The 288358-nt window shown below is 37.9% G+C and overlaps 6 protein-coding genes and 2 pseudogenes across 10 annotated transcripts; 3 read left to right on the top strand and 5 right to left on the bottom strand.

Annotated features, from left to right (window-relative positions):
* Nucleotides 1-16611: 16611 nt before the first annotated feature.
* Nucleotides 16612-45827, bottom strand: LOC309865647 (amine sulfotransferase-like). The gene is made up of 7 exons (XM_082732221.1): nt 45713-45827; nt 42933-43085; nt 29999-30207; nt 25260-25383; nt 24166-24260; nt 22221-22404; nt 16612-17228 (listed from the first exon to the last, which is right to left on the bottom strand). Exons 2-7 carry the CDS (start codon nt 43072-43074, stop codon nt 17107-17109), a joined length of 876 nt encoding a protein of 291 aa, XP_082588347.1. The 5' UTR covers nt 43075-43085; nt 45713-45827; the 3' UTR covers nt 16612-17106.
* A 6078-nt stretch (nt 45828-51905) lies between these two features.
* Nucleotides 51906-70400, bottom strand: LOC309864274 (amine sulfotransferase-like; annotated as a pseudogene). The gene is made up of 6 exons (XR_014316685.1): nt 70259-70400; nt 59784-59992; nt 56461-56584; nt 55353-55447; nt 53401-53592; nt 51906-52150 (listed from the first exon to the last, which is right to left on the bottom strand). The product of XR_014316685.1 is annotated as an amine sulfotransferase-like (transcript).
* A 27714-nt stretch (nt 70401-98114) lies between these two features.
* Nucleotides 98115-100932, top strand: LOC309864604 (transmembrane protein 230 pseudogene; annotated as a pseudogene). Its single transcript has one exon. The product of its transcript is annotated as a transmembrane protein 230 pseudogene (transcript).
* A 17053-nt stretch (nt 100933-117985) lies between these two features.
* RSPH4A (radial spoke head component 4A) lies at nt 117986-131374 on the top strand. 2 transcript variants are annotated; one of them, XM_082732211.1, is made up of 7 exons: nt 117994-119752; nt 121669-121903; nt 124410-125150; nt 126263-126413; nt 127596-127713; nt 129686-130217; nt 130347-131374. In XM_082732211.1, the coding sequence occupies exons 1-6, from the start codon at nt 118896-118898 to the stop codon at nt 129927-129929; spliced, it is 2346 nt and encodes a 781-aa protein (XP_082588337.1). In that variant the 5' UTR covers nt 117994-118895; the 3' UTR covers nt 129930-130217; nt 130347-131374. The 2 variants fall into 2 exon arrangements, with proteins under 2 accessions (XP_082588338.1, XP_082588337.1); XM_082732212.1 differs by lacking the exons at nt 129686-130217; nt 130347-131374 and adding an exon at nt 129218-129636 and having other exon boundaries at nt 117986-119752.
* A 1633-nt stretch (nt 131375-133007) lies between these two features.
* ZUP1 (zinc finger containing ubiquitin peptidase 1) lies at nt 133008-161935 on the bottom strand. Its single transcript, XM_082732213.1, has 10 exons — nt 161652-161935; nt 159780-160355; nt 150659-150769; nt 148830-148951; nt 146927-147095; nt 143751-143939; nt 143161-143326; nt 138483-138634; nt 137227-137447; nt 133008-133258 (listed from the first exon to the last, which is right to left on the bottom strand). Exons 2-10 carry the CDS (start codon nt 160339-160341, stop codon nt 133247-133249), a joined length of 1704 nt encoding a protein of 567 aa, XP_082588339.1. The 5' UTR covers nt 160342-160355; nt 161652-161935; the 3' UTR covers nt 133008-133246.
* A 2288-nt stretch (nt 161936-164223) lies between these two features.
* Nucleotides 164224-214201, top strand: KPNA5 (karyopherin subunit alpha 5). 2 transcript variants are annotated; one of them, XM_082730125.1, is made up of 15 exons: nt 164224-164498; nt 170619-170752; nt 172141-172242; nt 172344-172443; nt 173619-173713; nt 176259-176390; nt 178810-178898; nt 188002-188101; nt 198012-198175; nt 200027-200105; nt 202729-202854; nt 203655-203782; nt 207865-208043; nt 211092-211283; nt 212163-213672. In XM_082730125.1, exons 1-14 carry the CDS (start codon nt 164495-164497, stop codon nt 211277-211279), a joined length of 1620 nt encoding a protein of 539 aa, XP_082586251.1. In that variant the 5' UTR covers nt 164224-164494; the 3' UTR covers nt 211280-211283; nt 212163-213672. The 2 variants fall into 2 exon arrangements, with proteins under 2 accessions (XP_082586251.1, XP_082586250.1); XM_082730124.1 differs by having other exon boundaries at nt 211092-214201.
* Nucleotides 214202-233982: 19781 nt separating this feature from the next.
* FAM162B (family with sequence similarity 162 member B) lies at nt 233983-241388 on the bottom strand. The gene is made up of 4 exons (XM_082731710.1): nt 241152-241388; nt 240881-240989; nt 237007-237115; nt 233983-234154 (listed from the first exon to the last, which is right to left on the bottom strand). Exons 1-4 carry the CDS (start codon nt 241315-241317, stop codon nt 234056-234058), a joined length of 483 nt encoding a protein of 160 aa, XP_082587836.1. The 5' UTR covers nt 241318-241388; the 3' UTR covers nt 233983-234055.
* A 25106-nt stretch (nt 241389-266494) lies between these two features.
* On the bottom strand, nt 266495-286756 carry GPRC6A (G protein-coupled receptor class C group 6 member A). Its single transcript, XM_082729839.1, has 6 exons — nt 286504-286756; nt 283376-283679; nt 281015-281851; nt 274309-274521; nt 270589-270712; nt 266495-267900 (listed from the first exon to the last, which is right to left on the bottom strand). The coding sequence occupies exons 1-6, from the start codon at nt 286587-286589 to the stop codon at nt 266786-266788; spliced, it is 2679 nt and encodes an 892-aa protein (XP_082585965.1). The 5' UTR covers nt 286590-286756; the 3' UTR covers nt 266495-266785.
* Nucleotides 286757-288358: the final 1602 nt, after the last annotated feature.

Genomic DNA, 288358 nt, shown 5'->3' with positions numbered 1-288358 from the left:
TGATTGTACTGGATGTTGAGCTTCATGGATGTGCAGATTAATATTTTTCATCAAATCTGGGAAGATCTTGGCCATAATTTCTTCAAAGATATTTTCTGACCTTTCCTTTACTCCTTGCACCTATTTTGGCATGCTTGATATTTTCTACAGGTATCTGAGGCTATGTTCAGTTTTCTTAACTCTTTGTCTATTTTTTTCACTGTAACTTTTTTCTATTGATCTGTCTTCATGTTTCCTGATTCTTCTGTTAGATCAAACATTTTTTGTGATTTGGTGACTCATTAAATTTGACAAATATTTTATTTGACAAATATTTTATAGCTGTTCTATTTTCTAAGTCAAGTGTCTGGATCCATTCAGACACAATTTTTATTAATTGATATTTGTTTCCTGCATGTATGTCATACTTTCCTGTTTTTTGACATATGGTACTTTTTTTGAGAAAACTGGACATTTTAGGATTCTAGTCTTGTTTTGGAAGAGGCTGTTCTGCTTTTTTTGCTTTATTTTATTTTTAGTTTTTTTGTATAGTGACTTACTGGAACTAACTGAATGGAGTCTATCCCCAGCATTATGCATACTCTGATGTTACTACTCATTTTTTTTTTTTAAATTCCTGTGTTCTGTTTAAGACGAGACCAACATAGCTTAGCAGTCAGTCAATAATGGGTCAGAGGTTGTGCTTAAACCCCTTAAACAGGTAATTTTCCCACTTTTCACCCTCATAAGTTTGGCAAATAATGAAATGTTGTAACAACCATAAGTTTCGGTTTACTTTCCTCGAGTTATTTATTTTAGAGAATCACAACTATTCTGTTCTAGCAATGGACAACTTTTACTTCATGGAATGTGTTACATTTTCATCAGAGAACAATGTGAGGAAAAGGTTTTCTGAATAATTGCCAGGTCAAATTTCTGTCACATTAAACACTTATTTTCTGAACAGTGAAACTTCTCCAACAAAAGGGATTAAAGCCTTCCTTAGATCAAATTTCTTTTAAATGAAAGGTGACAATAGGAACGATGAAACCAAAGATGAACTCTAAAGTTCCTGAGAGTCATTCTGAGAAACACAAGCTACCTTTGCCTGGTAAAGTGTTTACAGAAGAGGAGTGAGAGGAGATACGTTAGGAAGTGCCTGAGTCATGTTCCAAATCTGATAGTGTGCATGCCATGACATCAACAAATGCCAATGAGTGGTGATTTATCTGAATGCATGTGAAGAGATGTTTGTTGTTCAGGAAGAAGTAACAATAGAAGAGAAGAGCATGAAAGGTCAAGAATCCAAATACATAGAGAGGGAACTTGAATAAACCTTCGAATGTTTATCTTTTATGACCATTCTGTTTGGAAGACAAACTGACAGGAGAGAGTGTGGAGCTCCTGAAAAAGAGGACAAGAACATACCTGAGGAGCCAACTTCAGGACCTATCTCTCGCTCAGTTACATAGTGGTATGAAGACTTTGTCAATAGTAACACAGTGGAGGGTTTTAATGGCAGGAAAATGGTGATTAGTTACTTAAAACATTTCTAAATGTGATACAATCAGTAAAATAAATGAATTATACTCCAATTTTGATTATATCTTTATTTCATTCATGTGGAACTTAGGTTGTCTAGATAGTATGGATCTAGAACATTTTCACCTATACTTTAAGGATAAAGTTCTTTAAAAGAAGTTCTTTTTAAAAATATTTTCTTTATTCATTTGACAGAGATTACAAGTAGGCAGAGAGGCAGGCAGAGAGAGAGGAAGGGAAGCAGGCTACCTGCTGAGCAGAGAGCCTGACTTGGGGCTTGATCCCAGGACCCTGAGATTACGACCTGAGTTGAAGGCAGAGGCTTTAACCCACTGAGACACCCAGGTGCCCCTAAAAGAACTTGTCTGTAGTGTCATTTGTGAATATCTTCTCCCATGGGTTGCCTCTTTGTTTTGTTGACTGTTTCCTTTGCTGTGCAGAAACTTTTGATCTTGATGGAGTCCCAAAAGTTTATTTTTGCTTTTGTTTCCTTTGCCTTGGGGGACATGTCTTGAAAGAAGTTGCTGTGGCCAATGTTGGAGAGGTTGATGTCTATGTTCTCCTTGAGGGTTATGATAGATTCTTGCCTCACGTTGAGGCATTTTATCCATTTTGAGTTTATCTTTGTGTATGGTGTGAGAGAATGGTCGAATTTCATTCTTCTGTATATAGTTAAATTTTCCCAGCAACATTTATTGAAGAGACTGTCTTTTTTCCACTGGATATTTTTTCCTGCTTTGTCAAAGATTATTTGAACATAGAGTTGAGGGTCCATATCTGTACTGTCTACTCTGTTCCACTAATCTATGTGTCTGTCTTTGTGCCAGTACCATGCAGTCTTGGTGATCACATCTTTGTAGTAAAGTTTGAAATCAGGCAACGTGATGCCACCAGTTTTGTTTTTCTTTTTCAACATTACCTTAGCAATTTGGGGTCTCTTCTGGTTCCATACAAATTTTAGGATTGTTTGTTCCAGCACCCTGAAAAATGCTAGTGGAGTTTTGATTGTGATGGCATTGAAAGTACAGATTGCTCTAGGCATTTTAACAATGTTCATTCTTCTGATCCATGAGCATGGAATGCTCTTCCATGTTTTTGTGTCTTCTTCAATTTCTTTCATGAGAAAGAAATTGCAGTTCCTTGAGTACAAATCCTTTGCCTCTTTGATTAGGTTTATTCCAAGGTATCTTTTGGTTCTTGGTGCTATAGAAGATATTTGCAAATGGCACTACAGACAAAGAGCTGATACCTAAGATCTATAAAGAAATTCTCAAATGCAATACACACAAAACAGATAATCATGTCAAAAAATGGACAGAAGACATGAACAGACACTTCTCCAAAGAAGACATACAAATGGCTAACAGAGACATGAAAAAATGTTCATCGTCATTAGCCATCAGGGAAATTCAAACCAAAACTACATTGAGATACCACCTTACACCAGTTAGAATGGCCAAAATCAACAAGACAGTAAACAACAAGTATTGGAGAGGATGTGGAGACAGGGGAAGCCTCTTACACTGTTGGTGGAAATGCAAGTTGGTACAGCCACATTGGAAAACAGTATGGAGATTACTCAAAATATTAAAAATAGAGCTACCTGGGGTGCCTGGGTGGCTCAGTGGGTTAAGCCTCTGCCTTTGACTCAGGTCATGATCTCAGAGTCCTGGGATCCAGCCCTACATCAGGCTTTCTGCGTAGCAGGGAGTCTGATTCCCCCTCTCTCTGCCTGCCTCTCTGCCTACTTGTGATCTCTGTCTGTCAAGTGAATAAATAAAATCTTTTTAAAAAATAGAGCTACCCTATAACCCTGCAAATGCACTACTGGGTATTTACCCCAAAGCTACAGATGTAGTGAAAAGAAGGGCCACCTGTACCCCAATGTTCACAGCAGCAATGGCCACAGTTGCCAAACTGGAAAAAACCAAGATGCCCTTCAACAGATGAATGGATAAAGAAGATATGGTCCATGCCTACAAAGGAGTATTATGCCTCTATCAGAAAGGATGAATACCCAACTTTTGTATCAACATGGATGGGACTGGAAGAGATTATTCTGAGTGAAATAAGTCAAACAGAGAAAGTCAATTATTATATGGTTTCAGTTACATGTGGAACATAAGGAATAAAGTGGAGGACATTAGGAGAAGGAAAGAAGAATGAATTGGGGGAAATCAGAGGGGAGATAAACCATGAGAGACTATGGACTCTGAGAAACAAACTGAGGGTTTTGGAGGGGAGGTAAGTGGTGGGGGGTGAGCCTAGTCATGGGTATTAAGGAAGGCACGTATTGCATGGAGCACTGGGTGTGGTGCATAAGGAGTTAATTTTGCAACACTGTAAAAAATAAAATCAAATAAAATTTTAAAAAAAGAACTTCTTGATGAAATTGGGATGTATCTTCTGATACTTAAATTTTGTATTGAAAGATCAGACAGATCCATCTCTATTCATATCAAGGACCACAAGACATTAAGATCAGTAATTAAGAGTGTTTTTTTAAAGGTAAATATAAAATTTAAAATTTTTCATGTAAAAATTAATAGGTATTTAGTGCCAAGGCCCTTGAAAATGACATTAGAGTGGCAATTCTCAAATTCTTTTTTTGTCTGTCCCTTTTCTTGCTATTATCAACTAATGTTTTTGGATACTTTTGTGATAGAAAGAATCCGTCTTCCCATGTTGTGTTTATGAAAGGAGCTCTCTGACATTGGTGCCCCTTTGATAACAAAGCCACACACGTGAGCCAGTCTCAGAAAGCTGGAGCACAGGGGAAAGAAAAGAAGATTTAGTGTTTAATACTTAATATTTTAGTTCATCACTGAAAGTTAATGCCTTCTATCGTATGAAAAATATGAGATGATTCTGGTAGAAAGGGTAAGAACTGGAATAATAGTTTCTTCTACTAACCGAGAGCTTGGGAAATTAATGACTTAGCCTCTGATCCTCAATTCCTCACTTATAAGTTGAGGATTATTATACTTTCTAAATGTAAATATTTTATTCATGTTTTATTCAAAAAAGATGGTTAAGAAACATGTTCAGATGGATCAATTACCAGTGAAGTTATTTATGGGCCTTTGCCAAATCTCCCCACATTTCCAACTCCCCTTGTACCCCTACCTCGAACAATTAAGTTATAGGTAAGAAGTGTACTGTCATGGATGGTATGTTTTTGTCCCCCAGAAAGTCATATGTTGAGATCATAATCCTCAACATGATGATGCTAGGAGGTGGGTTTGGAGAGGTGATGATTGGGATTAGTGCCCTTGTCCAAGATGCCTTGAGCACCCTTGTCATTTCTGCCATATGAGGTCACAGTGAGATGACCAGTAAGGAAGGGGATTCTCTCCAGACACAAAATCCTGGTGGTATTGTCTTGGACTTCTCAACCTCTGAACTGTGAGAAGTAAGTGTCTTTTTTATAAGCCACTCAGTCTGTGCCATCTTGTGAGAGCAGCCTAAATGAACTAAGACAATCTTGCTCTTGCTATTATTTTATCAAAAACTCTAATCCAAGAAAAAGCAAAAAATTATTTAGCAGTGCATGTGGCACATCCTTTTGTGGTGGTTGCACAGATGTTGTCCTGCATTTCAACTGCAACAGCAAAACTACCTCAAGTTAAAACAATTCTGAAGGTGCTGAAGAGCAGCCCCTTGTTGCTATTTTGTGCTGCAATGAGTAATACTGCTTTGAACATGTAAGTACAAATCTTTGAGTAGACACGCATTTACCTTCCTTTTGGGTAGACTGCTAGATGTGGAAATGCAAATCTGTTTACCAAGAGGAGTACTATTACTTCTCTACATCCTTGTAATGTTTGTTATTGTCTGGCCTTTTTAATATAGCTATTCTTGGGGGTATGAAGTAGTATATCATTGTTGTCTTACTTTTCATTTCCCTAATAACAAAGTGGTGCTGATCACCTTCTCATGTGTTTCTAATCATTTGTATATGTTGCCAAAGTATCTATTCAACATTTTGCTTTTTTTTTTTTTTTAAGCAAGAGGGAGTATGCCCACACATGAGCAGGGGTGGGGGACAGAGGGTGAGACAGAGATAATCTTAAGCAGGCTCCATGCCCACTGTGAACCTTAAACTCACAACTTGAGATCATGACCCTGAGCTGGGCATGAACTCACAACCCCGAGATCATAACCTGAGCTGAAATCAAGTCTGATGCTTAACTGACTGAGCCACACAGGTGCTTCTACATTTTGCCCATTTTTAAAAATTTAAATTCAATTAATCAACATATAGTGTATTATTAATTTCAGACAAAGTTTTGTGATTCATCAGAAGCATATAACACCCAGTGCTCATTATATCAAGTGTCCTCCTTAATGCCTATCATCCAATTACCTAATCCCCTCCACCTCCCATCCAGCAACCCTCATTTTGTTTCCTATGATTAAGAGTATCTTGGGACATCTGGGTGGCTCAGTTGGATAAGCGTCTAACATCAGCTCAGGTAATGAGTCCAGGGTCCAAGAATCAAGTCCTGCATTACTGAGCAAGGAGCCTTCTTCTCCCTCTCCCTCTGTGTCCTCACTTCTCGCTCTCTTTCTTTCTGACAAATAAATAAATAATCTTTGGGGGGGGGGGAGAAGCATATCTTATGGTTTGTCTCCCTCTCTGATTTTGTCTTACTTTCTTTTTCATCCCCTTCCTTTATAATCCTCTGTTTTGTTCCTTAAATTCCACAAATGAATGAGATCCTAGGATAACTGTCTTTCACTGATTGACTTATTTCACTTAGCACAGTACCCTCTAGTTCTCTCCATGTACTTTATGAGACAAGATTTCATTTTTGGTGGCTGAGTAGTACTCCACTGCATACATATATACCACCTCTTCTTTATCAATTCAACTGTCAATGACATCTGGGATCTTTCCATGGTTTGGCTACTGTGGACATTACTGCTATTAACATTGGGGGGCAAGTGCCCCTTCGAATCACTATTTGTATTCTTCAAGTAAATACCTAGTAGGGCAATTACTGGGCCAGAAGATAGCTCCATTTTCAAATTTGAAAGTAACCTCCATACTGTTTTCCAGAGAGGCTGTACCACTTTGCATTCCCACCAACAGTGTGAGAGAGTTCCCCTTTCCCCATCCTCACCAACACCTGTCAATTCCTGACTTACTAGTTGAGCCTTTCTGACTGATGGGAGGTGAAATCTCATTGTATTTTTTATTTGTGTTTCCCTGATGTGCAGTGGTGTGGAGCATTTCTTCATGTGTCTGTTGGCCATTTCTGTGTCTTCTTGGGGAAATCTCTGATCATGTCTCTGCCCATTTCATTACTGGATTATTTGTTTGGGGGGTGTTGAGTTTGGAAAGTTCTATATAGATTTAGATTACCAGCCCTTTATCTGATAAGACATTTGCAAATATCTTCTTCCATTCTGTTGGTTGTCTTTGGGTTTTGTCCACAGTTTCCTTTGCTGAGCAAAAGCTGTTTATCTGGGTGGAGTCCCAGTATTCACTTTTGACTTCTGACCTGTGTGAAGTGGTATCTCACTGTGGTTTTGGGATTTGAGTTTTGCCGATGCTGAGTGACTTTGAGCAACTTTTTCACATGTCCATTGGCTATTTGTATGTCTTTTTTGGAGAAATGTCTGTGCATGTCTTCTGCTCATTTCTTGATTTGATTATCTTTGGGTGTTGAGTTTGATAAGTTCTTTCTTTTTTTAAGAATTTTATTTATTTATTTAAGAGAGAGGTGGAGGTGGGGGAAAACTAGCACCGGGAAGGTCAGAGGAAGAAGCTCCTCACTGAGCAGGGAGCCTGATGCAATGAGAGGCTCAATTCCAACCTCCTGCGATCATGACTGAGAAAAGGCCAGTGCTTCACCCTGAGTCACCCAGGCGTCCCTAATAAGTTCTTTATATAGATTGTGATACTAGCGCTTTATCTGATAGGACATTTGCAAATATCTTCTCCCATTCTGTTGGTTGTCTTTTGGTTTTCTCCACATTTCCCTTTGCTGTGCTAAAGCTTTTGATCTGGATGGAGTCCCAATAGTTCATTTTTGGCATTGTTTCCCTTGACTTTGGAGACGTGTCTAGCAAGAATTGGCTGTGGTCAAGGACACAGAGTTTGCTGCCTGTGTTCTCCTCTAGAATTTTGATGGATTCCTGTCTCACATTTAGGTCTTTCATCCATTCTGAGTCTAAATTTGTGCATGGTGTAAGAAAGTGGTCTAGTTTCATTCTTCTGCATGTCTCTGTACAATTTTCCTTACACCATTTGTTGAAGAGATGGTCTCTTTTCCATTGGACATTCTTCTTCCCTGCTTTATCAAAGATCAGTTAGCCATAGAGTTGGGGGACCATTTCTGGGTTCTTTATTTTGTTCCACTGATCTAAGTGTTTGTTTTTGTGCCAGTGCCATAGAGTCTTGATGATCACAGCTTTGTAATAGAGCTTGAACTCTGGAATCGTGAGGCTACCAGCTGCGGTTTTCTTTTGCAGCATTCCTTTGGCTTTCCAGGGGTCTTTTCTGCTTCCATACAAATTTAGGATTATTTGCTGAGCTCTGTGAAAAACAGTTGTTGGTACTTTACAGGGATTTCTTTGAATGTATAGATTGCACTAGGTCTGTGGACATTTTAACAATATTTGTTCATCCAGTAGGTGAAGACGGAACATTTTTCTGTTCCTTTGTGTTTTCCTCAATTTCTTTCACAATGTTTTATAGTTTTCTGCATATAGATCTTTCCTCCTCTATTAGGTTTCCTTCCAGTTATCTTATGGGTTTTTTTTTTTTGGCACAGTTGAAAATGGGACTGACTCCTTAATTTCTCTTTCTTTGGTCTCACACTATTGGTGTGTGGAAATGCAACTGATCTGTGTGGCATTGATTTCATATCCTGCCACTTTGCTGAATTCCTGTATGAGTTCTCACAATTTGGGGGTGGAGTCTTGGGTTTTCCACATAGTGTATCATGTCATCTGCAAAGAGTGGGGGTTTGAATCTTTCCCGATTCAGATGCTTTTTATTTCCTTTTGTTGTCTGATTGTTGAGGTTAGGACTTCCAGTTTTTGTTTTTGCTTTTTCTCTATTTTATTTAATGAGGTGTAATTGACATATAAATTTATATTATGTTTTGTAAAATTTTTTAAATTTATTTTCAGCATAACAGTATTCATTGTTTTTACACCACACCCAGTGCTCCATGCAATCTGTGCCGTCTCCAAGGCAACCCACGGAATGGGAGAAGATATTTGCAAATGACAGTACAGACAAAAGGTTGATATCCAGGATCTATAAAGAACTCAAACTCAACACACACAAAACAGACAATCATTTAAAAAAAATAGGCAGAAGATATGAACAGACACTTCTCCAACGAAGACATACAAATGGCTATCAGACACATGAAAAAATGTTCATCATCACTAGCTATCAGGAGGATTAAAATTAAAACCACATTGGGATATAACCTTATACCAGTTAGAATGGCCAATATAAACAAAACAGGAAACAACATGTGTTGGAGGGGATGTGGAGAAGGGGAACCCTCTTACACTGTTGGTGGGAATGCAAGTTGGTGCAGCCACTTTGGAGGACTTCCAGTTTTGATGAAGAAAGGATGCTACACTTGGTCAAATGCTTCTTCAGCATCTATTGAGAGAATTATATGGTTCTTGTCCTTTCTTTTACGAATGTAGTGTATCACATTGGTTGATTTGCAGATGTTGAACCATGCTTGCATCCCAGGAATAAATCCCACTTGGGCATGGGGAATAATCGTTTTAATGTACAGTTGGATCCTATTGGGTACGACCTTGGTGAGAATTTCTGCATCCATGTTCATCAGAGATACTAGTCTGTAATTCTCCTTTTTGGAGGGGTCTTTGTCTGGGTTTGGCATCAAGGTAATGCTGGCGTTATAGGAAGAATATGGGAGGGTTCCTCCCATTTTTATTTTTACACAGTGCTTCAGAAGCATAGGTATTAGATTTCAGTTCTTTTACTGCCTCAGAAAAGGATTCCCTATTGCCTTCTATGGGCTTTTTTCAAGCCTGGCCTGTATCTTTCTAATCATTGTTTTGAACTCTAGTTCTGGTATCTCACACTTGTATACTGATTAGGTCCCTGGCAAATCAGGACCGCCTCTTGTTCTCTTGTTCGAGGTGAGTAGTTCCATCGTGTCATTCTGTCCAGAGAAGAAGAGATGAATGACAGAACAAGATACTAAAATGGCAAGAGCAAATACACCAGAGAAATATATACTAAACAGACTAGTGGAGATCAAAACTGGAAAAAAAAATACCATCAAGTTGTTGAATCATCCAGAGCAATACACTCGATCCTGTGTGTATTTTGATCTATCTTGATCCCAAAATTGTAAAGAAAGAGAAATGGAGGTATGTACTAAAGTAAAGTATGGTGAAAGGATAGAATGCAACTGTAAAACTGAAGATTAAATGACCAAAAAAAAAATTAATAAGTGAAAAGGACTGTAAACCGACCGGTGAACAGAACAGCAATACACTGTATCCTGGATGTATTTTGGTCTGTTTGTTAGAAGAATCTGCATCTTGTTGAAAAGAAAGAAGAAAAAAATTATGTATATACAAAAATAAAATTAAATACTTTGATAGGATAGAATGAAAACGAAAAAAAGACTTAAGAGAGTTGATTGAGTAAGAAATTGATTGGAAAAAGAAGGGAAAAAATTAAAATTGAAAGACTAAATAATCATGGGCACAAAAAGTGTGGATTTTAATATGCCATTTTGGACTAGTGGTGGAGTTTTGCAGTTCTTTGTGACCAGCAAACTTGATCTTAGCTGGAAATTCTTTCTGATCATCTGGGGGAGGGACCTCCTGGAGTGATTCTCAGGTGTCTTTGCCCATGGTGGAACTTCCCTGCCCTTCCCACGGGCCAAGTTAAATAAGGGGCTCTGGACTGGTCTTTGTGGCTTTTGTTCTGTAAACACTCTCCATGTGCAGCTCTAGTGGATGGGAATGAAATGGCAGCCTCCCAATATTGATCCAGCCTCCATCCAAGGAGAGAGCTTGAGAGCTCAGGGCCCCACTCCTCATTGCACCCTCAGGGAAAAAGCCACAATCCCTCCTTTCTCCCTGGTCTCCATCTGCTCTCTGGGCTCTCCCAGCCTGTGAACCAGCGTTTCTATCTTAGACAGACAACCCCATATCGAGTCTCCAAACCCTGCAGACTCCTGTGGTGTGTTTCTGCCCCACTCCTTGCAGGGGAGGATGGGAGTGGCTCGCCAGTTCTGCCATTTGTCGGGCCCTGCTCAGACAGCAGGGGTCGGACCGTCTGGTGGTTTCTGGTTTATGGCAACTCCGAGCTGAGTCCTGGGCTCACTGATTGCAGCTGGCTTCCCCCATCCAATGCCTGGGAGCTCTGCCACACTCAGGCACCCCGGGTCTTCCTGTGACCCTGAGGATCCTGAGACCACACTGTCCCAGTGAGGGTTTCGCCCCCACTTAGCACCCTAAGTGATAGCCCTTACCAGAGGAGGCTTCTAAAACTTCCAGTTTTGTGCTCTGCTGCTCTATCACTTTCTGGTAGCCAGCTCATAGAGGCCACCCCCACCCCGCCCCTGCCCCATGGTTAATCTCCCCATATATCACCTCGGATTCACTTCTCTGCACCTCCTACCTTGCAGAAAGTGGTCACTTTTCTATTTGTAGGGTCGCAGCTATTCTTTTCTTTGATCTCTCGTTGAGTTCACTGGTGTTCAGAAGGATTTAATAGCTATCGGCTGAGTTTCTAGGACCAGGCAAAACTACGGTTAAGGTCTCCTACTCTTCCACTATCTTGGGCTCCTTCCTCTCAGCTCTAGGACCTTTGTCCCTCAAGATATTTTTGAAACCTTACCATTATTTCCCCATCTTTTGTTAAGTGGAGGATGCATGAAATTATGCATTCCCAGCCCACATCACTCCCTATCTCCTTTTTTTTTGTTTTTTGTACCCAGTGCTTTGCCCAAAAAGGGTGACAGGAAACAAAAGCCTGTAAATACATAGTGTATATTTTTGGGAGCATTCTCTATCTCTGTTACCCTGACTTAGGCCCTAAAGAAGCACCAAGTTAATATCCTTCCCATTTATGTATTTCTATGGACTTGTACTCTAGGTGTCATTCGTGAAAATCTTTCCTATTTTGTTAGAATTCAATGATCTCTCTAAAATTGCTCCCTACAGTTCTGGAAGTGTGTGACCTGTTTTTATATATAATCATACACTGTCTACCTTTGCTGCCAGATATGTATGATTCCTGAAGGACAAACATTGTGAACTACTGGAGGTCATTTGCCAAGCTTGTGTTGTAACAGTAATCATGGGCAAGCACATAAATATTGAACCCCCCATTCTCCTTTTTCCTGAATCCAAGAATGCATCACTTTGCTTCTTGGCAAAGATATCTCTGGACTTTGTGACAGTACAATCCATGAACTCATACTTTGTATCCATAAGAGCCATTCAGGATCCCTCTTCCTGGTTTTACCCCCAGTAGGAAATGTTCATGTAACCCTTTCCTTGGGTTTGCCTTAGGCCACTATGTATCCACTTTTTTCCTATGGCATCCTTGCTGGCACAAAAATATAAGGTAATGCAGAATCCAGAGGCATTGTGCAAAGCTGCCGGTGGCAAATACGGAATGCTTTGGGAGGTAACGGCCAGGAAATTCGGAAAGTCCTGTTGAACTCCCAAACTGTGGTGAAGGGATTGAGTCACCTATATCTGGGGCCAAATGTAAGGGGACACCCAAATCTCAGTAATTGGAACAAATTATGTTTTAATGCAGTCCTTAAAAAAATAAAAATTAATGTAGATAAAAATCCATGGTGAGTAAAATGTCCACTTATTAGATTGGCAGTGCTTTTGACTCGAGAGACAATATCCTTGTCAGTATGATTTGCAATTCTAACTTGGTATCCTTTTCCAATACTTTTTTTAAAGACTTATTTATTTGAGAGAGAGCATGTTGGGGAGAGAGAAGGAGAGGGAATCTGAAGCAGACTCCCAGCTGAGCAGAGAGCTCATATAGGGCTCCATCTCACCACCCTGAGATCAAAACCCAAGCTAAAACTAGGAAGCTGAGACTCCTCTGACTGTGCCACCAGACGCCCCTCCAATATCCTTGAACTTCCTCCAGCAAAATGATATCTCACTTCCTACTCTACTGAATGGCTATATCACAAAGACTGGAAGTAACTCACATTACTGAGGAAATGGAGTAATGGGAATCCTTTCAAGTGGTGCTGATGTAAAGGTAGAGTCATTGGAAAAGCAGTTTGGCATTTCAGCTTGGAGGTGTCTACCGAAAAGAAATGAAACCCTATGTGCCTTCAAGGACTTGTTCACGAATGTTCATAGTGTTATCATTCAGAGTAGCCAAAAGTAGAAGTTATGGATTTAGAAGGTACAAGGACAGCAAAGCACATGAAAGGATTCATGCTGGAGCCTGGCACATATTGACTATATAGCTGGAAATGGCTAACTCTTGTATAATCAATATGTTTAAGGGCTGTCTGGGTGGCTGAGTCATTTGGCTCAATGACCTGCTTTTGGCTCAGGTCATTTCCTCAGGGTTGGGCTCCTTGCTCAGCAAGGGTTCTGCTTCTCTCTATCACTCTGCCCCTCCCTCCTGCTCATGCTTGCTCTCTCTCTCTCTCTTCAAATAAATAAATAACATTAAAAAAATTAATATGTTTAAAGAAGCAAATCTTACAGTGATTTTGTGTCATTTTAATGTTTTTTTAATTAACCTATAATGTATTATTTGACCCAGGGATGCAGGGCTGTGAATCATCAGGCTTAAACATTTCACAGCACATCACACATACTGTCCTCAATGTCCATAACTCAGCCACCCTAACCCTACCCCTCACCCTCCAGCAACCCTCAATTTGTTTTGTGAGATAAAGACTCTCTTATGGTTTGTCTCCCTCCCGAGCCTATCTTGTTTCATTTTTTCCCTCCCTGCTCCCCACGATCCCCCACCCTGCTTCTCAAATTCTTCATATGAGAGTTATCATACGATAATTGTTTTTCTCTGACTGACTTAATTCACTTAGCACATAACTCCCTCTAGTTCCATCCATGTCATTGCCATGGCAAGACTTCGGCTTTTGATGGCTGCATAATATTCCATTGTATATCTATACCACATTTTCTTTATCCATTCATCTGTTGATGGACATCTAGCTTCTTTCCATAGTTTGGCTATTGTGGACATTTCTGCTATAAACATTCAGGTGCACGTGCCGCTTCTGATCACTACATTTGTATCTTTAGGGTAAATACCTAATAGAGTAATTGCTGGGTTATAGGGTACCTCTATTTTCAACTTTGTGAGGAACCTCTGTACCATTTTCCAGAGTGGTAATACCAGCTTGCATTCCCACTACCAGTGTAGGAGGGGTCCCCTTTCTCCACAGCCTCACCAACAACAGTCATTTCCTGACTTGTTAATTGTAGGCATTCTGACTGGTGTGACGTGGTATCTCTCTGTGGTTTTATTTGTATTTCACTAATGCCGAGTAATATTGAACACTTTCTCATGTGTCTGTTTGCCATTTGGATGTCTTCTTCTTCTTCTTTTTAAATTTATTTATTTATTTATTTATTTTTCATCATAACAGTATTCATTATTTTTGCACCACACTCAGTGCTCCATGCAAGCTGTGCCCTCTCTAATACCCACCACCTGGTTCTTCTTTGCTTAAATATCTTTTTTGTCTTCTGTCCATTTATTGATTGGATTACTTGTCCTTTGGGTATTGAGTTTGATAAGTTCTTTATAGATTATGGATACTAGCTCTTTATCTGATATGTCATTATCAGATAATAAGCAGATATCTTCTCCTATTCTCTCAATTGTCTTTTGATTTTGTTGACTGTTTCCTTTGCTGTGCAAAGCAGTTGATCATAATGAAGTCCCAGTAGTTCATTTTTGCCCTTGCTTCCTTTGGTTGTTCCGAATAAGGTCAAAGAGTTTGCTGCCTATGTTCTCAAAGATTTTGGTGGATACCTATCTCACATTGAGGTCTTTCATCCACACAGTTGCATTTCTAAGGGCTACGGAGAAACAGACCTCCTGGTGTCTTAGTGGAATGGGGATGAAGCAGACAGACTTGATTCATGTTAAATCAAAGACTCAGTTTCAGCCCAGTTCAATCCCTAATGGGAAATTACAAGCTAAAATAGAGGTATTAAGGATTTTTCATTTCTAGAGTGAAACAGAGCAGGTTCTGAATCAGAGGGCTAACACTACTTAGTTGCCCAGGGGAAATTTCTTTTCTCCTCTACACCTCTTCCTTTCCCAGCTCTGAAAGAGCACCTACCTCATCAGGGTTTTGTTAATCATAAAGGAGTTAATACATATGTAATTCTAAAGGCAATATCTTGCATACAGAAGGTGTCAATATTTAATTACTTTTGAGCACAAGATTTCCTTCCCTCTCGCCCACACAAATCCTAGTTTGAGAAGAAATAAGGAGAAAGGAAGAGAAAAGGGAGGTCTCCCTCCAGTCATATATCCCCCTTCTAAGCCCATAGCTGTGGAAGTTAGGAGCCTTGGGAAGAAAGGATTCAGGAAGGCAGGAAGTGGTATACCAGGAGCCACCCTGGAAGAGGAGAAATCCCTCCCAATGCAAGGACCAGGGCCCTTATATCCTTGTGTCAAGCTGCAGCTCAGGAAAGAAATAGGTGTGTTTCTTAGAAACAATAAAGAGAGCAAGGTTCAATGGAAGTCAAGACACATAAGGCAGCCAGCAACTCCAAGCTGGGCACAAAAAAGCAGACATATGTCAGCTGGTCTGCAGAATTGATAGGTGACCGCACCCACACCCCCACACTCCTGCAGGCCGCACTGACTGCCCTGTTTCCACTCAGCCAGCCTACTACCAGAAACCCAGAAGATACGTGAACAGGCAAAGCTTCAGGAGCAGTGATCAGCAGTTGGAAAACATAACTCAAAAATATGCTCCTCCCCTTAAGTGGGTAGAAGAAGAATAAATGAAACAAGATGGGATTGGGAGGGAGACAAACCATAAGTGACTCTTAATCTCACAAAACAAACTGAGGGTTGCTGGGGGGAGGGGGTTTGGGAGAAGGGGGTGGGATTATGGACATTGGGGAGGGTATGTGATTTGGTGAGTGCTGTGAAGTGTGTAAACCTGGTGATTCACAGACCTGTACCCCTCGGGATAAAAATATATGTTTATAAAAAATAAAAAAAAAATATGCTCCTCCCATATTACATTTAGCGAAATATTTCTATTGGTGAAAGACAACTATCATATGATCTCCTTGATACGAGGAGGTGGAGATGCAACGTATGGGGTTTGGGAGGTAGGAAAAGAATAAATGAAGGCAGATGGGATTGGGAGGGAGACAAATCATAAGAGAATCTTAATCTCACAAACAAACTGAGGGTTGCGGGTGGGGTTGGAGGGGGTCGGGGGAGGGGTGTAGCGAGAGGGTGGTGGGGTTCTGGACATTGGAGAGAATACGTGCTATGGTGAGTGCTATGAAGTGTGTAAACTTGGCAATTTACAGAATTGTACCCCTTGGGCTATTAACACATTATATGCTTATTAAAAAATTAAAGAAAAATTAGTAAAAAAAAAAAAAAACTCCTCCTCCCAATAGCTACAAATACCACAGAGGCCTGCTTAGGATAAACTGCACAGGAAATAAGTGAGGCTTGTATAAAACCATGCATCTGTACCAAATGACAGAAAGCAAACAAAAATTAATGCTGAGGGTACAATATCTTTGAATGGGAAGATAATCAATTAGTGGTAATGTCAGTTTTTAAATGACTTTTTAGGAATAAATCAGTACTCAGCAACATTCTAACACAACTCATTATGACAGTTGATTAACTTTTTTGAGAAATTACAGGTGGTTGTGAGAAACATATAACAGCAGAAAAATAGGTCCTTTTGCCCGAGTCTGCTCACATGAATGGAACTGATGGGAATGAGGTCATGTCTCTTTGAATTTACTGAAATACCTTTTTAACATGGTGGCTCTTTGATAAATGGTCTTGGCTCAATTTTTTATGTGTGAGAAAAATATAGTTGTCTTACAACATAAGAGAAAGAAAAATAAGATTTATGAATGCATGAAGATACTCGTGTTGGCAACCCTCAAAGTCAAACACAAAACCTAGAAGCCATAAAATGAAAGGTTGACTCACTATGTAAAAATTAAAACCTGACATATGAAGAAAGGCCATAAGTACCCTTTTTATAAATGACAAGTCTTCTATTACAAGCTGTAAATTGATCACATGCTATGACCTCCTATTTGGCCGAAGACCTTTGGAATTTCTGGATATAAAATAAAAACTCTTCCCTAATTATACACCAAAACCAAGAGGAAACCCTCTCCTGAACAGGCACTGGGGGATCCCCGCCAATGGACAACAGGCCACAGATGTCAAATGATGGAGAGTTGGATATTCATAGTTATTCATCACTCAGGTTTTATAGTAATGATTCAGTAACAGTCAAAGATGAACGTGGACAATTCAATATGTTTCCTTCGACAGTGCTTTTTTAGGGGATCTGTGCTTTGCTTCACATTCTAGTCTTCATTCATGTCCCAGATGAACTCCAGGGGAAAATCCTTCATCTCCCTTTGGAAAATCTTGTCAAACCTTTCATTCTGCTCAACAGTCAGGTGATTTTTCCAGTCTCCGATGGTACCTGGGAGGAAAAAGAAGGCAACTACATCCGTGAAGATTCTATGGAAGAGGGGGCTTGATACCTTAGTGGTATTGGGAGAAGCATTTCTGGCACTCTCATTGTTCTCCCCAAAAGGCCCCCCCACTGACTCCTGCACATGGCCACACCCCATCACTCTCTCACCTCCTGGCCAGGGGGCAAACTCATCCTGGCAGTTCTGCTGCAATCGAAGATCATTAGCCTAACTTCTCAGCTGGCAGCCAGCTGGAAAAGAAGAAAACCCTGGCAACTTGTTTACTATTGTGTTCCAGGCTAGCTTGGGCTCTGGTAGTTTTCTGAACTCCTTTAAAAGTTCCATACAATCACATATCCATGACCTAACATTTACTGATGAGGACACAGATGCTCAGAGAGACTTGGAAAATGCCGCCAGGGGTCCTACACTTTGGGTCGGCTCACCTGTAGTTACTCCTTTGTTACCCACTTTAGGTTCACAACAGTCTTACTTTAAACTTCTAGATATGGAGTCCTGATGACACACAGAGGCTGACAGAAGCAGAGGCCAGAACAGAAACCCTGATCTTCAAACACACTGCACTATAAACAAATAACTGAAACAAATGGAAACTCTAAGGAAACCGGAGACACAAACCACAACAGTGCAGGACCCTCAGCTAGTGCAAATGATATCCTGCCCTGTTGCACCTCACCTAAGAGAAGAGTGCGTGTGAGTGCACAATAAACATAAGTGAACACAAGTCACTTCCACATGTGGTTTGTCTCCTCCTAGTTTTCCTCTTAGCCATTCCAGTCTGTCATTTTTAGGTGTGTGAAAGACAGCGGAACACAGAACATTTTCTCTTTTCAAAGAGAAAAAAGTTGCAGGTGCCAGGGCCGGGGAAGTTGAGAAGGGTCTTAACATCATCAACACGGTAGGGTTTGTGGGGCATAACAGGAAGACAAGTCCCCACCTCAGGTGGGCTCCAAGGTCATATTTTCAAGTTGAACAGGAAAAGACATAGGAAGATTTATTCCTAGGTATCTTATGGTTTTGGGTGCAATTGTAAATGGGATGGACTCCTTAATTTCTCTTTCTTCTGTCTTGCTGTTGGTGTAGAGAAATGCAACTGATTTCTGTGCATTGATTTTATATCCTGACACTTTAGTGAATTCCTGTATAAGTTCTAGCAGTTTTGGAGTGGAGTCTTTTGGGTTTTCCACATATAGTATCATATCATCTGCAAAGAGTGATAATTTGACTTCTTCTTTGCCGATTTGGGTGCCTTTAATTTCCTTTTGTTGTCTGATTGCTGAGGCTAGGACCTCTAGTACGATGTTGAATAGCAGTGGTGATAATGGACATCCCTGCCGTGTTCCTGACCTTAGCGGAAAAGCTTTCAGTTTTTCTCCATTGAGAATGATATTTGCAGTGGGTTTTTCATAGATGGCTTTGATGATATTGAGGTATGTGCCCTCTATCCCTACACTTTGAAGGGTTTTGATTCCATGCTCCTGGATTGGAAGAATAAATATTGTGAAAATGTCTATGCTACCTAAAGCAATCTACACATTTAATGCAATTCCTATCAAAGTACCATCCATCTTTTTCAAAGAAATGGAACAAATAATGCTAAAATTTATATGGAACCAGAAAAGACCTCGAATAGCCAAAGGGATATTGAAAAAGAAAGCCAACGTTGGTGGCATCACAATTCCGGACTTCAAGCTCTATTACAAAGCTGTCATCATCAAGACAGCATGGTACTGGCACAAAAACAGACACATAGATCAATGGAACAGAATAGAGAGCCCAGAAATAGACCCTCAACTTTACAGTCAACTAATCTTCGACAAAGCAGGAAAGAATGTCCAATGGAAAAAAGACAGCCTCTTCAATAAATGGTGCTGGGAAAACTGGACAGCCACATGCAGAAAAATGAAATTGGACCATTTCCTTACACCACACACAAAAATAGACTCAAAATGGATGAAGGACCTCAATGTGCGAAAGGAATCCATCAGAATCCTTGAGAAGAACACAGGCAGCAACCTCTTCGACCTCAGCCGCAGCAACATCTTCCTAGGAACAATGCAAAAGGCAAGGGAAGCAAGGGAAAAAATGAACTATTGGGATTTCATCAAGATCAAAAGCTTTTGCACAGCAAAGGAAACAGTTAACAAAAATCAAAAGACAACTGACAGAATGGGAGAAGATATTTGCAAACGACATATCAGATAAAGGACTAGTGTCCAGAATCTATAAAGAACTTAGCAAACTCAACACCCAAAGAACAAATAATCCAATCAAGAAATGGGCAGAGGACATGAACAGACATTTCTGCAAAGAAGACATCCAGATGGCCAACAGACACATGAAAAAGTGCTCCATATCACTCGGCATCAGGGAAATACAAATCAAAACCACAATGAGATACCACCTCACACTAGTCAGAATGTCTAAAATCAACAAGTCAGGAAATGACAGATGCTGGCGAGGATGCGGAGACAGGGGAACCCTCCTACACTGTTGGTGGGAATGCAAGCTGGTACAGCCACTCTGGAAAACAGCATGGAGGTTCCTCAAAATGTTGAAAATAGAACTGCCCTATGACCCAGCAATTGCACTATTGGGTATTTACCCTAAAGATACAAACGTAGTGATCCTAAGGGGCACATGCACCTGAATGTTTATAGCAGCAATGTCCACAATAGCCAAACTATGGAAAGAACCTAGATGTCCATCAACAGATGAATGGATCAAGAAGATGTGGTATATATACGCAATGGAATACTATGCAGCCATAAAAAGAAATGAAATCTTGCCATTTGCGACAACATGGATGGAACTAGAGCGTATCATGCTTAGCGAAATAAGTCAAGCAGAGACAGACAACTATCATATGATCTCCCTGATATGAGGAAGTGGTGATGCAACATGGGGGCTTAAGTGGGTAGGAGAAGAATCAATGAAACAAGATGGGATTGGGAGGGAGACAAACCATAAGTGACTCTTAATCTCACAAAACAAACTGAGGGTTGCTGGGGGGGAGGGGGGTTGGGAGAAGGGGAGTGGGTTTATGGACACTGGGGAGGGCATGTGCTTTGATGAGTGCTGTGAAGTGTGTAAACCTGGCGATTCACAGACCTGTACCCCTGGGGATAAAAATATATGTTTATAAAAAATAAAAAAATTTAAAAAAAAGACATAGGAAGAGATTAAGTGAAGGAAATCCTAATTTAGCAAAATCAAAGTGCATATTTCTTGCTACTTGACATAGAGGCATAGAACCCTATGATCAAATGCAAAATTTATGTCTCTAATTCTGTATTATACATTATTTGTGTACTAAAATCATATCATTTAGAATGATGGTATAAAAATAAAAGAAATATTTAACATGTTCAAATATATAAGTTATGTATGAAGTTATTAATTTATAATCCCAGTCACCAAAAGTATGAGATATTGAGACAAATGAGATATTCCTATACTTTTTTATGATGTAAGAATCTGGTTTCCTAGAGGACACATGACAGTCCTGCCCAAGAACAAAAGTGCAGTGAATGTGTGTTCTTTTTTTTAAATTAATTAATTTTCAGCATAACAGTATTCATTATTTTTTCACCACACCTAGTGCTCCATGCAATCCGTGACCTCTAGAATACCCACCACCTGGTACCCCAACCTCCCACCCCCACCCGCCACTTCAAACCCCTCAGATTGTTTTTCAGAGTCCATAGTCTCTCATGATTCACCTCCCCTTCCAATTTACCCCAACTCCCTTCTTCTTTCTAACTCCCCATGTGCTTCATGCTTTATGTTATGCTCCACAAATAAGTGAAACCGTATGATGACTCTCTCCTTGACTTATTTCACTAAGCATAATCTCTTTCAGTCCCGTCCATGTTGCTACAAAAGTTGGGTATACAGCAAAGGAAACAGTCAAAAAAACAAAGAGGTAACCCATGGAATGGGAGAAGATATTTGCAAATGACAGTACAGACAAAAGGTTGATATCCAGGATCTATAATGAACTCCTCAAACTCAACACACACAAGACAGACAATCATATAAAAAAAAATGGGCAGAAGATATGAACAGACACTTCTCCAATCAAGACATACAAATGGCTATCCGACACATGAAAAAATGTTCATCATCACTAGCCATCAGGGAGATTCAAATTAAAACCACATTTGAGATATCACCTTACACCAGTTAGAATGGCCAAAATTAACAAGACAGGAAACAACATGTGTTGGAGGGGATGTGGAGAAAGGGGAACCCTCTTCCACTATTGGTGGGAATGCAAGTTGGTGCAGCCTCTTTGGAGAACAGTGTGGAGATTCCTCAAGAAATTAAAAATAGAACTTCCCTCTGACCCTCCAATTGCTCTCCTGGGTATTTACCCCAAAGATACAGATGTAGTGAAAAGAAGGGTCATCTGTTTCCCAATGTTTATAGCAGCAATGGCCACGGTCGCCAAACTATGGAAAGAACCAAGATGCCCTTCAACAGATGAACGGTTAAGGAAAATGTGGTCCATATACACTATGGAGTATTATGCCTCCATCAGAAAGGATGAATGTGTGTTCTTAAGTCAACCCTGGAGGAGCTTGAGGGTAAAGCACAGAGAAGGAAGAGCAGCCAGTGAGGGCCACAGCTGTCATTAACTCTGCAACAGGAGCTGAGCACATGCTAATGAGGGAAAGCAGACTAACACTAAATGAACAACCATTTGTGGAGACATTGTGCTAGGAATCGGTAGATTGTCAGGGGGCCATGAGGAAGACCTCATGACTATAAGTCACTCATTAGATTTATTCAGCGAACAAATAGCAGAGTCTCCTTGTAGAACACCAGAAGAAATCATAGGAAATCATCACCTTCTAGCCAAATGAACAGGCCCATGAGGGCCCATGATGTTAGGAGAGTCCACCAACAAACTTAGAAGCTACACTCTAGCCCATTGCTACCAGAGTGCAACTTGGCCGCTCACTGTTCACCCTCACCTTTGCGAAGAAAATGACCTTTTGCATTTGGCCCAAATACAATGGCTTTTATATTGTCATAATTTGCTAGTGGGTCATCCTTCATGTTCTCAAATGTGGCCTGTCTCACAACTGCATCGATATCCTCGGCACTCAATACTTTCCCCAGAATCTTGCAGATTTTTAACACAGAACATCTGGGATCCTGAAATAAATCAGAGTATGGTAAATTATGCAATTATAAGAAAGAAGACTTCAACAAAACTCACAGGTAAGTATTCTTATGGGAGTGAAAAATGCAGGTACTTATGCTGGCTAGAAAAATGGAGTTGCACCATGAGAAGTGACTTGCTTATTCCTTCTTGGTAAATTCATCTTCCACTGTGCAGTGTTTTAGAGCACATTTGAGTTCATTTAGGAACACTCATATTCATTCTATCTGCATTAACTCAGCAAAAATTGGGAGCAGATACCTATGTCAGACACTGTCCATGCAATGGAGCAAGGGCACAGAGGCACAACAGAGAATCAGTGCTGGGAAATCATTTCACAGACCTATGGGCAGAATTCAGAGAAAGTCTCAACAAAGACGACAAATTTGTCATGAGAGTTCAAGCAAAAAGAGGTGTTTTCTAGATAGTCACACTGAAGGGGTGGAGTCCAGACAAAAGAAAGAATATACGCAGTGTTGGTGTTGCATGGAAGGTATGAGATACCAGGTCAGGTGACTGTCAGAATTTCAGCTTCCCTGGTGGAGCTTCATAGGCGCACGGCTCGTGTGAGAAAGTGGTGAGATGAGGCCGGAAGCAGTGGAGAGGCCATAATGTGGGGAAGGTTACAGATAGGACACGGACCTGAATCTCACTTTGGTAGGTGTTACAGACTCAACAAGATTCTAGGAAGGGTGTCATCAGCTTGGGGCAGGGGTAACAGAAACCAGGGACAAATACTCAGCAGGTAGCAGCCCTTAATCGTGCCTGGCTTGCAGCTCCTTCTCCTCTTCCGTGTTTAGAGATCCCTGGTGGTGTTCGGGCAGCAGTGCCCAGTCCCTGTCCGGTAATGATCCTGATTGATCGAAGATCCTCAGGGTAATCCCATTGCCCTCTAGGAGATATTCACCTGGGTTGGTCACATGACCCAATTTTGGTATTGAAACAGAAAGATGAAGTCAAACAGAAGCTTAAAAGAGTGATTTTCCTTCTAGTGATGAGATGAGAGCAAAGCAAGGCAAGGAAGTCCTTCTTGTCCCACTTCCTTCTCTTTCTGCCATACATGCTGTCATCTGAGGACATCACTTTGGAGCCCTCATCCTGCTACTATGAGGGGAGACATCATTGCCACACTAAATATGATAGGAAGGAAAGAGAGAAAATGCCTGGGACATTCACGACATGCTGGAGTTGCTACAAACAGTATCAGGATAACCTGCCTCTGGGATTCAGTCAATAAGTAGTAGAAGTTCTTCTGTTTTAAGGTGTTCATAGTTGACTACTGGGATCTGGATTCCTTCTAATCATAACACAGACATTTCACTTAATTTTTCCTGCAGGGCTTTAACTATACACAGTACAGATGAGTATAAAATTTCCCAGGAGATGCATCCCAGAACAATGAATATAACATCAAGCATGCTAATAGAATCAATAATGCAAAAATTAGATTACATAATCCACAAAAGACTGACCAACAATCTGGCTCACAATAATCAAATAGGTGCATACCCATAAGGATAAATAGACAATGCCTCACACACAGTTACTTTTGGAAAAAAAGTCCCAGGTAATTAGTTGTAAATGACCACCTGGTAATTAAGGTACAGAAGTGATAGAAGAAAAATGTCTCCTGTACATCTACTCCGGGATCTCAAATTTGGTATTGTTTTTGGGTGTTCTACCCATGAACCATCAATTCATTCGATCAGGGTGCCTTTCAGCTGCCACAAAGTCTCTGACATCATGTTTCTCACCTTCTTCATCTCCTCATAGGTCATGAACTGAATGTTGAAGAGGCTTCTGTGCTCATACCAACCTTTGATGTGGTCAAACCAAAGGCTTCCCACCACTGGGGGAGAAACAGATACATATTTAGGTAAATATGTTGAACAGGTTGAAAAGAAGCTACAGTTGTGGGAGGTGCAGGAATCTTTAGTAACAAAGAAGGGAAAGGAAGTTTGTTTGCAGATATCAGATTTCCCCTAGCTCCTGGCTCTGGGAGAACTATCCACCTTCTAGAAAACAATTCCATAAACTCGGAACAATCGGTCTCTTAAAAATGCAATTCATATAGACAGAAATCATCTTCCCAAGGGAGAGAAAAACTGAAGCCAGGAAACAGAAGAAAGAATCTTCTCCTTTTGTTCCTCCTGCTGTCCACAAAGACACAGGGAGTTATTTCCTTGATGTATGCAACATGAAGGCTCCCTGATGGGTCACTTGAACTCTGCACAGAGACTAATGTTAGTTAACTCTCCTGTTCCAGATCATCATCTCTACCTCCCTAGGCCTTTCCCCTGCTCAAACAGCCACACTGGCACCTCAGAAAAGAATGCAAAGAGCACATGGCTGTCTCCCGTGATAGAGTAGGCAATGCTTGGGGGTTGTGAGTTGGAGCCCCACAGTGGGCATAGAGATTACTAAAAAATAAATAAAAATTTAATAAAAGTAAAAAAAAAAAGAAAGGAATGTAGAACACAATTCTGTCAAATAGATCTCCCCATGCAATATGCAGGTACAGCCCAATCCTGTGATCTAAATTGAGATGCTTCTCTCTGAGCTAGAGTCGAAAATTGTAAGCTTATGAATCCTCTTTGTCATGGTTAGATGTAAATATTTTATGATGATATAACTGCAACTTGTCAGTCTCCTGAGAGGGAGCAGGAGTAAGCAAAATTTGTATCAATGGCTTGTCATGGTCATCCAAGACAACCCTACCAACTGGCTTGATACATTGATTACTGACCCCTGTTCAACTATCTCGTCATACTCTCTCTGCCAAATTCACTAAGTTAAACATTTACCACAGGATGCCAAATGAATTACTTATGGTATAAATTATAGTTACCTCTTCCTTCGAGAAATTGTTTCATGAATTCCTCAAAGGTACCTGTAAACTCTAACATTACATTCTTTGCAAAGTGAAAATATGAGCACATAACATCCTTAGGGTTTCTGTATACATAAATGATCTGGAAAGAAAGGAGGCGTTCATTATTTCTGAGGCTTTCATTCTCTCATATTTTTACCCTACTACTTTCCAATCGGATGAAGCCCCTTCTCTTAACTTTACACTTTCCTAATATGTCATGTATAAACTCAACCCTCTTTGTATTTTGGGTTTCCCCTTCTCAACCATGCCTCTCCCTATCAATTACTCCTCAAGACACACCTCCCATGGTACCTCTTCTCAACTCACCCTGACAGAAAGCAACAATAGTCTCTTATCCCTACAGCAACAAGCTAATACATGTGGCAATACCCCAAAGCTATAAGAATGTGTAACAGTAGGGAAAACTTACTAAGATAGTTTCAAATCATCTTAGAAAATTCAGAGTGTGTTTTTTATCCTTCAGCATATGGCTTACATAGTTCTTATTTATATATCTTCATTGTGTAAACTACAGGTACTTTTCATGCAGTAGTTACTTCAGTATTTTTTGCATTGGAGGAATATAGGATTCATTTTAAAAGTTGTTTACTTTTGACATTAGAATATAAAATATCATCAATCTCTGTCCAACCCACATTTAAGTGGCTTATTCGCTGTGTGTACAGAATATTCAGGGGGCCTGGATGAAACCCAAGGCTTGTATTTTCACTGTGCAATGGTATGTATATATTGTGTGACTCTTTTGGGAAGCATCTAGGAAAGCTTTCAGTCACCTACTGCCTCCCTGCACATTGCCTGGAGCCAACCTTAAGCTAGGCGATGGGAAGATGATGTGAGCACTAAGTGGCCCCACTGTACTGGAAATAGAGTCCTTCCCTCATCAGGATTACCTGATATCAACAAAGTGACTGATAATATCAAACAACTGTCAGCAGTGGTTGATACCTCTGTAATGAAAGAAAAGATCCTCCTAAACATGAAGGAAGAAGTTCTTTTCATTCCCTTGCTGTGACTCTTCATGCCTCCTGCTTATGCCTTGAGAATAGCTTCTTGTCATTAATCTTTATGCTTAGAGAAGTAAATAGTGACTTGTGCACAATGGTACAACTGAGTCACTTATGCCACATGTCCTGATCCTAACCCTCTTGGGTAGATAATGATGCTTTTGTTAACACAGGGGACCTGGGAAGTGGAGTGGTTTGAAAATGAAATCAAAACGCCATTAGGATATTGGAGTTCACGTTTGGATAATAGAGTCCAGAGAAACATTCTACAGTCTCTGTAGAACTAATATAAGAAGTAGTAAATAAGTTTATAGCAATCTAGGATTAAAGGGAGAAATCAACTACATATACATAGTATTTAAAGTCTTTGAAGTATTTAGGTACTATATACATAGTATTTAAAGTATGAAAGTATTTAGGTGATTAGGCAATGTAAAATAGGGATTCATAACAGAGGGAGGAGAAGTCCAGGCCAAACACCTGGGAATCATCAGCTCTCAGAGGTTAGTCAGAGAAGGACAAGCCACTAAAAAGGAAGGAGCAGGGTCCCAGAAAGCCATATATAAGGTAAAGAAGAAGCAGTGAACATTTCCTAAATAGTAGAGGTATCACCTTTTCTCCCAAAACACCAAAGCCCAAGATAAGAGTGCAACAGGTTAGGTTAACTCATCATCTCAATGTTGTCAATGACTTAGAGTCTTCCATGTTTCTACTCTGACATGTTCACCCTACTCCACATGTCAGATGGCTACCACTTTTCATCCCCATGGTCTCCTTAAAGAGTGAAGAAACCTTTTCTGAGAAAACATGGAAGAAACTTCTTCCCTTATGTCATTGCTCATAAGCATGTCCTTTACCTGTGCCTGAATAAATCCCTGCAAGCTGCCTGGCACCAAAGCCTGGACTTGGTCCAATCAAAGCGTACTTTGGACCCTACTCCAGGGTAAAAATATCAAGCCAGAATCACATAGAAGATACAAATCCAAGCATAATGGCAGTTCTACTGACATGAAACGTGATGCAAGGGAGTGGTTATGGGGTTGGAATCCATCAGTATCTGCTCTAAGTGTCCACTGAGACAGGCTGAAAACCTACAATGTGGTGGTGTCTGGAACGCCAGGAAAAGAAAATGTTTAAAGAGGTAAAAAGTGATAAACTACATCAGATGGCAGTGGTAGGCCAGGAAAATGATAAGAAATGATCCTGCATTTTGAAAATGTTAAAAAAAAAAAAAGGTGACATTGACATTCAGGATCCAATGAAAGAGCTAAATTCTTTTAATATGTTTCTCTCAAACTGGAAATGAAAGGCAGTAGCTGAAAATGGAAACAGAGCAAGAGAAATTTTGTTTTACTATAAAAATGTGCCACATGAAAACCTGGTTATGGGCCAAATGGAATAATCCTGTAATCAGAAGGAAATTGGAGATGAACGAAACGTAGAAATTATATTGCTCAAGCGAACTCTTTGAGAATGAAGCATCCCGGATAATCAGCTATATGGGCAACCTCGAGCATCATAGGACATTTAACAGCACCCTGGGCCTCAACCCACTAAAGACCAGCAGCATCACCACCATAGCCAAAATGCTCCAAATATCCTATGGGGGAAAAATGTCTTCCATTCGTGAAACAGTGGGATAGATAAAAGGAATACAAAAGAGATCCAAACCATGAGTGGAGGGGCAGATATGTAATGAGAACAGAAATGGTCAGCACATCCCTCTTTTCTTCTTTGGCTTTGAGAATGGCTTCTTGTCATTAAACTATATGCTTAGAGAAGTAAAGGGTGACCTAGGCACAACAGTACAACTGAGTCAATTATGCCACATGTCCTGATCCTAACCCTCTTAGGTAGATAATGACACATTAGTTAACACAGGGAACCTGCGAAATGGAATGGTTTGAAGATAAAATCAAAATGTCATTAGGATTTACACATGCCACTTTTCTTCTTCAGGAGGTTTCCACTGTGGAGGTCTTTGATTGGGAATGGTCTTTTGGGAGTCATTCGCTGGAACAGGTGGAGCAGAATGCTATTGAGGTTTGAGAAGACAGAAGACAATAGCAAGCAGTCGTTTTAGAAAGGCAAAGGGGAAGCAAAACATTTAAAAAGTAAATTTTGAGTATTGAGGCCATAAAAGTAAAAAGGAGATACAACTTTTACATGAATTGGAATTTTTCCTATCACATTACCAGATTCGTGAACACAGGTTCAAATATACAAGTATTGGGTTTCACCAGAATTAGGTGTTGGCAGCTGATCATAATAGAGTTGACTAGGGCAAGAGAATCGAGACAAAGGTGATTTGAATGTCAAATATGGAGCTATTGGTGGGTGTGAAGTGGAAGAGATGGATGAGAGAGTGTGGAGAGGGAGTGGAGAGGTGGAGGGGGAGGGGACTGGAGATACGAATGTGGTGACTGGTCACTCCAGGGACACCTGAAAGGAGTGGGAGGCAAAGGAGGCAGCTCTCAAAGAACAAGGTGCTTCAAGTCAGGATTCAAGGTAGGGCAGTTACTGGCGATGCCTTTGTTCATTCACTCAACTCTACTACCCTCTGGACACTCCTCTGTGTACTGCAAACTCCATCTCTCTCATGTTTACACTCTGGCCAGAAATGGACTATAAATAAACAGGTACACAGATGGCAAATGGTGTCAAGAATAAAGGCAGGTTTATACCACCTTATAAACTCTGGAGGTTGGTGGAGGAAAAAGGTCGCTGGTGATGGTGTCAATACTAAGAGGTTTGGCAGGACTAGAGGTATGGGAGGCCAGTGCAGAGCCTGAGGAGGTCAACATGAAGGAGGCAATCCTGCACTTGCATGACCCTGAGAATGACTGCCTCTTTCCCATTGACCCCGCTGGGGCAATTTGGCTCACCCTTGTCTGGTGCTGACAAAAGACCATTCACTTCAAGTTAGAAATAATCCCATGAGCAACAGGAGTAGAGGGAGAGTGGAAAGTCATGAGTCAAGAGCTGAAATTATCAGTGGATGGAGGTGACTGATCCAGGGAGACGGAGAGACAATTCTTCAGCAGAGATGAATGATTTCCTCTGAGGTTCCCTCAGAATTCCAAGGAACAAGGTACATTTAGAGAGGAAGTAGGCAAAAGAGGTGAAGTGTGAAAAGGAAAGAGGGAGGGCATGCAGAGTAAACAGAAGAAATTGCTAGCATTGTATACACCCTTGCTAATACAGCTGATTCAAAAATGAAAGGATATATTTTATATATGATATTATAACACACTGTATAAAGTAAATTAAATCGATACTTATATACTCTTTCATTTCAAGATTCAAATCTGATACTATGAGATAAGAAAACAGATGGCTTTTGAAAATTGAAGTAAAGGGGTGCCTGAGCTGCTTAGTTGGTTTAGTGTCTGCCTTTAGCCCAGGTCATGATCCCAGGGTCCTAAGATCAAGCCCTGCATGGGAGTAGGGCTGGGTGGAGGGATCCTTTACAGCAGGGAGCCTGTTTCTCTCTCAACCTGTCCTGCTTGTTCCCTCGCTCTCTCTCTCTCTCTCAAATAAATAAAGTCTTTAAAACAAAAAAGAAAAGTAAAGTGTGTAAAATGCTACATTTGCCAACAGCTGGATGAGTGCACGGTGTTGATATCCTGAAATGAAATGAAATAGTGAAAAAGAGCAGTTAGCTCTCAGCAGTCAGAGCCCATTTCCTACTTTGGCTTTTTTGTTCTTCAGCCCACTGGGAACCAAGTAGTATGGGAGGTGGGTAGAGAAGAGACGAGGGGATGGTCTTTCCCCAAAATCCATTTCTGGAGTTTTATACTCAAAGAAGGGGACTCTTTCCTTGGTTTCCAGTTTTCCAGTGCCTTTGCGATGTTCCTCAGAATAAATCAGACTTAATAATTGCTGAAACCAGATGGTTCCTGTAAAAGAAATAATTTTGTTTTCAATGATGATCCAAAATGGAGGTAGATATATCATGAATTTTTAATCAGAGTTTGTTACTATAATAAGTACAATGTGATTTCATCTGAATGAGATTGTTAATATATGTAAATGCAGTGTGGGAGAAAGAAAGCAAACGTGGCCTTTCTTTTCCTGTTTCAGGAGATGCTCCACCTGAAACTCCGTGGGCAGTGTCCCACAAAGTTATATTTTTACTCTTCTGTGTTTCTTCTGCTTCGCATATGGGTCTTTCAAATGATCTTCTATGCCTGCCTCTCTACTTCCTTCCTCAAGCCCACTCCTAGAACATGAGCCAAAAGAAGCCAAGGAAAAGGAACTCAGTGGAAGGAGGCAGTTCCCAGCTTTGCGAGCTTCCCCATGTTTGCTTCTGTTTCCTGTGATCTCCCCTTCAGGAAACAATGTTCATTATAAATCCCTACTGGAGGCTCCTGGACACCGACATGCAGACAAAAAGGGAAAGACGATGCAGAATGTTGGACCCTTCGCTTTAAGTGGGATGTGACAATTCTTATGATGACTATTTCACCTAATGTCACTTAGAGTGGACATTTGTCACAAAGTATGTGGGTGTAATTGCCTGGTTATTTTCCCTACAGTTCATGTGCATGTTTCATATATGGGGGCTTTAAGGTTGAAAACACACCTCACACAGGTAATCCTTCTGACATATCCAGGCAATGCCTTAAAAGACTTACCACAACAAAAACTCACAGGCCCCAGAAAGACTCAAATCAGCTTCTGAAATGAGAAAACCCACTGGCCCCTTGTCCATTCTCATCCCTGGCTTCCTTCCTGAGACCATCCCATCACCCATGCTAAGTAGCAGCACCCAGTGAGCAAGATCACCGTTGGGCACACATTCTCTGTGACAGGTGCTTCTGGTGTGTCCCTTATCTGGTCCACCCAGGACCTTATTATAGGTGTTGTAGTCCTCCAGTGTTGCCAAGAGAAGACCAAGGCCACAAGAGACCTTTGTGTTACCATAGCTGGAGCTCAAACTGAATGAAAACTCTGTGTTACAAGGTTCTGAAAGTCTTTCTAGCATCCTTTCAGCTTTCCCAGATAACAGACACTGCTTCTGCAGGAGGGATCACAGCTTCAGGGTAGCTGAGAAGTTATCTAGAATGCCACAGTTCTATAGGGACTCAATGAGAGAATGCAAAATCTCTGCACAGATTCAAAAATTCAAATATGATCAGCTTCTTCTCCCACTCCACCTTTCTTTTTGTCTTTTAAGATTTTATTTATTTTTTGAGAGAGGGAGAGTGACAGAGAGGAATAACAATAGTGGGAAAGGGCAGAGGGAGAAGCAGAGCCCCCACTGAGCAGGGATCTTGATGTGAAACGCAATCCCAGGATCCTGGGCTCATGACCTGAACCAAAGGCAGAAGTTAACTGAGGTACTCAGGCGCCCATGCCACTTTCATTCACACTGTGTCCTTCTGTCTCTCTTTCTTTCTTCCTCTTTCTTCCCTTCTTTTCCCTCTTTCCTTCCCTTCCTTCCTTCCTTCCTTCCTTCCTTCCTTTTTTCCTTTCTCCCTCCCCCCCCTTCCTTTCTTTCTTTTTCACCTATTTCATGGTCAGGTGTTAGCAAGATGGGGTACTAGGCTTTTCCCTTCAGTTCTTCATATAGTAACACCACTGATGCTCTGTAGGCCCTCCCTGATCTGTTTATTCCTTTATCTCATCTCCTGCTTCCATCCTACCCCTATCCCCACAAGAGACAAGCAGACTTTGGGACTTAAAAGTGCATTCTTTGCTGAATGTGTTCTTATGAAATAGGTATTAATGTATGTGTTTGTATTTTCAATCCATGGGCATCATATCTTTCTGTTTGCCACTGTGCACTGTGGTTTCACATTTATTTATATACTACGTCTGATCCATTGTGTCTAACAGATGCTGTTTCAGGGTATGCATTCCCACACTGTCCTGTCTGCTCTCCCCCAACGGACACCTCCTCCCCCCAAACAATTTGCAGTGTTCACTCTCACTCCTGTTCCCTATGCACCTGCATGAGATTTTCTTGGAGGCAAATAGGCAAGACAGGAATTGCCTCCTAAGTCTGGACTGCGGTTGTGCAGGGAGTAGCAGATGGCTCTCTGGAGAAGCTGCTTCAATCTACTCTCTCAAGGAAATATATTAATGTATGCAGATTACTGTACACTCCCTGTCAGCATTCAGAGTTATCCACCCCTCCATTGTTGGTCAGTCCAGGAGATGTAAATGAACAAATCATTGTTTACCAGTTTGGGGAAGTTTTTGGTATTAGTGGAGGGTGATTTTTTTCTGCACATTCCCTGCTCCTTTCTTTGGCTCTTTTTATACTCAGATTGCTACCCCTACTTCTTGATTTGTAGTTCTACTAGGTTGTGGATATTAATTTTAAATTGCCAACATTGCAAATATTTCCTCTTTCTGTCCCCTATTATATAGACATAACCAAGAAAATAAGCTTCTGCATGGTGAAGGAAACAATCAACAAAACTAAAAGGCAATCTTCAGAATGGCAGAAGATACATGCAAATGACATATCTCATATGGGTTAGTATCCAAAGTCTCCAAAGAACTTTTCTAACTCAACACCCAAAAAACAAATAATCCAGTTAAGAAATGGGCAAAAGAAATGAATACACATTTTTCCAAAGAAGACATACAGATGCCTAACAGACACATGAAAGATGCTCAACATCATTCATCGTCAGGGAAATGCAAACCAAAAGTGCAACAAGATAAAACCATACACCTGTCAGATGGCTGAAATTACAGCCCAGGACACATCACATGTTGGTGAGGATGAGACAAAAGAGAACCCTCTTGCAGTGTTGGTGGGAATGTAAACTGGAGCAGCCACTTGGAAAACAGTATGGAGGTTCCTCAAGAAATTAAAAATAGAACTAGCCCTGGGGGACAAGATGACAGGGAAGTAGGAGGAGGCGCCTTTTCAACCTGTACCCTAAAGTGAGCTGATTACCTACCAAAGAACTCCGATCACCCATGAAATCAGCCTGAGATCAGAATTATACATGTCTGGATCTCTACAGGGGCAGAAGATGCCAGTGGGCAGGTAAAGCAGAGTGGGAATGGTGGACTGATATTAGAAGATAAAGAAAAGGGGAAGGGAGCCACCAGAGGCAACCAGTTGGAAAGTAATACCCCCAATATGAGCAAGAGTGCCCTGCGTCTGGGAACCAGCATTAACTTGGACACTGGTTGAAAGCACTCCAAAAGAGCAAAGGATCACGGGGGCGGGGGGGGGGTGATTGTGGGAATGGGGCGGCTAGGAACAGAGGCTTAAGTCCCTGGTCCCAGGACAGAGTGTGGTCCCAGAGAGAGTGTGGCGGAGAAACCAGGTCTTGGTCCCTAAGCCGCCAGCGTGCCCAAGAACGCGTGGGGTCCGCTCCTGTGAGGGGCTGGGAGTCACACCGGAGGGCAGAATGCGCGAGCCCTGCTATGGAGCCTGAGATGCGAGAGTGCCTCATCCTCCCCTGAGAGAGGTACAAAGGCCCAGCCGGCGCCCTTTGATATGCGCCATTGTTTCAGAGCCTAAAATGCATGCACCAAACTCTCCCCGCAGAGAGGTGCGCGAAGGCCCAGTCTCGTGCTTTTGGACCTGCGCCCCGTTTTCAGAACCTGAGACCTGCCCGCCACCCACAGCCTCCCCTGAAAGAAAGAGGTACGCGCGCGCAAGCCGGGTGCTCTTAGACCCAGAAAGACCAGGCACTCCCACCCCGAGCCAGCAGGAAAATCTCAGTGTGCGATTGCTGCTTGGAACCTCTCTGGAGATCTGGAGCTGCCCAGAGAGCCACCGCTGCTGTGGCTTTGGGTACAAGCAAAAGATCCTGCATCCCCAGGGACCGCGACTCGGAACCTGCTCTGCCAGCAGCCAAGGGGGAACTTATTTGGGCTCTGCAGCTAGACTGAGGCTTCTCTCTGAGAGGAAGGTCAGGGTGCAGTTTGTTTTTCTCTAAAACTACAAAAACCATCAAAAGCGGTCAAGGTGAGAGAAAAAAAAAGTGAACAAACATAAAAAAACGCCAGAGAACAAAGGCCTGAAAAAAGCCAGTTTCCTCAGAGCCCACCCCCTTGGGGGGGTGGGCAGGAGGACTTAACTCAGGGAACATCATTGACTGAAAACCCACCTGGCAGGCCCCTCCCCCAGAAAACAAACCAAGAAAGGAAAAAAAAAAGAAAAAGGACGACAAGAGAACTACCACCACTACTTCATAGGAAAACTTTTATTTTTTACTCGTTCACACTATTCTGGTTCATTTTATTTTTTAGATAGATATTATTTTTAACCTCTTTACCATCACAGTGAGCTGTCCAGTACATCAGATTCCATAATAACCTTCTAACCTGAACTTTTTGATACATATACCTATGCTTTTCTTTTGCATTTCTATCTTTTGAATTTCTTTTTTTAAATTTTAGTTTAGTTTAGTTTATTCGTTTTTATTTTCTAATATTCATATAGAGTTAAACTTCAAAGTAATCCACTTTCCCCAATCAATACTACCCCTATAGGTAAACCAATTTTTAATCCCCATTTATCTTAGGAAAGTTGAGTCCTTTTACAAAGATATCAAGATACATCCAGGGACAATCAAAACAACTTTCGTCGCCCACACGGAGAATTCATTCATTTATTTATTAATTTATTCATTTTTAAATTTATTTTTTATTTATTTTTGGATAATAGTATTCATTATTTCTTCACCACACCCAGTGCTCCATGCAATCCGTGCGTTCTATAATACCCATCACCTGGTACCCCAACCTCCCAGCCACCCGCCAATTCAAACCCTTCATATTGTTTTTAATTTAATTTAATTTTTTAAAAGATTTTATTTATTTATTTGTCAGAGACAGAGGGAGAGAGAGCGAGCAAGCACAGGCAGACAGAGAAGCAGGCTCCCTGCTGAGCAAGGAGCCCGATGTGGGACTCGATCCCAGCATCCTGGGATCATGACCTGAGCCGAAGGCAGCTGCTTAACCAGCTGAGCCACCCAGGAGTCCCTCTCAGATTGTTTTTTGGAATCCATAGTCTCTCATGGTTCACCTCCCCTTCCAATTTCCCCCAACTCCCTTCTCCTCTCTAACTCCCCATGTCCTCCATGCTATTTGTTATGCTCCACTAATAAGTGAAACCATATGCTAATGGACTCTCTCTGCTTGACTTATTTCACTCAGCATAATCTCTTCCAGTCCCATCCATGTTGCTACAAAAGTTGGGTATTCGTCCTTTCTGATGGAGGCATAATACTCCATAGTGTATATGGACCACATCTTCCTTATCCATTCGTCCGTTAAAGGGCACCTTGGTTCTTTCCACAGTTTGGCGACCGTGGCCATTGCTGCTATAAACATTGGGGTACAGATGGCCCTTCTTTTCACTACATCTGTATGTTTGGGGTAAATACCCAGGAGTGCAATTGCAGGGTCAGAGGGAAGTTCTATTCTTAATTTCTTGAGGAATCTCCACACTGTTCTCCAAAAAGGCTGCACCAACTTTCATTCCTACCAACAGTGGAAGAGGGTTCCCCTTTCTCCATATCCCCTCCAACACATGTTGTTTCCTGTCTTGTTAATTTTGGCCATTCTAACTGGTGTAAGGTGATATCTCAATGTGGTTTTAATTTGAATCTCCCTGAGGGCTAGTGATGATGAACATTTTTTCATGTGTCGGATAGCCATTTGTATGTCTTCATTGGAGAAGTGTCTGTTCATATCTTCTGCCCATTTTTTGATATGCTTGTCTGTTTTGTGTGTGTTGAGTTTGAGCAGTTCATTATAGATCTTGAATATCAACCTTTTGTCTGTACTGTCATTTGCAAATATCTTCCCCCATTCCATGGGTTGCCTCTTTGTTTTTTTGACTATTTCCTTTGCTGTGCAGAAGCTTTTGATTTTGATGAAGTCCCAAAAGTTTATTTTCACTTTTGTTTCCTTTGCCTTTGGAGACATATCTTGAAAGAAGTTGCTGTGGCTGATATCTAAGAGATTCTGATGGATTCTGATGGATTCCTGTCTCACATTGAGGTATTTTATCCATTTTGAGTATATCTTTGTGTACGGTGTAAGAGAACGGTCGAGTTTCATTCTTCTACATATAGCTGCCCAGTTTTCCCAGCACCATTTATTGAAGAGACTGTCTTTTTTCCACTGTATAATTTTTCCTGTTTTGTCGAAGATTAATTGACCATAGAGTTGAGGGTCCATATCTGGGCTCTCTACTCTGTTCCACTGGTCTATGTGTCTGTTTTTATGCCAGTACCATGCTGTCTTGGTGATCACAGCTTTGTAATAAAGCTTAAAATCAGGTAACATGATGCCCCCAGTTTTATTTTTGTTTTTCAACATTTCCTTAGTGATTTGGGGTCTCTTCTGATTTCATACAAATTTTTGGATTATTTGCTCCAGCTCTTTGAAGAATGCTGGTGGAATTTTTATCGGAATGGCATTAAAAGTATAGATTGCTCTAGGCAGTATAGACATTTTAACAATGTTTATTCTTCCGATCCAAGAGCATGAAATGGTCTTCCATCTTTTTGTGTCTTCTTCAATTTTTTTCATGAGTGTTCTGTAGTTCCTCGAGTACAGATCCTTTAACTCTTTGGTTAGGTTTATTCCCAGGTATCTTATGGTTCTTGGTGCTATAGTAAATGGAATAGATTCTCTAATTTCCCTTTCTGTATTTTCATTGTTAGTGTATAAGAAAGCCACTGATTTCTGTACATTGACTTTGTATCCTGCCACGTTGCTGAATTGCTGTATGAGTTCTAGTAGTTTGGGGGTGGGGTCCTTTGGGTTTTCCATATAAAGAATCATGTCATCTGTGAAGAGAGAGAGTTTGACTTCTTCAGCCAATTTGGATACGTTTTATTTCTCTTTGTTGTCTGATTGCTGTTGCTAGGACTTCTAATACTATGTTGAACAAGAGTGGTGAGAGTGGGCATCCTTGGCATGTTCCTGATCTCAACGGGAAGGCTGCAAGCTTTTTCCCATTGAGGATGATATTTGCTGTGGGTCTTTCATATAAAATATACAGTGGAAAAAAGACAGTCTCTTCAATAAATGGTGCTGGGAAAACTGGGCAGCTATATGTAGAAGAATGAAACTCGACCATTCTCTTACACCGTACACAAAGATAAACTCAAAATGGATAAAAGACCTCAACGTGAGACAGGAATACATCAGAATCTTAGAGGAGAACATAGGCAGTAATCTCTTAGATATCAGCCACAGCAACTTCTTTCAAGATATGTCTCCAAAGGCAAAGGAAACAAAAGTGAAAATAAACTTTTGGAACTTCATCAAAATCAAAAGCTTCTGCACAGCAAAGGAAACAGTCAAAAAAAAAAAAAAAAAAAAAACAAAGAGGCAACCCATGGAATGGGGGAAGATATTTGCAAATGACAGTACAGACAAAAGGTTGATATTCAAGATCTACAATGAACTCTTCAAACTCAACATGCACAAAACAGACAAGCATATCAAAAAAAATGGGCAGAAGATATGAACAGACACTTCTCCAATGAAGATATACAAATGGCTATCAGACACATGAAAAAAATGTTCATCATCACTAGCCATCAGGGTGATTCAAATTAAAACCACATTGAGGCATCAACTTACACCAGTTAGAATGGCCAAAATTAACAAGACAGGAAACAACATGTGTTGGAGGGGATATGGAGAAAGGGGAACCCTCTTCCACTGTTGGTGGGAATGCAAGTTGGTGCAGCCTCTTTGGACAACAGTGTGGAGATTCCTCAAGAAATTAAAAATAGAACTTCCCTCTGACCCTGCAATTGCACTCCTGCATATTTACCCCAAAGATACAGATGTAGTGAAAAGAAGGGCCATCTGTACCCCAATGTTTATAGCAGCAATGGCTGTGGAAAGAGCCAAGGTGCCCTTCAATGGACGAAAGGATAAGGAAAGTGTGGTCCATATACACTATGGAGTATTATGCCTCTACCAGAAAGGATGAATACCCAACTTTTATAGCAACATGGACAGAACTGGAAGAGATTATGCTGAGTGAAATAAGTCAAGCAGAGAGAGTCCATTATCATATGGTTTCACTTATTGATGGAGCATAACAAATAGCATGGAGGACAAGGAGAGTTAGAGAGAAGAAGGGATTTGGGGGAAAATGGAAGGGGAGGTGAACCATGAGAGACTATGGACTCTGAAAAACAATCTGAGGGGTTTGAAGTGGCAGGGGGTGGGAGGTTGGGGTACCAGGTGGTGGGTTTTAAGGAGGGCACGGATTGCATGGAGCACTGGGTGTGGTGAAAAAATAATGAACACTGTTATGCTGAAAATAAATAAATAAATAAATTGAAAAAAAAATATAAGTGCTCTGTAACCCTGCAACTGCAATATCAATTGTATTTACCAAAATGCACAAAAATCCTGAAATAAAGGGATTATTGCACCCCCCCCCCGTTTGTAGCAGCATTATCAACAAGAGCCAAATGATAGAGCCCAAATATCTATTGTCTGATAATCATATAAAGAAGATTTACAATGGACTATTATTCAGCCATCAAAAAGAATGAAATCTTGTCATTTGCTATTATGGGGATGGAGCTAGAGTATATTAAGCTAAGCAAAATAAGTGCGGCAGAGAAAGACAATATGATTTCACTCATACTGAGGAATTTTAGAAACAAAACAGATGAACATGTGGTGGGGGAGAGAGAGAGACAGAAACCATAAAACAGTCTCATAACTACAGAAACAACTACAGGGAATAGAGGGGATTGATGAGAATGATGAGACAGAGAAGATTCATGAGAAAATGGGTCACCAACAAGGAAATGACTTACTTGATAGAAGGAGGTCACAGCCATTGAGACCAAACTTGAACAGAAATGCAGTGCCCGCCACAATCTGCTACAGGCCTGCCATATGGAAGACATTAGGAGGGCACTACCTAAGGGCACTATGGAAGGCATTAGTGAGGGAAAGTGTAGCTCCTAGGAGGAGGACCAAGTGAGTGGTTCCCAGAGAACCTCCAGTACTCTGTGTGAGAAGCCCTCATTGATACTGACTACAGGATCCGAGGATGCCCAGGCTGAGGAGATCAAATAGGAGATGAATACACCATGGCAGAAGCTGAATGAGCAATGGGTGTACTCCAGCATATAGCTGCCCCTGACATGAAAGCCGTAGAAAACCTAGGAGGTGTCTGTGACAACTTTCAGGAGACCCCAGATGAGCCCAAACGCAAGCCAGGAAAGCCAAGCAGTCATTCGAAGAGATCAAGAAGGAGCACTTTGACTGCTTCAATACTTGCTTTGAATCTGTGGCCACCAACATCAATGAGATTTACAAGCCTTATCAGTAACAGAGTGACCAAGCATTTCTGAGCCCCACTATGATGGCACCAACTCCAACTATGTGGCTCTTGGCAAAGGCTTCTGGCCTATGGACAACTTGTCAGTGCTTGAGAGAACAGTGGCTGATCTAGCCTTATTCCTGGCCATTCACAATAAGAAGCCAGCCCCCTTCATTATTCTGGATGAGATCGATGCTGCCTGGGATGACATCAACATTGGCTAGATGGTTAATTACACCAAGGAGTATCAACTTACCACTTCCAGGAAATTGTCATCTCTTTCAAGGAGGAGTTAGACACCAAGGCTGAGAGCCTCCTTGCTGTCTACCTTGAGCGAAGAAACTGTGTCAACAGCAAAATCCTGACCTTCCACCTTACCAAGTACACAGATGCCACTGCCAACCCCCAATGAACAGTAGCAATAACTCTGTCCTCCTGCCCTGTCTCTGGCCCTAAGCTACACCTCTCTCAACCTCTGGATATTTAGCCCCAACCTCCCCCTACCTCATGTTCCTAACTGGCATAATCATGGGATTCAGGCACCGCTGACAAGTACTAAGTGGAACAGAGATGATACTAGGTCTGGAGCAAAAATTTCTCAGCTACAAGGAGCACCCAGGCCTTTGGAAGGAGATAAACTGAACTGAACTGAACAGGGCCATCTGTCCATTATCTCCATCCCCTATCCTCGACCTCCCCCCACCATCACCCATAATCATGGGCCCCTTGGGCCCCTTGCATCTTACTTGTATATGGGTATGTAAGTGTATATATGTACATGTGTGTGTATATGAGTGTGTTTGCCATATAATAAAGATATTGGAGACCCATACTAGAAGAGCCTGGGCTGAATCTGATTTCCAGAGAACTCTCTTTGACAGCATGCTGGGCAGAAGTATTTAGGACCTCATCAGAATCAGTCAGGTGAAACTTCCCTCCTTCATAAATTTGTGTTTTCATTCATCTGTGTATTGATCAGCCATATCCTCAGCATTCTTCATTTGTCAGGCTCTTTTCTTAAAATACAGAGCTGAATCAGATATGATCTCTACCCTCCTACTGAGGAGATGCAGTGGGTTCCTGATTTCTCATGGTCAGTGAAATCATATTTATACATACTTTGAATGACCGAAGAGGATGATCACCTCCAGGCTTCCTGAGCTTACACTTGATGAATTGGTAGGATTTGGTTGGGCACTAGGAGCAGAGCCTGGGCTCTAAGGACAGATAGCTTTGGGTTCTAGTCTCTTTTTAAAATCACTTACTTTTTTGTTGTTGGGCACATCTTTTGACATTTCCGTGCCTCTGTTTCCTCATCTGTAAAAATGGAGCTAACAATATGACCTACCCCATAGGATTTAATGATGTTAAGCTCCTTGCTGGCAGCCTTACCTCTGCTTGGAGCCCAGTATGCACCGACCCATCAGAAGATAAGCCTTCTCATACTTAGACCCCTGAGAGCTCTGACCCAGTTGTTGGGGACAGAAAGAGCTTCCAGTCTGGGACATGCTAAATGCCTTGGTTATTGAGAGTGTTCCAGGGCTCCAGTGGGATTTACCTGGTACATGAAGTGCCCAAGGAAGCCTGTAGCTTCAATCATATGGTATCTAGGTGCCTGGGCTCCAACCTGGACTGTGAGGAAGTAGGGGGAAGGTAGAACTGGGCCACATCCTGGGCGAATGTGTGTGAAGGTCCCTCTGGGAACTAAGTTTGTCAGCTGCAGGGACCGTGCAGAGGAAGCACAGCCTGCTGCTATGAGGTCAATATTTGCTTGTTCACGTACACTGTCAGACCGTCACCTTGTCCTGATTGTCTACTGCATTCTTGTTTTGTAAATGTTCAACCAGATCTAATTACTCAAGTGTCTCATGAATCCATTCTCTAAGACATAGATTTATAAGAAGATCTCGCCCCCTTTGACTACCATTGGCCATCTCTCTCAAACTGCTGTCACGTATGCTAGACTCTTTTAAGACTTTGACATATATGAGTTCATTGAAACTATTATGGTGTATTTAATACAAATGGTATATTGAGTCGTTCTGCAATTTGCCTTCTTCACTTAACCTTGTTTTTGAGATCTATGCATGTTGATTTTGCTAAATGTAGCTTCAACTCATCCTTTGCAACCGCCTAATAGAGTGTCATTATAAGACTCTATCCCATCTTCCCCATTTCTTTTGTGATAACTAGTTAAGACAGTTTTCCACTTTGCTATTACAGAACAGGACACAGGAACACTGTGTGTGGGGTGTGTGTGTGTGTGTGTGTGTGTGTGTGGATATGTATGTGTGTGTACCAAGGTTGCTTCCGGGAGGTTCAAAGCAGAGTCATAAACTATTTATGTTTTTGTTTCAAATAGATACTTCTAAATTGCCCTCCTGTATTATTACTCAATATTTTTCTTGAGGTTGTCTTAAGTGTAACATTGTTATCTCCTTTAGTTTCGTCGTAAGTAGTGACATCTGTAAAACCACAGATTTGATGTGCTAATTATATATTTTTCTAATACATATTAAAAGGCACAACTCAAAAAAGTTTTCTGTACAGCAAAGAAAACTATCAACAAAATGAAATGGCAGCCCATTAAAAGGGAAAAATATTTGGGAATCATTTATGATTAGTGGTTAATATAAAAACATGTCAAGAACTCATACAACACAATAGCAAATATAACAAAACCAATTAAAACTTGGGCAAAGGCTGTGAATAGACATGACTGTATATATACACACAGGTATATATGTATTTATGCATTATACATATGTCTCTATGTTTTAGTCTGATCAGAGTGCTATAGCAAAAGTAGACCCAAATACGTGGGGATTATTCCACATCATAGTGTTAGTAAAAGTTAATTTCCTCCTTCTCATGCACTTGGATAGTAAATACAACTTCACCTCTCTGTCTAAAGTAGCTGGCTAAATGGTAAATATTTCTGCATTTCCAAGCCCACTTTGGCACCATAGTGTTTGATAGGGTGTCTGTAACATGGCTACTTCTGTATTTTCTCTGTTTCCTTGTCCACTTCAAAAATAACTTCTAGGGACAGCTGGTTTAGCATCTGCCTTCAGGTCAGGTCATGATCCCAGGGTCCTACTTCACCCTCTGCCTGCCATTCCCCCTGCTTGTGTGCTCTCTCATTGTCTCTCTGACAAAGACAGAGATAAATGATAAATAAATAAAAAATCTTTAAAAAATAATTTCTAGATCATTGTATATTAATTCAGTTGACACTATAATATCCAATAGATTAGTGTATATGTCCATATAGAATACTACTAAAAATCATGTTACTTCTTAGGTTAACTATTAGAACAGAGAACTCACCAGATTTGGGGTATGTGATTATGAAGACATCATTTTCTCTGATTTCAAAATTATCTAAGTTTTCTATAAGGCCAATATCAAGTGATGAATGATGAAAATAATATCCTTTAAATTTGAATAAGAATTTTTCCATGCCTTCCATACTTCAGTCACCTGCAAAAGAGAGACAAAACGATTAGAAAGAAATTAGTAAAATTTTATGTTTTCTTCCCTTCTGTGTCTCAGTTGTTGACCATACGCTGAGAAAAGAAATTGATACATTATTTTCATCACAGTCACTGAAAACTGGCTGGCTCTGAAAGTTACTGTCCTGGGTTCTGAGTGTGAGTTTGGTCCAATGCCAGGAGACAGCTGTTCATGGGCTAGAGGTTAGTTTTATGGGTATGTGTTCCATTTTAATAGCTACCAGAAAAATGGTTTGAAAATAATTTTTTAAAAGATTTTATTTATTTATTTGACAGAGAGAAAGATCACAAGTAGGCAGAGAGGCAGGCAGAGAGAGAGAGAGGAGGAAGCCGACTTCCTGCTGAGCAGAGAGCCCGATGCGGCACTAGATCCCAGGACCCTGAGATCATGACCCGAGCCAAAGGCAGAAGCCCAACCCACTGAGCCACCCAGGTGCCCCTGAAAAAAATTTTGTAGTTGCAAAAAAGATACTTTAATCAGAAAGCACACATATATATGTATATGCACACACACATACAAATGAACATACGAGTTGAACTTGAACAAGCTTCCGACAAACTCGTCCCCCAACACTCCTTCATCACCTGGGCTTTACTTCCCCCATACCTGATGTACAATGTGTTAGCTTTCAGCAGGTTTCTGGAAGCTTTTCTTTATATGTTTTTTGGGTGGGAGTTATGTATTCATGATCTCTTTGGTAACTTTAAATTTTGTTTTATTTCTTAATGTGCCCCTTTTTAAGAATGACTAGGGTAGTGCAAGCATGAGTTAACAGACATGACTGTCTTCTAGTTTTCATTTGAGCAATTCAGCTATACACTATGACAAAATGAACAAAAGCACAATGTAAAAGTCCAAAAGAAAACATTCAAATAATGGCTGATACACAGAAAGTAGAAACCAAGCCTCATGAGTCATCATTTATGTACATACTTTGCCTTTCATTATTATCCCTCACTGATCATATGGAAGATAATCTTTAAGACTATGAATCCTGAGGTTACAGTGGACTTGGGGGTTCTTCCAGATGATTCTAAGTGTCTTCTTTCTATTTCCAATGTACTTGGACATAGGAACAGTAGAGAAAATCAGAGATTCAGGATCACACAGACTGAAAACAATTCCAGTATACCCCAGATAGGGTCATTATAAGACAAAGGGAAATAAGAAATCTTTAAAATATATTTGACAGCTACACTGTTACTAGAAGACAGAAGGCTGATAGACTCTCTTTACAAAGGAGAATTGGGAAAGCTCCAATGTAGCTGGAATGGGTAGCCAGGGAAGAAATGGGGACCAGACAGGGAAGGGGAGAGGAAGGGAGAGGAGATAAGTTATTCTGCCACTAGAGTTATTTAAGGCTACTCAGTGTTGCCATCCTTGGTGTTCAAAGAAACAACCTAATTTACAACTCCATTCCCACTGGGCACTAATATTAACTTCCATTATCAAGGAGCACTGGCTCCCTAACAGAAGCCAGTTCCAGGTTTTGGGATCAAAACAGTATCAATGAGCCTTAACATCTTGACTTTTTCCTGAACATAATTAGACCACTTTATACTCTACTTATATTAGATCCTAGCATAATTACTACACTCATGGTGAATTAAATATTTCTTTTAGTGTATGTTCTTAAATGTCTAAATAAATATTTAGAATCAGAAAATGGCTCAGTTCGTTGGAAGTCAAAGCAAAAGGAGGACGGTGTAGTCTTGCTTCCTGCAGAGGAGCTGATACCTTACACATTTTTAGCCTAGTGTTTAGAAAAACACCAAACACCTAAAACTGCATAACTAGTGAGTACAGACAAGAGAAAGAAAGCAGAGAGTATGTCATCCCAAAAGTATCAATCTGGCATGTGGATGATGTTTTAGTTGAAAGCAATTAAGACCCAGCAGACTCACAACAGTTTTCTACCTTCTGCTTAAAAGGATTTAGATAGGCACATCTGGCATGGAGCACTGGGTGTGGTGCATAAACAATGAATTCTGTTATGCTGGGCACCTGGGTGGCTCAGTTGGTTAAGCAGCTGCCTTCGGCTCAGGTCATGATCCCAGCGTCCTGGGATCGAGTCTCACATCGGGCTCCTTGCTCAGCAGGGAGCCTGCTTCTCCGTCTGTCTCTGCCTACCACTCTGTCTGCCTATGCTCGCTCTCTCTCCATCTCTCTCTCTGACAAATAAAAATAAAAATCTTTAAAAAATATAAAAGCTTTAAAAAAAAGGTTTAGATAGGGAGCTACATCAGGTATAGAGCTCCTACCACATGTAAATTTTTCTGTTAGAGAGACTCTTTGGTGGCATGGTACACATCTCTACCACATATGGGCTCTCCTCATCTTCCTTTGAATTGTCTTCCTCCTCTGATTTCTGAAGCATTTCACCCCCTTCTCCTTACTTTAAAATGATTTATAAGACTAAAATTTCAAACTGCCTTGACTCATCATGACTATGTGGGTCTCCCACACACATGTAGTTATATTTCTCTTCTGTGAATTTATCTGACTTATGTCAGTTTGATTATTAGACCATCCAGAGAACCTGGAAGGGAAAAGGGGAAAGTGTTTCATCCCCAAGCCAGAATGAAGCTACTCACCTTAGAGTTCTTTGAAATGAGGTCTAAACTGTTGCCCTCGGCCCGCAAGAATGACAATCAGCCTGGTATGGTGTTAATGCTTCATCCATTTATTTTGTCAGCTTCCTTAGCTTATATGCGGCAGGGTGACCAATAAGAGGCCAACAATGGGAAGAGCCAAAGAGAGTCCTGTTACTATGCTGATTAAATTTGAAATAGCCAAGGACTATGTTCTTCTTTAGGCAGGCTTCACCAGAACGTTCGTTGTTTACTTGCAGCGTATTTTGCTGGCAGTGAGCCAAGCGCCATCTTGTAATGGCAGGGACTTTCCCAGCCAGAGGCAGTCCTCTACACTGGACATCTGATACAAAGGCAAGTGAGAAGAAGAACTGTGTGCTGCTGAAGGAGAAAGACACAGGTAAAAACTACGTTTTCCACAAAGAGATTTGATACTTCACCAGTTAGTGTTCCAAGAACCAATAAATCATTAACAGAGGGGCAGAAAATATGCATGTATTTGCTTGCTGTCTTACTCATGATACTCTAATGGCCAGAGATCAGTAGTACAATGGATAAGGTTGCTTCTTCTTCAATAGCAGGAGTATTGGTGTCTTTGATTCCTAGTGTTGTGTCTTATGAAACAGAATGAAGAAAAGTGTAGTGTGAAGAATTGAGAAGTTGAGGGGAGAAATCCATGTCTGCAAGAAGAAAATACATGTATTTTGAGGGATTAGGTACTTTCACAAATACCACAATATGTTGGACACCAATGTAATATCATTTAACTACCAATCACCACTTGCCTGTATTAAAACCCTCGATGGTCTTACTGTTGGCGAGATCTTCATACCACTATATCACAGAGCAGGAGATTTGTCCTGGGATGGCTCTTTAGGGACTGTTTTGTGTCCTCTTTCTCAGGGGTTCAACACTCTGTCAAGTTTGTCCTCCAAATAGAATGGTCATAAAGTCTAGACATTCAAAGGTTTATTCAAATTCCCTTTCTGTGTAAGTGGACTATTGACCCTATAAGCTGCTTCTCTTACCTCTTCCTGAATAATAAACATCTCTTCACATCCACACAGATAAATCACCACTCGCTGGCATTTGTTGCTGTCATGGCATGCACACTATCAGATTTGGAACATGACTCAAGCCTTCCTAACACATGTCTTCTCGCCCCTCTTCTGTAAACACTCCACCAGGAAAAGGTAGCTTGTGTCTCTCACTTAGAACGACTCTCAGGAACTTTAGAGTTCATCTTTGGTTTCATCTTTCCTATTGTCACATTTTATTAAATAACTTTTCATCTAAGGAAGGCTTTAATCCCTTTTATTGGAGAAGTTTTACTGCCCAGAAAATAAATGTTTAATGTGACAGAAATTTGACCTGGCAGTTATTCAGAAAACCTTCTCCTCACAGTGTTCTGAGAGGAGAAAATGTAACACATTCCATGAAGCAAAAGTTGTTGTTCCTAGAAAGCAATCATTGAGAGTCCCCAAAACAAATAACTTGAGGGAAGTAAACTGAAACTTCTGGTTATGCAACTTTTCATTATTTGCCAAACTTATGAGGGTGAAAAATAGGAAAATTACCTGCTTAAGGGGTTTAATCACAACCTCTGACTCAGAATTGGCTGACTGCTAAGCTATATTGGTCTCATCTTAAATAGCTTTCTTAGCTATTTAACAGCCACCCTGTGATCTGAGAGATGAATGCATTGTCCCCTAGGCTATGTGTAGCAGACTCATAGAATATGCAGTATCATATCGTATCTTTCCCATAAATGGACCCTTCTAATTCCAGTAAGACCACTTGTCACACATCACGGGTTTGAAAATCCATGTTAAAGATTTATGAATTTCCTGAAAGACCAATGAAAGCAGGCAGAAAGAAGAGAAAAGGGACTTCTTCTCTGAGTTCTGCCCTCCTTGCCTTCTCTTCTCCTTCCCACCAAAGTCTGGAGAAATCTTCCATCCTTCGGTGCAGGGATTGCCGGCCATTCCTGGCAACCTTGTCTAAACAGACCCTAACCCCAGGCTTAGCAAACGAAGCAGCTATAAAAAATACGCCCTATTTGTTGAGTCACTCCATCTCAAAAGTACGTTTGACCAGACAGAAGAAAGAATTAGGAAACACGAAGAGGACAGAGAAGAATTACAATGAAAAGACTGGAAAGACAAAGAATGAAGAAAACTGAACATAGCCTCAGAGCCCTGGAGGAAATGTCCAGCGTGCCAATGTAAGTGCAAGGAGAGGAAAGGGCAGAGAAGAATCTTTGAAGAACTTATGACTCAGATCTTCCCAAATTTGATGGAAAACACTAATCTGCACCTCCATGACACGCAACAAACAAGCAGGATCAATGCGAAGGGATTTAAAGCTACACAGATCCTAGTAACATCACTGAAACATACATTTTAGGGTCCTTTGCTTTTTGGGAAGGGTGCTTTCAGTATTTTGAGGAGGATTGCGTTGCATCTGTCAACAGTGTTGGCGGGTAGGGACATTCAATGATATGCATCCTTCCAGTCCACAAACATGAGATGTCTTTCCATTTGTGTGTGTCTTCTTCTTGGACTTCCTTCAGCAAAGTCTTGTAGTTTACCTTGTGCAGGTCCTTCACTTCCCCGGTTACATTACAGAGATTTTATTGGTTTTGTTGCTCCTATGAATGAGATACCTGTATTTCATTTTTCATTTTTATTTTTTATTATTTTTTTAAATTTTTTATTTCTTTTCAGCGTAACAGTATTCATTGTTTTTGCACTGCTCCCAGTGCTCCATGCAATCCGTGCCTTCTCTAATACTCACCACCTGGATCCCCAACCTGCCACCCCCTGCCCCTTCAAAACCCTCCGATTGTTTTTCAGAGTCCATAGTCTCTCATGGTTTACCTCCCCTTCCAATTTCCCTCAACTCCCTTCTCCTCTCCTATATATAAAGTTGAATCATCTGCAAGTGGTGGCTATTTTACTTCCACCTTCCTGACTTGGATGCTATTTATTTATTTGTCTTGCCTAAAGGCTCTAGCTAGTGCTTTTTGTAGGGAAAGAATGGTGAGAATGGGAATTCAAGTCTTGCTCCTGATCTTGGAGGAAAACCTTGAAATCTTTCACTATTGAAAGTGATATATGCTGTGGCTCCTCATAGATAGTCTTTATTATGTTGAGCTATATTCCATACTCTGTCTGTTTAGGGTTTTAAACATGAACGGATGTTGTGTGTTTTCATTTGCATTTTCAGTGTCTGTTGAGATAATCATGGTATAGTATCTTTGATTCTATTGGTATATGACATTTACTGAGTTGTGTGTGAATGAAACTTGCATTGTAGAGATAAATCTCACTTGGTCCAGCGGTCTACTACTTCAAGGTGTTATTGAGTTTGGTTTGCTTTCTTGTGGAGAATTTTTGCATCGCATCAGGGTTATTGGTCTATAGCTTTTTGTTTGTTTGTTTTTAATTTGTATCAATTAACCAACATAGAGTACACCATTAGTTTCAGATATAGAGTTCAGTGATTCATCACTTGCATGTAACACGCAGTGCTCATCACATCACGCTCCCTCCGTAATGCCCATCACCCAGTTACCCCATCGCCCCATGCACCTCCCTTCCAGAAATCCTCAGTTTGTTCCCTATAGTTGCAACACTTTCATGGTTTGTCTCCCTCTCTGAATCTTCCCATTCACCTTTCCCTGCTTACAAATACCAAAAACCCCACAACTAGCCACAGATACCAAAGAGCATACAGGAGACAAAACTTGAACACATGGCCAGCAAAGGGAATAAGGTTTCCAGGTTTCTGTTTATTTTTGTTCCTTTTGTTTCTACAACAACCCTTCCCGTTGTGGGGCTGTTCTCATATCTCACGGAATGTGTTTGGGATCCCTGGCTTCTTCCCACCGTGGTAGCTTGTGACAAACAGAAATGCACCCACATATTTCCAGGCCACACTCAGAACCAGTTTCCTAGCACCATTTGGGGTCTTGGGGAGCAAGGACCCTGGCTCAACACCCATCCCACCAAACTCTGTCCTCAGTGGGCTCCGCTCCAGTGCTGTTCTGCCATTGGGTTACCAGTCTGCTTTAATTAAAGTCATTTCATAGGATGCTTTCTTTTGGGATCCTCTGAGGACAGAGACTGAGATTTGCATGGGGACTGGGAAGGACCTTCTGGAACACCACCTGTGAGAGAGTGATGGCAGCTACTCTGGGAAGAGGAGGAAACTGAACTGCAATGACAGAGTAGTAAGACCCACAGGTGATCAAACAGGGAGCTAAGGAGGTGGGCTGACCTTCAAGTTGCTTTAACTTGAGGCAGTTTTGCTGCTAGAGTTGGAATGCAGGGCATCAGCTGTGGCCCTGCAGCTGAAGGACACACTACCTGCACTGCTGCATGTTTTGTTTGTTCTTGGATTCACTTTTTTGATGAAATAAAGGCAAAAGAAAGATGAGGAGTATTTGTCTGAATCCATTCAGGTTGCCATCACAGGACAGCACAGACTGGGTGGCTTATAACAGCAGACAGACACTTAATAAATAAATAAATGAAAAAACCATGTCCCTTCAATGACTTGTTTGTGAATGTTCATAGTGGTATCATTCAGAATAGCCAAAAGCAGAAGTTACGTGTTTTGGTACAAGGACAACAAAATACATGGAAGGAGTCGTGCTTGAGCCTGGCACATATTGACTATATAGCTGGAAATGGCTAACTCTTATATGATTAATATGTTTATGGGGTGTCTGGGTGGATCAGAGCCCTTTATATCCTTGTGTAAAGCTGCAGCTCAGGAGAGAAATGAGGTGTGTTTCTTAAAAAAGATAAACAGAGCAAAAGTCAGTGGAAGTCAAGGCACATGAGCCAACCAGCAACCGCAAGCTGGACTGAAACACATAGCCATAGGAAGCGGGCCTGCAGAATCTGATGGGTGGCCGCACCCACACCCCCACAGCCCTGCAGACCTGCACTGTCTGCCCTGCTTCCTCTCAGCCAGCCTTACTACCAGAAACCCAGGAGATACATGAGCAGGCAAAGCTCCAGGAGCAGTGATCAGCAGTTGGAAAACAGAACTCAAAAATATCCTCCTCCCAATAGCTACAAATACCACAGAGGCCTGCTTTGGGTAAACTCCAGAGGAAATAAGCGAAGCTTGGATAAGGCCCCAGTCTCTGTACCAAATGACAGGAAAGAAAACACAAATTAATGCTGAGGGTACAAATATCTCTGAATGGGAAGGCTCAATTAGTGGCGATGCCAGTTTTTAAATGACTTTTTAGGAATAAAGCAGTACTCAGCAACATTTCTTTTTTTTTTTTTTAATTTTACTTTTTCAGTGTTCCAAGATTCATTGTTTATGCACCACACCCAGTGCTCCATGGAATACGTGCCCTCCTTAAGACCCACCACCAGGCTCACACGTCCCCCCATCTTCCTCCCCTCCAAAATCCTCGGTTGATTCCTCAGAGTCCACAGTCTCTCATGCGTCTTCTCTCCCTCCAATTTCCCCCTATTCACGTTTCCTTCCCTTCTCCTAATGCCCTCCGAATTATTCCCTATGCTCCACAAGTAAGTGAAAACATGTGATAATTGACTTTCTCTACTCAGCAACATTTCACTACAACTCGTCAGATGTTTATTAACTTATTTAAGAAATTCTGGCGTGGCTATGGGAAAAGTACATCATCAGAAAAATAAGTTGGCTCACGTGCATGAAACTGGAACCAGGTCATGTCTCTTTGAATTTATTAAAATGCCTATTTAAAATGTTGGCTCTTTGATAAATGGTCTTGGGTCAATTTGTTATGTGTGAGAAAAATATAGCTTTCTTACAACAGAAGAGAAAGAAAGATAGGATTTATGAATGCATGAAAATACTCGTGATGGCAACACTTAAAGTCAGACACAAAACCTAAGAGCCATAAAATGTAAGGTTGACTCACTACATAAAAATTAAAACCTAATGTGAAGAAAGGCTGTAAGTACCTTTTTTTTTATAAATGACAAGACTTCTATTATAAGATGTAAATTGATCACAAACTATGACCTTCTTTTTGGCCCAAGACCTTTGGAATTTCTGGACATAAAATAAAAACTCTTCCCTAATTATATGCCAAAACCAAGATGAAACCCTCTTCTGGACAGAAACTGGAATCCCCACCAATGGACAATAGGCCACAGATGGCATTTGATGAAGAGTTGGAATATTCGTAGTTATTCATCACTCAGGTTTTACAGTAATGACTCAGTGACAGTCAAAGTTGAAAGTATACAATTCAATATGTTTCCTTCTGAAAGTGCTTTCTTAAAGGATCTGTGCTTTGCTTCGCATTCTAGTCTTCATTCATGTCCCAGATGAACTCCAGGGGAAAATCTTTCATCTCCCTTTGGAAAATCTTGTCAAACCTTTCATTCTGCTCAACAGTCAGGTGATTTTTCCAGTCTCCGATGGTACCTGGGAAGAAAAAGAAGGCAACTGCATCTGTGAAGATTCCACAGAAGAGGAGGCTTGATACCTTAGTGGTGTTGGGAGAAGCATTGCTGGCACTCTCATTTTTCTCCCCATAAGGCCCCACACTGACTTCTGCACACGCCATGCCCTGTCACTCTCTCACCTCCTGGCCAGGGGGCAAACTCATCCTGGCAGTTATGCTGTAATTGAAGATCATTAGCCCTCCTAGTTTTCCTCTTAACCATTTCAGTCTGTCATTTTCAGGTGTGTGAAAGATGGAGTAACACAGAACATTTTCTTTTTTCAAAGAGAAACAGTGGTATGTGCAAGGACAAAGGCAGTTGAGAAGGGCCTTAGCATCGACAACACGGTAGGGCGTGTGGAGCATACAGGAAGGCAAGTCCCCACCTCAGGTGGGCTCCCAGGTACCAGTGGTCAATTTTTGAGTTGAACAGGAAAAGACATAGGAAGAGATTAAATGAAGGAAATCCTATTTTAGAGAAGTCAAAGCAAGTATTTCCTGCTACTTGACATAGAGGCATAGAACCCTTGACCGAATGCAAAATTTGTCTCTAATTCTGTATTATACATTTTCCATGTATTAAAATCATAAAATATCATTTAGAATGATTGTATAAATAAAAAAATATTTCAATATGTTCCAATGTATCAGTTATATAAGGAGCTATTCATTTAAAATTCCAGTCACCAGAGGTATGAGATATGGAGACAATGGCGATATTCCTATATGTATGATGTAAGATCTGGTTTCCTAGAGGACACATGACAGTCCTGCCCAAGAGCAAAAGTGCAGTGAATGTGTGTTCTTAAGCCATCCCCAGAGGAGCTTGAGGGTAAAGCACAGAGAAGGAAGAGCAGCCAGTGAGGGCCACAGACCTGTCATTACCTCTCCATCAAAAATGAGCCCAGCTGAGCCCACACTAATGAGGGGAAGCAGACTAAGACTAAATGAACAACCATTTGTGGAGGCATTGTTCTAGGAATCAGTAGATTGTCAGGGGGCCATGGGGAAGACCTTGTGACTGTATGTTACTCATTAGATTCATTCAGAGAACAAATACTAGAATCTCCATGTAGATAATCAGAAGAGATCATAGGAAATCATCTTTCTAGCCAAATGAACAGGCCCATGAGGGCCTATGATGTTAGGAGAGTCCACCAACAAACTTAGAAGCTACACTCTGGCCCATTGCTACCAGAGTGCTACTTGGCCACTCACTGTTCACCCTCACCTTTGCGAAGAAAATGACTTTTTACATTCAGCCCATATCCAATGGCTATTAGATTGTCATAATTTGCCAGTGGGTCATCCTTCATGTTCTCAAATGTGAGTAATAGAACTGTCTCACAACAGTATCCATATCCTCATCACTCAATCCTTTCCCCAGAATCTTGCAGATTTTTGACACAGAACCTCTGATATCCTGAAATAAATCAGAGTATGATAAATTTTGCACATTATAAGAAAGAAGACTTCAGCAAAAGTCACACCTAAGTATTGTTATGGGAGTGAAAAATGCAGGTACTTATGCTGGCTAGAAAAATGGAGTTGTACTATGAGAAGTGACTTGCTTATTCCTTCTTGATAAATTCATCTTTCACTGTTCTAGAAGCATATTTGGGTTTATTTAGGAACACTCATGTTCATTTTATCCGCGTTAACTCAGCAAATATTGGGGGAGCAGATACTTATATCAGACACTGCCCGTGCGAAGGAGCAAGGGCACAGAGGCACAACAGGGAATTGGAATTGGGAAGTCAGTACAAAGACCTATGGGCAGAGAGTAGCTGTGTAACAGAATTCAGAGAAAGTCTCAACAGAGATGTCAAATTTGTCCTGAGAATTCAAGCAAAAAGAGGCGTTTTCTAGATAGTCATACTGAAGGGGTGGAGTCCAGAAAAAAGAAAGAATATACGCAGTGTTGGGGTTGCATGAAGGTATGAGATACCAGGTCACAGGACCATCAGAATTTGAGTTTCCCTGGTGTAGCTTCACAGGCACATGGCTCAGGTGAGAAAGTGGGGAGAAGAGGCTGGAGGCAACGGAGAGGCCATAGTGTGAAGAATGTTACAAGGCCAATCACAGTCGGAGTCTCTCTTTGGTAGGTGTTACAGATTCAGCAAGTCCAGGAATGGTGTCATGAGCTTGGGGCAGGGATAACAGAAACCAGGGACAAATACTCAGCAGGTGGCAGCCCTTAATCTTGCCTGGCTTGCAGCTTTTTCTCCTCTTTCCTGCTTAGAGATCCCTGGTGGTGTTCAGGCAGCAGTGCCCAGTCCCTGTCCCATAATGATCCTGATTGATCCAAGATCCTCATGCACTCCCATTGCTCTCTACAAGACATTCATCTAGGGTGGCCACAATGCCCCAATTTTGGTATTTAAACAGAAAGATGAAGTCAAATAGAAGTGTAAAAGAGTGATTTTCCTCCCAGTGATGAGATGGTAGCAAAGCAAAGCAAGGAAGTCCTTCTTGTCCCACTTCCCTCTCTTTCTGCCATACATGCTGTCATCTGAGGACATCACTTTGGAGCTACAACAACCATCCTGCTACTATGAGAGGAGACATCATTGCCACACTAGATATGATAGGAAAGAAGGACAGAAAATGCCTGGGACATTCACGACATGCCGAGGATGCCACAAACACTATCAGGCTAGCCAGCCTCTGGGAGTCAGGTAATCAGTAATAGAACTTCTTCTGTTTTAATGCGTTCATCGTTGACTACTGGGAGCTTTATTTCTCCTAATCATACACAGACATTTCATTTAATTTTTCGTATAGTGCTTAAGCATACAGATAAGATTAAAGTTCCCCATGAGATGCATCCCACAATGATGAATGTAATATCTAGAAAGTTACCAGAATCAAAATGCAGAAAATTGATTTCATAATCCATCAAGGGGTGACCAAAAATCTGGCTCATGATAGTCAAACATGTGTATGGACTCATAGATAAACAGACAATGCCTTACACACAGTCAGTTAAAGAAAGTTCCAGTTAATTAATTGTAAAGGACAACCTGGTAATCAAGGTCCAGGTTGATAGAAGACGTCTCCTGTACACCTAATCTAGGATCTCAAATTAGATATTGTTTTTTGATTTTCTACCCATGAACAATCAATTCATTCGGTCAGGGTGCCTTTCAGCTGCCATGAAGTCTCTGATGTCATGTTTCTCACCTTCTTCATCTCCTCATACGTCATGAACTGAATGTTGAAGAGGCTTCTGTGCTCATACCAACCTTTGATGTGGTCAAACTAAAGGCTTCCCATCACTGTGAGAAAAACAGGTACATATTAGGGTAAATATGTTGAATAGATTGAGAAGAAACTATAGTTGTGGGAGGTGCAGGAATCTTATTAACACAGAAGGAAAAGGAAGTCTGTTTGCAGATACCTGATTTCCTCTAGCACCTGGTTATGGGAGAGCTATCCACTTTCCCGTGGGAAAGCAATTACATGAACTCAAGGAGCAATCAGTCTCTTAAAAATTCATTTCATATAGACAGAAAATCATCTACCCACAGGAAGAGAAAAACTGAACCCGGAGAACAGAGAAAGGAATCCTCTCCTCTTTGCTTCTCTCCCTGTTCCCAAAGACACACAGAGCTATTTCCCTGCCTCATGCAACATGAAGGCTCCCTGATGGGTTACTTGAGCTCTGCACAGAAACTAATGTTAGTTAAGTCTCCTGTTCCAGATCATCATCCCTACGTCTGTAGGCATATCTCTTGCTCAAGCAGGCACACTGGCACCTCAGAAAAGAATGCAGGGAGCACCTGGCTACCTCCCAGGATAGAATATACAGCACTTGATCATGGGGTTATCAGTTCAAGTCCCACACTGGGCTTAGAGAACACTTAAAAGATTTTAAAAAATTTTAAAAATTTTGAAAAGAGAAAGGACCGTGGAACAGAACATTGTCAAGTAGAGCTCCCCATGCAATATGCTGTGCACAGCCCAATCTTGTGATCTAAACTGAGATGCTTCTCTCTGAGCTAGAAGGGAAAACTGTAAGCTCATGAATTCCTTTTTCCATGGTTAGATGTAAATTTAAATATTTTCTGGTGATATAACTGTAACCTGACGGTCTCCTGAGAGGCAGGAGTAAGCAAAATTTCTAACAATGCCTGGTCATGGTCATCCAAGACAACACTACCAACTGCTTTGATACATTGATTACTGACCCTGTTCAACTTTATTTCATCTTCTCCCTGCCAAATTCACTAAGCTTAAAATTTTACTACAGGATGCCAAACATGTTGCTTATGCTATAAATTATAGTTACCTCTTCCTTCGAGAAATTGTTTCATGAATTACTCAAAGGTACCTGTAAATTGTAATATCACATTCTTTGCAAAGTGAAAATATGAGCACACAACATCTTTAGGGTTTCTGTATACATAAATAATCTGGAAAGAAAGGAGGTATTCATTATTTCCGAGGTTTTCATTCTCTCATATTTTTACCCTACTACCTTCTGAATGGATGAAGTTTATTTCTTAATTTACACTTTCCTAATCATATCATGTATATACTCAGCCCTCTTTGTATTTTGGATTTCCCCTTCTCAGCCATGCCTCTCCCTTTCTGATTGGCCTAGTGACTATCAATTACTCCTCAAGACACACCTCCCATGGTACCTCTTCTCAACTCACCCTGAAAGAGGGCAACAATAGCCTCTTGTCCCTATAGCAACCAACTAATACATGCCACAATGATCCATAGCCATAAAATTGTATATCAATAGGAAAAATGTACTAAGATATTTTCAAATCATCTTAGAAAATTCAGAGTGTGCTTTTTCATCCTTCAGCATATGGCTTACATAGTTCTTTTTTTTTTTTAAGATTTTATTTATTTATTTGACAGACAGACATCACAAGTAGGCAGAGAGGCAGGCAGAGAGAGAGGAGGAAGCAGGCTCCCTGCTGAGCAGAGAGCCCGATGTGGGGCTCGATCCCAGGACCCTGGGATCATGACCTGAGCTGAAGGCAGAGGCTTTAACCCACTGAGCCACCCAGGCACCCAGCTTACATAGTTCTTATTTATATATCTTCAGAGTGTAAACTACAGGTACTTTTCATGCAGTACTTACTTTAGTATTTTTTGTATTAGAGGAATATAGGATTCATTTAAAAAGTTGTTTGCTTTAAGCAATCCAAAGGCACACTTTCATAAAACACCTAAGCAACCCATTGACATTAGAATATAAAATATCATCAATCTTATTCGCTGTGTGTACAGAATATTCAGGGGCCCTGGATGAAACCCAAGGCTTGTATTTTCACTGTGCAGTGGCATGTATATATTGTGTGACTCTTTTGGGAAGCATCTAGGAAAGCTTTCAGTCACCTACTGCCTCCCTGCACATTGCCTGGAGCCAACCTTAAGCTAGGCGATGGGAAGATGATGAACACTGAGTGGTCCCATTGTACTAGAAATAGAGGGCTTCTCGCATGGGGATTACCTGATATCGACAAAGTAACTGATAATATCAAACAACTGTCAGCAGTGGTTGATATCTCCATAATGAAAGAAAAGATCCTTCTAAATATGAAGGAAGAAGTTCTTTTCATTCCCTTGCTGTGACTCTTCATGCCTCTTGATTCTGCCTTGAGAATAGCTTCTTGTCATTAATCTATATGTTTAGAGAAGTAAAATGTGACCTAGACCCAAAGGTACAACTGAGTCACTTATGCCACCTTGTTCTGATACTAACACTCTTAGGTAGATAATGACACATTTTTAAATACAGGAAATGTTGGAAGTGGAATGGTTTGAAGATAAAATCAAAATACCATCAGGAGGTACACATACCACCTTTCTTCTTAAGGAGGGAAGGCAATGAGTGGAGGTTTCTAATGTGGGGTCATTGACTGGGAATGGTTTTTTGAGAGCTGTTTACTGCGATCCTTAGAGCAGATTGCTATTGAGGTTTTTGAAGACAAAAGACAATAGCAAGTAGTTATTTTAGAAAGGGGAGGGGAGAGCAAAACATTTAAAATGTAAATTTGAGAATTGAGGCCATTAAAGTAAAACGAAGATACGACTTTTAAGTGTATTGGTTTTTTCCTAGTACACTACCAGATTCATGAACACAGGTACAAATATACACATATTGGGTTTCACCAGAATTAGGTGTTGGCAGCTGATCATAATAGAGTTGACTAGGGCAAGGGAATTGAGACAAAGGTGATTTGAATGTCAAATATGGAGCTATTGGTGGGTGTGAAGAAGTGGAAGAGATGGATGAGAGAGTGTGGAGAGGGAGTGGAGAGGTGGAGGGGGAGGGGAATGGAGATACGAATGTGGTGACTGGTCACTCCAGGGACACCTGAAAGGAGTGGGAGGCAAAGAAGGCAGCTCTCAGAGAACAAGGTGCTTCAAGTCAGGATTCAAGGTAGGGCAATTACTGGCGATGCCTTTGTTCATTCACTCAACTCTACTACCCTCTGGACACTCCTCTGTGTACTGCAAACTCCATCTCTCTCATGTTTACACTCTGGCCAGAAATGGACAATAAATAAACAGGTACACAGATGGCAAATGGTGTCAAGAATAAAGGCAGGTTTATACCACCTTATAAACTCTGGAGGTTGGTGGAGGAAAAAGGTCGCTGGTGATGGTGTCAATACTAAGAGGTTTGGCAGGACTAGAGGTATGGGAGGCCAGTGCAGAGCCTGAGGAGGTCAACATGAAGGAGGCAATCCTGCACTTGCATGACCCTGAGAATGACTGCCTCTTTCCCATTGACCCCGCTGGGGCAATTTGGCTCACCCTTGTCTGGTGCTGACAAAAGACCATTCACTTCAAGTTAGAAATAATCCCATGAGCAACAGGAGTAGAGGGAGAGTGGAAAGTCATGAGTCAAGAGCTGAAATTATCAGTGGATGGAGGTGACTGATCCAGGGAGACGGAGAGACAATTCTTCAGCAGAGATGAATGATTTCCTCTGAGGTTCCCTCGGAATTCCAAGGAACAAGGTACATTTAGAGAGGAAGTAGGCAAAAGAGGTGAAGTGTGAAAAGGAAAGAGGGAGGGCATGCAGAGTAAACAGAAGAAATTGCTAGCATTGTATACACCCTTGCTAATACAGCTGATTCAAAAATGAAAGGATATATTTTATATATGATATTATAACACACTGTATAAAGTAAATTAAATGGACACATATATGCTCTTTCATTTTCTAATGGCTGCATTACTTGTATAATCAGAAAACAAAGGGTGCAAGATAAAATCTGATACTAGAAGAAAACAGATGGCTCTTGAAAATTGAAGTAAAGGGGTGCCTGATCGGCTTAGTTGGTTTAGTGTCTGCCTTCAGCCTAGGTCATGATCCCAGGGTCCTGAGATCAAGTCCTGCATGGGAGTGGAGGTGGCAGAAGGGGCCCTTTACAGCAGGGAGCCTATTTCTCCCTCAACCTGCCCTGCTTATTCCCTCCCTCCCTCTCTCTCAATTAAATAAAGTCTTAAAAGAGAAAACTAAAGTGTTTAAAATGCTACATTTGCCAACAGCTGGATGAGTGCACAGTGTTGATATCCTGAAATGAAATGAAATAGTGAAAAAGAGCAGTTAGCTCTCAGCAGTCAGAGCCTATTTCCTACTTTGGCTTTTTTGTTCTTCAGCCCACTGGGAACCAAGTAGTATGGGAGGTGGATAGAGAAGAGACGAGGGGATGGTCTTTCCTCAAAATCCATTTCTGGAGTTTTATACTCAAAGAAGGGGACTCTTTCCTTGGTTTCCAGTTTTCCAGTACCTTTGCGATGTTCCTCAGAATAAATCAGACTTAATAATTGCTGAAACCAGATGGTTCCTGTAAAAGAAATAATTTTGTTTTCAATGATGATCCAAAATGGAGGTAGATATATCATGAATTTTTAATCAGAGTTTGTTACTATAATAAGTACAATGTGATTTCATCTGAATGGGATTGTTAATATATGTAAATGCAGTGTGGGAGAAAGAAAGCAAACGTGGCCTTTCTTTTCCTGTTTCAGGAGATGCTCCACCTGAAACTCCGTGGGCAGTGTCCCACAAAGTTATATTTTTACTCTTCTGTGTTTCTTCTGCTTCGCATATGGGTCTTTCAAATGATCTTCTATGCCTGCCTCTCTACTTCCTTCCCCAACCCCACTCCTAGAACATGAGCCAAAAGAAGCCAAGGAAAAGGAACTCAGTGGAAGGAGGCAGTTCCCAGCTTTGCAGGCTTCCCCATGTTTGCTTCTGTTTCCTGTGATCTCCCCTTCAGGAAACAATGTTCATTATAATTCCCTAAAGGAGGCTCCTGGACACCTACATGGAGACGGGAAGGGAAAGACGATGCAGAATGTTGGACCTTTCGCTTTTAGCGGGATGTTACCATTCTTATGATGACTATTTCACCTAATTTCACTTAGAGTGGACATTTGTCACAAAGTATGTGGGTGTAATTGCCTGATAATTTTCCTTATGGTTCATGTACGTGCTTCACATATGGGGCTTTAAGGTTGAAAACACACCTCATACAGGTCATGCTTCTGACATATCCAGGCAATGCTTTAAAAAGACTTACCACAACAAAAAGTCAAATACTGAAGCTGTTATGCTGAAAATAAATAAATTTAATTTAAAAAAATAATAAAATTAAAAAAAAAAAACACAAAACTCACAGGCCCCAGAAAGACTCAAATCACCTTCTGAAATGAGAAAACCCACTGGCCCCTTGTCCATTCTCATCCCTGGCTTCCTTCCTGAGACCATCCCATCACCCATGCTAAGTAGCAGCACCCAGTGAGCAAGATCACCATTGGGCACACATTCCCTGCGACAGGTGCTGCTGGTGTGCCCCTTATCTGGTCCACCCAGATAACACCTCCAGTGTTGCCCAGGAAAGACCAAGGCCACAAGAGACCTTTGTGCTACCACAGCTGGAGCTCAAACTGAATGAAAACTCTTTGTTATAAGGTTCTGAAAGTCTTTCTGGCATCCTTTCAGCTTTCCCAGATAACAGACACTGCTTCTGCAGGAGGGATCACAGCTTCAGGGTAGCTGAGAAGTTATCTAGAATGCCACAGTTCTATAGAGACTCAATGAGAGAATGCAAAATCTCTGCACAGATTCAAAAATTCAAATGTGTTCAGCTTCTCCCACTTCACCTTTCTTTTTGTCTTTTAAGATTTTATTTATTTTTTGAGAGAGGGAGAGTGACAGAGAGGGATAACAATAGTGGGAAAGGGCAGAGGGAGAAGCAGAGTCCCCATGAGCAGGGACCCCAATGCAAAACTCAATCCCAGGATCCTGGGATCATGACCTAAACCAAAGGCAGAAGTTAACTGAGGTACTCAGGCGCCCATGCCACTTTCATTCACATTGTGTCCTTCTGTCTCTCTTTCTTTCTTTCTTCCTTTCTTTCTCTTTCTTCCCTTCTTTTCCTTCCTTCCTTCTTCCCTTTCTCCTCCCTTCATTTCTTTCTTTTTTTTCACCTATTTCATGGTCAGGTGTTAGCATGATGATGTACTAAGCTTTTCCCTACAGTTATTCATATTGTAACACCACTGATGCTCTGTAGGCCCTCCCTGATCTGTTTATTCCTTTATCTCATCTCTGGCTTCCATCCTACCCCTATCCCCACCAGAGACAAGCAGGCTTTGGGGCTTAAAATGCATTCTTTGCTGAATGTGTTCTTATGAAATACGTATTGTTGTATGTGTTTGTATTTTCAATCCATGGGCATCATATCTTTCTGTTTACCACTGTGTACTGTGGTTTCACATTTATTTATATGCTACGTCTGATCCGTTGTGTCTAACAGATGCTGTTTCAGGGTGTGCATTCCCACACTGACCTGTCTGCTCACCCCCAATAAACACCCCCCCAAACAATCTGAGTGTACACTCTCACTCTTGTTCCCTATGCACCTGCATGAGATTTTCTTGGAGGCAAATAGGCAAGACAGGAATTGCCTCCTATGTCTGGATTGTGGTTGTGCAGGGAGTAGCAGATGGCTCTCCAGAGAAGCTGCTTCAATCTACTCTCTCAAGGGAATATATTAATGTGTGCAGATTTCTGTGCACTCCCTGTCAGCATTCAGAGTTATCCACCCCTCCATTGTTGGTCAGTCCAGGAGATGTAAATGAACAAATCATTGTTTCCCAGTTTGGGGAAGTTGTTGGTATTGGTGGACAGTGATTTTTTTTTTTCTGCACATTTCCCGCTTGCTTCTTTGGCTCTTTTTATACTCAGATTGTTGTCCCCTACTTCCTGATTTGTAGTCCTACTATGTTGTGGATATTAATTTTAAATTGTCAATATTGCAAATATTTTCTCTCTTTCTGTTCCCTATTATATGGACTTAACCAAGATAATATGTTTCTGCACAGTGAAGGAAACAATCAACAAAACTAAAAGGTAATCTCCAGAATGGGAGAAGATACGTGCAAATGACATATCTCATAAAGGGTTAGTATCCAAAGTCTCCAAAGAACTTTTCTAACTCAATAAGTAATCCAGTTAAGAAATGGGTAAAAGAAATGAATAAATATTTTTTCCAAAGAAGACATACAGATGCCTAACAGACACATGAAAGATATCAACAATCATTCATCATCAGGGAAATACAAACCAAAAGTGCAACGAGATAAAACCATACACCTGTCAGATGGCTGAAATTACAGCCCAGGACACATCACATGTTGGTGAGGATGAGACAAAAGAGAACACTCTTGTACTGTTGTTGGGAATGTAAACTGGTGCAGGCACTTGGAAAACAGTATGTAGGTTCCTCAAGAAATTAAAAATAGAACTACCCTGTAACCCTTGCAACTGCAATACCAATTGTATTTACCAAAAGGCACAAAAATCCTGAAATAAAGGGATAAATGCACCCCCCGCCCCGTTTGTAGCAGCATTATTAACAAGAGCCAGATGATGGAAAGAGCCCAAATACCCATTGACTGATAATGAGATAAAGAAGATGAACAATGGACTATTACTTGACCATCAAAAAGAATAAAATCTTGTCATTTGCTATGATGTAGATGGAACTAGAGCATATTATGCTAAGCAAAATAAGTGAGGCAGAGAAAGACAATATGATTTCACTCATACTGTGGAATTTTAGAAACAAAATAGATTAACATGGGGGTAGGGGATAGAGGCAGAAACCATAAAAGAGTCTCTTAACTACAGAAAACAACTACAGGGAACAGAGGGGAATGATGAGAATGATGAGATAGAGGAGATTCTTAAGAAAATGGGTCATCAATCAGACTGTTCCTGAGTTTAAATCCTTTGTAATAAATGGGTAATCTAGTAAGTAAAATGTTTTCCTGGGTTCTGTGAGGTGCTTTAGCAAATAAATTAAACCCAAGGAAGGGGTCATGGGAATCTCCAATCTACAGTCAGTTAGTTGAAGCCCAGGTGACAATGCGGACTTGTAATGGGCATCTAAAGTGGGGAGAGAAGCAGTTTGTGGGATTGAGCCCTTAAGCTGTGGGATCTGAAACTATCTCTGGGCAGACAGTGTCAGAATTGAGTTGAATGGTAGGACACCTAGCTGGTGTTGGAGAAATGCTTGGTTTTATGGAAAAATATTGGTGTCAGAATCATAAGTTGTCTACCAAATATCCAAGTGGATATGACAAAAGGTCAGTTGGATATTTGGATCTGGAATTCAGCAGGGATTTTGGAGCTAGCATATAGATATTATTTACAGATATAAGAACAGACGAGAGCAAAATAGAAGTAGGAATAACCCCCATTCCTTGAATATTGGCAGGTACTGGGCACATTTAAATTAACTTACTTGTATTCATTTTTTAGTTTATCTTTGTGTACAGTGTAAGAGAAGGACCTCAACGTGAGACAGGAATCCATCAGAATCCTAGAGGAGAACATAGGCAGTGATCTCTTCGATATCAGCCACAGCAACTTCTTTCAAGATATGTCTCCAAAGGCAAAGGAAACAAAAGTGAAAATAAACTTTTGGGACTTCATCAAAATCAAAAGCTTCTGCACAGCAAAGGAAACAGTCAAAAAAAACAAAGAGGCAACCCATGGAATGGGAGAAGATATTTACAAATGACAGTACAGACAAAAGGTTGATATCCAGGATCTATAATGAACTCCTCAAACTCAACCCACACGAAACAGTCAAACATATCAAAAAATGGGCAGAAGATATGAACAGACACTTCTCCAATCAAGACATACAAATGGCTATCAGACACATGAAAAAATGTTTATCATCACTAGCCCTCAGGGAGATTCAAATTAAAACCACATTGAGACATCACCTTACACCAGTTAGAATGGCCAAAATTAACAAGAAAGGAAACAACATGTGTTGGCGGGGATGTGGAGAAAAGGGAACCCTCTTACACTGTTGGTGGGAATGCAAGTTGGTGCAGCCTCTTTGGAGAACAGTGTGGAGATTCCTCAAGAAATTAAAAATAGAACTTCCCTATGACCCTGCCATTGCACTCCTGGGTATTTACCCCAAAGATACAGATGTCGAGAAAAGAAGGGCCATCTGCACCCCAATGTTTATAGCAGCAATGGCCACGGTCGCCAAACTATGGAAAGAACCAAGATGCCCTTCAACGGACGAATGGATAAGGAAGATGTGGAGTATTATGCCTCCATCAGAAAGGATGAATACCCAACTTTTGTAGCAACATGGACGGGACTGGAAGAGATTATGCTGAGTGAAATAAGTCAAGCAGAAAGAGTCAATTATCATATGGTTTCACTTATTTGTGGAGCATAACAAATATCATGGAGGACAAGGGATGTTAGAAAGGAGAAGGGAGTTGGGGTAAATTGGAAGGGGAGATGAATCATGAGAGACTATGGACTCTGAAAAACAATCTGAGAGGATTGAAGTGACGGGGTGGGTGGGAGGTTGGGGTACCGGGTGGTGGGTGTTATAGAGGGCACGGATTGCATGGAGCACTGGTTGTGGTGAAAAAAATAATACTGTTTTTCTGAAAATAAATAAATAAATTTAATTTTAAAAAATTAACTTACTTGTAGCAACAATCCTAAGAGAGGTAGTATTACCATATTGCCATTGAGATGGAAAATGCTAGTCAGAAGCCAAAATCTATGCTTCCCTTCATTCATAGAAATAAATTTTAGCTGGAATTTAGACACCAGCCAGGTGCCAGGTGTTACCTCTTCCAGACCTCCTTGCAGTACATGGGTCAAGAAAATTAAGGTCTTCCCACAGAATATTAATAGAAATGATGTGGATCACCTTCAGATTAGGGCACATGAGGCAATGCTGCGTATCAGCCATGCTATCTAACCCTTCTCTACTGACAAAAATGGTGATGACCACAGCTGCTTTAGAAGCCATGGGCTAAACATGGCAGAAATGTTCTAAACCTGGGTTCCTGGATAACTGCATAGGACAGAGCCACCTGACAAACTAGAACACTCACTTTGGACTATTATGTGAGAGAGCAATCAACTCGTTTGTTCTTTAAGTTCCTGAATTTTGTTACTCTCTCTGTTTGCAGCAGTTTATTTGGTCATCTAATACAATCATTTTATGAATGTTTGAAGAAGTTAAGATACCCAAGGTCACAGAGCTCGGACCTAAATCTGTTTCTATCTAATTCCAATACTTTGACCCATATGGTGTAGCCATAAGCTACACCTCTCGCATTCATTGCCTCAGGCCAATAAAGATTGAGAAGTATATTAGAATGTGGGAATATATGAGTCCCCAGTTCAGAGCCAGCCTTACGTTATAGGTCAGTGAGCACAGCCAGCTACAAATATTGCCATTTGGTAGAGAAAATTGAAGAGTATGTGGTTTGTACAACTCATATCCTGGAGAAACTTTGTGGAAAAGTTGGAGGTCTTTCTCATAACCACAAAATAAATGTGTTGCTTGGTGCCTACATTACATATGGAGGGGAGACCTGGTAAGGGTCATGGCCAGTGAGCTCTTTTACCTTCCATAAGAGTCATACTCAGTTCCTCAGAATATCTGGGGAACTTGATTCCCCAAATCTCTCTTCAAGATATCTGAAATGTTATGAAGTATCAGTGAGGAAGAAGATGTTTTGTTTTAGTTTCCATGACAACTAAATAGAGAGGCAAAGAACTGCTGTGAGTTTTAAAAGGACTCCTTGCCTGGGCTGGGAAAGAGCAGTCTTGACCTTCTTTGTGAATCAGACTAATGCCATCTTGGACAAATCTGCCACTATGACTGCACTGTGACCTAAAGCCTTCTTGAGCATAGACCCTTACCCCCACCCACTTTTTTTCTTTCCATTTAATCACGCTTTTAAGTATACTCTTGAAGTACACATGATGTGTATATATACTCGGATTTACTCTAGAGATATGACTATGATTCTTAAATATTTTCTTCTGAGTGGTCTCTAGGTCTATAAAAGCAGGTCTTATGGAAGGTGGGGTTGAGGGATCTATTCATCTTGAAGTGTCCCAAGGCATGATTCTGTCTGTAAGTCCCCTCAATAAACAATTTCTTGTCAAAAAAAAAAAAAAAGAAAAAAGAAAGAAAGAAAATGGGTCACCAACAAGGAAATGACTCATTTATAGGAGGAGGTCACAGCCATTGAGACTAAGCTTGAACAGAAATGCAGTGACCACCACAATCTGCTACAGGCCTGCCACATGCAGGACATCAGTTGAGCACTGTCTAAGGACACTATGGAAAGCATTAGTGAGAGGAAGTGTAGCCCCTAGGAGGAGGATTCAGTGAGTGGTTCCCAGTGAACCTCCAGTAACTCTGTGTGAGAAGCCCTCATTGAGATTGACTACAGTGACCTGTGTGAAGATCTGAGGATGCTCAGGCTGAGGAGATCAAATAAGAGATGAATACAATGAAGCAGAAGCTGAATGAGCAGCGAGTGTACTCCAGCATATAGGTGCCCCTGACATGAAAGCTGTGGAAAACCTGGGAGGTGTCTGAGACAACTTTCAGGAGACCCCAGATGAGCCCAAATGCAAGCCAGGAAAGCCAAACAGGCATTCGAAGAGATCAAGAAAGAGCACTTTGACTGCTTCAATACTTGCTTTGAATCTGTGGCCACCAACATCAATGAGATTTACAAGCCTTATTGGCAACAGAGTGCCCAAGCATTTCTGAGTCCTGAGAACCCTGAGGAGCCCTACTAGAATGGCACCAACTCCAACTATGTGGCTCTTGGCAAACGCTTCTGGTCTATGGACAACTTGTCAGTGTTTCAGGGAACAGTGGCAGCTCTAGCCTTGTTCCTGGCCATCCACAATAAGAAGCCAGCTCCCTTCATTATTCTGGATGAGATCTATGCTACCTGGAATGACACCAACATTGGCTAGATGGTCAGTTACACAAAGGAGTAATCAACTTGCCACTTCCGGGACATTGTCATCTCTTTCAAGGAGGAGTTCAGCACCAAGGCTGAGAGCCTCCTTGCTATCAACCTTGAGCAAAGAAACTATGTCGGCAGCAAAACCTGACCTTCCACCTCACCAAGTACCCAGATGCCACCGCCAACCCCCAATGAACAGGAGCATAATTCTGTCCTCCTGCCCTGTCTCTGGCCATAAGCTACACCCCTCCCAACCTCTGGATATTTAGCCACAACCTTCCCCTACCTCATGTTCCTAACTGGTGTAATCATAGGATTCAGGCACCGCTGACAAGTACTAAGTGGAACAGAGGTGACACTAGGTCTGTAGCAAAAATTCCTCAGCTACAAGGAGCACCCAGGCCTTTGGAAGGAGGTGCTGAGCTGAACTGAACTGAACAGGGCCATCTGTTCCTGATTTCTCATGGTCAGCAGAATCATATTTGTACATGCTTTGAATGACAGAAGAGGATGATCACCTCCAGGCTTCCCGAGCTGAAGCTTGATGAATTGGTAGGATTTGGTTGGGCACTAGGAGCAGAGCCTGGGCTCTAAGAACAGACAGCTTTGGGTTCTAGTCTCTTTTTAAAATCACTTACTTGTTTGTTGTTGGGCACATCTTTTGACATTTCCGTGCCTCTGTTTCCTCATCTGTAAAAATGGAGCTAACAATATGACCTACCCCATAGGATTTAATCAAGTCAAGCTCCTTGCTGGCAGCCCTACCTCTGATTGGAGCCCAGTATGCACCGACCCATCAGAAGATAAGCCTTCTCATACTTAGACCCCTGAGAACTCTGACCCAGTTGTTGGGGACAGAAAGAGCTTCCAGTCTGGGACATGCTAAATGCCTTGGATATTGAGAGTGTTCCAGGGCTCCAGTGGGATTTACCTGGTACATGAAGTGCCCAAGGAAGCCTGTAGCTTCAATCATATGGTATCCAGGTGCCTGGGTTCCAACCTGGATTGTGAGGAAGTAGGGGAAAGGTACCCTGTGCCATATCCTGGGCAAATGTGTGTGAAGGTTCCTCTGGGAACTAAGTGTGTCAGCTGCAGGTATTGTGCAGAGGAAGTACAGCCTGCTGCTATGAGGTCAATATTTGCTTCTTCATATATACTGTCAGACCATCACCTTTTCCTGATTGTCTTCTGCATTCTTGTTTTGTAAATGTTCAACCAGATCTGATTACTCAAGTGTCCCATGAATCCATTCTCTAAGACAGATTTATAAGAAGATCTAACCCCCTTTGACTACCATTGGCCATCTCTCTCAAACTGCTGTCACGTATGCTAGACTCTTTTGAGACTTTTATATATATGAGTTCATTGAAACTGTTATGGTGTATTTAATACAAATGGTATATTGAGTCGTTCTGCAATTTGCCTTCTTCACTTAACCTTGTTTTTGATATCTATGCATGTTATTTTTGCTAAATGTAGCTTCAACTCATCCTTTGCAACTGCCTAATAGAGTGTCATCATATGGCTCTGTCCCACCTTCCCCGTTTCTTTTGTGATAGCTAGTTATGACAGCTTTCCACTTTGCTATTACAGAACATGACACAGGAACACTGTGTGTGTGTGTGTGTGTGTGTGTGTGTGTGTGTGTGTGAGTGTTGTGTGTACATGTGCGTGTGTATGTGTGTTTACCAAGGTTGCTTCCTTGAGGTTCAAAGCAGAGTCATAAGCTATTTATGTTTTTGTTTTAAATAGATACTTCTAAACTGCCTTCCTGTACTGTGACTCAGTATTTTTCTTGAGGTTGTCTTAAGTATAACATTATTATCTCCTTTAGTTTCATCATAAGCAGTGACATCTGTAAAACCATGGATTTGATGTGCTAATTATATATTTTTCTAATACATATTAAAAGGCACAACTCAAAAAAAGTTTTCTGTACAACAAAGAAAACTATCAACAAAATGAAATGTCAGCCCATTAAGAGGGAAAACAATTTGGAAATAATTTATGATTAAGCATTAATATAAAAACATATCAAGAACTCATACAACACAATAGCAAATATAACAAAACCAATTAAAACATGGGCAAAGGCTGTGAATAGATGTGACCATATATATACACACAGATATATATGTACCTATACATTGTACATACATCTGTATGTTTTAGTCTGATCAGAGTGCTATAGCAAAAGTAGACCCAAATAGCTGGGGATTATTACACATCATAGTGTTAGTAAAAGATAATTTTCCTCCTTCTCATGCACTTGGAGAGTAAATACAACTTCACCTCTCTGTCCAAAGTAGCCGCCTGAATGGCAAATATTTCTGCATCGTTTCCAGGCCACTTTGGCACCGTAGTGTTTGATAGGGTGTCTTCAACATGGCTACTTCTGTATTTTCTCTGTTTCCTTGTCCACATCAAAAATAACTTCTAGGGACACCTGGGTGGCTCAGTCAGTTAAGCATCTGCCTTCAGTTCAGGTCATTATCCCAGGTCCTGCTTCTCCCTCTGTCTGCCGCTCCCCCTGCTTGTGTGCTCTCTCACTGTCTCTGTCTCTGACCAATAAATAAATAAAAAATCTTAAAAAAATAACTTCTAGCTCATTGTAAAAGACCTACTTCATAAGATATTAAATTCAGTTGACACTATAATATCCAATAGATAAGTGTATATGTCCATATAGAATACTACTAAAAAAACAGAGTTCCCACACTTTAAAAGTATCATGGTACTTCTTAGATTAACTATTAGAACAGAGAACTCACCAGATTTGGGGTATGTGATTATGAAGACATCATTTTCTCTGATTTCAAAATTATCTAAATTTTCTATAAAGCTAATATCAAGTGATGAATGATTAAAATAATATCCTTTAAATCTGAATAAGAATTTCTCCATGTCTTCCATACTTCGGTCACCTGCAAGAGAGAGACAAAACGACTGGAAAGAAATTAATAAAATTTTATGTTTTCTTTCCTCTGTCTCTCAGTTGTTGACCATATGCTGAGAAAAGAAATTGATATTTTGTTTTCTTCACAGTCACTGAAAACTGGCTGGCTCTGAAAGTTACTGTCCTGGGTTCTGTGTGTGGGTTTGGTCCAATGCCAGGAGACAGATGTTCATGGGCTAGTGGTTAGTTTTATGGGTATGTGCTCCATTTTTATAGCTACAGGGAAAAGGGTTTGAAAATATTTTTTAAAAGATTTTGTTTATTTATTTGACAGAGAGAAAGATCACAAGTAGGCAGAGAGACAGGCAGAGAAAGAGAGAGGAGGAAGCAGGCTCCCTGCTGAGCAGAGAGCCCGATGAGGCACTTGATCTCAGAACCCTGAGATCATGACCTGAGCCAAAGACAGAGGCCCAAACCACTGAGCCACCCAAGTGCCCCTGAAAATAATTTTGTAGTTGCAAAAAAGATACTTTAATCAGAAGGCATACATATATATGTATACATACACATACAAATGAACATACAAGTTGAACTTGAACAAGCTTCAGACACACTCACCTCCCAGCACTCCTTCATCATCTGGGCTTTACTTTCTCCCATATCTGAAGTACAATGTGTTAGCTTTCAGCAGGTTTCTGGAAGCTTTTCTTTATGTTTTCTGGGTGGGAGTTATGTATTCATGATCTCTTTGGTAACTTTAAATTTTGTTTTATTTCTTAATGTGCCACTTGTTTAGAATGACTGGGGTAGTGCAAGCAGGAGTTAACAGACATGACTGTCTTCCAGTTTCCATTTGAGCAATTCAGCTATCCACTATGACAAAACGAACAAAGGCACAATGTAAAAGTCCAAAAGAAAACACTCAAATAATGGGTGATACACAGAAAGTGGAAACCCAGCCTCATGAGTCATCATTTATGTTCATACTTTGCCTTTCATTGTTATCCCTCACTCACCACATGGAAGATAATCTTTAAGGCTATGAGTCCTGAAGTTACAGTGGACTTGTGGGTTCTTCCAGATTACTCTAAGTGTCTTCTTTCTATTTCCAATGTACTTGGACATAGGAACAGTGGAGAAAATCAGATTCAGGATCACACAGATTGAAAACCACTCCAGAATGCCCCTGAAAGGGTCATTATAAGTCAGAGGGAAATAAGAAATCTTTAAAATATATTTGACAGCTATACTGTTACTAGAAGACAGAAGGCTGATAGACTCTCTTTATAAAGGAGAATTGGGAAAACTGCAAAGTAGTTGGAATCATCACCATGAATGGGTAGCCAGGGAAGAAATGGGGACCAGACAGGGAAGGGGAGAGGAAGGGAGAGGAGATAAGTTATTCTGCCACTAGAGTTATTTAAGGCTCCTCATCATTGCTGTCCTTGGTATTCAAAGAAACAACCTAATTTACAACTCCATACCCACTGGGCTCTAATGTTGACTTCCATTATCAAGGAGCACTGGCTCCTTAACAGTAGCGAGTTCCATGTCTTGGGATCAAAACAGTTTCAATGAGCCTTAACACCTTGACCTTCTCATGAAGGAAACATAATTCTACCATCTTATATTCTACTTATATTACATCCTAGTATAGTTACTACTCTCATGGTGAATTAAGTATTTCTTTTAGTGTAAGTACTTAAATCTCTAAATAATATTTGGAATCAGAAAATGGCTCAGTTCATTGAAAATCAAAGCAAAAGGAGGACAGTGTAGTCTTGCTTCCTGCATAGGAGCTGATACCTTACACATTTTTAGCCTAGTGTTTAGAAAAACACCAAACACCTAAAACTGCATAACTAGTGAGTACAGTCAAGAGAAAGGAAGCAGAGAGTATGTTATCCCAAAAATATCAATTTGGCATGTGGCTGATGTTTTAGTTGAATGCAATTAAGACCCAGCAGACTCACAATAGCTTTCTACCTTCTGCTTAAAAGAATTTAGATAGAGAACTACATCAGGAATAGAGCTCCTACCACATGTAACTTTTTCTTTCAGAAAGACTGAAAGTGTGGTGGTGGCATGGTACACATCTCTACCACATATGGGCTCTCCCCATCTTCCTCCTCCTTGACTTCTGAAGCATTTCACCCCCTTCTCCTTGCTTAGGATGATTTTTCAGACTGCCTTTGGCTCATTTTGACTTTGTGAGTCTCCCACACACATGTAGTTACCTTTCTGTTCTGTGAATTTATCTGAGTTATGTCAATTTAATTATTAGACCATCCAGAGAACCTAGAAGGGAGAAGGAAAAAGTGTTTCACTCCGAAGCTACAATGAAGCTACTCACCTTAGAGTTCTTTGAAATGAAGTGTGAACGTCAACTGAGTAGAATAATTGTGTGATGCTGAAGGAGAAAGACACAGGTAAAAACTACATTTTCTGTAAAGAGATTTAATACTTCACCAGTTAGAGTTCCAAGAATCAATAAATCACTAAAAAGGAGGGTTTAAGCTGATGTTATCTAGCAGTTTGTCCAAAGGTCTAGGGAATAGCACTGAGACATTTACAATAATTGTTTGAAAATAAATGCTTCAAGCAACTCAGCAATGCTGGGTAGGGTTCAAAGTCTGTGGTTATGAATTATAACAAAAAATGTGCATGTATGCTTGCTGTCCCACTCAAGGTACTGTAATGGCCAGAGACCAGTTGTACAATGGATAAAGTTGCTTCTTCTTCAATAGCAGGAGTATCGGTGTACTATTTCTTTGTTTTGTGTCTTTTGGAACAGAATGAAGAAAAGTGTAGTGTGAAGAATTGAGAAGTTGAGGGGAGAAATCCATGTCTGCAAGAAGAAAATACATGTATTTTGAGGGATTAGACCCTCTCCCAAATTCCACAATATGTTGGACACCAATGTAATATCATTTAACTACCAATCACCACTTGCCTGTATTAAACCCCTTGATGCTCTTACTGTTGGCAAGATGTTCATACCACTGTATCAAAGAGCAGGAGATTTGTCCTGGGATGGCTCCTCAGGGACTGTTTTGTATCCTCTTTCTCAGGGGTTCCACACTCTGTCTAGTTTGTCCTCCAAATAGAATGGTCATAAAGTCTAGATATTCAAAGGTTTATTCAAATTCCCTTTCTATGTACATGGATTATTGACCCTAGATGCTGCTTCTCTTCTATTGTTACCTCTTCCTGAATAATAAACATCTCTTCACGTCCACAGAGATAAATCACCACTCGCTGGCATTTGTTTACATCATGGCATGCACATTTCAGATTTGGAACATGACTCAAGCCTTCCTAATGCATGTCTTCTCGCCCATCTTCTGTAAACGCTCCACCAGGAAAAGGTAGCTTGTGTCTCTCACTTAGAACGACTCTCATGAATTTTCGAGTTCATCTTTGGTTTCATCTTTCCTATTGTCACATTTCATTAAATAACTTTTCATCTAAGGAAGGCTTTAATCCCTTTTATTGGAGAAGTTTTACTGCCCAGAAAATAAATGTTTAATGTGACAGAAATTTGACCTGGCAGTTATTCAGAAAACCTTCTCCTCACAGTGTTCTCTCGGTTAAAATGTAACACACTCCATGAAGCAAAAGTTGTCATTCCTAGAAAGCAATCATTGAGGGTTCCCAAAACAAATAACTTGGGGGAAGTAAACTGAAACTTCTGGTTATGCAACTTTTCATTATTTGCCAAACTTATGAGGGTGAAAAATGGGAAAACTACCTGCTTAAGGGGTTTAAGCACAACCTCTGACCCATTATTGGCTGACTGCTAAGCTATATTGGTCTCGTCTTAAATATAACCCAAGAATTAAAAAAAGAAATCTAAGCAGTAACATCAGAGTGTGCATAATGCTGGGGATTATGCATAGAATTAGTTTTTGTAAGTCACTCTACAGTAAAATGAAAAATTAGTTCTCGTAAGTCACTATCCAATAAAGTTAAAAATAGAATAAAGCGGAAAAGCAGAACAACCACTTCCAGGAACAATTCAGAATCTTGAAGTGCCCAGTTTTCACGAAAAAGTACCATATGCTGAAAAACAGGAAAGTACGACATACATGCAGGATAAAAGTACAATTAACAAAAACTGTGTGTTGGGGTTAATGTAGAGCATGAAATCATCTCTAATATCTGGCTTGCTAAAAGGTCACATGGACGTCACTAAGGACAGGGAAGTTTTCTGGGAAGGGCACAGGCCTTTGGAATGCAGAGACAACTGTGACCATTGTGCCCTGGGAATGCTGAGGGCAGTTGCCTTTCCCAAAGCTTTCTTAGCCCAAACAGCCACCCTGTGATCTAAGAGATGAATGCATTGTCCCCTAGGCTGTGTGTAGCAGACTCATAGAACATGCAAATTAGCATATCGTATCTTTCCTATAAACAGACCCTCTTACTTCCAGTAAGACCCCTTGTCACACATCATGGGTTTGAAAATCAGTGTTAAAAATGTGTGATTATCCCGAAAGACCAATGAAAGCAGGAGCGAAGAAGAGAAAAGGGTCTTCTTCTCTGAGTGCTGCCCTCCTTGCCTTCTCCTCTCTTCCCCACAGAAGTCTGGAGAAATCTTCCATCCATTGGTGCAGGGATTGCGGCCATTCCTGGCAACCTTGTCTAAACAGACCCTAACCCCAGGCTTAGCGAATGAAGCAGCTATAAAAAATACAGCATGGAGGTTCCTCAGAATGTTGAAAATAGAACTGCCCTATGACCCAGCAATTGCACTATTGGGTATTTACCCTAAAGATACAAATGTAGTGATCCAAAGGGGCACATGCACCCGAATGTTTATAGCAGCAATGTCCACAATAGCCAAACTATGGAAAGAACCTAGATGTCCATCAACAGATGAATGGATCAAGAAGATGTGGTATATATACACAATGGAATACTATGCAGCCATCAAAAGAAATGAAATCTTGCCATTTGCGACAACATGGATGGAACTAGAGCATATCATGCTTAGCGAAATAAGTCAAGCAGAGAAAGACAACTATCATATGATCTCCCTGATATGAGGAAGTGGTGATGCAACATGGGGGCTTAAGTGGGTAGGAGAAGAATAAATGAAACAAGATGGGATTGGGAGGGAGACAAACCATAAGTGACTCTTAATCTCACAAAACAAACTGAGGGTTGCTGGGGGGAGGGGGTTTGGGAGAAGGGGGTGGGATTATGGACATTGGGGAGGGTATGTGCTTTGGTGAGTGCTGTGAAGTGTGTAAACCTGGTGATTCACAGACCTGTACCCCGGGGATAAAAATATATGTTTATAAAAAATAAAAAATTAAAAAAAAAAATACGCCCTATTTGTTGAGTCACTCCATCTCAAAAGTACGTTTGACCAGACAGAAGAAAGAATTAGGAAACACCAAGAGGACAGAGAAGAATTACAATGAAAAGACTGGAAAGACAAAGAATGAAGAAAACTGAACATAGCCTCAGAGCCCTGGAGGAAATGTCCAGCATGCCAATGTAAGTGCAAGGAGAGGAAAGGGCAGAGAAGAATCTTTGAAGAACTTATGACCCAGATCTTCCCAAATTTGATGGAAAACACTAATCTGCACATCCATGAAGCTCAACAAACAAGCAGGATCAACGTGAAGGGATTTAAAGCTACACAGATCAGAGTTAAATCACTGAATTATTATTATTTATATAATTAGATCAGTTAAATCACTGAAACATACATTTTAGGGTCCTTTTATTTCTTGGAAGGGTGCTTTCGGTATTTTAAGGAGGATTTCATTGCGTCTGTCGATGGTATTGGGGGGTAGGGACATTCAATGATACGTATCCTTCCAGTCCATAAACGTGAGAAGTCTTTCCCTTTGTGTGTGTCTTCTTCGGCTTCCTTCAGTAAAATCTTGTAGTTTACATTGTGCAGGTCCTTCACTTCCCTGGTTACATTACGGAGATTTCATTTGTTTTTTTGCTTCTTTGAATGAGATACCTGTATTTTTTTTTTCAGATATTTCATTATTAGTGTAAAGGAATCAAACATTTCTATATATTGATTGTGTATCCTACAACTTTACTCTGATTATGGAGTAGTTTCAACAGTTTTTTGATGGGTTCATTGGTATTTTCTACATATATAGTCGTATCATCTGAAAGTGGTGGCTATTTTACTTCTCCCTTTCTGATTTGGATGCCATTTATTTCTTTGTCTTACCTAATGACTCTAGCTAGGGCTTTTAGTATGAGAATAGTGGTGAGAGTGGGCATTCATGTCTTAGAACATGAATCTTAGAACTCCTGATCTTAGAAGAAAAGCTTTAATCTTTCACTATTGAAAATGATACTTGCTGTGGCTCCTCATAGATAGTCTTTATTATGTTGAGGTACATCTCTTCTACACTCTGTGTGTTAAGGGTTTTAAATGTGAGTGTATGTTGTGTGTTTTCAGTTGCTTTTTCAGTGTCTATTGAGATAATCATGGTATATTATCTTTGATTTGATTGGTATATGACATTTACTGAGTTGTGTGTGTTGAATGAAACTTGCATTGTAGAGATAATTCCCAGTTGGTCCTACTTCAAGGTGTTACTGAATTTGGTTTGCTTTTTTTGTGAAGACTTTTTGCAACCCATCAGGTCTATAGCTTTTTGTTTGTTTGTTTTTAATTTGTACCAACAAATAGAGTACACCAGTAGTTTCAGATGTAGAGTTCAGTGATTCATCACTTGCATATATCACTCAGTGCTCATCACATCACGTTCCCTCTGTAGTGCGCATCACCCAGTTACCCCATCGCCCCACGAACCTCCCGTCCAGAAATCCTCAGTTTGTTCCCTATAGTTGTGACTCTCTCGTGTTTGTCTCCCTCTCTGAATCTTCCCATTTACCTTTCCCCTCCTTTCCCCTGTGATCCTCTGCACTGCTTACAAATACCAAAAACCCCACAACTAGCCACAGATACTAAAGAGCGTATGGGAGACAAAACTTGAACACATGGCCAGCAGAGGGAATAAGGTTTCCAGGTTTTTGTTCATTTTGTGCCTTCTGTTTCTGCAACAGCCCTTCCCGTTGCGGGGCTGTCCTCACATCTCACGGAACGTGTTTGGGATCCCTGGCTTCTTCCCACCGTGGTAGCTTGTGACAAACAGAAATGCACCCACATATTTCCAGGCCACACTCAGAACCAGTTTCCTAGCACCACTTGGGGTCTTGGGGAGCAAGGACCCTGGCTCAACACCCATCCCACTAAGCTCTGTCCTCAGTGGGCTCTGTTTCTATTCTGCCATCAGGTCACCAGGCTGTTGTTTTTTTTTTTTTTAATTTTTTATTTTTTATAAACATATATTTTTATCCCCAGGGGTACAGGTCTGTGAATCACCAGGTTTACACACTTCACAGCACTCACCAAAGCACATACCCTCCCCAATGTCCATAATCCCACCCCCTTCTCCCAAACCCCCTCCCCCCAGCAACCCTCAGTTTGTTTTGTGAGATTAAGAGTCACTTATGGTTTGTCTCCCTCCCAATCCCATCTTGTTTCATTTATTCTTAAGTCCTACCCACTTAAGCCCCCATGTTGCATCACCACTTCCTCATATCAGGGAGATCATATGATAGTTGTCTTTCTCCACTTGACTTATTTCGCTAAGTATGATACCCTCTAGTTCCATCCACGTCGTCGCAAATGGCAAGATTTCATGTCTTTTGATGGCTGCATAGTATTCCATTGTGTATATATACCACTTCTTCTTTATCCATTCATCTGTTGATGGACATCTAGGTTCTTTCCATAGTTTGGCTATTGAAGACATTGCTGCTATAAACATTCGGGTGCACAGCCCCTTCAGATCACTACGTTTGTATCTTTATGGTAAATACCCAGTAGTGCAATTGCTGTGTCATAGGGTCGTTCTATTTTCAACATTTTGAGGAATTTCCATGCTGTTTTCCAGAGTGGTTGCACCAGCTTGCATTCCCACCAACAATGTAGAAGGGTTCCCCTTTCTCCATATCCTCGCCAGCATCTGTCATTTTAAATTAAATTTAATTTTTTTTGTTTGTTTGTTTTACATTTTTTTAATTTTTTATTTTTTATAAACATATATTTTTATCCCCAGGGATACAGGTCTGTGAATCACCAGGTTTACATACTTCACAGCACTCACCAAAGCACATACCCTCCCCAATGTCTATAATCCCACCCCCTTCTCCCAAACCCCCTCCCCCCAGCAACCCTCAGTTTGTTTTGTGAGATTAAGAGTCACTTATGGTTTGTCTCCCTCCCAATCTTAATGTTACAAGATTCATTGTTTATTCACCACACCCAGTGCTCCATGCAATACATGCCCTCTGTAGTACCCACCACCAGACTCACCCATCCCTCCACATTCCTCCCCTCCAAAACACTCAGAATCCACAGGCTCTCATAAACATCTCCCCTTCCGATTTCCCCCAATTCACTTTTCCGAATCATTTTAATTTAATGATTATACGGGATTGAGATGTGTTTGAAGTGGTATGGTCCAACTCATACCAGTTATTTTATTTAACATCTCTGACACGGGGCATTAGCCCCCAGTCCAGTAATTTCTAGGCTTTGAATTGCTTTGGCTTAACTATCTGCTTAAAGCAATAAGATTGTTTCATCTTCTTTGTCCCCTGAGCACTGCCCTTTACACAAAGAAGGCCCCCTTACCTACAACTCCACATGGTTCCACCTCCAGAGATATCTACCTGGTATTCCAGGTATTCTTAAGATGGAGGCCTTGGAACACTGAAAGCCTTTTGGCTCTACCAAGGATTACAGTACTGTGAGTGAGGCACTGATCTTGGGTGCACAATTGAAGGAGAGACCAAATTCAGTTATTAGGATGAATAATATTGTAATGCAGTAGTAAAAATATTTAAATTAACATGAAATCTATGACAGATAAAATGTCCAAAGTTTAAAATATTACTGATTTTTCCTTTTACCTCAGGTGTCAAGGTGACATTGCACAGCACTGTTATTTAAAACTTAAGTTCAAATACCTCTAAAATATTCTTATTTACTCTCAACATATTTTTAAAATTTAAATTCAGTCAATTAACATATGGTGTATTATTAGTTTCAGAGGTAGAGTTCAGTGATTCTTCAGTCATATATATATATATATATATATATATATATATATATATATATATTCTTCAGTCATATATATATATATATATATATATATATCCCAGAGCTCAATTCATCAATTGTCCTCAATGTCCATCACCTAGTTACCCCATCCTCCCAAACTCTTCCTCTCCAGCAACCTAGTTTGCTTCTTTCAATTAGAAGTGTCTTGTAGCTTGTTTTTTTTTTTTTTAAGATATTTATTTATTTAATTGATGAAGAGAAAGACACAGTGAGAGAGGGAACACAAGCAGGGGACGTGGGAGAGGGAGAAGCTTCCTCTGCAGGATGCAGGGCTCAATCCCAGACCTGAGCTAGAGGCAGACGCTTAGTGACTGAGCCACCCAGGCACCCCAGGAATGTCTTCTAGTTTGTCTCTCTCTGTGATTTTGTCTTATTTTCTTTCCTCCCTTCCCCTATGATCCTCTGCCTTGTTTCTTAAACTATGCATATCAGTGAGATCATATGATATTTGTCTTTCTCTGGTTGATTTATTTCACTTAGCACAATACCCTCTAGTTCCATCCACATCTTTGCAACTGGCAAGATTTCATTTTTTATGGCTGAGTAGTATTCCTGTGTGTGTGTGTGTGTGTGTGTGTGTGTGTGTGTTGTGCATAAAGCCTCCTCTTTATCCATTCATCTGTCAATGTGCATCTGGGCACTTTCCACAGTTTGGTTATTATGAACATAGCTGCTATAAACATTGGGGGGCATGTGTCCCTTTGAATCACTATTTTTGTATCCTTTGGGTAAATACCTAATAGGGCAATTGCTGGGTCATACCCTAGCTCTATTTTCAACTCTTGAAGGAAGCTGCATACTGTTTTTGAGAGTGGCTACTCCAGCTTGCATTCCCACCAACAGTGTAGGATGGTTCCCCTTTATCCCCATCCTCGCCACCATCTGTCATTTCCTGGCTTGTTAATTTTAGCCATTCTGGTTGGTGTGTTGTGGTATCTCATTGTGGTTTTGATTTGTATTTTCCTGATGCTGAGTGCTGTAGAGCACTTTTTCATGTGTCTGATGGCCATTTGTATGTCATCTTTGGAGAAATGTCTGTGCCTGTCTTTTGCCCATTTCTTGGTTTGATTATTTGTTTTTGAGGTGTTGAGTATGATAGGTGTTTTTAATGGATGAAAATTGGTATGCTAATAAGATTTATTTTGCATATTTTTAATTTTTTTACATTTTATTTTTAAAAAATTTTTTTCAGTGTTCCAAGATTCATTGCTTATGCACCACACCCAGTGCTCCATGAATATGTGCCCTCTTTAATACCCACCACCAGGCTCACCTAACCCCCCACCTCCTCTCCTTCAAAACCCTCAGTTTGTTTCTCAGAGTCCATGGTCTCTCATGGTTTGTCTCCCACCTCCAATTTCCCCCAATTGAATTTCTTTTTTTTTTATTAAAGATTTTATATATGTATTTGAGAGTAGGAGAGGGAGAGCAGTAGGAGGGGAAGTGGAATAAGCAGAATCCCTGCTGAGCAGAGAGTCTGATGGGATATGAGGCTAGATCCCAGGCCCCTGGGTTCATGACCTGAGACAAGGAAGATGCTTAACCAACTGAACCACTCAGGCACCATCCCTGATAAGTTCTTAATAGATTTTGGATACTTTATCTGCTAAGACATTTGCAAATATCTTCTCCCACTCTGTTGGTTGGCTTTTGGTTTTGTTCACTGTTTCCTTTGCTATGCTAAAGCTTTTTATCTGGATGGAGTCCCAATAATTCACTTTTCCCTTTGTTTCCCTTCCCTTTGGAGATGTGTCTAGCAAGAACTTGAGGGTTGCTGCCTGTATTCTTCTCTAGGATTTTGATGGATTCCTGTCTTACATTTAGGTCGTTCATTCATTCTGAGTTTATCTTTGTGTATGGCATAAGAAAGTGATCCAGTTTCATTCTTCAGCATGTGGTAATCCAATTTTCCCCACACTAGTTGCTGAAGGGACTGTCTTTTTTCCATTGGATCTTCTTTTCGGCTTTGTCAAAGATCAGTTGACCATAGAATTGAGGGTCCATTTCCAGGTCCTCTATTCTTTTCCATTAATCTATGTATCCATTTTTGTGCCAGTACCATGCTGATTTTACCCATTTCTTAAAAAGTGTTGTTTATCTTCTTACTAGTGAGTGTAAGATTTTCACATGTGAAGACCTAGATAATTTTCTAAGTATACATGCTTAACAATCCCATGATATGGCTGGATTATTTCCATTTGGTCCTTCAAATTGTGTTTCTACCATTCTCTACTCTGCTGTTTACTTGGAGCTAGCCATTATATCAATGGGTAGCCTTACCTTCTGGATTCTGGTTTAATTTCATCAATGGCCTTGGATGGAGGTTTGAGGGAGGTAGGAGGGAGAAATGAGAGTGCTTATTCCTGGTTCCCCTCTTGGAATATCTCAGAGGGCTAACCGTGTCCCTGAATCCTGTCAGGAAGCCTTCTACACATAGCTGTCTGGGTTCTGTTTACAGATATTTCATCTTTTCCCAATTAGTCTTGGGTACCCTTGTGATTTCCTTGCCACCAACCCATATCAGCATGGAAAGTGTCTTTATTAATGAGACTTCATCATTCTGAAGGTGTTATCTAGTTCCTGTGGGGGAAAACACAATATGTGCTCTTATAATTCCAATTTTAAAAAGCATTATTTGTGGGGCGCCTGGGTGGCTCAGTGGTTTGGGCTGCTGCCTTTGGCTCGGGTCATGATCTCAGGGTCCTGGGATCGAGCCCCGCATTGGGCTCCCTGCTCCGCAGGAAGCCTGCTTCCCTCTCTCACTCTCTCTGCCTGCCTCTCTGCCTACTTGTGATCTCCGTCTTTCAAATAAATAAATAAAATCTTTTAAAAAAAAAAAAGCATTATTTGTAATTCTTACTAAGAAATTTGGGGCTAAGAATAGGTGACCCAAGATCCAGGGACTTTCAGAAATGGAATTCAAACACAGCCCTCATGCTTAATCATCATCCTGGACAGCAATACAAAACATGTTGGAATTAGAGCTGAATTAGAGTTGAATAATATATGATGGATTGTTTTAACTATAATAATTGTAGAACTGATGTAGAATCTTTGTGGGAAGATGTTTTATACATTTGTGATCTTGATTAGAAGGCAATGAATACAACAACTGAATTATTTCTTTCTTTTTTAAAAAAATATTTTTCTTATTCATTTATTAGAGAGAGAGAGAGAGAGAACATGAGATGAGAGAGGTCAGTGAGAGAAGCAGACTCCCCGCCAGGCAGGGAGCCCGATGTGGGATTTGATCCCCGGACTCCAGGACCATGACCTGAGCTGAAGTCAGTCGCCCAACGAACTGAACCACCAAGGCACTCTGAATTATTTATTTCTTATGAACAAGTATTTACTAGCTGCTCATTTTGTGCTAGACCCTGAGGTTATTTGGGAACATGAAACTAGTTTCCACCTTCAAGGAAATTAAAACCTACACCCCAAGAATTTTGTAATCATTGAACAAGAAATCAGACAAGTAGCTAGAAGAAAACTAGTGAAAAAATTAAGCCAAGTGATAACTAAGATATCAAGTTGTGGTATTGTTCCCATTTATTGCTAGAAAATTTGGACATATAGCTTTGGGGTAGTACTAAAAACTGATTTCAAGAACAGCTAGATTCAGAATTGTGCACCTGGTCCTACCATATATTTTAATTCCCAACATTTTATAGTTTTGGAGATTGAGATTTAGATAGTTTAGATAACCTGCCAAACAATTAGTAATTCAAAGAACTGAGATTAGACCAGGGCTATTCCTCACATGAAGCCTAAGTGGTTTTCATCTACTACATAATTCCTAGTCCTGGACACACACTTCCAAGGGAGAACTTTGTACCCAGTACCGTCAAGTTCTACCTCTTACTTTGTCTTACATGCACTTCTTCCTGACCAGCTGATGTGAAGAAAGGTAGCTCCTCCAAATTATCAATTAATGTTCTTTGCATTCTAATATACTTTTATACAAAAACATGTAGCTTTAGCTAAAACAGTAATACAACTAATGATAAAATTCAGTAAGACGGCTGAAAATAAAATATACAAAATTAATTGATTACTTTACATGGGCACGTGTCAATTTGTGTTGTCTCAGCAGTTGGTCACTAAAAAAATGGACAGAATTAGACATATGATTTACTGGGGATGTATCCGTGAAGAGGAGAGAGAGCTTATCTAAAGATTGCAAACACCTGAAAATCCATCGGCAGATCGAAGAGAAGAAGCACAGCAATTCTGGAAACAGAAAAACAACCACTTTCTCAAAGATAGGGGGGGCGGCGGCTCCGGGCAAACGGCGGAGCAATGGCGCACAAAATCAGGACTTTTAAAAGTCTGTTCCGCTGAGGGACATCGCTCCAGAGGCTAAACCGGGGTGAAGCCCACGCGGGGTCAGTGTGGACTCAGGTCCTGCAGGGTCACAGAAGGATCGGGGGTGTCTGAGTGTCGCAGAGCTTGCGGGTATTGGAACGGGAAAGCCGGCTACAGAGACAGAGCTGACAGTAAGCTCACAGCTCGGTGTTACCTTGAACCCGTCGCAGGCTCGGTGAGCTCGCAGCGCGGCTGGAGGTCAGGCAGACGGGAGTAACTGGGCGCTGTTCTCTGAGGGCACACTGAGGAGTGGGGCCCTGGGATCTCGGCTCCTCCGGGCCGGAGAGCAGGAGGCCGCCATTTGTATTCTCATCCTCCGGAACTCTACAGAAAGCGCTCAGGGAACAAAAGCTCCTGAAAGCAAACCCCAGCGGATTACTCAGCCCAGCCCCTGATAAGAGCGGTGCAATTCCGCCTGGGGCAAAGACACTTGAGAATCACTACACCAGGCCCCTCCCCCAGAAGATCAATAAAAAATCCAGCCAAGACCAAGTTCACCTACCAAGGACTGCGGTTTCAATACCAAGGAGAGCAGCAGAATTCCAGAGGAGGAGAAAGCAAAGCACGGAACTCATGGCTTTTTCCTTGTGATTTTTTTTAGTCTTGCAGTTAATTTAATTTTTTTCTTTTTCATTTTTTGTTTTTTTTTTCTCACCTTTTGGTAATTTTTTTTTAACTTTTACCGTTTTCTTTTTTAACGTTTTTAACTAGTTTATCCAATATATATATTTTTTCTTTTTTATATTTTTCTTATTTGTTTTCTTTTTTTTAATTCTTTTCTTTTCTTTATTCTTTTTATTTCTTTCTTCCTTTTTAAACCTCTTTCTGTCCCCTTTCTCCCCCCTCGCGATTTGAGATCTCTTCTAATTTGGTTAAAGCATATTTTCCTGGGGTTATTGCCATCCTTTTAGTATTTTACTTGCTCCTTCATATACTCTTATCTGGACAAAATGACAAGACGGAAAAATTCAACACAAAAAAAAGAACAAGAGGCAGTACCGAAGGCTAGGGACCTAATCAATCCAGACATTGGTAATATGTCAGATCTAGAGTTCAGAATGACAATTCTCAAGGTTCTAGCCGGGCTCGAAAAAGGCATGGAAGATATTAGAGAAACCCTCTCGAGAGATATAAAAGCCCTTTCTGGAGAAATAAAAGAACTAAAATCTAGCCAAGCTGAAATCAAAAAAGCTATTAATGAGGTGCAATCAAAAATGGAGGCTCTCACTGCTAGGATAAATGAGGCAGAAGAAAGAATTAGTGATATAGAAGACCAAATGACAGAGAATAAAGAAGCTGAGCAAAAGAGGGACAAACAGCTACTGGACCACGAGGGGAGAATTTGAGAGATAAGTGACACCATAAGACGAAACAACATTAGAATAATTGGGATTCCAGAAGAAGAAGAAGAAAGAGAGAAGGGAACAGAAGGTATACTGGAGAGAATTATTGGGGAGAATTTCCCCAATATGGCAAAGGGAACGAGCATCAAAATTCAGGAGGTTCATAGAACGCCCCTCAAAATCAATAAGAATAGGCCCACACCCCGTCACCTAAATAGTAAAATTTACAAGTCTCAGTGACAAAGAGAAAATCCTGAAACCAGCCCGGGAAAAGAAGTCTGTAACATACAATGGTAAAAATATTATTGGCAGCTGACTTATCCACAGAGACCTGGCAGACCAGAAAGAGCTGGCATGATATTTTCAGAGCACTAAATGAGAAAAACATGCAGCCAAGAATACTATATCCAGTTAGGCTATCATTGAAAATAGAAGGAGAGATTAAAAGTTTCCAGGACAAACAAAAACTGAAAGAATTTGCAAACACCAAACCAGCTCTACAGGAAATTTTGAAAGGGGTCCTCTAAGCAAAGAGCGAGCCTACAAGTGGTAGATCAGAAAGGAACAGAGACCATATACAGTAACAGTCACCTTACAGGCAATACAATGGCACTAAATACATATCTCTCAATAGTTACCCTGAATGTTAATGGGCTAAATGCCCCTGTCAAAAGACACAGGGTATCAGAATGGATAAAAAAACAAAACCCATCTATATGTTGCCTCCAAGAAACTCATTTTAAGCCCGAAGACACCTCCAGATTTAAAGTGAGGGGGTGGAAAAGAATTTACCATGCTAATGGACATCAGAAGAAAGCAGGAGTGGCAATCCTTATATCAGATCAATTAGATTTTAAGCCAAAGACTATAATAAGAGATGAGGAAGGACACTATATCATACTCAAAGGGTCTGTCCAACAAGAAGATCTAACAATTTTAAATATCTATGCCCCCAATGTGGGAGCAGCCAACTATATAAACCAATTAATAACAAAATCAAAGAAACACATCAACAACAATACAATAATAGTAGGGGACTTTAACACTCCCCTCACTGAAATGGACAGATCATCCAAGCAAAAGATCAGCAAGGAAATAAAGGCCTTAAACGACACACTGGACCAGATGGACATCACAGATATATTCAGAACATTTCATCCCAAAGCAACAGAATACACATTCTTCTCTAGTGCACATGGAACATTCTCCAGAATAGATCACATCCTCGGTCCTAAAGCAGGACTCAACCGGTATCAAAAGATTGGGATCATTCCCTGCATATTTTCAGACCACAATGCTCTAAAGCTAGAACTCAACCACAAAAGGAAGTTTGAAAAGAACCCAAATACATGGAGACTAAACAGCATCCTTCTAAAGAATGAATGGGTCAACTGGGAAATTAAAGAAGAATTGAAAAAAATCATGGAAACAAATGATAATGAAAATACAACGGTTCAAAATCTGTGGGACACAACAAAGGCAGTCCTGAGAGGAAAATATATAGCGGTACAAGCCTTTCTCAAGATACAAGAAAGGACTCAGGTACACAACCTAACCCTACACCTAAAGGAGCTGGAGAAAGAACAAGAAAGAAACCCTAAGCCCAGCAGGAGAAGAGAAATCACAAAGATCAGAGTAGAAACCAATGAAATAGAAACCAAAAAAACAATAGAACAAATCAACAAAACTAGGAGCTGGTTCTTTGAAAGAATTAATAAAATTGATAAACCCCTGGCCCGACTTATCAAAAAGAAAAGAGAAAGGACCCAAATAAATAAAATCATGAATGAAAGAGGATAGATCACAACTAACACCAAAAAAATACAAACTATTATAAGAACATACTATGAGCAACTCTACGCCAACAAATATGACAATCTGGAAAAAATGGATGCATTCCTAGAAACATATAAACTACCACAACTGAACCAGGAAGAAATAGAAAGCCTGAACAGACCCATAACCAGTAAGGAGATTGAAACAGTCATTAAAAATCTCCAAACAAACAAAAGCCCAGGGCCAGACGACTTCCCGGGGGAATTCTACCAAACATTTAAAGAAGAACTAATTCCTATTCTCCTGAAACTGTTCCAAAAAATAGAGATGGAAGGAAAACTTCCAAACTCATTTTATGAGGCCAGCATCACCTTGATCCCAAAACCAGACAAGGATCCCATCAAAAAAGGAGCTATAGACCAATATCCTTGATGAACACAGATGCGAAAATACTCAACAAAATACTAGCCAATAGGATTCAACAGTACATTAAAAGGATTATTCACCACGACAAGTGGGATTTATTCCAGGGCTGCAAGGTTGGTTCAACATCCGCAAATCAGTCAACGTGATACAACACATCAATAAAAGAAAGAACAAGAACATATGATACTCTCAATAGATGCTGAAAAAGCATTTGACAAAGTACAGCATCCCTTCCTGATCAAAACTCTTCAAAGTTAGGGATAGAGGGCACATACCTCAATATCATCAAAGCCATCTATGAAAAACCCACTGCAAATATCATTCTCAATGGAGAAAAACTGAAAGCTTTTCTGCTAAGGTCAGGAACTCGGCAGGGATGTCCATTATCACCACTGCTATTCAACATAGTACTAGAAGTCCTAGCCTCAGCAATCAGACAACAAAAGGAAATTAAAGGCATCCAAATCGGCAAAGAAGAAGTCAAATTATCACTCTTCGCAGATGATATGATACTATATGTGGAAAACCCAAAAGACTCCACTCCAAAACTGCTAGAACTTATACAGGAATTCAGTAAAGTGTCAGGATATAAAATCAATGCACAGAAATCAGTTGCATTTCTCTACACCAACAGCAAGACAGAAGAAAGAGAAATTAAGGAGTCAATCCCATTTACAATTGCATCCAAAACCATAAGATACCTAGGAATAAACCTAACCAAAGAGACACAGAATCTATACTCAGAAAACTATAAAGTACTCATGAAAGAAATTGAGGAAGACACAAAGAAATGGAAAAATGTTCCATGCTCCTGGATTGGAAGAATAAATATTGTGAAAATGTCTATGCTACCTAAAGCAATCTACACATTTAATGCAATTCCTATCAAAGTACCATCCATCTTTTTCAAAGAAATGGAACAAATAATGCTAAAATTTATATGGAACCAGAAAAGACCTCGAATAGCCAAAGGGATATTGAAAAAGAAAGCCAACGTTGGTGGCATCACAATTCCGGACTTCAAGCTCTATTACAAAGCTGTCATCATCAAGACAGCATGGTACTGGCACAAAAACAGACCCATAGATCAATGGAACAGAATAGAGAGCCCAGAAATAGACCCTCAACTCTACAGTCAACTAATCTTCGACAAAGCAGGAAAGAATGTCCAATGGAAAAAAGACAGCCTCTTCAATAAATGGTGCTGGGAAAATTGGACAGCCACATGCAGACAAATGAAATTGGACCATTTCCTTACACCACACACAAAAATAGACTCAAAATGGGTGAAGGACTTCAATGTGTGAAAGGAATCCATCAAAATCCTTGAGGAGAACACAGGCAGCAACCTCTTCGACCTCAGCCACAGCAACATCTTCCTAGGAACAAGGCAAAAGGCAAAGGAAGCAAGGGAAAAAATGAACTATTGGGATTTCCTCAAGATCAAAAGCTTTTGCACAGCAAAGGAAACAGTTTACAAAATCAAAAGACAACTGACAGAATGGGAGAAGATATTTGCAAACGACATATCAGATAAAGGACTAGTGTCCAGAATCTATAAAGAACTTAGCAAACTCAACACCCAAAGAACAAATAATCCAATCAAGAAATGGGCAGAGGACATGAACAGACTTTTCTGCAAAGAAGACATCCAGATGGCCAACAGACACATGAAAAAGTGCTCCATATCACTCGGCATCAGGGAAATACAAATCAAAACCACAATGAGATATCACCTCACACCAGTCAGAATGGCTAAAATCAACAAGTCAGGAAATGACAGATGCTGGCGAGGATGCGGAGAAAGGGGAACCCTCCTACACTGTTGGTGGGAATGCAAGCTGGTGCAGCCACTCTGGAAAACAGCATGGAGGTTCCTCAAAATGTTGAAAATAGAACTGCCCTATGACCCAGCAATTGCACTATTGGGTATTTACTCTAAAGATACAAACATAGTGATCCAAAGGGGCACATGCACCCGAATGTTTATAGCAGCAATGTCCACAATAGCGAAACTATGGAAAGAACCTAGATGTCCATCAACAGATGAATGGATCAAGAAGATGTGGTATACATACACAATGGAATACTATGCAGCCATCAAAAGAAATGAAATCTTGCCATTTGCGACAACATGGATGGAACTAGAGCATATCATGCTTAGCGAAATAAGTCAAGCAGAGAAAGACAACTATCATATGATCTCCCTGATATGAGGAAGTGGTGATGCAACATGGGGGCTTAAGTGGGTAGGAGAAGAATAAATGAAACAAGATGGGATTGGGAGGGAGACAAACCATAAGTGACTCTTAATCTCACAAAACAAACTGAGGGTTGCTGGGGGGAGGGGGTTTGGGAGAAGGGGGTGGGATTATGGACATTGGGGAGGGTATGTGCTTTGGTGAGTGCTGTGAAGTGTGTAAACCTGGTGATTCACAGACCTGTACCCCTGGGGATAAAAATATATGTTTATAAAAAATAAAAATTAAAAAAAAATGAAGATTATGAACATGGATAAATTTAGAATGGGAAGGGAGGGAAGAAAGGGAGAGGTAGGTAGGAAAAGGGGGTGAAATGGAGAAGGGAGAAGAGAAGAGAAAGGGAACTAGAATCTATTACTGAGAGACCTTAGGATACTAAGTTTGGGTGGAACGGGATGAGCTCCCCAAAGAAACAGAAAAGGAACAGTCTGAGAGGTATAAAGAAAATGAGAAATTCGTGGTGACATAGAAGCCAAGCAGGTGTATTAAATCAAGTGAAAAAGAGACTTTAAAATGTCCAATAAATCTAGTGACATGAAGTTTGGAATGAGGTATACAGTAAACCAGATTAGAGAAGGCTGGAAAATAAGTTGGTGAATCCCAAATATATATATATATATATATATATATATTATCACCAGCGCAGGTACATTTATATTGAACTGGTCTTTTATGCAACTATTTTTATGTCTAATATTTGGTCTTCAAACAAAACAGGTCCAAAATAGAACTTACCACCTCCCAACAAAAGCTACTTCTACCATGAATTCCACTGTAATTCAAGTGACCTGAATCGTATTTCTTTTCTTGAAGTGTCTTTGTCTCACTCTTTGTATCAGGGCAATGCTGACCATATAAAGTGATTTTGGAAAAATTCTTTTCTCTTTGATTATTTGGAAGAGTATGAGGAGGATTGGTGTCAATTCTTTAATGTCTGGAAGAAGGCACCAGAAAAGTTATCTAGACTGAGTTTTCTTCCTCGGGCCCATTATATTTAATTATTTGCTTTACTCATTCCTCATGAAATTGTGAGCTCCTAACAAGCACAAATTGCATATTATTATTCTCTTGAACTTCTCCAGCACCTAGCACAGCTCTGAAACAGAAAAGATAGTCTGAAAGTGTTTCTTGCACTAATAAGTGATAAGGTATCCTTATAAAATTAAGCAGTAGAAAGCTATAACAAATCTGACAGCCAGAGCCTTCATTTTCATAGAAGGAACAAAGAAGTAACACATTCCTGTGAAACTTTAGACTTATAACAAGCCCACACACCTTCAGTTTTCCACAATGTGGTAAGATTGTTAGGACATAATTCATGCATTTCTCATATGCTGAATAGTTTATCATATGATTCTTTCAGGATCTCGGAAGTGCTGTGCTTAAACTTAGCAGTGTTTTGGAGAAAAAACTGGGTGAAGAGGATGTGGATGCTATTGTAAAACAGGCTACACTTCAGAACAGGATATATGATCCACAAATCAACTATGATTATATTCTAAACGATGTAATCAAGACACAAGTAAATGAAAGAATTTTCCTGCACAAAGGTGATGGTCAGTGGTTTATAGAAGAAGTGTTGAGACTTCTCTTGAGTCCTTGGCCCTTAAGCTAAATAAGGAGTGCTTCCAACATGTCTCTGCTAGAACTATCATTGGGCCCTAAAAAGAATCAATGATCCTAACCAAAGTGGCTCTGAGAAATGTCCCAGGAAATAAAACAGATCTTTAGTACAGAGCCTGTCATTGGAACCTAATTAATAAATACAAGTTTTCTTCATTCTAGTCCATGTGACCCTACTCTTGAAAATTTGTTAGCAAGTCTTATCTGAGGGTAATGGATATATGTGACTAGAAGAGTTCCATTCTTGTTTTCCTTTATTTCTCCTAGAACATTCTAAATTCAACTTAATATGAATTTTGTTGTGGAGTATGGGGTTTGGATTAATGTTATTTCCTCACGTGACAGATGTCTTCATTGAAAAAGTAGATTGAGAGGCGCCTGGGCGGCTCAGTGGGTTAAAGCCTATGCCTTCGGCTCAGGTCATGATCCCAGGGTCCTGGGATCGAGCCCCACGTCAGGCTCTCTGCTCAGCACGGAGCCTGCTTCCTCCTCTATCTCTCTCTGCCTGCCTCTCTGCCTACTTGTGATCTCTGTCTGTCAAATAAAGAAATAAAATCTTTAAAAAAAAAAAAAAAAGAAAAAGTAGATTGATATGCCATTAACCCAATTTGTTATGAATTCAAATATTCAACATGCAATAAATTTTTATTGTATTCCTGTAACATGCCAAGAGTCCACAATTCTATGCATTACTCAGTGCTCAAATAAGTGCACTCTTAATCCCCTTCCCCTACCTCCCCCATCTCCCTGGTAACCAGCAGTTTGTTCTCCACTGTTAAGTGTCTGTTTTTATTTATCTCTTCTTTTTTTTGTTCATTTGTTTTGTTTCTTAAATATTTTTTTTATTTTTAAGTAAGCTACCTACAGAAGTATTTCAAAGATAGTACAAAGAATGCCAATGTTTCTTCCTTTTCTCAAAGTAAGAAGCCTATACCTATAACACTTGCTTATTTGTCCAACCCTAATATACATGTAAAGTAGTTTAGGAATTGCTACATCACATGTCTACAGGGAAAAAAAAACTTACCTACTGGAGTACAATAGTGGTATTCAGTTCTTTCTGTCTTTAGTCTTAACAGTACTTAGATAAAATACTGGTTCTACTGGTTCAAAATACTAAGTTATTTAGATCAGATTTTTCCCCCTCACCCCATTCAGCAGTGTCATGTTATGCATCTATAATAGATTCATCTGACCCAGGTTCAATTCCATCCCGGTTCCTCTGACATCATGGCAGAGTTTTAAACTTACATACATCAAAAGTCACTTTTTGCGATGGAATAGATACATAGAGTCACATATCCCCCACCTCAGGATCTACTATAGCCTAAAGTAGCTGGCCAGAGGTCTAACCTATGTGGCTGACCCAGGTGTGACTGCAGGTTCCTCCTACCTTGCTGTCCCTTTCATTCTCTGCTCTATAGCCCCCTTGTCTCCCAGCATTTCCTACGGTGCCACACTTCAGACCAATAGGCCTTTCACCCAGTCCATCTTCTCTGCAAGAAATTTTCCCTGGTATCTCAGAGTAGGTCACTCAGTGACTAGTGCTATTGTTTCATTTACCTTTTCATATAACATTTATTGCAGTCCCTAGTTCTATATTTACTTGTGTTTTTTCATTACCCTCCTTCCTCCCTCCATCTTCATGTGAGAGATTAAACAGTCTATGAGAAAGGGCACTTTGTTGACCATTATATCACAGTGCCTGATACACCATAGCCATGACCTAAATGTTCAATGTCAGTGGTTGAAGGAGAAATAAAAGTAACTAAGCAGACAGGGAAGAAAATTATTCCTCAGAGGGGAAAAGCAGGAATTATGAAAGCTTACAGGATGAGGAGAGCTTGTTGCTCTTGTGAATCACTGAAGTGATCAGTGGGGCCAGAGATCAGTGTGCACACAGTAAAAGATAGACAGCCAAGAGAAAAGGTAGATTTCAGGACAGGTTCCAGAAAAATCATGGAAATTGAAAGGAAAATGGTTATAGACGTGAATAAACACATGAGCCTGTCAGGTATTACAACAAATTCTTTTAATGGAAAGAAAATACTAATATTTCCATTATTATTTTGTTTTAATTATGAATGGATTTCCAAGTCAATAGCCAAATATGAAGAGTATATATGTATATGAATGAAAAGTAGTGTTAAAATGTTTTAAATCCAAATAATTACTGATATACAGAATCTTTTATGGTCTTCTTAAAAATTATTCCTAAATGGAAAGCATCTTACTAAACAGACAATTTCTGAAAAATCTTTGAGAAAAAAATCTATTGACTCTATTTGACCTTGTTCTCTGCAGAACAATTTGTGTTTTAGCCCGTAGTAGTTTCACTAATGTGTGTGTGTGTGTGTGTGTGTGAGTGAGAGAGGGGAGGATAGCTATTGCAAATAGCTTAATTCTGCTGCTGATCTAGCTATACATGGATGAATAATCAGACCAAACTAAATTCAGATGATTTGGTAATACAGTCATTTGGTTCAAGCTTTTCCATAAGCAAGAAATAAACAAAGTAGCTATTGCATGGTAAGGTTATTAAGGAGCTGTTGCAATAAAAGACAAACAAACAAAAACAAAAACAAAAACAAAAGAAACGAAGACAGCTGTTGGTATTCAAGGCCTTTGGAATGATGGTAAACATAAATGGCTGACAGATACTAGTGTTACTTTGTTTTCAAAGGAAAAAAAAGAACCATTATGAAGCATTTTTTTGGGGACAGACAGATCTATAACTTGAGGGGCTATGTTCATGGAAAGGGTGCTATGGAAGCAGTCTTTCCATTAGTCCCATATTTATATGTTTTTTCTCTTTTGGTAAATGGACGCATAGAAGTTGTAAATAGTCTGTAACTTAAGAAGTAGGAAATCTTTTTCTCCCAAATAGCCAAGCCCAAGTTTATATCAACAAGTCAAGGGATAAAAAATGTGGCTAAGATTTAATTCAAAGTTTAAAAGAAGTAAACACAGGGCAAAATATCAATGAACCATAAAACCCCCACATCATTTTATATATTTGTGTAGTTCTAATGCACAATGCAAATAATGCATTATTTGCAATAATGCATAATGCAAATGTTATAGGTGATTTTCTGTTGCCTTGACTTCAAAGTTCTCCATTAATATCACAGATAAATTTAATAGAATTTTTCATCTTTTCTTTAAAATAATTTCTCAAATCTCTCATTCTTTTTTTTTTTAAGATTTTATTTATTTATTTGACAGACAGAAATCACGAGTAGGAAGAGAGGCAGGCAGAGAGAGAGGGGGAGGCAGAGAGAGAGGGGGAGGCAGGCTTCCCACTGAGCAGAGAGCCTGATGTGGGGCTTGATCCCAGGACCCTGAGATCATGACCTGAGCCGAAGACAGCGGCTTAACCCACTGAGCCACCCAGGCGCCCCTCAAATCTCTCATTCTTTGACAGTCTTGTGATTTTTCCAATCTCCAGCTGTCCTTAGCAAGAGATAAGACCAATTCATTTATCAATGTATTATCATGTGAATTAGAGTGAACACACACTATGCATGAGGACACACATTATTGACAGAAGATAAGTCACAGTTCTAACTTTTTTTTTGTGGTAACTCATGATTTTATTTTTGCTTTGTTTAGATTTCTTTTTTTTTTTCATGTATTTATTTTCAGTATAACAGTATCATTATTTTTTCACCATACCCAGTGCTCCATGCAATCCGTGCCCTATATAATACCCACACCTGGAACCCCAACCTCCCACCCCCTGCCACTTCAAACCCCTCAGATTGTTCTTCAGAGTCCATAGTCTCTTATGATGAGCACCTCCCCTTCCAATTTACCCCAACCCCCTTCTCTCTAACTCCCCATGTCCTCCATGATATTTGTTATGCTCCACAAATAAGTGAAACCATATGATAATTGACTCTCTCTGCTTGACTTATTTCACTCAGCATAATCTCTTCCAGTCCCGTCCATGTTGCTGCAAAAGTTGGGTGTTTGTCCTTTCTGATGGAGGCATAATACTCCATAGTGTATATGGACCACATCTTCCTTATCCATTCATCCATTGAAGGGCATCTTGGTTCTTTCCACAGTTTGGCGACCGTGGCCATTGCTGCTATAAACATTGGGGTACAAATGGCCCTTCTTTTCACTACATCTGTATCCTTGGGGAAATCCCAGGAGTGCAATTGCAGGGTCATAGGGAAGTTCTATTCTTAATTTCTTGAGGAATCCCACACTGTTTTCCAAAGTGGCTGCACCAACTTGCCTTCCCACCAACAGTGTAAGAGGGTTCCCCTTTCTCCACATCCTCTCCAACACATGTTGTTTCCTGTCTTGCTAATTTTGGCCATCCTAACTGGTGTAAGGTGATATCTCAATGTAGTTTTAATTTGAATCTCCCTGATGGCTAGTGATGATGAATCTAAATATTTTAGTTACCTCTAATATATCTGTTATATATGCTAAAGAGGAGGGGGCGCTATAGTGAAACATGATTTTGTTGCTTTTAGCTGTCAGTAAGTGTGTGCAATAGTGATGTGTACATATGGAAGAAAACAGAAAAGTGAGTTTTGCTCAGATAAGCTATATTTTGTTGAAAGTCTTCAGATCTCTGGATAATTTTATTGCATCTCTGCCACTTTCAATTTAGGGAGGTGTGGGGTAGTTCCTGGGTTAAGTCTACAAAGCTCAATTCTTTCTTAATGATCCTAAGTAGCAACTGGCTACATGGTCACACTACCTCAGTGAAAGCCTGGACTCTACACTATTTTAAATGAGTACAGAACATAAGGAATAACATGATGGACATTAGGAGAAGGAAAGGAAGAGTGAATTGGGGGAAATTGGAGGGAGAGACAAACCATGAGAGATTGTGGACTCTGAGAAATAAACTGAGGGTTTAGGAGGGGAGGGCGGCCGGGGGTTAGGTGAGCCTGGTGGCGGGTATTAAGGAGGGCACATATTGCATGGAGCACTGGGTGTGGTGCATAAAACAATGAATCTTGGAACACTGAAAAAATAAAATTAAATTTAAAAAAAAGTTTAAAAATAAATAAATAAATGAGTACTGAAATCACTCCTGTTTACATTTTTAAATTTAAAAATGGATTTTTTATTTACATATAAATAAAGTAAATCAGCTGTATTATTTAAGGAAACACTAACATGATATGGACCAAACCAGTTGATAAAATTAATATAATAAGTAATATATTAATGTTAAGCTACTTGAAATACATTTCTGTAATGAATTACCATCTCCTCTGTCCTTTAGTATGTCAGTATTGTCTTACAATTTATACCTTGTATTCATATCTTTTCCTCTTGTTTTCCTGCAGCAAAATTACTACCTCAGGCACAGGTCTCCTTTGGACTATGAAAGTCCCACTAAAATTGGATAGTATCTCTGAAATTGGCCATTGGAATAAGTCTGCAATTCCTCTGCCTCAGTTTAACTTTCTTTTCTCAGACAGATCTCTTCCGACTGTCTTCTCTTTCATAATGCAAATGTCTGGTCTCAAGAACCCATTATGGACATGTCTGAGATATTATTTCTATCATCTAGTTCACCCCAATTGTGATTATAGACATAGAATACAAATTGGAATGAAGTCAAAGCTTAACTCCATTACAAAGGACTTGCCTCTAGCTCCTAATAGTTGGGACATCCTCTACGTATAACTTATCTTAGCTTTGCTATTAACTAGGTGTGTGACCGTGGGCCAAAAATGCAAATCAAACTCTGTATTTCTGAGATATGTTAGAAAGACAAGATTGTACCTTATAAAATGCCTTGTAAATAAAGGGAAGATTGTAATTTAAATAGCTATAGGAAAGTTATCTTAAGTAGTTATATTCTATTTGTATTATATTTTGTAAACACTGGGTTTACAAAAAGCAGAAGGCTTAGTGCTAGGCTTTCTATGGTTTAAAGGACTTTGAAGATACACCATTACTTCTGTAGAGAAGCTTTATATTCTAATTTGGGTAAATCTTGGTCAAATATAAAAGAATACACATTTAAAAATACAACTCACTGGTAGAACTTAAAATCCACCTTCCAAATGAGGTTAAATTGAATTAAATGAGATTGTGTATATAGTAGGTGATAAATTTTATGATGAATTATAAACTGGTAAGAAGGGATAGGTTAATAAGAAGGAGGCATAGAGCACAGAAGCGAGAGGAATCCTATATTTGGTTGGTAGAAAATGCTTGAAGCAGAGCCTACAGCTCAGGTACAAACTCCAAGAGTTGAGAGAGAACTTAGAGATCTCTCTCAAGTCAACCCCTCATGAAGAAGGAACCCCTTCAGCAACAGCCTAACAGAAGACCACACCACTTCTCATTAAACCCTACCACTCTAAAGGGCACATCACTCCCACAAGGCAGCCAATTCAATGCTCAGGCACTATAACTTAATGTGATCTATAAAATGAGTCAAAACTTAGGCATGAGATGCCTTAAAGTCTTTGGACATGACTTGCCCTTGATCATGTCAGGACCTGAGCTCCATGGGGGCACCTCTAGAAGCAAAGCAGTTTGCATCCTTCATTCAGTAAGTACAACACAATGATCTCCTGCAGTGCCTGTTAAGATTCCCTTCCCTGTTTTATAGCAGGAAGTAGGCTTTTAGATACACATTATGACCACGGATACACAGTTAAGAAGAGGCAGAGCCAGGATTTCAGCGAGGTTCGGTGGCAACGGTCACATCTCTCCTGTCCCCTAGTTAGCCATTGGAGGCTGATCAAATTAGTTAAGTGTGCTGCATGTTAGACCAATGGAAGAGAAGAGAGGTAAACGTGGGACGTGATGACGAACATGAACGGAAAATGGAAATTCTATGAGATTGAGTGATTGAACTCTACTGAATGTAAGCTAATCTACTCAACATGAATACTTGTAATGACAAAGGAATCAGAGTTGACTAGAACTGCCCTAAGAAAATAAAGACGCCAATATAACATCAGACTATCAAAGTAATCACAACTTTTCACGATAAAAGAGGAATATCCATCAAGAACACGGCAGTCTTGCAGAAACAGTTCTTTAGGGGGAGTTCAGATGAAAAGGCGATGCTGAAGCGAGCCTCCGCGGAGCTCGGGGCAGCCGTTGGGTGGGCGCGGGGGCCCTGACGCCTCCGCCCGCTGCAGCGGGCGAGCTCGCCATCACTCGGCCGGTTATGGTGCCCAGTCGCACCAACGTGGCTGCCGGGATCCCCAGTAGCAAAGTGAAATACTCAAAGCTCTCCAGCACTGACAGTGGACACATTCATCGTCAGAAGGAAACATTACCTGCCGAAGCGAGCTTTAAGTTGCAAAGATGTACAGTGAGAGCTCACATATTAAAGTTTAAGAGAAGCTCTACTAAGATTCCTTATAAGGCCATTGCCTGTGCCACCGCGCAGTTTTTGATTGGTACCTTTCTCGTTATCGTGGGCTGCCTCCTGCTGGCGGGCCACATCAGCAAAGTGGGCGCCAACCGGGCCGTTCCGGTTCTGATTGTTGGCATCCTCGTGTTCCTGCCCGGGTTTTACCACCTGTTCATCGCCTACAGAGCGCACCGAGGCTGCCAGGGCTACTCCTTCAGTGACCTTCCGACCTGCGATGACTAGCCCCCACCGCAGCCAGGAGCAGAGGACTCGCGGAGGGGGCGGAGCGGAGCCTTCAGGCATTTGGGAGAGGCTGTGGAAACCTATGCCTCGGGACTAAGGAACTCTGCAGCTTTGTAGATATTTAGCAAAACTATGGCCAGGTCTTATAAATTCATCCCCAAAATGTTCACTGAGCTTACAGTTAGCCAAACCCAAAGCTAAGAAGTGCGCCATTTTTGTTTTCCTGGCCCTGGCTTAAACCCCTGACAAATGTTTCCACATGGATATACAGAGTGGAAGAAAAGCAACATTAATTGTACTGGAAAGTGATGTTATTCTGTAGAACAAAATGTTGCCCCCACCACCCTATTTAGAGCTGAACATCTCTTTTAAGTAGTCCTCGTTGATAATTTTATCTTGTGGCAAATGGAAAAATGCAGTATGTCTACTTTCATATTAGTTAATTTACGTGGAAAATTTCTGAGTATTTTATCCTCCGTGCTTATCGTCAGTTTTGTGGTCTATGGATATCTTGGTAAAATCAAATATCAACATAGGAGAAATAAAGAGAACAATACAGTTGTGTTGTGTGGAGCTGTAGAGTGAGATAAAAGTGGTTTTACATCCCAGATGCCAATTTTTTAGCTGTGTAACCCTGGACAAATTATCCTAACATTCTGAGACAGAGTTTGGGACCATAATTCTTACTGTTTGAGGTTTCTGTAGAGGTCAAATATAGTATTTATATTAACAACATTGCACAGAGGTGTTTGCCAAAGTGTTAATTCCCTACTGTAAGATAGGATTTTATAGAAGATTGCATATAAAATTGACTAAAGCCACAAGTGAAGTGTTTCCATTTGAGTTAACCTAGAAAAGGTGGCAACCCAAGAGAATGAGACTGCTCATCTATAAAGTCATCTCTTAGTTTAAATCAGGTCACTGGATTGTTTTTTATTCATGTGAGTATCTTTTCCTCTTGAGTCCTATATAAGAATATAGGGCAGATATAGGATTTGTGGCACCTAAGGCTTATGTAATTTGGAGGGGTCTCTTAAGAAAATACAAAATTAAGTATCATGCATAGCAAAGGACCTATATTAAGTATCATTAGCTCTGTGGTACATCTGGCTTTCTAGAGAAAGTAAAGGATCTGGAGAAAAGGACTGAATGTGGAGACATATCTGCAGTTAAGGCTGTAGTTCCAGATTAAAGATAACTGATGAAGCAGCATATTTTATGCTGAAAAGGAATAAAAAATAAATTTAAAAAAAAGAATAAAAGAGATCATCCTACAAAAAGAAATACTTTCTGAAGTGTTGTAGATAAAGAATACAGGCATACTTTGGAGATACTGTGGATTCGTTCCATCCCACACTACCTCAATGAAACAAGTATTGCAATAAAGTGAGTCAAATGAATTTTTTGATTTCCCAGTGCATATAAAGTCATGTAAACTATATTGTAGTCTACTAGGTATGCAATGTCCAAAAAAAAAATGTAAGTACCTAAATTTAAAAATTAAAAAAAATGTAAGTCACATCTGAGTGACTAAGTTGGTTTAAAATCCAACTCTCGTTTGCAGCCCAGGTCATGACCTCAAGATCATGAGATTGAACCCCATGTTGGGCTCTGCACTGGGCCTGGAACCTGCTTAAGATTCTCTCTCCCTCTGCCTCTCCTCCACTCCCACCTCTCTCCTGTTCTAAAAGGAAAATTTAAAAATATTGTCTTGCTAAAAAATGCTAATCATCATTTGAGATTTCAGTCCATTGATATAATAACAATGAAAACGTTTGAAATATTGTGAGAACTATCAAAATGTGATGCAGAGACATGAAGTGAGCAACTTTTGATGAAGTGGCGCTAACAGACTTACTGGATGCAGAGTGGCTGCAAACTTTCATTGTGTAAAAAATGCAATAATTAGCAAAGTGCAATAAAGTGAAGCATAAGAAAATGAGTGAATGCCTGAATAGACTTAGATTTATGAAAGATAAAAGAGTGCATTCCGTGGACAAAGAATATTGGCAACTCATAAAGGAGAAGAAAGATACACTCTTAACCCTGTTAACCCTTAAGATGCACAAAACATACCCAAGTTAAGAGTTTGGTGGTCTTCCTCTGGTACTATATTATGTACCCAGACCAGACACGTAACAAATGGAATAAAATGATATATTTCCAAATACTAGCTTGAGATTGTGCAAAATGAACATGGAAAACATGAGCTGTAATTTGTTTGGGCTTTGATACACCTTCACAATCCTCCCTCTTAGAAAACACAAACTATACAAAATAGTCCATTGAAAAGTATCTGGTAAAAAGTCCAGCCCAACTTCACTGTGTATAATTTTTTTTTAAATTTTTTATTTTTTATAAACATATATTTTTATCCCCAGGGGTACAGGTCTGTGAATCACCAGGTTTACACACTTCACAGCACTCACCAAAGCACATACCCTCCCCAATGTCCATAATCCCACCCCCTTCTCCCAAACCCCCTCCCCCCAGCAACCCTCAGTTTGTTTTGTGAGATTAAGAGTCACTTATGGTTTGTCTCCCTCCCAATCCCATCTTGTTTCATTTATTCTTCTCCTACCCACTTAAGCCTCCATGTTGCATCACCACTTCCTCATATCAGGGAGATCATATGATAGTTGTCTTTCTCTGCTTGACTTATTTCGCTAAGCATGATATGCTCTAGTTCCATCCATGTTGTCGCAAATGGCAAGATTTCATTTCTTTTGATGGCTGCATAGTATTCCATTGTGTATATATACCACATCTTCTTGATCCATTCATCTGTTGATGGACATCTAGGTGCTTTCCATAGTTTGGCTATTGTGGACATTGCTGCTATAAACATTCGGGTGCATGTACCCCTTTGGATCACTACATTTGTATCTTTAGGGTAAATACCCAATAGTGCAATCGCTGGGTCATAGGGCAGTTCTATTTTCAACATTTTGAGGAACCTCCATGCTGTTTTCCAGAGTGGCTGCACCAGCTTGCATTCCCACCAACAGTGTAGGAGGGTTCCCCTTTCTCCGCATCCTCGCCAGCATCTGTCATTTCCTGACTTGTTGATTTTAGCCATTCTGACTGGTGTGAGGTGGTATCTCATTGTGGTTTTGATTTGTATTTCCCTGATGCCGAGTGATATGGAGCACTTTTTCATGTGTCTGTTGGCCATCTGGATGTCTTCTTTGCAGAAAAGTCTGTTCATGTCCTCTGCCCATTTCTTGATTGGATTATTTGTTCTTTGGGTGTTGAGTTTGCTAAGTTCTTTATAGATTCTGGACACTAGTCCTTTATCTGATATGTCGTTTGCAAATATCTTCTCCCATTCTGTCAGTTGTCTTTTGATTTTGTAAACTGTTTCCTTTGCTGTGCAAAAGCTTTTGATCTTGATGAAATCCCAATAGTTCATTTTTTCCCTTGCTTCCCTTGCCTTTTGCGTTGTTCCTAGGAAGATGTTGCTGCGGCAGAGGTCGAAGAGGTTGCTGCCCGTGTTCTCCTCAAGGATTTTGATGGATTCCTTTCACACATTGAGGTCCTTCATCCATTTTGAGTCTATTTTTGTGTGTGGTGTAAGGAAATGGTCCAATTTCATTTGTCTGCATGTGGCTGTCCAATTTTCCCAGCACCATTTATTGAAGAGGCTGTCTTTTTTCCATTGGACATTCTTTCCTGCTTTGTCGAAGATTAGTTGACTGTAGAGTTGAGGGTCTATTTCTGGGCTCTCTATTCTGTTCCATTGATCTATGGGTCTGTTTTTGTGCCAGTACCATGCTGTCTTGATGATGACAGCTTTGTAATAGAGCTTGAAGTCCGGAATTGTGATGCCACCAACGTTGGCTTTCTTTTTCAATATCCCTTTGGCTATTCGAGGTCTTTTCTGGTTCCATATAAATTTTAGCATTATTTGTTCCATTTCTTTGAAAAAGATGGATGGTACTTTGATAGGAATTGCATTAAATGTGTAGATTGCTTTAGGTAGCATAGACATTTTCACAATATTTATTCTTCCAATCCAGGAGCATGGAACATTTTTCCATTTCTTTGTGTCTTCCTCAATTTCTTTCATGAGTACTTTATAGTTTTCTGAGTATAGATTCTGTGTCTCTTTGGTTAGGTTTATTCCTAGGTATCTTATGGTTTTGGATGCAATTGTAAATGGGATTGACTCCTTAATTTCTCTTTCTTCTGTCTTGCTGTTGGTGTAGAGAAATGCAACTGATTTCTGTGCATTGATTTTATATCCTGACACTTTACTGAATTCCTGTATAAGATCTAGCAGTTTTGGAGTGGAGTCTTTTGGGTTTTCCACATATAGTATCATATCATCTGCAAAGAGTGATAATTTGACTTCTTCTTTGCCGATTTGGGTGCCTTTAATTTCCTTTTGTTGTCTGATTGCTGAGGCTAGGACCTCTAGTACGATGTTGAATAGCAGTGGTGATAATGGACATCCCTGCCGAGTTCCTGACCTTAGCGGAAAAGCTTTCAGTTTTTCTCCATTGAGAATGATATTTGCGGTGGGTTTTTCATAGATGGCTTTGATGATATTGAGGTATGTGCCCTCTATCCCTACACTTTGAAGAGTTTTGATCAGGAAGGGATGCTGTACTTTGTCAAATGCTTTTTCAGCATCTATTGAGAGTATCATATGGTTCTTGTTCTTTCTTTTATTGATGTGTTGTATCACATTGACTGATTTGCAGATGTTGAACCAACCTTGCAGCCCTGGAATAAATCCCACTTGGTCGTGGTGAATAATCTTTTTAATATACTGTTGAATCCTATTGGCTAGTATTTTGTTGAGTATTTTCGCATCTGTGTATAATTAATATTAAAAGGAGGACACAGTGATGGAAAGGAAGTACTTTTTTGATAGAAGGTTAACCTACAAAATGGCAGTGAAGGAATGTCAGTTTAGGTATCAAAGATCCATATATGGTCAATAGTGCAAACTCAGTGCATAGATGGCCTCACCACAAAGAGAACAGTTAGGCAAATAAAGACAAAAGGAGTATCAGAACATGGTCAGATTAGAGAAGGTAGTATTAGAAACTGGAGCATTGTTTAAATTTCAGATATGGCATTCATGGTGTGTGCCGTAACTTTAAAACTATAGTTCACCAGGTCACATATCTGATAACTCTCGCTGAATTATAAATTATATATATTTGGCTCTTCTGTTAATTCAAAGTTTAGGCCAATTTCTTATAATAATATCCTTTTGACAAGATTGGATTTCCAGCAGTGACTGATAGCTGGTCATCGTGGCTGGCTCTCTGGGCAGGCCAGGTCACTGGGCACAAGAGATGCTGGCAGAGAGGAGACCGCAGCATCACCCATCTACACACAGAAAACTATTTCCAAGAACACGCTTAGAGTAGGACACTGTCCCTAATTTTTGAAACAAAGCATATCACTTTATCATTAATTTTTAAGAGGAAGTCTTGTTCTCTGCCCTTTCAAAAAAGTGGAACTCAATGTCATAATCTGCTCTGGGTTTTTCTTCCATGATTTTAAAAGTAGCCTGTTTCACTATGGATTCCACTTCCTCATTAGTCAGTTGCCATTGAAGAAATTTGCTGATTTTTAACACAGTGCTTCTGCGGTCCTAGAAAGTGTTTGGTTGATCACACGTGACTCCCATGATGAAGCAACAATGTACATATGAGTAAACTAGATGTTGGATGCGGGACCATCAGTGTAACTAGATGTGTGAATAAGAGCCTGCAGGGCAGCTATAGCTCAAAGTGTTTCTTTCTTTTTTTTTTTTTTAAGATTTTATTTATTTATTTATCAGAGAGAGAGTGAGCGAGAGCGAGCACAGGCAGACAGAGTGGAAGGCAGAGTCAGAGGGAGAAGCAGGCTCCCTGCGGAGCAAGGAGCCCAATGTGGGACTCGATCCCAGGACGCTGGGATCATGACCTGAGCTGAAGGCAGCTGCTTAACCAACTGAGCCACCCAGGCGTCTCTAGCTCAAAGTGTTTCTCTTTGTAGTTTAAAAAAGTTGAGGAAACTGTTAGGGAATCAAGTTGAACTATGAGAAAGAACTCTACTATAAATCCCATTCATGTATGCGCACCTAGGTGTTCATGAGGACTACCCTGACTATCCTATTAAATAATGCAACCTGCCAAAAAAAAAAAAAAATAATGCAACCTGTTAATACCCTTCCCTTCACTTCTGATCACCACTTTCCTACATTACTTTTTCATTTCTCTCCTTCCAATATGCTAAACAATTTTCTTATTTATTGTATTTATTGTTTAGTGTCTGTCTTCCCCCCCCAACATGTTAGTGTTAGGAAAATAGGGACTTTTGTCTGTTTTCTTCAATTCTTAGAATGACAGCCAGAATGTAGTAAGCACTGAATAAGTTTGTGGGATGAAAGAATAAATGAAGAAATTACTATTGCCTATCTTAAATATAAGGACATATGAAGGCTTAAGAATAAATTAAGCCCATGCATTTTTGAAATTTCCAGTCAAGTTTTACTCTTTGATAACCTGAAAAAATGTTTATTTAAAAAGGCCTTAGGCAAATATACTTAAAAAAGAATGTACCGAGTCTTAAGTGAAAACAATAAATAAATCAGAAATTCCAAATCTAATAAGACCTAAAGGACAATAAAATTCCATGCTGGGGGGAGGGGGTTTGGGAGAAGGGGGTGGGATTATGGACTTTGGGGAGGGTATGTGCTTTGGTGAGTGCTGTGAAGTGTGTAAACCTGGTGATTCACAGACCTGTACCCCTGGGGATAAAATTTTTTTTTAAAGAAAAAAAAATATATTAGTAAAAAAAAAAAAAAAATTCCATGTGCAATATCCAGGTTCCTTTATCTTTCTGGACTATGTTTACATCAAGCAATATATATATATTTTTCTATCTGGTTGATAAAATCAAATACAAACAAATCTCTCCTGTAAGAAATACAAAGTAAGGGTAATGAGGCAAGTGTCACATAGGCCTACCACAGTAACAATGTAATCCTGGTAACCCCAGTCACAGCACTCATCTGTGGTGAGCCTTGTCTCCTCTTACATAAAGTGGTAGTAAGAATATCTACTTCCTAGTGCACATTGGGGATAAAAAGATCACAAATATGAAAATACCTTGCACAGGTCACACCAAGACAGAATTCAATTTATATTAACTTCCTGGGCTGCTTCTTGAAATAATTAATAATTATTTAAAATAATTATTAATAATTATTTATAATATTAAAGTATTAATAAATTAATAAGTAAGTCTCCTAAAATTAGTGAGACTTCTGTGAAATCACTAAATTCTTTCTAAATTGTTTTTTATTTCCATTTTGTAACACTTCATCCTGTTTTCCAACTACCCTTTATGGTATGGAGTCCCAAATATTGAAACATAGGTCATATTTTGTGTTTTTTACTCTGGACATGGATCTTTCCTCCTAAAAAACATATTGCTTACAACATCAAAGCCACAAAGCAGAATGGTTGCTTTCTTTTATCTCATAAGGTAAATTTACCTTACTGGTGAAAAATCTTTCCAAGAATTCTTTTATGGCTGATGTTATAAGTTTTAACATTAACTTTTCTTAAAATATTTATTTATTTATTTTAGAAAGACAGGAAGAGAGTGAGACACAGTGAATGGGGGGAGAGGCTGAGGCAGAGAATCTTTAAGCAGACTCTCCTCTGAGAATGGAGTCCAAATCCAGGGCTGTGTCTCACAGCCCATGAGATCATGACCTGAGCCAAAGCCAAGGGTCAGAGGCTTAACCAACTGAGCCACCCTGGCACACCAACATTAACTTTTGAAAAATGATAAAAAGATGTCACCACACTTTTAGGGTTTCTAAATTTATATACAACCTGAAAGTTAAAAGAGGTGACTTTAGATGTTTTAAATAGATATGTAATCATCTTAATTTTTATTGTTTAATAAAAGATTTAATAAAAGATATGTTTATATCTTAATTACATACAAAGGTATGTAATTATCTTAATTTTTATTAAGTTTCATGAAAGCTTTTGAGAGATTTTAACTATTAGAATAGGATATATTGAACATTTTTCTAAAGGTGTGTTCATGACACAAAGTTGAAAATATGCAAATGTAATTCCAGGTGTTGTATTTCTTAGACAAGTTTCATCCGTGGAAATCCCAGAGGTCTTGAGTCTGTGGCTCTTCTTCATGTTTGTCTATAATCCACTTCTGAACCAATTATTTAATGGAAATTCCAGATCTCTATAGCTAGAACATGTTCTTTTTGAGCTTTCTACATACCTTGGGAAGGAAAAGGAAGTGGGAGAAGAGCCATAGAAATCTGATCCACAGAGACCTGTCACATTCCTGCCGTGACAAGTCAACACTAGCAGGTTTAAGACTTCTTTGACTCAGTGCACAGGCGGAAGGAGAGCTCAGCACTTTCCAAGACCCAAGGGAGGGTGTGAAATGCCAGAGATAAGCATTTACAAGGTTATGCTTGATGGTAGAGGACAAATACAGATAAAATGTTAAAGTAACGTTGCTCACTCAGGATGGGAAAGAAGAAAACGTTCAATATATTTGCATTCCATTATGATTGATATGCATGTTCCCTTTCACGGCGCACTGTCCTGTGTTAGAATACGCCAGCAGTCAAGTGGAAAGCTAGAAGATGGAATAAATGAGAAGAAAAACAAAGGACAAGTCACAAGATGGACAATTTGCCGTTGAATTACTGTCAAACTCTTTACTTCTAAAGGCAAATTGTAATTTGCTGCAATCTACAGTAGTCCCCCACTGTCTTATTCACAGTTTTATTTTCCATATGACGTCAGTGACTCAGCCTACCATGATCTGGAAGCAGATGATCCTCCTGACTATCATCAGAACAAGGTCAGTAGTAGCCTAAGGCTATGTCACAATGTCGACGCCATTCATCTCACTTCAGCTCATCATGTGGGCAATTTATTATCTCACATCATCACAAGAGGAAAGATGAAAATAGTGCAGAAAGATATTTTGAGAAAAAGATCACATTCACATAACTTTTATTACAGATATGACTATAATTTGTCTATTTTATTGTTAGTTTCTAATTCTTATTGGGCCTAATTTATAAATTGAACTTAATTATAGGTATGTATGCATAGGAAATAACATAGTATACATAGAGTTTGGTACTATCTGTGTTTTCAGGCTTCCACTGGGGTCTTGAAACACATCCCCCCATGGAGAACGGGGACGAATGCGTTATGCACATAGTCATCAGAATTCATCTTTTTTCCTTCAGAGTTAGTGTAGCTCAATTGCCACACTCAGTGGGGAGTCAGCTTCTTTCCCTCTGCCTCTGCCCCTCCACATGCCTTTCCCTTCAAGTCCTACACAGATGAAGTTTGTTTTGTTGTTGTTGTTTTTATTGCAGATAACAGAAATGAACTCTGGTAACTAACTTTATAGAAAAGGAATGTGTTGCACGAATGTTGGGAAATCTCAAGGACTGGAAGGGTCGAAACAGATTTCAGGGCTCTAGAATGAATTCGGCAAACTTAAACCTCATTCCTTCTGTTAAAACTTTGAACTTTGAGGCTTTGCTAGGATCAGACTCTCTACTGTGATCAGGAGGGCAAAAACAGATATGGTTACGAAGTGAAATCATTTTAATATAGGCAACTATCTCACATCCTATCTAATACAAAGTTTGGTATAAATATGGTGTTCCTCACTCATTAAACTGCTGAAAAAATTGTAATTTTTACCAATCTGCTTTTTGTATCTGTGAGCTTGAGTTTTGTTTTTGTTTTGATTTTAAATATAGGCTCTATATATAAGAGAGATTATACAGTTTTCTCTTTCTCTGTGTGACTTACTTCATTTAGCATAATGCCCTCAAGGTCCATCCATGTTGTCAGAAATGGCAAGATATCATTCTTTTTTTATGATTAAATAATATGCTACAGTTTCTTTATTCATTAGTCAATAAACACTTAGGTTGCTACCATGCATTGACTATTGTAAACAATGCTCCAATAAACATGTGGGTACAGATATCTTTTTAAGTTAATGTTTTCATTTTCTTTGGACAAATACCCAAAAGTGGAATTATTAGATCATGGTAGTTCTATTTTTAAGGAACTGCGGTGCTGTTTTCCACAATGGCAGCACCAATTCACAATCGTACTAACAGAGCACAAGTGTCCCCTTCTCTCCACATCCTCACCAACAGTTGTTATTTCTTATCTTCCTGATAGCTGTACTAACGATGTGAGGTAATATTTCATTGTGGCTGTCATTGGAAAAATTGTTCAGATCTTCTGCCCATTTTTTAACTGGATTATTTAGTTTTTTGCTATTAGTTGTCTAAGTTCTTTACATACTTTTGATATTAACCTCTTATCAAATAAATGATAGGCAAATATTTTCTCCCATTCAGTAATTTCCAATTTTAAATGGTTCATTTGATGCTCATGTGCTTTATCTAAGTGCTAAGTCATAAAGAGAATATCAGATGGCACACACATAAATACAAAATTGTTCTGAATGGCCAAAATACTGAGACATAGTATTTGCTTGTGTCTTCATCTCATTTTCTTTGACATATCAAGGTAATTTATATGTATCTTCTAAATATGGTTTTTAATATATTTTAAAGGTGTTGGTTTGCTGCTTCTGTATATGAAAGTTTAACTGGAAAATGAAGCACTTACAAATATAATTGAACAGAAAATTGTTTACACAGAATAAAAACATTTTAGGTAAGATATTATTTAACTGACTATCTTATTGAGATTAAAGTATTAGAATTATGCTTTCATGTCTATACAACTGAAATAATTTACCAATTATAATGCTGGCCCAGATTTTCACCTTAAAAATGTAATAATTATGGAATATTATAAATTAATTGCCATTTAACAATACAAATTAAAATTTAAATATGCATAACTGCTGACTGAAAAATGTCACATCTAGAAATTTATCGCATATATATAAAAACACACACACAAACACATAATATCTACTTCAAGAACTAAACAGATACAACTTCAGGAGAATATTTAGTGTTACATTGTTTTAAAAATAAGAAAATGAAAACTAAGTCTTGCTCAATAACCATTACAATAGATTGTGGAATTATTTAATAAAAAATATATGCATATTTGTTCAAAATATGCACATATGTTCAAAATTTAGAAAGGTGTGAAATGATTATCACATGTTTTAAAAAGTAAGCTATAGAACAGTACCTAATATCCCATTTATTTTTTTAAAAAAATATATTCATAAAAATATATATTCCCCCACCTCCTCAAAACAGAGAAAAACAAAACAAAAAAACACATATTCACTCCTAGCTTATAAAAAAGATAAGTTAGATGGGGAAAAATGTTTTTTCCATTCTAAATAAGTTTATGCATTTTTAGCAATTGGCTTAGAGATATGCATTTTGGGGGTACTTGTGTGGCCCAGTTGGTTAGTGTCTGAATCTTGATCTCAGCTCAGGTCATGGTCAGGTCGTGAGATTGAGCCCCACGTGGGGCTCCACAATGGGTGTGGAGTCTGCTTAGGATTTTCTTTCTCTCTCTGCCCCTCTCCACTACTTGCAACTCTCACCCTAAAAAAAATTAATCAAATAAAAAAAGATTTATGTGCTATTGTAATATTCTGATTTGATTAATGGATTTCAAAATGTATGTGCTCCAATTTTTTTCACATTATACCTGTACCAGTTAAGTGTTTATTATGAATGTATTATTTTTATGTTCAGAACTACTTTTAAGTATCCTGAATAATCAAGTTTTGTCTTAGAAAAAAACATTACTCTTAGTAGGTCTATAAAAGAGAGAAAAGTGAGAATGCTGAAATAATAACAATTTGTCTCATTAAAGTTATCAGGTATAAGTATTTAAGAGAGAGTCTCCAAATACAATATTCAAAATAAGATTAAGATCTTGATGTATTGATGACATGTATTAATAATAACTATATTACTACTAATAAATACCACTTATTTGACCACATGGTGTCCTGAAATTCTTACCACAGCCTTTTACAGATGTTAGCTTGCAAGCATTTTGTGGATACCAACAAGTTGATTCTAAAGTTTATATGGAGAAGTAAAAGACCCAGAATAGCCAACACTAATTGAAAGAGTAGAATAAAACTGGAGGACTGATATTACCTGACTTTAAGACTTACTAGAAAGCTATAGTATCAAGACAGTGTAGTAGTATTTGTAAAAGAAGAAAATAACCCATCAACAGAATAGAATAGAGAGCCTAGAAATAGTCCCACATAAATATAGGCAATTGATATTGACAGGGAGCAAAGACAATAATACAGAAGGTCATTTTTTTCTCAATGAATGGTACTGGGACACCTGCACACCCACATGCAAAAAAAAAAAAAGAAAGAAAGAAAGAAAGAAAGGAATCTAGACATAAACCTCACATCCTTCACAAAAATTAACTCAAAAATGGGCCATAGACTTAAAAGTAAAACAGAATAGTAAAACTCCTAGAAGGTAACATAGGAGAAAACTTAGATGACCTTGGGTTTTGTCCTGACTTTTAAGATTAAGATACCAAAGTTACAATTTATGAAGGAAATAATTGATAAGCTGGGCTTAATTAAAATTAAAAATCTGTGCCCTGACACTGTCAAGAGAATGAAAAAGACAAGGCAGAGACATGGGAAAAAAGACATATCTAATAAAGGATTGTTATCCAAAATATACAAATAAGTCTTATAACTCAACAATAAGAAAACAACTCAATTTTAAAAATAAGCTGTGGAGGGGCACCTGGGTGGCTCAGCCATTAAGTGCCTGCCTTTGACTCAGGTCACGATCCCAGGGTCCTGGGATCCAGCCCCACATTGGGCTCTCTGCTCAGCTTCCCCCTCTCTCTCTGCCTGCCTCTCTGCCTACTTATGATCTCTCTCTCTGTCAAATAAAAAAATAAATAAAAATAAAATAGAAGTAAACATATTCTTACCTTAGGATCCAGCAGTTACACTCCTTGGTATTTACCCAAAGGTGCTGGCAACTTCTCTCCACAGAAAAACCTACACATGGATGTTTACAGCAGCTTTATCCATAATTGCCAGAACTTAGAAATCTTGAACACAAGAAATCTTTCAGTAGGTAAGTGAATAAATAAACTGTGGTACACCCAGACAAGGAAATATTATTTAGTGCTAAAAAGAACTATCAAGTCATGAATATACATGCAGGAAACCTAGTCTATGGTACTCAGTGAAAGAAACCAATTTGAAACAGCTACATCCTATAGGATCAGAACTATATGACATTTTGGAAAAGGAAAAAACCATGGAGACAGTAAAAAGATTAGTGATTACCAGGGTTGGAAAAGATGGAGGGTTAAGTAAGAGGGACATAGAAGGTATTTAGGTCACTGAAACTACTCTGTATGACCCTTGAATGGTGGACCTATGTCATTAGTCACATGCCCAATGCCAATATTATTAAAATTCAGCTGTGTATATATTTTCATGAAATGAACAAAAATGATGAGCATCAATTATATTATTAAGAATAGAGGAAGATAGAAATTTTAAAAAATGCATATATTAATGGATGCCAATTTTTCATATATTCTAACAACACTGCTCCATCCCAAGCCCTTTGCCATCCAGATTTCCTGTCCTCTCTGTTTATTACCTCTTTAATGTTCCATTAGCAGTTACAGGCATACTCATCTGATTGTGTTTCACTTTTTTGCAGGTTCCATATTTTTTTTTAACAAATTAAAGATCTGTAGAACCAGAATTGGAAATGGAGTCTGAAGATGTGATTGAGTTGCTGCAATCTCGTGATCAAACTTGAATGGATGAGGAGTTGCTTCTTATGGGTGAGCAAATGAAGTGGTTTCTTGAGATGATAGCTATTCTGGTGAAATCACTGTGAAGATTGGATACTGATAACGTTGCATCTGTGTCCACTAAAAGTCAATCAGTTTGTTCCCCACTGTCAATTTTTACCTGGGGTACCTGTGGGAAAATTGAAAGTGGGCAGTTTAAGTCCACAGGAGAACCTGGGCCTTCAGGGGTAGGGGATGACAGGGTGGAAAAAAAGAAGGGTCATCTAGAGTGTCTGCAGGATCAGATGTGCTGTGAAAAGGAATAAGACACATTCTAATTTTTGCAGAGGTCAAGATGTGGGGGACAATGCCATGAAGGCTTGCATATATGGGATCTCCAACCATCTGGAGGAGCTCCAGCAAAGGCAGTCAAGCTGACAAATAGTATTATAAGAATAGGTTCCGTGGAGGGACCATACCTCTTGATCTGGAAGTTTGTACTGAGGCCAGGAAACATGACATAGAAAGATGGGGCATTTTTTTCTTAGTCTTCTGGGGTTAAATTTGTTCCCATTTTAAAAAACACAACCCAAGGGCAAGTCAGAAGAAATAGAGGGGGTTTGGCCCATAGTGAGAAAAACTGGCTGCCAATGCTCAAAGGGGCATCCCACCAAGAAGCAAGGTAGCTGAGAGTTAGCCGACATTGGGAAAGGGTCCCCACTCAGTCTGTAAAGTGTGGATTTACCCAGGATGACCTGTTGTTGCCAACTGCGCCACACATTGGGAATAGAGACCTCAGAGGAAACGGAGTGGGAAGAGTTTGAGGAAAGAGGTCTTTCACCCTCATGGGCATGGCTAGTCTGACCTGTTGACCCTTAGACCTTCCTATCGATCTGGAGAGAAGCCCTGGCCAGTCTGTGGAGTACTAGGGTTGCCTGCCAAAGGGCCAAAAGCAGAAATAAGAAGGAGAGAAGGATCCCTCCAAATGCCAAGAAGGGAAATTCTCACCCTTTTGGGCAAAGGCAGTCCGGCAGGTTTCCTCTGGGGCTTTAGATCTCCACTGAGAAGTAATTTTGGCCAGAGGCCATCAGTTCCCAAAGTATTAGAGTCCATCCACTAATAGAAAGTCCTGAGAAGTCCCTGAGGCTTTTCTATGGAGAGTTAAGATTCCTATAACTATATTAATTTTATCTATTTGCTGCAAAGTCCTTAATTATCACCAAGGTTAAGAGGATAGCTGAGTATTGTTTCACAATGACTTATGATCCTATCTGACCAAGTATCTTAAAGCCTTTTGAATGTTTTTTATTTTTATTTTTTTTAAATATTTTATTTATTTGACAGACATATATACAGAGAGAGCACAAGTAGGCAGAGAGGCAAGCAGAGGAAGAGGGAGAAGCAGGCTCCCTGCTAAGCAGGGAGCCCTATGTGGGGCTCAATCCCAGGATCCTGAGATCATGAGCTGAGCCTTAGACAGCCTCTTAATGGACTGAGCTACTCAGATGCCCCACCTTTTGAATATTTTTAACAAGATTCCCCAAATCAACTTATCACCTGTAATTCTAGTTATTATCGCAAAATGTAGTGTTTTCAAAAGTAACCAAACTTTCTTGTCAATTCCATTGCAGTGAATTCTCTTTAGATCTTCAACAATGGACAATAAAATCTATAAAGAGTGTGGTACATGTGTTGATGGGTATTCTGCTTCTACAAAAAATGGCCCCCCATTACCACGTTCTTGCCATCCCAATGTCCTTGTAACGTGACAACAGTCTGCTTCTGAATCACAGAAATCAACAATGAGGGCTGTGGGAAACCCAGGATGGCCACTTGGTCCTTCCTAGCTCCCTGGCAAAACCATTTTTGGTTTTTGTATTATTTGACTCACCTTAGTGCATTTAAAAAAGACTAACTTGGTCTTCAGAGGCCTCAGACCTCCTTACTCTGGACTTTTGGGACATCTATAACTGGACTTCATTCAGCTGCCACTTACAGTGTGTTTCCCATTTAGGGCATACCTTCCACAATATCCAGGTGCCCACTTTATTGGGCAAATTACATGAGACTTAATGAAAACCTTACAAATGTCTTAAAATTATCACTGTTGATAGTCAGGCAAGGTCAACAAAACAAATGAAAAAAACTGTACTCAAACAGAGTACAATTCAAATCCAAACAAGTATGAATTATGTAAGACTGTTGTAATTAATGAGCTGATGAATGTGGATAATAATTTTCACAACCTTTTGTCTAAAGTGTTACTTATTTTTAATCTTTTGTTTTTCCAGATTTAGGGAAACCTTCTCTCTTAAGCTTTCAACAATTTGGTAAGATAAACCTTTGTAAGCAAAGATGAAGCATTTATCTTTCCTCTCTACCTGATCCCTTTAGAACTCAAACAATAGTGTTACTGTTTACATAAATTCAGTGAGAAGTTGTTCCCCTTGTCACATTTTTGGATGTAAACTTTTATCCCCGTATTTTAAAATTTTCAAGCATTAGATGATGCTTGCTTTGCTAAAAATTAAATTCAATACATGGTTTTTAACAAAATGAAACAAGACAGAATTCCGCCCTGAGTTTTGTTTGTTTCTTTGAATTCAGTGTGTTGTTACTCTTTGTCTACTAAGTCTAGAATTTTGTACATTAGGTAATTTTGAAAGCACCCAGCAATATAATCTTTACAGAATTAACAGAACACCATTATCCTGTCATTTGTCAGATCTGAATTGCCTTATATAGTATTTACTTGGCTTTTGCATGTGACGTATTTGCTTTTAACGAAACATCTAATTTATTGCAATATAAGATAGGATTAAGAGGGGCATACTGATGGTGTGGAATTTCTAAAATATTGTTTTTAAATATTGTTTTTAAAATATTGGCCACCTTGCCAAAGCTTTGACTAAAACATTAGTGTTTGCGAGATAGGTGCATAGACTCCGGTATGACCGCACATCTTTAAAGAACTGCTTGCAAAAATTGGCCTAGTACTGTGCTAGCAAACTTCCAACAAAGCAATCTTTAAAAAATTTTATATAGTCCATCACTATTTTTGCTGCTTTTATATAAATAATCAAGCCAAGCTTAAACAGATTATTTTTTTCATGAACTTTGGTTTTTTAAAAATTGGGGTAATTGTTGAAAGAGAAGTTATGTTTGTACCTTTGTCTATATTAGATTTTAGTCCTATTAATTGTCTTTGAGGTTTTGTTATATATCTGTAAGCTGGACTAGATCCTGAATTATTCTAGTTTCTTCAAATCTCTGGCTTTGACTCTCCAAGCTAACATTACTAATTTTCTCCCACCCTTATGATATGAAATCAGTAAGAACAATAACTGCGTTAGAATCTCCTTGGAAGAGACGGTGTCAGGTCCTCCTCACTCACTGCCCAAATGGCGGGCAAATGTCAGGGACTCGAGCCTTGGGTACAGGGCTCACAGCTCCGCCTGACATCTGACACGGTACAGATGCTGGAGATCTCTGACCCAAATTGACTAGGAAAATGAAGATGGCATCTAACGTGGGCAGCTAATTCAAGACTCTGGACCAGGCTTGTATGCTCATGAACATTATTTTGACTCTGTTCTTAATCCATTTCACATTAGACCTGCTTTGCAATGCCAGTGAACTCCTTAGTGGATTCCTCAACATGTCTGACATGCTCAGATTATTGGTATTTTTAAGTACTGTTACACCTTATTTCCTTTCTTAAGTTAATTTCCCTATTAAAACATGTCCACCTTATTGACTGAACTACAAGGTATAATGACTCAATAATGAGTGCTTCCTCAGGGTATATTTTTATTAGTGTTTGGCAAAAGGACATCCGGGGAACATGCTGTTTAAGTCCCTGTCAAAGTAAAGGTTGTGCAACTGGATTATAGGTCACACCCATTTCATTTGTATAACCAATCAGAAACGTAGCACTGGGCATCACCTTTAAATTTACTTCAGAGACTCCAGTGTGACACTGGCTGCACAGAGTCAAGGGTGATAAGTGACTACTGGTGTCAACCCCAGCAAAACTACCGGGTTTGGAAGATTAAGTTAACTAGATGCTGCCATAAATGAATATACAAGCAGACCTTTAGACCTTCCAACCAAACTGGAGAGAAGCCCTGTCAGAAATCTCTCTGAAATCCTGAGGGCTATCACTAAATCTGTTGCTACAGCAATAGGCATCCAAGAAAAATCTTTGGACTCCCTTGTGTGAGTTTTATTCATTAATGGAATTGTTCTTGTTTCACTCTGAGCTAAACAATGTGGGGTTTGCTCTGAGGAAAACACCTCTTGTTCTACCTGGGCAAACAGCTCTGACCAAGTAGAAACAGAACTAGATAAAATCCAGGTGCAATCCAAGTGGCTGAATGCAGTGTCCACTGATTCTTTTGAGCTGGCTGCCCTCAGGAATTGCTTCCTGGTTTAGGTCAATCCTCCAATTTGGAATCAGTATTTTGATCATTACTATTGGAATTTTTTTCATTGTAAAACTTTGTGTCCTCTCTATAGCTTAATGTTATAAGGATACCACCCAGGTAATGGTCACTCAGCATTTTGCAATGATTTCTAAAGGGTCTGAGACATTCCATGAGGAAGCTCCAGAAACTTCAGAAGATATTTAGCTTTGACAGTAAAGCCTTTCTCTGCTCTGGCACTGATGTGGAACAGGGGAAAACTTTTCAGGCAAAAGAAATAGGATGTGCAATTGCGCTGAGGTAAGGAATATGGAACATTTCAGTGAATGAGAGAAAAATCAGAGTGACTAGGTTGCCAACCAGAAGGGAGAGCAGCTCTAGATGAAAATGGAGAGGTAAATGGGCCAGGAGCTTTGATAGTTATTCTAAGAATGAGAAGCAACTTTAGGATTACTAGAGTCAGAGTCTAGATAGCTGTTTGGGCTGGAAATAAAGCAGGAAAACTAATGGACATTTTCTTAGGTCATTCTTTTCAGTTGCCCTTCTCCCCTAATATATCACTCTAGTTTTTCTTTCATTTTTGAGTCTATTCCAAGGATTCTAATCTGAAGAGTTTGACTTCAAGGAGTTCCTGAACCAGCAGAAATTATATGAAACATTTTGTGTGCACAGACACATATATTTCGTGAAGGATAAGGGTGCACAGATTTATGGAAGAGCTCTGAAATTCTCCCACCAAATTGGGAGTGGGCAAGAGCTAAGGATTATGTCCTTCCATGATGTTAGAAGTAATGACCAACATCTTACTAATTGGAAGTTACATCAATGTATAATATCAAAAACCCAGTAATCATTTATTTAAAAAGAGAGATACAGAACAAATGAACATTAAAGACTAACGAATATTGTTTATAGTCCAGACCATTTATGTCCCATCCTTTATACCTTCTTCAAGTTGGAGACTGAAAAATCTGCATTAAGTCATAGTCATGACCTTAAAATATTGCAGAATTATGAATTCACACTTACATCATCATAGAGGGATTATATCATGCCAAAATAGTTTTAGAGTTCATTTGAATTTCAATCATTAGAAAACAGGTAACCCATGAGCTGTATTATTTATGTAACATAACCTCCTACATTGCCTTCACTTTCAAGCTAATAATGCTGCCTACTCATCTGGCATCTTCCATAAGAGGGGGAAGAATAAAAATCAGGACTTCCTTGTTTATCCTCCAAAAGGCTCTCGAGTTTGGATGGTGCAGATATGACATCTTTGCCTTCTAAGTGTGAGTCTTGGACATTCCTGCTCTGTACACTGGCTTCTCATTCGCACCTGCATCTCGGGATTTCCAAGGTCTGTCGGTGTCTGTCTCTTTCTGTCGCACCACACACACACACACACACACACACCCCACATTCTCTCACTCACTCACTCACTCACTCGCTCACTCTGTAAATGCATTATTTCTCTACTAATGCCTGAATCACCCCTTTCCGCGCAACGTGAATAACACTATCAGACCCTGAATGTTCTCCCGCGCTAGATCGCAGTTCCCGCCGCTCCTCCTCCTTTGTTATTTTGTATCCGCGGCGCCCGACCAGTTCTCAGGTTTCCAACCAAGACTGGTCAACTGCAGGTCCGATTGGCTGCGGCAGGAAAAGGAGCAAGAGGCTTCACCAAATCACAAACCTAGGGTTTTCTTTTCTCTTGGTCTCCTCCCTAGAATCCTGGCAACAGATGTGCGTAATTTCTCTTCGAGGAGACCTTGCCTGGGGTTGCTATGGAGATAGGACGCTGCAACTTGCGGAGCCGCTAGTGCCCAGAAATCTCTTAGCCGACCTCAGCAAAGCGGCTACCCTGCCTTTCTATATCTGCATTCCCCCTTCATCCAGAACTTCGTTTTTCTTGACTCCTTCCATGGAAGATTTGACATCCCCGAAGCAAGACAAAGAAAATCAGGAACTGGGGGAAGCAAGGCGGCCATGGGAAGAAATAGCAGCTTCTTCCCAAGATCCCGAGTCTGGGTTATCTGAGCCCCTGGAACCCGAGCAGTGGCTGGAAACTGGACCCCAACCGAGAAGCGGCCCTCCGCAGAGCCCGCAGTCTAGAGCCAGCCCTCCTCTGGATGACGTCACGGGACCAGGTGCACCATCTCCACCTTCCCCTGCCCCGGAGGCTTCTTTCATTCCTTCTACGCTGGCTCTGGCCCGACAGCAGCTTGCGGCCCCGTGGCAGTCAGACAGAACCACTGATGTGAATCCCAAAGCTGAGACACCTCACTCCCACCGTTTGGAACAATCATCTGATCAAGGAAAATCGACTGCTCCTCAAACATGCCAGTCAGAGGGAGACATCTTTCAACAGTCTCAGCAAACCGAACGTCACCTGTATGGACCAGAAGATGTGAGCAATAACAACTCTAAACAAAAAGAGCTGAGATTTAACATCTTTCAGGAGGAGGACTCAAACAGTAACTATGAACTGGATCACACTGAGTCTGGGGTCTCTGAAGGGGCCCCCAGCCCGCTTGAGATTGCCATCCAGAGTGCTAAGGCCTACCTGCTGAAGACCAGCAGCAAGTCTGGCTTAAATCTGTAAGTCTTAAAGGGAAAAAGGAGGGGGCAGTAGGCAAGGAAAAGAGGGTGTATCTTTGTGTGAGAGTGTGTTTCTGTGGGTGAATGAATTTGAAAAGTCTGCATAAGTAGGAGAGTTAGTGGCTTAATAACTGTTTGCAACACAGAACTCAAAAGTCTTTGGTGGGGGGGCGCCTGGGTGGCTCAGTGGGTTAAGCCGCTGCCTTCGGCTCAGGTCATGATCCCAGGGTCCTGGGATTGAGCCCCGCATCAGGCTCTCTGCTCAGCGGGGAGCCTGCTTCCTCCCCTCTCTCTGCCTGCCTCTCTGCCTGCTTGTCATCTCTCTCTGTCAAATAAATAAATAAAAAATCTTAAAAAAAAAAAAAGTCTTTGGTGGGGATTCTTTTAACTTCTTTAAAGACCCTTGACACGCAGAAATAAAACCTAGGAATTACAGAATCTTGGGTTTAAAAGAGATCATGAAGATAGTGAAGTCCCAGCATCTCTCCAAGGTGCTTATAAAAAGCAATTGTCTGCTAGTGATAGGGAGTTCATGGCGTCTCGTCTGGGCATCCTGGTGCTTGTCTGGCTTGATTTTGAGCTCTCCCCCATCCCCGCCCGAGGCCAGTGTGGGGGTGATCCACTATCTCAGGCACCCAGAACTGTCCTGATTTGAGCACTGGGTGTTCTGCATTCTTAAAAAACCCTCAGTCTGGGGCAAACTAGAATTGGTCACAATAATTTTCATACAATAATTAGTTTTAATGTTAAAACTAGTATTTAATGTTAGAAATCTTCCACAAAACCTGAGATTGACAATTCAAAAAATTATTTCTAAAGTCCTGTTTTAAACTACAGTTTACTAAGCTTCAATGATGTGATTTATACTCAGTAGTGGATTCTACTTGAATTTGTCATATAAACTTATTGTCATAATTCTCTAGGTTAGATAATAAGCATGAATTTATAAATTGTGTTAAAATCCCAGAGAAGCTCATTATAAATACTTGAGAGTTCACTAACAACTTAAAACTGAACACAAAATATGAAAACAGAAGAATTTTATTCACTGAATTATTTTGTAACTGATATTACTTAAATATCTAAATTTCATTTTTTTCCAAATACTAAGTCTCTGAGGTCAAAAATTAATATATTCTAGAATATTCACTATTATCTTTTAAGTACTTCACAGCCTGCCTTTAAAAACTGCTCAGTAAAAACAAAAACAAAAACAAAAAACAACAAAAAAACCCTGCTCAGTAACAGATGACTTTAACACTCTTATATGCATATCTTATTTGACAGCCATGAAAAATATTTTTTGTTGTAATTAAAAGTCTTTTATTAAAATACAAGATCTGATATTGGTTTTACTCTGTTGAATAAAAAGTCTACAGAAAGAATTATTTCCTCTTTTTCTGCCATTCTATTAAAACAAATTATTAAAACTTCCAACTTAAAAGCTATAACTATGCATTAAATCTAATAATTATATTTTATATTTTGATACAGAGGCATTTTCAGGTTTGGAATTCTTAAAAAATACTGACAATATCTTGCTGGAAGAACTATAAATAAAGCAAATGCAGACATTATATTAAAATCTGAAAAATAAAATGAAAATTTGGACTTGGAGCTCTCCATTTAATGGCATGTATGGCCTTTATTGGAGCAAATCAAGAAATCTAGTTGCTGTAGTATTTTTTTTTTTTAGTAAGTTAAATATTCATATCACGTTGGAGGCATTTCCTAAGGGAAGTTCTAGGGTAGGTTCTTTGTGGCAGTGATGCAGTTACTGTATTTCTCCACTTAAAATTTCTGAAGGCTTTGAGTTGTTGAAGTTTCCTAGAAACCAACTAATTGAGTCTGCATGTAATGCTTCTTCAAAAGCTGTTTGACATGGATATTATCTGGAATTTTCTCTTTTCTGGTAGATATGATCATCTTTCTGATATGCTAACTAAGGTCTTAGATGAGCGTCCTGAAAATGCTGTGGACATCATTGAAAGTATCAGCCAAGATGTGAAGATGGCACATTTTAGGAAAAAATTAGATACACTCCAAAATGAGAATGAGATGCTTCCAATATATGAAACAGCAGAGAAGCAAAAGGCTCTTTTTCTCCAGGGAAATTTGGAAGGAGTCGACCAAGAACTGGAAGATGAAATAGTAAGTCATGGCTATCAATTTGAATAGTTTGATTCTAGGGTTTTATTTGAGATGAGTGAAATTCTTATGAACTATCTTATATAGTTTCCTAAATAGTGTTTGCAACCTCATTTTGTACCATTCGTTTCCTTGTTTAGAATTTCTTATTTTTTCCCATTGCGTTTAATATTTCATAGGCTTGGTTGTTTGTTATATGTATGTGGGGTTGAGCTCCTTGATATCAGAGGAAATGACTCCTTTATCTTTTATACTCTCCAAAGTACCTGGTATAGATGTGGTTCTAAAGCTGTTTCTTATTAAATATTTATTGAATGAATGAATTAACGTCAGAGAGTTTAAAGCTGGGCTTTAAAACAAGTTGCCTATCTGCCCCTTTAATTAACTAGAGCAACTGGAAGTATCTCTAATGTTATTTGGATTCTTTTCCAAGATGACTTCCTCATATTACATCTTGATATTGTGCATATTACATCAATGGGCTATCATACAAGAGGAGAGATCCCTCTGGATAAAATATTTCTTTTAATCACTACAGACAAAGTGTTGAAAATATTTACAGAGAAAGTTGGTGTCAGAGATAGAAAGCTATCATGAAAGAATAAAATTAGTTGTACCACAGGAATTTTTGCTCCAAATATTTTAAAAATAGCATCAAGTATTGTTTCCTGAATGCCCGCATGCTTGTAATTTATACTACCGAGTGATTTATACTATACATCTACTGAGCTTCCATGTTGTGTTACCACTAAGACTACTTAAAATCTGTCTGTATACTTGCAAATTTGATGTTTGGTGTAAGATATTTTCAGAAACCAGCGTAAAGTTCAGTCAAGAAAAACATAGGAGGGTAAGGATCTAGACAGCAGGTTAATCTCTAGGGCTCCACAACCTTTGTGGGGAGACCAACCTGACACAGTGGGATACAGAGTACTCAGAAGGAGCAGTGATATTGTGAAGAAACCTTCACAAAGTCACATAATTCGAAGTGTGTATATTTCTTTTCCTTTTATAAAAAAGATAGAACAAAAAAAATCATCAGAATCATTGCAGCAAAAGATTTTTCTACCATTGTGGCAAGTTAAAATATATATATAATCAAATAGAAGATAGTTTAAAAACTGTTGAGTTTTTGTTTTTTTCAATTTAGTAACACCTCAGACGTGGAGCAGCCTTGTTTCCAGGATCATCTTCCTCTTTGAGGGTAGAGGCTCTCTGGGTCTGGCAGGCTGCTGCTTCCCGTCTTGGGACTGGATACAAAACAGGCTGGGAAACCTGATCATGGACTCCTGGTTAGAATTAGACGTCTCCCTTCCCTTCAAAGTCTAGAAGCACCAAAATGCTTCTAGAAAGGGGGAAAGGGCAAAATGGTGAAGGGGAGTGGGAGATACAGGCTTCCAGTTTTGAAATGAATGCCACAGAAATGAAAGACACAGCATAGGGAATATAGTCAATGATACTGTAATGCTGTCATATGGTGACAGATGGTAGCTACACCTGTGGTGAGCACAGCACATGTATAAACTTGTCCAATCACTATGGGTACACCTGAAACAAATGTAATGTTGTGTGTCCACTACAGTCAAGTAAAAAAAAGAAAAGAAAAAAGAAAAAGAAAAAGGAAAAAAAATACTGAGGAGTGCAACAAATGCCAAACACAAAAGAGATGAGAATTGTAAACAGTCATCGTGCTTATTTTGACACCAACATTATAATATCAACAAGAGCAGATCACTTTTAAGAACAGCAAAGTGCTCTCAGTTTCTCTACCTTCAAGGTCTAAAATTTGTCTAAATTTATCTAAAATTTGTAAGTGATCCCTATCCTACTTAAGGTTAATCTCTACTTTCTCACAGATGTTTTCTTAGCGTTCACTTGAGACTTTGCTTTTTTACTTCTATTTCCCTTATAGAAACATTTTTTATTTTCTTCCTTTTGGTAAATCCAAAAGCATTTATTATAAGTAGGGGCAAACACCTGATTAAATTATGTTTTCAAGAGAAGTAATGTATGAGCACTTATTTTATTATATCTTCCTTTTATCCTATAAATTACCCTATATAGAGGGCCATATTGATTTTTATTCCTCCTGTATTTTATCATATGTACATAATATTTATTACTACAAAAACTATGGTAGTATGTACAAACATATATATATACCTTCTTTAAGTATGTATAGGGAGTTAGATTATATTTTACTATGATCACTTAAATATTTTTTATAAAAAGATGTTCAATTTTTATTATTCATAATAGCTATTAAATTATCCTTAAGATACACACATACAACAAGGCAACTATTATATTGGTAAGTATAAGACACAATGGTAGAAGTTACATTTTTGGGTAATGAGAGAAAAATTGGAATACAGGAATTATTAGATCTAAACCTTTCAAGAAATGTCAAAGACATCATGGAGAGACGTAGAGCTAATACCAAGATGTTGACAAAGGAAAAAGGAAGCAAGCAGTTTCTAACATTAATCCACAGTGTTTCTATCCCTAGGCAGAAAACTCTCTCCCAAATGTAATGGAGTCAGCTTTTTATTTCGAACAAGCTGGAGTTGGTTTGGGCACAGATGAGACTTATCGCATATTTCTTGCCCTCAAGCAGCTTACTGACACTCATCCAATCCAAAGATGCCGCTTCTGGGGCAAGATCTTGGGTCTAGAAATGAATTATATTGTCGCTGAAGTAGAATTCCGTGAGGGAGAAGATGAAGAAGACGTAGAAGACGAAGATGTAACTGAAGAGAGGGATGATGGAGATAGCGACGCTGAGGAAAATGATGAAGATGAATTACCAAGGACATTTTACAAGACCCCACAGGTTATACCAAAAGAGGAAAATAGAACGGGGGCCAACAAATATGTGTATTTTGTGTGCAATGAACCAGGAGGAACATGGGTGAAGTTACCACCAGTTACACCTGCACAAATTGTTACTGCAAGAAAGATCAAGAAATTTTTCACTGGGCGTTTAGAGACTCCCATTGTAAGCTACCCACCTTTCCCAGGAAATGAGAGCAATTACTTACGAGCACAAATTGCCAGAATTTCAGCAGGGACCCACGTCAGCCCTCTGGGATTCTATCAGTTTGGTGAAGAGGAAGGAGAGGAGGAGGAGGAGGTAGAAGGCCGGCGAGATAGCTTTGAAGAAAACCCAGATTTTGAAGGCATCCAAGTGATCGATCTCGTGGAATCCCTTTCCAATTGGGTTCATCATGTGCAACACATTCTCCCTCAGGTAGGGGTTTTTCAGTTCTCAATCTATCAGCCAATCAGCAAATTTTTCTTAAATTCTCTCTACAATGCACAGATATATACAAAACAAAGTTCTTCAGATCCTAGACAAAGAAACCATTGAAAAATCAAATAAAAGTGCAGAGGACTATGAAATTGCCAAGTCATGGACATCTGGGATCTTTGAACAAATGTTTATTTCCAAAAAGAAATAAAATAAATATTTCTATGGAGAATTTGACAAGTTATGTGAGGATTTAGATTAATGTGTGTTGTGAAATTGCATTTTATATGTTAACTCTATATAGGTGCATTCCTATTTTGGGAACAGTTCTTTTATTCTATTTCTATAATACATGGAGCTTTTATACCAAGAATAATAAACTATTATAACAAAAATGAAAACAAGTAGTGCCGTATAGCATTTATTTTGCACCCCTTCTGCCAGGTGCTCTTAATAGCACTTAATTGAATCGGTATTATCTCATGTAATCCTCACAACTGCATGTAAGACTAATATTATCTTGATTTTACAGATGGGGAAATCGAGGCAGAAAGCTTAGAAAGCGTGAAAAAGGGAATGTAGCTAATAGGAAACAGAGTCACATGTGAATGGGCAGAATGGATCCTCTTAATCACCCGCTATCCTGCCACATCTGCAGGTAGAAAATCATTACACTTTGATCTACGGAAGAGGGACTCTTCTATGTCTCTGGATGAGGGTTACTCAAAAGAGAAATAACCCCAAAACTAACTTTATTATCACATTTAAAAATTTGTTATTGCTACTAATAATAGTACCTTACCACTTTCCCATAAATTATTTGTTACAAATTAATAAAGTGCATTATTTTTTTCCACTAAGGTTTTGCTGATTTCAAAATATAACTGTTCTGTAACTTTAGGAAGTTGGCAAATTTATGAAATAAATTATACCATTTTTTGCTCAAAATAAACTAGATCAAAAACCTCATACTTGGGATGTTGAATGCATAAGTGATTGATGAAATTGCCATACAGTAGGACCTCCTGAAGATAATTGCTTTAATCCAAATAAATAGTCTAATATTTTAAGGTCCTCATTGGATTATTAAATCTTGCAATACTCATTTCCAGGGTCGCTGTAATTGGTTCAATCCCATTCAAAAAAGTGAGGAGGAGGAGGAAGAGGAAGATGAAGAAAAAGAAGAAGAAAAAGGAGAAGAGCCTGAGTATATGGAACAGGAAGTGGGGCCTCCTCTTTTGACACCAATCTCTGAAGATTTAGGTAATTTTACACAAACTACGTAATATATGTATATTATATACACATCATATCTATATATGTATGTATATATATACATATATATACACACATCATATACACATCACATACACATCATATCCATACATATCTATAGATATATATATACATCTATAGATATGTGTATATAATACATATATATACATATATATAGATATGATGTGTATATAATATATTTAGTATATATACTGTAGTGTATTTTTCATGTACATATGCTATACTATATATAGCATACATATATTATAGTTTTTATGCATGTATATATTATATGGTTAATAAATGAGTCAGAAACCTATTAAAAGTGAACAGGAGCCAAAATTTCATCCGCTTTCCCCTTCATGTGTTTTGGGAGAGTGGGGAATGAGAATATAGCTGGCCTCATTAGCAACTTTCTCAGATGCCGGGAGGAAAAGTAAATTGGCTGCAGCTCTTATTGGAAATGCTGACAGCTGTCTTGTGTATCATTTTTGTCTTGCATTCTGCAGACCATAGTCTAAAGCCATAAACACGTAACATAGTTATGTGTTTTTTTTTTTAAGATTTATTTATTTATTTATTTGACAGATCACAAGTAGGCAGAGAGAGAGGAAGGGAAGCAGGCTCCCTGCTGAGCAGAGAGCCCATGTGGGGCTTGATCCCAGGACTCTGGGATCATGACCTGAGCCGAAGGCAGAGACTTTAACCCACTGAGCCACCCAGGCGCCCCTAGTTATGTGGTTTTTTAACCACATAGGTATTGTGGGTTTTTTAAGTCCTCTCTTGTCCTCCTAGTCTTGTTTCTTCCTATTCAGTTTTGGAGCAGTTTTGCTTGAAATCTTTGTTCTCTTTTATAATAATAATTTGATCTTTTATTTGGTCATGAAATAATATGCTCTCTACCACATAGTTCTCCTCTCCCTTAATAAAACTTTTCTGTTGCACAGATGGACACACCCATGCACACATACATGCATATAAATAATCAAATTTTGTTGTTCCACAGGGTTCATAAATTATCCTTCTGACTTTATGTTAAGCTGCTGATGCTTGATTTTTTTCTTTATATGTCAAATTTGTGTGTTTTAAGACTTGTAAAAAGAAGTCTAATACATAGTATATCCTTGTCTATACACGAGTTAAGCTTTTGAATTTCTCTTTGGTTTGCAGAAATCCAGAATATGCCACCTTGGACAACACGGCTGTCCTCAACTCTCATTCCTCAATATGCTATTGCCATCCTTAGATCCAACCTTTGGCCTGGAGCATATGCCTTTTCCAATGGCAAGTAAGTATACAAAGCCATTATCAGGATTATATAAGTGCTGGAAATGTTGTTCTGTTCTGTTTTTTGTTTTTGTTTTTCCTTTTTCCCCTCCCTCACCTGCTTCCCCAGGTGAAGCACAGCCTGGGTGAGGCAGTTAGAGTAATCCCGGAGTAAGAGACAAGGCTGCCCTGGGTGGTTGTTCAGGGCAGCCACTCACAATAACCTGGAGTGAGATCCCAGACCAGGATGGGAGGGGAAAAGAGAGTATGGGCAGTCTACCCAGATGAAGGGGTTGGGGGAGAGATACCTAGGAAGGACCAGCCCATGAGCCAGAAATCATGTTCAGCACTTGTACTTACATCTTCTCCGTGAGTTCTTATCACTGCTCTAGGGAGAGATGTCCCCCATTTCACAGCTTAGGAAATGGGGCTAAGATAAAGAGAGAGCAAGAGGCTGGAGGCAGATGATAAAGTCCCCAGATTCCACAGTGGGTAAAATGTCACTGCCTAGGTCGAGCTTCTTCCTGTTGCCAAGTTGACCACTCCCAGGAAACCTATGTCACCACAATCAGATAAGCTGTTTTCTCACTGGACCAGTTTTCCAGTGATGTGTTTTTGGAGCCAAGTCTGGTGCCAGGAATGCTAAGGAAGGAGGAAGGTGGGTAACTCATCTTGGCATGTCAGATGTGTGTGCTGTAAGATTCAGTCAAACAACATTTATATTACATAGTGAAGCATCAAATTTAGAACAGTAGAGTAATTCAGACTTCTGTCCTAATATGGTTTTTATTCTGATTATTTGAGCAATAGACTTACTCATTTTCTAGGATTAATGGAGGTAGTTCTATGCAGTGTTTAGTTTGAATCTCACATAATTTTTCTTGGCTATCTTAATAAAAAGTAATTTAAAGTATATATTATTTAAGCTATCACTTCTAAGAGAATTAGGATCAAGAGGATACTTGATGTCCTTTTACCCTTCACCCAGAACATACACTTTCATTTGTCTTATGCTTCCATTTCTCATCTAAGAACCCAGTGTCAGAAGCTCAGCTAAGCTGGAGAGAGAGCTGAGCTGCCAAATGTGAGAGTTGCCATGATAGCCACAAGCCAAACGTGAGTTGAGCTTTTGGTAATTTACTGTGACAATATAAGGAGGAGAAAACTCTGACTGCTCCTGTCCCATTTTCCTTCCTGGAATGGCACACTGATGGAAGGTCATCTCACGGAGGAGTCCCCAAATATCAGGCTTCTGCAGTTTTATGGCCTGGAGGGTCCAGGAAGCTGGCAGAGGGTAGGGGGAAGGGCTAGAAGTGAAAAAGCACTGAGTACTGAGAGTAGGGAGAAGTGTCTTTAAGGTATCCCCCTTCTGAAACTCCATAAGGAGGCCTTGGCAGAGGCACCTGAGGACCTCTGCTGAAGGCCTCCGAGAGACCTAGAATGAAGGCAGATGTGCCAGGAACTCAGCTATGCGAAGAGCATGGCAGGCTGGGTGGGTCAGAGTCCTTGACTAGAACCTTCCTTAGAGACAGTGCACTGACTGGCTGGGCATCAAGTATGGAGCAGTGACAGCCGTTTTCCTGTGACACCTTCCAGGTAAAGCCTGACAACTGTTTTATATGTGGGCCCAAAAAACCACACACAGGCTTACATTTTAGTTCTATCTAATGCTGAAGAGTAACTGTTTAAATTAGTTAATGTTTTGTTTTTTCTGAAAATAGCAATTAAATGATTAAAGATGGTGGTCTAGGTGTAGCATACCTGGTGACAGTTTGGCCCACCTCTTAGCCAGCTTAAATGGTTTGGATCACAGTAGTGTGTCCTGTATTAATATAATCATCGAGGGCTATTTCATCCCTAGCACTTAAAATGTAATGTTTTGAAATTATGGGACCATAACACGGAGAGTGATCAACTTCTACAGAAGAGAAGGATCAATTTTTCTTACTGAAAAATGATATAATGATCATCAACTTTCTTTTCAAATTTTATAGAAAGTTTGAAAATTTCTACATAGGCTGGGGTCATAAATATAGTCCGGACAACTACACGCCCCCAGCTCTACCACCAGTTTACCAAGAATACCCCAGCGGGGCCGAAATTACAGAAATGGATGATCCTAGCGTGGAAGAAGAGCAGGCTTTCCGAGCCGCGAGGGAAGCAGCTGCTCTTCCTGTTGAAGAAATGGGAGAAAGTGAAGAAGATGAAGATGAGGACGATGATTCTGACCAAGAATAGTATCAGCCCAGCCTTGTGTGAGACTGGTACACATATACTGTGTGTGGACCCTTGATTTTACATATATAGTATATAGTACAGAATTACATAAAATTGGCATCTATTCATGTACAAAATGTTATTCCTTGAAAATTTCCAGTTTGGAATTTCATATGTTCAACTACTAATATGTACCTCTAGAAAGATGTTCAATGGAATTTTCAGAGGCTAAATAACACGTTCCTGTTCTGTTGGCTACAGCTAATAGAATAATGTGCATTCTTAAATTAAAAAAAAAAAAAGAAGAGGGTGGGATTATGGACATTGGGGAGGGTATGTGCTTTGGTGAGTGCTGTGAAGTGTGTAAACCTGGTGATTCACAGACCTGTACCCCTGGGGATAAAAATATATGTTTATAAAAAATAAAAAAAAAAAAAGGTCTTAGGTTTAATTTCTAATATGGCAAACATGGAAAGTCCACAGGGACTTGAATATTTGTCAGCAGGTACTGGGACAAAAATTATTGATAGTCCCTCAATCAGAGCATGTATTTTTAACCAGTCTGGGAAGCTGTACACAAATACTGTGTATGTATGTGTGGGGGAGGGCTTGTTTTTTGTTTTTGCTGGGGAGAAGATTATAATTCTATCACCTGCTCAGAGACTACGAGCACTCAAAATTTTGACACTTTCGTCACTTTTTTTTTTTTTTAAGATTTTATTTATTTGACAGAGAGAATGAGTACAACTAGGGGGAGAAGGCAGAGGGAGAGAAGCAGGCTTGCCGCCAAGTGGGGAGCCGGACACTGGATGCGGGCCACGATCCCAGGACCCTGGGATCATGACCTGAGCCGAAGGCAGATGTTTAACAACTGAGCCACCCAGTGTCCCTCCTTGTTACTTCTTAAAAAAAGTTCTCAATCCTGGAATCCAATCCTGCATCTGGCTCTTTGCTCTGCAGCAGCCTGTTTCTCCCTCTGCCAGCAGCTCCCCCTGCTTGTGTTCTCTCTGACAAATACATAAATAAAACTAAAAAGAAAAAAAAGTAAAGTCTGACTCCTTTATCCTACAGAAATTGGTTTGATCTGATTAGGGAAAAATTATCTGCACAGAGATGGCTAGCTGGAATATCCAAAGACTTCAGACCACTATTTTTCTACTACTGTTTCTCTAAAACTAGTTATTATTTCCATTCATTAAAAAAGGTTTTTTTAAAGGCCTCTTGTGTCAGGCACTCTGAAACTACTATTAAAAAGTAGGCATTGCTCTTGAATCCATTCAAGGAGGGAAATATGAAAAGAGAAATAGAAAATCAGAACAGTTTGCAACTTAGCAGGTATTGTGATATAAATGTCACAGGGTACCATAGAACAGTGTTTCCCAAAGTCTGTGGCAGACCAGTTTAAAAATAAAAGTTCTCATCCAATGCCACTATTTTATGAAATAAAGTTATCACAGCAATTCTGATTTCTGTAATTATCTTGTCACAGACTGGCAATTCTCAGATCCTGATCTATCTATACCTTGAAAAAGACTGCTATCAAATACTTAGAGGGTGCATTTAATCTAGACATGAGCCTTGCAGAAAGCATTTCCAAGAGGTAGAGAACTATGGGGAGATGGGTCAGAGGCAGCATCAACTGTTTTTTGGCAAAGGACTTTAGGCTGGAAGGAGTAGAACTTTGAGGGTGGTGAGAGATGAGCCCGAAGAGGTAAGCAGGGCCCAGGTTGTGTGGAATGTCTGGACTTGATCCAGTAATGAAGCAATGAAGGCTCAACTAGGAAGTCACAAAATTTCAAAACATTTGGCCTATGTGTGGAAGATTGACAGACATAGGATCAAGATAGGGAGACCAGTTAGGAGATTATTATATTATCTAGATAAAAGGTAATGATGGCACAAAACAAGATAAAGTAGAAATCTGTAAAGTAGATCTAAAGTAGAAACGAGTTAACATAGGTTACCTGTCTGAGATAGAGTATTAGGAAAGATGATTTCCACAATTTTCCAATTGGCAGTATTATTCACTCTTGGGAGTGCAGCTTTTACTATTCAATGGAGTAGCTAATATTTATAAAACCTTATTCAAGTATGTTCTTTTTTCATCATGTTGCTTTTTGTTGTTGTATAATATCCATTTCCTTATCTACCCTAATTTCCTTTCAAGAAACTACCTCTATCCCATGGCATAGTCTCATGCCAATCAGATGTGGCCTTTCTAGAATCTGAATTTTTTTTTAAATATTTATTTATTTATTTGACAGACAGATCACAAGTAGGCAGAGAGGCAGGCAGAGAGGGAGGAGGAAGCAGGATCCCTGCTGAGCAGAGAGCCCCATTTGGGGCTCGATCCCAGGTCCTGGGATCATGACCTGAGCCGCCGAAGGCAGAGGCTTTAACCCACTGAGCCACCCAGGTGTCCTAGAATCTGAATTTTGAACAGAGACAATTGACTTGGCTCCTAACCCAATAGTTCCACTATAAATCAGACCACATTCTAGCCTCCAGAATTGCCTTTGTTCCAGAACAGTTTCTTAGTTACCTGTGTATTCTCTGAGCTTCTAATGATCCTTCAATGAATTCCCTTCTGCTCAAATTGGCCAAAGTAGGATTCCTGCTTGCAACCTTACTTGACACATCCAACATGAATCTGAAAGTTTGTTTCCTACAGGATATGTGAAACATAGGTTCTAATTCACAATTGCATGGGTAAGAGTATAAATATTTAACAAAAGCAAATCCCTCTTTTCAGAACTATACCTGTTAACTATTAAGGTAATTTCTCAGTGATGAGGAGGGAATTTCATTATATACATTTTATAACAAAAGAAAGCAGAATGCTCAAATGTAAGAGCTTGGAAGTAAGACAGCCTGGGTTCATACCCTCGATTACAATCATTTCCTTGGGTGAATTATAAACTTTGCAGAGCTTCAGCTTCCTTCTAGGACTAACAGGATCTGTCTCACAGAATTGAAGATTACACTAATTAAAAATGGAAAAATACTAGGATACCTAACAGAAGGACCCAATAAATATTACATAGGACTACTACACGAAACCAGTTTTAACACATATGAGGATATGAGGAAACACAGAACTCATAATGCAAACAAAATAGTTTATTGAAATAGTTACTAAACAGTGAGGTACTTGAGGTATGATTTAGATGTTTTAGACATTAAATTATAAGTTGAGTAAGTTGAGTATTTAAAGAATTCATGTTCATAGCTGTATTAGGGACTTCAATATCTGAATTTGGAAAATAAAGTAAAATTCCATGATCATTGAAATGCTTAATTCTTCAAGGAATCTTCTCAGCTGTGAAGACTTGAGAAGCTTATCTCCTGGCCTTGAAAAGGAATTTTAAAGAACTGTTAATTTTAAGAAGTCCATTATTTAGAATTTATATTAATTATCTAATATAAAAAATAAAATCTAAAAATTTTTTTGAAGATAATGAAAATTCCTTAAGAAAAATTACAACTTCAAATTTAAGAAAATTAGAAATAGACTATTTTTTTAAAGTAGACTCCTCACCCAGAGTGGAGCATGATGTGGGGCTTGAACTTTGGACCCTGAGATCAAGACCTGCATGAGATTGAGTAAGATGCTTAACTGAGCCACCGAGGCACCCCAGAAGTAAACATTTTTAAAGCCAAACCAAAAAAGAAAAAAATAAAAAAAAATTAAACAAAATACCAGGTGAAGACAAAACAGAAAAAAGTAAAAAGAAAATTCTATGTTTTAAGGAATAATGAGTCAAAGTAAAAAATGATGGCTCACAGTCAGAAAGAGACATGTATAAACACAGAGGAGAGAGAGGGCTGTGAACAGAGAACCTTTAAGAAAATTATTTCCTTCATTATGGCCTTAAAATTTTCACTTTTAAAGACTTAGAGAGAGAGAGAGAGAGAGAGAGAGAGGGTGTGCACAAGAAGGGGGAAGAGGGAGGGGAACAAGCAGACTCCCCACTGAGCAGGGAGCCTGAGGAAGGGGAGGGTAGGGTGGCTGGATACTAGGACCCTGAGATCATGATCTGAGCTAAAGGCAGATGCTTCTCTGTCGGAGGTACCCATGTGCCCCTAAAAGACTTTTAAACATTTCTTCCATTTTCACAACTTGCGTTTACAAGTCAAGACACATTATGCCAAGCTAATTTAAAACAAAGTTAAATCAAGTTGAGTACAAGGATTACATAATGGAAAACAAAAAATGCAGTGATACAATTTAACTACAACATGTCAACACATGAAAAGAATTGAGGAGAATGGCTATTAAATAGGTTTGTATCCATTACAACTGAACTGTATTAGGAGATACATTCCAGCATAAATCCTTTCACCTAAACAAGTGGTCCAAAATCTGTAACAGTTTGGAATTTTTAGATACTCAAAATATATTTATGGTAGAAATGTATTATGGTAATTATAGGACAGCTGCCAGGATGAAAACAATTTTGTGAAACCCGATTCCTCTCCTTGAGTAAGAGCTGCATGATTATTAAAATATAATTAATTAACTCCAAATATGAGGAACAAAACATAAAATGCAGTTATAAATATCTACATGTTTACGATACTTTAAAATACCAAATTTGTTCTGAAATTCCTACAATTAAAATTATAGTTATCACTTAGGAGGAAAAAGATATTTTAAAATGAGATATAAGAAAACCACCCCCCTGAAATAAAAAGTAAAGTCATTAATGTGCCCTTAGTTACAGACGCAAGTTTCTATCTGGTGATATGCAGATCAGTCAATACATCAGTATTTGCTGATTCCTATGATGTATAAAAGCACTGTTAAAAATGGCAGAATAACTATAAGACATGGTGATTAAAAAAAAAAAAAAAAAAGGAAAAAACAAAACCCTGAGCTTGAAAGCAATATATGAAAACAATATTAACTGATGATTTTTCGTTTTTCAAAATATACTGTCCTATCTTTTCAATAAAAAATAAAAGTGTAGGGATGCCTGGGTGGCTCAGTTGGTGAAGCAGCTGCCTTCGGCTCAGGTCATGATCCCGGCGTCCTGGGATCGAGTCCCACATCGGGCTCCTTGCTCCACGGGGAGCCTGCTTCTCCCTCTGACTCTGCCTGCCACTCTGTCTGCCTGTGCTCGCTCTCGCTCTCTCTCTCTGACTAAATAAATTAAAAAAAAAAAATCTTAAAAAAAAAAATAAATAAAAAAAATTTAAAAATAAATTAAAAATAAATTAAAAATAAAAGTGTATTGTTCACATATAAGCTTACTTAGCAAACATGAAACGATGAAACTTTGTATCCTCCCAGAAGAAGCAATATAGAGGATGCTGAATGTAGAAATGGAATGTAGAACTGAACTGGAATCCTGCCTCATGTAACTTAGCAGCTGCATGACTTTAGAACTATAACAACTTTTTGAGCTTAGGTATCCTCATTTGTAAAATGGGAATAACAGTGCCTACACTATGGGGTAGATTAGATTAGTTAATATCTGTGTAAAATGCTTAGGATGGTGCCTAATATAAAGCAAGCATTATAAAGTATTACTTTATTAAGATTACAATTATAATCACTAATCATATTGTTATTTCTTCTCTATCTGGCGGTATTATACAGTCAGTCAAGTCCTGATTCTTTTGGTTAAAGACACAGCTATCCTCCATGACTCAAAAAAAAAAAAAGTATAGTAGCATATTACATTTTTAGTATTCTACTAACACCAATGTCTCAGTTTCCAAAACCAGAAAGTTAACAACTAAAATGTTCAGCTAGGCTCCATGATAATATTTAATCTCACCTATGCTCTGCTGATGAACATTTATAACTTACTAAAACTAATCTCTAACAAACAAAAGCAGACTCTTAATTATAGAGAACAGACAGCTACCAGAGGGGAGGTGGGTTCAGGGATGGGTGAACTAGGTGAAGGGGATAAGAGTACACTTAACTGAGTAATGAATAGAATTGCTGAATCACTACATTGTATATCTGAAACCAATATAATATTGGATGTTAACAACACTGGAATTACAATAAAAATACAGGGACGCTTGGGTGGCTCAGTTGGTTAAGCCTGTGCCTTTGGGGATCAAGTCCCATATTAGCCTCCTTGCTCAGTGGGGAGCCTGCTTCTCCCTCTGCTTGCCGTTCCTCTGGCTTGTGCCCTCTCTTTGACAAATAAATAAATAAAATCTTTAAAAATAAAATAAAATAAAAATATAGAGGCACCTGGGCAGCTCAGTCAGTTTAGCAACAGCCTTTCACTTGGGTCATGATCCCAGGATCCTGGGATCATGCCCTACTTGGGGCTCCCTGCCCAACAGGGAGCCTACTTTACTTCTTCCTCTCTCTCCCCTGCTTATGTGTGCACACATGCTCTCTTGAAAAAATAAAATCTTTTAAAAAATAAAATAAAAATATAAGTCTTTTTAAAAGTAATACATAAATAAATAAATAAATAAATAAAATTACTCTTTAACTTTATGCAGCCAAAGTAATGATAGGGTGCAAAAATGAATGTGATTTTGGCATTTATGTCACAACAAAGAAACCTTTAAGATTTAATTAACTGAAGGAACTTCTGAAACAATCTTTACCTTTATAGTACAAGTTATAAGGCTGAAAAGATGAACTCTAGTTCCCTCTCTCATTTCAAGTAATTTTAGTGCTTTTTCTTGTAATCCTATTACTTTTCATAAACACTCCTCTCTAATCCACTCTTTTCTTCTCAGAGGGAAACAGATCATGTGGAGTAGTCTGGTAGGGAAATTTCTTAAGATACTGAGAACTGTATTTTCTAGAATTGATATGACATTACATAACTTCAGTTTATACCAAGTGGAGGGTTTTCTATACCTAGAAATTCTTCTGAATGTACCAGTCACCACTTAACTGTAAAGGATAAAGAGGCAACTGTATGAAGTTAAATTCTAGAACTGTGTTGTTATCCAGTAACTGCAGATGTGTAAGATAGAGCCACAATAATTATTAGAATCATACTTCATAAACCATAATTATTAAGACCAATATGCATTAGGTCTCCTGGGATTGAGTTAGGCTTTCTTACCACATATGTTGTCATTTTTCATCATTTGCCTGGCATTAGCAATTACATTATATAAGATTAAACATTTTTATGAAGCCGAGTCAAGTATTTGAAAGTCATTAGGTAGCATTTGAAATTTAAAGATGTCCACTCCAGAAACTAAATGATATAAAACCAAAATAATGAAGAATGAAATACAAAGGGGTAACACTGATTTTAACTAAAAATCTTAAACTTGTAAGTTCAACTTATTCAAGCTTCACATAATCAAATACGTAGATACTTACAACTTTCTCCTCTGAAGAAAGGACACCCTCTACTGCCACTATCTGGTATTGCTTATGTTTTAAATTTCCCACAAATTTCCGAAGTTGCTTGAGATTGCTAGCCTCCATATCTTGCTTTAACAGTTTCTGCATTTCTCGAGAAGGACATCCAGGATCAAATATTAGTAAACATAATGTTCGGTTTTTTCTCTCTTCAATTCCAACAACTGTGCGACTATGACCTATCAAAAAATTAAAAAACAAAACCCAAAACAGCTATATATGTGTGTGTCCTATCTATTGCTATACATATAGACATGTTACTGAACATACACATACAGTATATATATTCTTTGTAGTATGTGCACACGTGTGTTTAGAATAGAAATACAGTCAGTCCCTCTAACACGTACTCTCTCTCTGAAGACACAATAGTTTTAGTTCTATTTCCTAGCCTTCAGTTTTCATTTGCTCAATTTTTCTTAAGTTTCATTACAAAAAACTCTGTGTCTACTGTCCCATATTATTTTAGTTTTTCTTTCCTAATCCCTTGACCTTTCTTATCCAAATTATCTCACAAGAAAGCATTTGAAAATTACCTACCCCAGAACAAAAACTCTCATGAATCCAAAAGGTAAATAAAAGTAAATTTATATATACTAGAATTTCAATGGAAAGGGCTTAACTTTTACAGCTTGTATTCCTAAATGATGAAACTCCCAACATTTACTTCTCCTATTTCTGTTGATTCAAATCATCCATTCAACAAAATTTATCAAGTGTCCATGTGCCAGGTACTATTCCAAGCAGTTAGCTATACAGAAGCAAATAAAACAAACATTCCTGCCTTCATGGAGTTTTCACTCTAAAAGGAAGGAATATAAACAAAGTAAATAAATAAGCATATTATTATGTTAGAAGCAAAAAAATAAAGCAGGGAAGAGAAACAGAAAATGCCAGCGGTAAGGGGTGGATAACAAGATGGAATTTCAAATAAGGTGATCAAGGAAGGCCACATTGAAGTCTTAGGTGAAGACCTAAAAAAGTAAGGGATGAACAAGACAGAAGAGCGAACCGGTTGGCCCTGAAATAATAAAATGGATAGCACCCTTCAATACCCAGGAAGGTATCAATCATAAGGACAATGTAGCTCTGAAAAACAGACTAATGTCACAATACTCTCCTCTTCCCTATTACCTCAGTCTTAAAAGAGCAAAAGTCAATTAGTTTTCCTGTAAAGGTATAAGCTATCCTTATTATCTATGAGTTATACCAACCTTGATGCTGAAGATAGATTGGAGGTTTAGATGTACACATTACTTTTGGACTCCCTTCTCGGTCTGAAGAATAATAGTTCAATATCCATTCAAATAAACGAGGATGTGTACCCAAAGGACCAGTTGACTTATGAAAATCAACTATGTGGCACCTATAAAAAAATTAACAAAATGGACTGTTTGTAGAAGAGTTTTTAAAACTTTTACCAATGGAGTCATCAAATACAAAGAAATTTTAATTCAGAACTAATTTTATCTCAACAGTATTTTCTTAAGAAGAAAATAAATGTAAGTTCCATTATGTATCCAGAAAAATGTCATTTTATGATGAAATAATTATTTAAATAATTTCAAAATAAGACTGATCATTGATCTAAAAGTTCCATTTTCTGATACATAGAATCCCCATGAATAATAAATAAGGACCATACTTGGTTTTTAAAAGTCATCTACATGTAATGTCAGACAAACTTTCATTCTAAATTCTCTAAACCTGATGATCAATTAGAAGCCGAATTCTAATTTTAATTCCACAATAGCCATTCATATCTATCCAAAATATCCTGAGTATTTTTCCTGTTGGCTCTCACAAATTCCAATAAACAGACAAGAAAAGAATACCTACAAAGATCTCAAAAAACCCTGTATGGACTTCCATCCATACATCTATCTATCCGCTACTTGGCACTAGACTACAGTGGTATTCCTTCCACAAGAGGAAGTCAACCTGGAATAAATAAAATTATTTTAACCGGAAGCACTATTGACAGTTCTTAGCAACTATTTTTAAAAGGTCATGTATGAGCAAGGGGCGCCTGGATGGCTCTGTGAATTAGCATTCTAACACTTGATTTCTGCTCAGGTCATGCTCTCAGGGTTCTGGGATCAAGCCCCATGTCAGGCTCCCTGCTGAGTAAGGAGTCTGCTTAAGATTCTATCTCTCCCTCTGCCCTTCCCCCAACCTGTGCGTGTATGCTCTTTCTCTCTCATAAAGAAATAAAATCTTAAAAAAAAAAAATAAAAGCTCAGTTATAAGCAAGAGCAATTAAAAAGTTTTTCTTTCACTTTAAAGGATAGGACAGATATCCTGTCCTTCCTTGTCTCTCTTGACAAATAAAGTCTCCCAATACACTAAAATTATAATGGTTGCGATCCTTAGCCTCAGCAAGTTTAGTGTTGAGGCTAACTTTCAATTGATTACTATTGAGTTTTTTTTTTAATTTTAATTTTTTAAAAAGATTTTATTCATTTGTCAAAGAGCAAGAGAGAGAGCGAGCTGCACACAAGCAGGTGGAACAGCAGGCAGAGGGAGAAGCAGGCTCCCTGCTGAGCAAGGAGCCCAATGTGGGACTCGATCCCTAGACTGAGGGATCATTAGCTAAGCCGAAGGCAGACATCCAACCAACTGAGCCACCCAGGTGTCCCTACTACTGAGTTTTAAACACTGAAATGAACTTCTGAATAAATTTTTAAAAAAGCAGGTACCTTTCAGGTTAGAAATTGACTGTATATTAAGATTTAGAGTCTGAATAGTACCCTACAAATATAACTCAGAAAGTGAAAGACAGACATTTAAACAAGTAGTAAACAAATTCAGAGCACAGTATTAAAGAGGCTTTTCTAAAAAATTAAACTGTTTTAAGCACCAACAGAAAAAGCTGGATATTACCAGGCATTTTAGACAGATATTATCCTTTAACATTATTTGAAAACTCAGTATATGATATATAGATGTATTGTGAAAATGTGAACAGACTGGCAAAAAGAAAAGAAATAGTAAAGTTAGAACACATTAAAAGTCCTTTTGATTTAAATAATTCAAGAAGGGGCACCTGGGTGGCTCAGTGGGTTAAGCCTCAGGTCATGATCTCAGGGTTCTGGGATGGAGTCCGGCATTGGGCTCTCTGCTCGGCGGGGAGCCTGCTTCCTCCTCTCTCTCTGCCTGCCTCTCTGCCTACTTATGATCTCTATCTGTCAAATAAATAAATAAAATCTCTTAAAAATAAATAAATAAATAATTCAAGAAAATTATTAAACAAGGTTTTCCTATTTGTTTTCTTTTAAATATTTTATTTATTTTGAGAAAGAGAGCACAAGTGGAGGAAGGTGGAGGGGCAGAAGAGAGAGAGAATCTCAAGCTGAGACTCCACACTGAGCAGGGAGCCCCATGTGGGGCTCAATCTCACAACTCTAAGGTCATGACCTGAGCTGAAATCCAGAGTTGGACACTTAACCAACTGAGCCACCCAAGCACCCCCAAAGTTTACCTATTTAAAAGTTAAGAAATAGTTTTAACTCTGAACCTAATCAATTAATGTGATAAAAATGATATAAAACAAATATAAAGGAAAACAGAGTCATGAAGCTTAAAGGCAAACTTTTTTTTTTAAGATTGCATTTATTTATTTGAGAGAGATTAATTAAGAGAGATCACAAGCAGGCAGAGAGGCAGGCAGAGAGAGAGAAGGAAGCAGGCTCCCTGCTGAGCAGAGAGCCCAATAAGGCAAACTTTCTCTTAAAAATGATAAGCATCTATCTCCATTCTCTCTTGAAAGCCCAACATCAATCATATTGAAGGAGAAAATGATTCAAACAGCCAAAGACAAAAAGAATGGAGACAGCCCAAATTGTCCTGTAGTTTTGGGAAATGAAAAGCAGAAAAGGAAACATAGAAGTGAATGGAAAAAACAGACAATTGTCTTAAAATCCCAGAGATGCTGGAAGCTCAGAGGCACTAGTTATTAGAGAGAGTAGTAATGGGGTTATATTAAAGGAATTGAAAATTTGCATAAGAAAGGCAAATTACTGCTTAACTACCCTACTCCATCAATGCAGGAGCTCCAGGCAGGAGAGTGGAGAACTCTTCTCTGAATGGCCCCGAGAAAAGATCTCTTCCTATATTAAAATTTTCGGAGTTCCCCAAACAAATAGCAAGCTTCCACCACCTAAAACTCTATAAATGGAGTCTGCTTATCTGCAAGCTCCAAGTAATCCTATAGGACCTCTGATCTTTTAGTGCTTCATCCTCACTCTACGAATGGACAACTAAGGACTTACAAAAGTTAAAAGAAAGACCTCAAAATGCAAAAGACTAAAATAAATAGATGTGAAAACAAATTAACATGGAAAAACCCCACAAAACACAGGAACAGAAAGAAAGAAAATGTTGGGAAAAATTTTCAACCATAACAGACTATAATGCTATGAAATTACCCCTTAAAATTAAAAACATGATTGCTAAGATACAAATTTCAATAGAATAGTTGGAAGATAAAGCTGAGAAAATCTACATAGTAGAGCAAAAAGCAAAGAGGGGAAAAAAAAAAAAAACATGACCAATAAACTTAAAAAGTCAAAGGAGTTCAGTGGCCAACTACCAGAAGTTCAGAAAGAAGAACAAAGGAAATGGAGGGATCGTAATTATCATTAACCTCTGAGCTGTAACTACATTCCAGTCATAGTTCTAAGCACTGGATCATCTCAATATCACTGCAACTCTTTGGAGCAGTTACTACTTACATGCTCTTTTTATCAATGGTGGGACTAGACTACAGACAAATTAAGTCATACAGCCAGCCAATATGCCGGAAAACTAGAATCAGTTGTAGGCAGCCTGACACTGAAGTCTAAGCTCTTTATGGCTACACTGAGATCTTACAACTCACAATTCTAGATTCAAAAGGAAAAACAAATGCCTAATACAATGAATCAAAGCCCCACATTCATGATTAAATTTCATAATAGCAGGACTAAGAGATGATGCAAAAAACTTTCAGAGAAAATAAATAGGTTATACAAAAAGAATGAAAATCAGATAACATCTTACCTTCTCAATAGTAACACTGATTGCTACACGTTAACAGAGTAAAACCTTAATTTGATATGAAAATGATTTTGCATTTAGAATAATACAGCCACCCAAATGATCATTTAAGTATTAAGGACCAGGCACCTTTTTTCAGGAAGTTTATGAAAGATGTACTTAAGCAGGAGAACAATCCAAAAAAGATAGACATGGAATCCAGAAAAAAGTCCAGGCTCCACTTCAAGAAAAAAATGAAGAAATGACACATGGTTACAGCTCTGAAGGGGATTTAGGAGACCAGAGCAAAGACAAGAGAGGGCTTCAAGGAAGAAGTGTCCACGATAGGAGTGCCTCAGAATACCTAAGTGGAGGTTGTGAAAAGTTTGAGACCATGATGTAGTCAAAGAGTAAAAAGGAAAAGAAAAGACAGTTCTTAACTCAAGGAAAAATTGTAAAAGCTTTTCGGGAAAGTAAATAAAATTAGCAATGAATAATATTAATACAGTCATGATGTAAACTCTGACTTAAGCAAATAAAAAGTGAGATTTAACCAAATTACAAGGACTGAGGGTGAACACAGGTGGGAAACGTGAGGGAAGTGTAACAATGTCTAAAACTAATAAACCAAAAAAAGAAAAGAAAGAAAACCCTGAAAGCACATTATTCAGAAACAGTGGAATTAACAGCTGCCTCTGAGAAATCAGACTTGCAAATAGAGAAGAACATGAGATAGGGACTGAATTGGTTTTTAGCATAAGCCTTTCAGTGCCACTTAAATTTTATTTTTTAACTATCTTTTGATAAAAGAAAAAAACAACATAGAAAACTTCCCATATATGACAATAACCTTAATGTGGGTTTTCAGGTACCTACTTTACCCTTAGGGAGGTCAGGAGTGTGTATACTTCACATGCTCCGATCCAGGCCTTCGTTCCCTGTAACCTGTTATTAAGTTGAGAGGCACCCTGAGGATCAAAACCTTCCTTCCATGCATCTTCAATCATAGACTGAATTTTTGGAATGCAAGGAATTGACATACCTATAATTATACAAGCAAACACATTACATGACAGTTACTCAAGTACTATATATTACTTCATTCCATATTATATGTACAGTTGATCCTTGAACAATACAAAGGTTAGGGACACTAATTGCCTGCAGAGTCAAAAATCTGCATATAACTTTTTGCTCCCCCAAAAACTTCACTACTAATAACCTACTGTTGACGGGGAGCCTTACCAACAAACAAAAAATGAAGAGTTGATTAACACGTATTTTATATGTTATATATATTATAAACTGTATTCTTATAATAAAACTAGAAAAAAGAAAAAAATTATAAGGAAAATACATTTATAATATTAGACTAAAAAAATCCATGTATATGCAGTGCACACTCATGTTCTCCAAGGGTCAACTATTTATAAGCAGACAAGTTAAAAGAATTATACTTCACATACCTTTCAGGCAATCGTCATAGGCATCATTTTGTAGTAATGATGAAAGTAGCATCTGGAAATTTCTATAACCACAACCCCAACCTTTGTCACCAAAAGATGAATGAAAGTGATCCACCCCTGTGGAAAGCCAAACGCGCCTCACATCTGTAGCAGCATTCTGATAATATCTATAAAGTGCTTCAATAATTCCTAAAATAAAGAAGAGACTTAGAAGATTTAGAAGGATAAGCTGTCATCTTTTATGGCTGTCTCATATATTTCTAATATTAGTCTCTTCCTCAAGTGCCCCATCTAAATCCTGTCAATTCCATCTTCTTTATCTTTTTACTGTTATAACCTTAGTTCATGTCTTGTTACCACTATGCAAGTTTTCCTAACACTAGTGTATTACTTATACTAGCACAATGGTGCCTCGCTGTCTAAGTAACATGGTCTTAGCAACCACATTATATAATTATGTAATACATATATAATTATATATAATTATATAATTGTATATATATAATAAGAGAAAAATTTCTTTTTAATAAAATTTTTTATCCTTAGTCCCTAAACCTTTTTAGATATTTTCCAATATCTTTTGTTAAATTATAATCTATTGTTGAAAAGAAATAATAGCTTTAACTAATAGCTGCTTAATTAATATTTGTATAACTCACAAAAATAAAAATCTTTGCCACATAATAATTGAATTTCAAAGCAGTTTACAAAAAGGACATAGTATATAACAGAGCAGTATTCTTTAACCCCCTACAGATATATCAATATTATAACAACTATACATACTCTACTACATTCTACAATAATTCTAAAACATATGCACAAACAGAAATTAAAGGGTGACATAAATCAAAAACAAATAGAAACTCTAGTATTTTCTTCTTGTATACCCTAAAGAATCGTATTCCAGATCGTCTGGAATGTCCTATCCCACAGAAACCTTTTTACACAGAGACCTTTGAAGAAATATAAAGATGGCCTTCAGAAACAGACTACTGGATATGAAAATACATGGCACAGGGAATTACAGATAAGTGGGGAAAGTACAGAGTCACTTTCCTTTCTTATTGCTTGAGATGTATAAGCAATAAGACCTTATTAAGTACTGTTATAAATAAGAGGAAAAATCAAATCCATACCTTCTCTTTCTCATTCTTTCTCATACATACATATGTACTAATAAATTCCAAGTGAATTAAAAGTACAAATATGAAAAGCAAAGTATAAATGTTTAAAGAAAATATAAAGAGATAGGTTTATGACCTCAAAGTTGGGGGATTTCCTTGACCAAGACAAGATATAAATAAAGACAAAGACAGAAATTTGATTATATTCAAATTTAAAACTAATTAAAGATACCATACATAAAATTTAAAGGCAAATTATAGATGTTGAAGAAGATATTCTAATTTCAGATAATCAACAAAGAATTAGTGTCCTAAATACTGAAGGGACTCCTATAAATCAAGATGAAAAAGACAACTCAGTAGAGGGCAAAAGAAGGGAATAGGTTATTTACTGAAGAAACTAACTCAGGGGTGATGAGGAAAATGCACATTAGGTACTATCATTTCAAAAATGAGTGGCAAAAATTAAAAAGTGTCACCATACAAAGTGTGAGTGAGAATACAATGATGCAAATGTAGATTATGATCATTTTGGAAAACAATTCTGCAGTAACTTTAACAAAGTTAGAGATATACATGCCCTTTAACCTTGTATTTCCAGTTCTGGTTGCGTTATAGAAAAACTCTTAAAAAAGACCTCTTGAGAAAAGGGAGTAAACTGAGGGTTGCTGGAGGGGAGGTGGATGGGGGATGGGGTAAATGGATAATGGGCATTAAGGACTAAAAGAAAACCTGTTCATAATTTGTAAGAGTAAGAAATTGGAAACAACCTAAATGTTTGTCAACATGAAAACAGGTAAATAAGTTGTGTATAATTCTAACAAAGGATATCAGAGTCAAAATGAAGTACAGCTATAAGAATCAACATATCTGAGGAGACCAAGTAGGAACAGATGTATACCAATTACACATAGTTTAAATACATTAAGATATTACACATTTTTATGGACACCTACATATATGGTAAAAGCATTAAAATATATATGAGACTGGTAAATACCAAATTAAGGATATCGGTTCTCCATGTGGGTGAGGAGGGATTAGAATCAGAAAGGGATGCACATGGGATTTAAAATACAGATGAAAGGTTTACAGCTTTAAAACAGTAAGATTAGGAACCTCTTTGGTAGGTACAAAGCTGTTTCCATATAAATTTTTTTTACTATACTAGTGTACATTAAAAGAATACCTTAAAAAATATCAGGGAAAAGGCATTCTTTGTAGGAAGGCAGATTTGATTGTGAGTACTAGCTGGGCCAGTAAGTAGCTATGTGGTTACAGTGGGAAAGTAATTTAATCTATCTAAATCACAATTAACTAATCCAGAAAAATGTAACAGTATACAAGTGAGTGTCTGTTTTGCAAGTTAAATGATGCAGTTTATATAAAGGTCTTAGTGTCTAAAACTATACTAAAACAATATAGTAGCCACTATCTAAGTATGACTATTGAACATCTGAGATATGACTTATCCAAATATAAATACTCTGTAAAATGTAAAATACATATCGAATTTTGAAAAATGTACAAAGACTGTAAAATATTTCATTAATAGTTTTTAATACTGATTATATATTGAAACAATAATATTATGGACACATGGGGTTTAACATATTAAAATTAATTTTACTTCATCACTTTTCCTAATATGACTACAGGAATTTAAAAAAAAAAATATATATATATATTTGGTTAGTGTGTGTGTGTGTGTGTGTATCTTATACTTCTATCACACAGCATTGATCTCAAACATAGTAAACACTCAACATAGTAAACACTCAAACACTCAAAACTTCTAAAAGGCCCATTTTCAAATGTCAAGTAAATGAACACAATATAAAAGTAAATTATTTTTAAGTAGATTATTTAATAAAAATATAAAAGTACAAGAGTTTCAAAAAGACATTTTTAAAAAAATTATTTGAACAGTCTTACCTAAAAGTATATAAACTATGGATTATTAAAGTTAAGCAAATTCAAAAAATCAGGATTATTACTTCACTGTTATATGAAATACTAAAATAAAGATTTTGATGTTTAAGTACTCACCAGAAGTTTTTGTTTTTCCATCATCAATACCAATAGCTAGCGATTCCATCATGTCAGCTTTTCTTCTGTGAAATTCAGATGGATGCATTCTTCCCCTATTGACTTCTATTTCCATATTTCGTAGTTGCTGTTGTTTGTATCCTCCAGAATTATCTAAGCCATATTGTCTCTATTGAACATAAAAATGACTTACTTTTCATGTCTCTTAACTTCAGTGAGGATGGAAACTTACTACAATTTTATTTATTTGGAAATATATTTTGAAACATTCTACTTTATAGACTTTCATACAAGATTAAGATTTTTTATTAGAGATTTTTATTAAAGATTTTTCTTAAGATTTTTATTAAAGATAAATAACACACATACATATACACAAATCCCCCAGTTAGTAACAGCCTTTCTCTGTAAACTGCCAGGGCAAGAGATTTGCTTTCTTTGTAGTAGGAAAAGTAGACAATCCTGTCTTCCTACGAAACGTACTTAAAAAAGGCAGGTCAGTTCTGAACATAGCACTGATTTAAGAAAGCCTGTCACTACTTATTATTTGGTCCCAGGATAGCCTATTAAGATCCACTTAATCCACAATTCATTCAGGCAGTAATTCTACATAGTAAATTAACTTTTTTTTTTTTTTTGCACACTGATAGAGAATCTCCAATTATAACACAGCCTCCAAGGAAAAAGTTTTTGAGATCTAAAGAACTTGTGAAATTACTTAACAAACACACTTAAATACTGGAAACTTTTCGTATTTATAATGTTCAAAATTATTTAAGACAAAGAAAACTTAGGAAAAGCCAACTTTTTTGCCTCCTCTGAATCTTGGTGGGAAAATGTTTTGCAAACAGATGAATCACTAAGGAGAAAAACAGCCCAAGTTAGATACTCCAAATAGAGAATTACATGGTCATGTGTGACATATCTGAACAGAAAAACTCAGAAGTGAGTCTGAGAAAATTATGATATGTACAATGCACATTAGTATATTAAAGGTTTTGAAAAATCTTGCAGTATACAAACGTGTTTAACTGAATACTTTCAAACCTATTCAATCACAAACCCTTTATTTTCAAACATTATCCTATTAGCACACAGAAAAAGAGTAATTAGAAACTCTGAGCGTTATTAGCACAGGTAATAGTTCACAGAAAATTAGGACTGAAAAAATAGAAATAATCTATTAAAAATGTACATGCATTGGGGCGCCTGGGTGGCTCAGTGGGTTAAAGCCTCTGCTTTTGGCTCACTGCTTCCTCCTCTCTCTGCCTGCCTCTCTGCCTACTTGTGATCTTTGTCTGTCGAATAAATAAATAAAATCTTTAAAAAAAAAAAAGTACATGCATTAAAAATATATTAGATGCTGCCAGTTTAGTTTGGCACATACCAACATCAACCCAAGATAAAATCTCAAATGTCATCAAAAATAGATTTTCCATTAAACATGGCTCTTTTTAAATCACTAAAAGAATTTAACACTCAGACAAGAGATATTAATTCTAAATTTCTCTTTTAAGTATCTATATAAACACTTAAATTCTTTGTTTCCTAATCTGCCCTATCATTTTAACATAGATAGGTTTGAATCCAGGCTTTACCATTTAATATAGCCTGAACCTAAACAAGTTACTAGCTACATAAGCACTCTGTCTCTGCTTCCTCATCTGTCATTTAGGGAGTTGCTGTGAAGATCTTAAGGTACTATATGTGAAGTGCTTATCCCAGTACATGACCAGAATGAGTAATTATAAGTGGTAGCTGTTATGAACTATAAACTGTATATGTAAAAAGAGTATTTGTGTATCAACAATGACGAAAATAATGGGCTGTAGTCTCGACAGCATGTTTGAAAAATAAGAACTCTACCAAACCAAAATACTACGATTGTTATTAATCTTCATACCTGCAGCTTCTGAAATTCTCCCATTTCTTGTCGTGATTCCTCAGATCTCCTCTTTCTGTCTTCTTCTTGTTGAAGCTGGTGAGCCAACTCTAGATCTCTAGAACACTGGACTCTGTCTATGCCTAATAGATATTTTTAATGTTTAGAATAAGGTAATTACTGAATTTAAATCTCACTTATTATATGTTTAACTCATATCTTTTAAATGGAGTAAATGCTATTATTTTGATATTTACTCATGACTATGATGTCATGGAAACACTGTTTCTAGCAGAACTTGAACAGCTTCTGTAAGGGTAAAACCTCCACTTAAATCACTAATATACACTGAACAGGCAGGCTGTGACAAGCATTTTTCATTAATTGTCTCATTTGATCCTCATGACACCCTTAGGAAGTTACGTATTATCTCCTAAGGAAACTAGAACTTAGAAAAATTAAGTAATATTCTTCATTGGTGCTCCCTATTAACATAAATAAGGAAGACTAGCTTTTAAAATAAACTGGGGCAGAAAAGAAAATAATGAAGAGCATCAAAATATGTTTGCAAAGTACAGCTTAATTACAGTCTGGTCGCAAACAAAGTCTGGTACAACTTTGCAACATATTGCCCTGTTTCCTCTCTACCCAGTATCCCACAGATCCATTAGTCAGTGGCTTCTGGACAGGATCTGGTACTCCCTGACTTCCAATTTGATATTTGAATTATGTATTTGAGTATTCTTTCTTTTCTTTCAAATCTCCCAGTCTCTACTAGATCTTCCTATTTGTTCCCCACTTCCAACTACCGAGGATAAACAAATTACAACTGATTTTTAGCATACTACTGACACTATCTATAGTGATTTATTCAGGCCATATCTTTCAGTATTTACCCTGGGCTTACAGAATAATTTATGTGCCCATACAAAGCCTATTATAAACAAAAGAATTATCAGACATTCAGCTTCAGAGGGGTATTTTCCCACAGTAGTTAGCAGAGAATCACTGGAGAAGAGGACTATTCCATCTTTGATCCAGTGATTCCCATTTTGGGATTAGACTGAGTGAACAAGGGCTATTACTCATGAAGATCATGGACTGGTATTAGGATCATTAATACTGGATACTGAAGGCCCCTGAATAAACAGGAGATATCAATGTACCTTAAGAACAGTAGGTACCTTAAGTGCCAGTAGAACACAATTGGTTTCTCTTAGAGTCTACTTTATATTTTTTTCATTGGGATTCTGAAACTCATAGAATCTTTCCTCTTCTAAGGCACTATAAGGATTACCTTATCAATGCCACTATTCAAAAACGTAAGGGACAGAGAAAAAACTGTACAGAGTCACTTACAAAATTAATAAGCGGTTAATATAAGAAACTGGACAAAATGGAAATGAACTTGAAAAACATTTAAATCATACAGTTCGTATATTCTTTAAAAATCGTATGTGCCATATGACAGCTTCCTGGTTCAACAACAACTTTTGCTGACCTGATGCTAAATCTAGTTATTTCTAGCTGCTGAAAGAATGGCCTCAACTTCATCAGACAGATTTTTTAAATTGTACAATTTCATTGTCTTCTGAATATTTGTGTTCTGGGAAAAACTCTGGGGACAAAACCACTAGTTTGGTTACTGCCCAGAGTAGTTCATTCCATACAACTTTTCTGTGAAACAACTTCTAAAAAGAAGCTGAAGTTATATTATAATTCTTTAAAGGGACAAATTTATTTTTAACCAGTATGCTTTTTTCCCTCTTTACTACTACTCTAAAACTTAGATATAAATAGGAAGCAGAAATTAAGTCAAGAGATTCTTATTTTTAAACATATCAACATACCGTGTCCAAAGCTGCTTTCTTCCAAATGTAAGTCAACGTGTTCCTGGAGAATAGGGTAATTTGTACAGATGAGCCCACACATAGGACAGTCATACAGAGGTTGATCACGGTCTGTTTTAGAGACATAATTCAGTTGTTTTATTTTTAAAACTTTTAGATTTTTTCACCCCAAGTCAAAGATTATCCACTGTCCACTAACCTTATTAAATAAGAAATAAGTAATAAGTAAATAAGTAAATAAGCTTTTTGTAGTTGGATTTAAAGCTATTTTCTACTTTTAGGGTCAAAATGGAAGACTAAGCAGAAGCACAAATCTCTCTTACCACTATAATAAAAGAAAAAATTAATAACAAATATGTAGATCTGTAGTTAAAGCAAGAAAAGGAAAGTATAAAGGAAAATCGAAATGGTAAGTAGGGGCCAGTCTATGCATGAATTTTAGGGGTTAAATTATCAGCATCCTCCTTCCAAACTAAGTGGTGAGGTACAAAATTCAGCATAAAGCCTTCAGTGTAAAGCCTGGAATTGGGATCATACTGCCTAGTTGGAGCAGGAGATCAAAGAGCATTAAGCAGCATGGCAAGCAGATAGGTGTACCTTGCCCAGAACAGAAGCAGTACCTCTGTGTAGACCAAGACCTGACTGATATTGGGCACAGAAGAGGGACACTGAGCACTTACAGCCGAGCAATCCATACATGTAAGGTCTGGTCTGGAAGTAGAATATCTGAATCTGTATTCAGATAGTAGCTGAGACTGCTAGATAGCTGTTTACTTCCACAAAGTGAACGTGACTGGTCTCATTTTAGGTGGATCAGTTGACCTTAAAACTGAACTAAGTCAATTTGACATGTCTGGAGAGACACCACAGTCAAAAGACTTAAAATTAGTTGATATATCCTATGGTAGTGAAAATGGAAACCAAGCTTATTGCATTATCTACTGATGTTCTTTCCAAGGTAAAATTCATTCAAACAGAAAAATTAATTCAGCACTTTGGTGAAATCAGCCAGGACACAGGTAAGTACTGTTTTGGAGATGAAGATACACTAAAGGCTTTGGAAGTGGGAGCTGTAGAGATTCTAATGGTTTATGAAAATCTGGATATAATGAGAAATGTTCTTCATAGCCAAGGTACAGAAGAGGAGAAAATTGTCTAACTGAAGAAAAAGACAAGGATAAATCTCATTTCATGATAGGACAGGAACATGAACTGATTGAGAGTATGTCCCTCCTGGAATGGTTTGCTTAAAACCATCAAGTTAGGAGCTAGGGGCGCTGAAGCCTCTGCCTTCAGCTCAGGTCATGATCCCAGGGTCCTGGGATCTAGCCCTGCGTTGGGTTCTCTGCTCAGCAGGGAGCCTGCTTCCTCCTCTCTCTCTCTGTCTGCCTCTCTGCCTACTTGTGATCTCTGTCTGTCAAATAAATAAATAAAATTAAAAAAAAAGTTTGGAACTACACTGGAAATGATCACAGACAGGTCATAAGAAAGATCCTAGTTTGTGAAAGAATTTGGTAGAACTGAAGTACCTCATAATACCGAGTTGATTTCCATGGAATAGAATATCAAGGAAGAGATGATGATTTTTTTTACTTTGATGACTAGTAGGTAATTGACATGGTCCAGAAAATGTACCTCACTCTGCAGCAGTCAACTCAAGGAACATAGCCCTGGTAGAACCAAACAGATACCTGCCTTACAACTGGGCCATTTTCAGAACTTAACCCAAGAACACTGGCTACTGAAAACAAAACCAAAACAAAACCAGATGCAACCCTATACTTGGTTTTGTCATGGTGTCAACATTGCAGCCTATGACTACGTTCCTAAATGCTACTTTGGACTAATTTTAAAAAGAAAGGCAGTTTTTATTTTTACTTGATGACCAAATTGAGTGCTCTTATATTTTTCAAAAAATTTTTAACATTCATACATTCAAGCAAACATAATTTAAGTGTTATAAATCTTCAAAAACTAATAGAAGTGACATCCTTAAAAAAGAAAGAAATGTTAGAGTTCAAACCCTTGGGCTTATTAGCAGGCTGGACATGGCTGAAGAAAGAATCTCTGAGTGTAAGGATATGGCAAGAGATATTTCCTAAAATGAAATAGAAAGACAAAAAGATCCTCCCCAAACCTCCCCTAAACATAACAAACAAACAAAAAACAGAACAAAACAAAAAAACCCAAAACTCACAACCTACAAAAACTGTGGGAGAACTGCAAAAGGTATAACATACACAAGATGTGAATACCAGGAGAAGAATGAAAGAAACAAAAGTATTATTTAAAGCAATAAGATCTGAGAATACCCCCAAGTTAATGTCAGACATCAAACTATGGATCTTGGAAGGTCAGAAAACACCAAGCACGGTAAATACCAAAAACTACATGTAGGCACACTATATTCAGACTTCAGAAAAATCAAAGATAAAAAATCTTGAAAGAAGACAGAGGGAAAAAAACACCTTACCTATAGAGGAACAAAGATAAGAATTACATACAACTTCTCAGAAGTCATTCATTTAATAGGAGAGAGGAGTGAAATATTTAAATTTTCCAGAAGAAAAACAAGACAACACAAAACCCACCAACCTGAAATACTGTACCGTCAAAATTATCCCTCAAAGATGAAGGAAAAATGAAGAATTTCTCAGACAAAAATTGAGGGAAATTGTTGCCAGTAGACTTGCTGTGCAAGAAATGTTCAAAGAAGTTCTTCAGAATGACGGAAAATAATATTGGCCAGAAACATGGATATCCATAAAGGAAAAGATCAGGGAAGAAATAGGAGATAATAAAATAAAAACTTTTATTTTTCTCATTAATTGATATAAAAATAAGTTTATTCAAAATAAAAATATAAGTGTATTCACTTATGTGCGTGTGTGTGTATATGTGTGTGGTTATATTTACTTGAAATGAATGACAGCAATGACACAAAGGATGAGGGAGGAATTAGGAATATCTTATTATGATAAGGTCCTTGTATTCACATAGTCATACAACAGTATTCAGAAGTAGACCTGGATTAGTTGTTAATGTATACTGCAAACTCTAGGCTAAGCACTAAAAAAGTAAAAATAAGCATAACTGATATGCTAAGAAAAGCGAGTATTGAGCAAGTGAAATCTTCTGCCTATATATCAGGAGTAGAAGTCCAAATGCTTCTTGATATCATAATCGCCATGGAAAACATAATGCAGTCAAGTACCCGTCACAACACTTTACTCATAGAGAATATAGCGGAACACACAGAGAAAAGAAAGAGTAAGATCTTCCTCAGTATTCGTCACTAATCTGCCATGGCCAACGGGTCCCTTCCGGCAGCCAACACGGGGCAATTGGTCTGTACACACCTCTCTTGCACAACACAATGAAGGATCTCATCCCTTTCCAGCAGAGGACAGACCTAGCACTAAGGCTGTTCAGGTGCCATATGACACACATGCTTAAGCAAAACAAAAGAATACACACTACTGCCTGAAAAAGGGAAAGGTATTTCCATACAAAGGCTGTGAGAACTCTTGATAACGAAGTGTTCTACACCCAAGGATCATTCTTATGTGGCCAAATAGGGTCAAAAGGTTACAGGTATGAACTGTTTTCCCCCATGGAGAGAAAATGAAATCATACGAAATGCTCAATTAAGCTGCAAAAAAACAGGAAAAAGTCAAAGACAAGAAAAGAAGCAAAGAACAAGGGCAACAAATAGAAAACAATAACAAAGATGGTAGATAACATTAATCTAACTATAGAAATAATCAGTTTTTTTTTTAAAGATTTTATTTATTTATTTGACACAGAGAGAGATCACAAGTAGGCAGAGAGGCAGACAGAGAGAGAGGGAAAAGCAGCCTCCCCGCTGAGCAGAGAGCCTGATGCGGGGCTCAACCCCAGGACCCTGAGACCATGACCTGAGTCGAAGGCAGAGGCTCAATCCACTGAGCCACCCAGGCACTCCAGGAATAATCACTTTAAATGTCACTGCTCTAAACATACACATTAAAAGATAGATTATCAAGGTGGAGAAAATATAAGACCTACCTATATGTCATCTTCAAGAAATCCATTTTAAATATAAATACACACATAGAGGGTCACCTGGATGCCTCAGCTGGTTAAGTACCCAAGTTGGTTAGATCTCATGGGTTATGAGATGAAGCCCTGTGTGAGCTTTGCACTCAGTGGGAAGTTTACTTGAAGTTTACTTGAAGATTCTCTCCCTCTGCATATTCACCCCCGCCAAATAAATACATAAATAAAACAAATTTTCTCTCTCTCTCTCCATATATATGTTAAAAGTGAAGGGATAAAGAAAGACACACCATGCTAACGCTAACCAAAACCAAAACCAAACAAACAAAGAACCGGGAGTAGCTATATTATTTTCTAAGAGGGCAGATTTCAGAATAAGGAATGTTATCCAGGATTAAGTGGGGGCATTACATAATGACAAAGGGTTCAATATTGCAAGAAGACATAAAAATCCCTAATGTCTGTGGGCTTAACAGAGTGTCAAAATATGTGAGACAAAAAAATTAACAGAACTGCAAGAAGAAACAGATGAATCTGCTATTACATGATTAAAGAAGTTTTAGCACTCCTCTTTTAGAAGTGGACAAATCTAGAAGGCAGAAAATAAGTAAGGATATAGTTGAACTCAAGTACCATCAATCAACTGAATATACTTATAGACAAGTTCATCCAACAACAGCAGAATATACATTCTGCTTAAGCTCATATAAAATATTCACCAAGACAGACCACATTCTAGGCCATCAAACATAATCTAGGCCATTAAAACTTGGGAAATGTAAGGACTTAAAGTCAAACAATGTCTGCTCTCAAACTACAAAGGAAACAAACAAAAATTAAGAGAAAGAGTTGATCCCCAAATACCCGGAGATTAGATAAACATTTAAATATTATCCCAAAGAAATCTCAAGGGAAATTTTAAAATATTTTGAACTAAATGAAAATTAAAATACTAATTAAAATTTGTGAAATGCAGCAAAAGCACAGCTTAGAAGGAAATTTATACATATATATATAAGAAAAGAAGAAAGATCAATCACCTAGGTTTCCACTAAAGGAAATTAGAAAAAAAAGAACATGTTAATCCAAAATAAGAAGAAGACATTAAAAAAAAAAAAAAGCAGAAATCAATGAAACTGAAAACAAATAACCAATAGAGAAAGCCAATGAAACCAAAGCCTCTCGCCAAGGTAAGTAAGAAGAAAAAAGGAAAACACAGATTGTTAACACCAGAAATAAAAAAGGAGATATCACAAGTCCTATGTACATTCCAAAAATAAGAAAGTTATATTATGAACTATGCCATAAATTTATAAACTAGATGAAAAGGACCAATTCCTTGAAAGACACAATTAGGCAAATTAATACCAAAAAAAAAAAAAAAAGGCAAAATCCTAATGAAATATATAACAAGATACACATGAGAAAAAATACAAAATTCTGATGAAAGAAATCTGAGAGATATTTCTTGTTTATGATAGGAAGATTCTATAATGCTACCATGTCTATGTTTCCCTACTTGATCTATAAGTTCTAGACAATCCCAATAAAAAATCTCAGCAAGTTATTTTGTGGCTATCAAGTAACTGATTCTAAAATTTATACAAAGAGGCAAAAGATTCAGAATAACCAACAAAATATTGAAGAAGAGCAAAGTCAAAGGACTGGCTCTACCGTACTTCAAGACTTACTATAAAGTTAGAGTATCAAGACACTGTGGTATTGAAAAAAGAACAAACAGATCAATGGAACAGAACAGAGAGCCCAGAAATGGACAAATAGTCTAGTCGACTAAATCTTTGACAAAGCAAAGGCAAAACTATGGAGGAAAGAAAATCTTATCAACAATGGAACACGTGGACATCAAAATGTAAAGAAAATGAATCTAGACTCAGACCTTATACCCTTCACAAAAAGTAACTTGAAAATGATCATGGGCCTAAACACAAAATGAGAAACCACAAAATTCCTAAGAGATAACATAGGAGAAAACTTAGATGACTTAGGATATGGCCAAGACAACACCAAAGGCTTGGTGAAGTTACAAAATAAGTGATAAGGGGGACCTCATTAAAATAAAAAACTTCTGCTCACCAAAAGACTTTGTCAAAGTAAAGAAGAAGACAAGTCACAGAATGAGAAAAAATATTTGCAAAAGATACATGTACTAAAGATGTTATCCAAAATATACAAAGAACTCTTAAAAATCAACAATAAGAAAACCAAAACCAGATTAAAATATGGGCTGAAGACCTTCACAGACACTTTACCAAAGAAGATACACAGATGGCAATTAAGCATACAAAAAGATAAATTCATGTTATAAGAGAGCACTTCAAATTAAATTAAGATGAGATACCACAACACAAATATTAGAACGGTCACAATCTGGAATGCTGACAGTACCAAATGCTGGTGAGGATGTGGAGCAACAGGAAATCTCACTCACTGCCACTGTGAAAGAGTCTGGCAGTTTCTTACTAAAATTAAACACACTATTATTATACAATCCATTAATCACATTCCTTGGTATTTACCCAAATGAACTGAAAATCTGTCCATATAAAAACCTGCATGTGGATATTTAAAGCAGCTTTATTCCTAACACCAAAACTTGGAAACAAGCAAGATGTTTTTCATAGGTGAATGAATAAATATACTGTGGTATATCCAGACAATGTAATATTACTCAGCTCTTAAAAAAAATAAAATAAAATAACTATCAAGCCATGAAAAGACATAAAGAAAAGCTTAAATGCATATTACTAAGTAAAAGAAATCAATTTGAAAAAGCTATATACTGCATGATTCCAATGACCTTCTGAAAAAGGCAAAAATCATAGTAGTAGAAAGATCTGTGATTGCCAGGGGTTAGGGTGGGGGAGGGATGACTAGGTGGATTTTTAGGGAAGTGAGACTATTCTGCATAACTAATATGATGGGTAGTTGTTATTACACATTTACCAAAATCTGTAGAATATACAACACCAAGAATGAATCTTAATGGAAACTACAGACTTTGGGTGATAATAATGGGCCAATGTAGATTCACTGAATATAACAAATGTATCATGTGGTACAGATATTGATTGTGGAGGAGGTTGTTAGTATATGAGGACAGTGGGTATATGGGTATTCTCTGTACTTTTTACTTAACTTTGCTATGAACCTGAAACTGCTCTAAAAAATAACATTTATTAATTTTAAAAAATGAATCTAGACACACTTTCCTTACATCTTTTAAAAAATTAACTCAAATGAATCACAGACTTAAATGTAAAATTCAAAACTATAAACCTTCTAGAAGATAACACAGGAAAGATGAGCTTGGGTTTGGTGATGAGTTTTTAGATATATCAAAAGCATAATCCATGAATGAAGAAATCAAGTAAGTAGCACTTTATTAAAAGTTAAAACTTCTGCTCTGTGAAAAACACTGTTAAGAGAATGAAAAGACAAGCTCCAAACTGAGAGAAGTATCTGCAAAACACGTATCTGATAAAAAACACATATCCAAAATAAAGAAATTACTCTTAAACTCAATAATAAAGAAAAAGAGATGATTCTAAATGTACTGTATGCAAGAAAAACTGAGCCTCCAAATACATAAAATACAGCCTGATAGAGCTGAAAGGGAAAATAGACGAATATGTAATTATAAGTGTGGATTTCAACAACCGCCTTTCAAAAACTGATAGAAATGCTAGACAGGAAATCAGAAAGGATACTGAAGACCTGAATACAAACAAAATGATCTAAATGAAAAATTTAGAATACTGAATCCAACAACAGCAGAATATATCTCTCTTTCCCAAGTGTCCATGGAATATGTACCAAGACAGATCATATACAGTATCTTGGCAGATAAAACAAGTTTCAACACATTTAAAAGAACTAAAATCATAGAGTGTGTTCTCTGATCATAAGGGTGTCAAACTCAGAACCACAGAAAATCAGAGTCCAAGACAGTTCAGATGCCAATGGGCTGGTGGTAAATAAAAGAATGCCCTCTGAAAAATGGACTCTGAGTACAGTCCTCCTCAGAAAGGTTCTAAAACTACTCTCAAAGTAGGTGAATTATTTATTAACTGAATCAGAAATTCTTTTCCACAACTGTATTTTTATAATAATAGTAAATGAACAATGTTATAAACTAAATTTAAAAAACACATTTGCTGGAGGCATAATATTCCACTGTATATATATATACACCATATCTTCTTTATCCATTCATCTGCTTTAGGGCATCTTAGCTCTTTCCATAGTTTGGTGACTGTGGCCATTGTTATTATGAACACTGGGGTACATATGGTCCTTTTGTTCACTACATCTGTATCTTTGGGGTAATACCTAGCAGTGCGATTGCAAGGTCATAGGTAGCTCTATTTTTAATTTCTTAAGGAATCTCCACAAGTTTTCCAAAGTGGTTGCACCAACTTGCATTCCTACCAACAGTTTAAGAGAGTTCCCCTTTCTCCACACCCTCTCCAACACTTGTTGTTTACTGTCTTGTTAATTTTGGCCATTCTAACTGGTATAAGGTGGTATCTCAGTGTGGTTTTGATTTGAATCTCCCTGATGACTAACGATGATGAACATTTCTTCATGTGTCTATTAGCCATTTGTATGTCTTCTTTGGATAAGTGTCTGTTCATATCTTCTGCCCATTTTTTGACGTGAATACTCAACTTTTGTATCAGCATGGACGGGACTGGAGGAGATTATGCTGAGTGAAATAAGTCAAGCAGAGAGGACATTGGGAGAAGGAGAGAAGAGAGTTGCGGGAAATCGTATGGGGAGACAAACCATGAGAGACTGTGGGCTCTGAGAAACAAACTAAGGGTTTTGGATGGGAGGGGAATGGGGGGGTTGGGTGAGCCTGGTGGTGGGTTTTAAGGAGGCCATGTATTACATGGAGCACTGGGTGTGATGCACAAACAATGAATCTTAGAACACTGAAAAAAATAAAGTTAAAAAAAAATAAAAAACACATTTGCAGTAATCTGATTTACAAACCAACATTTAGGACACCACATATTAAACTGACACTACTGTTAATTATCACATAAAGTGAGTATCTTACCTTCTGATGGAGTGTCTAAAAGATCGGCATGCTTTGTTTTCACATGATTTTCCATATCTTGACTACAATCTTCTATTCTTCCGCAGAACGGACATTCGGGAGAACTATACGTTGTTTCATAAATTGATCCTTTTATTTTAGATGGGTCACACTCTTTTTCCTTACTTTTAAGGAATTTTCTGGATTCAGTTAAGTTCTCTGAATAAAAGGTTTTATGTTCTAAAGTACCATCATTAGGCAGGCTTTGCGCTGAAATTTTTGGGTGATTAGATGCACAAGCTGAATGGACACTAGAATTAACTTCCGTTCTACACTGTAAGGTATTGTCCTTCCTGTTATCTGAAGTTCTAATCTGTATTGTATTGATCCTTGCAAAGCTTCTTTCTAGTTCATTTTGCTCAAAATGAGCAGTTTCAATATGAAAACACATTTCATCGTAATTCACACCTGACAACTTGCAAAATGGACATATAACTTCATTTTCCATGTGAACAATTAGCAGGTGAGCCTTCATGTCTGGTTCTGAGGTTACTGTTTCACCACAAATATCACAAGAAAGCATAGTACATCAGGTAGCTAGAAAAGAATACAATGTTATTTTAAGTTTGAAAGACTGGAGAAAAAAATGCATTCTATAAGATGATCTGAAACAAATTTTTAGGAAGTATCTATTTAAAACTGGATTATTTGAAGATACTTTCAATGTACTAAACTGTTCCTCAAATGTACAAACTTCATTATAAATCTCAATCAAAATTTCTCTACTGTATTTTGAATTTATGGTTTCAATAAAATAAAGGCAATAATAGTTCAAATTAAAATAAATAATTTTAAATATATTTCAAAAAACATGTCTGGTGTGAGGTCGAGAAGAAAATAATGTTTATAAAATTGCCCAAGTATGGTATTTAAGAGAAAACTAAAAGAAATCTTAACAATTGATCTATCTGAATACAGAAACTTAAAGGTTTTAACAATGGGGAGGGTAAATAAACACAGCTTAATAAAATAAGTTAACAGTTAAAGAGCTTTAGCTATATCAAAGTAATTTAAGTAGCATAATTATCCTCCTATATAGAGGAAACCCTCGCTCAGATAGATCACCGAGGTCAGAAAATGGTGAGCCAAATGCTAACCCAATCAGGCTCCAAACACTGTCCTCTCAACCCAAAGAATAAAAAGAGCGTCTATGGTAGCAAAGAGCACAGATTCCAGAACAAAGAGAACTGGAATGCAATCTCACATTTCAGAATTTAGGTAAGATAGCTCATGTCTTTGAGCATCGGTCTATAAAATGAATTGTACTAAACCAGCCATCACTTTAGGGTTTTATGGACTAATAGAAATACTGGGTACGGACAAAAGCTGATTTTGTTAAGAATTTTTAAAATCAATCACAGCCACAACCTTCTTATGTTGTTCAGCTAAGGACTATTTAAAAACAAAAGGGGGGGGGGGAGGAAACCATTCCCATTATTTGAATAAATTTAGCTTTATAAGAACTTCCTGCATTGTCCTTATGTTTCTTATTCTCTTTTAAACAAGTGAAAATAGTTTCTGATTTTAGAAGGAAACTCTCCCAAACCACCAGTGGAAAGAACGTCATATCCAGTTTCTTATCTTCCCGGGGCTAGACAGAGGGATACGCTTGAACTCCCAAATACTCTGATCAGGACAAGTGGTTGAGAGATTTAAGGAGAATGTGACAGGTGCCAGGCTGAGCAGACTGTGAGAGAAGCCGTAAGGGCCGCATGCCAAAGGCCCACTCTGCCCAAGAGTCCGCGCCAACTTCCAGGACCCGAAACCGGGTCCAGACACTGACTGGTCATAGTGGAGGCCGGGGGAATATGGGAAGGGACCATTAGTTCCTACCGGCCCAAAGATCCGGCCGCGGCCACACTGCCTGATTATCGTGGGCTTCCTCTTCGGGTCGGCCGCCGACACCGTCTCGCTCTCCCGCAGAGAGACTTTCAACGTCGATTACCTTTCCCGGCCCGGCAGACTAGGACGCACAGGCCCTCTCTACACCCTGAGAGTCACAGTTAACCAAGAAACAAACCAGCGCCTCCAAAATACTTTCACTTCCATCCTCACATTCAAAAAACGCTTTTTCTCGGTACCCCCGGAAGGAAAAGGCGCCCAGCATGCACTGCTCCACGCTAGTCTGTGTTGTGGTGTTTTCTGGGAGTCGTAGTCTTTTTTGCATCATCGGTTCCCGGTGCTGACTCCTAATTTACTAGGAGACACACAAGGCTCTGAGAATTTTCAGAATGAATTCCTACGACGGGAGCTAAGACATTACACGAGTGCACAATACCCTAGGGCCCAACTGCCACGGTATGTCAAGACAGGGGCCAAATCATGTAGACTCTTATAGAGAACTATTGGAATATTTAAACAAGAGAGTGGCATAATTTGATAATGTACGGTATATTTGGGGTTTTGTGGTTCATCAAGGCAGACTGAACATGTACATCTATATTCTCTGCCTCTCAAAATCTACTAAAATGACCGAATAAAACTAATAAAAATAAATGCTAATGAGATTTTAATAACATTTGAAAGCTAGAAAAAGAATGCATGAGTAGTAACTAACTTGGCTAAGAGAAGTCAACAAAAATAAATCAGTTTATACATCAGAATTCTGGAAATGTTCAAAAATTAAAGACCATATGCTTCTAAAAAACATATTAAAATTGGGCCTGAAAAGAGGAACACTTTGCGTAAAACTCTCAATAAGGAGCAGTTAGCTCCCTACCTCCAGATTTCCTCATTACCAGCTTGCCAAGTGACTGATCCTTCCTTCCAAGACAGAAGACGATAGGTTTGGTTTCATAAAGAAAATTAATCAGAAAGACTATTAAGTCAGAAATGCACAGCTTAGAGTTGCGGAGAGGGAGAGTCAAGGTGTTGGAATATAAGTGTAGAATAGTGCAAACTAAATACTGAATTATGAGGCTAACCACACCCCCCCCCATCACATTCTGATGTCAGGAGATTAGAAAATTCCTCTCCAGGGCAAATTATTGGTCAGGGAGAAAAGACCTACAGATAAAGACTTTTAGAAAGTCTTCCAATGAAGACTCCATCAAGATCTCAACAGCTGGCAAGTAAACAGTCAGCAGATACACAAGTTTACAATAGTTTTCTTTAGTGTCTCAGTCTTAAATATGAATAGATACTCAAGGATCACTGGGCATTAGAGTATGGCTGTGGCAAGAAAGACGAAAGCCAAAATGATCAAAAAGGAAAAACACTCTAAAGAATCAGAGACTGTGAATGGAGGAGAAAAAAAATACTTAGAGGAAACTACAAGATCTCCAGAGAGACATTAGAAAAAAGATTTAATTCCTGAATCAAAAATAAGAAATAGCTCTTGGGATTAAAAATACAATAGCAAAATTTAAAAAAAACACAACATCAGAATCTATCAATCTATCTAATCCAGAGCTGGAATATAACCTAAGGAATTTCTCAGAAATCAAAAAGAACAAGAGATAAAAAACAGGATCTTCCTCAGGGCAGGAATCACACGTATTGTTTATCTTCTATATTCTAGAAGACAGTCTCTTTTCAGTGCTGTTTGTTGAACTCCAAGATGGATTACAAAGCTTATGTGTGTATAATCATTTAGAATTCCTTATTTGGAGTTATTTATTTCTTATATCAATGACTACCTTTTTGTTAGAAATCCACAGATGTTATAGAATCCAAATTTTAGGGGTGGGATTATGGACATTGGGGAGGGTATGTGCTTTGGTGAGTGCTGTGAAGTATGTAAACCTGGTGATTCACAGACCTGTACCCCTGGGGATAAAAATATATGTTTATAAAAAATAAAAAATTATATTTAAAAAAAATAGATAACATGGTAAAAAAAAAAAAAGAATCCAAATTTTAAATAAATGGCAAATTCCAAAGCTTGAAATGAATGAGCAGGACATACAGGAAGAGGTTAATGCAGCTGAAGAAGAGCCTCTGTAAAGATCCACGAGGTTGGAATTTTTTTTTTAAAGATTTTATTTATTTATTTGACAGACAGAGATCACAAGTAGGCAGAGAGGCAGGCAGAGAAAGAGAAGGAAGCAGGCTCCCTGCTGAGCAGAGAGCCCGATGCGGGGCTCTCGATCCCAGGACCCTGGAATCATGACCTGAGCGGAAGGCAGAGGCTTTAACCCACTGAGCCACCCAGACGCCCCACGAGGTTGGAATTTTTCCGTTGTGTATGCTATAGCAGCTCTAATATCTAAAACAGTGTCTAGCACAGATCAGGCCTTCCATCAATACTATCTTGTAGGATGAATGAATGAATAAACAAACTAAACCAACGAATGAGTGAATGAATGAGAGCTCGCACAGAGGACTAGGGCAGTCTAACACACCGCAAGCACCGCGTCCGCGCAGGTTTAAAATTCCGGAGGCAGTGCAGGAGCCGGCTCCTCCTCCTTCGGTGGGTGGAGCTGCAACGCTCGCTGCTCTCCGCCCCTCTACCGGCGGGTGCAGCTGCCGCCGCCACCACTGCGGTCGCCGCATGCAAGGGCTTCTGGGAGCCGAGCTTCGGGGTCTCGGGGAAGGGGCGCAGGTAGCCGCCATCTTGAGCTGCGAACCTTGTCGCTACGTTCAACGCTAGGGGCGGAGTGGCGACCCTACTGTTACCTGCAGCGGACGCAGCAACCGGGAACTGGGAAGTTAAGGCATCGGGTACTGCCACATTAATGGGTAAGTGGGAGTGACACAGGCCAGTTCGGGTGAACCTCGGGCTTGGTCCCTTTGGGAGTTACTGGTACCGGGGGCCACTGTTTTTATTTACCCCTTCTCTGCGAAAGCTTGAGGACCAGGCCATGCTGCCGGGTTTTTTCCCCTCAGGTTCCCGAGGGAGACCGCGGTGGCGGGGGCGTGGCAGCCGGACCTATTCCTTACTGACGCGAAGGTGCGGGGAATACAGATCCTCGCAGGCAGCCAGGCTGGCCTTCGGAGGGATCCTTAAACGGCCGAGCTCATCCTCCTGCGGTTCGGCTTCTCCGTGCCTTGGTAGTTCCTGTTCCCGGTACACGGGCTTGTCAGTCGTTGCCCTTCACTCCAGGGTCTCGGCGTCTGTGTGAGCCCAGCAGCAGCGTATTAGTTCCAGTTTCCAGAATACGGCAGGGGTGGCTCTGGGGCTGGGGGCGGGGAGGGCTACTTGTCGCACCGTCGCGGTCGCCCGCTGCCCTCCTCCACCTGGATGCAGGTGCCTCGGAGGGCTGTGTGGACGTCGGCAGGGGTGGGTTAATAACCTGTCAGCTCCCTTCCAAGATGAAAATTAAGTGTTTCCGCGGTAATGCATAAGAGATAAAGGATTTGAAAGCTGTGAAGCGGGATAGTGATACTTCAAAAATATACATCAGCATTCACTCTTTGGCTTTTAAAACATTTTTAAAAAACAAACCTCTGACTTGATGTCTCTTAATTACAACACTTAGGACTCATATTCTGTAAGAGAGCGACTTTCTTCCTTGGTAAGAAACAGCTCTATCCTTTCTGTCTTTAAGTCCTAAGGGCGGGCTCAGCACACTTACCCTTTTGTACCTGTTACGATGTTACTAATAGGCACCCAAACCGGAGAAATGGAGACTTCCGGGCACAAGAAATTCCGTTAATAGGTACTAGAAAAAGTTCAAATTCCAGTTAGTCTCCCAGCCTCAAAACAGTTTTCCAAAGAGCTGGGTGAAAAATAAGCTTATGACTGAAAACAAGCAAACAAACAACCCAACCCTCTGTTGGGGATTCAGAGCATCTGAATAGTATTTCTTATATTTAAAATAACTTGTATGAGATGGCAACCTTTGAAATATAGCCTTTAAAGTTATTTTCCAGAAAAGGGAACAATCCTGTTGGGTCAGGCACCTTTCGAGATGATTTTTCTTGGTCTTTATGTCCGCTTTAAGACAACTGCAGTGAGGATTGCAGGTGTTATTAAATAAAAAGTTAGTACGACATCAGAAAAAGGAACAAATGATATTTGAGCTGTTCAGAGTGGATTTTATTTGGTTAACATATTTATGTAAAGGTTTTAGTGTGGTCACTTGAATTAAAGGTTTTAGAAGAAGTATCCAGTGTGTAGGTTGTGGAGGCATAGGTAATTGAATCAGATATGGGGGGAAGGTATTAGAACTTGTTTCTTTACCTTTTAAAACTATTCCTTTCTAAAAATTTTCTAATTAATTAATTAATTAATTGTTACTTTGTTCAGTTAGCCAGATTACAGTGCATCATTAGTTTTTATGGTAGTGTTCAGTGATTCATTAGTTACATGTAACACCCAGTGCTCATCACAACACATGCCCTCCTTTAATTTTATAATGGGTTAGATTATTATATTAGTAATACTTACATATAAATAAACATTGAGGATGAATGCAGAAATAAATTTTGCACATGTGAGGATGTGTGATCACAAATGGTTAGAGAGGGGCACCTGGGAGGCTCAGTTGTTAAGCATCTGCCTTTGGCTTGGGTCATGATCCCAGGGTGGTGGGATGGAGCCCCGCATCTGGCTCCCTGCTTGTCAGGAAGCCTCCTTCTCCTTCTCCCACTCCCCCTGCTTGTGTTCCCTCTCTCTCCTCTGTCAAATAAATGAATAAAATCTTAAAACAAAAACGGTTACATGCCAATGGCCTCGAAAAGCCTAATGTAAGTGGTAAGTATTAAGAGGTTTATTACTGTGAACATTTCATTTTGCTAGAATATTTTATACTTATTGAGCATAATTCAACAACTAATGTTGAAGCCCAGTTTGCTCTGCAGTGAACTCATCTCTGTTATTCCCTTCCTAGAGCCTAAGTTGTTATATGAGACAGTTTTTATATATGAAATACTTAGGGAATAATGCTGAACATTGTTATTAATAAAGTTAGATTAAGCTATTTCTTTTTTTTTTTAAGATTAAGCTATTTCTAATTGTAAGTATTTGTAGGTCTACCCAGTATTGTTGATCAGTTCATTGAATATTTAAGGATATTATAAATATTATAAATTATAAATATTATAATTATAATAAATAAGTATATTTTAAATATATAAATATAATAAATAAGTATATTATAAGTATACTTAAATTGCTAGAATGTACATGTGTTAGGTTCAAAGGCACAAAGTACTTTTTTAAATCATTCTGAAGGGTTCAGCCTATTCCATTCTACTTTTAGCTCTACCACTAATGAAATTTTTCTCCCTATCTTTACCAGTGACCTAATTATCCAGTCTTATGCCTCATGTGGTACTTGGCTTATTGTAGGCACTTATATTTGCTGGATGAATCAGTGAATGAATAAATGGAGTGGCTTATTTTTAGTGCTACTACAAATGAAATACTCCTTGTCTTTTGAATTCCTTTCTCTTTCATGACTCTTACTTCTGATTAGCTGACCTACTTCTTTTTGGTTTCTGTTGCTCTTTCCTTTTCCCACTCAAATGTAAACAAACATTCTAGAAATTTCTCCCCTAGCTCAGTTAGGACTCTTCCTGAGTTTTGACCCATACTTTTTTTTTTTAAGACTTTATTTTATTTGACAGAGAGAGCATTGGCAAGGGGAGTTGCAGGCAGAGGAAGAGGAAGAAGCAGGCTACTCGCTGAGCAGGGAGCCTGACATGGGGCTTCATCCCAGGACCCTGGGATCATGATCCTAGCCAAAAGCTTAACCGACTGAGCCACTCCTTGACCCATACTTTTAACCATCTATAGGTCTTAATCTCCTGTGTGTGCCCCATAAGTATAATACGTTTAAGTATAATACGTTTAAAATGAAAGGTACTATACATCTATTAGAATGGCTACAATTACCAACAAAATCTGACAATGCCAAGTGTTGGCAGAGCATAGAACAACAGGAAGTCTTATACATTGCTGATGGAATACTTTGCATTTTGGCAGCTTCTTATAAAATGTGAAGCATACACTTGCCATATTATCCATCAGTCCTAATTCTAGATATTTACCCAAGACAAATGAAAACTTATATTTACACAAAAACCTGTGCATGAATATTTATACAGGCTTATTCATAACTGCACTAAGCTAGAGGCAACCTAAATGTCCTTCAACTAATGAATGGACAAACCGGCATATCTATGCAATAGAATACTACTCAACAATAAGAAGGAATAAATAACCAATGCATGCCAACAGTATGGATTTCACAAATAACACTATGCTAAATAAAAGTAGCCAGTTTAAGACTATATACTGTTATTATTTCATTTATGTGAAATTCAGGAAAGGTCAGAACTATGAAGGTATAGAACCAATGAGTGGTTACCAGGTATTAAGAATGGGAGAGGGGTTAATAGGAGCAGCATGACCACATTTTTTAGGGGTCATGGAGTAGTGTCTTGATTGTGAAAGTTTTATGCCTGTGCATTTGTCACATTCATAGAACTTTGTATCAAAAGAGTGATTTTTTCTTTCTTTCTTTGCTATATATAATTTAAATATAAATTGAAAAAAGGGACTCCTGGGTGGCTCAGTCAGTTAAGCGGCTGCCTTCCTGGCTCAGGTCAAGATCCCAGGGTCCTGGAATAAAGTCCTGCATCTGGCTCCTTGCTCAGGGAGGAGCCTGCTTCAATCTCTGCCTGTCGCTCTCTCTCTGACAAATAAATAAAGTCTTTAAAAATTTTAAAAATAAAACAACTCATTGTTTTCATCTCAAAAACAAGGAGGCAACCAAACAAAACCCTCACTTTGATACTCCATCTTTATTCCTTGTCTTGACTTATTTTGTTACTGTACTGAAATAGATCAAGCTATATTGGAGTCATCCTAAACTCCTTTTTTTTTTTTTTAGATTATTTATTTATTTATTTATTTTACACACACACACACACACACACACACACAGACACACACACACACAGAACACAAGCAGGGGGAGTAGGAGAGGGAGAAGCAGACTTCCAGCTGAGCAAGGGAGCCTGATGTTGGCCTTAATCCCTGGGATCACTACCTGAGCCGAAGGCAGAAGCTTAATTGAGCCACCCAGGAGCCCTAAACTCTTTTTTCTTCTTTACCACATTTTTCTTACATTTATTTGGTCTCTAATTCTTATTAAATCAATTTCTACAATATTTCTGAAATCAACCAGTCTTCCATATTTCCAGTGTAGCTGCTAATTTAGTTCAGATCTTCATCAAAGTTCAAGACAATCTTCTCTTTAATTTTTTCAGTTGTTACTTAGGATCATGTCCAAATTTCTCAACCTCGTTGCACGAACCATGTGTTCTTAGTTACCTTTATAGCTTTATCTCCTGTGTTTTCTCCCACAAATCTTGTTTAGGCACACTTAGTCTCTTACTGCTTTGTATTTGTGCCAGTCTTCTGCAAGAACTCTTTGCCTTGACATACAGTCCTCTGCTTGAGATACTTATTCCTTCCCGATTTTTCCTTTTCATTCTCTTCCCTGACAAATTCTTGCTCTTTTAAGATAACTTTCAGAACTCCCTAAAGCACAGTTAGTTGCTATGTCTTCTTTGCTCTCACAGGATTTAATGCATATGTTTTAGTGTACTTTACTACTTACAGTATAATTTACCAGTTCATTAGTCTATCTTCAACATCAGAGATGGCAGATAAATGCCAGCCTTTCTTTTTCTGCTTTTTACTTCATAAGTGTTAATTGATCACAACACTCTCTGGTTTCTGAAAGTAAAATTATATTATTTTAAATGTAAAGTGTTATATAAAATATTGTAAATATACTTGTAAGAATATGTTTACATAAATGTTAATGCGTTCAAATACATTTATAATAAAACTACTTAAAAATAAAGTATACAAATATTTCAGTATTTATTTTTTTTTTTAAGATTTTATTTATTTATTTGATAGATAGAGATCACAAGTAGTCAGGGAGGCAGGCAGGGAGAGAGGAGGAAGCAGGCTTCCCGCAGAGCAGAGAGCCTGATGCGGGGCTCGATCCCAGGACCCTGAGACCATGACCTGAGCCAAAGGCAGAGGCTTTAACCCACTGAGCCACCCAGGTGCCCCAGTATTTCAGTATTTTTTTTTTTAAAGATTTTATTTATTTATTTGAGAGAGAGACAGTGAGAGAGAACATGCGCAAGGAGAAGGCCAGAGGGAGAAGCAGACTTCCCATGGAGCTGGGAGCCCGATGTGGGACTCGATCCCGGGACTCCAGGATCATGACCTGAGCTGAAGGCAGTCGTCCAACCAACTGAGCCACCCAGGCGCCCAGTATTTCAGTATTTAAAAAGAAGTAATTATACCCTTGTATTGCAAATTAGTATTGCAGTCATGACTGAAGTCATGAGCCATGCAACCTTAGTTCCGAAGACAGCACCTTAAGTAAATGAAAGAAGCCAGACCCCCCAAAATATTTGCGGGATGCTTATTGAAGCCTAATAATATATTCCATTGAAAATAGAGATACTTCACTCACTCTGGCTATCTTTTGATCTTGCCAAGAGTTGTAATTTTAAAGTTTTTTACCCAACTACTTTATGATTGATTATATCCTGGCAGACAGTGATTTTAAGATGCATCCCTCTTCCGAAAGGTTAAAACTCCAGGCATTGGGGAGTGCATCTTAAAATCAGTGAAATTAGGATAATGACTTTATCTGTGTTTAGACCAAAATCTGTTATTTGTTTGATAATTTAGTCCAAAAATTTTGGTTACTTTGCTCCAATATTGATGTGGGAATGAGGGAATGTATTCTTTGAACGTAATGTTCAGAATTAATTTTGTCAATCTGTTTAAGCAGTAAGCATGAACTTAGTTTACCTAGTAAACATCACATGTTGTTTTGAGAATTATCAGTATATGTTTTCTTCTCTCCTAACCTCAAGATGCAATGGCTAGTCCAGGGAAAGATAACTATAGAATGAAAAGTTACAAGAATAAAGCCCTAAATCCCCAAGAAATGCGTAGACGAAGAGAAGAAGAAGGAATACAGCTTCGAAAACAAAAAAGGGAAGAGCAGGTGGGTGTTTTAAAATATTTAAATCTATTTAATACAGACACATTATATAGCTTTTAGAAGTTACATTATCATTGCTTATTTTTAGATAATTTAAAATGATAAAGTATTTTTAGGAAATTGAATATCAATCTATTTATTAGACTCCAGGAATACTTCATGAATCAGAATTGTGTGCTGTTTTTAATCACTGAGAGGAACAACTTTTCTGTTTTATTGATAAGCCTTTTATCTTAATCATATTTTATCCCAGTGTTAAGAAATTTTTACTCTTAAGCCTATTTAGATCACTTCCATTTGTCACTACCAGATTTGCCCACTACCCCCCAAAAAACCATAATATTTATTTGTTGCTTTGTGGGTTTTCACAGTTCTTGCTCCTAAGTTAATTACAGTCCTCTACCTATGCTACTCATACTGTTCCTTCTATAGTTCAGCCAGCTAGCTCTCTTAGCCTTCTCTGTTTTGAACTTTGTGTATGTGACATAAGGAATAGAAAAATCCTTTAAAAGAATATATCTCAACATTTTTCATTCCAAGATACACTTAAATTTAGAAGTGTTTATATTAAGAGGGTATAGTCCTCACATGTGTGAATTAAAAACTAATGTGTAGAAAGTACTAGCAATGATGAAAGTAGAGAAAGGCCTGTTTTAGAAATATGATTTGTCATCTTCCTATCTATAGTATCTAGCATACTCCCTACTTTATTACATTAAGGACTCAAAAAATCTATTGGATGATTAGAAGGAATTGTATACTATTTGAAGAAGAGCAGTATTTCTTTAGCTATCAGAAAGAATATACCAGATTTTTTTTTTACCTATTTTGATATAGAAAATGTATCCATAAATTCCCCTCAGTGATGTTACTCTGCTTCACTCCTCCTCTCTCTCTCTCTTTTTTAAAATTTTTATTCATTCCCAAAATAAAAAGGATAGGGCCATATTTCCTCAGAGTTGTTCTCTGCTCCTTATTAATCTGTAATTTGTTTGTTAATATACCACAATATTTCTCCCATATAACTAATTTGGTTTTTTATTAAGATTTTCTTGGAAAAATTCTTAGATATCGCATATATCACTGTGAGCATATGTACTTTTTCAAATTCTATTAAAAGTAAATGTGTACTCTACTTATGGGAGGCCATTGGTAAAAGACCTGAGAATAAGAATTGACCCAAAATGGTCTGCTCGTAAGAGCTAACCAAGTCAGGAGAGTTTAACTTCTCAAAGATAATTTAGATCTTCATGGTATAGTGATTGAGAAATAGTAAATATGTAGAATTTTAAATCGTTTTGTTTTGTTCACATAAATGAAAAATATAATTCTATGGGAATTCAGTGTTTTATGGAAAGCCCAGTGTATAAAGTTATTTCTCTTTATTACAGTTGTTCAAACGCAGAAATGTCTCTTTGCCCAGAAACGATGAGTCTATGCTAGAAAGTCCTATCCAGGATCCAGATATCAGTTCCACTGTCCCCATTCCAGAGGTAGATTTTACAAAAATGTATTTCAAATTATACTTCAACAGTATTTCATACAACAGTTATTCATGCAAAATATTAAGTGTTGTTATATTTTCTGTTTTTAGGAAGAAGTTATCACCACAGATATGGTTCAGATGATTTTTTCTAACAATGCTGATCAGCAGCTAACAGCAACACAGAAATTTAGAAAGCTGCTTTCCAAAGGCAAGAATTATTTTCAAGTATGCTTATTTGATATTAAAAGGTTCTGAGAGTTTTATTTATTAGATATTTTTAATTTTAAGACATCATCATCTTCAGTAAGACAGTAGGTCTTAATTTTTCTTGAAAATATACTTGTAAGGAATATCTATTTTTTTTTTTAAAGATTTTATTTATTTGACAGAGATCACAAGTAGGCAGAGAAGCAGGCAGAGAGAGAGGAGGACGCAGGCTCCTTGCGGAGCAGAGAGCCTGATGTGGGGCTCGATCCCAGGACCCTGGGATCATGACCCGAGCCGAAGGCAGAGGCTTTAACCCGCTGAGCCACCCAGGCATATTTTTTTATAAAGTGTATTTTTATAAAGTGTATTTATTTATTTTAAGTAGACTCCATGCCCAATGTGGGGCTTGAACTCACAACCCCGAGATCTAGTCACTTGTTCTACTGACTGAGCCATACAGGGAACCCTAAAGGAGGTCTTTTTTATCCTTTTTGTTAGATAAATATGGAACACTAACAGAATATCCTAGGGAACCACAAGAGCATACTTTTTGTTGAGAAGGAAGAGTTGTTGATACTTAGGTTGTCAGTAGCTGAAATATCTTGGTTTTAATTTTGCATATTTTTGTTTTAAAATTTCTTAGAGATTTTATGACTCTCAAAAGCCCTCTGCATTTCATGAAAATTTATGAAGAATCCTACATAGTCCAGTAGGTTTTCTGTGAATAATGAATGATACCTTCACAGAACAGAATATCATTTAGTTGAGAAGTATTAGATAATGGTTGATAGGGAAGGAGACATCTCTGGAAAATGAGGTATTCTTATACAGGATTAGGGGGAAGATTATCTATCAGTTGGTGTTTTGAGTATTAGACTGAAATACTCCATTTGTGAAGATGACCTTCTAAATATCCTTCAACTTAAAGTACTAAATATTTGTGTAGGCAGTATTTTAAAATTTTTTTTACTGTGATTAATGAAAAAGAATTTGCTTTCCAATAAGGACTGCATTTTTGAGAATATTTGTTTACTTCAGTTAAACTCACCTGAGGCTTTTAAACTTGGTCAGTGAAACCTAGGAAAGATTTATTTTATGCATCCTGTTAATTGACACAGGGACCAGGTTATTATCTCTCTGTGCCTATAAATAACTTAATTCTTTTTAAATTTTTAGAACCTAATCCACCAATTGATCAGGTTATACAGAAACCAGGAGTTGTACAGAGATTTGTGAAATTTCTTGAAAGAAATGAAAATTGTACTTTACAGGTGAGTTCTAAAGTTTTCTTTCTTAATCTCTTTCCAGAAATAACGTGATTAAAGTTTCTAGTGAACTTCTACAATACTAAATATATTGTAAGCATTCAGGAAATACTTGGCAATTAAAGGAAAAGGTAGTGCCATTCGTCTTCCCGTAGTCATGTTTGCAATGCTAGTTTTTTGTAGGAACTGCTTCATTAAAACAATTTTGAGAAAACTATATAAAATCATTCATAATGTTCATAAAAATTTTGTAGTTGTCAACTTTTAGTAAATTTTTCATTTTAGAAAACCTCAAATTAAAATGTTAATGGGTAAATTTTTTTTGGCTCTTAGCTAATAAGGGTTATAACTTTTTAGTATAAACTCTTTTACCTTTTAAAACATTTTTATCTGATTAGCTTTTAAAAAAAAAAATCAGTAAAATCAACTAAAATGTGACCAAAGTTAGGTTTGTCCAAATGAGCATTGCTTCTCAGCTATACTGTAATGGCCCTTGTAAGATGTCTTCCAAATAATTGGCTGCTAATAGTAAATTACTGAATTTTGCAAATATTTACTGTTTTTTTTTTTTAAGAAAGATTGCTTTTCCTGATCATTGCTATGTATATTCTTAAGTAGGAATACAATGTGGAATTTTATCTATCAGGAATTGCTCAGGAGCTGCACCTAGTTTACCAGTGCTATTGTCAGTAATGGAAGATTGTTACTAGTATTTGAGTAATAGTTGTTGAAATTACAACTTAGAATAGTGTTCCACATATTTGAGTAATTTGGGAAAGCTCCTCACACTTTAGATAAGAAGCAAAGAAATGTGTTACACACATGAATATTACCTATCATGATTTTTATGCTGAAAAATTTTGAGAGTGTTTACGATAAGGATGTCTGAGGAAAAAGCCACTTTGTGCTATATATAGTAATACTGTCCATTATTTTTCAAGGTCTTTAGGTATAATCTGTAAGGACTATAGGTCATGATTTTTAGTCCATTTGCTTTCTATTTAAGCCTCAAGTCCAGACTAAAACCCAAGCCTCCTGATACTTAATTATTTGGCTTTTTAGTTATAAATGAATGAAAGAGGAAATGAGTAAATACAAATAAATAAAATCGAGTGATAGTTTTAGCCATATATTGTGTGTAAGGCATTATATTACAAAATTAAAATGTTTTTACTTTTTATAAATTTTATTTTTAATATATTTTTTATATTTTTATTTAAAATATTGTATTTATTTATTAAAATAACAAAATTAAAATAATAAAATTTTATTTTATTAATCATAGTGCTATGTACCTTTCATGTGAAAAGTTGTCTGTGCCAAATATTTTTGAAGTTATGGTCACTCTTTAGTTTGCCGGTGGATTTATAGATCATTTTCAGTACTTTGCTAGTTTATTGTTTTGGGAGCCATGGGTTGAATTTTCTGTGTCTTGTGTTACAAATCCATCACATTTAAGTATATTCAGATTTAAGTGGAATTGATATGAATGACTTTTCAGAGGTTCTACTGCTTACAGGAATACAAGTCCTGCCTGTGGCTCTGCTAATAGTGAATTCTTTGAACAAATCATCTAAGTCTCTGGACTTCTAATTAATTTCTTAAATGAGGTTGGAACTAGGTGATCCATCTCTAGGGAATCAAAAGTACCTTTTAAGATTCTAAGTTCCATAAATGCACTGTTGCTTTTATTTTTTTTTTAATATTAATTTATTTATTTTCAGCCTAACAGTATTCATTATTTTTTCACCACACCCAGTGCTTCATGCAATCCGTGCCCTCCTTAATACCCACCACCTGGTACCCCAACCTCCCACCCCACTGCCACTTCAAACCCCTCAGATTGTTTTTCAGAGTCCATAGTCTCTCATGATTCACCTCCCCTTCCAATTTACCCCAACTCCCTTCTCCTCTCTAACTCCTCATGTCCTCCATGCTTTTTGTTATGCTCCAAAAGTAAGTGAAACCATATGATAATTGATTCTCTCTGCTTGACTTATTTCACTCAGCATAATCTCTTCCAGCCCTATCCGTGTTGCTACAAAAGTTGGGTATTCATCCTTTCTGATGGAGGCATAATACTCCATAGTGTATTTGGACCACATTTTCCTTATCCATTCGTCCATTGAAGGGCATCTTGGTTCTTTCCATAGTCTGGCGACCATGGCCATTGCTGCTATAAACATTGGGGTGCAGATGGCCCTTCTTTTCATGTTCTTTTAAGTAGTGTCTCATTAGTTTTAAACTGCTTGCTTTAGGACACTTGGCTCTCTAAATAGTAAGCATTAGGAGTTCTGTGAAATACAACTTCAGATGTGTTCATTTATTGTTCATGATTTTGAAAATTTTCATTACAGTCTCAGTTTCATTTTTCCAGATTGAGTCCTGTTTTTAAAACCAAGGGTTTTTATTTATGAAATCTGATTAATCTTATTAATCATAAATCAGTCTTTAAAGGCTTGTCCAGCTAACCCTTTATTCCCTCTCTTCTTCCCTTTTTTTCTGACATTTCTTTGGTGCTTTCATTTATTCTACCTTTGTTTTTCCTTAGTTTGAAGCTGCATGGGCATTAACTAATATAGCATCTGGAACTTTTCTGCATACCAAGGTAGTGATTGAAACTGGGGCTGTTCCAATTTTTATCAAACTTCTTAATTCAGAGCATGAAGATGTGCAAGAGCAGGTATGTTTCTAATCTGAATGGTTATATTTACTAGATTTTTATGTTCTCTTGAGAGTTGCTTGTGCATTGCGTTTGTTAAAATACAGTAATTCCTCTTCAGTGTCAAATTAGAAGGAAGCCAGAATGCACTGTCTCAGGCATAATCCTGGGTTCTCTGTAGGTGTGATGTCAGGTATCAGAAATTACTATTCCCGGGACGCCTGGGTGGCTCAGTTGGTTAAGCAGCTGCCTTCGGCTCAGGTCATGATCCCAGCGTCCTGGGATCGAGTCCCACATCGGGCTCCTTGCTCGGCAGGGAGCCTGCTTCTCCCTCTGCCTCTGCCTGCCATTCTGTCTGCCTGTGCTTGCTCTCTCCCCCTCTCTCTCTCTGATAAATAAATAAAATCTTAAAAAAAAAAAAAAAAAAGAAATTACTATTCCCATGTATAAAAAAGCATACTGAGACTCAGAAAAGTTAGTAATCTACCTAGTCACAGTGGATGGCTGAACTAAGTTTTAAACCTGGGCTGGTCTGACTCCTTATTCTTTGCATGTACATAGATTATTTTGTTACTTCTTTCTAAAATATCAAAAATTTTTTAAGCCCTTAGTTGATTTGCTCTTTTATTTATTTTTACTTTTTTAAATTATTTTTATTAGCATATAATTTATTATTGCCCTAGGGCTACATTTCTGTGAATCGTCAGGCTTACATATTTCACAGCACTCACCATATCACATACCCTCCCCAGTGTCCATAACCCAGCTACCCTCTCCATATCCTTCCTCCCCCCTAGCAACCCTCAGTTTGTTTTGTGAGATTAAGAGTCTCTTATGGTTTGTCTCCCTCCTGATTCCTAATGTGGCTTTTTATTTTCTTTAATTTTTATTTATTTATTTATTTTTAAAAGATTTTATTTATTTATTTGACAGACAGGGATCACAAGTAAGCAGAGAGTAAGGCAGAGAGAGAGGAAGGAAAGCAGGCTTCCCACTAAGCAGAGAGCCCGATGCGGGGCTTGATCCCAGGACCCTGGAATCGTGACCTGAGCCGAAGGCAGAGGCTTTAACCCACTGAGCCACCCAAGTGCCCCCCTAATGTAACTTTTTAAATAGACATGATAAATTCTCACAGTTGTTGCAAGAGGGAAAATTTAATCACATTTACTTTGTACCAGTGAAAGAAAATAAAATGTTTTTGTTTTGAACTATTTTTAGGGTAAATTGATCTGTTGATCTACTATCCAGTCATCTGTTTAGTTTTATATATATGTACATATATATATGTATACACACACACAAACACGGGTTATTTTTTTTCCCCACTTAATTGGTATTGGTAGCCTTTTCTAATGGCATTAATCTTCCAAGAAAATTTTCCTGATTACTCATTATCTAGTCCAGTATGAACCATAATTTGTGATCTATTTCTCAGTTATATATTAGAGTTATTTCTGGCATATTAATATTATGATAAACATCACTATCAATCTGTATATCTTGATTATTTCATTAGGAAAAATGACTTAACCCTGGTAAAAGAAAAAATTTTCAAGTTCTAATCATGTATTTCAAAGTTGACCTCCAAAGAAACTATACATAATAATTTCCCCACCAGTATTAGACTTCACAGGGTGAAAAATGTCATTACTTCAAAAGATTTTCTTAAGGTGGCTCTGTGGGTTAGTTGGTTCAGACACCTGTCTTGTAAAATATTTTTTAAAAAAATAGAAAATGAACTTAGGCCTAGGGTAAATATTAAAAATACTAACTCATATTTTAAATGTTAAAATTTTCCTAGTTGTAAAAGTAACTTATGTCTACTTTTGCATGTATTTGAAAAATGTGAAGTGAGAATATAATGAAATGATGATTTTCATTTGCATAATTTGTCATTTTATTGAAATTTAATAAGTGAATAATTTGATCTTTTACTTAAATTATTTAAAAAATTATAATGAACCTGGACTAATTCTAAGCTTATTTTCAGAGATCAGTCCAAGCTAATTCTCATAGTAGCTTTACTTGACTTCTCTATATTTTGTCTCTCCTTCCCTTCTTTTATAAATCAATCCCTTCCCAGTGAGTGGAGTCCTTGGCATAGGAACAAACTTCTAGTATAGGTAATTGCAAAATTCGCTAAATTGATAATTTTGTCTTTCCATGTAGATTTGGAGTAGATGGACTATCATCTTTGTTGAACAGAATAAACAATTCACCATGTGTAATGAAAAATGTTAATGCCCTATCCTTCAGTTGATTAAAAATATTAGTAAATGGTACTATTAAACTTTCTTTACTGTCCTACTAGCTTTTTTCTTTTTTTTTTTAACATCTTGGAAACTATTACTTTGTTCATTCTATACTAAAATCTCATTCTTAAGAGAGCGCATCTTATTTAAGATATTGTAACAGAATGTTTTTTTCTCATTTTTCTAAGGCTGTTTGGGCACTTGGTAATATTGCTGGTGACAATGCAGAATGCAGAGATTTTGTTTTGAATTGTGAAATACTTCCACCTCTTTTAGAGTAAGTACTTTATCACAATTAAATTAATACTAGTTTTGTAAAAGAAAACTATACTGCACTGTATTTCTACATACACAATTACGTTCTTCAGTGATGCTTTTAAATTTGGGGTATGTTGAGCTGTTTCTGCAAGAGCAATAGCAAAAGCAAACCAAGAAATTTTCCGGTTTTGTATTGGTCTTTATATTTTCTTAAGCCATACTTAATAGTATTTATTGTGTGCTTGATGCTTACCATGCTGAAGTAATAATTCTACAAAATAAGGATATGTGGTAATTTTTAGTACAATAAAAATTTAAGTTTTGCTAAAGGAGGAAATCTTTAGTACATGAACAGAGGATATATTTAGGATATCAGGTTTTTGTATTTGATATGGAAATGTTCAGAGAACAAAGATCATAAGAGATTTTTCTTTTGGAATTAGAATTAAATGATTTATTTAGTAGTTCCTTTTTAAAATGCATTATATATTTTTAAAAAAGAAATTACCCTATAATGTAAGGAGCTTTAAAGAAATTACATAAAATTATTTGAAAGGTAGATTCCTTTATTCATCTTGGTTATCATTCACTAAGAGGGTCTTTTTTTTTTTAGGCTAGATGCCACGGGCATGTAGTGAAAAAGAAAAAAGTAATTGAGGAGATGGTAAAAGGAAAAATTTTATTGTTTCTGTGCTATTAGCCATCCTCTCTAAGCTAAAGAATTGAAAGGAAGAATAAATTTTTAGTTATTAGCTTGCAAAAGGTATTTTATTCTTTTAGAGAGAGTAACTTTCCATGGACAGAGTGATTTCACAGCGTTTCAATCAACTAACATTGAATACTTAACTACTGCAGGGCACTGAACCACTTACTATAATGTCATTAACTTTGGTCTTACTCAAAGTTAATGTTCCAAAGTATTTAAGAATTTAGCTGAGCTATAAAAAGAAAATACTGATTTAGAGTTCAATATCAGGGTTATTTTGAAATTCATACTATTTTTGCTATTTTAACTGGTGTAAGGTAGTATCTCAATGTGGTTTTGATTTAAATTTCTCAACTTGGTCCATATACACAATGGACTATTACTCAGCCATCAGAAAGGATGAATATCCAACTTTTGCATCAACATGGATGGGACTGGAGGAGATGATGCTGAGTGAAATATATCAAGCAGAGGAAGTCAATTATCATATTGTTTGACTTATCTGTGGAACATAAGGAATAGCATGAAGGACATTAGGCGAAGGAAGGGAAAAATGAAGGGGGGAAATTGGAGTGGAAGATGAACTGTGAGAGACTATGGACTCTGGGAAACAAACTGAGGGTTTTAGAAGGGAGGGGGCCATGGGGCTGGGTGAACCTGGTGATGGGTATTAAGGAGGGCACGGATTGCATGGAGCACTGGGTGTTATATGCAAACAATGAATCATGGAACACTACATTAAAAACTGATGATGTCAAGCAGAGAGAGTCAACTATCATAGGGTTTCACTTATTTGTGGAGCATAACAAATATCATGGAGGACAAGGGGAGTTAGAGAGGAGAAGGGAGTTGGGATAAATTGGAAGGGGAGGTGAATCATGAGAGACTATGGACTCTGGAAAACAATCTGAGGGGTTTGAAGTGGCGGTGGGGTGGGAGGTTGGGGTACCAGGTGGTGGGTATTAAGGAGGGCACGGATTGCATGGAGCACTGGGTGTGGTGAAAAAATAGTGAATACTGTTTTTCTGAACATAAATAAATTAATTTAAAAAAATTAAATTAAAACCCCAAAAAACTACTGATGTACTATGATGTACTGTATAGTGACTAACATAATTTAAAAAAAAAAAAAAAGAAAGAAATTCATACTATTGAAAGTATCTCTTAAATTTTCAATTTGAGATTTGTCTGGCCTCATTATATGGTTCATAGATTAACTGAGCACTTTGTTTCTTTTTACTTTTGCTCTCTGTCTCATTTTCTTATTACTATCTCAAGTTGGTAATTGTTTCTGAATTAGTAAGTAAACATTTCTTAGGTCTAAATCCTTTTAAATGGTCTAAGGAGCTTTTAATCATGACCAAAGAAACCAAACTAAAAACTAAGCTCTAATGGAGAAGAAGTACCTAGCTATGTAGTGCTAGTTATAAATATAATGAATTTTAGAAAATAAGTAGGCTTAAAAAGTTAGAAAGTTTAAAAATTTGAGAAAAATAGCAAAAAAGAATTTATGTCAACCTAGCTACCAGATACTCTCACTTTTGTTGGGCAAAAGGAAGAAAGTTATTGGCTTTTATTAAGATTATGGTTTATCTGCTGTTCACATAGCTATTGCTTAAGTAAATGTAAAACTTCTGTTAATGTCTGGTTTTATCAATTCTGTTTGAGTTTTAATTTTATTCTACTTCCATTTGATTCTCAGTAAACGTAACTTTGCAGTAAACCTAAATCAGCAAATGTAAATCTTACTACTACGGGTTTCATATACTGACCCATTTGCTGTTTTAATTTAATTTGACTTTAATGATTATAATAACCTCATTAATATAGATAAAGAATAGTATACAACACAGTTTGGCCAACTACAGGCCTCAAGCCAAATCTGGCCTGCTTCGTGTTTTATAAATTTAAGTTTTTATTGGGGCACAGTCACTCCCATTTGCTTACTTAATATCTACGGTTGCTTTCATGCTACATCAGCAGAGTTGAATAGTTGCTACAGAAAAAGGCTTGCAAAGCCTAAAATATTTACTGAAAAAGTTTTTCAACTCCTGATATAGAAAGTCAATGTAAGTATTTTATTTTTAAGTGAGTTATGGTTTTCGGAGGTTTCAAAGACTATAGGAAAACCTGTAGAACAGATTTTTTTCGTATATGGTAAAATATACATAGCATAAAATTTATCATTTTAACTATTTTAAAATGTACAGTTCACTGGCAGTGTTTTATACCTATCACCACTATCAAGTTCCAGACAGAAATCCCAATACCTATTAAGCTGTCATGTCCCATTTCCTTCTAGCCTCAGCCCTTGGAAACTACTAATCTGCTGTGTATGGATTTGCCTATTCTGGATATTTCATATAAATGGAATCATACATTGTATGACTTTTTATATCTGGCTTCTTTCACTTAGCATATTGTTTTCAAGGTTCATCCATAGTATAACATGTATCAGTACTTCATTATTTTTATGGCAGAATAACATTCTCTTGTATGGATGTACCACATTTTGTGCACGCATTCATCAGTTGATGGTCATTTATCTTCTACTTGTTGATTAAATAGTATTCCTCTGAACATTCATGTACAGGATTTTGTTTAAATAGTAGCTTTTAATTCTTTTTAGGTATATACCTATGAAGAGAATTGCTGGGTCATATGGTAACTCTCTCTTTGACTTTTTAGGAACTGTTTTCCGTAGCAGCAGCAGCATTTTACATTCCCATCAGCAGTGTATGAGAATTTCAGTTTCTCCACCTTCTCACCAGCACTAGTTATTCTGATTTAAGCCACCCTCGTAGGTGTGAGATGGTATCTCATTTTGCTTTGATTTGCATTGAACATCTTTTCATGGGTTTGCTGACTATATCTTCTTCTGAGAAATGTCTGTTAAGTCTTTTGAATAATTTTTAATTCAGTTACTTATCTTTTGTTGCTATGTTGTAAGAATTCTTCATATATTCTGAATACATTCTTATCAGATTAATGATTTACAGATCTTTTCTTTTTGCATTTTCTGGGTTGTTTTCACTCTTGATAGTGTCCATTTAAGTCACAAAGTTTTTAATTTTGATGAAATCCAGTTTGTGTATTTTTTTTCCTTTTGTTGCTTATTCTTTCGGTGTTGAATTTGAGAAACTGTTGCCAAATCAAAAGTCATGAATATTTGTCCTTATGTTTTCTTCAAAGAGTCTTATAGTCTTAGCTCTTATATTTACAGCTTTGATGCATTTTTAGTTAATTTTTTATATGATGCAAGGGCATTCACTTATCACAGCATAATTTGTTGAAGTATTCTTTGAGAGTATTCTTTGCTCATTGAATGGTACCATATTGTTTTGGTTAGAGTAGCTTTGTGATGAATTTTGAAATCAACATGTGAGTGTTTCAGTTTTGTTTTTGTTTTTGTTTTTGGTCAAGATTGTTTTAGCTGTTTAGGGGTACCCTACTGGCTCAGTCAGTTATGTGTCTGACTCTTGATTTCAGCTCAGGTCATTATCTTATGAGTTGTGAGATCAAGCCCACATCAGGCTCTGTGCTTAATGGGAGTCTGCTTGAGATTTTTTCCCTCTCTCGCCCTTGCCCTCTTCCTTTACCCCTCCCCTTGCTCGTGCATGCTTTCTCTTTCTGTCTCTCAAATAAATAAATCTTTAAGTAAAAAGATTGTTTTACCTATTCAGGGCTACTTGCTATTCCATATGAATTAGTTTTCAGTGTACAGAATTGGTTAAATTTATTCCTAAGTATTTTATTCTTTTTGACACTATTTTAGATGAAATTTTTTTTTACTTGTTCAGTGGTAGTGTATAGACATACAATTGCTTTTTGTGTTTTAATCTTGTAGCCTGCACCTTTGTTGAATTCATTCATTAGCACTAATAGGGCTTCGTTGTGGATTTTCTTAAATTTCTCTATATAAAATCATGTCATCTGTGAATAGTAATAGTTCCAGTTATTGCTTTCTAATTTCAATACCTTTATTTCTTTTTCTTGCCTAATTGCTCTAGCTAGCGCTTCTAGTACAGTGTTGCATAACAGGGAAAAGCAGATATCTTCATCATGTTTCTGATTTGAGTAAAAGTTTTCACTTTCACCATTGAGTATGTTGTTAGCTGTGGATTTTTCATAAATGTTCTTTATCATGTTAAGGTAGTTTGCTCTTTTTCCTAGTTTGTTGAGTTTTTTATTATGAAAGAGTGTTGGGTTCTGTTAAATGCTTTTTCTGCATCAATTGACAGGATCACACATTTTTTCACCTTCATTCTGTTAATGTATATTATTTATTATTTGTACATTGAACTATCTTTGCCTTCCTAGGTAAATTCCATTAGGTTATAGTATACAACCATTGCTAGATTCAGTTTCTTAGAATTCTGTTGAAGATTTTTGCATGTGTATTTATTAGAAATACTGTCTGTACTTGTGATGTCTTTGGCTTTGGTATTAGGGTAGTGCTGGCTCATAAAACAGGTTAGTAAATGTTCTCTTCTATTTCTCAGGAGAGTTTGAGAAAGATTCAGTTCTTCTTGTATTTGGTAGAATTCACCAGTGAAGCCGTTTTGTGCTGGACTCTTCTTTATTATGAGATTTTTTATTACTGATCAATATATTTAATCCTTACAGGCCTATTTAGATTTTCTGTTTCTTCTTGAATCATTTTGGTAGTTTATATATAATTTCTAATTGTTCATTTCTTCTGGGTTATTCAATTTGTTGACTTATTCTTGCTCATAGTATTTTTTTTTTAAAGATTCTATTTATTTCAGAGAGCAAGAAGGGAGCATGAGCAGGGGGAGAGGCAAATGGAGAGGGAGAGACAGACTTCTCTGCTGAACAGGGAGCCTGATGTGGGACTTGATTCTAGGACACTGGGATCATGATCTGAGCTGAAGCCATATACTTAACTGAACTGAATGAGTCACCCATGCACCCCCATAGTATTCTTTTATACTTATATTCTTATTTCTGGAATATCAGTAGTAATAGCCCCACATCTTTTAATACTTTAGATTTGTTATTTATTTATTTATTTATTTTTAGAATTTATTCATTTGAGAGAGTGAACATACACATGTACCTGTGCTTATTCCGGTGGGGGAGAGGGGAGCAGAGGGCGATGGACAAGCAGACTGAATGAGGGCCCAGTGAGGGGCTCAATTCTGCCAAAACCAAGAGTCAGATGCTCAGCCGAGTCACCCGGGCACCTGCCCCTCCCCACTTCCATTCTTAATTTTAAGTCTTTTTTCCTTTAGCAGTCTAGGTAAAGGTGTTAACTTTGTTGAATTTATTTTCCCCTAAGAATCAGCTTTTGGTTTAGTTCATTTTCACTAGTATTTTTCTGCTCTTTATTTTATTTCTTTTACTCTTCTGCTGTTTATTATTTCCTTCCTTCTGCTAGTTTTGGGTTTAGTTTGCTCTGATTTATGTAGTATCTTTAGGTGGAAGTTTAGGCAATTGATTTGAGATCTTCTTTCTTTAATACAGGTATTTATAGCTATAAAATTTTCTCTGAGCATTGCTTTCACGGTATCCCATTAAGTTTAAGTATGTTTGATTTTATGCTCATTTATTTTAAGATATTTTCTCATTTTGTTTTTTGTTTTTACTCATTGTTTGCTTAAGAGTATGTTTTTTAAAATTTCTACATATTGAATTTTCCAGTTTTTCTTCTATTAGTGATTTTTAGTTTCACTGTGGACAGAGAAGATACTTCGTGTGACTTCAGTCTTTTAAAATATATCAGATTTGCTCTATCATCTAATATACAGTATATCCTGGAGAATGTTTAATGTGCAATTGAGAAGAATATATATTCTGCTGTTGCTGAGTTGAATGTTGTATAGGTGTCTTTTATGTTTACTTGGTTTATCATGTTATTGAAGTCCTCTTTTTTTCTTACTGATCTTCTATCTAGGTGTTCTGTCCATTACTGAAAACAATATACTAAAGTTTCTAACTATGATTGTACAACTGTATTTCTCCCTTCAGGTCTATCAGTTTTTGCTTTGTGTATTTTGCTATGTTGTTATGTCTTCTAAGTTTATGAGTGTTAGAGCTTCATGATGGGTTGACTTTTTTATCAATATACAATGTCCTTTTCATCTTTTAAAATAATTTTTGACATGAAGTCTATTTGTCTGATACTAGTATAATTATGGGTTATTATTTGCATGGAATATCATTTTCCATCCTTTCACTTCCAGCCTATTTGTCTTCAAATCTAATGTGAGTATCTTGTAGGGGCACCTGGGTAGCTCAGTTGTTTAAGTGTGACTACTGGTTTCAGTTCAGGTCATGATCTCATGGGTTCTGAGATTGAGTCCCACCTGGGGCTCTGTGCTCAGCAGGAAATCTGCTTGAGATTCTTTCCTTCTCCCCTCCAAACCTCCCTTGCTCTTGCACATGCTCTCTTCCCTCTCTCTAAAGTAAATAAATCTTTAAAAATTAGTGAAATATCATGTAGAATATAGCATAGATGGCTCATAGATTGTTGTTTGTTTATCTTGGGGTTTTTAAAAATGTATTCTGCCAGGCCCTGCCTTTTAATCCAAGAATTTGATCCATTCACATTCAGTATAAATACAAGGAAAGACTTCCACCACTTTGTTGTTTACTATATTTTTTATGTCTTTTTCGTTTCTTAATTCCTTATTGCCTTCTTTTGTGTTTGATTTTTTGGGGTAAAATATGGTATTGATTACCTTCTCATTTCCTTTCCTGTATGTTTTTTAGTTAACTTTCTTAATGATTAGTCCAGGGAGTACAGTTAACATCTTAAACTTACAGTAATCTTGTTTGAATTAATACCAGTTTAGTTGCAATATTATGGAAAAACTCTGCTCCTGTACATCTCTGTTCTACCACCTTTAAAGTTATTGTCAAAAATAACATTACACATTGTATGCCAGTTAAGATAGATTTGTAGTTACGGCTTTATGTATGTCATTTAAGTCATAGAGAAAAAAAGAATTACAAATCAAAATTACCACCTTTAGATTTATCTGTATAGTTATTTTTGGTGGTATTCTTTTTCTTCTGGTTTTGAGTTATTGTTTATTGTCCTTTCACTTCAGCTGAAAGGGTTCCTTTCAGTTGCTCTTGTAAAGCAGATCTACTGGTGATGAGTTTTTCTGCTTTTGTTCTAGGAATCTTTTACTTTCTCTTTGATATTTTGAAGGATAGTTTTGTAGGATATAGAAATATTAAGTGACAGTTTTTGCTTTTAACAGCTTAAATATAATCCCATTGCCTTCTTTTCTTCATGGTTTTTTATAAGAATTTATCTGTTGATCTTAATGAAAGAGTTCCCAGTTAGACAAAACAAAGGCAGGCCCCTTGCATTAGTCCATCAGATAGCACCCACACAGATCAAAACAGACAAACACAATTTCTTGGAAACAAGTCTCCTTAGCTCCTTTTTGGAACCAGGAACCCACAGTGGGAATTCTAGCTTTCTTCTTTAAGACTGCTGCCAGACTTGGAGGGAGTTGGCCAAGGGTAAATTATGTTGCCTGAAATCTACCACATCACAGCCCTTTCCTAGTTAAAAGTTTTCTTGGCTACTATAAACTTTTGACTATCTTCGAGAGTTCTGATAAAGTTTACAAGGTTTTTTTGGTTGTTTCTGGGTGGCTGACAGGCTGCCAGAGTTACCATCTCCACCATTTTTGCCGAGTTCACTACAGAATAGGGATTTTTTTTTAAACCTAATTTCTCTATACTTGTAATAGGTTGCAGATCAAAAATACTGACAATCTGTTCAAAACAAACATCTCTTCTCAGTAGCTGATCCTCATTCAGTTTAACCCTATATTCTTTGCTTCCTGAAATGTATTATTTTCATTTAAAACAATGTAATCTAATATTCCTTTTAAAGTATAGTGAATAATTTTAATTAAGCACCAAACCCAATGTTTTGTATCTTTTCTTTTTTTTACTAAGATAATTTGGCCTTAATTTATAATGCTTAGGCTACTTTTGATAAGACTTTAATCCATTCCCTTTTCTGCTCCTCAAAAGTCCCAGTGTAAAGATTTCATATTCAAAATTGTATTATCTGTTACTTTATATTGTGACTTAAAAACAGTAAATCTGTCAAGGTTTAAAAAAATAAAGTATATAGAAGTAAATCAGTTTTCCATGACCCCCTTTATTTTGGACATGTTTTGTGTCTTGTAAGGATCCATTCAGATCATAGATTCAGAATTTTAAAAATAAAATACATATATATATATATAATTTTTTTAATTACTTTTTCCTACTTTACCACATTGACTGTGTAATAAATATATTGAGAATTTTTATATTTTATGATATAAAATAGCTAAAGAGAAGAAATGAATTTAAAGTGACAATTTTCTTTTTTCTTTTTCTTTTCCTTTTCTGTTTTTTTTTTTTTTTTTTTTTTTGGCAGGTTATTAACAAATTCAAACAGACTTACAACAACCAGAAATGCTGTATGGGCCCTCTCAAATTTATGTAGAGGCAAAAACCCTCCTCCAAACTTTAGTAAGGTATGAGTAAAATATACAAATTAAGGAATCTATGTATGTAAACTTCTTAGTCTCCTTATAATAGACTTTTAGAGATTGAAGGAACTTTATGGGTTTTTAGTAATTATTTATTGACTAGACAATATTTGCACATACTCAAAGTCTAGAGAATATACAACAGAAAGGAAGTTTCCCTTCTACTGTTACTTTACATCGTGATTGCCTCTTAGCAAACAGTGTCACTTGATGTTTATGTTGACTTTAGAAATCTTTTAATCTAGTTCTTCTCATTTATTTCCTATAAGTGAAATTGAAGCCTCCAAAAAGGTTAAGGTAATTCATTAGTTGTAAAATTGGAAAAGCTCTTAGTCCTATTACTTGTAAAATTGGAAAAGTAATTAGTCCACAGGGGCTTGTGCTTTCCCAGTGTACTTTTTATCTGTTTCAAATATCTGTTCCCCCATCTGCTCATATTCTGCCACTAAAATAATAAATTATTAATAAATTTCTAACCTAGTTCTATTTTCTTACCAATAAGATGTTAAAAAAATAGAATGTAGGTAAATTTCTGGGCTACCATCATACTTCTTTCTAATTCAGTATCTAGGATTGAAAGGGAAATACTGACCATAGCACTAAGAAGAGCTCAAAATCTGGTGAGGATTTAAAAGTTGCTGGAGGCAAAAAATAATAAATTCCTAATTGAAAAATATGATGCATGAGTTGGTATGCCTTCTCATTTATACTTTTACCATTCCAGTTTGAAAAATGCATGATTTTAGCCACATTTCATCTGAACCACCAACATGACTTTAAAATCTAATTGGTACCATCATCTATTGACCTTTTTTTTTTTTTTTTTAAGATTTTATTTATTTATTTGACAGAGACACAGTGAGAGACAGAACACAAGCAGGGAGAATGGGAGAGAGAGAAGCAGACTTCCCATTGAGCCTGACTCAGGGCTTGATCCCAGGACCCTGGGATCATGACCTGAGTTGAAGGCAGATGCTTAACGACTGAGCCACCCAGGACCCCCCCATCAATCTGTTGATCTTTTCCCATACCCTGTAGCATGTTATGGGTTTAATCATAGTTCATAAAATTTTTCTGTAACCATCCATGCCTAATTCTATTCCATGTTTTTTGACAAGTACATAAAATGACTAAGAAGCTAGTTTAAAGCATTATAAAGTATGCTAAAAATAAAAGGCTTTTTTTTTTTTTTAAAGATTTGTATTTCTTTGAGAGAGAGAATAGAAAAGGCAGACATGCATGTGAGGAGAAAGGCAGAGGGAGAGAATCTCAAGCAGATCCCCGTTGATCAGAGACCTCCCACTCCCCACCCACACAGGGCTTGATCTCATGACCTGTGAAGTCATGACCTGAGCCAAAATCAAGAGTCAGGTGTTTAACTTACTGAGTCACCCAGGTACCCCCAAAATTATTATTTTAATCAGAAATTTGGTTTAATAGATATGTGTCTTAGAAAAGTTTTGAGTAAATTATATACCACAGCTCCCCAAGGAAGGACGTTATGAAATAATGTTGCACCAGTGGCCTTAGTTAGAGTAAAAGAATTTTTTATAATTTTCACTTTAATAGTAGAAGGACAAGGTATGTGTATTTGACCTGGATATAATACAAGGAAAAGAATATTTATGTGGTACACAGTACCCTTCAATGATCTTTTTAAAAATTATATATAAAAACATCATTTGGCAGTGATTATTATAAAATTGAAAGGAAAGAAAATGTTTATATTTTGTCTGAGGAGGTAATAAGGGTTAATTCAACTGATGATGGTGAATCCTTCACCAGCTATTTGTAGGTTTAGACTTGCATATATAGATTGGCTTGCTAATTATATATATATTCATTTTTTTTAGCAATCATAGTAATCTATTTTACCTCTTAATTATTTATTTACTTACTTATTTTTACTGTGTCCTGTTAATCACCATACAGTACATCATTGGTTTTTGATGTAGTGTTCTGTGATTCGTTGTTTGCATATAACACCCAGTGCTTCATGCAGTCCATACCCTCCCTAATACCCATCATCAGGCTCACGTATACCCCCCACCTCCCTCCCTTCTGAAACCTTTCGTTTGTTTCCCAGAGGAGTCTATAGTCTCTCATGGTTTGTCTACCACTGCAATATCTCCCTCTTCATTTTTCCCTTTATTTTATCTCTTAAAAAATGGTATGGGATAACTATATTTTGTTTGAGTTTTTACCCAGTGAACTTTGGTTTATGCATTGCTTTTCATTTGAAATTTCTTCCTTTAAAATACAAAGTCCTTTTAAGAGTTTGGAGGTTTTTACCCCCTTTGCTTTTAAAATAGCATGCATCTGTATGTGTATATGTTAAAATAATAATTATGTGATAATAGTTGTAAATATATAATTAGTTTAAAATGCCATATTTCATTGTTCCTTTTTTCCTGCTTAACACATCTTTTAAAAAAGATTTTATTTATTTATATGACACAGAGAGAGAGAGAGAGATCACAAGTAGACAGAGAGAGAGGGGGAAGCAGGCTCCCCGCTGAGCAGAGACTGATGCGGGGCTCAGTCCCAGGATCCTGAGATCATGACCTGAGCCGAAGGCAGAGGCTTAACCCACTGAGCCAGCCAGGCACCCCAGTATTGCATTTTTTTAAGGCATTGCTTAAACTTTGAGATCTTTTAGTGTTCTAATTATATTACATGCTTTATAGAGGTGGGTTTTTTTTTTTAAGATTTTATTTATTTGACAGAGAGATCTGTAGGCAGCGAGGCAGGCAGGGGCGGGGGGCAGACTCCCTGCTGAGCAGAGAGCCAGATGCGGGGCTCTATCCCAGGACCCTGGGATCATGACCTGAGCATAAGGCAGAGGCTTTCACCCACTGAGCCACCCAGGTGCCCCAAAGGGGCACATTCTCAATACATCATTCTCAATACTATGAAAATATACTGTTATTTCTCTCATATTAAAATCTTTTCTTGGTCCCTGAAAGCCTTATTAGCTTTCATGTTTATTGCCATCTACTTCTTTGCTTTCTTTTATAGTAAAATTCCTCATTTGTCTAGTCTCATTGTTTCCTCTCTCTCCTTTCATTCTTTTTTTTTTTTTTTAAAGATTTTATTTATTTATTTGACAGAGAGAGATCACAAGTAGGCAGAGAGGCAGGCAGAGAGAGAGAGGAGGACGCAGGCTCCCTGCTGAGCAGAGACCCCCACCCCATGCGGGGCTCGATCCCAGGACCCTGAGATCATGACCTGAGCCGAAGGCAGCGGCTTAACCCACTGAGCCACCCAGGCACCCCTCCTTTCATTCTTATTGAATCCTCTTCAGTCGGAATTTTCCCTCAGTGACTACACTGAGTCTGCTTTCACTAAGTGCACATGTGTCTTCACATTGTGAAATCCAGGGGCGAATGTTTAGACCTCATCTTAAATGACTTGCTACATCACATTGATTTCTCGGTCTTCACCTTACGTGATCTATTGCCTTCATATGATGCATTCGATCTCTTCCTTTTCCTACGTAATTTTTTTTTCACTTCGTTTTCAGGCCACTTCTCTCTTAAGTTTTCCTTCCACCTCAATGATTGCTCTGTCTCAGTTTCATATATTAGTTCCTCTTCTCTTTTTCCTCCTAAAGTTGAGAGTATAAAGTGAATGGCTTTGGCTTTTTCTTCTCTTTATCTGCATTCAATTCCTTATTGATACTCCCTTTCTGTGACTTTAAATGTCATCCACATGCCAGCAACTTTCAGATTCCAGTGGTTGGCTCAGATGTTCTTTTTGACTCCAAACTCAGCATCTTTATTTGGATATCTAATAGACATCTTAAACTTAACATATTTAAAATATAATTCCTGTTCTTTTCCCCCAGAACCTTCTATGCTAGCAGTCTTTCATATCAGTTAATAGAATTTCCATCTTCCATTTTTAAATGAGGTACTTTAACATTTTTCGCCTGCTTTCTCTTTTATCTCATTCTCTATAGTCACTCCATCAGTTAAATTCTGTTGGCTCTACTTCCGAAGTATATTCAGGTAGGGGTTCCTCTAGCCAAATTTGGTACTGTTTGAGGATTAAGATGAATTATGGAAAGGAAATACTTTTAACATATTGAATAAAAAGAATCTGGGAAGCCTGGGTAGCTCAGTTGGTTAAGCATCTGCCTTCAGCTCAGGTTATGATCCTAGGGTCCTGGGATCAAGTCCTGCATGGGACTCCTTGCTCATTGGGGAGCCTCCTTCTCCCTCTATATGCCACTTACCCTACTTGTGTGCACACACTCTCTTTCTGACAATAAATAAATCTTAAAAAAAAATCTGTGAGTCTATTCTAATTCTAAAAAATGGGGAAAGAAAGCTCTTTTTTACAGAAGGATGCCAGTTAATAGTTGTAGAAGGACTTCATATTAGAAAGGTCAACCACCATGCTAATAAGTGATTTAGGCAGGAATCATCAATGAGTTCTAAAACATTTAGGTGAAAGATTGTTAGGGGACAGAATATTGATGTGGTTCGGAAGTATTGCCCTACAGAATATTTATTAATTACAAAGGGGATGGGAGGGAGTTTTATTTATTGTTGAGAATTTACTGTTGAGAATTTATTTACTCTTGCGAATTAAAATTCTTCAATCACCTTAACCAAATGATTAAGTTCAACGTTACTAATGAGGGGAAAACTGATATTATGTCCCTTTAGATGGGACATGACTAAAAATAATTCCTCATCACCTATGTAACACCCTGGCTGGAAATGTTTAGTTTCAATCTAATAATGAGGTAACAGTAAGACAAATCAGAAGTGAGGAATGGTTTGTGAAATAAATGTCCTGGACTCTTAAGAGTATCAGTGGTATGAAAGCACACAAATAGGCTGAGGAGCTATTCAAGATTAAAAAAGAGTAAAGGCAGACATCTGTTAGAATGGTTAAAATCTAAAAAGCTAATAATACAGGTGCCAACAAGATGGATAGCAACTGAAGTTTTTAAACATTGATGGTAAAAATGTAAAATGGCACAGACACTTTAGTAAGAAGGCAGTTTCTTATTGTGCTACTTAGGATTATGGTATACTTACCCAGGGAATAGGACATAGTATGTCTACAAAAAGACCTGTACATAAATGTTTATGAGAACTTTATTCATAATCACCAAAAATTGGAAACAGCCCAGATGTACATCAACTGGTACATGGATAAACAAATTATGTTTCATTCATAAGGTGGACTGTGATTCAACAATAAAAAGGAAGAAGCTTTTACCTTGTACATGCAGCAACGTGAGTGAATCTCACAAGAATTAAGCTAATTGAAAGAAACCACACACAAATGCTACGTTTTGTATGATTTCATTAATATAATATTTGGGGGAAGACAGAACTATGAAACAAAATCAGATCAGTGATTGCCTGAAAGGGACAGGAGGGTAGTTTCAGACATGATAGAAATGTTCTGTCTTGTGATTGGGTGGTAGCCATACAACTGAATGTATTTGTCAGAACTCTCACTAGAACTGTACACTTAAAAAGAATTATTTTTACTGTAATTTTTACCTCAATAAATCTGACTTTATTTTTAGGTACTAATGAGATACAATAAGTAAATGCAATGTTTAATTACTGATTAGATCATGGATCAAAATTAAGTCTTAGCTTAAAATATTTAAATCTGCTTTAGACCTTAGAAATATTATTGTACCAATGAAAAATTTTTGGATGTGACAATTATATCGTCTTAGAAGAATGTAAAGAAATGCCATTTTTTTTTAGGAGACACATGCTGAAGTTTTAGGGGTGAAGTACCATGATAATATCTGCAGTTGGTTCTCAAATAGGGCAGTAGATATATTTTTTAAATGTATTTTATATGTGTGTGTGTATATGCATATTTCCCATTACATCTCACAATGTCTTCAAAAGACATGTATTCAAAAATTGAGAATTAATAAAATTAGTAATTTTTATTGCTTCTACAAGGTAAATTCTTAAATGAAACGGGCATCATCCCCCTACCCTGTTTCTTTGCAAGTTTGTGAACATAAAGAATACAAAGATCTGTGGTACATTTTGGTATCACTGCCTTGATTTGTGCTGAGTTTTACCCACCATTGCTTTTGTAACTTTAGTGCAAATATCAACAACATGAAAAAGACCAATTTTGTGTTAGTATAATTATGAAAATGGTTTTGGCATCTCCCCCCAAGGTTTCAAGAATCCTTCAGGGGTCCATGGTCCACACTTTGAGAACTACTGGCCTACAGCTTAATGCTTAATATCTGCTTAATATCTGCATAATTTTCTCATCTTCTGTAAGTGCTTGCTTATAAGTTACCTTTTCCATGAGCTCCACTGCAACTATCCTACATAATAATGTAATCTCTTACTACCCCAGCCACTGACCTCCACATTTTACTCTTAACTTTTTTCTTAGTAACTTTTAATATATATGATTTAAAAAATGTATTATATGGGGCACCTGGGTGGCTCAGTTGGTTAAGCCTTTGCCTTCAGCTCAGGTCATGATCTCAGGGTCCTGGGATCAAGCCCTGCATCAGGCTCTCTGCTCAGCAGGGAGCCTGCTTACCCCTCTCTCTCTGCCTGCCTCTCTGCCTACTTGTGATCTCTGTCTGTCAAACAAATAAATAAAATCTTTTAAAAAAAGTTTTATACATTTAATTTTTTAAAAAATATTTCTTCCACTAAAATATAAACTCTTCAGTTAGGAATCGTTGACTCTTTTTGGTTATTTATGTATTCCAAACTTACTGTAATTTATATTAATAAGGCTTAAGACTTTTTTTAATAACTTTTCTGTGATTTTCTATGAGATATTTTATTCACATTTTTTTGAAATTTTAAATTTCACAATAATTTTCAAGGATTTTTTTTGTTCTCGGATTACTCATCTTTAGATGGAATTTTTCTGTATCGGTGTTACAGCTTTTTTTATGGACTCAGCAGATTATCTACCTGAGGGTTTATAATTTTTTTTGAAGTTTTCTTTTTTCTGGTGTCTGCTTCTCTGTATGTTTTTATTTTGTTTATTTTTTTTTTGTCTTAGTCTCTTTTTTACTGGGAAATTTCACATAACTGGTGATCCTGGGCACTCTGGACATACTTAGGAGGCAGACACTAAAAGCTAAAATGAAAAATAGATAGAGAGGTGAGTGTTTAGATTCGTCATTTCTTGGGCTTCATTATAGAGTAATTGGGCAGCAAAACCATGTTTTCTATGAGGAACTCAAAATTTCTGTATTTTCTGAGACCATTCGTTTCTCCAGAGACAGATTTTCCAGTCTTCTGCTGGAAAGTAAATAGATTGGGTTGAAGTGTAGAACAGATAATACTACTGGAGAGGGGCGAGCTGGACATTAGAGGAGGACTAGAGGCTTTCATCCGTCAGTATACAAACTTTTACTTAATCTGTAATTTCTGGTCTCATGCTTTATTTCAAACTCGTGTATATCTGATACCCCAAAGTTCAGATTCTATAGTTCACTTTTCGTTTTTCAGTTCCTTAAAATAAACCTCTAGTCTTTGGTAGCATTAAGAATATTAGACACCTACCTATAGTCTAACGTGTTTCTCATTTAACCTTTTAACGTTTCTTTCTGTTTTAGCACCATTCCTCTTCTGTGCCCTCTGTGATAACTGGCACTTTTGATTCTTTAGGCTCTTTGAAGTGATTGTTGCAGGATAAATTAGCTTTCTTCTTCTTTTTTTTAAAATTAGCTTTCTTCTTTTTGGTAGTTCCCTCTCCAGGCATTGAGGTATCCCCTTTCTCTTCTCATAATCCTGTCCACAATATATTGTGGGCATGATTACAGATGTCTGCTATATTCCTTAGAAATGGGATTTATATTTCACTTTCTTCTTTTCCTTGTTTCTGAGAAGACTGTGGGTCAGAAATGGTTTTATTTTGCTCCCTTAAAACTAGAAATCTGTAGTGCTTTGTTTTTTAAATCAGTAAAAAGATACAGATCTGTATGCTTATTTTTTAACTCAAAAATTTCTATTTGCTTTAAAAATGATTCTCACATTTCTCTTCAAGGAAGGAGGAGGTCATTGACAAGCGTGAAGGCATGATTGTTTGGAAAGGATCCAGTTGTACAGATTTGTTTTATTAACTTACAAGCACATCTAGTACAAAATATTTTTTAAAAAGCAACCTTTTTTTTTGTTTATGGGCCCTAGTGTCATCCTGACAGAAGGGCCCAGTGAAAAGATAGATAAGTATTTTTAGAAGGTTATAGTTTATGTACTGACAATCTTTAAAGCAGAGGTAAAGAGAAAATTTATCTTAAGTACTAGAACCTTAAAAAAGTTGTCATTACTCTTTATTTGTGGTATATGTAAATTTCATATACAGCTCTTATCTGAGGTATACTTTAGGTTGCTGTTAAAAAAAACAAAACAAAACGGCGGGTGCCTGGGTGGCTCAGTGGCTCTGCCTTCGGCTCAGGTCATGATCCCAGGGTCCTGGGATCAAGCCCCACATCGGACTCTGCTCAGCAGGGAGCCTGCTTTCTCCTCTCTCTCTGCTTCTCTGCCTAGTTGTGATCTCTGTCCAATAAATAAAATCTTAAAAAAAAAATAAAAAAATGGGACAGCTGGGTAGTTTAGTTGGTTAAGCATCTGACTTTGGCTCAGGTCATGATCCCATACTTCACCCTCTGCCTCTGCCTGCTGCTCCCCCTGATTGTGCCATTTCTTTCTCTCTGTCAAATAAATAAATAAAAATCTTAAAAAAAAAAACCTCTTTGAAAAAACTTTAAGGATTGTAGTAGAATCAATACTGATCATGGCAATAAAAAGAGCTAATATCTCTGTGCTTACTGTATGTCAGACACTGTTCTAAGATGCTACATGCATTTTTAGTAATTTAACAATATTGTTTAATCCCTGTTTTGTAAGTGAAGAAATTGTGTTTCAGAAATATTAGAATAATTTGCCCATGGTCATACAGCTAGTGAATCTAGGACTGTCTAGTTTGAGGAAGGAAGGATCATAGAATTTCTCTAATTCAGCCTTTGTGTCACAGATTTGGAAACTGAGTCTCAGAGAGGTGAAGTGATATGCTCATTTTACAACTAAGTAGTTGTAATATTAATGCTAGAGAGATTAAAATTTCTTGTCATGTATGTGGTTTTTCTTTTTTGTAATTAAAAATTCAGGGTTTCAGTACCTTAAGAAGTACAGTTTATTAGTGACTTTCGTTTAAAAACCTTTCAGATTTCTTTTTGTATTTTCTACCCCTTTAGTCCTCAAATGATTATTAGATTTGTTTCTAGTAATGTACATGTAATAAGTATGGTGAGGTTTATTTCAGTTAGATCATATTTCATGATCATATTAAACACTTAAAAAATGAAACATTTTTAGTTAACTAAAACATTTTTACTTCTCTTAATTTTGGTATGCCTTTTTTGGGTGTGTTATGTGTGTGATTTAAAGATAGGGGATCTCAAACATGTATTTCGTTACTCTTTAAAAAGTTTTAAATTACACATATCTAATGTAAGATTAATTGGAGGGGCTCCTGGGCGGCTCAGTTGGTTAAGCGTCCAGTTCTTGGTTTCAGCTCAGATCATAATCTCAGGGTCCTGGGATCAAGCCCTGCATTGAGCTCCCTGCTCTGTGGGGAGTCTGCTTCCCTTCTCTTTCTCCCTCTTTCCCTCCAGCTCATTTGTGCTGTCTCTCTCTAAAATAAATAAATCTTTTAAAAAAAAAGATTAATTGGAAAAAATCAGTTACATGTTCTCGTATACGATCATTATTTTTTAAGACAATACAACATTTCAATTTTTCCGGTATTTTTATAGCATTGAATTTTTATTTTAAAATGGGATTCTATATTTTTCCTAAAGAAATTTGGTCTTAAACAGAGAAAATTGTTAAATATTGGCTCTTTTCTTTTCTTCCAGGTTTCACCTTGCTTAAATGTCTTGTCACGATTGTTGTTCAGCAGTGACCCAGATGTATTAGCAGATGTATGCTGGGCCCTTTCTTATCTTTCTGATGGACCCAATGATAAAATTCAAGCAGTCATTGATTCTGGAGTCTGTCGAAGATTGGTGGAACTTTTGATGTAACTATAATTTATGATTGTGTATTAAATTTAGCAGTTAGAGTAATGGCCTTATAAAGATCTTAAAAGTGACTATCTTCAGGAAGTATTGAGAAGCCATCAGCCTCATTTTTCAGAACAGCTATAATGTGAAGAGTTGACCTTCTTAAATTTGTATCCCATCCTTAGTTGGAACTATCATTTTGTGAATGTATTTCACTGGTTTTAATCTTTTTATGACTGGCAGGGACTTAATTCAACAGGTATATATGGAATGCCCAAGGTACCTGCTTGTACAGAACCAGTAATCTAGTTAATTGTTCATTACAGTAACTGTAATTGTTCACTAAGTAACTAATTGCTGTAAAAGTCCACTTGCTAGACTATTATTGCTACCTTCTTTAAAAAGAACATATTTTTTATAAAAGAAGTTAAAAACTTATAATTTGTTTTAAAATGATCTTTTTTCTTTAAAAAGACTTTATACTACTTCCTTTTGTCAAAAAGCCATTAGGTAGGCTCAAATGAAGCAGATGGCACAAAGAAGAGAGGTCTGAGAAGGAGTTGTGGCTCTACTTCAAAGACAACATCTGAGAAGGGTAGGCAGGCAGGTTCAATGGGGGGATCAGGGCTCAAGCTTGAGGATGGCACCCACTAGAGCAGCATAACAAGCAGGCTGGAGCAACACATGATGGATAACAGCCTAGCTGGATCAGAAGCCAGTTTCTTATTCTAAGAGAATGGAGATATAAATATGGAAAGGAGGAAAGCCAGAATAATCTTGTGGTATTAGATTAGAACTGGAGAATGTGAACTCATGGCTTTCAACATAAAGAGATAGATGTAGAAATAAGTGTGTGTATGTGTGTGTATATGTCCTCTTAAAGGGCATGGGAATAGTGAGACATCTATACTAAAAAGCTGAACACACCAGGTCTTGGTTTTTAAATGCTACTCTTCATTAACAGGAACCAAAATTCTTGGACAAATGGCTGATTCTAGGGCTGGGATTGAGAAAAAATAAGATGAACCTGGAAGTAGTAAGTGCTTAAAGAGTGAAGAACTATCAAAAGAACACAAAAACCCGCTTGCAGGGACTCCTGCTGTTCTAACTTCCAAGCTTCAGATGATTTGAGCATTAAAATAAATTATAATAATATGTTATAGCATTGAATAAAGTAGGAATTCATGAGCCCCACTAAAATAAGTAGATAGATCAATAGATAGACTGAAAAGCATGTAGTTGGAATGATGGTATTACAAAATTATCATTGGCAACAAACAATATTGATAATTCAGACAATACACATCAAGAGGTGGTGAAAGTAGTCATTGGTGAAAGAGGCTTAAGGAATGGGATTTAACATAGTCTAAAAGTATATCCTCTCAAAAATATTAATTATAAAGGGAAAAACAGTATATTGAAGTGGAGAAATCTGACCGACACCATTTTAAGTGACTGGAATTCAGTGCCACTATTGTGGACAAAACAGGTATCAGATGCTATCCTATGTACTGAAAAGATGGTTGCATTTGTGATATCCTAACTAAGAGTATATAATTTGTATCTTAATCATGAGGAAACGTTGGACAAAACCTATAATTGCTTTATGATCATTATAAATGCCAAAATCATGAAATAAAGGAAAAAATAGAAACTTTAATTAAAAGAGACTAGAGACATAACAACTGGGTATAATACATAAGCCTGGATTAGATTCTCTATTACAGAAGTATTACTGGCATAATTAGTGAAACTTGAGTGGGATCTCTGGGTAAAGATATATAGGACTATTTTGTATTATTTTTGCAATTCTTTTGTAAATTTTAACTCTTGCATAGTATTTAAGTTCATATTTTTATTATTTTTAGGCATAATGATTATAAAGTTGTATCGCCTGCATTAAGAGCAGTTGGTAATATTGTGACTGGTGATGATATTCAAACACAGGTGAGTTCAGACTTTAATATGATAAATTGTTAAGATAATGGATTTTAAGAAATTTATTTAGTTTCATACTACTTGGTTTACATATTAATCAAGACTTTAGCATTACCATAATTATATAAGCATCTATAATGTGACAGTAAGCATATTCTTGATAATCAAGATCAGCCTTGAATAGCTATATGTGAAAGCACTGTCCTAGATCTATATCAATACAAAGAAGTACAAAATAGTAGGATGGCTCTTGAGGGACTTAAAATAAAATTGAGGAGAAAATATATATTAAAGCAAAGCAAATTACTTATCAGTGTATGTTTCTTGAGAACTGATTGGTCAGTAAATGCTATAGAACTTTAAAAAAGAAATCACTGTGCTGAGAAATCTTTGTAGATTCCATAAAGAAGTTGTAACTAAAGCTATATCCTTAAGTTGGAGAAGAATTTAAGTAAACTAGAAGAGATTTATGTGATCATAGGTGTAGAAGCAGACATGTGTGAGTTGTATTTTTTTTTTTTTAAGATTTTATTCATTTGACAGAGAGATCACAAGTAGGCAGAGAGGCAGGGGGAAGCAGGTTCCCTGCTGAGCAGAGAGCTGGATGCAGGGCTTGATCCCAGGACCCTGAGATCATGACCTGAGCTGAAAGCAGAGGCTTAACCCACTGAGCCACCCAGGTGCCCCGTGTGAGTTGTATTTAAGAGACATTAATCTTGACTGGAGAAGAGCCTGTTGGTGAAATGGTGATTGATTATAGTTTAAGCATGGAGTTGGTTGGAAATAGGAGGGTCCTTTTTTTTTTTTTGAGTTTTATTACATTTAATCTTTTTTTAATTAAATTTATTTATTTTCAGCATAACAGTATTCATTAATTTTTCACCACACCCAGTGCTCCATGCAATCCGTGCCCTCTATAATACCCACCACCTGGTACCCCAACCTTTTATAGAAGATTGAAGACCTAGATTACGAGAATGGAAGAAAAGATAGCAAGGAAATATTTTCCAGATTTGTAACTATGTGTGTGTGTGTCTGTCTGTCTTTTGGAGAATAGTGAGATACCAGAAAAGGTGTGATGACAATTGACTTAGATCTGGAGCAATCTTTCTTGAAGATAGGAACTGAAACTCTGTAACACATTAGATTCTCCTTTGTTTGCCACCATAACTTAAACTTTATTTTAATTTACATGTTATCTTTCACGTTTAATCTTTTCAAGTCCTATTTAGGTATATTAGTTATTAAACAGTTGATCCTTAGTAATTGATAGTTATTATTTTAAAATAGCTCTTTAAATGAGAATGCCCTTCTAAACATAACACTTTTCAGCAGAATTTTGGTACACTGCTTCATACATTCGTCACCAAGTAAATTTAATGTAAATCTTGTGGGTATTCTGAAAATAGGAACATAATTAATTATGCTGTGGAAGGAAGAGTGTAAAGATGTAAAGGAACAAAGTAGAACATACTTCCTTTTTTTTTTTTTTTTTTTTTTTTTTGAGATTTTATTTATTTATTTATTTATTTAAGAGAGAGTGAGAGCACACATTAGCAGTGAAGGTAGGGACAGAGCGGGAGGGAGAGGGACAAGCACACTCTTCACTGAGCGTGGAGCCAAACTCGGGACCCAGTCTCCACAATCCTGAGATTTTGACCTGAACCAAAACCTTGGTTTTGGATCCCTAACCAACTGTGTCACCCAGGCACTCCCTATTTTTGAAATTTTATTTTATTTTTTTAAAAAACAAAGTATTTTAATTTTTTACTTTCACTTTAATTTACATTTTTAAAAATTTGTAAAAATTTTATTATGTTTTTTTAGTTACCAAATAGTACATCATTAGTTTTTGATGTAGTGTTCCATGATTCATTGTTTGTGTTTAACACCCAGTGCTCCATGCAGTCTGTGCCCTCCTTAATTTAATACCCATCACCAGGCTAACCCATTCCCCCCACCTTCCTCCCCTCTGAAATCCTCAGTTTGTTTCCCAGAGGAGTCCATAGCCTGTCATGGTTCATCTCCCGCTCTGAGTTCCAAAATCCCCTCCATCTTTCCCTTCCTTCTCCTGATGTCCTCCATGCTATTCCTTATGTTCCACATACAAGTAAAACCATATAATTGTCTTTCTCTGCTCAGAGCGTACTTCTTTAGTATGTTCTGAAAGAAAAGCAGAACAGTAAAAAAATAGTTGAATGAAAAAATTGACTTATTCTGTACATTGAGGTTTCTTACCTATTCTGAGTTCAGGTACTTTGAAAATTTTTGATTTTTTTTTTTTTTCCATTTCATTTGGTTAAACTAGAGGTTGGATCATGATCAGTCACTAAATCTCTCTTGAAGTGTCGTATCAGTTGAATTCTTGAGTGTATTCATAAATATGAGGGACACACTTCTCAGTGTCCTGCTTATTCTCATTTTAGTGGTTTGACAGAGCACTTTAATGCAGCATGTTTGGTGAAGTGGGAGAGTAGAAGGTAGCGAGCACCTAAGTTTTACTTTGAGATGAATTTCTTTTTTCTTAATTTAGTTTTTCAAGAGTGATTTTTGTATTTCTGTAAATCATTCGCCTATCGTTGTGTAGTTTTTTGCTATAAGACTTTGTTACCATTCCTGATTTCTGTTTCAGGTAATTTTGAATTGCTCTGCATTACCATGTCTCTTACACTTGTTGAGTAGCCCAAAGGAATCAATCAGAAAAGAAGCCTGCTGGACTGTTTCTAACATCACTGCTGGAAATAGAGCTCAGATTCAGGTAAATCCTTCCAGATCTAAGAAAACAGCAAGATCTCTTAAGTCAGTTTGGACAAAAGTCAGCATTTTATGAATGAATTTTTTTTTTTTTTTTTTTTTTTTAGTGAGTTACTTAAAAAAAATTCTTGAAAAGTATTTTACAGAAAATGGTCTTTTCTCCTCTAAAATAACAACATTCATTTATAGTAATCTAGTGAGGAATTATGTATGTGTGTGTATAAAACTGCCCACAGTGTTACATGCATAAGGCTGGTCTTAAAAAGGGATTGATTTTTATTAGTTTTAAATAAGCTTGGTAATAACCCTTCCTCTCAACTTTTAAGTAATGATTTATTAGGGTCTTATCAGGCTTCTTGAGTCAAAAATTACCTATCCATTTTGATCAAGTATTTACCTTGTGCTTTATCATCTTATTTTTTTTTTTTTTAACGATTTTACTTATTTATTTATTTAATAATAAAGTGAGTGAGAGAGAATGTGATTGGGGTGAAGGACAGAGGGAGAAGCAGGCTCCCCGTTTTGCGGGGAGCAGGATGTGGGGCTCAGTCCCAGGTCTCTGGGATCATGACCTGAGCCAAGGCAGACCCTTAACCAACTGAGCTTTATCATATTTAAATTAATATTCTGTTAATATTTTTTCCAGTCTTGAAAGTATGTGAAAGTTTGTTGGAAGATTAGAAAGATTTCCAAAGTTATTTCCAAATAGTCATTTTAAAGCCAATGGGTCTTATATTTTCTCTACTTATAACATTTTAAAAATAGCATTGGGACTGTTTATGTTGTATCATTTTTCCTCCTCAGGCTGTTATAGATGCAAATATTTTTCCTGTTTTGATTGAGATTCTTCAGAAAGCAGAGTTTCGCACCAGGAAAGAAGCAGCTTGGGCTATAACTAATGCAACATCAGGAGGTACTCCAGAACAAATAAGGTGTGATACAGGGTTTTTTTATATTTATTTTTTTAAATGCACATGGAATAAAATAAAGAACTATATACTTTTTATTTGTTGATGAAACTAAAGTATTATTTCTAAGTCAATTTAAAGTGCATTTTTAATGTTAAATGAAAGCATTTGTTATATCAGTTATATTATTCATTCACAGTAGCTTTTTGTTTTTAATGTTTTTCAGTAAAGGATAGTTAACATCACTTGCCTTGCAGACTATTTATGAAAAATCAGAGATTAAAAATCTGAAAAAGAATAGTTTATATTAATTTGCAAAATACACTCTAATGGACACTAAATATTTTTTTATACTATTAGAGTCACATGCATATAACTGTATTATATAGAAATGGCTAATGAATTTGAACATCCACTTATTTAAAATAATTTTTAAAAATAAAATAAAAGATAATACTGAAATAGACATTTGTTTTTATAGTAATGTTCTCCTAGTCAGTTGTTAGCCTTACCTGTGGATGGTATCTTTTCTTTCCCTATAATTATTTTCTTTTTTTTCTTTCACAGTAGCTTTTTTGATAGGCCTTTTGTTGTTTGTTTACTTGTTTCTTTTATTAACAACATAAATACTAGGTACATGGGCTTTGAAGTCAGGCTGCTTTCAAATCCTGTTTTTTCAGTAAAAGTTGTATGGCTTTGACAAAGTCATTTTACCTGTCTGATCCACAGTTTCTTCTTCTTCTTTGTTTTTTTTAAGATTTTATTTATTTATTTGACAGATAGAGATCACAAGTAGGCAGAGAAGCAGGCAGAGAGAGAGGGGGAAGCAGGCTCCCTGCTGAGCAGAGAGCCCAATGTGGGGCTCGACCCCAGGACCCTGAGATAATGACCTGAGCTGAAGGGAGAAGTTTAACCCACTGAGCCACCCAGGCACCCCAGTTTCTTCATTTTTTAAGTGAATTTGATAACAGATAATACCTTATGGTAGTCTCCTGATAATTAAATGAGATTCGTACATTTTTTTATTTTTTATTTATTTATTTATTTATTTATTTATTTATTTTTAAAGATTTTATTTATTTACCTGACAGAGAGAGATCACAAATAGGCAGAGAGGCAAGCAGAGAGAGAGGAGGAAGCAGGCTCTCTGCCGAGCAGAGAGCCCAACGCAGGTCTTGATCCCAGGACCCTGGGATCATGACCTGAGCCAAAGGCAGAGGCCTTAACCCACTGAGCCACCCAGGCACCCTGGGATTCATACATTTAAAGCACTTAACGTGGTACCTAAACATTAAGTTCTCTACTAAGATTAGCTAATATTATCATTATTTGTAATCTTCACAACTTTTATGATCAGAATTGATTCCTAAATTTCTTTTTATCTTGTGCTTTTTACTCTCTTTTGCCCCATAACAAGGTTCTACTTTGCACTTGCATAAAAGCCTGACTTCCTACAGAATCTTCTTGTTCCATGGATTTGTCTGTGAAATTCAGGACTCTTTGGGTTTCTTGAAGTGACTGTTTAGGAAGTATTTTCTAATGAATATTTAATTTATGTCTTAATTTATAAAATAAGGCAGCTGCTAGCTATTTTACAAATTGCTGAGAGAATTTTGAGATAACCTGTTGTGACAGCTTTGCCTTACTGCCTTCGTTTGTGCTATTATCTTGCGTCTAAGATTTATATTTTTATATATTGATAGCATCTCTTCCATTCTACCTCTTTCTATTACATTTCCATCTCATTATGTTATGAATATAAAGAATAATAAAACAAGGTCTTCCCCTTGTTCTAGCTTGCATTTTTTTTTAATTTTTTAATTTTTTTATTAACATATAATGTATTATTAGCCCCAGGGGTACAGGGGCCAGGTTTACACATCACAGCACTCACCATAGCACATACCCTCCCCAGTGTCCATAACCCCACCACCCTCTCCTTACCTCCTTCCCCCCGGCAACCCTCAGTTTGTTTGGTGAGATTAAGAGTCTCTTATGGTTTGACTCCCTCCTAATCCCATCTTGTTTCATTTATTCCTTTCCTCCCAAACCCCCCACGTTGCCTCTCCACTTCCTCATATCAGGGAGATCATATGATAATTGTCTTTCTCTGATTGACTTATTTTGCTAAGCATAATACCCTCTAGTTCCACCCATGTCGTCACAAATAGCAAGATTTCATTTCTTTTGATGGCTGCATAGTATTCCATTGTATATCTGTACCACATCTTCTTTATCCATTCATCTGTTGATGGACATCTAGGTTCTTTCCATAGTTTGGATATCGTGGACATTGCTGCTATAAACATTTGGGTGCACGTACCCCTTCAGATCACTACATTTGGTATCTTTAGGGTAAATACCTAGTAGTGCGATTGCTGGGTCATATGGTAACTCTATTTTCAACTTTTTGTGGAACCTCCATGCTGTTTTCCAGAGTGGTTGCACCAGCTTGCATTTCCCACCAACAGTGTACAGGGTCGGCTCTCATTTTTTTTTTTTATCAGCTAATATTATTTTTATCTTCTTTGGGAACCAAAGTTTCTTTGTTTAATTATTTTCATTATTATGTCTAGTCCATATATTATTACTTAAATTTATTGGTGTGAATCGAGTGTCCAAACTGAGATCATTATTTCTTCTTACCATTTTCATCATTTCATTAATTCTACATATATGGGAGGAGATCTTGATTACAAATTAGTTTCAGCATGCATACCACTAATATTTATTGAATGTCTCATATTGCCAGTTGTTGTGCTAAGTCATTTCAGTTATTAAATGCCAAGGGTGTATCCGATACCTTCATGTATTTTATGTCCTTTAACTTCATACCTCTAAGAAATATTCAATCAATAAATATATCGATTAGCTATAGTATATGGCAATTGAGTGCTCTAGTGAAGGTATGTAATTAAAAAAAAAAAAGAGTAGAAACTAACTTTGAGGGGTACCTGGGTGGCTCAGTCATTAAGTGTCTGTCTTCAGCTCAGGTCATGATCCCAGGGCCTGGGATTGAGCTCTGCATCAGGATACCTGCTCAGTGGGAAGCCTGCTTCTCCTTCTCCCTCTCCCCTTGCTTCTGTTCCTCTCTCACTGTGTCTCTGTAGAATAAATAAATAAAATCTTTGGAAAAAAGAAAAAAAGAAATTAACTTTTTTTTTTTTTTAAACTAACCACATTTTATTTTATTTTTTTTTTTTGGTTTCTTTTTTTTTTTTTTTTAATATAATTTTTTATTTTTTATAAACATATATTTTTATCTCCCTGATAAAAGAAATTAACTTTTATTGAATGCTTAATTATATTTTTGTAGCAACTGTCTGAGCTTGGTACTGTTATTATCTCCATTTTAAGATGGAGAAACTTAGGCATAGAGCAGTCACTCAAAGTCACACAACTAATGAGTGGAATTGGGACTTGAAGCCATGCAGTCTAGCTTCAAACAAGTACATGTGTTTTTTCTTTAGCTTTAATGGACTTTTTGCCAACTAAATAAATCAGTTACTTTGTTTATATTATAGAGAATGGAAAAGAGCTAATAAAAACTAGAAAAGAACAAAGTATTAAAAAATGAATGGAATGACTTTGTGAACATTGTTTATTAAAATTATTCATAATGTAGTATTCAGTATTCAGTATTGCTTCTGAAACATAGGTGGTATTTTAGAGCATCAGCTATGATTGTTTTTGTGAGAAATTTGATTTAGGTATTCCTTATCCCTCTTCATTTCTGCCTACTTCTATATGACCCTAGTATGTGCACATAGACTCACCTTTAAATATTGGCACCTTGAAACCACTGTTGTTCTTAATACTATTCATATGCCGTGCAGAAACAGTCCAAGTAACGATTTACTTGTATGTGTATTTTTGTAATATTTGTAATCTCATTTATTGCTAATTATGTTAAATGAATATAGAGTAAAAAGTTTTCAGGTTCCTATGTAAGTGAGAATTTAAATATTTTAATGTCGAGTTTGTATAAAGATACTTTTCTTAATTGTTTATTGAACAGTTCACTGAAGAATATTTGCTATAAATAATATTTAAGTCTTTCTAAATGTTTTTTTTTTCCCTCCACTTTTTTTAAAATTACTCTGAAGGTATTTGGTAGCCTTAGGTTGCATTAAACCACTTTGTGACCTGTTGACTGTTATGGACTCTAAAATAGTCCAAGTGGCTTTAAATGGACTTGAAAATATTTTACGTCTTGGAGAACAAGAATCTAAGCAGAATGGAATAGGCATTAATCCATACTGTGCTCTCATTGAAGAAGCATATGGTAAGCAGTCACTTCAAAATGTATCATTACAGTCAAGTCTTCTTTTTAACTGACATATAATATTACAAGTTGCCCTCAGGTATACAACATAATGATTCCATGTTTGTATATGCTGTAAAACTATCATGATCACCATAGTAAGTCTAGTTAACAACCATTACCATACAGTTACAAAATGTTTTTCTTGTGATGAGAACTTGTAAGATTTACTTTCTTAGCAATTTATAAATACATAATACAATATTATTAACTCTAGTGCCCATGCTATACGTTATTTCTCCATGACTTATTTATAACTAGAAGTTTGTACCTTTTGACCTCCTTCACCCATTTTGCCAACTTTCCCCACTGGCAACCACCAGTCCATTCTCTGTATCTATGAGCTTGGTATTTTTTGTTGTTGTTTGTTTTTGGATTTTACATATGTGTGAGATTATTTTCTCTCTGTGGCTAATTTTATTTAGCATAATGCCATCAAGGTCCATCCGTGTTGTCACAAACGACAAGATTACATTCTTTTTTTATGGCTGAATATTTTATTGTATACATGTGTACATTTTTTTTCTTTTTATCCATTCATTTGTCAGTAAACAGTTATGTTGCTCACATATCTTAGCCACCCTAAATAGTGCTTCAGTGAACGTTGGGATAGCAGATGTCTTTTCTACTTAGTGTTTGCATTTTCTTTGGATAAATACCCAGAAGTGGAATTGCTAAATTAAGTGATAGTTCTGTTTTTTGGGCGTAGTTTAATTTTTGAAGAACCTCTGTACTGTTTACCATAGTGGCTGCACCAATTTACATTCCTACCAACAGTGCACCAGGGTCTCATTTGTTCACATCTACCTATACTTGTTATATCTAGTCTTTTTGATAATAGTCATTCTAACAGATGTGAGGCAATTATTTTCATTGCAGTTTTTATTTAAATTTCCCTAATGATTACTGACGTTGGACACCTTTTCAGGTGCTTGTTGGATATCTGTCTTCTTTGGAATAGTTTCTGTTCAGGTCCTCTGCCCATATTTTAGCCAGATTGCTTGTTTTGGGTGTTGAGTTGGTGTTCAGTTCTTTATGTATTTTGGGCATTAACTCCTTAAGGTATATGACTTGCAAATATTGTCTCTATTCTATAGGTTGTCTTTTCATTTCGTTGATTTTGTTGATGGGTTCCTTTGCTGTGCAGAAGCTTTTTTTAGTTTGATGTAATCCCACTTGTTTATTTTGACTTTTGTTGTATTTGCTTTGGGTGTCAATTCTAAAATATTGACAAGACCAGTGTCAAAAGTTTATCACTGATGTTTTCTTCTACTTTATGGTTTCAGATCTTACATTCAAGTAATGTATACAGAGTTTGTTTTTGTGTACAGTGTATGTTAGTGGCCCAGTTTCACTATTTTGTGTGTGATTGTCCAGTTTTCCAGCACCATTTTTTGAAAAGACTGCCCTTTTCCCATTGTATTTTACATTCTTTGCTTCTTTGTAGTAAATTAATTGATTTTATATGTGGGTTTCTTTCTGGGCTCTCTATTCCATCGATCTGTTTTTATGCTAGTAAGTTTTTATTATTACAGCTTTGTAATACAGTTTGAAATCAGAGAGTATGATGTCTCCAGCTTTGTTCTTTTTTTAAAGCTGCTTTTGGCTATTTGGGGTTCTGTGTGCTTCTATAAAGAGGCACCTGAGTGGCTCAGTCAATTAAGTGTCTACCTTCAGCTCTGGTCATGACCCTGGGGCCCTGGAATCGAGCCACATATCGGGTTCCCTGTCCAGTGGGGAATCTGCTTCTCCCTCTCACTCTCCTTCTGTGCTCTCTCTCTCTCAAATATATTTATGTTTATTTTAGGATTATTTGTTCTATTTCTGGAAAAATGCCATTGGAATTTTGACACAGAGTATATTGAATCTGTAGATTGTTTTGGGTAGAATAGACATTTTAACAATATTAATTCTTCCAACCCATTAGCACAGAATATCTTTCCATTTATTTGTACTGTCTTCAGTTTCTTTCATTATAGTTCTTAATGTCCAGGTCGTTCACCTCCTTGGTTAAATTTATTCCTAGGTAGTTTATTATTTTTGATGCACTTGTAAATGGGATTATTTTTTAATTTCTTTTTCTGATAGTTTGTTATGGATGTATAGAAATGCAATAGATTTTTGTACTAATTTTATTTATATACTGCTACTTTACTGAATTCATTGATTAGTTTTAAGGTTTTTGGTGGAGTCTAGGATTTTCTATATATGATAGCATGCAAATGGTGACAGTTTCCCTTCTTCCGTTTTGAATTAGATGGCTTTAATTTCTTTTTGTTGCCTAATTGCTCTGGCTGGTACTTCAGTACTATTCTGCAATGATACAGTTGAAGAGGTTTTCCTGTAATTAAATGAAAAATATATTCAGCATCACCCAGACTAAGTGTAGATTTTTCTTCTTGTAGGCAATAAAATAGAGTGCTCTAGATTTTGTTAATTTTGTAAAAATAGGCTTTTTCAGTTTCACTTATAGGTTATACTTTTGGCATATTATACAATAGCTATATTGGATTTGTAAATAATACTCATTCCATATTGATCTCCTTGGATTCTATCTCTGAGAGAATGTATGTTAGTTTGCTCACCTTTTGTGTCTTCATTTGTGTTTGTTTTGGTGCTTTTCCTTTTTTGTGCTTTTTATAAATAACATAATTACTCTGGAAAGGACGTGTAGAGTTACATAATCTAAAGTTGAGAAATTGATTTTAAAATTGAGAAACTAAAGTATAGAGAAACCAAAGTTATTTGGTCAAAATCACACAGCTAACAAGGTAGAGTCTATGATCTCTTGATTCCCAGGCTGGTGCTTTTACCACACTGCCTTATGCTGTCATTCTTGAAGTTTAAGACATAAATTGTGTTGGCTCTCAGTATGTGCAAGAATTAGATAGAAACAACACCCCCATTGATGATAGACTGACAAATGCTATGTTTTCATTATTTTGGTTCACATATATAATGAAACTTGAGTAACAGTTTTCTTTATATATGTATATATATGTAAAACAGGTCTGGATAAAATTGAATTTCTGCAAAGCCATGAAAATCAGGAAATTTACCAAAAGGCTTTTGATCTGATTGAACATTACTTTGGTGTAGAGGAAGATGACCCCAGCATTGTACCTCAGGTGGATGAAAGTCAGCAACAGTTCGTATTTCAGCAGCAGGAAGCACCAATGGAAGGATTTCAACTTTAACTTGGTGGGGTAAAAATTACTGGCTATGAAAGATAGTTTCAGAGATCTCTTTGTTACAGTATCAGTAGGAATGTTTGCTGTGTTTTTACTTAGGAAAAGGGAAAAGTTGATGCACTTTTAAAAAGCAAAACAAAAGAAGTTTCCATTCAGATGCAATCTTTCATTTTAGTTTTTTTATTTTGGTGTACTTATATTTGTGTTTTTATTGTCTTACCTATTTTTTGTAACTTTGTGAGCAATTAAATATATATGAAATTATTTAATAACTTAAGCTTGAAAAGGAGAACTTCGATAAAGTATTATATATAATGGTTCTGAGTTTTTTTTCTCGCATCTTGGAAACTGCACATTGGCAGTACAGCTGATAATTGCATTTTGGCAGTAAGTCTGACATGCCCAATCTACTAAATCTACCTCTATCTTGAAGCAAAAACAAAAAAGCTTCAGAAGCATGAAATAGTGTAAAAGCTAAATTAGAATGTGAAAATATCTGTTACCTTAAATTATAAATCACTGTGCTGTAGGTTATACTTTGCAAAAAAAAAATTACAGCAGAAAACCTGTAAAATTTATTTATAAAACATAGAAGTATTGTACTGATAATCAATTAAAATGTGGCAATTGTGAAGAGAAAAGCTGTTCTTCATGTTGAACACATTAAGATGATTACACAACATTTAAATATTTGTGTTTTTAACATGTAAATGCTATTATATTAGTATATTTTGTATTTTGACCAAAAATGCTACCATTTTTGAAATAGTGTTTTATTATTTTTTCACTCTTCATTTTAATAAGCATCGTGATAGAGATGCCATCATGAATCTAAAGTAGTGCTACATAGCAAAAATAATACTGTAATCTTTTCTCTGATTTTTTTCAGAGCAGTCATTGAAAAGTTTCACTTTCTGTGTAATAATAAACTTGGGTACTTGAATGACAAAATTATCCTGAAGAGATCACCTTGTTACGTGTTAAATTTTATTAAATGGACTTAATGTTTGGACACTAAAGGATGACACTAATGAAAATTGCTAAGGACTCTTTAATATAGTTGAAATCTGTACTAGGAATTGTTTTTTTCATTTTTTCATAATAGTTGGAGGGCCATACTGCTGCTTGTTGTAAATCAGTGTATTAAGTTACATTTGTGTAAGATTGGTCAACATGATATACATGTTTTATGTTTTAACAGCAAAAACCTCTTCAAACCATAAAGATTTTAAAAAAAAGTTTCAGTAGGAAAAGTATATATATATATTTATTTATAGATACATATGTAAATGGTGTCTGTGTGTTATTTTCACAGTGATGTACTTGGTAGAGCTTTCTAAGCAGCTGTGGTACTGTTGAACTCAGTCTTTTCGTTTATAGTTATATGCAGGCTATTTACACTTCTAATTATATACCTAAAGTACTTATTTAAAAATTAGTATACAACTGTTTTAAGATGGGAACTAAAGCATTTTTGATATGATTCATAGTCTATTCTGTAAAGAAAGATTTCATTTATGATAGCATTTATAATGTTTCTGCTGGAAATCAGAGGCATGTTACAAAAAGAAAATGTATATAGGAATACTTTTAAATAGTATGACACTTTGTAAATTATGTATCATGAAACTATGCTTTTGGCAAGACACTTAATACCTACAGCTATAAAATACAGGTTTAAATGGTGTCCATAATGCTGACTGTATCTGCCAAACCCCTTTTTATATATTGTTAAGTAGAGGATTGTATCTGTGCCCTTTTTATTGTAGTGGAAGTTAGAAAGTTTAGTATAACAAGTTTTTCTCTTGTGTTATGTATAGTCAAAAGAACAGGGTAGTTATATCAAAGATTATCAAATTGATGGTGAATTTATGAGATAAACATTTTTTTGTGGTACAGATGGGTCTAAGTATCAGGTGACAGGGTATTCCACTCTTTCTAATCAATTGAACTTGATAATCCAGCATAATTCATAAACTAACCAGCTGTGCCTGCTTTTATTTTGAGGACCCTGTAGTCACATTAATAAATAAGCCAAGTCTTTCAAACAAAATAGTTCTTATAGAAGGAAAAATAATACATATGTGTGTGCATACCCACACACATATAAAATGATTTTTGAGGAGACAGTTTTTAAATTTTGCCAGTAAAATCTTCTATCTCTAACCGTATTTCAAGCATCTAAATATAGACTCATATTTAATTTTTTAGATCTGTTATTTGGGTAATTAATTTGATTAGATTTGAATGCAAGAGGGAGTGAGTATCTATCTAATAGTTGGGACCAGCTATGGACATACTGATGACTTCATTGAACCAAGACTAGCAAATACTTTGTTACTAAAATTTTTTTTTATATGACTACACTTTTCAAATAAAATATTTAAAATGCTCCAAAATGTATTTTCATTAATCTCACTTAACGTTATGGAAAAAAAAATCTCTTTTTTTAACTTGCTCTCCTAAAAACATATATTTAAATTCAAGAGCAATTGTGCCAAAAAAAAAAAAAAAAATTAAAACATGTTGTAAAAGGGAAGTGCATGCAACATTAATGGAAAAAAAGAAAACACTTGCAAGAGCCTTTTACATTTATTTAATTAAATTCATTGTTTTATTTTGTCTGAATTTGTACTAGTTAATCTATGCAATTATGCTTACTTGTTTTGTATTTGTAAGTACCTGACTCACTAGCCTGGTTTTCTTTAACAGGTTTTATTTTGAAACGTGTTCCTAGAACTTTCATTTTAATGTCATTTTGTTCACTTAACTGGTAGCACCAGAACAAGAAAGCAAAAAAACAAAAACAAAAACAAAAAAACCAAACACATAAAAAGTCTGCTGGCACAGAAATAACATCATTTGGTAACTGTAAAACTTATTTGCAAGGTAAAGGTTGATTTGTTGAATAAAGGACTAAAAGAAGCATTACCTTTGCCTCGTATTTTTTTCTTAAGGAGCATTATGGAAAAGGGTAACTCTAATTCAAAGTCTTAGTGATTTTTTGTTGCTGTTCTCAATTCAGCAATATACTGGCTGCTTTGTGAAACTGTGAAATCAAAGTAATTGTTGTTAACCTTTACTCATTTTAGTTCATAGCATTACTGTTTTACAAAATGTGACATTAGGAGCCCATATGGTAGGGCTCTACAAGGATAATGTGTCCAAATTCCGAATTGGGAAGTGGGATGAGGGGAGGATATTCTTCCCTAACTAAATAAACCAACATTTGAGCAGTATGCAATATTATGAAATGTTACAGCACTATATTAAAAATAATAAAATACTATTTTATAATTGCATTTATGTAAATGTCTCTATTTCATTTGTTCTCACTTAGGATGGTATACTCCTAATGGAACAAAAATAGGTGCCCTCATTGATTATAATTCCATTCACTTTCTAAAACCAGTCAGATTGCTGTTTGTAGCATATCCGATAAAGCAGTGTGTTGCTTTTATTTTAGAAGTTACATCTTGTGCTATACATCAAATTTGTCTTTGTATTTCAAGCTTTGGCAGTTAGCAGACATGCACATGTTTTGAGATTATTTTTTCCTTTTCTGTTATTTTAATGCAACATAATGCATTTATTTAAGAGGTAGAGTTTTAAACCCGATGAACTGAAATCAGAGGGAATGTCCGATTTAATTTATTAATGAACTCTGGGATACATGGTCCACAATGCAGCCAAGCCTAAGCCTCCTTAGACTAGTATTTTTGTTCGCTGCTGCTGCTCTGTTTTTTGCTTTGCCTGGTTTCCTTTCCTTCAGTATTTGAAACAGATTAATCACAGAATAATGAAAGTAATTGGATATTATTTTTAGGGTACCTTTCAATAAATCAGTCTGCAATTCTAGTGACAAATGAATTCCTGAAAATACAATGTACAAGTAAAACAATAGACAAATATGCAGTGGCATTCCCTCCCCAGAAATTCCCAAGTACATCCTTTAATGATAGGTTTGCTCAATTTTATATATGTTCTTTTTTAAAAACTTTTAAACATTTTTTATTTAAATAACATATAATGTATCATTGGTTTCAGAGGTAGAGGCCTATGATTATTAGTCTTATATAATACCCAGTGCTCATTACATCACATGCCCTCCTTAATGTCCCCCCAGTTACCCCATCCCTCCACCCTCTCCCCTTCAGCAGCCCTCTGTTTGTTTCCTATGATTAAGAGTTCTTTAATTTTGGGGGCGCCTGGGTGGCTCAGTGGGTTAAAGCCTCTGACTTTGGCTCAGGTCATGATCCCAGGGTCCTGGAATTGAGCCCCCCATCAGGCTCTCTGCTCAGCGGGGAGCCTGCTTCCTCCTCTTTATCTCTCTACCTGCCTCTCTGTCTACGTGTGATCTGTCTGTCAAATAAATAAATAAAATCTTTTTTTTAAAAAAAAGAGTTCTTTAATTTTCTTTCATATTTAAAGAGTTGACTAAGTTCAATGAGCATATGATTCCCCCTTTTAGCACATTAAATAATTTTTATATTTGAGTAGCTTATTTAGGAAACGTACATCATATCATTATTAATAGCACTTTAACATTCCAATTTTCCATTCTGTTATGAAAAAGGACTTTCAAATAATTGCACTGGCTATAAAGCACCACCAGAACTAAAATGTCAGTTGGGGGCAACCCCATGAAATAACTTGGAATGCTCAGTAGTTAATGCACAACCATTTTAATTTGGAGACAATAGGCAGTTGAGGGAATTTAATGTGTAATGCCCAAAAATAAAATATTCAATTTAAAAATTGAATATTTTAAACTTACAGATTACTTTTGAGGGATCTGTCCTGTTCTTTTTCAGTTATCGTTAACGTGTTTTTAAAAGCTAAAATAGCATGACAAAATTTAATACACTTTATTTAGGGTTTTGACATGACTATTTTCTGAGCATTCCATCTTTTAAATTGTTTTATTATAAAACATACACAAAGAGGATTGTAAGAAGACAGTTTGAATAACAAACACCTATATATTCACCACCCAACTTAAATTATCAGTCCTTTGTAACCATTACTCTGGATTGTGTTTGTAATTCCTATGATTTTCCTCATTGTTTTATTTCATGTTTATGAATCCCTAAAATAGTCTCACTTCCCTGTTTTTGAAATATATAAAATGGGATATTTTACATATTCTGTGATTTTTTTTAGCTCAATGTTAACATTTTTTGAGATTCATTCACATTGATGCATGTGTCTGGTTCATTTTCTTTGCTGTATACTACTATATTTTGTGACTATGTGATTATCTGATAAGGCAAGTCTGCTATCTTGTTTTTTCTTCAGGATTGCCATAGCTCTTTATATTTTCACACAAAGAATTCACTTCACAAATTCTGTTAAGAGCCCCATAGGGGTTTTGGATGAAATTAATGTAGAGGACAATTTTGGAGAAATTAACAACTTGATGATACTCTTACTGTCCATGAAGAAGTTAAAGCTTGCCATTTACTTAGAGTTCCCTTACTGTATTTCAAAAAATAAATTTTGTAGTTTTCTATACAAAGATCATTCACTTTTTTAAAAAATTTCTTTTCAGTGTAACAGAATTCATTATTTATGTATCACACAAAGTGCTCCATGCGGTACGTGCCCTCCATAATACCCACCACCTGCATCCCCCAACCTCCCACCCCCATCCCTTCAAAACCCTCAGGTTGTTTTTCAGAGTCCATAGTCTCTCATAGTTCGTCTCCCCTTCCAATTTCCATCAACTCCCTTCTCCTCTCCATCTCCCTATGTCCTCCATATTAGTTGTTATGTTCCACAAATAAGTGAAACCATATGAAAATTGACTCTCTGCTTGACTTATTTCACTCAGCATAATCTCTTCCAGTCCCATCCATGTTGCTACAAAAGTTGGGTTTTCATCATTTCTGATGGAGGCATAATACTCCATAGTGTATATGGACCTCATCTTCCTTATCCATTCGTCCGTTGAAAGGGCATCTTGGTTCTTTCCACAGTTTGGTGACAGTGGCCATTGCTGCTATAAACACTGGGGTACAGAGGGCCCTTTTCACTGCATCTGTATCTTTGGGGGGGTAATTTTGGGACTTCATCAAGATCAAAAGCTTCTGCACAGCAAAGGAAACAGTCAACAAAACAAAGAGGCAACCCACGGGATGGGAGAAGATATTTGCAAATGACAGTACAGACAAAAGGTTGATATCCAGAATCTATAATGAACTTCTCAAACTCAACACACACAAAACAGATAATCATGTCAAAAATTGGGCAGAAGGTATGAACAGACACTTCTCCAATGAAGACATACAAATGACTATCAGACACATGAAAAAATGTTCATCATCACTAGCCATCAGGGAGATTCAAATTAAAACCACATTGAGAGGGCGGCGCCTCGGTGGCTCAGTGGGTTGAAGCCTCTGCCTTTGGCTCAGGTCATGATCCTAGGGTCTGGGGATGGAGCCCCGCATCGGGCTTCCCCCTCTCTCTCTGCCTGCCTCTCTGCTTACTTGTGATCTCTCTGTGTCAAATAAATAAATAAAATCTTTTAAAAAATTAAAAAAGAAAAACACACTGAGATACCACCTTACACCAGTTAGAATGGCCAAAATTAGCAAGACAGGAAACAACGTGTGTTGGAGAGGATGTGGAGAAAGGGGAACCCTTTTACACTGTTGGTGAGAATGCAAGTTGGTGCAGCTACTTTGGAGAACATTGTGGAGATTCCTTAAGAAATTAAAAATAGAGCTTCCCGGGGGAGGAGTCAAGATGGCGGAGAAGTAGCAAGCTGAGACTGCTTCAGCTAGCCGGAGATCAGCTAGATAGCTTATCTAAAGATTGCAAACACCTGAAAATCCATCGGCAGACCGAAGAGAAGAAGAACAGCAATTCTGGAAACAGAAAAACAACCACTTTCTGAAAGGTAGGACCGGCGGAGAAGTGAATCCAAAGCGACGGGAAGATAGACCCCGGGGGGAGGGGCCGGCTCCCGGCAAGCGGCGGAGCAACCGCGCACAAAATCAGGACTTTTAAAAGTCTGTTCCGCCGAGGGACATCAGTCCAGAGGCTAAACCGGGGCGAAGCCCACGCGGGGTCAGCGTGGCCTCAGGTCCCGCAGGGTCACAGAAGGATCGGGGGTGTCTGAGTGTCGCAGAGCTTGCGGGTATTGGAACGGGAAAGCCGGCTACAGAAACAGAGCCGACAGTAAGCTCACAGCTCGGTGTTACCTTGAACCGATCGCAGGCTTGGTGAGCTCGGAGCGCGGCCGGAGGTCAGGCAGACGGGAGTAACTGGGCGCTGTTCTCTGAGGGCGCACTGAGGAGTGGGGCCCTGGGCTCTCGGCTCCTCCGGGCCGGAGACCAGGAGGCCGCCATTTGTGTTCCCGTCCTCCGGAACTCTACGGAAAGCGCTCAGGGAACAAAAGCTCCTGAAAGCAAACCCCAGCGGATTACTCACCCCGGCCCCGGGTAAGGGAGGTGTAATTCCGCCTGGGGCAAAGACACTTGAGAATCACTACAACAGGCCCCTCCCCCAGAAGAACAACAAGAAATCCAGCCGAGACCAAGTTCACCTACCAAGGAGTGCGGTTTCAATACCAAGGAGAGCAGCAGAATTCCAGAGGAGGAGAAAGCCAAGCACGGAACTCATGGCTTTTTTCCTGTGATTTTTTTTTTTTTAGTCTTGCAGTTAATTTAATTTTTTCTTTTTCATTTTTTTTCTTTTTTTCTTTTTCTTCTCGCCTTCGGGTAAAATTTTTTTTTTAACTGTTACCTTTTTCTTTTTTAACGATTTTTTACTAGTTTATCTAATATATATATTTTTTCTTTTTTACATTTTTCTCAGGTGTTTTCTTTTTTTTAAAAAATTTTTTTTCTTTTCTTTTTTTTTCTTTCTTCCTTTTTGAACGTCTTTTTATCCCCTTTCTCCCCACTCATGATTTTGGATCTCTTCTAATTTAGTTAAAGCATATTTTCCTGGGGTTGTTGCCACCCTTTTAGTATTTTACTTGCCCCTTCATTTACTCTTATCTGGCCAAAATGACAAGACGTAAAAATTCAACGCAAAAAAAAGAACAAGAGGCAGTACCAAAGGCTAGGGACCTAATCAATACAGACATCGGTAATATGTCAGATCTAGAGTTCAGAATGACAATTCTCAAGGTTCTAGCCGGGCTCGAAAAAGGCATGGAAGATATTAGAGAAACCCTCTCGAGAGATATAAAAGCCCTTTCTGGAGAAATAAAAGAACTAAAATCTAACCAAGTTGAAATCAAAAAAGCTATTAATGAGGTGCAATCAAAAATGGAGGCTCTCACTGCTAGGATAAATGAGGCAGAAGAAAGAATTAGTGATATAGAAGACCAAATGACAGAGAATAAAGAAGCTGAGCAAAAGAGGGACAAACAGCTACTGGACCACGAGGGGAGAATTCGAGAATTAAGTGACACCATAAGACAAAACAACATTAGAATAATTGGGATTCCAGAAGAAGAAGAAAGAGAGAGGGGAGCAGAAGGTATACTGGAGAGAATTATTGGGGAGAATTTCCCCAATATGGCAAAGGGAACGAGCATCAAAACTCAGGAAGTTCAGAGAACGCCCCTCAAAATCAATAAGAATAGGCCCACACCCCGTCACCTAATAGTAAAATTTACAAGTCTCAGTGACAAAGAGAAAATCCTGAAAGCAGCCCGGGAAAAGAAGTCTGTAACATACAATGGTAAAAATATTAGATTGGCAGCTGACTTATCCACAGAGACCTGGCAGGCCAGAAAGAGCTGGCATGATGTTTTTAGAGCACTAAACGAGAAAAACATGCAGCCCAGAATACTATATCCAGCTAGGCTATCATTGAAAATAGAAGGAGAGATTAAAAGCTTCCAGGACAAACAACAACTGAAAGAATTTGCAAATACCAAACCAGCTCTACAGGAAATCTTGAAAGGGGTCCTCTAAGCAAAGAGAGAGCCTACAAGTGGTAGATCAGAAAGGAACAGAGACCATATACAATAACAGTCACCTTACAGGCAATACAATGGCACTAAATTCATATCTCTCAATAGTTACCCTGAATGTGAATGGGCTAAATGCCCCTGTCAAAAGACACAGGGTATCAGAATGGATAAAAAAACAAAACCCATCTATATGTTGCCTCCAAGAAACTCATTTTAAGCCCGAAGACACCTCCAGATTTAAAGTGAGGGGGTGGAAAAGAATTTACCATGCTAATGGACATCAGAAGAAAGCAGGAGTGGCAATCCTTATATCAGATCAATTAGATTTTAAGCCAAAGACTATAATAAGAGATGGGGAAGGACACTATATCATACTCAAAGGGTCTGTCCAACAAGAAGATTTAACAATTTTAAATATCTATGCCCCCAACGTGGGAGCAGCCAACTATATAAACCAATTAATAACAAAATCAAAGAAACACATCAACAACAATACAATAATAGTAGGGGACTTTAACACTCCCCTCACTGAAATGGACAGGTCATCCAAGCAAAAGATGAGCAAGGAAATAAAGGCCTTAAACGACACACTGGACCAGATGGACATCACAGATATATTCAGAACATTTCATCCCAAAGCAACAGAATACACATTCTTCTCTAGTGCACATGGAACATTCTCCAGAATAGATCACATCCTTGGTCCTAAATCAGGACTCAACCGGTATCAAAAGATTGGGATCATTCCCTGCATATTTTCAGACCACAATGCTCTAAAGCTAGAACTCAACCACGAAAGGAAGTTTGGAAAGAACCCAAATACATGGAGACTAAACAGTATCCTTCTAAAGAATGAATGGGTCAACCGGGAAATTAAAGAAGAATTGAAAAAAATCATGGAAACAAATGATAATGAAAATACAACGGTTCAAAATCTGTGGGACACAATAAAGGCAGTCCTGAGAGGAAAATATATAGCGGTACAAGCCTTTCTCAAGAAACAAGAAAGGTCTCAGGTACACAACCTAACCCTACACCTAAAGGAGCTGGAGAAAGAACAAGAAAGAAACCCTAAGCCCAGCAGGAGAAGAGAAATCATAAAGATCAGAGCAGAAATCAATGAAATAGAAACCAAAAAAACAATAGAAAAAATCAACGAAAGTAGGAGCTGGTTCTTTGAAAGAATTAATAAAATTGATAAACCCCTGGCCCGACTTATCAAAAAGAAAAGAGAAAGGACCCAAATAAATAAAATCATGAATGAAAGAGGAGAGATCACAACTAACACCAAAGAAATACAAACTATTATAAGAACATACTATGAGCAACTCTACGGCAATAAATTTGACAATCTGGAAGAAATGGATGCATTCCTAGAAACATATAAACTACCACAACTGAAACAGGAAGAAATAGAAAGCCTGAACAGACCCATAACCAGTAAGGAGATTGAAACAGTCATTAAAAATCTCCAAACAAACAAAAGCCCAGGGCCAGATGGCTTCCCGGGGGAATTCTACCAAACATTTAAAGAAGAACTAATTCCTATTCTCCTGAAACTGTTCCAAAAAATAGAAATGGAAGGAAAACTTCCAAACTCATTTTATGCGGCCAGCATCACCTTGATCCCAAAACCAGACAAGGATCCCACCAAAAAAGAGAGCTATAGACCGATATCCTTGATGAACACAGATGCAAAAATACTCAACAAAATACTAGCCAATAGGATTCAACAGTACATTAAAAAGATCATTCACCACGACCAAGTGGGATTTATTCCAGGGCTGCAAGGTTGGTTCAACATCCGCAAATCAGTCAATGTGATACAACACATCAATAAAAGAAAGAACAAGAACCATATGATACTTTCAATAGATGCTGAAAAAGCGTTTGACAAAGTACAGCATCCCTTCCTGATCAAAACTCTTCAAAGTGTAGGGATAGAGGGCACATACCTCAATATCATCAAAGCCATCTATGAAAAACCCACCGCAAATATCATTCTCAATGGAGAAAAACTGAAAGCTTTTCCACTAAGGTCAGGAACACGGCAGGGATGTCCATTATCACCACTGCTATTCAACATAGTACTAGAGGTCCTAGCCTCAGCAATCAGACAACAAAAGGAAATTAAAGGCATCCAAATTGGCAAAGAAGAAGTCAAATTATCACTCTTCGCAGATGATATGATACTATATGTGGAAAACCCAAAAGACTCCACTCCAAAACTGCTCGAACTTATACAGGAATTCAGTAAAGTGTCAGGATATAAAATCAATGCACAGAAATCAGTTGCATTTCTCTACACCAACAGCAAGACAGAAGAAAGAGATATTAAGGAGTCAATCCCATTTACAATTGCATCCAAAACCATAAGATACCTAGGAATAAACCTAACCAAAGAGACACAGAATCTATACTCAGAAAACTATAAAGTACTCATGAAAGAAATTGAGGAAGACACAAAGAAATGGAAAAATGTTCCATGCTCCTGGATTGGAAGAATAAATATTGTGAAAATGTCTATGCTACCTAAAGCAATCTACACATTTAATGCAATTCCTATCAAAGTACCATCCATCTTTTTCAAAGAAATGGAACAAATAATGCTAAAATTTATATGGAACCAGAAAAGACCTCGAATAGCCAAAGGGATATTGAAAAAGAAAGCCAACGTTGGTGGCATCACAATTCCGGACTTCAAGCTCTATTACAAAGCTGTCATCATCAAGACAGCATGGTACTGGCACAAAAACAGACACATAGATCAATGGAACAGAATAGAGAGCCCAGAAATAGACCCTCAAATCTATGGTCAACTCATCTTCGACAAAGCAGGAAAGAATGTCCAATGGAAAAAAGACAGCCTCTTCAATAAATGGTGCTGGGAAAATTGGACAGCCACATGCAGAAAAATGAAATTGGACCATTTCCTTACACCACACACAAAAATAGACTCAAAATGGATGAAGGACCTCAATGTGCGAAAGGAATCCATCAAAATCCTTGAGGAGAACACAGGCAGCAACCTCTTCGACCTCAGCCGCAGCAACATCTTCCTAGGAACAATGGAAAAGGCAAGGGAAGCAAGGGAAAAAATGAACTATTGGGATTTCATCAAGATCAAAAGCTTTTGCACAGCAAAGGAAACAGTTAACAAAATCAAAAGACAACTGACAGAATGGGAGAAGATATTTGCAAACGACATATCAGATAAAGGACTAGTGTCCAGAATCTATAAAGAACTTAGCAAACTCAACACCCAAAGAACAAATAATCCAATCAAGAAATGGGCAGAGGACATGAACAGACATTTCTGCAAAGAAGACATCCAGATGGCCAACAGACACATGAAAAAGTGCTCCATATCACTCGGCATCAGGGAAATACAAATCAAAACCACAATGAGATATCACCTCACACCAGTCAGAATGGCTAAAATCAACAAGTCAGGAAATGAGAGATGCTGGCGAGGATGTGGAGAAAGGGGAACCATCCTACACTGTTGGTGGGAATGCAAGCTGGTGCAACCTCTCTGGAAAACAGCATGGAGGTTCCTCAAAATGTTGAAAATAGAACTGCCCTATGACCCAGCGATTGCACTATTGGGTATTCATCCTAAAGATACAAACGTAGTGATCTAAAGGGGCACGTGCACCCGAATGTTTATAGCAGCAATGCCCACCATAGCCAAACTATGGAAAGAATCTAGATATCTATCAACAGATGAATGGATAAAGAAGATGTGGTATATACACAATGGAATACTATGCAGGCATCAAAAGAAATGAAATCTTGCCATTTGCGACAACATGGATGGAACTAGAGCGTATCATGCTTAGCGAAATAAGTCAAGCAGAGAAAGACAACTATCATATGATCTCCCTGATATGAGGAAGTGGTGATGCAACATGGGGGCTTAAGTGGGTAGGAGAAGAATAAATGAAACAAGATGGGATTGGGAGGGAGACAAACCATAAGTGACTCTTAATCTCACAAAACAAACTGAGGGTTGCTGGGGGGAGGGGGTTTGGGAGAAGGGGGTGGGATTATGGACATTGGGGAGGGTATGTGCTTTGGTGAGTGCTGTGAAGTGTGTAAACCTGGTGATTCACAGACCTGTACCCCTGGGGATAAAAATATATGTTTATAAAAAAAAAAAAAAAAAAAAAAGAAAGGACAAATACCCAACTTTTGTAGCAACATGGACGGGACTGGAAGAGATTATTATGCTGAGTGAAATAAGTAAAGCAGAGAGAGTCAATTATCATATGGTTTCACTTATTTGTGGAGCATAACACATAGCATGGAGGACATGGGGAGTTAGAGAGGAGAAGGGAGTTGGGGGAAATTGGAAGGGGAGGTGAACCATGAGAGACTATGGACTCTGAAAAACAATCTGAGGGTTTTGAAGGGGTGGGGGGTGGGAGGTTGGGGTACTAGGTGGTGGGTATTATAAAGGGCACGAATTGCATGGAGCACTGGGTGTGGTGAAAAATAATGAATACTGTTATGCTGAAAATAAAAAATAAATTAAAAAAAAATAAAAATAAAAAAAAATACAAATTTAAAACAAACAAAACAAATCCCCCAAGGGGAAAAAAAACAAAACAAAACAAAAAAAAAAAAAAAATAGAGCTTCCCTATGACCCTGCAATTGCACTACTGGGTATTTACCCCAAAGATCATTCACATTTTTAAAGTTTAAGGTAGGACCCTTATGTTTTTCATTGTAAAACAATTATCTTTTGTTACCCAAAAATTTCTAACTTGCTGCTGGGGTATATAAATGTAATTGAACTTTATATATTAATCATGTCTAACAACCTTGTCAAATTCCAATTTATAGATGATTTGGGGGTTTTGTAGACAAAATTACCTGAATCATGACATTCATTTCAAATCCTTGTTTCTTTTTCTTATTGTATTACATAGGATCTCAAGTACAATATTGATTGTAATAGTAGCAGGCATTTTAAATTTGTTCTTTTTTTTTTTTGGAGCTTAAAAGCAATGAAATGATAAATGACACATTGGGTATATCTTAAAATGGGTTCAATACTAGAAAGTCTATTATTCAAAGTATTAATGGTATAAAACCATATGCTTATTCATGATGCAGAAAAAACACCAGATTTTTTCCACAAAATATGATGTAGTCAGTGTAGTTTCTCTTGGTTTTTGCAGATTCTTTATCATCAAATTTCCCTACTCCCCCAAATCAATATTCAGGTCATTGTCAAGGTTACTTGTGGACATTGTGTAGAGTGGCAAAAAAAAATTGAGTCACCTAAGGCACATGTTCCTACATGTTCCCAGGTTGAACAAAACAATGCTCTGCTTGCTTATTTCAGCCTTTATACTATAAACAACTATCCTTTCCTGATCTATTTACACTTTTTTGGGTTGATTTTGCTGTTTAAAAAGGCCCCCAAGTATAATGTTGAAGTGCTGTATAGTGTTCCTAAGTGCAAGAAAACAGTCATGTGTCTTTTTTTTTCTTAAAGATTTTATATATTTTATATATTTATTTGACAGACGAAGATCACAAGTAGGCAGAGAGGCAGGCAGAGAGGAGGAAGTAGGCTCCTCCCTGAGCAGAGAGCCCAATGCGGGGCTCGATTCCAGGACCCTGGGATCATGACCTGAGCCAAAGGCAAGGCTTTAACCCACTGAGCCACGGAGGCACCCTGAAAACAGTTACATGTCTTAACATGTTAAGTTACCTAGGTTTTGTTTAGGCATTAGTTACGGTTCTATAGGCTGTGAGTTCAATGTCAATGAATCACATATACAGTCTTTAAACAGAAACACATATAGAACAGATTATGTATTGAGTATTTGGCAAAAATGTTACCAGAGGCCCTCAGGAATCTAACCCTGTATCTCCCCTAGGAGTAATGATTCAGTACTTGCTAATTCAGTGTCTGCAGCAACTTCATACGATAACTCCCATGAGTAGAGAATTGACTGTTTATGGTGTTTTTTTTTTTTTTTTGTAGATAGTTTTTGTCAGCTTTAAAAAGTGAGTTTTATTCCTAAAGTAAGGTTTTTATTTTGTTCTGTTTTAACTTGAATGATGTTGAAATTTATCTGGTGTTTTTTCTGCATCATGAATAAGCATATGGTTTTACACAGTTAATACTTTGAATAATAGACTTTCTAGCATTGAACCCATTTTAAGATATACCCAATGTGTCATTTAAGCTCCAAATGTACCCTTCCTCAACCTACTTTGTGATATTGGTACTGGACCCTGTAAACATTTCTCCTTTGCCAAGTGGCATGATGTTAAGCTTTGTCAATAGAAGGCACTGGAGAGACACTGAAGGAAGAAGTGTCTTGACCCCCTCCAAGTGTGCTTTCCTTAGTTTTTGCTCCTGTGATGCTCAGCTATTGTGCGGAAGACTTAACGGGGTTCACCTCCAGTGTAGTTGCAGTGATACTTCTGCAGGCATCTTCATGGTAAGTTTCATTGGCTCCTCCAATCAGCTTCCCAGCAAGTTCAGTGGCACTCATGGGTAGCTCCCTGGAGAGTTACCCACTGACCCATCTGGTTTTCCTTTTCCCTCCCTCCTTCCTTCCTTCCTTCCTTCCTTCCTTCCTTCCTTCCTTCCTTCCTTCCTTCCTTCCTTCCTTCCTTTCTTTCTTCTTTTTCTTTCTTTTGTTCTTTCTTTCTTTCTTGATTTCATTTATTTATTTGACATTAAGAAAGAACAAGCAGTGGGAACAGTAGAAGGAGAAGAAGTCTCCCCACCAAGCAGGGAGTCCAATCCTAGGACCCTGGGATCATGACCTGTGCCAAAAGCAGACATTCAACTGTCTAGCCACTTAGGTGGTCCCCCACCCCCCAATCTGGTTTCTAGCAAGTTGTATAGGCACTCAGGAGGTGGCTTCCCAGCTCATTTCATGGGTACCCCAGCAGGCTTGCTAGGAACTTTGCAGGCACCCAAGTGCAACTTCTTGGTGAAATTAAGCAGCACTTTGCAAGCAACATTCTAGGGAGTCCTCCAGCACCCCTGAGAACAACTTCCCAGTGAGTTTTGTTGGCATCAGCGGACAGTTTTCAGTTTGCCAGCTTCAGTCAGAGATATCTAAAGAACCTAGCTGACATCCAGGAATGTTACATAGCAATGAGGTCTGAATCTTAACCTTAGAGAGAGGGCCCTATTCCAAGTTCATTCCTTCCTTGGACATGGTGGCTGTTCCCCACATCTGCTCCTCCTGTTATTTATCAGACTTCTCTTTATCTCTAGCAGCCAATCCCTCATTACATAATCTTATTACATTAAATTTTCCTTGCTCAGGGCATCAAGGATATGCTGCTTTCTTTAAAAAAAAAAAAAAAGTTTTATTGAGATATTCACTTACATACCATGCAGTTTAGCCACTTAAAGTGCACAATTTAGTGGTTTCAGTGATTTCTGTATTCATACAGATGTGTAACTGTCACCACAATCAATTGTAGAACATTTTATTTTGAGACTCGCTTCTTTCATTTAGCATAATGTTTTCAATGTTTATCCATGTTGTACCATATATCAATATTTCATTGCTTTTTATTACTGAATAATATTCCATTGTATGGCTATAACACATTTTATTTATCTATTCATTAGCTGATGGACATTTGGGTTTCTTCCACACATTGGTTATCATGAATTATCCCCTTTACCAAATAACCCTCTTTATGGTTGGTAATATTCTTTGTTCTAAAATCTATTATAGCCACTTCTACTAGTTTTATGTTAGCGTGGTATATCTTTTCCATCTTCTTATTTTTAATCAATTTCCTCCTTTATAAAGTGGATTTCTTGTAGGCAACATACAGGTCTTGCATTTTTTCTGATAATATCTGCATTTCAGCTGGAGTGTTTATATATCATTAACAATTATGATTATTGATTTAGTTTAGACCTACCATCATGTTTTTTGTCCTTTTATGGGGGGGAATGCTTTGCTTTTTCTACCTCGTTTTGGATTAACTAAGTATTTTTTAAGGTTCCATTTCATCCCCTTTTTGACTTATTAACTATTACTTTTTATATTTGTTTTTCATTTTTTATTGGTTGCTTTATGCTTTAAAATAGGCATTTTAAACTTTGGCTATTCTCAAATAATATAGAAGTATATCACATGTAACACTGCACTTTTGAGCACTTGAAATGTGGCTAGTACCACTGAGAAATTGAACTTTTAATATTATTTTACTTTAATCAAGTTAAAAATAAAAACTGATACCTTTACTTGGTTATTAGAAAACATAAGTATATTTGGAACAACTTGGATATGGGAAATTTTTTTACTGTACATTTTGTGAAGTCAAATATAGACCAAGTGTTTCCGATCAAAATTCAGTATTTGAGATGTAAAATCTACATTGGATCTAAAAATTTAAAAAGCAAAAAAGAATGTAAAATATATTGTTTATATTATAATTACTTGCTAAAATACTATTTTGGCCATATTAAAGTTCCATTAAAGTTAATTTTACTGATTATTTTTGCTTTTTTAACAAGGTTATTAGAAAATTATAAATTTCATATGTGGCTTTATTTATCTATTTGACAATACTGGTATAACCTGCTTAAATACAGCTTACTTCCATTTTCTCCTTCTCAGCCTCTGTCTTATTGTTTTCATGCATTTCACTCCTCTATAGGCTATTAAACCCCATAATACATTCATGGTTTAGTCATAAATTTTGCTATGGTCCATTATTTTTTTTAAAGTGGCTTAAATTATAAAGTTTTTAATATATGCCTTCATAATTACCATTTCTAGTGCTCTTCAATTCTTTGTATAGATGTAGATTTCTATCTGGTATCATTTTCCTTCTACATGAAGTATTTTTGTATTGTAAGTTTGCTGGTGGTGAATTCCATCAACTTTTGTATGCCTGAAAAAGTCTTCACCTTTGTTTTTGAAACTTTTTTTTTTTTTTTTTTTAAGAGAGGGAGAGAGAGGGTATACAGAGGGAGAAGGAGAGGGAGAGGGAGGGAGAAAATCTTAAGTAGGTTCCACGGCCCATGACCTGAGCTGAAATCAAGAGCGGATATGTGTAACCAACTGAGAACAACTGAGGCCACCCCAGCCCCCTTGAGAGAGATTTTTATTGGGTATAGGATTCTAGATGTACTTTGTTCTTTTAAGATAATTGCTCCACTGTCTTCTGACTTGTTTTTTTCTGACAACAATTTTTCTATCGTTATTATCTTTGTCCTTTTGTAAGTAATCCTAACTTTTTATCCTGCTACTTTTAGATTTTTTTCTTCGTCACTGATTTTAAGCAATTTGGTTAATGACGTGTCCTCATTTCCCTTTTTTCAATGTTTCTTGTTCTTGCAGGTAGCTGAGCTTCTTGGTTCCATGGGTTTATAGTTTTCATCAATTTTGGAAATCTTCCAACCATTATTTCTTCAAATATTTTTTCCATTCCAATTTCACTTTTACTAGGCTGCTCAAAATAGTCATACAGCTTATTGATGCTTTGTTCATTTCTTTTTCTTTATGTGTTTGGATAGCTTTCAGTGCTTTGATTTTATTTTTTTTATTGAAATTCAATTTAGTTAACATACAGTGTATCGTTTCAGGGGTAGAATTTAGTGATTCATCAGTTGCATATTAACACCCAGTGCTCATTATGTCAAGTGCCCTCCTGAATGACTAAAATTAACAAGTCTGGAAACAACAGATGTTGGCAAGGATGTGGAGAAAGGGGAACCCTTTTACACTGTTGGTGGGAATGCAAACTGGTGCAGCTGCTCTGGAAAACAGTACGGAGTTTCCTCAAAAAGTTAAAAACAGAAATACCCTATCACTCAGCTGTTGCACTAGTAGGTATTTATCCAAAGGATACAAAAATAGTGATTCGAAGGGGCACATGCACCCCAATGTTTATAGCAGCAATGTCCACATTAGCCCAACTATGGAAAGAGCCCAGATGTCCATCGACAGAAGAATGGATAAAGAAAATGTGATATGTGTGTGTGTATCTATCTATCTATCTATGAATACTACTCACCTATCATAAAATAAAATTAGAATCTTGCCATTTGCAAGGATGTGGATAGAAATAGAGGGTATTATGCTAAGCAAAATAAGTCAGAAAAAGACAAATACCATATGATTTCACTCAAGTGTAGAATTTAAGAAACAAAACAGTTGAGCATAAAGGAAGGGAAGGAAAAATAAAAAGATAAAAAACAGAGAGAGGCAAACTGTAGGAGACTCCTAACTGTAAGAAACAAACTGAGGATTGCTGGAGGGGAGCTGGCTGGGGGGGGAGAGGTAATTGAGTCTTTAAATTCAGTAATTTTGTCTTCTGTTGTGTCTAATTCACTCTTAATTCCATTAGTGTGTTTTTCTTGTCAGATTTTATATACTTTATCTTTAGCAGTTCTACCTGGGTCTGTTTCACATCTCCCATGTTTCTTCTTATACTCAAGCTTTCCTGTACTCTGTTGAACACAGCAAGTATGATTATAGCTGTTAAGCCATCCTTATCTGCTAATTCTATCATCTGGTCTGTTTCTTTTTATCCTTTTTCTTCATTTGATTTGTTCCATTTTGCATGTATCTTTTCAAGTCTGATAATGTTTTATTAGATACAGGGCATTGTGAATGTTTCCTACATTTATTCTTAAGCTTTGTTATGGGACACAACAAAGTTACTCAAAGACGATTTGATCCTTCACTGTCTTGCAGTCTTGCTTTTTTGGGCGGGTTTTGTTTTGTCTTTTTTTTGTTGTTGTTGTTTTACTCTTAAACGTTGTAAGGCAGGGACAGAACAACCTTTATTTTACTACTGAGGCAAGCCATTCTAAGTGCTCCTCTTCTCTGTCAAATACCAGAGTTTCTAATTTGACGGGTGGAACTCAAACTATGCTTGGCCACGTGTGAGCTCCAAGAATTGTTTCTCCTTGTACTCCCAGGTGGTTCTTTACATGACCATGGGTAGTGATCACTTACGGTCATCAGTACTCAGCTGTAGATCTCTAGAGCTCCCTGTACAGCTCCCTCACTTTGGTTCCCTAGCCTGTGATACCTAATTGTTTTATCTTTCCTGACTCTTCTCCTCAACTCTGAGAAACTTTCAGGTCCCACCCAGGTTTTCTGTCTATGCCATGCAGTCTTGAAACTCTTTAGGCAGTAAAGTAGGACAATTACTGGGCCTGACTAACTTATTTTCTCTATTTCACAGATCACTGCTCTTCATTGCCAGATGCCCAATGTCTGGAAATTGTTGTTTCATGTTTTTGTCTATTTTTTTAGTTGTCTCAGGCAAGACAGTATATCTTACCCCTATTACTCCATTTTGGCCAGAGCAGAAGATGGCATACCAATTCATAATGTTCTTTTTAAAATCTCTGTTGTACTGTGGCTTTCATCCCTTTCATCATTTCTAAACTGTTTTTTTATACTTTTTATCTTTTGTCCTGAAGACTTTGCCAAATTGTTATATCAACTCTCTATATTCTATGTTTTTATTTACTTCATTAGTTTCTTCTCTTAATTTTGCAATTTCCCATCCTTTATTTCCTTTGGATTTATTCTATTTCTTTTTCTAATTTCTTAGAGATGTTTAGTACATTTGTTATAAACCTTTCTTTTATAAGAAAGGCATATTGAGGCTAATAATCTACTTTGAATTACCACTTCACTATCACTTTACCAATTCCACAAGTTCTGATATATAGCTTTTTCTTAATATTCGGTTCTAAGCATTTTTAAATTCCATTATGATTTACTCTTTGGTCTACGAGTCATTTAGAAATGTTTTGAATCTTCAAGCTTTTAAAAACCTTATGACAATAAATAAGTGAATAAAAAACACTATGCCGTTAATTTCTAAGTTGTGATATTGCATGTAGTTCAAAAAAGTTGATGCTTTATGGTTTACCATATGCTGTTTTAGTGAATGTTCCATGAGTGCTAAAAAAGAATGTGTATTATTAATTGATTCACATCTTTTATATATTTACTAGTCAGTGGAATTTGTCAGTTTCTAAGAGAGATGTGTTAATTTCCCAAGTTAATGGTGGGCTTGTCCATTTTTTCCTTGTAGTTTGGACCATTTTTTAATGTATTTAGATGCTACATTATTTTGTGCATACAAATTTAGAATTAGTATAACATTTTTCAAGTTTGAATGAGAATTTGTATATTTATGTTTTAAAAAACCAGAATAGTTATTACAAATTTTATTTTCAGCTTATATGATGCATGAATTAAAATAAAACAAACAAGTTGAAACCTAATTGAGAATATTTTTTTTAGTTCTTATGGTGGGAACAATGGATTTTGCTGCTGAAAGCTGAAGACACAGCAGCCTTATTATGCCAAGATGAAAATGAGATCAGATTGAAGGTTCAATCATAGCTTTTCATGGTGAAATATTTTGTACCAGGGCACTAGAGAATGGCCACCACCCAAAAAAGCAGTAAGTATACAGAAGGAAAGAATACAAAACCTTTGGTCTAGGATTTACTGATGTTAAAAAAAACTTAGGTAACAGGGAACAGATTGATTAATAAGATGAAGTAACTAAAACAAAAGAGGACTAACAACAGAAGTCCTGCTCCCAATCTCTGTTCTAGGTAGTTTTTCTGTAAACATCTTTGCTTTAAGCATTTTCCCTTCAAATCTTTTACGACCTAATTGGCCATAAGGCAATTCTGTCATAAAAGATAAAATAACTGGTTGATGTTTGGTTTCATTCTCCACTGATGAATCAATAAGCTTTAGGAAAGTTAATGTATTGAAGATAGGTGTCCATTTGGTTTTTTCGTTTCTCCATTGACAAAATCCCCATTTTTACATTCTATGAATCTGTGCTCTTGTAATGGTCTATACAGTATTCTATAGTTTTGGTAGTGTCCTTTCTATACAGTGTATTACTGTTCTTAATACATTCCAAGTATCTTTGTATTCACTTACCAGTTTGTCTCATTTATTTGGAATACCAATAAATCTGGATTCATTTTAACCATGTTATTTTGTCCTGTTTCTCTCTTTTCTATTCTTTTTCTTTCCCTTCCCCCTTTTCTGCCTTTTGACTAAAGTCAGTTGTCTATTTTTTAAAAATCTCTACTTGTTTGAGGGTTCATATTTTCTCATTACCCTAGAAATCTTAGCATATATATTTACCTTAAAAAAGTCTAAAGTTGATAGTTTTACATTCCTCTCAGTCAGTGCAAGAGTCCTACACAAATACAGTGGAAATTTGGTTGAAAATTTAGATTTTGAAGAACACTTAGTGAATGACATACACAGAGTGCTCATTTTAGCATTATCTGTATCTGCCCCAAACTGGACCAAATATCCAGATAAAATGTTGCATATTCACAATGGAATACTTTAACAAAATAAAGATGAATAAACTCATGCTACACAAAATTTGTGTAAGGATCTCACAACATAATGTTGAGTCTAAGAATTCACCCTCACAAGTGCATATTGTGTAATTCTATTAATATAAATTTCAAAAACAAGCAAAACTCATCTATGGTGATAAAACTCACAACAGTGGTTACCTTTGGATGGTAATGCCTGACAGAGGGTAGAAGAGAGGTTTCTGAGATGTTACTGGTGTTCTGCATCTTGACCTGGGAGGTGGTTTTGCAGGTGTGTTCACTATGTAAATAGGTATCAAGCTATACACACTCTATGCACTTTTCTGAATACAGTTCCACTTCAGTAAAATTTTACTGAAAATAAAAATAAAAAGACTTTTTGCTTCTCTTTAAAACCATGGCAGTTATTTCATTAAATATTCTGTTTTACCTATTTTTTATTGTTTTGGTAATAGTAATGATCCTCTGATTAACACCGTGTCTCTCGGAATTTCATTTAGCCTTAGCCTGTGCGGCCAGTGCAGCTTCTTCACGCCACTTAGCTTTCTTCGCCAGGTTCCAACTTGTTAAGGATTCATGTCGCTCTGCTGCCTGAAAAATAAGAATAACGAACAAAAAACAAAAAATGAAGCAAAGCATTGTAACTCTCTGGAAAGAATTTGTATTTCAGACATATAAGAGATCCTCTGTGAAAAGGAGAAAAGTAACTTAATACATCTGTTCACAAACAGTATCCAAGAAAAATGATCCTTTGGTGTAGAACAAAGTAGCTATGTAAGTTGCAAGACTTGTAGTCAACAGGACAACTGACATCTGAAGTCTGCCCTGGATCTCTCGGCACACAAAGACATATTTTTTGGATAAAAAAATAACAAAAATATTTTCAAATAGTTATGCTAAAAATCAAGAAAGGGAAATCTTCAGGTATCAGAAATGGAAAGAACTCAAAAGGCATGAAATGGTAAGGAATAAGAAGGATTGAAACCAGGAAGAGAAGGGATGATTTCAGGCAGGGGGCATTAGGGAAAAATACAGGTTTTAGCAGCTGGGAGCTGGGAGTTTAATCTCTGCCCCAAAAGGTGAGAGCAGAGTTTGGATCTGGAGTTGGAAGTATCAGGTACTCCATTGAAATGACTAAAATTACTCTTACCAGCCAAAGGAACTGGCAAAGAAACTAGAAATTTTCTGGGGGGAAAAATCACTTCTGAAAAGAAAAGATGATCAGCATCATAATTAAGACATAAAAACTCTAGCTAGAAAACAGATCTGTGGGAATAATCTAAGGGCAGTGCAGAGAAGCAGATACAAAAAAAAAAAAAAGAAAAAAGTTAAGAGACATGGAGAGTAGAATTTAGAAGTTCCAACATACATACATAACAGGTGGAAAAAATAGAGAGACTGGGTGAGGAGGCCATATTTGAAGTTATGACAGCTTGGACTTTTTCAGAAGTGAGGAAATCTATATATAGGTCCTCAGACTGAATAGTGTATGAAGTCCTTAGCAGAAAAAAAAAAAAAAAGATATGGATGAATGCCTAATCCGTTCCTCACACTTACTATATTCCCAGTACAGGACTTGATGTATTTTGCCTGTTGTGCCTATCATTTCTCTCCCCAGCATTACACATCTCCACAAATGGTGGCACCATCAACCTTGTTGCTGAAGTAAAAAACCCAGGCTTTTTGGTTTCTTTCTTCCATTTACTTTCCTCCTCCCACATCAAATGTACCACGAAGTTCTATCCTTTCTACACCCCCCAATACATCTCTGATTGCTAAACTTTTCTCCACCTCCATCTATGACAATCTCAGTTAAAGTATATGCATTAATTATTTAAAACAAAAAAATTAGAGAGAGGCAAGAGGGACAATTATGAGACTCTTTAGAAGATATTGGAATCAGTTTGGCAACAGATGTTGGTTATCTCAGACCAGGGTGATATCAAGAGAGATGGTGAGGAGTGGTCCAACCGTACGTATATTTTAAAATGAAGTCAACAGGATTGCTGATGTATCATGGCTTACTCATGAGTAGCTGGAAGATGATAAAATCGTGAGCACCTGGGCAAAGCCATGTTAAAGCAGGTGGTCATGGAAGATCTCTGCCTGGAGTGAGAATAAGCCAGCTATGGAAAGTCCAGAGGAAGGAAGGAAAGCCTAGTGAGGAGAAAGGGTTTAGTGTATTAAAAAGTAGAAAAGACCTAGAGTAGATGGAGCATAATGAACAAAGAGAAGATGTTATAAAAACAAGGAGGGTCCAGACAGTATCAGACTCCATTCTGTCATTCAAGAGCTAGAGAATCATGACCTTGGTGGACATTTTATCTACAGTAGGTTATAAATAAGAGGTCACCAAATTTCTTTATTCCTATTTTTGAACATTTAAGAAATATTTAATAAATTTCCCCTTTGATGAGAATCCTTTCAAAGCGCACATTCTCTGACACAGACCCATGAAAGGGTATGTACGTGACATCAGTAAATGTACAGACTCAGTTACTATGTGAATTACTGGGCTCAAATATTCTCAAAAACCTGAAAAGTAACCCAGGGCAGAATCACAGGATGAGGGAGAATGGTAATTGGCTACACACGCCCAGAGAGGAAGATGTGCAGATCCAAGCAAATTCTTCTGTGTGATGCGGCTGCCAAAACTTGCCTTCAACTCTGGTTGTGTTACTAGAATACGTTTCACAAACAGGGAAGTTAGTTGCGCTCTAATGGGTTCAGTTGCAAATGCCACTGTGAAGGGAGACACTGATAAAGGGCAGTGTGTTCAGAGGAGAGGAAAGTTGTACGGGATAGGGAAATTAAGACGGGAGAAGAGAAGACTCATAGGGATGTGTTAGCTGTCCCCCAATATTTGTGGGCTGCTCTTCATGGTAAAAAGTGATCGGCAGATGAAAGGATTTGGGGAAGCAAGAAACACAATTCGAGTAATCAGCTCTTAATTTCTCTCTAGAAACCACATACTGGAGATGACAAGGCAAGGGCTCACATGCAGGATACAGACAAGTTGGCCTTAAGCATGTCCAATATTTGCCATTTCTGAGGATTTCATGATTCTGTGTGATAGTTATGATTGAGTTCATGACTTCAGGGAATTACCAAGTCTGGGTAACTTTCACACAGCAAACTTCTTCTTGCACAGATTTTAACCAGGCTATGAACTGTCCTATTTAAAGAGGCTATAAACTGTTTTTACCTTATAAACAGAAACAAACTTTTGTTCCTCCTCTCTAACCATGTAGTTTGCATTTGCAGGCTGAAATTTTCATGACAGAAATTGTTTCCAGGAGGAGAGATATTTATGGATGGCTCAAGAAGTCTACGATGAAATTGTGCTTACATGTAAAACAGAACAATAATCTTCAAATTAAGAATAAAGCTCACAGTATTTCTTAAAATTCATCAGTCCAGCTGTATTTTAAAGAGATACTCACCCTTTTGGCTGAGACGATCACTGCAAAACAGGCGATAATGGTGAGTCCAATCATTATGTAACAAGCTTTCACTCGAGCCTTGTTTCTTGCAGCATCTATCATTTCTGGCCTAAACCAAGATGTGTATTCTGTTAATTATATTGCAGCAATCTGCTTTTCTCTCCCTGGCATGACAGACAATCCCTGAATGCCAACTGCAGATGTGGAAGATGTCCAAAGCCGAGCCCATTATGTTCCCAATTTCAAAATAACAGGTATAATTACATCTTCATTAATGTTAGTCACCATGAAACCACAGTGTAGTATATTTAGTTTCTAGCTTCTCAAAATATAAAATATAACTTCTTGAAATGATGGCCTGATTCTCCTTTTTTTTTTTTTTTTTTCATTTTTTTGGTCACAGGTCAGGGTAAAGGTTAAGAATTTAAGTCTATATATGTCTATGACTTGTGTTCATTTGGTCCCTTTGTTATTAAGTGGGCTTCATCTTTAGTTTTTTTTTTAAGATTTTATTTATTTATTTTGAGAGAGAGAGAGAGAGCAAGAGAGCGTGGGGGCAAAAGGGAGGGCCAGAGGGAGAGTCCCCCAAGGGGACTCTGAGCTGAGCCTGAAGCCTGAGGTGGGACTCCATCTCACGGCCCTGAGATCATGACCTGCTCTGAAAGCAAGAGTTGGGCCTTTAACCCACTGGGCCACCCAGGCACCTCTCCTTCTTGGTTTTAATCAGGTTGTTTTTTTAAAATATTTTCCCCTCATTTTGTTTTCTCACTGGGCTCCCAATCCCTTCTTGCCTTCTCCCATCCTCTCCTGGTTAAAGAGACCGTTATACCTTGTGGGTATATTCTCCTCTATTAGAGAAAAGGTGTTTCCATTGTGGCTTTTGCATGAAGTTTTCAAGATAAGTGATCAAAATTACAATGATTTGTTGAAGAAAAAGACAAAGTCACCTTCGTTTTCTTATTATTCTGAAATTTTCTATACTTGATTGAATACTGGGGAGGCTTATTTATTAATATAAAGTTATAGGCAAGTTGTTTAAGATTTTAGCAATGTTACTTAACAAAGCAGAGTCACAAACTTAATTGTGTCTGTGGGCTTTCTATACTGAAATAAACTTTAACAATTTGCAATAATATGAAGTGCAGTTTATAGATACACATGATTAAAGAATGATTCTTGAGAATGTATGCAACAGTATTCTTTCTTATCTAATGCCAAGTTTAAATAGAATGTAGTTACATTCTTCTATTACTTCTATTATTTGTAGTTACTTCCTTCTATTACTTGTCAGAAAGACAAGTTGCAATTTCTCTTAAAAATGAAAAACCTGGGACGCCTGGGTGGCTCAGTTGGTCAAGCAGCTAGCTGCCTTCGGCTCAGGTCATGATCCCAGCGTCCTGGGATCAAGTCCCACATCGGGCTCCTTGCTCCGCAGGGAGCCTGCTTCTCCCTCTGCCTCTGCCTTCCACTCTGTCTGCCTGTGCTCGCTCTCACTCTCTCTCTCTCTCTCTGACAAATAAATAAATAAAATCTTAAAAAAAAAAAAATGAAAAACCTGGGGGGCGCCTGGGTGGCTCAGTGGGTTAAGCCGCTGCCTACGGCTCAGGTCATGATCTCAGGGTCCTGGGATCGAGTCCCACATCAGGCTCACTGCTCAGCAGGGGGCCTGCTTCCCTTCCTCTCTCTCTGTGATCTCTTCCCTTCCTCTCTCCTACTGTGATCTCTCTCTGTCAAATAAATAAATAAAATCTTGAAAAAAATGAAAAACCTTTTCTTTAACTTTTCCACCAGTTTAAAGAGCATGGCAAACCAATATCTAGCCTGTTTTCCTTAGATTTGAGACAGCCAATGTGAATTTTAAGATGTTAGTTGCAAACAGGTGAATATGAAGACATTATTAGATTATATTTGTTGCTGACTTTTGTTCCAGATGGAGCCCAGAAGATATGATCTTTTTTACCCATTCATCTGGCTTTGATCTGCTATACTAAATTAGGTGTGCACTGAAAAAATAACATAAAAAAGCACAGTTATGATTAAGTATCATTAGTGTATAATACAAAAATTATAGCTCACTTGCTAATTACATGTCCATTAAGAGCATATAATGTGAAAGCTGTTCACATTGTAAGCCTAAAACTTAGCTTGGGAGGTATATCCCTCAACAGCAATGCTTTAAAAAATTATAGGAAAGAGCAAAATGAAAAATATTCAAATACTTTAATGTTTCCAACACCAAACTACAATTCCTTTCTTAGACATTTTATTTGAAGTTAGATTCCTCTGTTTAGAACACTTCTTTTGACTGTGTCCTGGGGAAATTAAATTATTCTATAAAATGGGTCCCTTCACACGCCATACCAGACCTACTGTCTCCTGACAAGTATTAATTTACAATACTGCAGGTTCTTTACATTCTTTTTTACATTTATTTTTATTTAGTTAATTTTTTTTATTACTGAAGTATTGATTATTCTGTTATAGCACTGAGAAACTCAAAATTCCAAAAAATTAAGGATGGTATTTTAGCTTTTCTGAGGATGATTTCTGCTTTGGGCTGAGTCTGTAGTTTAGAATCTACAGATCTCAAGGAAAACAATATTTGTCTTGTAATATTAAAAAAAGTCTCTGGGGTTGAATAAATGCTGGATATAGATTCCAAATTCTGTGTTATTTCAAATTCCATGTCTGTTCCTAATTAAATAATTTGATCCAAGAAAGGGATAAAAAGGTTTGAGAATTCACTATTGAGCCAACATTTCCCAGCACGTGTTTCTTTCCTCATTTTTTAAAAATATGCTTTTGGTAACTAGTAAATTACAAAGTAACAAAAGTGTTGACAAGTACACCTAAAACTAATATAATATTGTGTGTCAACTATACTTCAATGTAAAAAAATGTACATTTAAATTTTGATTTTAAAACGTGTAGGTAATATGTGCAGAACAAGCTGCACATTCATTCCACTAGGCATGGATTATTATTACATCGTATAAAAATTATATACAGGACATCTCTAATCCGTATCTGATATTATAGTTCTAGTCTCCTCTTTTTTTTTTTTAATTTTTTAGATCAGCTTAAAAACTAGTAGATTGGTTTTATGCTTAGTTTCCTTCATTCCCTTTTTAAAATCCACTCCCTTGTAACAAATGCTGGAAGTATTTTGGGCTTGCATAAACTGAAACTGTAGAAAGATGATTTCTACTGGTTAAATTTACCTTTGGGGTGAAATTGCCAGCTTGCGTTTTATCATTTAAGCGACCCTCTATCTTGGTTTTGGAATAGTGAAGAGACCAGCGATGCTGACGCTCCGAGGGTCCCAGCCCGAGGGAACCCGGGGCTCCGTGGGCTGCAGAACCAGGAGCATCAGGCTTCTCCCGCCCCAGAACAGGCGGTCTCCTGGATGCGGCTTCCTCCCAGAGGCTCTTTAGTCCTCCCAGGAGCCACGAGCCTTCGTTAGGTGGAGCAGGGAGCTGCTCCCCGGGCAGAGCCCCTCTCCCTCTCTGGGGACCCTGCAACCACCAGGGGTGCACGCGCGGACCTTGCCGTCTGTTGTGACCCAAGTGCTCCGCTGCCTTGAAGCTCTGAGCTCCCTGGGGCGGGTATGTGGGCGATGGTGCAAGTGCCCACCGAACTGGGTTTTCACCCAACTTCAACAATCTCCTTGTAAGCTTAGGTGCCCACTGTTCACTCAAGGCATTTGACATTTAACTGCACTAGGGGGAAGCTGGGGAGGGGTATTCCTCAAGGTGGTGGGTGTTGTGAAGCACCGCGGCTGCCTTCTTTCCCGGGCGCGCCGTGGTCGGGAGGTGCATGGAGCCCGCACCCCTTCATGCGCACGAAAACTGGCCGCCGCACAGGCCACACTTACGGGATCCGAGGCGGGATGTCCTCCATCGCTTTGAAACGCCCGGTCCACACCAGAATTTTCTTATCGAATTGCGAAGGCTTGTACTCGGCGGGGACCCGGTGGACCTTTCCTGCTGCGAAGGCGACAGGGGTGGCCGGAGGAACCGACTGACCGATGGCACAGTGGCTCAGAGCGCACTCACGCCACCGCCTTCCTCCCTCACCCCAGGCGCGGCTCCTCGCCCGCTGCTCCGCACCCTCTCCTTTCCAGGTCGTTCCCAGCCCGGACTCACCTGGACCCTGGGGCTTCCCGCTGCAGTAGCGGGGCAGACCCCGAGGCCACAGGGGCGCTATGGGCCGCGTCGCTGCTTCTCCGTGCGCTCCCGGAGGCCCGCGGAAGACGCGCCCTGGGCGGAGGCCCCGGAGGCCCCCGAGAGCCGCGAGCATGCTGCGCCCCATTTCGGCGCTCCCAGCTCCCCGGCGGAGTTCTGCAGCTGCTCCCCCGCCCGCCCCACCCCCGCGGCGCTCCCAGGGGAGCCCGGGCCCTGCAGCTGGAGCCTCTCGCACGTACACACTCGCTCCCGGTCCCGCCCCCGGCCTGAGACCCTGGCCACGACCCTGGGGGCCGAGTCCACTGCGAGCAGGGCCCAGGAGGCTTGTCGTCTCTGCTGGAAAACTTTGGGAGCAGATTCACCACCTCCTGAGACTGCTCCCGGCAGCTCCTTTTAAAGCCATTTCTTTGTGTTGAGTAGAAACGCTTCCCTCAGACTTTCCTCCTTGGGTTCCAATGTTTGGTGTCAAGAGAATAAACCTAAACCCTCTCCTTCAGAAAAAAACTAACTGTCCCTCAAGGGCAGGGCACGCCAGATGTTTTCCAAGTAAGTGTGAGGACAAGCAACAAACTTCTGAATTCCCCATGAAGAGAGATTTTGAAGTTGGCTCCTCATCCCACCCTCCATTCTCACACTTTTTCTCTTTCCTAGGCAAAACCACCTCAGTTGCTGCAATTTCTTTTTCCCCATCTTTCATTTCTTCCTAAGACCACACCCTCTCCAAACGTTCTTCAAAATGAGCCTTTCTTCTACCTTCCATTTTTCCTCTGCAAAAAAAGGAGTGGGGAGGAATCTGCTATTCTCTGGCAGATTCTGGGAAAGGGGGTGAGGAAAGCTGTCTTCTCTGAAGGACTTTTCTTAACTCTGCTTACTCCTATTCCCTGGACAACAAACCCCAGCCAAGTAAGGGTGCTTTTCAGGACCAGCCCCAGGCCCTCCTCTCCCTCCTCCCATTATTGTCTCTGAGGTTCCTTCCAGAGCTGGACACTGCCTTACACATTCAGCTGAATCTCCAGATATTTCTTTTCTTCCTAAGCAGACTGTCAGGCTCTTGAAGGCCAGATCCCTGTACCTCCAAGTGTCTTTCACATAACAATGCTTAGCAAAAGAAGAGAGTCATACCTCCCTACAGAAATATGCATTTGAAGGAGAGGCTCTAGAAAGAACACTGGCTTTGCCTTCATACAAAGTTTGAAGGCCCTGATGTATGACTTAAGAGTCTTACAGTCATAATAAGCAAATCATTTATGCTATCAGTCTTGGTCTCATTTCTAAAAGTATTCCTACCTCTCAAGTTCATTCATGAAATGACTACAAAAACGGTACAATCGGCCAGCTACTTCTCGGAGCCGGGGATAGAGCCTTGAACAATGTCAAGTGGGAATGGGTAGCTGACAAAACAAAAAGCAGGATCAAAACAAAACAAAACAAACAAACAAAAACAAAGGAAGTAGGGTGGAGAGAGGAAGATATTTAGAAAACTTGGTTTGGGATACCCTTCTAACTGTGCCTGGCACATAGTAACATTTCAAAAAGATGTTGTCATTTCTTCCCTTCACATCTTTTGTTTCACTCGTCCCAAAACACAGGGGCATTTTAACTTGTGAAATCTCATGGAGTGAATTATGGGAGGCTATGACCTCCCGGAAGGTAAAGGTTATGTTTTATTGAACACCATATTCTTAGGTTGTAGGTGAAAAATTTGGCACTTAGATCCTTGATACGTATTTGTTAAATGAAGAAATGAGTGCAAGTCTTCAATGATAAAATAGACAGTTTGGGCTAGTTTAAGAAAAGACTGAAGTATTTGAGGACACAATGAACTGAATGAATTCCTGCTTGACAAAGTACATTACCATGGATAACATTTGATTGTTTTAGGAAAATGCTACTTGAAAATTCTCCCATTGCTCAGACACGTTCCTTTTTCCTTTTAAGATTTTATTTTTCTTCATGTTTCTGAGAAAAATATCTCTGGGAAACAACCAGTCATTAATCGTTCACTGAGGAGTTATTAAACTGGCCAAGTAAGTTTATTTCCCTGGAAAGAACCAAATGTCAAGCATCTACGCATGATTTTCTATCTCCAGCTTCTCTAGAAAGGCAGAATGACAGAGCAAGAGTGTAAGAGCTTCTATCATGAGAAAAAGAACAATTTGCATTCTATTCTCTATTCCTTACGGGATTAAAACATCTCTATTTGGCTGTGGTCTGCATAAGAAAAAAAAAAATACAGCTGCATGGGAGATGTTTTCTTTGGTTCTAGAATGGGACCAAATTAAACAAACAAACAAACAAACAAACAAACTCAAATCAACTTTTAATAGAAGAAAACACTAATTGTATTCCTTTCTTTTCGTTTCTTTTTAAACCAGAACAGCTTATTTATTCATTGAACAAGTATTTACTGAGTGCCTCTCCTGTGCTGGGCTGTGTTCTAGGATCTATGTTGCAGCAGGTAAGCGAATAAAACTCTTTGCCCCTTACAGACTTTATTACTAATCTGTGGTGGTTTTAGTCTACCCATTGTGTACTATATTATATTACTTTTCAATCCCGTGGTTTATCTGATTTGTATAAACTATTTTCAGTTTTGTTCCTTCTGGGTTTTTGATGAGTATGGTTTATGTTTTAATTTTTTAGGATGGTGTATGTTTCCATTTCTTACAGTTAATTTAGCTACTTCTTAAGATTCACAGTTAAGGGGCACCTGGGTGGCTCAGTGGGTTAAAGCCTCTGCCTTCGGCTCAGGTCATGATCCCAGGGTCCTGGGATGGAGCCCTGCATCTGCCTCTCTGCTCAGCGGGGAGCCTGCTTCCCCCTTTCTTTCTGTCTGCCCCTCTGCCTACTTGTGATCTCTGTCTGTCAAATAAATAAATAAAATCTTTAAGATTCACAGTTAAAACTAGGACTATATTTTAAATGAAGCTATTATGTAGACTGAGGGGGAAATGGGGGTGAATTTGAAATTATTTTATTATCTTTATTTATTATCGAAAGCCACTGTGTGCTCTCCACTGGGCTAAGAGAGGAGATGCCAAAATTGTCACAAAGCTATCCCTGAGAATTTCCCACTCTGGCTAGGATGATGAGGGGTTGGGAGGGAACTTGACTAATTTATTTTCCAACCCCCTACTAGCCTATCTGTAGGGAAAGCTCTAAGGTGGCTGTTGACCTGCAGACCCAATTCACTGGGGTCTCCAGTGGTTCAGGCAACCTTATTTAAATACATGGTCCAGGCGGTAGCCCAGTTACCCAATAGGTATTAAGCATAACTTTATAGCACTAGCAGAAGCTCAAAATGAGATCTGAGAAGCCATTAATGAGCTCCTACACTCAGATCTTCTTGTTCTTCCTCTTAATTCACATTTTCATTCTCATAGTTCAATCTTTCATTCTCTCATTCTCTCTCAACCGTGCCATTGTAATGACCCCTAAAGACTTTTCCCTATCTCTAGTTAATTCTTTCTTTCATCCTTTCTCTACCTAGCCCCCAGAGATAGTTTTCGAAAACTCAGAAGCTATCATGTAAAACTTTCATGGGGCCAGTCTCTTCCCTATTCCCTCCCTAATCCTGCACTCGACCTCCTTATCCACAGACTCCAAAGAGGACCCTGAAAAAAATCATAATGAGACAAAGAGGACTCTTTCAAAGTCTCCTGCTTTGATATTTTGCAAAGTCTGATTCAAGTTCTCTGCCCTGTCATATCCCTAGACATTGAAAATGTCACTAACCACAGGTAGGTGGGTCACATAGAATTATTGTGTGCTGTCACTGGTGTGTGCTATCAGTTAACATCACAGTGTAGCTCTGGCTTGGATGGAGGGATAGGCACTGTGTGTGTGACCAGCGCTCATCAGGACGTGGCTGAGTTCTGACTGGATGAGTTGCTTTTGTCCCATTGTTCTAAACATTAGTCGGAGAAATACATTCGTAAGAAAGCAGATTAGATTAACATCTCCTGCACTATTTAATAATACATGGCTTTTATCAGAAAGGATGAATACCCAACATTTGCACCAACATGGCTGGGACGGGAGGAGATTGTGCTAAGTCAAATAAGTCAAGCAGAGAAAGTCAATTATCACATGGCTTCACTTACTTGTGAAGCATAAGGAATAGCATGGAGGACATTAGGAGAAGGAAGGGGAAAAATAAAGGGGCGAATGAGTAGGGGAGACCAACCATGGAGACTGTGGACTCCGAGAAACAAACTGAAGGTTTTGAGGGGGGGGTTGAGGTAGGGATGGGTTAGCCCAGTGATGGGTATTAAAGAGGGCACGTATTGCATGGAATACTGAGTGTTATATGCAAAGAATGACTCATGGAACGCTGCATCAAAACTAACGATGTGGTGTGTAGACCTGGCGATTCACGGACCTGTACCCCTGGGGATAAAAATATATGTTTATAAAAAATAAAAAATAAAAAAAAAAGAAAGAAAAAAAAAGAAAAAAGAAAAAATAACTAACGATGTATTGTATGGTGACTAACATAATATAATTTAAAAAATAATGCATGGCTTTTATTTGTTCTAGAAATAGCAAATCTGAAACACATGTATATTTATTAAGTACTGTTTATGCGGACTGGCCCAGGACAGTGAAGGGGTGTCTGCAGTAGCCATGTCTCTCACATTCTTTGGCTGTTTCGATATCTATTAAGCCTCCTGCATGTGTCAGATTGTCTGTAACTGCTTAACGACTTCACAATGGGGCAGCCTCTGGTCCTTCCCCAGTGATCAAACTTCAAAATTTCTGGTAACAATCTCTTGTAGCAAAATTAGCATTTTATAGTCCCAGGGTCTAAATCTGCTACAGACTTTTCACCCTTGAGGCACAGTGATGACTTTATGTCATTCAAATGTGTATGCTTTGAAAGAATTTTAGGATGGCTTACGACTGCTGCTCAGCTCCCCATCTCACACCACCCTCTTCAGACACGTATAGAGAAGAGGTCTTGCAAAATGAATTGGACCCATTATAAACGTGCAGTGTGATACCTTTCCTATCTAATTATAATTAAAGAAGGCTGTTCACAATCACAACGTGAATGATGCCACCCCGAAGTCCTATAAGATAATTTCCTTTTGTCCTACCTGCATTTATACAAATCTTAGTTTCTCTCAGCCGCTTGTCTCTCTCTTGACTTATATGGTCATGTTTTCTTGGAAACTGGGAACTGACCTGTTTGAGTACTTTGCCTATTGAGGGATTAAAAAAAAAAAAAAACAACTTATCAAAGAATTTTCTTTTTTTCTCTTTCAAGCCATTTTACTTGGGGTTACTTATACTGATTTCTGATTTCCAGTGTGAAGTATAGTACTATCTAGGCAGAGTTAATTAAAAGGGCAGAGACCAAGTTTTTTTTTTTTTTTCATACTTCTCATGACACCACCATCTACAAATGGAAACAATTATTATTTATGATCATGATAATAAAGATGTACAACAGAATTTGGTACAGATGATTAGCACAAATCATTTAAATTACCAAAGCTCTCCAACAAGAGGTTAGGCTTGGTTGGTTTAAAGAACCAAAATCTAGGGAAATTTTCTAAGGTTGAAACTAAATAATCTATGAGAATGTTCTAGAGGTTAAAGATCAGCTATTTTATTGGTTCATTAATTTATTCATTTCTTCATCGAGTCTCCTGTCTTTTGAACTTTTATTATTATAAACTATGCTGCAATGACTATTTTTGACATAGCTCCTTGGGTACGTGTGTAATATTTTGTCTTGGGGTATTTACCAGTAATGGAATTTTTGAATCTAGAAATGATCTCATATTAGAAATTAAATGTTGAATTTAGTATAATGATAACTACTATCTTGGGCTTTATTTAAAAAGAAACTGGCCTCTCTCTCTGAGCTCAGGTCTGTTTCAGGCTGGAAGACTGCTACCGGGATGGGTGTGTGTCATACGTTTCCCGTCTGTCACCTCTCTGCCTCCTGCTTCTCTTCTATCTCTGATTGACCCTCCCTCTCATCCCCTTCACCAGGTCCCCAGGGGTTCCTGCAAACCTGGAAAGGAGAAGGGGTGGAAAGAGAGGCAAGGGACAAGAAAGGTCTTACTTGACAGATTTATTTATTATTTACTTACTTACTTATTTTTGTGATCTGATGTAGGCACTCTGTCTTTGATGGTTGTCAGAAACTGACCCTTTTTCTTGGTGGGGGCTGGGGGCTTTCTGGGGGTTCCTGAGAGATACTGTGTACAGCCTGCCCCAGCATCAGTGGAGGTAGGGCTGACTTCTGAAGCAGCCGTCATCTCTCTGAGGCTGGATAGATGGCTTCTGTCACAACCTTTTGCCTTTAAATATGTTGGTCATGGGTCAAACTCAGTATTACATGGGTCAGGTTCTCCAACAGTTTTTTCCAGAACCTGTCTCCCTGGAATTGAAGTGAGAGAAAAGAATTGCTCTTCCACTCTCCTCCTAACCATCCCGCATGGGAATGAGGGAGATTCCAAAGCACTTCAATAGCTTTTTCCAAAAATGTCTCTCTTAAACACATACATCCTCCTGGCTTGTCCAACGTCTTAAATATTCATAAGGTAAGTAATAAGGATCCTGTGTTATTTGCATATGACAATTTTGTCTAAACCGGAGGAATTATTATGGATAGTGTGAAGCTCCTGGTATCAGGGGGATGCTGGAGAGGTGCCGCTGAGCTTCCAGTAACTGCTCTTAGAAGCCCACACAGAACTGGCCTGGTAGGCAACTCTGTCTTCTCCGACAGAGAGCCACCCCACCCTTGTCCCGGTTGGGCAACTCTTGTTGCCACGGTTGACCCCAGAACATGCTGACTTGTCACTGCTAAGCCTAAATTTCGTATGGAGGTATAGCAACAACAAGGAGAATGGGAAATGTATCTGTTGTTATTTTTTATTTCATCTTGGAAAAGCAGCACTCATGGTGGGCATCCGTGAGTAGGTCCACATGTCCACAATAAACCACAGAGTTCTTTTTGGTGATTTCTTTTTCACATCTTCATGGATGGCCCAGCACCTTGCTTTGAGACATGGAGATATTTAGCACCTATTGTTTTGTGTATTTTGAGTTAGGGATCTAATTTTTTTTTTTTTCCCCTAGTAAGGAGAGCTGCTTGTTCCTGCCATTATTTAATGAGCCATTGATTTTTATGTGGCCAAAACATAGATCTGGCTTTCATTTCTGATTTATTGGTTGGGTTGGTTGTCCCTTCACCATTGCCATGCTCCTTGGATCCACTTTCCCTTGTTTTTCAAGAGTAACTTAATTCTTTGTTCTCTCACATATATTTAAAATCTGTCAATCTTGTTGAGATTTTATTGGAAATGTGTTGAAATTAATCACATAGAAAATGACCTCTCTCTGATAGCAAGTCTTCTAATTCATGATTGGAAGTTTCCATTTATTCAGGTTTTCTTTCATATCCTTCATAAACATAGTTATTTCTTCATAAAGGCAATACTGTATTTCTGTTAATTTATTCCTAGGGGTCTTATAGTTTGTGTTTTTTTTTTTTATTATTTGTTTTATTTTATTTTGTTTATTATTTTATCAATACTAATTTCTGATGGGCTATTAGCAGTATATGGACATGCTATTGAATTTTCTGTGCTGGTTTTGTATCCATTGATCTTGATGAATTTTGTTATAGTTCTTTTAGTTTGTTTGTACATATTCTTGAATTTTCTATTTATATAATTATATTATCAACAAAATAAGGCATTTCAGTTTGTTTCTTTCCCACTTTTGTACCTCCTTATAACCATTGGCTATGAACTCCAGAACAATGTTGATAAGAAAGCACCATAGTGGATTTTGTCCCTGAATTTGATGGGAATACTTTTAAAAGTTTCACCACGAAATCTAATATTGGTTCTATTGTCTGAATGTTTGTTTTCCCAAGATTCATTTCTTGAAATGCTCACCACCACGGCGGTGGTATGGAGCCTTTGGGAGGTCATTAGGTCATTAGGGTGAGGCCCTCATGAATAGAATTAGTACTTTTACTAAAAAGGTCCAGGAAAGCACCCTTGTTTTTCTGCCATGTGGAGCTAGGGATGATCATCTAGGAAATGGGCCTTACCAGACAGGGACTCCACCAACAACTTGATCTTAAACTTCCAAGCAACCAGAACTACAGTAAATAAGTGTTTGCTGAGTTTATGAGATTTTTGTTGTAGCAGCCTGAGTGGACTAAGACAACTGTCCTTAAAGTTTCCAGGAGCTACCATAACAAATTACCATAAGCTGAGTGGCTTAAAATAACAGCAATTTGTTCTCTTTGAGTTCTGGAGGCTAGAAGTTCAAAACCAAGGTGTTCGCAGGGTCATCGTTCTCTGGAGTCTCTAGGAGAGTACACCATCATAAGATTTTGGATGCTTGTATTAAAAGCTGCTTGTTAAATTATTTTTGATATACTGATGAATTTTATTTAACCAGTACATTTCTTAAAAGGACCCTCATCCTCAGTTAAAAGCTTGACTGAGCATAAAATTCTAGGACAAAAGAAATGTTTTAAAGATTGTTCCATTGAACTTTAGCACCAGTATTGCTGTTGAGAAGTGCAGTGTTACTCAGATTCTAAATCTTTAGAAGTAAATGCCTTTTCCCCCTTAAAAAACTTTTGGAATATTCTCTCTGGCTCTGGTGATTTGAAATTTCAGAATGCAGTGCTTTGTCAGGGATATCTTTCATCCCACACACTTGGTGTTTTTTCGATTCTGTTTTCAAAAATGCATATTACTTACTAATGAGAGTAGTGGGCAATTTCTTGAAATCTTTCTCTGATAAAGTCCATCTATCATTTCTCTGCACTCTATTTCTGGAATCTCTATTTAGAGGTGGGTCTCTTAGAGAGGTTGTCTAATTTTTTTTCTACTGTTTTCTATCTCTTTGTCTTTAAACTTACTTTTCAGAGTTTTTCTCAGGTTTATTTTTCAAACCTACTCTTTATTTTAAAATAATTGTTGATTGTCTATGCTGTGAACAAAACAGTCCTAAGCACTATGATAACGTCAGTGACTAAAATGAAGATTTCTGATCTTTTGAAATTATTAGTCTGTTTGGAGGAAACAGAGCAAAAACTAAATGTCATAAATAGGAGAATTAGTATGTTAAAAGTTATACAAAATTGTTTTAAATATAATATTAAAGAGGATTCAGAATGCCAGGATTGAAGGCAGATTGCAGTTTTATATAGGGTAGATGTATTTTGAATGCTCAGTCAGCAGAATTTCTGTAGGGAATGATGGTGAAATATGAGATAAAGAGAAGATTCCATTCAAGAAACTTGATAGATGTAGTTGTTAGTAGATGGAGAAGAATATAGGACTGTAGGCTGAAAGGATTTGGGGGGCAAGATATGTAGTTCAGTTTGGGATATTTTGAGTTTAAGGTGTATTAGAGTTCTCCAGAGAAATAAAATGCATATGTATGTACACATATGTATGTGTTTATATATATTATTTCTGTCTGTCTCCTCAAATATTTACATATATATTTGGTGGCTGGGAAAGAGGGAGGGAGAGAACTAGGGACAGAGAGAGACAAAGAGAGAGAGAGAGAGAGAGGATGAGAGATTGACAGATTTTAAGGAAATTGCTTGGGATTAATGGGATTGTGGGAACTGACAAGTCCAGAATCCACACTGAAGGTCAGCAGACTGGAGACCTAGGGAAGAGTTGGTGTGGCAGCTTGAGTCCAAGACAGTCTGGGGGAAGAATCCCCTCTTCTTTGGAGGACTCCAGTCCTCATCTCTTAAGACCATCAGCTGATTGGATGAGACCCATTCACATTATAAAGAGTAATCTGCTTTACTCAGAGTCTATTGGTTTAAATGTTTATGTCATCTAAAAAAAATGCCTTTACAGAAAAATCTAGAATGATGTTTGACCAACTGTCTGGGTGGGTATCATGGCTTAGTCAGTTGACACAGAAAATTAACCATCACCAATGTCTATTAGACATCCAAGTGGAGATGAATATACAAGTCTAGAGTTTAGGACATGAATGAGAGATATTTCAGTATATTTAGGGGTTGGTTGAGATCACCAAGACAGATAGCAAAAAGGACCAAGGACCGTGTCCTGGAACATTATGACTTGAAGAGATCAAGGATTAGAAGAGGAACTAGCAAAGGAGAATGAAACATCTGCTTGATTGGAAGAAGGAAAAAGGAGTGCAATGTTTCTGAACGCAAGTAAAGAAAGTACTAAGGAGGAAATGTGATCAAATGTATTCACTACTACAGAAGGTCAGTAAAACTGAGATGAAGAACTGGTGATTTTAGTCATTAACAACATGGCACCTTACTGGGAGCACTTTTGGTGGGGACTAGAACCTCACTGCAGTGGGTTTAGGAGAGGATGGGAATCCCCGAAGGGGTTGGGATGACTGTTGTCCTGGAATAATTGTTATTAGTGCTTTCTTGCATTCCCAAAATGTCCCTGTTTGGATGATAAAATGATATATCCCCAGAGGAAAGAGGGAATATAAATATCTCTTAAAAGGAAATTTGAAATAGGCATGAAAGAGCAGAAAACTCCTCAAGACATTAAAGAAGCAACTGTTACTTTATTTTTATTTACTTATTTATTTTAAAGATTTTTTAAAAATTAATTAGTTTATTTCACAGACAGAGATCACAACTAGGCAGAGAGGCAGACAGAGAGAGAGGAGGAAGCAAGCTTCCTGCCAAACAGAGAGACCGATGTGGGTCTCGATCCCAGGACCCTAGGATCATGACCTGAGCCGAAGGCAGAGGCTTTAACCCACTGAGCCACTCAGGTACCCCTGTTACTTTGTTTTTAATCTGAAATTGTAGTACATCATGATGAATGGATGTCCAGCTTAGCAGTTTTCTCCTTTTCTCCTTTAGTCTGAGGCAAACATTAAGGTGTATTTAGTAGCTCAGTAAGAACCCAGCTGCAAATCACTTGAGAATATATACTTCAGACACATTTAGTCTTCTGGTTGGTTATTCCCTCTGCTCCTGTCCATCTCATCTTCCAATACTCCAGGAAGAGCAGAGTTTGTACCTGGGGAAATGCTAATTCTCCTGTGGTGTTGGTATCATCAGGTCGGCTGATGATGGCTAAGAGTCTATCAGTGCCCAGTAACCAATGTCATAGCACCTGTGGCACGTTTTTGCCCTGATGTTAAAGAAGCTTGTGCTTCTCACCAGGTCTTCTTTGTTTCTGATGCTCCAGCTCTTCAAATAATTCCTAGAAGTAAAACTTAGCTATGATCAGGACTAGGCAACTGAGGCTTTGAAAACTTAGAGGATGCAAAACAAAATTTCTAATGAAAATTGTTAAAAATTATGCACTTTTAAATCTTGTTTCACTTATATGTTGACAATACAAGTACTTCTTTGACATCAGAGAAATACTTGAATATAGTTTTGAATAGGCCCAGAGTTAAGCTAGGAATACCTGAGGGTGTTTAATGCCTGTTATAATATCAATGATCCAGGGCATGAATTATACAATATATTTAAAATATCTCAAAATAATTTTCTTTTTACTTGCCTCAAGGGTGCCACTGTACACATATGGTGAATGAATAAATGGTGAAATGTTTACATTTTTTCTATAAAGGTTTTGTTCGAATACATTATAATTAGAATATTTGGGAAGAAAGAATAATTTCTAAAATGACTTTTTCCTAAGGAAGAAAAATGTGTGAAAGTTGAAAATGAGGAATTATTGCCCTGTTGATATTAAAAATTGTATTTTTTTCCAAAGAATCAATTCAAAGAATCTTTGTTTCTAAGAATATATATCTACATTATCATTTCCTAATTTTTTTGTCTGGCAAACTAATAAAATATATACTTTAATGCCTGTATTAATCAGTATTAGTCTAAGTGGAAACATCATTACCAGTGTTTATCTAAAAGTGTTCAGGAGGGTTTCAGTTCCAGTTATTCTATGTTCTATAAATAAAAAGTAAAAACATAACCTTCCACCAGGTGGCAGTAGTATATCAAATTGTTCTACAAACGCACATCTGCAAAGTAGGGGCCCCTTACTAAATTCTTAGGGTGTGAAGAACTTGAGTTCTGTCCCGGCCTTCAGCTAACTCACAGTCTGTTCTGTAACTCAAATATATGTACTTCGTGTCTCTTTTTCTTTTGCTAATAAGAATTCCAAGTACAGACTATTCTCATATGTTATGGGAGGGAAATGAGGCTACCATAGCTCCTTTGCTAGTGTGGAGCCTGAGCTACCAAGTGGTTTTGTGATGTTCTTAGAATCATATTATGAGCCTGGCATCCCTCCCCTGCTGTCCCTAGATTAATCTAATAGACATTCTGTGATAGTATTTCCACTAAAAATATATGTGATTTTAGGCATTGCACTTTTTTGTGTGCTATTCCATTGTTCCTGGACAATTAAAACTGGTAAGAAAGTTGTGCTTTCAAGGTATCCTGTCTCATCCTAACTAGTGGCCACAGAGTTGCAAGTTGGTGGTAAAAATCTTACTCTTTTCATCTGTACATTTCAATATGCTCCATTAGGTTATTTAAATATATTATATATTGTTACAATAAAATTAAAGGTAACACAAAATTATCCCATATTCTCACATTCTCAACACAAATATTTTTTCTCTCTCTCTGCTTCCTGTGAATCTTTATCTACATTTATACAGAGTTCTAATTAAAGTACCCATAGCACCGAAAATCTTTCACTTATTTCGTAAACCATTTTTTATCTTTAGCCTCATCTTTATATCTATCTTTTTGTGTGGATTTTTAAAAAAGATTTTATTTACTTATTTGACAGAGAGAGAGAGATCACAAGTAGGCAGAGGCAGGCAGAGAGAGAGGGTGAGGCGGGCTCCCTGCTTAGCAGAGAGCCCAATGTGGGGCTCAATCCCAGGACCCTGAGATCATGACTTGAGCCGAAGGCAGAGGCTTAACCCACTGAGCCACCCAAGCACCCCTTTTTGTGTGGATCTTAATATTTAGTTAGAAAGAAAGATTATAATTTATTTTACTTTTGTTGTGGATACGGGTTGTATCTAATTTTATATGTTGTAATTTCTAGAACGTATGATGTTTCAGATGGGCTTGAGGTCAGATATCTTGTTTAATTCTGTTTGTAAATACTCTCATCTTTATCAAAACATGTTCTGAATTTGATTCCCAACACCTGTCAAGAACCATGTGAATTGTGTGTGTGTTTGCCAAGAGTTTTATTCTGGGAAATTGTCTTAAGGAAATAGTTCAAACACACAAACTAAAAAGTCTGAGTAATACAGTGTTAGGATGTTTCTTCATACTATATTGAAATTCTGGAAATGTTAGTGTAACATTATCTTTTGTAACTAATGTTTTCCTTTTCTTTTTTCTTCTTTCTACATTTCTATAACCAAATAACTGACAGGGAGTTCACTTGAGGTGTAAGTTTTAGTCTAAATCAATTTTCTCTATATTGCACTGCAATTATCCCTCTTTATTTATTAAATAATGTTCACTTGCCCAGAATTATGTGGGTTTTTTTTTTTTTTTGAGAGGGGGAGAGAGAGAAGCGGGGGAGGGACAGAAGGAGAGGGAGAATCTTAAGCAGCTTCCATGTCCAAGAGGGAGTCTGATGTGAGGCTTGATCTCACGACCCTAAGATCATGACCTGAGCCGAAATCAAGAGTCAGACACTTAACTGATTGAGCCACACAAGCATCCTGAAATTATGTAATTCTTACTTCACTGAACACTTAAACATAACATATATAGTGATATATCTAGGTTTTAAAATTCAAATTCATTTATGTTTGTTTTTGTGTCAGTTTTGCATCATTTAATTACTGTTATTTTATCTGGAAGGACTAGAGATGTTTGGCACGTCTTCCATCTTTATCCTTACTCTTTTTTGGAATATTCTTTACCACTTATTTTTTATTTTTATTACATAAAACATATTTTTATGCTTTTCATTGAGATAGCACCAAATCAACAAACAAACTGGTTAAGAAATTATCTTTATTTTGAAATAAAACATGCTCATTTTAACGAACATTCAGACAATAAAATAAGTGAATTAAGCGAAAATAAGTGAACAAGTGAATAAGTGAAAGTCTTCTCAATCACACCCCTTTCTTAAATATAGATTTTATTAATGTATTTGACAGAGAGCATGCACGCACAAGCAGGGGAGCAACAAGCAGAAGGAGGGGGAGAAGCAGGCTTCCTGCTGAGCAGGAAGCTCAATCCCCGGACCCTGGGATCAAGACATGAGCTAAAGGCAGACACTTAACAAACTGAGCCACCCAGGTGCCCCTCAGTCACACACTTTCTAGGGAAAATTTGTATTAACACTCAGATACGTGTCTTTCCAATCTTTGTATATATTATCTATGCAAAAAATTGTATTATTCTGAAGCTGGTTTCCATTACTTACAATGGATGGCATGGTCTTTTAATATCTGCTCATATAAACTTACTTCACTTTTTCAAATAGCCGAACAGTCTTTTATTGAACAAATGTGTTATAATTTATTTAACAAATTCTTTAAGGACCTTCAATTTTTTCAAGTTCCTAAAATTTTTTTTTATTATTTGTAAGGGTTGTTATAAAGAACATCCTCTAAATAAATATATCTCTGTGTAGTTGAGAATTTATATCTGAGGTTTAAATTTGTAGCAGAAGAATTGCGAAGTCAGAAACTGTATAATTATGATAGACACGGACAAAATGGCCTCTAAAAAGTTGCTCTGAACTGTCCTTCCCTCCACAGCATATAGTAATTCCCATGTCCAAACTAGTATATTTAACATATTTTGAAGGTCGGAGAATATCTGTCTTTTTATGGCTGGGTAAACATTCTGTGGAACAAACACATCCTCTCTTCTTGTTTCATATCTGGTTTTGGTTGATACACTGGACAAACAGATTTATGATTCTACCCTGGTAATTTGACTCAGATGCCTGTGAAATTATTTAATACAGCTCTTCACAAGTTTAAGCATGTTAGATCAACGGTATGAAAAAATAGTGTTTCTGTACAACTCTGGAAATCTTTTCTCTCTCTTATGTGCAGGGCACGGAATTTTATGGTCTAGTAGCAACTTGGGGGGTGTGAATTCATATCACCTTGTGCACCAAATAGTTTTGGGACTCGAGGGAAGACAATTAATCTTACTGTTCCCTGATTTCCTCCTCAGTAATAGTTACCAAACTCACGAGCTTGTTGTGAAAACAAATAATGACAGTGATGAGGGTAGTAATAATATTTTGAGTAGTGATATATACCTTTCAAAGCACTTTGATGCCCATTATCTCTTTTGATCTTCATAATAACCTTATACAGTAGATAGGACAAACATTTTTATCATTGGTTTTTCACATAAGAAAATGAAGGTACAGTAAATATCAGGTAAAACTATCAACAAATGTTCCTTCAAGAAGTTAAAGTTTTTTCACAAAGTTAATACCAAGGACAAGGAAATGTAAGTGTTGCTGTCAAGGAGCTTTGGGGAATACAGTACATGTATGTGTATGACATGCCTTTTCCCAACGTTCCAGAAGATGTTTGTGACCAGTCTTTCCCCCTTCTCTTTTCCCATCCAAACTCCTTGTATGTGGTTACAGAGAAAGCTTAATTACTAGAAAGTAGAAATCTGCATGTGATTTATAAACATTTACATTGTTTAAAAACTGAGAATCATCAGATAGGCATTGGGTTCATATAACACTTCATCTCATCCATGCCCAATGAAGATAGGATGGGTACGTTTTCCTCCATTGATCACCACTGGAAGCCTTGACTGTAGCTTGTAGCTACATCTGGCTTGTAGCTTCTTTTTTCTGAGCTTCCACTGGAGCCTCATTACACGCACTGATATGTATGTATACATATATATTTTTTGGAGGGGAAGGGGGTTGACTTGAAAGAGAAGAAAGCCCTGACATTAAGAGAAGCAGGAGTTCAAGTTCTAAAACTTGGATCATACTTTAATCCACTGATCCAGTAAATCCTTTAAAAATATTCCCTGTTTTCCACCAACAGAAATCAAGAAATATCAGATCTTCATGTTCATTATGAATGGAATGATTAATCATTTTCCCCTTTAGCTTGTTTATGTTAACAATAAGTAACTCTTTTGGGGTATTATACTTCCCATGGAATCAGATTTGCTGTACAATGTGTATTTCTCACTTGGGGTTTAAACACATTCAGTAATTTAATCACATTATTTAGCTCCTTTCCCAAGAAAGGGAGACTGGGGAACATGTATCTGACACTGCTTTTTCGAGGATGTTGATGGGAAATAAGTAAGCAAAGTTTTTTCATAAAAGGATAGGCTTAGAGAGTGGCCACCCTGTCCTTTTCAATTACTACAAGAAATAGTTATTGAGAGCCTACAAAATATTAGAAATTCTGGGTACTAAACTAGGTGAAATAATATTCCTGACCTGAAGGAGTTCATGCATTAATCTAGTTAGAGCTATAGATTTTAGGCTCAAAAGGGAAGTTTGAAATAAACTTTTTCCATGTTTTCCATTTTACAGATGGGAAAATGTAACCAATGATGTGAAACACAAGGGTTTCAGTCACGGTTCTTTCGTTTCAATTACAGAAATCAAAAAAAAAAATAATTTAAAGAAAAACAGGAAAATTTTGCCTCTTGTAGCCAATAGTTTAGGATTGTTTGGCTTTGGGCACAGCTGAAGTCTAAGGATATAGTTCAGCCTTGGGCACAGCTAGATCAAGGTGTTCAAATCTCATCTCCCTTTCCTTGCTCCCCCTTTCCCTCCTGTCACATCCCTTCTCTTTCCTCTGGCCCTTCCTTCCTCCTCTCTGTCACTTGGCTCTGCTTCACTTTTCATTTTGACCTCATTATCTCCTGTATCAAACTGTTTTCCTTCATCTGACAGGAAAGATGGTGGTTGGAAGTCTTATCATTCACAAACTGAAATCAGGGAGAATCTTCCTGTCTCCCTCCAAGGGCAGAAAGGACCCAAAAGGACTCTTACGGTTCAGTGTGAGCCACCTTTCCACCGCTGTGGTGTTCCAGGTGATCGACAGCCCTTCCAATGGCACCTAGAATGGACAATTCCTCAAAGAATTCTGAAGAGGAAAGCAGTCTTGTAAGGTTGTGTGGTAAATACAGAAGGAGCTGAAACCAGAAAACAAACCTCCTAGGCTATAGACTTTCCAACATTACTTCAATTGATGCTTGTGGAGGACTATGGTGTCCACTTCTCTCTTCCTTGAGGCCCAGGGTGAATGGTTCCTAGCCTTGATTTCAGTTACCTGCCTTGTCCCACTCCATATTTGACCTTTAAAATACTTATTTTAAGAATTTTTTAAAATACATTTTCTTTTCATAAAATTCACATTAGGTCTTGGAAATAGGTGGTTGCAAACATGATAAATAAATCGTACCCACCAACACTTTTCCTGTGCTTTTTACCTACATGGTGGTCTCTCACTAGATAGTCTCCCTTCTATTCAGTCTCATATAAGGACATAGCAATTTTTCTAATATGCCAGAATCCATTAGTTTTACGCTGCTAACTCCTGGAACCTGGGTCTAGGTTTTCTATTTTATCTTAGTATCTACAATGGATAGCTGTTTAGATGAGAAATATTCCTAACACAGACCCATTGGTTAATTGCAGACTAGATTTTACACTTTCAACTTGTACGTTTTTAGTCATGCCTTCAATGTCTAACAAGAAAGAAACAGATCAAGGTCACATGTTTATGGGTATGAAAAGATGGCTAGTTGTAAAAATGGGAAAATATTTGATTAGTATGTTTTCAGATAGGTCCGTAATTTTCAAAATTTCACTTTCTCATAACCTGAGTTGGGGTGGAAATATAATGCCAGGTATCAGAAAAATTATGTAAGTGCAGAAGTTGTAAATGTAAGAAATTTTGATCACCTGAGGTTTTCCTACAAGAGGCTCTTGGATATGAGTGCATCTTTTTGCTTTATTCAGTCTTCTAACTCTTCACTTTTTTTTTTTTTTTCTTTTGTGACTTGGCCTTTCATTAGAGCAGAGGGTCAGCCCACACATGAATTTATCAGGCTGTTTGCTAAGCATAAGAAATCCAGGGCTGGAAAGCAAATCAGATTTTGGCAACCAAGTCTTCTTCAGCCTTGTTGCTCTGCCCTCTTCAGCTGGCAGATCACATCTCAGGGTCCAAGATGGCTGTTCCATTTCTGCAAAAGAGCCAGCAAGAAGAGGAATGGAAGTAGAAGGAGGGCACACTCATTTCTTTTTAATATCACAGTGGAAGTTCCACTTACTACTTCTTTTTTTTAAAAAAATATTTTATTTATTTATTTGACAAAGAGAGAGAGAGCATGCATAAGCAGGGGGAGTGACAGGCAGAGGGAGAGGGAGAAATAGGGTCCTCATGGAACAGGGAGCCCAATGCAGGGCTCCCAGGACCCTGAGATCATGACCTGAGTAGAAGGCAGGTGCTTAACTGACTGAGCCATTCAGGTGTCCCCAACTTACCACTTCTATGTTTAATTTTTCATATGTTTGTTCTTCTCCTTCTTTTAACCCAAGTTTCAAGGATTCTGCAATTAACTGCTTTCTACTTTAACTTTATGGAAGTCTTATGTTGCTGATAATGGCAATAAGAACCTGTGTGAGGGTTTGGCTTAAAGACAGCTTAAGAGCTGTGGAGAATCTAACATGAGGGATGAAGGCAGGGAAAAAAAATCTTGCGTTATTGTGCTGATTAAGACATTAAGAATATTTGTGAGAACATTAAAGTTACTTACTCAACACCTACTGAATACTAATTTTGGGGATCACCTTGTATGAGTGCACAGAAAACGGTTATATTTGGACCCTGCTCTTGAGATCCTCACAGCCTGGGTTGACCAGCTTCTGATTTCATCCAACCAATAAAGGCTGTGGGGTAATGTGTATTGTTCCCTTACCCCTACATTTTAGCAATAAAATATTTTAGTAAGTGCATCTCTGTGATCAAGGTAAGAGGATAACTATATGAACCAGTCCATCAGTGAACTCTAAATACTCCCCCACCCCCAGATCGCTTTGTCTTGACCAATGAGAATGTTTCTGTCTCAATAATGATTTGGATTTGACTTAAACAACCTGTAAAAAATTGAGTGCTAATATAATGGTGGACTGTTGGTTGGTTGTAGAGTGATGGGTTCTTTTTTTGTGTGTTAGTTTTGATTATTTTCATTTACTTATTTTAAAAAAAAATTTATTTATTTATTTGACATAGAGAGACAGAGCAAGAAGGGGAACACAAGAAGGGGGAGTGGGAAAGGAAGAAGCAGGCTTCTCACTGAGCAGGGAGCCTGATGCAGGGCTCAATCCCAGGCCCTTGGGACCATGGCCCGAGCTGAAGGCAGATGGTGAATAACTGACCCACCCAGGTGCTCTTATTTACTTATTTTTTAGTAATATTTAGATATTGGTTTTATAATAGAAAAAAGCACTTTATTCCAAAAAGAGTAAGCAAATTATTTAACTTACACCCTATTGAATTTAAATCCTCAAAATTTGACAGAAAAATTGGTGGTGGGTATTATAGAGGGCACGGATTGCATGGAGCACTGGGTGTGGTGAAAAAATAATGAATAATGTTATGCTGAAAATAAATAAATTAATTAAAAAAAAAGAAAAATTAAAAGTACCAGAGCCATTCTCCTGTCTGTTTTACATGATGTCAAAGATGTAGTTTTGGTATCAAGGAATTCAAAACTTAATTTCTTATGTTAAATAACATTTTTAAAATTTTGGAATAATTGTTGAAAGCTATGTAACTGTAGTAAAAGTCACAAATCTTATGAAACAATATTCCTTTCATTGTTCTATTGGCACAACAGTGCTGGGAATTCTGTTTTGTGTGATCACATTCAAGAATCTGGAAGCTCTCCTACAGTTTTGCTCTCATGTCAGTAGGAGAAACAGTTTTCATATCAACAGAGCAATGAGTCAGTGAAATAACAAACACAATACTCATTTCTTAACACTTTCATGTACCTCAGTATATTTTACCCTTAACAATTTCATGAGATGTTATCACCATATTATATGTGAATACATTTGGGTTAAGCAGTAAACTTGGATTACTATCTTGGTGTTTTGTTTTGTTTTTAACATTCTATCTATGTTGGGGTGATACTGTGGAAGATCTTGCTTAGCAAGATAGGGGAATTTAATTCTGAAAGTGATAGGAGGTTATTACATTTTTCCGAGTAGGAGAATGGTAGTACTGGAACTAACTTGAGTAAAAGCAATCCGTGATGATGTATTGTGTGTAATAGAAGGGGAGTCCTGGGGTGATAACTAACTTGGACTGTTTCAACAACAGAGGTGTGGGGGATCATGAGAGTCTAAACTGGGGTGATGATAGCAGTAGTAGTAGAGAGGAAAGCGCAGCCAAGAGCATTGCTCCAAAAGGACTGTTCACTGCAAAATGGTGAAAACACCAGAATATAAATTCCTTGAGATGAAAAAATTGTCTTTTTTCTATCATTGTATACTCCCTGTGCATAAAATTATGCCTGGTACACAGTAGGCACTTGATAAATGTTAGTTAAATCAATTAAAATAAAAACAAGTGAATGTGTATAAAAAATTAAAAAAAAAAGTGAATGTGATGAAGTGTAGCAGGTGCTGTGACAGTGGCAGGAAAGATGGCTTGGTAGAATGGGAGACACCTGATTGTGTCTGGTGGATTAGCTGGAATGTTCCAGGAGGACAGGGGTGGAAAGAACATCATAGGCCAAGAGGAGAGGCAGACGCAGGCATGGAGCCACATGCTGTGGGTACAGACAATCACCAACAGGTGGCCATTTCTCAAGGTAATGTACCAACTAGAAAGGGACAGCCATTGGTACTGGAAGTGGAAAGACTGAGCATCAAGATAAGGAGTTTTGACTTACTGTAGGTTTTCAGACAATAGAGTAACATAAAGAAGTTTTTGCTCTCGAATATATGTCAAGTGGAAATGAGTGGAAGGCTTAGTGGGACCTTCTGTATGTTTGAAATAAAATGAAAGACCCATGTCAAATTAGGAAGCTATTGTAAACATCTGTGAAAGAGGAAAGAAGGTCTAGATTAAGGAGGTAATAACAGGGATAGAGACTGTGGCAAAGTTTTGAGAAAATTCGGGAGTTAGAAAAGAAAAGACAGATGATGAATAAAAGGTATAGCAGGGTGCAGCAGACGGTTCATCAGCAGATGAATTGTAGGGTCCAGTGAGTTCAAAGGTGGTGCAATATGCAGAGAAGGAGAAAACAGGAGCCGCAGCCGTGAGAAGGAAGTAATGGATTAAATGTTAGGCATGTTGACTTTGACAAGTCAAAGGACAAGGGACAAGTAAGTGGGTTGGTTAGAGTGACCTGAACCAGAGTTGTGGTTTGCAGAGTTATCTGGGTCCTAGTTAGGGTATAAAGATGGATGATATTATAGTGAGAGAGTTTGTGGGGAGATAAGAGATTTAGGTTGTGGGTAGAACTCTGGGGATTACCCACATTTAAGAGTCAAGTGGAGGAAGACATATGGTCAAGATGCCAGAACAGAACCAAAAGAGAATTCTCATCAGATTGAAGAGTTTTGAATAATTGAAAATTTTGGAAAATTAGGTAGGTAATGAAGAAGGAGAATTTTAAGGAGGAGGAATTATACCAGAAATACCTATCAGTTTCAAGGAAGATGGAGGCTTAAGCATGACCATTGAATCTGACAGATTAAAAAGTCACAGGCAACTGTTCTCTAAACTATTTTGGCAGAGTGGCATACTAGAAGCCAGATTCCATTGGGCTCTGTGGGTCACAAATCAATAATGATACTATTCCTTCCAATGTTCAGTTGTGAAGAGGAGGGAGAGAGAGAGTTGTAGTTAAAAAGGATGTCAAGATTGGAGATAATGTTATTTTGGAAGCTTATTGTTTTATAAGGATGGATGACAATGTGAACATGGCCTTCAAATCCTTATCAGCAACCCCGCCCTGTCCCCTGAGCTCAGAGTCTTATATCCATATAGACACTTGATACATCTTGAAATTCCTCCAGGCACTTCAAATTCAATATTCCATCTTCTATTCTGAATCAGTCTTCTCACATTGCATATATCTTTCAATAAATCAAACTAGAAGCTTATACCTCAACTCTCACCAACTACTTGGGGTCAATTACCACTTCCTATAGGGATTAAGTACACATTCATATTCTTTTCTCTATTCCTTTATGTAGATCCTAATCCTCTCCCAACTAGACTCCGTCATCTACCCTGTCTCAGCATGACCTTCTTAAAATGGGACTTTGAACCTGTCATCTTGACGACCTTTTGCACATACAATAAAGTCCCAAGCTTCCGATAAAAGAACTCCAGTCTCTGGTATTCCTTCATGATCTAACCTCAACATGCAAAACAGGACTCTTCTCTAGTGATTCCAAATGACTGTACTCCCCTGAGTGCACCTTCTTGACACTTTCTGCTCCTGGCTCTCCCCCTTTATCTGGACCAGCTTTCTGCACTTTCTTTGATTAGCTAATTCTTACTCATCTTTAGAGACTTCACCTAAATGTCATATGGTTTATTTCGCTTTCTTAGAAGCTCTTCATCATGCCTCAGGGTGGCCAAGTGCCACGTCACTGTATTCCAGTGCCCCATGTGCATGGCAGTCTTAGAATTCCCCACACTGGAATGAAGATGTCAGTATGTAACTGTTGCTCCTGAAATTTGAACTCCTTGAGGTAAGAAATGATGCTTTGATCCTTCTTGTACCTTCATATTTAGCATATCCCCTGGCACAGGGTAATCGTTCAAATATTTGTTCAACCGAACTGAGCAGTGGAATTGGGAAGATAAAGATGCTTTAGGAAAGAAGGAGAACCCATACAAAGAGGTTTGAGGAGACAGAGGATGTAATACAGATGATGTATTCTGGGTGACTTTAGATGTGCCTACCTCAATATCATCAAAGCCATCTATGAAAAACCCACCGCAAATATCATTCTCAATGGAGAAAAACTGAAAGCTTTTCCACTAAGGTCAGAAACACGGCAGGGATGTCCATTATCACCACTGCTATTCAACATAGTACTAGAGGTCCTAGCCTCAGCAATCAGACAACAAAAGGAAATTAAAGGCATCCAAATCAGCAAAGAAGAAGTCAAAGTATCACTCTTCGCAGATGATATGATACTATATGTGGAAAACCCAAAAGACTCCATTCCAAAACTGCTCGAACTTATACAGGAATTCAGTAAAGTGTCAGGATATAAAATCAATGCACAGAAATCAGTTTCATTTCTCTACACCAACAGCAAGACAGAAGAAAGAGATATTAAGAAGTCAATCCCATTTACAATTGCATCCAAAACCATAAGATACCTAGGAATAAACCTAACCAAAGAGACACAGAATCTATACTCAGAAAACTATAAAGTACTCATGAAAGAAATTGAGGAAGACACAAAGAAATGGAAAAATGTTCCATGCTCATGGATTGGAAGAATAAATATTGTGAAAATGTCTATGCTACCTAAAGCAATCTACACATTTAATGCAATTCCTATCAAAGTATCATCCATCTTTTTCAAAGAAATGGAACAAATAATGTTAAAATTTATATGGAACCAGAAAAGACCTCGAATAGCCAAAGGGATATTGAAAAAGAAAGCCAACGTTGGTGGCATCACAATTCCGGACTTCAAGCTCTATTACAAAGCTGTCATCATCAAGACAGCATGGTACTGGCACAAAAACAGACACATAGATCAATGGAACAGAATAGAGAGCCCAGAAATAGACCCTCAAATTTATGGTCAACTAATCTTCGACAAAGCAGGAAAGAATGTCCAATGGAAAAAAGACAGCCTCTTCAATAAATGGTGCTGGGAAAATTGGACAGCCACATGCAGAAAAATGAAATTGGACCATTTCCTTACACCACACACAAAAATAGACTCAAAATGGATGAAGGACCTCAATGTGCGAAAGGAATCCATCAAAATCCTTGAGGAGAACACGGGCAGCAACCTCTTCGACCTCTGCCGCAGCAACATCTTCCTAGGAACAACGCAAAAGGCAAGGGAAGCAAGGGCAAAAATGAACTATTGGGATTTCCTCAAGATCAAAAGCTTTTGCACAGCAAAGGAAACAGTTAACAAAATCAAAAGACAACTGACAGAATGGGAGAAGATATTTGCAAACGACATATCAGATAAAGGACTAGTGTCCAGAATCTATAAAGAACTTAGCAAACTCAACACCCAAAGAACAAATAATCCAATCAAGAAATGGGCAGAGGACATGAACAGACATTTCTGCAAAGAAGACATCCAGATGGCCAACAGACACATGAAAAAGTGCTCCATATCACTCGGCATCAGGGAAATACAAATCAAAACCACAATGAGATATCACCTCACACCAGTCAGAATGGCTAAAATCAAGAAGTCAGGAAATGACAGATGCTGGCGAGGATGCGGAGAAAGGGGAACCCTCCTCCACTGTTGGTGGGAATGCAAGCTGGTGCAGCCACTCTGGAAAACAGCATGGAGGTTCCTCAAAATGTTGAAAATAGAACTGCCCTATGACCCAGCAATTGCACTATTGGGTATTTACCCTAAAGATACAAATGTAGTGATCCAAAGGGGCACATGCACCCGAATGTTTATAGCAGCAATGTCCACAATAGCCAAACTATGGAAAGAACCTAGATGTCCATCAACAGATGAATGGATCAAGAAGATGTGGTATATATACATAATGGAATACTATGCCGCCATCAAAAGAAATGAAATCTTGCCATTTGCAACAACATGGATGGAACTAGAGCGTATCATGCTTAGCGAAATAAGTCAAGCAGAGAGAGACAACTATCATATGATCTCCCTGATATGAGGAAGTGGTGATGCAACATGGAGGCTTAAGTGGGTAGGAGAAGAATAAATGAAACAAGATGGGATTGGGAGGGAGACAAACCAAAAGTGACTCTTAATCTCACAAAACAAACTGAGGGTTGCTGGGGGGAGGGGGTTTGGGAGAAGGGGGTGGGATTATGGACATTGGGGAGGGTATGTGCTTTGGTGAGTGCTGTGAAGTGTGTAAACCTGGTGATTCACAGCCCTGTACCCCTGGGGATAAAAATATATGTTTATAAAAAAAAAAAAAAAAAAAAAGAATAGAGATGTGCCTACGAGGAAGGGGGTAAAGACGGAGGCAGGTGGAGAAATGAAGGCAGTCTCAGGGCAACGGCTCTATATTTCTTTGTTAAACAGCTGGTTGAACAGAGGGAGCATCGGTGAACATGGTGGCAGGGAATGTATTTGTTGGAAAATAAATGCACATTTTATTTTTTATTTTTTTTCTTTTTAATATTATATTTGTTTATTTGACAGAGAGCTAGAGAAAGAGCACAAGTAAGCAGAGCAGCAGAGAGAGGGGGAGAGAGAGAAGCAGGCTCTCTGCTGAGCAGGGAGCCCGCTGTGGGGCTCGATCCCAGGACCCTGGAATCATGACCCGAGCCGAAGGCAGCCGCTTAACCAACGGAGCCACCCAGGCGCCCCTAAATGCACATTTTAAATACAAAGATCCTAGATACATTTTAATCTAAAACATGCCATCTCTTATGGACGCTTTCATATACTTGAAATTCTTTTTCGAGGCAAAATTTTAGATACACGTGTGGCATTTTCTCTGCATATGTGTGCAAATGCTTGCGCCTGAAGATCCTTGCTTTCCTGCCGGGTTGCCGACCTGCCACCAGAGCTGGGATCAGTCATTGTGATATTACTATTAGTGGAGTCCAGTGAAACGTGACTTATGGCAAGGCTGCTCGCAGCCTGGGAGGAGTAACTGTAAATCATCTTGAGAAAGGCAGATTTTGTGTTAGCCTCTTGCCTACAAAGAATAACATAGCATTTGGGGAAGAATGTGCAACATAGGATCCCATAGTTAGATATTAAAATAACAATAATCTCCACAGCTGGCAAATATTTACCAAATGTGGTGGCATAGACGGGGATGAATATGATCCAAGCTATGAAATAAATGAGCATGCCAAATGTTATGAATTTGGCTTCATTGTAATGCTCAGGTAATTTCCTGCCTTTGAAGGCAAATATGAAGCAAATGAAGGCCAAGATGGCAATGTAGCCCAGCATGGTGCCAAATGCAAGGATGGATCCCTCCTCGCATTCCAGGAGGATGACTCTGGGCAAGGAGATATTCTCTTCCACGGCAGGTGCGGCAAAGATCAGCCAGATTGTGCAAATGACAACCTGGATCCCTGTGCAAGTGACGATGATGGGGATCGGTTGATAGAGGCACTTCAGGAAGCTCTGCAACTTGGGATCGAAGCTGAAGGCTAGCAGAATTTTCAGGGACTTCATCAAAATGCAAGAGATGCAGAGGGTGAAACTCACACCAAATAACGTCTGCCTGGTTTTACAGGTGAAGTCTTGGGGTTCTCCAATGAAGAAGCCTGTGCTGGCAAAGTTGAGGAAATGACAGAGAAGGATCACATAGCAGACCAGCAGTCCCCCAGATGATTTCACAACGGGTGTGTTCAGGTTTCTTGTAAATATTATGCCGATGGCCAGAACGAACATGATGCCCAATAGGGAGAGGGCCAGGAGCAGTACAGCCAAGGAGTCATTCCAGTTGAGGTACTCAACTTCCTTTTCAAAGCACCTTGTGCTCCTTACAGGAGCCCAGTGAGTTTCATTGTTGCATAAAAAGCAGTGATCCATATCTGAAAGATAGGAGGAGATTCAGTTACATTGCAGACATTTAAACCAGGTAGATTGCCCACAATGATGCTACAAATGAGACTCCTTAGTTACAGTCCCGAGGAGAAAAGGGATAGAGATCATTGTCGTATTGGTTATTTATTGAAATAAAGCATGCACAAAACCCAAAAGAAGGCAAGAGAGAAAGTGTGAGAGTGAGGGAAGAAAAAGAGGGGAACAGAAAGAAAAAAAGCAGCTGGGGTTTGAGTCTTTTGGAAATCCATATACTCAGGATAGATGCTAGCCTCTTAGGAACTTCCTGTCATATAGGTGGCTGTTCAGGGACACTGTTAAGAAGGAGGGCTTTCGGGGCGCCTGGGTGTCTCAGGGGGTTAAATCCTCTGTCTTCGGCTCAGGTCATGATCCTAGGGTCTGGGGATTGAGCCCCGCATCGGGCTCTCTGCTCAGTGGGGAGCCTGCTTCCCCTTCTCTCTCTTCCTACTTGTGATCTCTGGCTGTCAAATAAATAAATAAAATCTTTAAAAAAAATTAAAAAGAAGAAGGAGGGCTTTGGACTTGGATGACCTCAAGTCCTTTTCTCTATCACTTATGATTCCCATAATCTTTAACAAGTAAACTGAATTTTCCAAGTCTATTTCCAAATCTTTCAAAAAAAAATTTTAAAAAAGCGGGGCACCTATGTGGTTCAGTCAGTTAAGTGTCTGCCTTTGACTCAGGTCATGATCCCAGGGTCCTGGAATCGAGCCCCGTATTGGGCTCCCTGCTCAGCGGGGAGTCTGCTTCTCCCTCTCCCTCTGCCCCTACCCCTGCTTGTGCTCTCTCTCTTGCTCGCTCTCTCACTCTCAAATAAATAAATAAAATCTTCTAAAAAAATGTTAGAAGACTATGCCTCACTGGAGTGCTGCATTCAGTGGCAGAATAAATAGAAAATGCTTTGCAAGGAGCATTGCACATGATAGACACTCAATGTAGTGAGACCTGCTATTATAAATGAGGCTGCAGCTCTTTTAAAAGCAGAGAAAATATGGTTGGGTCACCCTAAAAGCTCTCTAAAAGTAAGATAGCTCAAGATTGTAACCAATGACCATGAATGAAGAATTAAAGTTAATTTTTTTTTTTTTTTTTTTTTTGCTAGGAGGTCAGTAAAATTGAGCCTTTCACACAGGGAGGGATAAGCTTGGAAGTGATTTCTGCTGATTCTGAGGGCAGGGCGGGATGTAGAGCTGATATCAGAATGGAGTCTCTGGGAGTGGGATTGCATTTGATCTCCAGTCTCATGTCCTAAAGATGGCGCCCCATCTCTTGCCAGAAGCCCCTCTCTGGGCATCCATCTGAGAGTCCCCACAGTGCCCATTCAAGTTTATATGGGGTCTGCGTTCTCTTCATTAACCTTAAAGTCAGATTGTGTGTCTGTATACACACTTCATTATCTCTTCAGCCTCTTCCTCTTGCAAACCTCGTTTCCTGTTCTCCCCTGATGGCCTCTGCTGTTCAGTGAACACTTAATGGTCTTGTCTATGTACAAGAGCTGTGCACTGGAGACGTGGAGAACAAGAGAGGATGTCCTTTCAGATCACCCTAAACCCTTGCTTTTCCTCCAAGGGAAAGTCAGTCTTCAACAGTTGATCTTTTCCTGGTTGTCCAATGATAACCCAAATTATATTTTGAAAACTCGTGTACGTCTTGATGGGAAATAAACGCCTCCTACTCTCTTGATGTATTTATTTATTCCACCTGGCAGAGTTGCCAGACACTGTATTACCTGGAAAATCCACACACACACACACACACACACACCCAACAATAACTAATTATTTACACAGTGGAGCCCATCTCAGGTTGGGACAAGTCACATTTTTGTGACAAATAACCACACTATTTTGTGACAAAATAGTGACAGAACATGACTATTGGAATGTTAACATTGCGATACATTCCCCTTGGAGGCAATGAGAAAAAAGAGTAAGCATTTGATAACTGTTCCAACTGTCACAGATCAAGAGGGATGCAGCAGTAAACAAGGGAACATGATGCTTTAAAGTAGGCTGAACTCCAGGGCAAGTGCTGAGAGCCCCTCTTAAGACCCTAAAGGCTGCTGACCTTATTCTTGTTCTTTAATCTGTGTATTTTGCTCTGATCTTGTGAAATTGTTAAAGATAGGTTTGTCAAACAATTAGTAGCATCTCATCTATGTCAACAGTTCATCCCATCCTCTCACAGAAGGTTCTTTTTAGGCTTTACCATTGCCTCTTGGTAGAAATAATGAGCTCTCCAGGGTATGTACATCTATGGGTTTCTACCATACCCTGTCTAACTAATTTATCATTTATTTATTTATAGTTACTGTGCTCCAGTTACAAGCCAGGCATGTCTGTGTGGGGGCTACATGGACAGAAATTGACAGAAGCCACAGTGTTTTGAGAGATGTGAGAGAGGAAGTCCAGTTGAGGGGGTGACAACTTCCCTTGGAAGTGAAGTTACTTTTATATCTCTGTTACATATTGGTTGTACATTTGCTGATATAATAGAACAAATTCCAAGATCATATGAAATTTCACTGAAATTTAATCTAGCAGAAACATGAAATGCTTTTTTTTTAATGAAAAAAAAAAGATTCATGTAAAAAAAAAATCTGCCTAAGAGAAATGGTCCAGGTGTTTCACTGTACCTGCTGTGGTGACGATAATTACCTGTCTGGTTACTGTAGTGATTTTCAGGACAGTTCACACATTCATAGCAGCAGATATGTTGGCTTCTTGTGGTTTTCTTCATTTGTCCAGGAGTGCATTCCTTGGAGCATTTAGACTGAATTTGCTGCAAAGTGAAAGAAGTCTTAAATAAATTTTTAAAAGATTTATCCTAAGTAATTTTGACTTAATTAATTAATTTCTTTTTATTAATTTATTTGACAGAGAGAGTGAGATCACAAGCAGGCAGAGAGGCAGGCAGAGAGAGAGGGAGAAGCAAGATCCCTGCTGAGCAGAGAGCCCTATGCGAGGCTCAATCCCAGGACCCTGAGGTCATGACCCAAGCCAAAGGCAGAGCTCAACCCACTGAGCCACTCAGGCACCCCAATTAACTAATTTTTAAAAGAGTTTGTTTATTTATTAGAGAGGGAGAGCACAAGCAGGGGGAGGGGTAGAAAGAGAGAGAGAAGCAGACTCCCCCATTGAGCAGAGAGCCTGATGTGGAACTCGATCTCAGGACCTTGGGATCATGACCTGAGCAGAAGGCAGATGTTTAACCGACTGAACCACCCAGGCGCCCCAAATTTAACTTAATTTAAAAATACGTTTATTATATCAGTGAGATCACATGATAATTGTCTATCTCTGATTGACTTATTTTGCTTAGTGTGATACCCTCTAGTTCCATCCTTGCAAAGGGGAAGATTTGGGGGGTTTTAATGGCTGCATAGTATTCCATTGTATATATATGATCTTACTGATATGAGGAATTTGAGAAGCAAGACAGAGGAGCATAGGGGAAGAGAGGGAAAAATGAAACAAGATGAAACCAGAGAGGGAGATAAATCATAAGAGCCTCTTTATCTCAGGAAACAAAGTGAGGGTTGTTGGAATGGGATGGCTGCATGATGGACACTGGGGAGGGTTTGTGCTATGGTGAGTGCTGTGAATTGTGTAAGACTGACGAATCACAGACCTGTGCCACTGAAACAAATAATACATTATATATTAATAAAAAAAATAAATTAATTAATTAAGTAATAAATTTTGAAAATACATTTACTAAATAGTGATCTCTTTAAAAATAGCAAATAGAATTGTTTTGTCATCTGGAGAAATATAAACAAGTTTAAAAGACAGAAAAATATTTCAAATAGTGAAACTGCGTTAAGAAGAAGTAATTTTTGTTGCATGAATAGCTTCTATAAGAAAATAAGGGAAATTAGTTCTTTCAGAAAGTTCCTAGCAAAGGGACAAATGTGTAATGATGGAACTAAAGAAGAGATTTCCAATCTTGCATTGTATTAAAAAGTTCAACTATATAAGAAATACTAACTTATTGGGCTTTTATATTCGTTAGAAGAAGGTTATTAATCATGCTGTCCAAGGTCTCTGTCCAGTCTAAACTTCGAAAACAAAACAGTGGAGGGACACCTGGTTAGCTCGGTTGGCTGAACACCCAACTCTTGATTTCTGCACAGGTCATGATCTCAGGGTCCTAAGATCAACTGCCACTCCCCACCCCTAATTGGGCTTCTCGTTTAGCAGGGAGTCTGTTTGAGATTCTCTCTCTCCTTCTTACTCTGCCCCTCCTCCCACTCTCTCTCACACACAGTTTCTCTCTCTCTCTCTCCATATATATATATATAATTATATATATATATATAATCTTTTAAAAAAAAGTGGAAATTTTGAATTTAAAACCAGTAGTGTATTAATGAAAAAGGCAACCAAAGATATATAAATAATATTTTAATAATCCTGAGAATTTAGGTTATAAATTCACAATGTGAATCATATGTAGCATCCTGTTTTTATGAAGCCCTTTCCAATTTAACTAATAATTCTTTGCACTTCAGCTGTGATTTTTTTTTCCATTTACAGTCCCTTTCTTGTGGCATATCTTGTGAAATAAACCTGTTATTGTCTCACTTTTACTTTTGGAAAGCCAAAGCAAAATGGGTAAATGAGGATTTGCCTAGAGTCTCTTAATAGCTCTTCCTAAGCCAGGAACACAATCCAAGGACTAAGCTAACTTGCCCTTTCTCTGGGAGATGAAAATGATCTGGCTAAGGGAGAAAAGAAGCCAAGGTTTGGTAGCCCCGTGTCCACAAGCGGTGGCATTATTCTTCTTATCACAGTTATTCTTGATCTGTTTTCAGCAGGCAGGACATCATTATGGGATAAAAGAGAGACCTCCTTTCTCCTCCCCACCTCCCACATAAGAGACAGCAAAGACATTCTAAAGTCTGGTATTAGTAACTTTGGGATATCAAAAGATATTTTGGACTATGGGTTTGAAAGTGAAATTTAAATTGGATAGGAAGCATGACAAAGATTCTACCAGGTTTTGCCATGAGCAACTAAAAGGACATTGCCATTTATTGAGATGAGTGTAGGTTTGGGAGCTCAGTTTTGGAGGTAGTCCGTGAAGAGGACAATTAGACACCTAGGAGAGATGTCAATTATGCAGTTGTATATTTATTTGGGTTAAAATTTAGAAGATTAAAAAGCTGGAAGTCATTTGCCTTCTATATAACGAATGACATTATTTAAATCCACAAGCCTGTGTGAGATCACTAAGGAAAAGTGCAGACACAGAAGAGGAGCTGTCTGGACTCTGGGTATGCCAATATTTATAGGCAGGTGGAAAAATAAGGAAGGAGCAAAAGAGACTAAGGAGTGGCCAGAGACAGAGGAAGAAAATTAAGGGAGCATGGTGTAGTGGAAACAAAGAAAGAAAGCATCTTACAAAGAGGAGAACTATTAACTAGTAAATGAAGTACGATGATGTTTGGATTTATTAACACTGGTGAACTAGATAGAATTTTGGTGGATTGGAAAGAATTCAAGAGAATTATGGGAGGAGAGAGATTGGGGCCAGTGAATGTATTTAAAATTTTCAAGGATAATTGCTATAGAGAGAAATAGAGGAAGGGGCAGTGTGTAGAAGGAGAAGTGGGGATCAGTGGAGTTTTTTTCTTTTTTTTTTGAAGTTGAAAAAAATAACAGCATATTTATATCATCATGTAGGTAATGGAGAAAAGAAAATACTTAAGGATGTGGGAGAGAACGGAGAATCACCAGAGCAGTATCATCAAGTCCAAGTGGAAAGGAATTGGAAACCAGAGGATCAAGGGAGGAGCTGATCTTGGCCAGGAACACAGTGCTGGAAGGAAGGTGGATGTGGTGGCAGGCGGACTCTCCAGTTTTCTTCTGATTTTTACAATTTTGTTAGCAACATAGGAAGCAAGGTCAACCAAAAATGAAGATGGAGAAGATGTGTTGGAGTTCAGGGATAGAAGAAAATCTATGGAATAGCTCTCTAGGAAGGGGGGCAAGTTAATGGACTAAGGTAATCAGACTAATAGTCTGATTGTCCAGCAGCATTAAGGGCCCACTGGAGGTTAGAGATCATGAATTTAAAATGAAAACAGTCAACAAGGTGTTTTTGTTTTTGTTTTGCCAAGTTCAGCTATATGGGGACTCTATTGACTAGGCAGAGAGTTGAATTTACCCAGGATTATGCTTTGGTGAAATCAGGGTAAGGAGGAGAACATGTACAAGAGAGAAAGACATAAGTTGACCAGAGAATTTGAGGAAGGAATTTGGGGACAGTAAACAGACAGTAGGGTCACTGCAGATTCTGGTGGTATTAAGGACTTTTGCAGCTGTGGTGCTCATTTGATTTGAATATTATAAAGCAGGCTACCACAAAATTACCTTAAGATTTTTGAACTCGTTTTTTGTTTCTTGGTCCGTGATGATGAAGACATCATTCCTCAGATCATATTGCGCCATCTTGGTGATAGTCATGTGGCCATCGATCTCCTTCCAGAGCACAACGTCATATCCGGTATTCATATCCCCATGGGCATCAAAATGAAATGAATTTCCTTCATCAATGAATGTCACATTTTTTAATACATCAAGTAACTGTAAGATATAAAAATAGAAATAGACACTAATAGAAATATCTATCCATTATGCCAGTTATAACACTACCTTATAAGGAATATCATTTAAAAGGTAGAAAAAGGACATTCTGAATCCATGAGTTTGGTAACTAGTTGAGAAGGTTGGCAATAACTTGAGAATTCTAGCCTTATTTCTGCCAAAGTCTTGCTCTGCCAATTTGAGAAATCAAGGTAATGTTTATGGAGGGCAGCTTCTCCAGTTTATCACATTGAGATCTGAGCATCTTTTTTTCCCACGTTATAAAATTTCAGGATGGATTTTTCAGGACAGTTGCCTGGGATCTAATCCTGGTTCTGTATGTCATTAGTGATGTGGTCTTGACACCCACAGTTTTTTTCTGGGCCTTAGCTTCCCCATCTGTCAAATGAAGTCTGCCTTATAGGGATTAGTTATAATTAAACCTAAAAAGAATTCAGCCCAGTATTGGGCAAAGATTAAGATTAGTAAAGTTTTGATCAATGTCTGTTAACCCTGTTAATTAGCTAATAGGGATATTGTGACAATAAATAAAAGACTTTTAGGTCTTTCCATTGTGTCTACAATATATTAATTCAATATCTTCTTATTTTTTGCTTCTGACTCAAAAGCAGTCATGAATTGTCTTCTGAAACTATAGAAGGCAGCACAATTCATCCTTTCCTTCTAGTCACAATTGGATCCTTGGCCAAGACTGAGTGGGTGATCTGAGCCAGTGGTTATTATACTCACCATGCCCAAAATGAGGGCTAAGGAGACAGAGGTACAAATGTGGGAGACAGTCCAGTGACAATAGCACCTTGTTCTTGGGGTGTGTCCCAACCAGAGAAGTTGAGCTGGTAGGTGGAAGGTACTGCCCTTTAAACCCATACTTTGTTACTCCATTTCTCCATTTGATAGGAGGTATGGATCTTATCATCTCCAATGGTTTTCAAATCTGTTTCAGTGATTGTCTAATAAAGTGATCTTTAAATTCTATTTTCTTTTCTTTTTAAAAAGATTTTATTTATTTGACAGAGAGAGAGAGGTCACAAGTAGGCAGAGAGTCAGGCAGAGAGAGAGGGGGAAGCAGGCTCCCTGCTGAGCAGAGAGCCAGATGCCAGCTCGATCCCATGACCCTGAGATCATGACCTGAGCCGAAGGCAGCGGCTTAATCCACTGAGCCACCCAGGTGTCCCTCTAAATTCTATTTTCAATGCAATTCATAAAATGATTATTTTTTAGCTTGAGAGGAAAGAAATGTAGTGAAAAATTACTTGCCTTGTTACCCAATTTGTACAGTAAGAACTTGTAGGCAATGCAGCTAGGACAGGAAATGTTTTCCTGGCAAACAGGGTGGCTGTATTGAGTTTGTGCTGCAGAAGAAGAACACTGGACCCGGAGGGAGGAACACCCTGCTTCATCATTAAATTGATATGTAACCACAGCTAAGTAAATACCCTCTCTGACCACACTGGGCCTACTCCTCTAGAAGGAGGAAAGAGGTTATGAGGGCTTTTGTTGTGGCTAAATCTGTGGAATGAGGTGACATTATTCTATTTGAAGAGAATTATTCTTATTCTATTCCTCCTCAGTTAATCTTTTATGAATGTTTCTTTCCTTCAATTTTGTCATTAGAACACAAGAACACCCAGTTATATTTTAAGGTAAATTTATTAGTTACAAGAGTCAGGTCAATGACGAAATGTCACTTTGGAAAAATCTCTAAGCAATGCATATTGACTTTATTATATGTCCCCACAGATTTCTTAGTTCTTTGAATGAATATAAATTGATTAGTATTACTTTAAAGAAGCAGGATATCAGATTCAACAGAGTGGAAGTAACCCACAAAAGTTTTTTTTTTTTCCAGCAATGGTCTGGAAAAAAAAATGCAAAGGGAACAAAAATTTTAAAAAAGGAAACAAGGATCTACCATCAATGTTTTGAAAAATGTGTATTCAGTTTTCCTTGCTTCCTTTCTTCAGCAATTCACACACACGAACCCCTGAAAACTTACTTCTTTAGGGAGCATATCCTCTTCTACTCTTGAGTCTGAACTACATTTCCACCTGTTTTTTTTTGCTGCGCTTAATTAGATTTTCCAGGGTAAAGTTCTGACACATACCCAATCTGTAAATAATGGTAGCACTGTGTGATGTACATAAGCTAACGTAACTGTAGGCTTGTCCTCACAGGAGAGAGGGTGGAGGCAAGCAACAATGTATTCCTGACCTGGTAAGTAAGACAGAACACTTGCTCTGGGTTAAGGTAATTTTGAACATGGTTGCTCAATGTTGCTAAGGTAATTTTGAACATAGTTATGAAGCTATGAAAGGGTTTTTCTGTCGATTTTTTTCCCATGGAGACTCTGAAAGTCACTGTAAATTGACACCATAAATCTTAAACTGGAATTTGCATTTCCACGATTATGGCATTCACGCTGTGTATGGTGATGACTTGCTTTTAAAAATGAAAGACCCAGGAGATCACACCACTTAAGCTGTTGTGGTTAACGTGTTTTTCTTTTCCTGACTGCTCTGATGTCCACGACATCTCCCTATGGAAGTTGTGCTGGTGAGCAAATTAGGGTTGCAGAGGACAAGGCCTTGCATCTGTCTGGTGCTCAACTCATGTCTTCTTCTTTCATGAAGTTTTCGTGCTATAGTGGAAAGCATCCTGGACTAAGGCTGGGGCAGTCTCACTGCTACCTGTGTGGATGACCATAAGCCAGACCCTTATTGGGGAGTTCCCCCTCCATCTCTAAATGGCTGCAAGTATCAGTTACCAGTAACATTTCCTTTCGTTACTTCTTTAGGATGGAGTGTAAGGAGCATGAAATGGTGGACCTACTAGAATATTATGGAGATTAGGGGTGATATATGTCAATGCCTACTATAGTAGCCCTTAAAAACTATTAGTTCTTGGGGCTCAATCAGTTAAGCATCTGCCTTTGGCTTAGGTCATGATCCTGGGGTCCTGGGATTGAGGCCTGGGTCGGCATCCCTCTCCCTCTGCTCCTCCCTCCCGCTCATGCTCTCTCTTGCTCACTCTTCCTCTCTCTCTCTCTAAAATGAATGAATAAATAAAATCTTCTAAAAAATTATTAGTTATGATTCTCCTGTTACTTCACAATCACTATCTCCTCAGCACATGGCTCTTCTGACTTCTGGACTAGTATCTGACTGCCATTGCTACAGCTGAATGTCTCAGAATCTCTTCAAATTCAACATCTCCAAAACAGAATACTTCATACTTCACCCCACCAGACCTCTACTTTTCTCTGTTTCCATCTCGACAAATGGCACCAGTTGTCCAAATATAGAATCGCTTGCAACATCTTTGCTTCTCTTTGTCTGCCCTGGTCTATCTCCTGATACTCCTCATCCTTCCTCCTAAACACCTACATATGCATGTCTCCATCTCATGGTCACACACAGTACCTGCCGTACTTGTACCTGGAGTATAAGCCATCCTTATTTAATGCCTTGATTACCAAGTTGGTCCTTCTACCTTTAGGTTTGTGACCCGCTTATCAGTGCACACCACAGTGGAAATGAAATGCTATTTCTGCAATGGAAAGCAGATCACGACATTTTCCTGTCTAAAAATATCTTTAATTGACTCTCCTTTGCTCTACCAGGTCCAAACTTTTAAACGGAGTTTGCAGAGTTTTTGTTGAAAGGAAGTCCCTGTACCAGCAGTAACAGCATCACCTGAGAGATATTAGAAGGGCAGACTTTCAGGTATCCCCCCAGTGGTAACTGAATTAGCATATGCATGATAACAAGGTTCCCAGGCAATTCAGCTGCACATCAAAATTTGAGATGCTCTGATTGATTGGGCCCTAATGATGGATCCCTCACTAATCTCTCTACTTTCATTTATCTATAGTTTCCACAAAAAAACCTGATTCTTGGGCACTATTTTCTTATCCCTGGAGATGCCATGTTTTCTCTCCCTTCTTGGAGTATTTCTGTCCTGGCTAACTCCTACCCATCCATCATATTCTTCAGAGATGTCATGATCTTTGGAGAATGTTCTTCAAATTGTTAATGCCAGATAGGTTTCCTCCATTATGTGCTTCTCTACCATTTTGTGTCTCTGTGAAACATAGTAATGTATCATTCTGCATTGTAATCAGCTCCTTAATTACTTGATTGTATACACCCGTAGACAGATGACTCTTTTAGGAAGAGAATCATCTTGTTTTCCAGAATATTTACAACATTCAACACAATGCCTGGGACACTGAGACACCCAATAGATATTTGCTAAGTCAGCGTATGAATTAGAAATTTGACTATTAGACATTCTGTCATCCTACATACATCACTTACTACTTTTTACATCATCACAAGTAAAGGAAACAAAAACCCCCTAATCATTGGTCACAACAAGAAGGTGGTATCGTCACACACATTTGAGTAACATTAAGAATCTGTTGAAGTAAAACACTTCTTGTTGCACCATTCCTGAATCCTGCTCACACATGTTGCCAAATGTGGAGCCAAAGTATGAGCTACTTCAAATATTGGGAGAAACTTGTTTAAAGTTATTTGAATGTAAAATTATTTAGAAAGTAATATTTAAATATGAGTGAATTTTACCAGGGGTCAACATAATCTTAAAGAATATATCTTTGATTAGTGACCTTAAATGTTGCTGATCTTTTAAACTTACAGTGTGTGGAGATTTCTTCATAAAAAGGCAATTGTCTGCATTATTTGTCCCACTGAATGTGGCACAGATGTGGTTCACTCACATTGTGATCAAAGGAGTGAGTCACTCACATATTCCTCCTTTCCAATCTGTTTTTGTTTGTTTCTAGATAACCAGGCTCCCAGGGGGAAAAAAGAGCAACCCCAGACCCCTGCTGTTTAAATAAAACATTTTAGAAGACTCTGCTCTGATTACACTTTCTCAAGTCTTTTCCTCAGAATGTTTGAGGTTTATTTCTGATTTAAAATAGTTTCCCAGATCTTTAGTGGATCAATAGCTCTATCTGAATTTCTCTTTCCTTATAAGGCTCTTTATGGCTCCTCCCCTTTATCCTATCAGTCTAATTTCTCTCGATTGTCTAATTTCTCTCTATTACTCCTCAACTTCTCATTCCAAAAATTCTGTTTAATGGTTTCATTATTATGATTCACTTAATTTTCAGTTTTTACCAATCCCTCACTAAAATTTTGCATTACAAAGAGTGTGCTTTCAAACAGATACCTTAAAATAGCTAGACATAAATGTGTATATTTTAAAAAGATAGTTTTAATTTTTAAAAAATTCCAATCTCTAGTCTTACATCTTTATTAGGTTTTTTGCCTTGCATTTACAAGATCAAAACTGGTTTTAAAATGACCGATTTGAAACACCCTATGATCGTCCCATGATCCACCCAAAATGTAAGCTGATATGTAAGACATATTCCCTTTTCTAAAGGCAAACCCCACAACTTTGCCAATCTTTTTAACATTGGGGATGGTGGCAATCTTGGTGGCCGTGTTTGGGAGCATGTGTTTGGGAGTGTTTAAAATGAAAATGACTAATGTAGAAATAGCCTGTCCTGGAACTCATGTATATGGTAAGAATTGAGTCTTATCTCCTTTCACCTTTATTTTCCTTTATGCATTTATAATAACTGTACTTTTGGAACATGATTCTGCATCAAGAAAACAACCTTGTCTTTGAGTACACACTATTGAGAAATCTGTTTTAATGAGTAAAATTTATCTTCATATAAAGCAACAGTTAGCTTTTAAATATCTTTTTATCGGCATTTAAAAAACACAGTGGAAAATTTTCACTCAAAGGGTCACATTAAGCTTGGATTTGAGTTTCTACAAACTAATCAAAGAGAAGAAAGGAAAAGACTTACTTTACCCAGGATTTGCAGCTCATTTCAACCTGAGATATCAGAAGAATTGTGATGATTGATCTAACTAACATTCATTTGAGAAAGATTGGAGTCCTAGGAAGACTGTCCTGAGAGTTGTACCTGAAGGCTTTAAAGGCTATAAACCACCAGAGATACCATGAAAAACAAAGGGCATGGAGGCAGAAGGCCCAGACTAGAGTCATATTTCTAGTACTTTCTAGCTTTAGTTTCCTTATTGGTAAGATTTAGTAATAATAAAAGGGACCATTAAACATGCCCTGTCTTGTGTTTCTCAAGAGCACTACAAGGGATAATTCAAATGAAAGCACTGAAATACTACAAGATCAGATACAAATCCATAAACTCATGGAAAATACTATCAACTGGATCTTCTTGGAAAATTAAAGAACACCATTTTAGAGGGTCAGTGTAATAGTGAAGGCAAAATAACAATTCTCAAGAAGAAAGAGCTACTAATGATAGAAATGCAGGCTGTTCAGACACTGAAGGTATCTACTTACAAAAGCAATACAATTAAGAGCAGTTAATATAAATATCTGCAAATTAAAGCAAGGAAAGAAATGACTGTAGGGGAATTTTCTCAGATGTGTGAGTTAGTACCTCCCATGGTTGAAAAGCGTAGGGGTTCTGACAGTCCCGAGCTTGGCAGAGATCCCGAATGGCATAACCAAGGGCAAGAACCGCGAGCTGGATACTGTGAACAAGTCCCGGCTCGGTGTAATCCCACAGGAAATCATTTCTCAGGGAGAAGTTCTTTTCCATATCCTCGTTAGCCTTGTAGGCCAAAGTTCCCTGAGAATGGTTGGCAATGCATTGACTCAAATCACTGTTCTTGACATGGGTACAAGCAGACAAGAGCATGGCGTATTCATGTAAGGCCTTGTTATTCTTACTGGGAAATATGTGCAGATGTTGAAGAAAGGAATGGAAAGAAGACATATTCCCTCTTCTAAAGGCAAACCCCACAACTTTGCCAATCTTTTTAACATTGGGAATGGTGGTAATCTTGGTGGCCGTTGACCAATTATCACTAGCAATCCAGATCTTATTTATATTTCTTTCTATAGCTTTACTGAAGAGATTGAAAACATGGGATTGCCTCAGAAATACCACAATGACATTAACCTGGGCTTCTGCTATGATTTTCTCAAGTGTCTCATTGATCCTGACTTCGAGGGTGTCATCTGAGAGGAAGGCCGGGAGAACTTCTTTGAAAGCTATGCACACGTTATTTGCTGTGGTCTGAACTGCAAAAGTGTTGAGGGCCAGTCGTCCATAGTCATCATCTGTGGCTATGATGCCAATCCAGTTCCATCCAGATTTCTGAATCAGGTGGGCCATTGCTTTAGTTTGATAGAAGTCACTGGGCACAGTCCGTAAAAATGAAGGAAAGCGAATTTTGTCACTTAGGATTTCTGCAGTTGATTCATAACTCACCTGGAAATTGACAGAATCGTTTAGTCATGGTATTGATGAACTCCAGGTGGCTGTTCATATGCTTTTTCATTTCTGTGAATTTCTGTAATCTTTTCCTAAATTGTCTTTACATTCTTCACCTTCACCTTGGCACATAGTGAACATTGCCTTAACCTAACCACCATGACATTGCTACGCAGACCTCATTTTATACCTGGCATTGCTGGGCTCATCTCCGTTTGACACCTGGGCTTCAGTAAAATTAGTGTTCCCTGCGGGGAGTCCCCTTTCCTTTTGTGTTGTCTAGTGTTGTCAAATTTATGGAGATTATGTTTTTACATGCCATAATCATTGTTGCAAATAGTCTACTTTTCTTAATTATCAGCTAACTAGCATTATACATAATCTAGAAGATAAGCCAAAGCCTTATCTCTGAGCTCTTTGGGGAAATAATTCTTTTGTTTTGTCATTTTGGATATTAACATTTTTTAAAATCAGTTTCACTGGGCTAGATAATGGAACTCTTAGCGTCTTTCATGGGTATGTGCTCTTACTGACTCTAACTCCAGAAAGTTAGATGTTCTAAGTTCTTATGCAGTTACTATCATATATATATATATATTTTTTTCTACCTATTCTCTTCTATCAGATGGCTATTTCTTGAAAATCTGACTATAACCCTTTTTCCTTTCTAACTTTTGGCTTCTAATCTTCCCGGAGCCTAGAAAGTACTGGCCAGTGAGTCACAAAGCAATGTGATGAGAAGGTAAGTTCATGCAAAATACAAGCTAAGGGGACTTGCTGGACTCTGAGTAGAGTGTGCAAGACTCTAGTGAAGGGCTCTCTGAGGTTGGTTTTGGTCTTTAGGAGGCCTTTTTGCTTACTTCCTGAGTATGTATTGGCTTGCATTACAAGGAGATTACGTAGCTCCATAGTCCCTGCTCAAAGCTTCCCATCATATTCAGAAGAAAATGCAAATTATACTACAGCTTATAAGATGTTGAATGACTAGCCCTTGCTTATCTCTGCAAATACACATCTTACTGAACTCCTTTCTATACTCCTGATCTAGCTGTATTTACCTTTTGTTATTCTTTGGACATTTCCTCTTGGTCCTTACTGTGTTCTCAGCGTAGATGCTGTCCTCTTCTCCCCATCTTCCCTTCCTTGTCCCTCTCATCCGAGTTTCAGGAAGTGTTCCTTGACCTGCATGTCCCCTTACCCCTTAGTCTCTCTTCAGTTTTCCTCATAGTACCCAACTGATGTTAATTTGGAAACAAGGCAGTTGAGGCCCTCAGAGTTCTCAGTCTTATCTGAATCCTGCTGAGAACCTTCAGAAACTTGATCTGACAGATTGAGGGGGAGACTATTTCCTTAGTGCTCTGTCCACTATACCATCCAGAATAGGGCACCATGCCCTCTTTGACTGTAGAGAAAGAAAGGTTAAAGTACAAGCAACTCCCTAACTGGTTTCCCAGGTTACCCTGATCCTTTCATAATAAAGAATATACTCAAAACCAACATCCGTGGTAACACAAAGCCCACCTGTGGCATGAGCTGTAAATTCAGCATCCTGGAGACAGCCATCGTTATTTCCGAGTAGCCAGCACCTATGACAGCCTTAACCCTTGGCATGTAGCTGGAATAGTCACACTTAAACTCCACCATCTCTCTGGAGCAGTTGAGCTTAGACAGAAACCTCAGAGCAGCAGCCATTGCCACTGTGACTTCGGTACAGGTGTCATAGATTTCGTACCCCAGTGTGACTCCAGATAATAGTGGTGAATTGTTGATCATCTCAATGCTATGAATCATGGCAAGAGCTTGAAGAAAAATTGATATTTCAAAGCTGTTGGGAAACAAGATTTTTTAAAAAAATTAGAACATAACTCTTCTATAGACGTTATGATGGTAACTTATTTTATTCACATAGTAAGTTATGATGTGATAATAAGTTACATTGTGTGTTATACTCACACAATAAGTTATGATGGTAACTTATTTTATTCACACCTCTGCTCTAAAATAGATGATTTCTGGGTCAGTAAAGCTTACCTCTTAAAGGATAAACTCTACTAAACTTCATTTATTTAAAAATCGTTCTTGATGGAAACCTTTCTAAAGGGTATATTGTTTCTCAAATGGGGTCTATGGAACAGGATTTAACTTCTTCTTGATTAATTTTGGGATAATTTGAATACTCAGTTTAGTATCCTGCAGTATGAAGATCTGTTTGATATTTGCTCTTTTTTATAGTTAGATGTCGCCATTTTATTGCTGTCCAAGTATCTGCTCTTTAGATTCACTAGCCTGGCTTTTGTGGTTGGAAACCAGATTAATAAGACTCTTCAGAATCACATATAAAACAGGCTGTGGGTACAAGTTCAGCAGCTTTCTCCTGGATAAAGTGCACACTTGAGTTATGAAACATAGCTATTTCCTCTTTTAGTGGGTTTTCCCAGTTGACCTCTGATTTGTGATTACTTCAGGGCACTGAGTTGCTTGGTTACTGATTTACTGTTCAGTTTATGTCATCCACCACTGTATATTAAAGGTTACAAACTGCCTAATATATAGTAAAGATTCAAATTTTTTAAACAAATTAAGGAGAACATTATTATTATGTTAAATTCCAATATAGTTAACATGCAGTGTTATGTTAGCTTCTGGTGTGCAATATAGTGATTCAAAAATTCCATGTATTACTCACTGCTCTACATGGTAAGTATACGCTCACAATTCTCTTCAGCTATTTCACCCATTCCCTCTCACCCCATCCACCTTCCCTCTGTTAGCCGTCAGTTTGTCCTCTGTAGTAAAGAGTCTGCTTTTTGGTTTGTCTCTTTATTTTTCCTTTGTACCATATGGGGGAAACCATATGGTATTTGTCTTTCTCTGACTGAGTTACTTCACTTAGCATTATACTCTTTAGACTCCCCCATGTTGCTTTAAATGGCAAGATTTCATTCTTTTTATGGCCGAATAATATTCCATCACACCACATCTTTATCCATTCATAGGAGAGAATATTATTGTTCAGGGCTTTGGTATTTTTAAGTGTCCTTTTAGTTCATTGAATTACGATAAATTAAAGTATTTTAATAATATTATTTGCCATTGGAGACTATTTAAAAGTGAATTTTGGCAAATCAGCATTAAGCTTTTATTTATTTATTTAATTTTATTTTTTTTTGTGTGTGTGTATTAAGTTTTTAATTTAAAGAAAGAAACAAGGAGAGAAAAGTTAAAGTAATGAATCATGACAAAAAAATGCATTGTATGACAATTAAAATGTGTATTTTCAGGCCCCCCCCCCCCATGATAGTTAGCTCCATGAGAATGTAAACCTTTTTGGTGTATTCATTTTGGTATCCCAGTGCCTAGAATAGGGCCTGATAATGTAGGCACTTAATAAATAGCTGTTTGATGCTGAGTGAATACTGTTTCTCTTAAGGAGTGTCAATAAGGTGAAAGAAAGTTCAATTCAATTTTTTTTCCAGAATAAATTTATTAGATCAATGATTTTTTCGTATTTTCCATCCTTAATAGTTGGCCTATAATTGTGGGCCTCAAATCTTCTTTCGGTACCAATTTAGTGCTCTGAAAATCTTCATTATTTATCTTGAGGCATTTGCTGGTATTTTTGATACTCAACATTTAAAAAGACAGTAGCTCAAAGTGCCCAACTTCTAGGGCAAATGCCAGGAAGGAATTTTAGTGTGATGTGGAACCACATTTTATCTGACAGCTTTCTTAGAGGAGTTGCTAAATATTTTTTGATACAGAAAGAAAAAAGAGAGGGGGGAAGAGAAAGTCAAATTTACATACAAAAACATCAAGGTAGAAAGCAGGATTTCCCAGTGGAAGGAAGCATGGCAAACACATTGCCATAGGAACAGAGGCTGATGCTGCCTGTGTCCTTAGAAGTTATCTGGTCCCTTAGTTTACAAAAGAGAAAACTGGAAACAGGAACTCAAAGAGTTTAAGTGATTTGCATAAGTCTACAGAGTAAGTGTGTTCCCAAACTGAAATTAGAATTCAAATATCCTGCTCTCCTTAAAGAAAATCCATTTGTAACATCCTCTGCCCAGCTTTACTTTTCTGTCGTACACTGTGCCATGTTTTTTCTATAGTCAAACTTTCAGTGAAAAGTGTTCATCACTGAAGAAGGAACCCGTTAAGTTGAAGTAAGGTCTTAACTTATCATGAAGGAATTTAATTATTTCAAGTATGAAAGGAATGCAGCATTGACAAAATGCTAGTATAGAGAGAAATTTTAAATGTAGCCCATTTTAAACAAAACACTAAATAATGCATTTATATTTAAAACAAAATGCATGCTGTGGGGGATATAAACATGAACAATACATGCTATAAATAGATAGTATAATGTAAATTCATGTGCATTAATCTTAATACATAATAAATATATATATAATATAAATAGAAACATGCTATGTATGTTTGTAATGGATAGAGGTTGATTATACATACAGTGCTGACATATTTCTCTTTTAAGGAAGGATTACAAGACTAACTATATGCAACTTAAAAACATAAGAATTTAAATTTTATTAAAATAATTTTAGATATTAACACAAGTGAATGCTTACATGCCTTAGTGTTATAGTATAATCAGGAAATCTAAATGTGTTCTTCGACACTTTACTCACCCGACACACTTTTGGATTTCTGGTCGTCTGGGATAGTCTTCTGAGGACAGCATTTTTTCATGAATGGCAAATAAACCTCCAATCATGATATGTCCTGGAGAAGTGGCAGCCACAAAGTCATCAGGGGTCTGGCAAGGCTAGGAGGTAGCAAGAATACTCCCAAAGCAGGTCATTGGTATCATTAATAGTGCCATACTTCAATCCCATTTGCTCTGTTCATGTGAGTTCTTAGGAATCACTACGCTCAGAGAGTGCCAACAACATGGTTTCTATTTCACCTGTAAACACCATGTAAGGTATAGGGCAGTGTCAAAGGCCGGAAACATTCAGTTTTCAGATGCTTGATGATAGTCAAAACAGTTCCTCACCAGTAAGAACATATCAGACTCTAACATTCCATTCTTGAAAATGGATGCTAGCAGTCATGGTAGGAAAATAATTATAGAATTAGAAATACAGGTCTTCTCTGGTTTAGTACTCTTTTACTTTACTGATATGCCAAAGTCTTTGGGTCATGTCGGCATTTCTTTTGAAGTAGAATATAGAATCTTCAAAAGGGAACAGTTTGGGAAAGGCTGCCCACTTCAGGCATGGACAGTATTGCGTTTCCAAAAGGTCTTGCATTCAAGGTCCAAAAGCTTCAGTGTTGTTTATAAACTGTTTAGAAAAATAGCATTCTGCTTTCGTTTTTCTAGTAAAGCTCTATTAAGAAAAAATAAAATTCAGTTAAGTGTAGGTATTTATCATTTCTAGTTTACATATGTTAGAAATAAATAGTTTTGGTGATAATGGGCAAAACTAAATTTGAGACAAAACTTAAACCTGATACAGTGTTTGGCTTTGAACAAGAAAGTTCTGTCACAGATTGTCGACATTGCCATAGTCTGTGGATTTTATTTTTATAAATTTGGAACGAATTTTAATTTACGTGTTCTTAAACATTTAGGAATCTGAGCTAACATGATTTAATGGATTTCCTTTAGAATCTAACAGAGGATAGATACACCTCAGTGACTTAGGAACCATTAAGAAAAAGTTAAAAATTATAGCTTACCTTTTTAAAATCAATCTTTCCCAGTCATTAGATTAAGAAGGAATATATCATGGGTAGGTAGTTCCAAATCCCATACAGCCAGGTTGTTGATAGGTCGCAGACATGTTTAGAGGCATTTCGGAAGATAAAAGAGTACAATGACTATTACAGTGTTTTTCATCACCCAGATTAGCCTTATGTTCTATTGACATGTGAGGTCACACGAACCGAAGAGTGGAGAGATCACAGCTCCTCACACAATGTCCAATGTTCCTTAAGTCCTACGTTTTTACCATTAGCAGGATTTCCTCTTAGAATCCAAACCAGTTAACTTCAGTTGTTCAGAAAGTTTAATATACATGGGTTTGAAATTTCTTCAAATGTATAATAATTGCTTTTGCCCCTCATAATCTTATTACTCATTTGTGCATGTATATGTGTGCAGTTGGATATATTTGTTTTTATTGGTGCAGTTTTTTTTTTGGCTCAGTGATCTTTGTTACAAATTCAAACATGATTTTGGCAAAAATATAATAAAAAAACAATAAGTTCAGATCATTGTCCAGCAAAAGTATGTAATAGGTATTAAAGAACTCAGAGTGATTCTAAAGGTATGACCCTCATGTGACCCTATTGCTCAAACCTGACATTTATTTGAAAACTCAGTGACAAATTTGGACCAATGATTTCTCTTTGGTTACAATTTTAACAATATTTAGGGACTTTGTTATTTGACAAAAATTAAAGATAAATCATGTTTTCTTATTTTAGTAAAAATAATCTAAGTAGGAAAATCTACTTCTATAAAGGAGACTTCTGGAG

The sequence above is a fragment of the Mustela nivalis genome, assembly GCF_964662115.1.
Source record: "Mustela nivalis genome assembly, chromosome: 5".
NCBI lineage: Eukaryota > Metazoa > Chordata > Mammalia > Carnivora > Mustelidae > Mustela > Mustela nivalis.
This window is presented reverse-complemented; position numbering and strand designations above follow the sequence as displayed.

Bases quoted from the DNA above. Each gene is read 5' to 3' on its own strand.
- RSPH4A (XM_082732211.1), top strand. From the start codon at position 118,896: ATGTGCGTAATTTCTCTTCGAGGAGACCTTGCCTGGGGTTGCTATGGA. The intron at 125,151-126,262 runs GTAGGGGTTTTT...ACTCATTTCCAG, and splicing joins TGCAACACATTCTCCCTCAG to GGTCGCTGTAATTGGTTCAA. The intron at 126,414-127,595 runs GTAATTTTACAC...TTTGGTTTGCAG, and splicing joins ACCAATCTCTGAAGATTTAG to AAATCCAGAATATGCCACCT.
- KPNA5 (XM_082730124.1), top strand. The intron at 198,176-200,026 runs GTAACTATAATT...TATTATTTTTAG, and splicing joins AGATTGGTGGAACTTTTGAT to GCATAATGATTATAAAGTTG. The intron at 200,106-202,728 runs GTGAGTTCAGAC...TTTCTGTTTCAG, and splicing joins GTGATGATATTCAAACACAG to GTAATTTTGAATTGCTCTGC.
- ZUP1 (XM_082732213.1), bottom strand. From the start codon at position 160,341: ATGCTTTCTTGTGATATTTGTGGTGAAACAGTAACCTCAGAACCAGAC. The intron at 150,770-159,779 runs GTAAGATACTCA...TCTCTAAAACAG, and splicing joins TTTAGACACTCCATCAGAAG to ACCGTGATCAACCTCTGTAT. The intron at 143,327-143,750 runs GTATGTGAAGTA...GTATAATTATAG, and splicing joins CTATGACGATTGCCTGAAAG to GTATGTCAATTCCTTGCATT.
- LOC309865647 (XM_082732221.1), bottom strand. From the start codon at position 43,074: ATGGAAGGCATGGAAAAATTCTTATTCAAATTTAAAGGATATTATTTT. The intron at 30,208-42,932 runs GTGAGTTCTCTG...TTTCTTTTACAG, and splicing joins AATCACATACCCCAAATCTG to GAACCATCTGGTTTCAGCAA. The intron at 22,405-24,165 runs GTGAGAAACATG...GATTTATTTCAG, and splicing joins CCTATGAGGAGATGAAGAAG to GATCCCAGATGTTCTGTGTT.
- FAM162B (XM_082731710.1), bottom strand. From the start codon at position 241,317: ATGGGGCGCAGCATGCTCGCGGCTCTCGGGGGCCTCCGGGGCCTCCGC. The intron at 240,990-241,151 runs GTGAGTCCGGGC...CCTTCGCAGCAG, and splicing joins CGGGAAGCCCCAGGGTCCAG to GAAAGGTCCACCGGGTCCCC. The intron at 237,116-240,880 runs GTAAGTGTGGCC...ATCTTGGTTTAG, and splicing joins GACATCCCGCCTCGGATCCC to GCCAGAAATGATAGATGCTG.
- GPRC6A (XM_082729839.1), bottom strand. From the start codon at position 286,589: ATGATTGGAGGTTTATTTGCCATTCATGAAAAAATGCTGTCCTCAGAA. The intron at 281,852-283,375 runs GTGGGCTTTGTG...GTCAATTTCCAG, and splicing joins ATTTACAGCTCATGCCACAG to GTGAGTTATGAATCAACTGC. The intron at 267,901-270,588 runs GTAATTATCGTC...CCTATCTTTCAG, and splicing joins TCACTACAGTAACCAGACAG to ATATGGATCACTGCTTTTTA.